Source organism: Arvicanthis niloticus, chromosome 2, assembly GCF_011762505.2.
Source record: "Arvicanthis niloticus isolate mArvNil1 chromosome 2, mArvNil1.pat.X, whole genome shotgun sequence".
In the NCBI taxonomy this organism is placed as follows: Eukaryota; Metazoa; Chordata; class Mammalia; order Rodentia; family Muridae; genus Arvicanthis; species Arvicanthis niloticus.
This window is the reverse complement of record NC_047659.1, coordinates 147,789,356-148,077,713: the sequence shown is the minus strand read 5'-3', so window position 1 is coordinate 148,077,713 and position 288,358 is coordinate 147,789,356. Positions and strand designations below refer to the sequence as shown.

The 288,358-nt window shown below is 44.1% G+C and overlaps 10 protein-coding genes, 1 long non-coding RNA gene, 1 other non-coding gene and 1 pseudogene across 30 annotated transcripts; 7 read left to right on the top strand and 6 right to left on the bottom strand.

Annotated features, from left to right (window-relative positions):
- Positions 1-42,706: 42,706 nt before the first annotated feature.
- On the top strand, positions 42,707-44,854 carry LOC117703280 (pre-mRNA-splicing factor CWC22 homolog). Its single transcript, XM_034494733.2, is given in 2 exon segments — positions 42,707-44,582; positions 44,584-44,854. Coding segments are annotated over 2 exon segments (1,911 nt in total). The 5' UTR covers positions 42,707-42,732; the 3' UTR covers positions 44,645-44,854.
- Positions 44,855-61,455: 16,601 nt separating this feature from the next.
- On the bottom strand, positions 61,456-61,526 carry LOC117704826 (small nucleolar RNA SNORD93). The gene has a single exon (XR_004606344.1). It is a non-coding gene; the product is annotated as a small nucleolar RNA SNORD93 (small nucleolar RNA).
- Positions 61,527-97,477: 35,951 nt separating this feature from the next.
- Polr3k (RNA polymerase III subunit K) lies at positions 97,478-101,782 on the bottom strand. Its single transcript, XM_034494559.2, has 3 exons — positions 101,597-101,782; positions 100,061-100,148; positions 97,478-98,416 (listed from the first exon to the last, which is right to left on the bottom strand). The coding sequence occupies exons 1-3, from the start codon at positions 101,705-101,707 to the stop codon at positions 98,289-98,291; spliced, it is 327 nt and encodes a 108-aa protein (XP_034350450.1). The 5' UTR covers positions 101,708-101,782; the 3' UTR covers positions 97,478-98,288.
- Positions 101,783-101,891: 109 nt separating this feature from the next.
- Positions 101,892-107,094, top strand: LOC143441550 (uncharacterized). Its single transcript, XR_013109106.1, has 2 exons — positions 101,892-102,167; positions 105,117-107,094. It is a non-coding gene; the product is annotated as an uncharacterized LOC143441550 (long non-coding RNA).
- On the bottom strand, positions 107,082-127,588 carry Pcmtd2 (protein-L-isoaspartate (D-aspartate) O-methyltransferase domain containing 2). Of its 2 annotated transcripts, none has more exons than XM_034494558.2 (7): positions 127,442-127,588; positions 123,989-124,172; positions 122,680-123,010; positions 120,676-120,778; positions 118,555-118,726; positions 113,406-113,529; positions 107,082-109,704 (listed from the first exon to the last, which is right to left on the bottom strand). In XM_034494558.2, the coding sequence occupies exons 3-7, from the start codon at positions 122,984-122,986 to the stop codon at positions 109,331-109,333; spliced, it is 1,080 nt and encodes a 359-aa protein (XP_034350449.1). In that variant the 5' UTR covers positions 122,987-123,010; positions 123,989-124,172; positions 127,442-127,588; the 3' UTR covers positions 107,082-109,330. The 2 variants fall into 2 exon arrangements, with proteins under 2 accessions (XP_034350449.1, XP_034350448.1); XM_034494557.2 differs by having other exon boundaries at positions 122,680-122,994.
- Positions 127,589-128,774: 1,186 nt separating this feature from the next.
- Positions 128,775-199,801, bottom strand: Myt1 (myelin transcription factor 1). Of its 4 annotated transcripts, none has more exons than XM_034494555.2 (23): positions 199,480-199,800; positions 184,140-184,240; positions 176,929-176,983; positions 175,864-175,894; positions 172,119-172,181; positions 171,108-171,355; positions 169,032-169,928; positions 166,641-166,775; positions 166,086-166,176; positions 164,933-165,046; positions 162,832-163,046; positions 161,319-161,443; positions 160,296-160,565; positions 156,966-157,120; positions 156,114-156,176; positions 155,910-155,978; positions 152,260-152,322; positions 151,770-151,853; positions 145,195-145,416; positions 143,411-143,502; positions 142,607-142,710; positions 139,967-140,110; positions 128,775-139,596 (listed from the first exon to the last, which is right to left on the bottom strand). In XM_034494555.2, exons 3-23 carry the CDS (start codon positions 176,981-176,983, stop codon positions 139,456-139,458), a joined length of 3,381 nt encoding a protein of 1,126 aa, XP_034350446.1. In that variant the 5' UTR covers positions 184,140-184,240; positions 199,480-199,800; the 3' UTR covers positions 128,775-139,455. The 4 variants fall into 4 exon arrangements, with proteins under 4 accessions (XP_034350446.1, XP_076786584.1, XP_034350447.1 ...); XM_076930469.1 differs by lacking the exon at positions 199,480-199,800 and adding an exon at positions 199,354-199,372; XM_034494556.2 differs by lacking the exon at positions 199,480-199,800 and adding an exon at positions 199,022-199,326.
- On the top strand, positions 149,061-150,959 carry LOC117702763 (dnaJ homolog subfamily A member 1 pseudogene; annotated as a pseudogene).
- Positions 199,802-230,059: 30,258 nt separating the features above from the next.
- On the top strand, positions 230,060-232,474 carry Npbwr2 (neuropeptides B and W receptor 2). The gene is given in 6 exon segments (XM_076928320.1): positions 230,060-230,118; positions 231,517-231,563; positions 231,566-231,832; positions 231,835-231,943; positions 231,945-232,221; positions 232,223-232,474. Coding segments are annotated over 6 exon segments (1,011 nt in total).
- Positions 232,475-235,275: 2,801 nt separating this feature from the next.
- On the bottom strand, positions 235,276-241,193 carry Oprl1 (opioid related nociceptin receptor 1). 4 transcript variants are annotated; one of them, XM_034496768.2, is made up of 5 exons: positions 240,994-241,193; positions 240,265-240,509; positions 239,701-239,734; positions 237,539-237,894; positions 235,276-237,457 (listed from the first exon to the last, which is right to left on the bottom strand). In XM_034496768.2, exons 2-5 carry the CDS (start codon positions 240,275-240,277, stop codon positions 236,934-236,936), a joined length of 927 nt encoding a protein of 308 aa, XP_034352659.1. In that variant the 5' UTR covers positions 240,278-240,509; positions 240,994-241,193; the 3' UTR covers positions 235,276-236,933. The 4 variants fall into 4 exon arrangements, with proteins under 4 accessions (XP_034352659.1, XP_034352658.1, XP_076786582.1 ...); XM_034496767.2 differs by lacking the exon at positions 239,701-239,734 and having other exon boundaries at positions 240,994-241,167; XM_076930467.1 differs by lacking the exons at positions 240,265-240,509; positions 240,994-241,193 and having other exon boundaries at positions 236,791-237,457; positions 239,701-239,897.
- A 3,266-nt stretch (positions 241,194-244,459) lies between these two features.
- On the top strand, positions 244,460-263,195 carry Lkaaear1 (LKAAEAR motif containing 1). 3 transcript variants are annotated; one of them, XM_076930464.1, is made up of 4 exons: positions 244,460-244,646; positions 259,720-260,135; positions 260,216-260,338; positions 260,414-263,195. In XM_076930464.1, the coding sequence occupies exons 1-4, from the start codon at positions 244,640-244,642 to the stop codon at positions 260,471-260,473; spliced, it is 606 nt and encodes a 201-aa protein (XP_076786579.1). In that variant the 5' UTR covers positions 244,460-244,639; the 3' UTR covers positions 260,474-263,195. The 3 variants fall into 3 exon arrangements, with proteins under 3 accessions (XP_076786579.1, XP_034352632.1, XP_076786580.1); XM_034496741.2 differs by lacking the exon at positions 244,460-244,646 and adding an exon at positions 258,928-259,013; XM_076930465.1 differs by lacking the exon at positions 244,460-244,646 and adding an exon at positions 258,953-258,973.
- A 195-nt stretch (positions 263,196-263,390) lies between these two features.
- Positions 263,391-268,686, top strand: Rgs19 (regulator of G protein signaling 19). Of its 7 annotated transcripts, none has more exons than XM_034495766.2 (6): positions 263,397-263,505; positions 265,842-265,947; positions 266,076-266,197; positions 267,652-267,726; positions 267,817-268,051; positions 268,133-268,686. In XM_034495766.2, the coding sequence occupies exons 2-6, from the start codon at positions 265,918-265,920 to the stop codon at positions 268,319-268,321; spliced, it is 651 nt and encodes a 216-aa protein (XP_034351657.1). In that variant the 5' UTR covers positions 263,397-263,505; positions 265,842-265,917; the 3' UTR covers positions 268,322-268,686. The 7 variants fall into 7 exon arrangements, with proteins under 7 accessions (XP_034351655.1, XP_034351657.1, XP_076786577.1 ...); XM_076930462.1 differs by lacking the exon at positions 263,397-263,505 and adding an exon at positions 263,523-263,701; XM_034495763.2 differs by lacking the exon at positions 263,397-263,505 and adding an exon at positions 263,722-264,024.
- Positions 268,687-268,714: 28 nt separating this feature from the next.
- Positions 268,715-276,847, bottom strand: Tcea2 (transcription elongation factor A2). Of its 4 annotated transcripts, none has more exons than XM_076930460.1 (10): positions 275,925-276,378; positions 274,163-274,225; positions 273,768-273,873; positions 272,912-273,002; positions 271,674-271,804; positions 271,365-271,421; positions 270,856-271,010; positions 270,634-270,780; positions 269,859-269,930; positions 268,715-269,459 (listed from the first exon to the last, which is right to left on the bottom strand). In XM_076930460.1, exons 2-10 carry the CDS (start codon positions 274,214-274,216, stop codon positions 269,394-269,396), a joined length of 879 nt encoding a protein of 292 aa, XP_076786575.1. In that variant the 5' UTR covers positions 274,217-274,225; positions 275,925-276,378; the 3' UTR covers positions 268,715-269,393. The 4 variants fall into 4 exon arrangements, with proteins under 4 accessions (XP_076786575.1, XP_034351648.1, XP_076786573.1 ...); XM_034495757.2 differs by lacking the exon at positions 275,925-276,378 and adding an exon at positions 276,411-276,814 and having other exon boundaries at positions 268,717-269,459; XM_076930458.1 differs by lacking the exon at positions 275,925-276,378 and adding an exon at positions 276,670-276,847 and having other exon boundaries at positions 268,820-269,459.
- Positions 276,848-285,254: 8,407 nt separating this feature from the next.
- Sox18 (SRY-box transcription factor 18) lies at positions 285,255-287,187 on the top strand. The gene is made up of 2 exons (XM_034493795.3): positions 285,255-285,838; positions 286,027-287,187. Exons 1-2 carry the CDS (start codon positions 285,499-285,501, stop codon positions 286,818-286,820), a joined length of 1,134 nt encoding a protein of 377 aa, XP_034349686.1. The 5' UTR covers positions 285,255-285,498; the 3' UTR covers positions 286,821-287,187.
- The last annotated feature ends 1,171 nt before the right edge of the window (positions 287,188-288,358 follow it).

Below are 288,358 nucleotides of genomic sequence, written 5' to 3'. Positions count from 1 at the left end.
ATTCCCTAGTGTTGGGGAATTTGAGAGCAGAGAGGTGGGAATGGGAGGATGGTGGGAGCACACCCTCATAGAAACTCTCAGAATTATATGGATTAGACATGACAGAGGCAGGTCGCCAAAAGACTAGATTCCAGAATTCAAACAAAAAATTATCTTGATACTAAAATTTGTTGTGAGAATTGTATATTGCAGAATACACGGCCTTGGTGTATCTACTCATCGAGTAAGCTGAGCAGAGCTGCTCAAACTTCTGATGTCCTGGAAATCCAGCTGGATGCAGTGAAGACACCGCATCAGAGGCTTATCCATTTACTCTCCCTCCCCCCCCCCCCACTTCTTCTAATATCTCAATGTCCATTATCAGCTTGAAGAAGTTAATGAAGATTCGGCACCCCTATTCCCTGGGCTTGGGGACTGAGGTGGTTAATATTGGGCTGTCTTTCTAGGGAAAAGTAGTGGTTTTGGTGGAACAGGGAGGATTAGCTAGGATTTATTGCATAGCCATAACCTACTGGTAGAAATATGTGTAATTGTTAAGATGAAGTTATAATTTCTTAAATGGTACAAAATTTACTTTGATTTCAAACTTAAGGTTTTCATTGGTACGAGCTTCTTATTGATATAAAAGTGTGATGAATATTGTTACTCTCATAGGCATTGTGCCTGTACAACACATTTAGGAATACAAGGCTTAGACCCAGTCCTTCTTTAATTTTCTTAACTGATTTGAGATAGTTAGCCTGTGAGTTAAGGGCCTATAGCAAATTCATGTCTTTGAGTTTATTGTTAGGGTGTCTTTTATATTTTATTTAGAAATAGCTGAGAGGAGTTAACAGACAACAGTCCAGATTACCTTACATGGATAGTTGGTTTTCAAAAACATCAGAAGTCCACAAAATTGACGTCACAAACATTTCTGTATTAATGTTCACTTTGATTAGAGACCTGACTGCTCCTGACAGCTTCATGTCTTGGATTCTAAGAAGAAACTGAACGTCTTTGGAGTCATTCCAATTGTGGTGAGACAGCCACTAGGCAAGAATTGCCTCTTTTCACCTACAGACAAATTACTGTCCAGAAAAGGACACACTTGTGGAATAGTCAACTAATTATATCTGCCAATGCAGAGTAATCAGCCCTTATTAATTCTGCATCTCTATGTCTGTCAGATGATCCTGGGCCAGAAGACTGAAGATCCGATGCTCCAACGTTTTGTAGTATACGGACTGTCCAGGTGTTCGGCGGTCTCTATAAATTGGCTAAGTTTTAGAAGCTATGCTTTGTGCTTCACATAATTTCAGTTAACTCAGTCATTCTGCATTTCTGATGGGGTTGAAAACTTATACTCTCATAGCCAATTCTGGCTATTTACTTTGAGAGAAAAGATTTGAGAGGATGGTTTTCAGCTGACATTTATTCTAAAGCCAAGAAAAAAGTCAGGTTCAGAACTAAGTCTTTTAGTTAGGAGAGATGACAGAGGTTCTGGTTAGTCAACAAAATGATGGACTGGGTATTAGGTCTATCTTGTACCTTACTGACACAAATTGGTATAGTTATGCTCTAGTTGTATTTTGAGAGAAAAGTTTTAACAAGAAGGGTGATATGTAGGAGGAGCTAAGGTGGGAGGAGTATGGAGAGGATGAGGAGTAAGGGGAGGAGGAGGAGAAGGAGAGGAAGAGCTAGGTGATGAAAAAGAGAAAGGGGGGGAACATGGAGGCGGATGTTCGTGTGTCTCCACCAGTCAAAGATAGTTGATATATCTAGGTTGGGTATTGAGTTACACTTTTGATTGATATTGAGCATTACCAAACTTATGAAGCCTTTGATTAACATTAAAAATGTATAAAAGCAAAAAGGAGAAAGGGGCATGGGATAGGGGTTTTCTAGAGAGGGGAAATGGGGAAAGGGTTTGGAATCTGAAATGTAAATAAAATATTCAATAAAATAAATTTAAAAAACAAAAGCAAAAAAAACAAACAAAAAATAAAATAAAACAAGTGGTAATCTCATAGGTGATGAATAATTCTCTGACAATATTTAATCTCACCTTATGATAAAGTTCTTGGAGTTATTAAGGATACAAGGGACATACCTATACATAATAATGTCACTTTACAGCAAACCTATACCCAACATTAAATTAAAGGGAGGGACATTCATATTAATTCCACTAATTCACAAACAAGGCGATCCATTCTCTCCATATCTATTCACTATACTATCTAAAAGTTTAGCAAGAGCAATAAGACTGAAGAAGATGAAGGTAATATAGATTAGAAAGGAGGAAGTAAAATTATCTTTCTTTGCAGATTATATGATAGTATGCATAAATGAACCAAAACTTCCCAAATGCAATTCCTAGAGCTGATAAACATTTTCAGCAAAGTTGTTAGATACATGATTAACTAAAAAATACAAAAAATATTGCAGTGACTTTCATATGTACAAATGAGTTTGCAAGTGCAAAAAAATAGAGACATCATAAAGTTCGAATTGATTGTTGATGCTTGTCACATTTTTTCCCTCATAATAACCTGGGGTAACTCAATGTAAGTGTGTTGGGTAAGAGCTTACCAAATTATTTGTCATCACAGATTACTTTTGATATTATTGAAGGTGCTCAAAGACTACTGTAATATGCAAAGTCTTTAATATGTGATTACTTACTAAAGAGTTTAGTCTTCTATAAAGATACCAGACAGTACAAGACTTTAACACATTGACTACATTTATGGGGTTTCTTGCATTATGACTTTTTCTCATGATTTCTAGGATGACTGCCACATGCAAAGGCTTTACCACATTACTTATTCATAGAGTTTCTCTCCAGAATGTGTTCTTTTTTGTTCATAAATACATGTGTTGTGAATAGGTTTTATTACATTGATTTCAGTTATAGGATTTCTCTCCAATATGTGTTCTGCTATGTATTCAAAGATGACTGTGATATCTAAATGTTGGGAAGAAGGAAAAGAAACTTGTTCTAAGGACTGCCTTTTGTTACCAACCTGCATTTAATCATAAATTGAAACTAAGTTCAAATCCCAGGTTATAAGATACCAGAGTACTTCACAATATCTGATCAGCTTTCATTATTCATGTTTTGCTCCCTAAAACATAACAGCTGTTTCTAACCATAATTTCTGTTATTCATGTTTTATTCCTCAAAATATAATGCATGTTCCTAACCACAAAAGAACAAATGGCTGTGATAGTGTAGACCATACAACCTACATTCTGTATCATTTGACATAGAGTAACAACAGAAAAAAATGTGATTGGGAGAAAAATGTAACTGTAACTTGGCACAGGACTTTGTGGTTTTGACTTTTGGAAGCTATATAACTTTCTGGCTTGGGGTGGGGGTGCAGCTGGGGGTATTGCAGCTAAGCTTCTGAGTATAATTTTGTGGCCTTAATTTATCAGCAGTGACTTGATTACAATAAATTTTTACCATTTGCCTTGTCCCATGTTTGAGTTGTGTTGGATCTCAGTGGACCCCATAACATAAAAGGCTTTAGCACAGTATGTAACCACTGTCCAGTATGAATAGTTTCATAATGATGAAGACTTTAGAGGTGTGCAAATGCTTCATTATAATCATATTCATAAGGTTTTCCTCTAGCACATATTCTTTCATGATAATGAAGGCTAGAGAATTGTGCAAAGGCTTCACCATATTAAATACACTCACAGGGTTTCTTGTGGGGAGTGGAACTCAGGGTGGCACCTGGCTGGGTGCCAGATGCCCCTGGCGTGTTGGCTCACCATTTCAAGAAGCCTGGGTGGCACATAGGCTAGGCTTTACTGCACATGCATTCTGCTTGTTCATCGTTAAGTAAGATCGGGCCATGTGACGTATGTGCTCAGCACTAATCAAGAATGACTTCATGGCAGGATCTGATTGGAGAGGACACAGATTTAAGGGCTGGGAGCTAGAGCTCGGGGGCTTTTGTGGTAATTCAAGGTTCCTGAATAAACCGTGTTGGGAAGGAGATCCCGTGTCTGTTGTCTTCTGTCTGCTGGTCGGTTCAGGAGGCGACAAGTGGTGGCCCATATGAGGAACTTCAGAACCCATCACGGTCAGGGCAGCTAGCTGGTAAAGTTCCCAGGTAAATGGGACAAGGATAAGTTCTCAGTTCAGAAACTATAAAGTTCCCGGTTTTGGGACAAGTTAAGCAGAAAAAGCGAAAGGAGTAGAGCTTAAGAAGGCTACTTTGGAAAAGTTCTTACAGGCCGTGGATGAGGTTTCAGTTTCAGGGAAGGATCTTAAGACGGCCAAGGAACGAAGGGTCCAAGAATGATAATGTTAATTGATTTAACTTTTAAAATGGGTGTGATTCTGAGTTGTGTACTTATATTTTTCCTCTGGATAAAAGGTCAATGTAAAGGTTTTTCTGGTTACTGGCTTAAGGAAAGGCTGATTTGGGAAAAAAGGTTTTTCTATGAGTCTTTTGATGAGGTCATTAAGGTAGTAGTTATATCTTCCAGAATTATATGGATCAGATATGACAAAGGTAGACCTCCAGAACACTAGATTCCAGAGAATCAAAATAATTATCTTGATACTAAAATTTGTTTTGAGATTTGTATATTACAGAATACACAGCCTTGGTGAATGAATCTAATCACCTGCATGTTCACTGATGCCCTGGACTTCCAGCTGGATGCAGTTAACACAGGCATCAGAGGCTTATCAATTTACCCTTCCCCTCATCCCTCTTCTAATATCTCAGTGCCCATATTCAGCTTGAAGAAGTTAACGAAGAGTCGGCACCCCAATTCCCTGGACTTGGGGACTGAGGTGGTTAATATTAGGCTGTCTTTCTAGGGAAAAGTAATGGTTTTATTGGAACAAGAAGAGCTAAAATTGATTACACAGCCATAACCTATTGGTAGAAATCTGTATAATTGTTACTAAGCTGATACAAATTCAAGGCTGTGCAGCTGCATGGTGCATGTGGTAAAATGTCTTCACCCGTGTTCTCCTGCTTGTGCTTATAAATACCCAGGATTTCCTTGTAATAGAGTCAATAGGAGAAGTACTCTGGGTTGTGTCAGAAAAAAAGAATGAAAAGGTTGTTTCAGAGCTCTCCTAGGAACAAGAGAAAATTCAGGAGACGTCTTGAGTTTCTCTCTGACTTCCACAGGAGAAATCCTTAGTTCTGCTTTCTTTGTTTATTGTCTTGTCCTTGGTGCACCAATGTTCACGTGTGTCAGTTGTCTGTCTTTGTTTCATTGTTTGAATGATTGGTGGTCTATGTTTTATGGTGTTCTATGTTTCATGTTCAAAAGAAAAGATCATTAAAACTGCTTGATCCAGCCTTTGATCTAGTTTACCTTGGGTTGAAAGGCAGTCTTAAGATGCACAGCAGAGGTTGATAAGTTACCCTACACCTGTAGCTAAGAGTCGAGCTGAGCTGGAAAAACCTTTCCAGGAACTGATTGTCAGCATAAGCTGCTTTTAAAAGGCCCAGCAGCTTTTTGGCTTCTATGATAAAGAAGAGTTGTCTTTCTTAGAAAAAAAATCTCAGTGACAAGGTGCTTTTCTCTTGAAATTACAGCTAGACAAGAAAATTTTGTTTGGTCTAAATATGAAAATTTGTAGGGAAATAGGAGGACCTCTATCTAATGCAGGGCTAGCTGCTGCAGTGATACAAATGACTCATGGTACAGGTGCGGCAAATAATTATAATAATGTGTGCTTTAAGTGCGGGCAACCAGGACACCTGAAGTGTCAATGCCTGCTGCTGCAGGGTAATCAGGATCAAAGAAGCCGAACTCCAGGTTTATGCCCGAAGTGCAAAAAGGGAAATTATTGGGAGGCACCATCAGCTATGACCCTTTTGAGAACTAAAAGAGATTTTGGTATTACAGCTGCTATCATTACAGCCATTACAGTATCTGCCGTGGCGGCTACAACGGCTGCCATTTCATTGACTACCACTGTTCAGACTGCGGCAGCGGTCAATAATATTTCTGCTTCTGTGGCGCAAGCCTTAGATACTCAAAGCAATATCAACAACCAGCTTAAAGCTGGAATTTTGTTACTGAACCAGAGAGTTGATCTGGTGCAAGAACAGGTGGATGTCTTAATGGAATTGGCTCAGCTAAGGTGTCAATGGAAGTACTCTGGGTTGTGTGTGACCATGGTCAAATTTGAGAACGCTAGTTATGCAGCACAATTATCAAGAAATATTTCTCAGTATCTTACAGGAAATTGGTTTGGGGCGATGGATGATCTTCTTTGAAAACTACGGCAGTCTATTGTTACCATCAATGCTACTCACGTGGATGTGTCCTTCACATCGGGCATGGCTGATTGGATTCTACAGACAGTTTTTCATCTGAGGGAATGGGCAGGCTTGGGAGCCTTGGCTCTGTGTCTTTTACTTATCAGTTGCCTAGCATTCTGGTGTCTGTGTCACATGAGAGTTAGACATGCCCGTGATCAAGCCCTGATGGTACAGGCATTTGCAGCAGTGGAGCTGGGACAGTCGCCACAAGTATGGCTAAATATGATTGGAAAAGATTGATATGGATATATGGTTTGATGAGAAGGATGCTTGCCCAGCAGTTTTGAGGAGGGCTCTGTGTACCAGTAATCACAGGGTGTCAGGTGACACTGCAAGGGATGTCCTTGAATTATATCAAGGTAGATTCCCTGAGGGATATGCCTGATTGCATGGAGGTTGACTCTGAAATCCTTCCCCCATGAAAAGGCATCAGGACGGGTATGATTAGTGGACCTACTGCACAATGACAGAGGTCTGAAAATCATTACAATGTCCCATATTTGTCATCCTGATGGGGATCAGGCCTCTACCCCCCCCCCCGTTAGAAAATGGTAATGAGTACCCTATCCTCTTTTTGTCTGAGGTCGGTGAGACTTCTCATCAAATCAATAAAAAAGAGGGAGATGTGGGGAGTGGAACTCAAGATGGTGCCTGGCTGGCTGCCAGTCGCCCCTGGCGTGTTAGCTCACCATTTCAGGAAGCCTGGGTGGCACGTAGGCTAGGCTTTACTGCACATGCATTCTGCTTGTTCATCGTTACGTAAGATCGGGCCATGTGACATATGTGCTCAGCACCAATCGAGAATGACTTCATGGCAGGTTCTGATTGGAGAGGACACAGAGATTTAAGGGCTGGGAGCTAGAGCTCGGGGGCTTTTGTGGTAATTCAAGGTTCCTGAATAAACCGTGTTGGGAAGGAGATCCCGTGTCCTTTGTCTTCTGTCTGCTGGTCAGTTCAGGAGGTGACAGTTTCTGTCTTAGTGTTTACATTGCTATGAAGAGAAATCATGAACAAGGCAACTCCTATAAAAGCAACAATTTAATTGGGACTGGCTTATGGTTTCAGAGATTTAGTCCTTTTTCATCATAGCAGGAAGTATGGCAGGGATACAAGAAAACATGATGCTGGTGAAGAAGCTGATAGTTCTGCATCTTGATCCAAAGGCAGCCAGGAAGAGACTGTCTTCCAGGGAGCTAGTAGGAGGGTCCATTCAGCACTGGGTGGAACTTCAAAGCCCACCCCCACAGTGATGCACTTCCTCCAACAAGGCCACATCTCATAACTTCCTCCCACTCCCTGAGCCAAGCATATTTATACTACCACATTTCACTGCCTGGCCCCATTATGCTTGTTCAAACACATGAATGTATGGGGACCATATTTACAAATAGCATAATTCAGAATACATGAGGCTCAAATTAAAAACTTCCCAATCATCTATAGCATTCTCAAAATGCACAACTCTTTCTCTTTGGCTGGTTTTATTCCCTGAAACTGTTTTCCTGAGCAGATATCCCACAGCTCTGGAATGTCAAAATATTAGGGTTTCAAAGTTAACTTCAATATTACAGCTTCTTGTTGCAGTATCTGGGATCCATACATGATCATCTGTCCTCCTCAAAAGAAATCTGGTCACTTCATCAGCTCTTCCCTCTGTAGCACTACTCTAGGTTCTGGTTGACTCCACTGTACTGCTGTTACTGTTCTTTCTGTTCATCTCATGGGACTGACATCTTCAATATGCTGGGTTCTTCTGCTGTAACTAGGATTCACTGCATTGCTCTCATGCACTCCCTTCATGGTGCCAAGCCTTAGCTGCTCTGCATGACAGGTTCATTTATGCCTTCAAAACCAATACCACCTGGGTGATTCTCACACATGATCAACTCCAGGTGCACAACAAGGGTCAACCTTGGCTATCTCTGCAACACAGCTTCTTTGTCCTCTCAGAAAACACTTCCGAGAAGATTTCGCCTCAGTGACGCTGGATTCTTCTTCATCACCACCAATTTTTTTAACTACAGCCAACCAGCATCAATTGTCTCAGTCGTCCCTTCTATTCTTGCCTCTAAAAGCAGAGCCACATGGACAAAGCTGCTGAGTTCTTCTGCTTGTTGGGACTGGAACACAGCCCCCTCTATTACATTATTACCAACTTTCTATTTTTCAACAACTTCACTGCTTAAGCTTGGCTGCCCTGGATCTTACTCAGTAGATTAACCTTGAACTCAGAGATCTGCATATTTCTGTCTCCTGAATGCTGGGATAAAAGGTGTGTGACACTTTGCCTGTACCTAAGCTTTTCATTAGCTAAAACTTGTTTGTACCAGGATGACTTTAACCAGAGTTCTGCTTGACTGCCATCTTCTGGGATTTAAGGCACGTACCACCATGCCTGGACCTAAGTATATCCTTTTAGATTTTAAATTGAAAACCCAGTATAGTAATCACAATCTGTCCATTGTCAATTTGACACATACTTGTATCTCCTTATGTCCACATAAAAACAATAACCAGTTAATAATAATGCCTAACACTATACAGTTTTCATTCATACAACTTCACATTCATATGTTTAGGTGGATGGAATCTTGCCATAATATCACCATTTCTTTAATACCATTGTGTACCTTTGATCACAGGATTTAGCTTCATTCAACTTCCTAGTGAGATTTTCTCTTTGAAGCTAACATTTCATATTTTTCCTTTCTAAGATTACTAAGCATGATCAAAACAGTCACTATGAAAGTATACACAGGCCAAAGGCTATGCTTGGCTTCCCTGAGACTTTGTCAATGCAATTAACAAAATAAACCTCTTTACCTTCAGACGAGAGCAAAAGACAGCAGCATTCTTCAGCAAAACATTATAAAAATTATATACAAAATTCAAACCACCCTTAGTACATATGTGTTCTACTAGCATGGCCCATTAAGTTCCACTTAATTCATGTACAACTCCAAAGTCTAAAAATCCACATTGCTTCAAACAAAAACATGGTCAGGCCTACCAATAAGATTACTTAAGTCTCGGGTACCAACTTCTGTCTTAGATAGAATTTCCATTGCTAAGAAGAGACACTGTGACCAAGGCAACTGTTTTAAAGGCAAATAGTTAATTGGGTCTGTCTTACACCTTCAAATGTTTAGTTCATTACCAACATAGCAGGAAGAATGGGAGCATGCAGGCAGCCATGATGCTGGAGATGGAGCTGAGAGTTCTGCATTTTCATGAGAAGGCATCCAGGAGTAGACTGTCCAGCAAAATAGTGGGAGGGTCTGTTTTGTACTGGCTGGAGTTCCAAAGACCACCACCCTAGGAATTTACTTCCTTCAAAACAGTAACATCTACTCCAACAAGGCCAAACATTCTAATATTGCCAATTCTTAGGGCCAAGCATATTTAAATCACCACAGTTTATTTCTACTATAAATTCTTTCATGCATTTAAATACAACATGCAGATGCTTTATCACATTGATTACTTTCAGAAGGTTTCTCTCTAGTATGTGTTGATTTTTGTATTCAGAGAATACATGTAAAGGATTTTACAACTTGAGTACATTCATAGATTTCTGTCTAATTTGTGGACTTTTATGTCTTTGGAGACTATGGTGATATGGACAGGCTTTTCCACGTTTGTTACATTTGTAAGGTTTCTCTAAAGGGCATGTTCCTTTAAGTATTTAGAGAGTATATTGTCATGCAAAGACTTCACCTCATTCATGATATTCATGCAGTTTCTCTACAGTATGTGTTCTTTTATGTATCAGGCAATGACTGCAACATGCAAGGCCTTAATACATTGATTACATTGAATTACTCTCTTGAATGTGTTCTATTATGTAGCCACAGATAAAAGTGAATTGCCAAGGTTTTACCACAATGATTACATTAATAAGGGTTCTCTCCAGTGTAATTTGTGTATGTGTAAAGAATTATGACATGCAAAGGCTTTACCACATTGTTAATATTCAAGCAGGTTTCTCTCTTGTATGTGATCTTTTATGTCACTGCAGATGACTGTGACTTGCAAATGCTTTATAACACTGATTACATTCATAAGGTTTCACTCCTGTATTTATTCTTTTATAATAATGGAGACTATAAAGTTGTGAAGAGTCTTTACCACGTTGATTACATTCATGAGGTTTCTTCCAATATGGGATCTTTTATGTTTTCAAGACTCATGGGCCATGCAAAGGCTTTAGCACATTGATTACATTCATAGTTCTGTCCAATAAGTGTTATGTTTTTAGAAAAAAATCTTTATGGAAAGACTTTTACCAAAATGATTACATTTATAGGTTTCTTTCCAATATGAGTTCTTTTATGGTTTGGAGACAAAAGCTTTGTGAAAAGGCTTTTACCATATTAATTACATTCATACAGTTTCTCTCCAGTATGTGATCATTTATGTCTTTGGAGACTTTTCAATTATAAATATTTTTCCCACATTGATTAGATAACTAAGGTTTCTCTCTGGTATGGGTTCTTTTATGATATTGGAGATAACTGAATCTTGAAAAGGCTTTACCACATTGATTACATTCCTAGGGTTTCTCTCCAGTATGTGTTCTTTTATGTCTTTGGAGATGACTGGATCTTGCAAAGGCTTTTCCACATTGATTACATTCATAGGGTTTCTCTCCAGTATGTATTCTTTTATGAGAGTGGAGACTACTGTGATATGAAAAGACTTTACCACATTGATTGCATTCGTAGGGTTTCTCTCCAGTATGTGTTCTTTTATGTCTTTGGAGATGACTGGATCTTGCAAAGGCTTTACCACATTGATTACATTCATAGAGTTTCTCTCCAGTATGACTTCTTTCATGCCTGCAACAATAATGGGCACATGTGAAAGCTTTTCCATATTCATTAGCCTGATCAATCATTTTACCAAGATGAGTAAATTTTATAGTTGGTCTATTAATAAAGAACACTCAAATCTTAAGGTTTTATCACTTTGATGTTCATGGTTGTACTTACTCACTGTGGATTGCCTTACCTCTTTGAAAATACCTGTGATGGTAAGGGCATTTATTACATGGCTCACATTTATAGCATCCTTTTTTATATGAGATCTCTATATAATGTATTTCACATGTCAGAAGAAAAGGGAACAACTCAGAGCATTAAAATTCTGATTGCATTCTTAGTTTTCACTGTAGTGTGCATCACACCACAACAGCACCATGAAACAGGATGAACAAAAGAATTTACAAACTTCTAGTACCCATAGAGATTTTCTGCAGTGTGAATTTGGGGATGTTCCCAGGAAAGTCAGAAAACCAATTAATTGCAAACACCTATCATATTCAGAAAGTCTACCAAAGGCAGAATACTACATATCTTCTCATTGTTCTGAAATAGATAGAGGTTGTTCCTTTTAACATCCCTAGATTCACATGGTTTCATCCATTTTGACACTTGATACACCCATTTAAAAAGAACAAATGAAAGGTTTCCACATTGAATTCACACAAATTGACTTTTTGTTGATTGTAGACATGATTAATATTTCTCCAGGACAACATTCTTGACTCTCATAAACTGACCTCACAATAAACTTAAAAATTTCACTATAAGAATATGGGTATCACCAACTTTATCATGGAGTATTTGCTTATTAGAAGGTTATGGATACATGTTTATCAGTATTCAATGAGCAACATCTAAATATTACGAGACTATACAAATTGGTAGTTCAACAACATAGTTCTAATGGAGATACAAATCAAATAAAAGAATCTCTTAAGGCATTGTTTCCTTCTCTTCTTTCTTACAGAAATGCCTTGCAAACACAAATAAGATAACTGACATTGAGGTATATAGTTTTGGGAGAATATTATAATCATAGCTACAATAAAATGACTGATATTTTATACACTTGCTTTCCTTTAGAGCTTCCAGATCATAGTAAAATTTCCTCACAGGCATATTTGTATTAGCTTAAACATTAAAATTACCTTTCATAACTTCTAGAAGTTTGACATTGCTCTTCAATATGATGATTTTCCAAATTATAGCCTAAAACAAGGTACCAGAAAATAAATGATATGGTATTGGAATTAGGCAAAATTCAAGTTACTCTGAATTTTCACAGCAATGAACCTAATTTATTCAACTCAGTATTACTTGTTCTCTATTGAAATAAGAGACGATCATCAGTAACCAAGAAACATTTTTCCCTTATATTGAGAAGCAAAAGAAAATTCACAGTCTTACCTGTAGCAGTGACGTTCCAGTAGGTCTCCAGCACCACATCTTTGTAGAGATTATTCTGGGAAGGATCCAGCAAATTTCACTCTTCCACAGGGAAGTTCACATGCACATCATCATAAGTCACTAAGATATCACTTATATGTGTACAACACAAAGCCTGATACTGACATCACTACAAAGTAAATGCATGCTTCCTAGACAATATAATTATTTAATTCAGGTGACTCCTCCACTTATTTGCTGACACATGAATTATAATATAGTCACCATGTCAGTTTAGAAGGAACTTGAAATTAAGGTTCACCTGTGTCACTTCTGAACCCTTAGAATAGGATATAGCCTTGCAACACAAATGGCAACTGAGAGAGATATGCAGGGGGAAACAGATTAACTGTACTGAGCACACATCTGAAAAGCTGTATGAACAATTACTAACTACAAAGGTGATGGGCAAGCTGTGTATATTTGCTCATGCCTTTAACCACAGAGGTACAGGCAGGTGTATGTCATTGAGCTGGATCCCAGCACAGTCTGTGAAATGAGTTTCAGGACAGCAAAAGTTACATGTTAAGAACCTCACACTGCTACAAAAATAAACCAAGAAACAAAAATGATAGACTGGACTCACAGTTCTTTACTGAAGTTCCTGCAAAGAATTATACGTTCACTGCAGTTCTGTATTCATTTTGGATAAACATAAAGTGAACCAGTTTAAACAGCAACATTAATTAAATTTTACTAAAACAGAATGCATATTGAAACAGTTTAAAATGGAGAGATGAGGTTCCTTCCGGTCTGGGCCAGAGCACTGAGCAGATCTTGGGTGGCAGCTCTGCCCCCAACATCCAAGAACCCAGAGGAAGCAGGGATCCCAGGCGCTCTCACTTGGACAGTGTCTTAGAAACTAGTTCTCAGATCTGAGGCCTGGATCAGACCTCTGCCAAGTCTGCTGTTGTGTGGACACTGGATTCCACCTCAGACATACTGGAAGGTCCACTCAATCCAGAGCCACAGAGGAACAAATGAACTCAGAGCGTCAGACAACATATCCTAAGATATTCTAGAGGAGACACTGCACCCAGAACAGCAGGCACCTAGCTGGACTACTACCTTGGAGGCACCATATCCTGAGGCATCCTAGAGGTACCACTGTAATCAGTGCAGCTGGAAAAAATTACAGAGACATCTGGACCCCTAGGAGATCAGACAAAAGCTAGATAACTAGAAAGACAGGCTTCAGTCAGAGACAGCAAGTACAGGCAGCACTAGAGTTAACCAGATGGCAAAAGGCAAGAGCAAGAACGTAAGCAACAGAAACCAAAGTTACATGGCATCATCAGAACCCAGCTCCCCCATCAGAGCAAGCCCTGAACACCCCATCACACCAGAAAAGCAGGAATCAGAATTAAAATCACTTCTCATGATGATGATAGAGGGCTTTAAGAAAGACATAAATAACACTCTCAAAGAACTTAAGGAGAGCACTGGTAGACAGATAGAAACCCTTAAAGAGGAAACACAAAAATCCCTTAAGGAATTGCAAGAAAATGCAACCAAACGGGAAAAGAAATTAAACAGAACCATGCAGGATCTAAAAATGGAAGTAGAAACAATAAAGAAATCACAAAGGGACAATACCCTGGAGATAGAAAACCTAAAAAAAAGATCAGGAGTCATAGACACAAGTATCACCAACAGAATACAAGAGATGGAAGAGAGAATCTCATGTGCAGAAGATACCATGGAAAACATTGACACAACTGTCAAAGAAAATGCAAAATACAAAAAGCTACTAACCCAGAATATACAAGAAATCCAAGACACAATGAGAAGGCCAAACCTAAGGATAATAGGTATAGATGAGGGGGAAGACTCCCAACTAAAAGGACCAGTAAATATCCTCAACAAAATTATAGAGGAAAACTTCCCTAACCTAAATAAAGAGATGTCCATAAATATACAAGAAGCTTACAGAACCCCAAATAGTTTAGACCAGAAAAGAAATACTTCCCGCCATATAATAGTCAAAACATCAAATGTACAAAACAAAGAAAAAATACTAAAAGCAGTAAGGGAAAAAGGCAAAGTAACATACAAAGGCAGACCTATAAGAATTACACCAGACTTCTCACCAGAGACCATAAAAGCCAGAAGATCCTGGACGGATATGTTAGGAACACAGACCCTAAGAGAACACAAATGCCAGCCCAGACTACTATACCCAGCAAAACTCTCAATCATTATTGATGGAGAAACCAAAATATTCCATGACAAATCCAAATTTACACAGTATCTCAACACAAATCCAGCACTTCAAAGAATAATTGGTGGAAAACTCCAACACAAGGAGGGAAACTACAACCTAGAAAAAGCAAGAAAGTAATCTTCCAAAAACCCCAAAAGAAGATAGTTACACAAACATATCTCCACGGATGTTAGCCCAAAAGCTTGGATTAGCGAAGACTCAACCCGCAGACCACATGAAGCTCATGAAGAAGGAAGACCAAGAGGGGATGCCTCAGTTCTACTTAGAACGAGAAACAAAAATGCTCAAGGGAGCAAATAGGGAAACAAAACATGGAACAGAAACCGAAGGAGGGGCCATCAGGAGACCACTCCACCTGGGTATTCACCCCATGTACAGCCACCTAATCTAAACACTGTTGTGGATGGCTGGAAGTGCATAATGTGAGGAACAGGATATAGCTGTCTCCTTAGAGGGCAGCCAAAGACTAACACACTCAGAGGACAATGTTCACAATTAACCACTGATATGATCAGGGGTTTCCCAATGGAGAACTTAGTGAGAGGACTGAAGGAGCAGAAAGGGTTATTGACCCCAGGAGTAAAGCAACAATACCAAACAACCAGAGCCCCCCAAGGTCTAAACCACCAGCCTGCGAACACATAGGGAGGGACCCAAGACTCCAAAGGTATATGTAGGGGAGGATGGCCTTATTGGACATAGGTGGGAGAGGAGTTTCTTGGTCCCATAAAAAAACATGAACACACAGTGGGGGGGGGGGAATGTGAGGGCGGGGTGGGGATAGTGAGGGGGTAGGTGTGGTCACTGCCTCATAGAAGCATGAGGAGGGGGATGGGATAGGTTTCTGGGTAGTGGGAGGAAGTAGGCTAAGTGGATAAAATCTGAAACGTAAATACTACAACCAATTTTAAGAAGTGGAAAAAAAAGTCTTCAGAACCAACATCTTTAAAAAAAAATGTCAGCCCCCTGGGGGTGGGAAATTTTTTTTCTTCATACTAAAACTTGTTCTGAGAATTATATATTGCAAAATACACAGCCTTGGTGTATCTACTCATCAAGCATACTGAGCAGACCTGCCCAAACCTCTGATGTCCTGGAATTCCATCTGGATTCAGTGAAGACACAGCACCAGAGGCTTATCAACTTACTCTTACCCCCACCCCTCTTCTAAAATCTCAATGCCCTTAATCAGCTTGAAGAAGTTAAAGAAGAGTCAGCGCCCCTATTCCCTGAGCTTGGGGACTAATGTGGTTAATAATGGTCTGTCTTTCTAGGGACAAGTAGTGGTTTTGTTGGAACAGGGGGGATTAGCTAGGACTTATTGCATAGCTATAACCTATTGGTAGAAATCTGTATAATTATTATCAAGATGAAGTTATAATTTCTTAAATGGTACAAAATTTACTTTGATCTCAAATTTAAGGTTTTCATTGGTACGAGACTCTTATTAATATAAAAATGAGATGAATATTGATACTTTCATGGGCATTGTGCCTGTATAACACATTTAGGAATACAATGCCTAGACCCAGCCCTTTTTTAACTTTTTTAACTGATTTGGGACGGTTAACCTATGAGTTAAGGGACTATAGCAAATTCATGGTTTTGAGTTTATTGTTAGGGTGTTTTCCATATTTTATTTAGAAATAGCTGAGAGGAGTAAACAGACAACAGTCCAGGTTACCTTACATGGACAGTTGGTTTTCAAAACATCAGAAGTCCATAGAACTGACGCTACAAATATTTATATATTAATGTTCATATTAATTAGAGACCTGTCTGCTCCTGACAGCTTCCTGTCATGGATTCTAAGAAGAAATTGAGCATCCTTGGAGTTACTCCAGTTGTGTGGTAACAGCCACTAGGCAAGAATTGCCTCTCTCCATCTACAGACAAATTACTGTCCAGAAAAGGACACACATGCAGAATAGTCGACTGATTATATCTGCCTAGACAGAGTAATCAGTCCTTAATAATCCTGCATCACCAAGGTCTGTCAGATGATTCTGGGCCAGAAGGCTGAAGATTTGATGCTCCAACATTCGGTAGTATAGGGGCTTTTCAGGTGTTCAGAGGGCTCTATAAATTGGCTAAGTTTTAGAAGCTATGCTTTGTGCTTCCCACAATTATAGTTAACTCAGTCATTCTGGATTTCTGATGGGGTTGAAAACTTATAGCTATTGATCTTAAGAGAAAAGATTTGAGTGAATGGTCGTCAGCTGACATTTATCCTAAAGCCAGGTTCAGAACTAAATGTTTTAGTTAGGATAGATGACAGAGGTGCTGGTTAGTCAACAAAAGGATGAACGGGGTATTAGGACTATCTTGTACCTCACTGGTACAAATTGGCATAATTATATTATTATAATTATAATATAATAATCTCTAATTGTATTTTGAGAGAAAAGTTTCATTTTAACAGGAAGGGTGATGTGTAGGAGGAGCTAAGGTAGGAGGAGTACTGAGAGGAAGAAAAGGAGTAAGAAGAGGAGAAGAAGAAGGAGAGGAGAAGCTAGGTGATGAAAGAGAGAAAGAGGGGGGAGACAGGGAGGCAGATATTCATGTATCTCCACCAGTCAAAGATAGTTGTTATATCTAGGTTGGTCAGTGGGTTACACCTCTGATTGAACAATTCCAAACTTATAACGCTTATGATTAACATTATTTTTTTAAAAATGTATAAATGCAAAAAGGAAAAGGGGACATGGGATAGGGGTTTTCTAAGGGAGGGAATGGGGAAAGGGGATGGCATCTGAAGTGTAAATAAAATATCTAATAAAAAATTTAAAAAATGGAGAGATGAAAATATTAGTAATGTAGATGTTGATCAGAAATAAAGAATGTACTTCAGGAGATATAGCTCAGGAGTTGAAAGCTCTTGCTGGTCTTCCACATAATGGTGGTCAATTTCTAGTATACACATATGGACCAATACTTGTCCATTTCTTCAAGATCAGGAGTTCTGAGGCCATCTTCTGACAACAGTAAAGATGAGCCACACATGATATTCATATTCATGCACACAGGCATAATACTCTTATTTATTCAATAATTTCAGAACAAACACAAGAGTTAGGCAGAACATCATACACCTGCAATTCAATGAATCTGAAGCATCAGATAATATTGATGACATGAGCATAAGCCATCTGGAGAAATAGAATATAATCTATGTATTTGGCTGAATTTCAGATTTAAAGATGTGGATGAAGAGCAGCACAAAAGCATGTGCTTAGTGAACAAAAACATGTCAGGGGGCTTATGTAATTTTTATATCTACAATCAGGACAGGAAATGCTTCACAGAGAAATTTGGTCTAGAAAAACAAAAACAGAATGAATAAAGTTAAAAATATAAAACTACCAGGTTTGCAAAATAACATAGCATTGAATAGCAAATGTGTGCATAGTATCTTATGTGATTTAGGGACAAGTCCATATGGTGAATGTATGGAAGCATGAGAAGAAAGCTGAAGTATCAGATTCAACACAACACTGGAGACACTCAGAACAAAATTTGTCCTGTCTAAAAGAAACGCAGAGGTAAAGCTGGAGCAGAGACTGAGAGAATATCCAATGAAAACACATTCAATTGGAGACACACATGGACAAGCTTGAATCCGTGACATTATTAAGGATACTCTGTGATGCCCCCACACAGGAGCCGTGCATAATTATCCATTGAGAGGCTCCACCCAGCAGCTGACTGAAGCAGAAGCGGAGAGCCACAGTCAAAAATTGCATGGATTGCAATTGGTAACTCTGATGGAAGAGTTGGGGACAGGATTGAAGGCCCTGAAGAGGATAGGAACTCCACAGGAAGGCCAACAGACTCAACTAACCTTGATCCTTGGGGACATTCAGAGACTGAGCCACAAACAATAACACACACAGGCTGGACAAAGGACCATGGTCCATAAGTAGCAGATGTGCAGCTCAGTCTTCATGATGGTCCTCTAACAACTGTATCAGGAGCTATCCCTAAAGCTGCTACCTATCTTTGGAATCTGTTCCCTTAACTGGGCTGCCACGTCTGGCCTCAGTGAAGAGGATGCACCTAACCCAATAGAGACTTGATACACCATCATGGATACCCAGGGGCCCACACCCTCTCAAAGGACAAACAGAACACATAGGAGGGACTCTGTGAAGGCAGGTGACCTAGAGTAGGGACTCCACTAAGTTCATAGCCATTTTAATTATAACAATTTGAAACTGGAAAGAATCCAGATGCCCCTCAACCAAAATATGGATATAGAAAATGTGGTTCATTTACAAAATAAAACATTATTCAGCTATTAAATACAAGGACATCATGAATTTTGCAGGCAAATGGATACAGCTAGTGTAAGGCCCGCCAGGAAGGGAGGAACTCCTTCCCTGCTCTCGGGAATTCACGGCCACCCCAATAACTGCAAAGGCACCGAACTTGATGTAACAGCAAGAGGTATATTTCAACTCAACGTGTTGAGGTCGCACTTCTAGCCTGTCCTACACAGAGGCAAGCAATGAAGTACGACCCCCACTTAGGGAAGAGATAGAGCTTTTATAGTAAGAACCACAACCCAGGGAGATGAGGGGGGAAATCATGATTAAGTATCTATAAAAAGCACCTATCCAGTGTTCAGCTTCCGTGACAGGTTCAAGGAACAGTTATGGGGAAATCAAACCCTGTCCAATTTGTCTTTTGTTCAGTTCTGTTCCTGGTATCCAGGGTGCATGGGCACAAAATCCTGTCTTGTGGTCAGTTCTGTTTCTGGTATCCAGGGTGCATGGGCAAGCTGACCTGAACTCCCAGCTCAAACCCTATTCAATCTATCTCGTCTTGTAGATCGTTTCCTAGAACCCAGAGCGCAGAACAAGCTGATCTGCACTCTTGACTCCATCTGTGGAAGGTTTAAAATTTTTTTAACTCTTTCACTAGAAACTATCATCCCAAGTGAGGTAACCCAGACCTAAAAGCACATGCATGTGTGTACACACACGTGAATACTAATCATAAAATACAGGAAACCCACACTATACTCCATAGACAGAAAGAAACTAAACAAGAAGGAAGGCCAAAATGAGCACGGTTGAATCTCACTCAGAAGGGGGAGTAAAGCAATCATAGGAGGCAGATGGAAGACAGAGAACTGGATGGGAGAGCAGATAAGAAGAGGAATTGAGGAGAACCAGCAACAGGTGTGGTGAGAGACAAGAGAGGGCCAGAGGGGAAAATGAACCAAAATCTGCAGCTGCCTGGGGGGAGGGGTTACATTTAGGATGTGCCAGAGACCACGAATTGGAGGGGAACCAAGGAGTCTATGGGGTTGATCTTAGCTGAGACACACAGCAGTGAGATATGGATGCTGAAAAGGCCACATCTGCAGTCAGGCAGGACCCCCAGTGGAGAGTTAGAGACACCAACCAATCCAAAAACCTTTTTACCCAAAATTTGTTCTTGTCCACAGAATGCAATCTACAACACAGATTCTGTCCAGCAGCAAAATAACCCTTTGATACCATGTTGTTGTTTTAACTGCTGCTCTGCTGCTGTGATTGACTCCTCTAAGCAAAAGCATCTAAGGTAATAAGTGGTTGTTGTACATGGCTCTGACAGATCAGTCTATCATTTTGGAGCTTAGATTAGAAACTGAAGGCAAAAAGCATGAACAAACACTGTCTCCTGGCTTGTTCTCTTGCTTGGTCACTGTCTCCTGCTCAGCCTGCTCTCTCATCCAGCCCAGGACCACTTGCTTAGGGATATTGCCACCCTAAGCAGAAGAGCCTTCCTAATCAATCATCAACATATCTCTCACAGACATAGCAACCAGCCATTCTGATGAGGGCAGGCCCTCGATTGAGGATCCTTCAGATGACTGTAGCTCTGAAATGCTGAGAACTTAAGACCATTATGACACAGACACAAGAATAAATGAGGAAGTTGTTACAGCACAAAACCAATGATTTAACCATATCAATTACAGGAGCTTCTCCCACCACAAGAAGGAGTAGGAGTTGTGGCTGAGCAAGGACAAAATAAGGAGGGCGCCTGGCTCAGAGCAGGGAAGGATACACTGGAATGTGAAGTTCAGAGGCTGTGCTGCCCTGGGGTGAGGCGTCTTTAACCCTGGGTTCCCAAGGGAGTGCTACCAAAAATGCGGCTAAAACAGCTGGAAGGTGGACAGAGAAGCAGATTGCCCCACAGACCTAGAAATGGCCTCCCCAAAGGACAGCACCTCTGGTCCAAGGAAGATATGCTAACTCTGTTGGAATGGATGAAGAACAACCTCCCATCTAATGACAACTCCAAAACTACAGAGTCACATATGGACTGAGCAAAGGGTAGAACGGGGGCAGGGAAGGGAAATGAGGTCTTTGTCCTTTCCACCCTATAAAACAGGGTAGGAAGAATGTGATTTTGCCCTGGATGCTGTCTCAAAGAGATTTCTGTCATGGACTAGTCAATGGGTCTAGGTCCTGTTGTTAAGAAGGATTTAACCCAAGGTGTGGGGCTAGTAACTAAATCGATTGGGGTGGAGTCTGTCTCATTTCCTCAGTCAGTGAATAACAAAGCGCCACACACAAAATAGACAGCCACAAGGGGGCGGTAAAGGCTACCCAGCATATGCCAACACTTGTACAGAAAAGAAAATGAAGAAAGGATGGCAGCTGTGAGCCCTGTAGCAGGGTTCCAAGTCCACTCTAACCTTCCCAGAAATTAAAACCAGAGGCACACCGTCAACTATACCAGGCTCTGGAACATCTTTGAAGCACTTTGGGACTACGACTCTCCAGCATACCCACTGTAGCAGGGTTCCACATTCAATTTAGTCATCTCCCTCTACATATACTCAAAAAAAAAAAAAAAAAAAACAATCTGAAAACCCAGGAACACAGACACAAATCTGACAGACAAGCCACTGACACAAAATCAATGGTGAATCTTAACAACAGGCCTTTCAATCCTATAGTTTGGAGTCCTGAGGGTCTTAGGTCAATGTACTAAAACATTATGTAAAAGTCACAGAGACCCTAAAGACCAACATGGAGCCTATTGCAATGCAAACACATGGAGGTCTTTATTATAAGCTCTGTAATAAGGATTCAACCTCACATGAGACCGAAACTGAGAGACCAAGTCTAGGGGTGCTGTGTATTTATTGCAGTTACAGCAAGATTGGGGCATTACCATGCAGGTCAGCAACTTAATATTTTAAAAACTGCATGTCTGGCATAATCTGCAGAAACCAATCAAGGGGGCAAAATCATCTGACAACCATGATGGGTAGACTAACTTTTTTTTCTGTAAGGTTTATTAGTTATCTATATGTAGCTTAACCCTGCAGTTGTACCTTGACTGGATGTTGACAAGGGGGGCTTGTCAGAGGATGTTTGCTCAAGTGGACTTTGTGCACTCTCAAAAACAGAACTAATTGGGCTTTACAAATTCAGCTTTGTGCCTGAGGTCCTTATTATTGAAAGATGCTCCTGTTCAAGCACAAGCCATGCATGGCAGATGAAAAGGTACTTTGTCCAAAGACTTACCTCACTATCTGAAGATCCTAATATCAGTTGCACTTACTTTGAGACAGAATACCAGTGGAAGTTGCCTCTCCCTGTGTGCATGCCTCTTATAGGTAAGATAGACAATCCCCACCTGCCCTTCCTTTCCTACCTCATCCCTGTGTCTTAGCCCCACTTGGGCAGACAATCCCTGTTCAACTACATGCTTTACCTGCCAGGACACAAGATAAACTTTCTATAGATCTACTACACTGTCTGTTATCCCAGATGCAATGATCACAATTCCCCCTAACACTGTACTAAACACCAGAGGCAGCTTTACCTCTGTCCTGACTATGTCTCCTTGTGGATTGCTAAGATTATCTCTTCCTGCCCACCTCTTCTCCTAGCTTTCAACATTAGCAAGCATTTCCTCTTGAACATAACAAACAGGTCAGTAAAAGAGGCAACATTCAGCCAAGGGTCTCTGCAAATCCATAAATTAAACAGTAACTCAGGAACAAAACTCCCACCCAAATACGACAAACCCAGAAACGGGTACCTAGATCATTAATCACCTCAAACCCAGATGCCAACCCAACAGCATAGGAATATAATAAATAACAGCCAGAAAAAATAAGTCACCAAAAGAGCCAACCTATCTTATCACAGCAGGTCCTGAGAAACTAAAACATGCAACAGGCATACCGCAAAAGAGGCTGTTTGGGGGCATGGAGATGAGTGAGAACTTGGGGAAGGGATAGAGGCACAGAAGAGGACCTGTAGACAGGCAGACAGACAGGGAGCAGAGAGAGAGCCATGAGGGTAGAGAAAGAGAATTCGGGGGGGGGGGGGCATGTGCAGAGAATAGAGACAGGGAACAAACATAGATAGCGGCTGTAGCTGGTGGTCCATGTATATAAAGCACAACTGAGAACAGTGGCAGGTGATGGAGGCAGGGAATGACTTAAGCAGTTACTCAGTCCCTGAGAGCAGGCCATTGAAATTGCCTGTGCACTGAGAACTACAGAGGTAAGGTTCACCCAGGGAACAGGAAAGGAAGAGAGAGACTTAGACATTAAAGATGAATAGGACAAAATGGATACGTTGGTCAAAAAAAAAAAATGTGGATTCTAAAAGTTTCCTGGCACTAAACAACCAGGAATTCTGCAACATATGAGAAGGGAAAAAATACAGATGATTGGAATAGAAGAACATCAGCCCAAAGGTCTAGAAAATATTTTCAATGAAATCGTAAAGGAAATTTTTCCTAAACCAAAGAAGATGCTTGCTAATGTACAAGAAACATCCAAAACACCGAATATACTGAAGGAGAAAAAAAAAGTTCCTTTACCACATAATAATCCAATACTAAACGTAAAAAGTAAAGCAATATAAAAAACTGCAACAGAAAAAAAATTAACAAAAACTAAACAAAACAAAAAATGTATGAAAGCAGATCTTTTAGGTTTATACCTGTCTTTTTAATGTATACTATAAACGACAAAAGGGTTTGGACACATGTGCTGCAGAGTCAAAGAAACCACCTGTGTTTGTACAAGAAAGCAACTGGTCCAAATGTTTTGGGCAGATTCAGAATCAGCCATCTTAGTGAAGTTACTCAGAGGTCACTGCCTGATCTAGCACGTGAGTAGCATCACCAGGGACCTCACAGGTGGTCATGTCTGGCTGATGCTTCCCATCCAGCTCCAGATTGGACCCAGCACCCCAGTTCCCACTGCTCACCCGCCTGCCCCTACCCATTGTGGGCAGTGACCCTGTGCTCACCATGACTTGAATTCAGAGCTTCCCTGAGGTCTCCACACCGAATTCAACAGCAGAGCTCAGAGCAGGGCACAGATGACTATTCAAGCCAGCACAGGCACAGCAAACTTGCAGAATGGCACCTGGAAGAACCCGCCTCCTTGTCTGATTGGCAGGTCTGCCTGGAAGCCTCAATTGACCAATTACTCTTACCACTTCTCAAGGTTAAAGTGTGCTTCTGGACCAGGGTCAGACCTTTTCCAGATCTCAGGAGTGGTTTGTACCCCATTAGCATTTGTTTCTGTCTTCAAAGAAGAATCTCACCCAACCAGCCCTGGGCTCAGGGAAACTGCAGCTCCCTTTCAACAGATGATAGGTATCAATCAACCCTGGAGAAAAGCCAGAATCATAAGGGAAACACAGTTGAGCACTACTGTTAGCCAGCACATCTTCATTAGTGGCAAAGTGAAGAAAAACCACAGTTGGATTAGTACAGGTTCTGTAGATAAACATATCTCAAATCATAGAGAGAATGAATCTTTGTATATAGAAAGGTTATTTAATAGAATCTCCCAATAAAGGCTGTTGGACAAGGGAAATTAGAAAAACAGGGGCCGGTTGATTTTATGTTGCAGGATATTACAGCTGATCTTCAGTGTATACCAGAATTCTGAAGAAATAAGTACTTACTAACGCCAGTTTTAAAACACAAATAAATAAACAAATCACCTTTGTTTTGATAAAAAAAAAAAAAAAAAAAAAAAAAAAAAAAAAAAAGTCCGGCAAGTACAAAAAACAAAAACACTACCCTGTTCAATGTCCTTTATATATGTAGGTTGTCAAAAAGAATCTATAGCCCAGATTAAAGGTAGATCTGAACATCTCAAAAGATCAAGATTAATAAAGGGTTTCTCACTTCAACAGTTGTAATTAAGAAATATGCCCCACAGCCAGCAGGGTTTGAGTTAGGGTTAGGGGATTAGACAGTCATGGTTAGGATTAAGATAAGGGTTCTTAGAATTAGGTTTAGGAGGTTAGGAAATTAAGAGATGAGAGTTAGGATAGGGTTAGGCTCAGGGTTAAGGTTAAGGTGGCCACCATTATTCTTGATGGTCCCACTGTGTCAATATTATCTCTATTACACAAAGAAGAAATATCAGGCCTACAAGGTATTCATTTTATATCTTAATGGTTTGTTTTATTCTTATTCTGCTAGTTTCTCTCTTACTTATATAAAGGCTTCTCAAAAGAACCTAAAAGTCTTTCCAGCCATTTGCCTCCAAAACTAGCATACTAACAAAGGAAGCAAAGACTTTGATATTCACAGAACCCCACAGATAATCAAAGGATAAATTACCAAGAGCCACACAGACTGCTGCCAGCAAAGAACATTTAGGCTACCCTATGCTGGGTCTCACTGTCAGCTATTGCTGCAGTTAATTTTCCTCTGAGATAAAATGCCCTCAGTACTCTCCTGATCTAGACATGTCTGGTTTACTTTCTGCCCAACCTAAAAATATGCTTGCTAAAGATTTCTATGTGAAGTTTTCACTTGACAATGAAATTCTATAACAGAAATCCCAGACAAGCAAAAGACACAAATTCTTGGCTTATTAAAATTTGACTTTTTATTAATTACGTGTAGAATTACACATGAGACATGGTTTGTTATTCACATCATGTACTTAATAGCAAATGAATTACAAGTAAATTAAACTTGTTAACTTGACCCTAGTTCATTTTGTTCTTAATGAAAATAAACTTAAAATTTGATATGAAAAGACAAAAATATATTTAATTAATATATCCACACAGGTAAAATAAATATAAAATGATAATATGGGTCTGAATCTTTCCTTGGAAAAGGTAACATGAGGATTTATAATTAAATTTTAATGTCTACTTTTAAAAATATGATACATGTAAACATACAATATGGGTCTGAATCTTTCCTTGGAAAAGGTAACATGAGGATTTATAATTAAATTTTAATGTCTACTTTTAAAAATATGATACATGTAAACATACAGTTCTGGGTACAGTGATATCTCTTTGAACCCTATCCTATTTCTAGTACACAATGTGGTCTCTATCCCTTAAGATTCTAAGTTACTAATCAAAATGAACATTAATACAGAAATGTTTGTCACGTCAATTCTATGGACTTCTGATGTTTTGAAAACCAACTATCCATGTAAGGTAATCTGGACTGTTGTCTGTTATCTCCACTCAGCTATTTCTCAATAAAACATAGAAAACACCCTAACAATAAACTCCAAGCCATGAATTTGCTATAGTCCTTTAACTCACAGGCTAACCATCTCAAATCAGTTAAAAAAGTTAAAGAAGGACTGGGTCTAAGCCTTCTATTCCTAAATGTGTTATACTGGTACAATGCCTAAGAGAGTAACAATATTCATGTCACTTTTTTATCAATAAGAAGCTCATACCAATGAAAACCTTAAAATTTGTAATCAGAGTAAATTGGTGCCATTTAAGAATTTATATCTTCATCTTGATAATAATTGTACAGATTTCTACTAATAGGTTATGGCTATGCAATAAATCCTAGCTAATCCTCTCTAGTCCCACAAAACCACTACTTTTCCCTACAAAGACAGACCTGTCAGCTCCTGACAGCTTCCTATATTGAATTCTAAGAAGAAATTGAGCATCTTTGGAGTTACTCCAGTTGTGGTGAGACAGCCACTAGACAAGAATTGCCTCCTTCCTTCTACAGACAAATTACTGTCCAGAAAAGGACACACTTGCAGAATAGTCGACTGATTATATCTGCCTAGACAGAGTAATCAGCCCTTAATAATTCTGCATCACTAAGGTCTGTCAGATGATCCTGGGCCAGAAGGCAGAAGAACAGATGCTCTACCGTTTCGTAGTAGAGGGAGTGTCCAGGTGTTCAGAGGTCTCTATAAATTGGCTAAGATTTAGAAGCTATGCTTTGTGCTTCCCACAATTATAGTTAACTCAGTCATTCTGGATTTCTGATGGGGTTGAAAACTTATAGCCTCATAGCCAATCCTGGCTATTTACCTTGAGAGAAAAGCTTTGAGTGGATGGTCATCAGCTGACATTCATCCTAAAGCCAAGGAAAAATCCAGGTTCAGAACTAAGTGTTTTAGTTAGGATAGATGACAGAGGTTCTGGTTAGTCAACAAAATGATGAACTGGGTATTAGGACTATCTTGTACCTCACTGGTACAAATTGGCATAATTATGCTCTAAACGTATTTTGAGAGAAAAGTTTCATATTAACAGGAAGGGTGATATGTAGGAGGAACTAAGGTGGGAGGAGTACTGAGAGGAAGAGAAGGAGTAAGAAGAGGAGAAGAAGGAGAGGAGAAGCTAGGTGATGAGAGAGAGAAAGAGGGGGGAGACAAGGAGGCAGATGTTCACATATCTCCACCAGTCAAAGATAGTTGATATATCTAGGTTGGGTAGTGGGTTACACCTCTGATTGAGCATTACCAAACTTATAAAGCCTTTGATTAACATTTTTTAAAAAATGTATAAGTGGAAAAAGGAAAAGGGGCCATGGGATAGGGGCTTCCTAAGGGGGGGGGGTGTATGGGGAAAGGGGATGGCATCTGAGGTGTAAATAAAATATCCAATAAAAAATGAAAAAAAAAAAAGATTCTAAGTTACTTTTAAAGAGTTTATTATTCCTAGACCAGAAGATGTTATTAATATTGGACATTGTCCTCACTCATATAAAAATAACATATCAATGTTTTAAATTATGATATATACATATTTTAAATTTTATGCAGGGATAAGCATGTTAATAATTTAAAACATATTTATATCCAGTAAAACCTCTTTAAGAACAAATAAATATACAAAGATAGAAAGATCCATCACAGGGCTTATCTTATCTTCTAAATTAAACCACAGCCATTTTCATACCTTCAACTTTGTTGAATTAAAATAATCACAGCTGGGCTTTTTTTTTTTTTTTTTTTTTGTTTTTCAAGACAGGGTTTACAGCAGGGCTTTTAAAATGTTACTAAACCTCTATCCAAAAAAAAAAACAAAAAACAAAAAACAAAAACAAAACAAAACAAAAACCCATGACATGGGTAGCCAGTATTTGTACAACTTGGAAGGGGAATAACTATTTAGGTAATGTAAATTTGTCTTCAGATATACTGAGTAAAGTATTTTTAATGTGACTGATTGCAGGATGTCTACAGTCTCATAAGAAACACTTTGTCAATTTTCTATATGTAAAACAAATAATTTCACTGTTATTCTAGGGTGAACTATGATGATTTTGAAATGCAGTGCCACTGAGAACTTAGTAAAAGGGGATATAAATTGCTTATTTCCCACCCCTGGTTAAATATTCTCACAATAGATTGTGAATTTTTTGTTAAGCCTATTGTATGTTATGATATTAACATTTATAAGATATTAGAATCGTATAAAGATGTAACTGGTTTCAACAAAGGAGGAGTTATATATCAATTATGATGGAAATTTTCCAAATGAGAAGAAAAGAAAACCTACAAAACCGTTGGAAATTCTGAAGGAATAAATGAGGTATTTAAGGCACTTAGATCATAAAAGTTTTAGTAAATACCTATGGGATTAAAGTATCTGTCTTCAGATCAATATTTATGACAAACTGGCTGTAATCTAAGTTTTATTCTATCCTGTGTCTAGTCTACATTGAGGACAGTCAAAATACAGGGATGATTCCCTCAGAGCTTCCATGGGAAGTCACACTCAGTCCAAGCAAGGATATTGAGTAATGTTCACTCGAGAGAGAAAATAGTACAAAGAAAAGCTTGAAGATACAGAGATTCTCCAGAAGATCAAGTGAAATCCTAGACATGAAATTTAGGTAGACCTTAACAGAAGGTAAACAGAAGTTGATTTTGCTAAATATGTAATCTTAAGCAGGCATATGTAAAGTATGATCACTTTCAAAATGCAATGTGTCTCTTTAGCAATTGATGAGACAAGAGCCCTCAAAAATTATGTTTGATCTTATAAAATGTTATTTAGAAAATAAATTCTCACTCTTGATTCTCTTTGTCATATATAAATGTATCTCAATATCCCAGATGAAAGAAAAGACCATGGAACACTTCAGCATGGCAGGGTCTATATACAGCTGAGGAAAACTGAACAACCTTATTAAATACTGAGGTCAAATCTAAAACCTATATTTACCCAATATAAAACACCATCTCACTATCAAAGAGAACTTCTCACTAATAGACTGTGTCCTTCCTTACACTGACCATGCCTGCTCCCTGATTTAAACATGTTGCAGGAGCTTCTGCCATCAAATTCACAGACTTATAGAATTATTCAGGTATCCTATCTCACGCCCTGGAACTTCAACTGTCTTTTCTTATAGTGCAGCAGATACATGTGCTTCCTGTGTGCAGGGAATCCAGAATATGACTGTGTGCTGAGTTTAAGCAGCTCTGCAGAAGGACATTCGTTAGATAAGGACAGCCACCTGTGTTCAGGATCACCTGATCCAGACAAAGCCAGGCAGAGAAATGGAATCCCTCCTGATAAAGGGAGCCCTGCATTTTGAGCTGAGTTCCACTGAGACTTGTGGACTGCCATCTTCACACAGGTTTTCCAAAACCTTGATTCCTGAAAGTATGGATCTTGGCTGTGAGAGAAACTATATCCAATACTGGATGCTGATTCAAAATACATACAGCCTAGGACCCTGCTCAGTTCTCCAGGTGGCTGTCCCATAACTGGCTGTGTAAAAGTGTCTTCTAAAGGTCATTCTGTTTTGCTATCAGTTCAGCACCTTCAGGGTAACAAGGGACATGGTAATTAATACCATTAGGATCCATGATCATCCGCCCAGTCTCACTTCTCTGATGTAAAATGAGTTCCTTGGTCAGAGGCATTACTGTGTGAAATGCCATTGTGGTGAATGGGGCACTCAGCATGTCCAAGGGTAGTGGTCTTGGGAGAAGCAATATGTGCATGAAAGTCAAGATCATAAGTAGAACACATTATCTACTCCAGGTAAAACAAAGCTTTGTCCTTTGCTCAAAAGAAATGATGCAATGTAGTCAACCTGCCACCAAGTCACTGGCTGGTCAACCCAGGACATAGTTCCACATCAGTGTTGTTCTCTGCTGTTGGTAGATCTGGCACTCACCACCAGATGCGGCCATGTCAGCTTGGTGAGTGGAAGACTCTGCTCTTGTTCCCATGTGTAAACCCTACTACTGGCACCATGGCCACTATTACTTTATTGGATTATCATAGATTGGATCAATCTTGCATCCCTGGATGAAGCCTATTTGATCTTGGTGAATGGTGGTTCTGATGTGTTCTTGGACTTGGTTTCCTAGAATTTTATTGAGTGTTTTTGCATTGATATTCATAAGCAAGATTGGTCTGAAATTCTCTTTCTTTCTTGGGTCTTTGTGTGGCTTATGTGTCAGAGTAATTGTGTAATTATAGAATGAATTAGGTAGTCTTTATTTTGTTTCTATTTTATGGAATAGATTGAGGAGTGATGGTAACTTTTCTTTGAAGGTCTGGTAGACTGGTAGAATTTCACACTAAAGCCATTTGATCCTGGGCTTTTTTTTTTTTTTTTTTTTTTTTTTTTGGTTGGGATGTTTTTAGTGACTTCCTCTATCTTTAGGGGATACAGTCCTACTTAGATAGTTTACCTGCTCTTGATTTAACTTTGGCATGTGGAATCTGTCTAGAAAGTCATCCATTTCATCTAGATTTTCCAGTTTTGTCAAGAATAGGCTTTTTTGGTAGGATCTGATTATTTTTTTTAATTTCCTTGGTTCCTGTTATGTTTCTCCTTTCATTTCTGATTTTGTTAGTTTGGATACTATTTCTGTGCCTTTCTGTTAGATTGGATAAGCATTTATCTGTCATGATAATTTTCTCAAAGAACCATCTTTTGGTTTTGAAGACCCCCAAACTCGGGAGACCGTTACTCAAGTCTCAGGAAATCACGGCCACCCAAAAATCATAAGACACTGTACCTGGATGCAATCAGCAGAGGTTTACTGGGGAGAGTTGGCTAGCCAAGGTCAAAACTGCTCGTCCACGCAGGAACAGAATTTTGACAAAAGACCAGCAAGCTGAGGTACTTTTTATAGCACAGGATGGGGGAAAGGGAGGAATTTTCACGTGGTTACACATGATTGGTTGCTTTACAAATTTAACACTAGGAAGTCCAAGGGTGGGGGGGGGGAGGGGTAACCAAGAACAGTGGAACATTTCAGAGGAACCCACCCTAAATGATTTAGAATCATGTGAAAATCACTCTGCACACTCATTCTTCTCAAAAATGTAGTTTTACCATGTCACTGTGTCCTACCCTGTCATTTACCAACTATTTCTCAGTTGTTATCCTGTCACTTGTCCTGCCATCGTGGCTACTAGCTTCCCAGCCCCACCTAGATGACTTGCATCTTTCTTCATGGCCAGGAATGTGTCCTCCTGCCTTGGGCCTTCCCTACCCACAGGTGGGCTCCCCTCCCCGAGGCTTGAGGAATGCCAATACTCCTCCTGGAATGTGTTCAATTCCACTTTTTGGAACCTGCATTCTCTTGCTCAGGTCTAGGAGTAAAGAAAAAGCCTGTATATATTTCATAAAATGGTCTTTATACTTTTTCACTCTACAGTTTTGTTGATTCTTTGTATCATTCTCTTTGTTTCTATTTGGTTGATTTTAGCCTTGAGTTTGACTATGTCCTACCACCTATGCCTCTTGGATGTATTTGCTTCTTTGCCTTCTAGAGCTTTCAGGTGTGCTGTTAAGTTGATAGTATAGAATCTCTCCGATTTCTTTACAAGGCCACTTAATACTATGAATTTTCCTCTTAGCACTGCTTTTATTGTGCCCCATAAGTTTGGGTATTATATGTGTGGATTTATGAACAGGAAAACAAAACAGCAAACAAAAAGAAAAACAGAAACAAACAAAACAGAACAGAACAAAATCCAATGAGACCACAGAGTTCCTTATGCAGAATGGTAGAGAATGCTCATTGTTTTTGTTTAGGCTACTATTTGTTGGGGGGGGGGGTTGTCCTTCTTACACCCCTCTTACATGAACTAGAGTTTACTTAAGCTTACCTCCAATGTAAATGTTTTCTGTATATATAAGGAATCATAATTTGTTACAGTGTCCCCTTTGTTTAGTTTGGATTTGACTTTTGTTTATTAAGGAAATTTTACACAGTACTATCTCTAAAGAGGAGCCAACAGCCTCTTTGTGTGCAGTCAGTTGTTGCATGCTTTAAATGTTTTGTTGGTTTGTTTCATAACTCATGGAGAGCCTGCAACAGATCTAAACACAGCTCTCATAGGGGGAAATGGAGACAAGTTTGAAGTCACTAGCACTGAAATTATCTCCAATTGGCAACCACAAACCTAAGGGTCAGGTCCAGGGTAGAGTTGTGTGGATGAGGAGAAAGGATCTAGGAGGAGTTTTAGGATGGGAAACTATGATCAGAATATAGTGTAGAAAATACAATTTCTACCATAAAAAGACCCCCCCCAAAGAACCTAATAGCAAAACTTTACTAACTGCAAGTGTTTCTTCTCTGCATATCCAACCACTCCCAGCCTGCTTGGTATTCAATTCTGTCCCACTTGTGCTATTGAGGTTAAGAAAAAGGTGGGGGGGGGCACCTATACAGTTATGTGACACCATCATCTATCAAAACTAGGTAGACTTTTCAACATATCTATCATCTATCTATCTATCTATCTATCTATCTATCTATCTATCTATCTACCTACCTATCTATCTGCTTTCAGGGCAGTCCCAGACACTCAGTCCTTAAGCCTCAAGTAAACTCTGTAGGGTGAGCCTTACAGATTCATTCATCCTGCAGGATGTGCTTGCTTACTTTGTTAAAACCCAAACTTTGGTTGGTGTCAAAATACATACATACATACATACATACATACATACATACATAAAATAGAGGGGGATACACATGCCTATGGTTTTAAGATGCTCAGTTTCTTCCCACCGTTTATTTACCTATACGTTAAACATTAATTAGAAACACCAGGCTGCAGAGATGGCTCAGCTGTTAAGGGCACTGACTGCTCTGCCAGAGGTCCTGAGTTCAATTTCCAACAACCACATGGTGGCTCACAACCATCTGTAATGGGATCTGACACACTCTTCTGGTATGTGTTTGAAGACAGTGTGCTCCTTTAAATAACAACAAATAAATAATATTTTTTTAAAAATCAGAAATACCAAGTCATGATGTAAATATGGTCCAGATTCGGCCTGAGCTGGCAGGGCAAGACTATGTGAGAGTGGAGTCTTTCTCTTTCTGTTAGGGTGGGTTATCAACTCCACTACCATTTACAAAGAGCTAGGTTATCCCAGAGCAATGTGGTGGCAGTGGTGGCAGCAGTGGCAGCAGTGGTGGTGGTGGTGGTGGTGTGTGTGTGAGTTGGAGGTGTTGAGGGAGAATTTAGACAGCTTAAACAAACAAATAACTGGAAAATTAATTCATTTATTTATCTTGTACATTGGAAAGAGTGTACATTGGAAGAGGAAAAATGGGTCAAAGGGAGGGATGGAGGGCCATCTTTTCATGTTGGGATGATCTGTGCCTTGGGAAGGAAGTCTGTCCAGATGGGCTGGTATGTAGTCTTGGTCCTTTATTGAAAAGATTTTGGTTCTGGCTTCCATTTGATTCCCAAAGGACAGACAGTCTGGGCACCCTGCAAGGATAGAAAGGGAAAATATGTCAAGTCAAGCAAAACCAAAAATATGTCTGCTAAGTTGTTTGCCCTGTTAAATTGAGCAGAGCAGAGCAAAGCAGAGCAGAGCAGAGCAAAGCAGAGCAGAGCAAAGCAGAGCAGAGCAAAGCAGAGCAGATATTCCACAAAGGCTGAGAGCCTGCCAGCTTGGTCTACAGAGTGAAAACAAGTAGAAATAAATAGATAGATAGATAGATAGATAGATAGATAGATAGATAGATAGATAGATAGAATGCTTTGTTAGAACATTTCCAAGTTTTAAGGAACAAGGCTTGACATTCAAACCCTCTGGTTCACTAGCATCTTTCTTGCATCCCTCAGACTTCCCTCCTCCTCCTCCTTCTACTCCATGATTGCCCCCCACTCTTCACTGTGTGTGTTTCACAGCACAACCATCCATACAGGATTAGAGACAAACAAGACAGCTAGGGCTACAGAATAAAGATACCAAAACAGATAGATAAACAGACAGATGGGGGCCCAAAGTGGAACCCCCCCAAAATGGAAGGCTGGATCTGAAAGGAAGGAAGGAAAAAAACAAAGAAAAATAGAAATGAAGCAATATAAACCTAGCCAAATATTTTATTTCTTTTCTTCATTTATCGAGAGAAGAAGATATATTTACTGATTAATCTTTTATTAGAATAAGAAAGGCAATAATTACAAATAATCTCTCCATCTCACTGTAATGTCCATCAAGTCTGTTGAGGGGAAGGGAGACAGACATGTGATCAAGAGCAGCCCCGAAAACGTCAAAATCAGAAACCTCCCAAACCACCAGCCAGCTAATCGGTCTTATTTAAAATGAAAAAGAGAAGGGCCCAACTGGTAGATCTCATTACATCATTTGATTAAAACAAAACAAAACAAAAAAAACTCCAAAAAGTCTGCTGGTGGAATTCCTTCATTCTACAGTTGTTGACAATGGGCCACCATTTAGCAGTTACTGTGTTTTAATAAACAGGACAGAAAAGTAGGAGAGCCTGGGCTACGCAGATGCAGATTTGGTACAGCCTGTACTATGCAGAGAGAAAGGTGGGCCAGTCTGGACTATGTAGAAGAAACAGGACAGCCTGGGGTATAGGGGGTAGGGAGGAAAAGGATAACCCAGGCTATGTGGGGAAGAAAAATGACTGCCTATGCTACAAGTGCAATGACCTGGGATAGCTTGGAATAAGAGGTGTGAGAATTAGGAGCACCTGGGCTATGTAGAGAGAAAGCCTGGGCTAACTGGAAGGGGGGACAGCCTGAGCTATACAGAATGAGAAGTGGGACAGCCTGGGATATGTGGAGGGACATAGGCGACAGCCTGAGCTACAAGCACAAAGACTCAGTACAGCCTAGATTATGGGGAGAAAAAAGTGAAATGGAACAGCCTGAGCTATATGGAGAGAGCTGCAGGACAGCCTAGGCTACGTGGGAGTGATGTGGGATAGATTGTTCTACATGGAGGAAAAAGAAGTGAGACAGCATGGGCTACAGAGAGGAAAATGTGGAACTGCCTGGACTACGTTAAGAAAAAGCAGGATAGTATGGGCAAAGTGGAGATGTGGGATAGCCCAGGGTACTCAAGGGAAAATATGGCACAGCCTGAACTATGTGGAGAGAAACTCAAGATAGCCTGTGCTAAGAGGAGGGAGAAGTTGAACAGCCTTGCCTCATGGTGGAAGAAGTGGTCAAGCCTGCGCTACAAGGAAGGATACCTGGGATAGCCTGTGCTAAGTGGAGAGAAATGTAGGACAGCCTGTGATATGTGGAGTGAGACTGAGACAACCTGGACTACCTGAGGGAGAAGAGGGACAGTGTGGGATAAGAAGAGAAAGACATGGGTCAGCCTGAGCTTCCAGTTCTTCTCCATGTAGCCCAGGCTGCTTGACTTTTCTCTTCTGATAGCCCAGGCTGGACCCCCTCTGCAACCACTTTTTAGACCAGGATATTCCGGGTAGCCCTCCATGTAGCCCAGGTTCTCCCATGTCTCCCATTGCTTAGCCCAGTCTTTCCCAAGGCGTTTCTCTCAGTGGAACCCATGCTGTACCACCACTCCCTCCCTCCACGTAGTCCAGGCTAGACCACAAAGAGCCTCCATGTAGCCCTGGGATAGCTTTGGCAATGTGGAATATTATTCGGAATAGCTTAGGCTATGTGGAGCATGATGTGGGACAGCCTGAACTACATGGAGAGAGACACAGGATAGCCTGGGATACTCAAAGAGAAAGAGATGTGGGTCATCCTGGTCTACTTGGAGGGAGAGTTGGGATAGCCTTGGCTTCACAATCTGTGAATGTGGTACAGCCTGAGCTATGTGGAGGAAGAAGTGAGACAGCCAGGGCTATACAGAGAAAACATTGTGGTGGTTTTGGCAATGTTGAGATGAAACCCTGTATGAATAAAATGAAAAATAAATAAAATTAAGTAAAGAAAAGAAAGAAAGAAAATAGAAAAAAGAAAACAATAGAAAAGAGAAAAGAAAGAAAAACAGGCTGACTTAGGAGGTAGTGTTGGTTGAATTGAGATGTCGTTTCTCTGTACAGGCAGGCAGGCAGGCAAACTTGTTTGATTGGTTGGTTTGTTAGTCAATTTTGTTTTGTTTTGTTTTTCAGGAAGTGTGGCCTACCTAGTGTCTACACAAGCCTAGGTACAAGAAATAAATAAGTAAGGATCTCTGAAACACAAATCTGGAGTGGTCCCTAGTTTGACCATGGAGACACACACACACACACACACACACACACACACACACACGCGTGCGTGCGCGTGTGGTGTGGTTGTGGGGGTCAGCACCGGTGTTGGGGGAAATTATTCTTTCTTCTTGAGGCAACAGAAGGGGAAGAGGGGGAGGAGGCAGGGGGAAGACTTGTCTTACGAGATTATTTAGGGTTGCTGTATAATAAAAGTTTACTTATCTAAGTTACTGTGTTACTGTAGCTGACCTGCCTTCTGTAGTTCTCTGAGGCCAGAAACCAGTTTCTGGCACTTAGCACCTCTTCCTAAAAACAGCAAAGGACTAAGTAAATAGACTTTGTTCTATTTCAGCAGGAACTGCTGGGCTCTAACTTACGCCTGCTAGTCTGAGGTCGCAGGAAGAAAAGACACTTAGAGAAGTTATTATAGAGTTTATTACTGGGTGTAAAAAGTTTCCTATGAAAGCTATCTAAGGGGAAAGCAGAAAGGTCCTAAGTGGGGAAAGGAAAAAATTCTAATAGTGGAAAAATTCTTCTAAGGGAAAAAAATTCTCCTAGGTGGGTAGGTGGGGGGGGAGGAGGAGTGACGAGTTTTTCTTTGTCTTTGTTTCAGTACTTATACATGATCACATGTTACAAAGTTCATCACAAGTTCACACCAAAAACCAAATCAGAAATTGAAGTAGAAGTTTACAACAGAGAATGTTTACATGCATATCCATTAGGAGTAATTATCTGTCCAAACATCCATCACCTGTCTAGCTCCACAGGTTCACTGAAGGTTTAAAACTATAACTACGAAATTAGTGAAGTTTTGTATAGATAAACCCAGGCAATATTTTATCTTCTGTCCCAGCACCTATAATAAATTGTTAGTTCCCTTATTTTGAACTTTAATTAACTGTTTTACAGCCTCTTGGAATGTGCTCTGTGTAGGAGAAAGTCTGGTTACTATCTGAGAACACTTGGGACACTTAGGAGACTGGCAGAGATTCTCATTGCAGTTTTGACTATCAGAAAGGGACCTAGTAGCAGTCCCACTATAAAAGAGCTTAATAATCACTGATAAGTTTTAGGAATTCTTATAGGATAATCATTGAGACTAAAGAAGTCATCTATTTGTCTATATAGCATCACTATATAGCATCAAGACAGTACATCTTCGTGGATCTGCAGAGATCTGCTCCAAAGGGGTGTGCTATTGCTTAGTGATTGTTACATATGTTTAATAATAATAATAATAATAATAATAATAATAATAGGAAAAACATATTAGTAGCAGGAATCTTTCCTAAAATGAATCCCTTACAGTCTTGATGAATAAGGGCACACCTGTCACAGATTATATATTAATCCAAGGCAGGCCATTTCAGGATGATCACCTGCTAGTTATTAGCTTGTCCCATTATGACTCCTGACAGTGTGGGGAATGGGGACATCAAACAATTTCCACAGAAGCTTGGAGAGTCTTGGACCAGAATAATAGAAGTGGCTGTTAAATCGACAATCCTAACATACTTTGTTGCTGTTGGTGGTGGTGGTTGATTGTTTACTTATAAGTATATCCCGGAAATATGCTTTTTTTTATCTGCATACCTTAGAGATGATCAAGTATCTTTAAGTAAGATGGAAAAACTAGCTCACACAGGTATTGTTTTCCACATTGTTGTTTTTGTTCCATGTAAACTAGGAGGTTCCTCAGACACAACTCTGTAACAGGAAAATGGACAACAGAAGCTTAATGAACACCCTAGTTCTGTTCCTGCCGGTCCTGTTTCTCTCTTACATAGGTTCAAGTCCCACTACCCACAGGGCAAGCCTGACAGTCATCCATAACTCTAATGTCAACAGATCTGACCCCTTCATCTGGCTTTTGAATGCATCAGACATGCACAGGGTTCACAGACAGAAAGGCAGATAGGCAGGCAGGCAGGCAGGCAACAATCCCACCCTCACCCCACCCCCTACCTCCTTCCCAACACACATACAGAGAGAGAGAGAGAGAGAATGAGAGAGAGAGAGAGAGAGAATAATAAAATCAGGTCAATCAGGTCATTTTATTATCCATTTTTTAATTAAAATGCATAATAAAAGATAAATATAATCGGTCATCCTGGAACTCTGTATGCCAGGCAGACTTACTTAGTTAGACAGTGAAAATACATTAAAAAGGATATCAACATAAATATCATTCATTGTCCTGGAACTCCATTAATCTTTCTAGGTAGACCTGGTTTCAGATATCTGTGGTTCCAGACTAAGCCAGTTTATGCAGTGACTTCCCAGACAACCAGAAATACATGGAGAGAAATTTCACCACCATCTCAGTCTATGTAACCGACCTTTGACAACAGTCCACAAACACGTGATAGTAAAATAATTTCCTAGAGCACATTTATGGTTCTACTTTGCTGTCCTAAGGAAGACACACAATCAGAGATGAAATTCAATCAGTCAAAAAGTCGTTAATAAAACCAAACTGGCCTTCCTTATCCAAGTTCTACAGACAACAGGACTAAACAAATCAGTCTCTCTATATTAAAAACCAAAATATTTTGTTGTTGTTTCATTTCTGGAAAGAGCTCCTCTTTGTTTAGCCTCGGTTTATCTGTAACTTGGTCTGTAGACTAGGCTAGCCTCAAATGAACAGTGATCCACCTCTCTCTGCCACCACCACTGCCTAGCAAAAGATAGAATCATTAATTTAAAAAAGAAGATGTGAATCTTAGCCAGTCATAGTGGTGTACAGCTTTAATCCCAGCATTTGAAAAGCAGAGGCAGGCTCTTACAGGTTCGAGGCCAAGCTAGTTTACAAACTGTGTCCAAGACAGCCAGGAAGTCTGCCCTGCCTGCCTCTGCCGCCCCCACAGCTGGAGACAGACAAAGACAGACAGAGAGTCTTACAGCCAATATTTTCTTAAATTGAGAAAAACTTGGAGCAATTCATCAGGAGATAAAAGGATTGGTGTCCACTGAACTTTTGCTTTTTTCCAAGCATCATTTAAGGGTAAAATTGTTAATTATTTTTTAAAACACTGGATTCTAATAAGGGGACACATGGACATTGGAAACAATTTCTCCCCTCAGAGGACCAAAGGAAGTTCAAAACAATTTCAACAGCCTTCTATGCAGGTCTCAGTAGTCTGACTATGGAAAGATTGGAGAAAACTATAGCAGTGGATCCTACAGAAACAAGGTGAGTCAGGGACCAGGATTGTTTACTACACTGTTGGTATTTTACTGAAGACATAAACACAGATATTAGGGAGTCTGACCTTGTACTTGCTTGCTAAATGTAATGAAGTGGCCACGGATCAAGAGCACAAGAAACTCACAATCCTAATCCATACCAAATCAATTTCCTTTGGTGAGAATAACCAAAACAGAAACCAAAACAAAACTCTAGAACTTGTTAATCAGAGACAATCTCTTAGTTTTAGTCCAACAAGCAGCTGAATACCATGTATAGCTCTAATTTTTGCAGATGTGCTACCTTTCTCTGATTTCTGAATGTACCATGCACAGGCGGGGTTTGATATAGGTAGGTATGCCAACAACAACAACAACACAACCCCCCCCCCCCGAAAGCCTGTCTTACCTTATACATTGTCCCGGAATATATCGTTGGTGAAAGTATTCCATGGCCACTATGTGCTCCCTGCCTGGCATAGGCACAGATAGAACCAGATGCTACTGAACACCTTCCAAATGAGTAACTCCCGACATGCTTGAAGTATCCGTTGATAGCATTGAACAAAAAAGGAGAGCAGCTCTCACTGTGATTGTTTATTCCCTCCCAAGACCAGAGTTTTGCAGCCAGCACTCAGAAGGCAGAGGCAGGCTTGTGTCTGAATTCAAGGTCAGCCTGGTCTACAATGTCAGCTCAAGGGCAACTACTTAAAAATCAACAAAGCAAACAAACAAGGGAAAAGAAATAAAAGGTCCCAACTCAAGGAATGAAATCTAAAGCAGGTGTTTGGCCACCACTTCTGCAATTTCGCCTTTATGCATTTTTAATGAGTAAATGTGGTTCTGAGCAGGATGCGTGTTTGTCAAATATCAGTAAAAATTAAAAAAAAAAAGAAACAGAATGAATCCCAGCTGTGTGCTTACCAGTGACACAGCTCCACTTCGTCCACTTGCCTCCCTCTGGTCTTTTAGAGAAATCTACAGAAATGGTTTGGATGTACAGCCATAGTTATTTCTGGAGTCAGACAGGGTTACAGGGATGTTCCCTGGGGTAGTTAGTTTGCTTGGTTGGTTGGTTGGTTTCATTCCTTAGAAATAGATGTTTGTTGTGGCCGAGCTGCCCCACACTTCGGGGCCAGAAATGTTGAGAACTGCACTACCCCACGTTTGGGGGCCAAAATGTCTCCAACTGTTCTGTTAGTGTTGGAACCCACACTGCCAAAAAGCCTTGGGGGCTAAATTGTTAGAGCCTGCACTGCCCCAAGCTGCTCCAGTCCACAGGTTGGGGTTCAGCAAGAGTGAGAGTGAGGATGGACTTGAGGAATGGAGACCAGACAGAGTGTGATTCAATCCCATTTATTCTTCAGTCTCTCTTCTTCTCTCCAAGTCCCAAGTCTTGAGTTCCTAGTCCCTAGTTCCTAGTGCCTCCAAGTTCCAAGTTCTTTCTCCAAGTGCCTAACACCCAATAATGATCTTTTCTTCTGAGTTCCCTAGTCCAAGTGTCTTCTTCCTCAATGCCTAATTCCTACTCCAAGTTGTACTCTCTAACCTAATTCCTAGTTCCTGAAGAATGAAAAATTATAAAAATCATTTTTATAGGATATATACATATATAGACGCCTTTTAAGTTCTTTTAGGGACATGGAAAATTTTCTCTGAAACAAGCCAGGCCAGTCAAGCCAGGCCAGTTCCAGGAACTGGCTGTAAGGAGTGAAAGTCATTCAGGTGGTAAAAACACAATGACAGAGCTGTGGCTTTACAGCTGGAGCTAGTGAGAATAAATAATTGATAAATGACAAGGTAGGGCAGTGACTTGGTGAAACCACATTTTTGAGAAAATGATTGTACTGGGTAATTTCCATGGCCATTAACCTTTTAGGGTGGGTTTCTTTGGAATGTATCACTATTCTCATGTTATGTATCCTTAGCAACCTCTCACCCCCTCCCCACTCCCCTGGCTTGTGGTTTTGCTCTTTAAAAGACCCCGTACCCATCACTCAGGGCCAAACCTTGCTTGCTCTTGCGAGAGAGCTTGTGGTTTGACCGCCGGCTTATTTCCCTAATAAACCTCTGCTGTTTGCATCCAGGTACGGTGTCTTGGGAGAGTTCTTGGGTGGCCGCGATTTCCCGAGGCTTGAGTAAGGGTCTCCCTAATTTGGGGGGTCTTCATTCCAACTTGTACTTCCGAGTGCCTAATAATCTGCCTTTTATATGTCTCACTTCTAAGCCACGCCTCTAAGTCACGCCTTTAAGTCATGCCCTTAGGCCTTGTCTCTAAATCTGATCTCTAAGTCACACCCTTAAGTCACACACCTTTAATCTCACACACCCAAAGAAAGATCCTGGGTATCTAAAGCAAGATGTTATCAGAGTGTGCTCAGCTGTTGTAGGCTGATGTAATCAAATCTCTTTTCAGGGTATAGGGCTCAAGATGGCTGCAAGGATGATAGCTGGCTTCTGTCGGCTCCCCACAGATGTTGTAACCATGGAAGAATTTTTGTAATGGCAGGCGAAGTCAGAGAGACTACAGAAAGATCAAAGTATAGAGGAAGAGGCTGGAGAGATATCAAAGCAGTTCAAATCACTTGATGCTCTTCCAGAGGATCTGGATTTGACTCCCAGTACACCCACCAGAATAGACAAAGCTGTCTTCTGGACTCTGTCCACACCGGACAATCTCGAGACACACCCACCCAAACAACAGGCAAAACACTCAGAGACCTAGAAAACTGGAGCAACAAAAAACGTCAGAATCACACAGCCAATCCAAATTACCTGTAACCAGATACTACAGATAGGTCCTCATTTACATAGAAAGAATTGACTCATGGGAAGTGATAAGCAAAGTTGCTCACCACAACTATAAAATGACTCTTCACAGCTGGGCATACTGACGGGAACCTGCCTCCCATGCTTAAGGTAGAAAGCCCAGGTATTTTTCTGTAGTCTTGCGATCAGCTTTCTCCACACAGCAAGTCCATGACATAACTGTCTGGCAGATTATACTAAGATCTGTTCTTGCTTTTTCTTTTTAAAAGATTTTTAAGGAGGAACATGGCACACATGAGACGTTCCTACAGTCATGACAGAGACCACTCTGATCTTGAGCATTCTAGAAAACAAAACTCTTATGGTGACACCTTGGAATCACAAAATGGGGACCAAGAGAAACACAGAGAAAGAGACCGAGACAGAGACGCAGATCATCGGAAACGGTCCCGGAAATCCCTGTCTCCTGAAAGAAGGAGCCCAGACCGAGGAGTAACCCCGAGTTCTACTCAGGAAGAACCTGCCTCGAAGAAGAAGAAGAGAGATGAGCTGGATCTGCTCCTCACCCGCACTGGGGGAGCATATATTCCTCCCACAAAGCTCAGGAGGATGCAGGAGCAGATTACAGATAAAAACAGCTTAGCGTACCAGAGGATGAGCTGGGAGGCTCTGAAGAAGTCAATCAATGGTCTCATCAACAAGGTTAACATCTCCAACATCAGTATTGTTATCCAAGAGCTCCTTCAAGAGAACATCGTCAGAGGGAGAGGACTGCTGTCCAGATCTGTTCTGCAAGCACAGAGTGCTTCTCCAATCTTCACTCAGGTTTATGCGGCTTTGGTGGCAATCATCAACTCAAAATTCCCACAGATTGGCGAGTTAGTCCTCAAGAGACTAATTCTGAATTTTCGGAAAGGATATCGAAGGAACGATAAGCAACTTTGCCTGACTGCTTCCAAACTTGTGGCCCATCTTATAAACCAAAATGTGGCACATGAGGTTCTGTGCCTGGAGATACTCACTTTGCTCCTAGAGAGACCAACGGATGACAGTGTTGAAGTAGCTATCAGCTTCCTCAAGGAGTGTGGTCTCAAATTAACCCAAGTGTCTCCAAGGGGAATCAATGCCGTCTTTGACCGCCTGAGAAACATTCTACACGAGTCTGAGATTGACAAAAGAGTCCAGTACATGATTGAAGTGATGTTTGCTGTGCGGAAGGATGGATTCAAGGACCACCCCGTCATTCTGGAAGGACTTGATTTAGTGGAAGAGGACGATCAGTTTACACATATGCTCCCCCTGGAGGATGACTACAATCCAGAAGATGTCCTTAACATTTTCAAGATGGATCCTCACTTTATGGAGAATGAAGAGAAATACAAGGCTATTAAGAAAGAAATCCTGGATGAAGGAGACAGTGATTCAAGCACAGACCAAGAAACTGGAAGTAGTGAGGAGGAGGAAGGAGAAGAAGAAGGAGAAGAAGGAGGACAAAAAGTAACTGTTCATGACCAAACAGAAATCAACCTAGTCTCATTCCGCCGCACAATCTATCTTGCCATTCAGTCAAGTTTAGACTTTGAAGAATGTGCACACAAGTTGCTGAAGATGGAGTCTGCTGAGAGCCAAAGGAAGGAACTCTGCAACATGATACTTGACTGCTGTGCCCAACAAAGGACCTATGCAAAATTCTTTGGCTTGTTAGCTGGGCGGTTTTGTATGCTGAAAAAAGAATACATGGAATCATTTGAAAGTATATTCAAGGAACAGTACGACACCATCCATCGCTTAGAGACAAACAAATTGAGAAATGTTGCTAAGATGCTTGCTCACCTTTTGTACACAGATTCGCTTCCATGGAGTGTTCTCGGATGTATAAAGCTGAGTGAAGAGACCACGACATCGTCTAGTAGGATCTTTGTCAAGATCTTCTTCCAGGAACTGTGTGACTACATGGGTCTTCCTAAACTGAATGCAAGGTTAAAGGATGAAACTCTTCAGCCATTCTTTGAAGGACTGTTACCCCGAGATAACCCACGAAACACCCGGTTCGCCATTAACTTCTTCACATCCATAGGCCTCGGGGGTTTGACGCATGAACTTCGAGAACATCTGAAAAATACTCCCAAGGCCATTCAGTTGTAGGCCGGAAACCAGAGCTGAGAAAAAGAAGCCAGGCCTGACATTCCTGTCTTAGCCTGTTGGTTTAAGGGCATTAGGAGCACAACATGAGCAGGGGGAAGTCTGAGCCTCCAGTTCAGTGGAATGTTTGTTGTGGCTCCTGGTAGGAGCATTCCCTGCTCTGGAATCAAAACTTGCAGGCCAGCAGAACCTAAGGTTGTGTGTGGGCACAGGAAGCAAAACTTTCCCTAGAGGGTCATCAGGAGTTAGAGTGAGTGGAACTATTTTCAGGTATGAAAATGTCACTGATAAGTTGGGCATAGTGGCTCCAAGACTGTATCTCAACAGAGACAGAAGGACTGATGCAAGTTAGAGGCCAGAATGGAGGACAAAGTAAGACTGTCTGAATGAACACACCTACCCCACCAAATAAGCAAATAAAAAAAAATAACCATTACTAAACTTTCCTGTGTGGAAATCATTTCTCTAATTATATTTTATTCTTGTGTACATGGGCACTCCTGTGCCATACATGCATGTATTTGAGTGTGTGTGTGTGTGTGTGTGTGCTGGGTGCACTTGTTTGGGGACATGCATGGGATTGAACCACTGTGGGTTCATCAGTACTGAGGGCAACCCTCAGGAGCATCTAAAGTGAGACAAACCAAGTGGGAAGGGGGGAGCACAGTTCTACTGATTCCTTTAAAATGCATTATCTAGCTTCTAGCTTCTAGGTGACTAACTCAAGTCTTAAAATTCCTGCCCTGGTAGTATCTGTTAATAGGTACCGAAATGAGCATGGCGCAGTGCATAACACACCCATGTTTTGTTAGGCCCAGCAAGCTGGCCCTTGGACAGAGTCAGAACTTCTGAAGCTTTCTTTAGAGGCCTGAGTTCCCACATCCTCTGGGCTGTTCAGTAGTCTTGGGAGGACCTGCTGAGCTTGTGTAGGGAACATCACCCATGCCTATGGGCAGGTGCCTTTGCCTCCCTCCCAAGCACAGCACACCTCCTCCCAGTCTTCCAGCCCACAACATGCGCTCCCTGCAAACCACCCTGCTCCCACCCCAACCTTCCCCCTCAGCTCCCAGCTAGGGAACTTCCATTGACTTGCTGCCACCACAGGGGATTCAGACACCCCACAGGTAACCTGGCAGCATCCACCACATTGGCTATGCAGAAAGCAGGGAGGGTGTGGTTTTGCCTACTCATGGCAGGTCCTCCACTGAATGCAATTCCTGTGTGTCCAGGCCAGCTGGACAATCAAGTGGGGTCCCTAGACCCTGTGGAGAGGACTGAGATGCATGAGAAGATAAGGAGGCACAGCAAGTCAAGAAGTCTGATCAAGCAGGCAAAATTTTTATTGTTCACATGGGTTATATACTCTGAAAATAGGATATGGGGAGGGACAGGAAAGGAAAGAAGGCTTTGCAGGTAGAGGAAGCTGCACCTGTGGGGTCTAAGTTATTCTCACAAAGCCTTTCTGTTACCAGGGGTTCTACAAACATCTATCTAGCAGGATGTTGTCTAAATCTAGCGATCAGGAGGAAGGGTTACTAAGGTGGGTTGCTATGAGGCCTTGTTTGAAGTTCTGAGAACTGACAAGTGAATCATGGAAGGTAAACAGAAAGAAGAATAGTAGATAGGAGAGCCAAGGGTGAGTGTTTGCCAAGAGTAAGGCCTTGCCATGGCTTCCCACACCTGTGGATGCCAGAAGAGGGAATAAAATTCTCTGATATAGGTGTTTGATAGGTGCCATGTTGTTCCTCTGAGAGATCAGCAAATGTTCTTAACTTACGAGCCATCACTTGAGCTGCTGGACTCGGCTGTTGTCTTTCCAGCACACGTGCTGTATTAATTGGATTGGGTAATCTCCACCTGAGTCATGAAGTCTATGGAGATGTATAGAGACATGTGAACGAGATGGCCATGCTAAGCAGCTGAATGTCTGCGCAGGGATCTGGTGTCCCCATTGCTCTCTATGGGTTCAGGATGATGACCCAGCATCACTTATTTTCAGTGTTGGAACAGACCTTTCTGAACTCTCATCTAGGATGACAATGTAGATTAGGCACATCTGATCAAGTACCGAACTGACATTATCTTCCTGGAGCACGTGGTGTGGTAATGAGTTCTTTCTGATAACAAGAGAAGTATCTTAATCTAAGCTGTGCTGGGAGAAAAATCCAGAGTAGTCCCAGGGCATGGAAAGCAGCACCAGCAAAATGTTTCTCCAAGTATGGAACATATGAGGGACACTTGGAGCTGCCCCTTATGCTGGCAACCCAGGACTTTTAAAAGGCCAACATCCAGTAAAGTATGGTAGAGTCTTTGGTTACACTCTGTCATAGGCACCCTGGTCATTATGAACTGACCCTGACACAGAAAGAACCATCTATGTACACACTGGCATTTTCTATCTGAATCACAGTAAGTAGCCTGATCCTAGCTATGCTTTACTCACCTGGGGCTGGAGGTGGGAAGATTGGGGAGGGTGGTCCTCAGAGTCCTGTGTAGTTGCTTTGGTAAATGCTACCAGATGGACAGACAAACCTGGCTACTTCTACTAGCACATTTTCAGGTAGACAACAGTTTAATATCAGCATTTCCAAGACTAAACTGCCTGTCCTTAGTGCCTAGTGTTGTCTGATTTGTATATTTTCTCTGTCAGACAGCTAAACATTCCCAGGCTTGAAAACATTCTTTCAGCCATGCTCAAGAACCAGTTTTGGAATGGCCAAGTCCACAACTGAGAATCTTCATGAAGCCTGCCCTGTAATTGTTTTAGTTGAATGGGGATATAGGCATGAAATATAACTCAGAGGTAGAGTACTTCTCTAACATGCACAATGCCCTAGATACAATCTTAACCCTAGGGGATTTCAGGGGAGAAAAATTAAGAACTCAGTTACATCTGAATTGTAGCCTACAACCAAAGAAGTGTCTCTATAGAGGCATTTATGTCCCTCTAACCTCCAGCCTCCCCACAGCTCCCTCCTTGAATTCCGTTATTTTCTTGTTTATTTTTTATTAAGGCAAATCTTCATCCTTGGATGGAAAAAATATGTTCGATATTAGAAAACCACAGTAGAAATGTGTATATTGAGAGAGAGAGAGAGAGAGAGAGAGAGAGAGAGAGAGAGAGAGAGAGAGATTGATTGATTTAGGTATGGATATGTTTTCCAAAGGTCATAAATACAGACAATGAACTTAAAAATTTATGGAATACCTTGGTTGAAATATTCAGAGAACAGGATGTGTCAGCAGGAAATGATTCTTTCAGCCAAGTCTAGAAACCTGAGTTACTTCTTTGGAGCCCACAAGGTAGAGAGAACCAAACTCCCACAAATGCCCACTAGGCTTCAGTGTGTGTGTGTGTGTGTGTGTGTGTGTGTGTGTGTGTGTGTGTGTGTGCAGACTCCCATGTGCATCCATGAACCCACCATAAATTTTAGAAGAATGACCCAAATGATCATGGTGAAAACAACTGTTAAGGAATCCTGCAGATATGTTTTCCAATGTCTCATGACCCCTGGATGGTAACACTGTAATGGTTGGAATGTAGAGATACTGTTTTCTGCTTACTGTGAGTTAGACCAAGACATCTCAGTAAGTAGGGGCAAGGTGTCAAGACAGACCCATGGGTGAGAGGATGGGGTTATTAACTGCTCCTACCAGCGTCCTGAGGGCATGATTAATAATCAGAGAAGTCTAGCACAGGCCAGACCACCAGGTCATCAAGTGATGGTCTGGGGGATAAGCTCTGGGCCAGTGTCCTTGAGCTACACCCAGCAAGTTTACCCTGACCCAATCTGGAATTCTCAGCAGTGAGAAAGAAACTGTCTCAAAAGGAGAGAGGAAAATCTCAGCCAAGGGAAAATGTCCTAAAATGAGGGTAAGTGGAAAGGCTGAATGTCTCCATCCTCAAGGGCAGCTCAGGGATAGCTCCAAGCTCAAGAATGCTTCCTTGGGACCATGAAGATATTTACTCTGACCAATGAAGGGAGGGGGCTTACCAGTTCTCTGAAGTTTGGACTAGTGAAGGTTGGATCTCCATGTGATATGTGTGTGTGGGGGGGGGGGTGCAAACCTGCAGAGCTTCTAAATTTGAGTCTCAACATCATATGATGTGTTTATAAGAAGATAAAGAGAGGGGGGATGTGTTCTATGTAGGTGTAGTCAGGTATGAGGGAAGGGGGTGCCTTGGCAGCCCGTGCTGAGTCATCCCTTCCACCTGAGGGACCAGCCATATGACAGTATAGTATAGAATATAGTTTATTCAGGGCATGGAGAAGGGACTTAAGAGGGTTAGAAAGGCAGGAGAGAGAGAGAGAGAGAGACAGAGAGAGACAGAGAGAGACAGAGACAGAGACAGAGAGACAGAGAGACAGAGAGAGAGATTGGTATGAGCAGGTGGAGAGAGAGTGGGCAGGGACATGGGGAGAGAGCAGCAACAGAAAAGCAAGAGCAAGAGAGGAGCAACAGAGAGGAGGGGCAAGCAGCCCCTTTATAGTGAGTCAGGCATAGCTGGCTGTTGCCAGGTTACTGTGGGGCAGAGCTTAGACAAAACGCTAACAGTGTGTGTGTGTGTGTGTGTGTGTGTGTGTGTGTGTGTGTGTGTGTGTGTGTGTCTGTGTGTTCAGACAAGCTCATGCTGCAGTGTACATATGTGGATCAGAGGAAAACTTGAGGTATTGTTCTTCTCCTTCCACCCTTCCATGGCTTCTGGGATTGAACTCAGCAAGTACTGACCCACTGAGCCACCTCACTGTGCACTTCTCTTCACTCCTTTTGTCTCTGTTCCCAGGCCTGTTGCTTCCTGGTTATTCTCAGGAGTCAGTAAGTTGATTGTTGCAACAATACATCTTCAGGTTGAAGCAGTGACAAGTGTGATTCTGTTCTCCAGCCCACCTCTCCATCTTCTAGGTACAAGTAGAAGTAGGAAAAGATACCTTGTGACAAAGTCAGTCTCCACTGAAGGAGTGTCAAGAAAGCTGCCTCTTCATGTTGTTTTTTTTTTTTTTATTTAAAAATAAAATGAGGGGCTTCAGTGTTGGTTTAATCAGTAAAGCATTTGCCATGAGTTGGAGAAGAATCCAGAAGGTAGTTGTCTGGGAAACCAATGAGGCTAGAAGAGGCTGGAGTGTTGGTCTCCAAAGAGGAATGAACCTGAGCACCCAGAGAAGGTGAGGCCATTGAGGGACAGCATCATCTTCAGCACAGACGGTGGCTCTGACCCTGTTGGAGGATAGAGCATCAGGTTCCCAGGCTGCTTCTGAATCATATTAGAATGTAATCTCCTTATGGAGTTGAAAGGAGGACGTGAGGCCTGACCCTCCTTTCATCTCAAGGGTGAGCAGAAAACACTGGTCAATACAGTCCTTGCAATGAACCAGGGGATATCTAGTGATTAACTAGTTTCTAAGTGAGTGTTGGGCTAAAAAGGTCATCTGTAAGTGAAAGCAGTCCACCTAGCCGTAGGGCCCCCTTAGGGCTCATACTTCACAGGGAACCTGTCTGCATGCCAGGAATAGCCTGTAAGATTTGAACCTAGGCAGGTAGGTGGGTACCAGATGCCAGCCTGGGCTCCTTGACTGGGTTCTGTTCCTCAAGAGGAGATAAAGAGCCAGGGAGGGAGAGTGAGTCAGGCCAGGTGGTCAGGGGAATCTTGCAGCTTTGAATGACCAGCAATCAGCTTGCTTCAGGTTTCACAAACAGACAGACTAATCCAAGAAGTACAGACTATATCATTTTATTTCTGGATGTGTTTTTGATTTTTTCATTTCTTGTCTGAGGTCACAAGTTCAGTCACAATTGGAACAAATTTATTTTTATTATCAGCCCTGTAACTCTAATTCAGAATCTAAAGAAGGTCTCTGTCAAAGCAAACACATTTATTATATGGCAGCCTGCTAAACGCAGGCAGTATTTGCAGTTTTAAAACACTCCAGACAGAGAATGTCTGACCCAGTCTTTTTATGAATGGCAAATACCAATCTGTAGCTTCTTTTATTTTATCATCATCTATACTATAAACTAGGAAAAGGCTATTTTAATCAATCTATCTTTCATCAATTCACTGAGTTCTCTTCCTCCAGGTATGGCCTGTATGACTCTCTATCTTTAAACTACATTTCCAGAGAGCTCTGAGTGTATTGTAAAATAGACTTAGAATCTGTTACTAACTATTCTGGCCTGTCAGAGTTTGTTAATTGTGTCTGTTTACTCTGCAGCAAGGATACTGTTTGAGATTGCTTAGGGGCAGGTACCCCAAGAATATTCCTGGAGTCTTGCCCTCATTTAGAAATTGCTAGCTTTTGCTTATCTGAGCTTATCACTGTCTCCAGGGCATAAGAAAGACTTCCAATGTCCAGATGAGGTCATTTCTCTAAAAGCAGAAATAAGTTTAGGACTTTCCTAAAAAGACTCAGACATAATCTTCTTGGGAAGGTGAAGTTTAAAATGAGTCATAACACAGAAAGTCCACAAGCATGCAACATAGAGAGCAAACCCCAAAAGTTAGACAGAATGACAGGGACCCCAGTGTTTGGCTCAGCTGTGCTGGCTTCATGGCTTTCGCCATTGCAGTGGCTATAGCTGTGCCTGGTGGTATGCCATTTCCTAAGACTATAAGTTCCAACTTCTGCACTAATGACACTTAGGATCAGCCATCCTTTGTGGCAGGGATCCTGTGGGAAACCTTGTAAGACCTGTCACTACTCACTAGATGCTGCTAGCCACACCCTACACCCACTTGTGATAATCAAGTGTCTCTAGATGTTACCAAGTAGTCCCCCAGTTGAGAACCCCAGTTTAGAGGGCCAGGTATAGTTCACACCTTTAATTCCAGCACTCAGAAGGTAGAGGCAGGCAGATCTCTATGAATTCAAAACTAGTCTGGTTTACAAACCGAGTCCAGGATACCTAGGACTCTGTTACACATTGAAACCCTGCCTTGAAAAATAAAATAAACAAACCCCAAAATACCACTAAGTGGGTAGAGAGATGGCTCAGCAGCTAAGAGCACTGACTGGTCTTCTGGAGGACCCAGGTTCAAATACCAGCATCCACTTGGCAGCTCACAACTGTCAATAACTCCAAGATCTGACAGACCCATGCAGGCAAAACACCAATGCACATACAATAAAAATAATATTTTTAAAATAGTACTAGGTATGGAAAAAATGAAAGAAAAAAACCCTGTTCAATAAGAGAAATGTGAAAACCAAGGTGGAATCCCGCACTGTTAAGAAAATGACAGAGGCTGGGGATTTAACTCAAGGGAAATCACCTCTGTAGCATACCTGAGGCCCTGGGGTTTAATCCCGCACTGTTAAGAAAACGACAGAGGCTGGGGATTTAACTCAGGGAATCACCTCTGTAGCACACCTGAGGCCCTGGGGTTTAATCCTCACTATGTTGCTGAACAAAATCTCATTAGTAGCAAGAACACAATAGAAGGGAATCTTCACAGAACTGCTTTTTGGAGTGGTTACATAAGAATGAGGGTTACAGAATTTTGTAAAACATTTTGCTTAACATCAGCTCCTCCCCCCCCCCTTTAAAATATTTCCTACAAGTCCTGGCGAATTTATGTGCCACCTCTCCCAATTTCTCTCCTTTCATAAAATGCAGGAAAGACTACAGAGCACATTACTACACACACACACACACACACACACTGAAGAGTAAATGGAGAAATGAGAACAAATCTTCACCTGGACTTTACAGGGAAGCCTGTGCTTTCATGTGATGTCATGCATTAAATCTGTTGGTTTCCCTACTGAGCACAGACATGTTTATGCAGAGTGTGGGTGCAGAACACAAGGATGTTGAACAAATACATATGAAAGCCTTTTATTTAACATCTGAACTACAGGCTGCGTGAGATATTTTGTGCCGAGTAGCACTGGCTCCTTTGCCTCTCAGAGTCTTCCCTTGGAAAAGACGGCTGCTTCCCTGCTAGTCCCTCATCTTCTGTGCTGATTTACTCTTCCTTGAGGGTCTTCACGGTAGAACAGCAACATGGTTTTATTGCACTGTGGGCCACTAGTTCTTTATTTCCATGGCGATTTATTTTGCTTTATATCTCACACCAGTGCTGTCTAACAGAAATAGGATGCGAGTCATACTTGCCTAATTTCAAACTGTATTTCTTTCAACCCAAGGACAATCACTGTAACATTAAAATCTTTAATTCTATTTCTGATTCTAAAAAAAGCAGCACAAATCGAACTTGTGCCAGCGACATTTCAACTATTGAATAGCCACAGGTGCGTGGTAGCTGCCGTGCCAAAACAGTTTCAAACTCTGGTGTTTTCCCAAATGCCACCATGGGAGGTCAAAAAGCCAAATGGTTGGTGCTACTGTGCTGTAGATACAGGCCAGGGAACCTGCTCAACGTTAATGGTGTCATGTGTCATTCTGTCAACTACAACATCCTGCTATTCCCAGAAACAAATCAAGATGACTGACACACACCAAATGTTTTTGATTGAGTTTGATCTTAGTCTCAGTCTGACTGGAGGCCTTCTGGGGATGCAGATGACAATGGCTTACTTCGGGTTCCTTGCAGTTACAGATGGCTCCATCAAGGGAGGGTTTCATTGTATGAGCTTTGATAAACCACAGCTGTATCACAGAACATCAGGATCAGGACTCTGCCTAGTATAGATACAAATTCTGCAAAGGCAATCTTTCTGATAAGTTTGGAAGGCCCTGGCCCCGATGCAGCACCTCCTGCCTTGTCCTTTTCCCTCCCCACCACAATGACTCAAGATATATAATCCAGCCCATCTATTTCAATAAGTGAGCTGTCCTCCGACACAGTCTCCTGTGGGGTTCATGCCTGCTGTACTCACTGTAGCTCGAGGTCCTGCTCCCCAGCTCCTCCAAAGGTGCAATGGCTGATGGGCACAAGGAACCCACAGCCCTGCAGTTTGCTTCCAATAAACTTTTTCTGTGTGTTGGATGGTCTTGTTCGATGATTTTATTATACCAACTTACAAGTTCGAGGGGATTGGATGCCTTTTTCTGATCCCCGCTGGCACCAGGCATACTCAAGGTGCACATATGTGAAAGCAAAATGCTGGCTTTATCTTCATGGCATTTGTCTCTATGGAGTTGAGTAGACCCAAGCCTGATTTAGGCAGGAGGCGGTCCCCCTCTTGCCTTGCTCTCAGAGTGTTGCCCCGGGTATGACCAATGCTCTGCCATCCCTTATCTGGCTTGGGAACCCACATCTTCCCTTTTGTTTTTTATAATGTGGCCTTATCATCATGTGTCAGCACAGTCTATGGGAATAGTTTGATATTGTACCAGGACTTGGATGGCAGTGACTTTGGCTAGTATTAGTAATGTGGGTTTTTTGTTTATTTGTTTGTTGTTTTGAAAGAAACTGAATAAGGAATGGGGCTAGAAGGAGGAGGGCTCCGATGGCTGTGCTCAGGCCCATTAAGGGCAAGAACCAGGCAATGAAGGGGTTGGAGTACCAGGGAGCCAGATCAGTGAAGGCACATCGAGACCTCCAATCAGTGGTCGCAAAGGGTCTAATATTTTGTTCAACCCATACTGATTCATTTACATAGAAACAACATTCTTCCCCCAGGATGACAGAAGTCCTCCTACCAACCCCATCTTATGGTCAGGAGGTCCAGAACCTTTCTATTATGTTGTAATTCCAGCAAGGGTGGTCATTTGTACCTGGGGAATAATTATAACAGGAACTCAGAGGTAGGGGGCCTTCCAAGAGTGGGACCCCTGTAAGGGTTGATTAAAGGAGAGACCCAGGGCTGAGGAAGAACCATGCAAGGTTGCATTAGCAGGTACCTCAGCTAAGAGGGGACTCAAAAAGGAAGCGCAGAAGAAACATCAAGAGGCACTGTGGTGGGATGTGAGGGCAGCAGGTGAGCACGATGTAGCCAGGATGGGGTGGATCAAGCATTTCCACCCCATCCTGTATTTCCTGCTCAAGAATATTTTTATGGGTTAAGTGTGAACTGGGAGGCCAGCACCACCTGTGGAGAGATGTGAACATCAGCTCAGGGATGTGTGCAGCTTAACTGGTGGGGCACAGTTTCCCACGATGCCTGGTCTCCATCTACAGAATCATCTACAACAATAGTAAGATGGGTACTTAGGTTTTGAAATTGGCTGTTTCTGTGAGAGCCGATCCTCCAGGCAGGCCACTTCTCCTTTTTGATGCTTTTATCAATAGGAGAAGCAGAGAGGGGTTGATGCTCACAGGTGAAGTTAAGATAGACAGGAATAGAAACAGAGATTTGACATCCTTGGTCAGGGTGGTCTGCAGACCCAATCTCCTATTTCTTGCCATCACACGTTTCCTTAGCAGAAAAATGCCAGTGCTGGTTGTTAGGGAGAGAATTAGAGGGTTGAGCGATGGTGAGATGAAGCCACAAAATAACAAAGATTGCCATTAAAATAGCAGAGAGAGCAGCTTGAGGACACATGCATTGTGCAGTTGCTACGAGGTCATGAATGTCCTGCCAAGTGATCTCGTTCCCTGTCACAAGTGTCTCCTGGGTCTCCTCCTTCCCTTTCCCACCAACAATAGATGGACCACCTTCTAGGTGGGTGGGGAGGTGTCATACGTTTTGCCTGTATCCAGACATCCAGAGGCTGATCCTGTGGGAATACACAAAACCCTTGCCCACCGTGAGGAGGTCAGATACTTTCCATATCCCAGGTGTGGAGCTCAGAGACACACCTGAACAGAATACTCCGCTGGCTCTGCTGCTTGGTGGGCTCCCATGGAAAGGACTCCCTGGCCAAAAAGCTCATCAAGGCCCCATATGATTTCATCTCAGCCTTGAGTCCACCCGAATCATTAGAGGCATTCATCCTGGAAGAGGGCCTCCCGCTGTAAAACAAATCAGGCTGGACAGGGAAAAGTGACAGATGTCCCGCCTATCCTGGGGTGTGTTTAGAGCAGCAACTTGACTTTGGAGGAGGGATTTACTCAAAGAGACATGGCTGCTGTCCTCCTTGACTGCCTGTCTGAGCTCTCTTTTAAATTTGTAGCTTGATAGTGGTACCAACTAAGTGACTTAGCCCGGGTGAGGTGAACATTGACTGGCGAATACCTGAAATAACAGACTCATGGCTTGTGGTTTGCTCTTCTCCCCAGGGTTATTGGCCACCAGCCCCTGAGGATCAAAGGGTCAGAGTCAACAAACGGGGTTTTCCACAGCCCGTGAGTACTATGGAGATGACAGACTTATCTCTGGGATCAGTTTCAGAGGCAGCCCAACTTTATTCAGGGTGAATCAAGGGCTATATAGTTTTGGGGACAGCAGCAGGTATTTCTAGGGTGTCATTGGTTACAGCTTAGGGTACCAATGCCTGTTTGCATGGAGAGGCAGCTCAAGAATCCCAGGTGCTTGCTGGATGGGTTCTTATTGGGAGGAAGCTGACTCTGTAATCTCACCCAAACCACGTGACATTACACAGATAGAGGTTTGTGTGGACAAATACCACTGGCCAGGCCAGGGGTGCTGGAAAATACTTCATCCACATACTCGGAAGTTGTAGGGCCCGGAGGTGGGTCTTACAAGTGTGGGTCTCCCTTTCCTCGCGGGTCATCGGTCACCAGTCCATGAGGGTGAGGAGAGCAGAAACAGGGGACAGGGTTCTGATGGCCATGAGTACGATGGAATGACTACCAGGATCAGAAAGAGGCTGTAGAAGTTCTGTAGGGATAGGCAGCCATGGCCGGAGCCATCAGCATCTGGAGGATTACTAGAACTGGCTATGAGGGTGGACTGAGGTTAAGAAGATGGCTGTTCTCAGGGTGATGGAGGCATGAGTCCGCATTCTGCCTCACCGCTGGGGTGTGTGAACGCTGTTTGAGCAGACAAAATGGAAAGGCGCTAGGCTACATTCCATCCTCTCTGCCACTGGGGTGCCAGGCTTGCCTATTCCCAACACTAATTCAGGGACTTTGTGTTCCGCCTCCCATAGAGTGTGGTAACGCTCCTGGGCACGCACAATGTGGAGTGCTAGACTGCATTTACCCTGTGCCACCCTGGTACTGTCTAGCGAAGCGCTGATACACTGCTCAGGGGATGAGAAACACAGCCTAAGATGTGGGAGGCTGAAGTTGGGGTCCCGACTTCCAGGTGTCCAGTTGCCGCTGGAAAGCAGAAGAGCTGAGAACAAAGAAGCCCTGTGGGCTCAGGATGTACCCGGGGCTGGAGCTCACAAACTCTTGGACATGCTGACTTTGCTGGGTCACAAGGAGTTGGGAACGGATTCGGGTCAGTGAACAGAGGAACCTGGGGCCCGGGGTAGGGGAACTCTGGCTTGACTCAGTGGTGGTGAGTCCGGGAACATAGAGGGGTCTTCTGCCAGGAGGATTAGATGGTGCAGCTCTGTAAACAAAGCCCTCCTCCATGTTCCCATGTGGTTCTTGATGAAAGAGACAAGGCCTTGGTTCTAAACTGTTTATTGATTGTTTGTCATGGAAAATGGGTGCATGCCATATGCTCAGAGTGGACCAAAGATTAAGTACATTTTGCAGGAAGAAATGTCAGGGAAGGGATGCTTATTGGCTAAACCCTCAGGGCCTATAGATGCCTCATTAGGGTGGAGAACTCTGACCTGGGATACCTTAGGTAGGGAGTGTGGTCCCGTGACAGGGGCCTGGTGGGGGCAGGTGAAGCTCCTACCGCCCTCAGAGGTTCTGGGGCTTCCAACGTACTCAACCCTACCCCACCAAGTTTCCTGGCACTGTCCACTGCTCCACAACACCTTTTCTCTTCTATAAAGGAGAGGCATCATTGGGGCGACTGTCTCTTATGTTACCTGTAGTGAAAATTTTGGGTCAGGTGTGGTAAGCATCAAAATAAAACAGGTAAGCTACAGGGGTAACGAGGGGTGGGAGCTGGGAAGACAAGGGGTTACTGAATCAAATATTCAGTGGATTAAAACTGAGAGTGAATTTGTATAGAGTTTGTGAAGGTATTAACATTGGTTTTAAACTACATCTATACAGATAGACATCATGAAAGTTTCCCCAGGTTCGGTAGCCATTAGGCTCTGGCAAGAGAGTTTATCTGTCACTGGAAGGTCCCAAGACTGTCAGCTTCTGCTTGTCTCAGAAGTCTTCAGTTAGATGATATGTCTGGACAAAGGCAGCATTGCCCCAAGCAGGTCCAAGTAGATGTCAGGTAGGTCTCTGTCTGGGTCTCCTGGCCTGTGGTGGCAGCACTGTCTTTTTCCCTTTTGCAGAGATAAACCTGTAGAATGATCACAACAGAAAGCAGAAACCCAGCCGGGGGCTGTCTGCATAGGGTGGGTAGTATATGTTAAGCCTGTAACAATTTCCTCAGGAGCACATCATGGTCTGTTGTAATATCCTAGAAAAAAGGCAAGGGTGTTTGAGGAATTTAGTCCTGGGGGGAATCCTTTACGTGGGGGAATTAACTGTGTTGAATTAAGGAAAGCAGAGGGAAAAGCTGAGGATTTATCTGCTTTGGATGACTGAAGAAGAAAATATGTTAATTATGAATCTGGGATTTGCAGTAACAGCTTGTCCATAAAAGGGGACTGGTTAAGGATGAAATAACGGTTATTAACGTAGTTGGTTTGACCTGTGAGAATAAATTAAATATGATTTTGGAAGTTTAAAAGAAATTTTAAGACAATTTTAGGTGTTCCTGTTAGGGAGAAGCATAAAAACTTTGAGTTAAAAGGCATGAACATTGTTTCAGGTGTTCCTGTTAGGGAGAAGAACAAGCATTTAAACGAAAAAATCTGAAAATTTTTGGGTTAACGGTTTAAGGTGTGTGTGTGTGTGTGTTTTCCTTTTAATTCTCAGCAGTAAGATTTCATCTATTGCCTTTGCTTGGCAGGCTCCTTTCACAGCAGGGCACCTCCTGCTGTGGTGTGGTTATGCTGCTGGGCAGGTGAAACTTGCCTGCTGGACTCCATTCACCCTGTGCTGCCATCGCATGAGGGTCTCAAGTGAAGTAGGAAAACAGTCTGAGATGTAGGAGGCCGAAGCTGGAGTCCAGACTCTCAGGTGTCCAGTCAAACTGTGGAGGAGCAAAGAACGGAGGAGGCCCCCAGGCTGAGGACATGCTCAGGGCCAGGAGGCTCCCAGACTACTGGACATGCTGCTAGGTCACAGGAAGGTGGGAACAGAGTTGAGCTCTCAGGCTGAGGAGCAAGAGGAGAGTGGGGGTGGAGACTCCAGCTTAGCTGAGAGGTGGAGAATCTGGTGCAGAGTCCTGGAGTGCAGCGGGGCCTTCTGTGGCTCCATATGACAAAGCCTTCTCCCACAGCAGTTCTTGATAAGAGACAGTCCTTCCTTGTTCAAACTGTTTATTGGCAGTGGAAAATGGATGCATACCACTTACTCAGGGAGGGACCAGAGAATAAATACCTTTTGCAGGAAGGAATGTCCTGGGAAGGGAAGCTTATTGGCTAAACCCTAAGGGCCTCTAGATACCTCAGTAGCATAGAGAACCCTGTGCTCAGTGACTAGTCACAGTCCTCATGTGGGGTGCCGTGGTCACATGCTCCAGGACAGAAACAGGGTCAGGAGTAGAAGAAATGGCTGCCGTTCTCAGTTATGAGTTACCAGGGTTTCTGAATCCATTCAACCTTCTGACAATTCCACTTGTCCTACAGAGGTGATGAGTTATATCTTATTCAGGGCTACTCTGAATCCTATTTTGCTAGAGAGGAGATCAGTAAATCTTTGAGATCATGGTGAAGTTTTTTGATCTCCCCAGGCCAAGATATCATCCATATAATAATGTGTATTTTCTTTTCTAAATAGTTTCATGGTGGTAGCGACCGATTCCTGGTATATAATGGGGATGTTGGCACCCCTGTGGGAGGACTCTCCATTCAAATCGGGAGGCTCGCCTAGAGTTGTTAATTTGGGGGACTGTTGAAAAGGCAAAACATTGACAGTCTTTGGGGTATAGGGGACTAGAGAAAAAACAGTCCTTCATATCTATGGCCAATAGTTATTGGCAAGGATTGCAAAGACAAAGGAAGGCCCCACCGAGGGGATCCTTGCAGCTAGTCCTTGTGCTACCGGGTTCTTTCAGAGAGATTTAGAGAGGTGATTTTTGCAAATGCCCAAAGGACTGTTGGGGTCAGATGATCAGGGAGACAGCGCAGATGGAAGGTAAAGGAGAAAGAACCAGACAATCCTCAGGTCAGGGTGAGTTACGATGCTGATGTGTCTTGGGGAGGGGAGTACTCACCCTCTTTCAATTGTCAGAGAGTTCCTGTTTCACCGGCAGATGTGACTCACTGGATCCCAATCAGTTGTTACACACTGGTGGTATCAGGATACAGAGGAAATGAGGAGCAAGGTCTTGGACGGGGGGTTCAGCAGGTATGGATGCCTGAGGAGGCTGTTTCGGAGAACAGCTCAATTGTTGAACCAGCAGGACTAGCTTACATAGCTCAAGTCAGGGGAGAGGGGAGGAACAAGGACAAGAGAGAAGATGCTGCGGGGGCAGGGCCCTTCTAACTTATCAGCTGGACTAGCAGACTGCCGATCGCATGATTCTGACAGCCAAACTGACATTATTACGACATAACCTTTTTGTCTATGGAGCTGAGTAGGCCCAAGCCTGAGCCTTCAGGAGAGGTCTGTGCCTCACGGGATCAGGCTGGAGTATTTTGGTGTCTTTGAGTAGCCTTAGCTCTTCTGGAATTTGCTCTGTAGGCCAGGCTGGCCTCAAACTCAGAAATCCACCTGCCTCTGCCAGGATTAAAACTGTGCACCACCACTGCATAGCTCAGGCTGGACTGATGACTGGAAACATTAACTTCAACCTGCTTCATTTCTCTATGGGGCATTTGAACATAATGAGGTATCTACCTGGTAGTTTAAATCACAAAGGTTGTCTGGTCATTCCAGCTACATCTATTAAGAGTACACATAGCAAGTACTGAGTCAGAACACCAAGTGGATCCTGCCATGCACCTCACTCTCCTGGGGACACTAGATCTCTCAACCGCGTGGTGGACAATTCTAAGTTGCCAAAGTTTAGAACTTAGCAATTAAGAGCCCTGGCTGGTTGCTCTTCTTGGAGTTAGGTTCAATTTCTAGCACCCACATGGCAGTTCACAACTCTAACTCCAATCCCAGGGGGATTTGATGCCCTCTTCTGGCCTCCATGGGCACTGCATGCACATGGTACAGACATGCAGGCAAAACATAGAAAAGTTTTATAGATAAAACTAAAATTTTCAAAAAGATTTCTTGTATTAATATGGCGGCAAATTTCAGGCTAGAGCGGACACATAGAAAACTAAGTGGAACTTAGTTCTATGGGCGCACAATTCTCACAGTCTCATATGTAATGGGACCGCCTCAAATTCATCTGTTCCTGCTATAAAGAAGACAAAGAAACCTGAAACCTTGATTCTATGCACAGCTGCACACATTCTCTTCCAGAAGTCAGACCAACTCACCTCAAAGTCCAGAGCTGCAGAAGAAACAGCACAGGTGATCAGACCCATAACCACTAGATAATAAATAAAACAGCACACTGATGTTGACATTAACTGGTCTTTTGCAGAATCTTTAATGTACTAACCAGTACACTGGGTACATCTACTCAGAAATGTTTTAAGAAAATTTTAAATGCAATGCCATATCTTTCTCTAAGTAGTAATTCATTTACCAACGCTCCCATTTATTATTTTGTGTGTGCACACAGGTGTGCTAGCACACACATGAAGGTCTAAGAATAACTCTAGAGAGTTGGTTGTTCCCACCAGGCCCCAGAATCAAAGGTCCAGGCTTGACACTGCTAGGTCCTCTCACTATGTTCCCCACACCCTTCATCTAATTTAAAAAGATGTGAGGTGATTGCACTGAATTCCTGCCTGTTCTGTTGGCCTCAGGTAAGTCCTTTAACCCATTATGGCAATGTATCCAGTCAGGTTAGAGTTCTCATCCTTCACCAAGAATTGTTCCTGGAATCATGCCTAACAAGTCAAATTTTCCATCAAACACACCTTAACTTCATCAGCATCCTGGACACAGCACCGCATCTGCTCAAAAGAAAAAACAAAAAGTCAGCCATGTTACAAGTACCCGGCCAGAGCTCTTTACACAAAGGACCTTTCTGGTGGTTACTAACTGAATCTGATGAAATCCTGCCTCTGACTAGCATTCATCCCTGCAGAGCTCCGACCCTCACACTTCTGACAGCTGGGTGTCCATTTCATTCCCCCTGGGCCATCCTTCTGACTAAATCCACCCCAGAAGCATAGACTCTTACTGTTTAGAAACAAAATTACTAACCACAGTTTTTCTTTGAAAGATTTCATTATGTATCCAGTATTCTGTCTGCAGGCCAGAAGGGGGCACCAGATCTCACTATAGATCCTTATAGGAGCCACCATGTGGCTGCTTGTTGAACGCAGCACCATGTGGCTGCTTGTTGAACGCAGCATGAGCAGCCAGTACTCGTAACCTGAGCCATCTCTCCAGCCCTCTACACTATTTCTTTAGGGCAAGTTAAACCATTTTCATTGATTTCAAAGCCAGAAGCAGCACTAAACTTGTTTGCTGAGACTGAAAAAGGAAGTCCTAACCCTAAAACTTGCTGCATCCACAGTCCTCAGTTAGACAGTGGTTCATGCTCTCAGACTTCCCTCAAAACAAATGTCTCAATAGAAACATAACCCCCAACAGAAACAAAACGTATCACCCACTTGCATGTTCCCTTCTTGCAGTACTAGGCAGAGCACATGAGGTGGTGGTTTTACTAGAGGCCACAACACTAAGGTCCCTCTAAAATGGCCGTTATCTGGCATACATGCCCATAGAGCCCAACACTTGGGTACTAGGGCAGAAAGATTTCCTTGGCCAGCATGAAAACCTGCCTCAATAATTTAATAAATGCTTTTTAAATTGATGTCTCATTCAGCCTATACACCGCAATTTCAGAGCTTGCAAATCAATAGAAAACTACAAAGTGGCACTTTCCTTAGCTTTCTCACATCTAATTTCAGATCTTCACAATGTTAACGCAGTAGTGAACAGGCAGGACTCCTGGGTGCTCATTAGAAACCTAAGCCTGATGCTTTGTGCTTCCCATAATTTCAGTTAACTCAGTCATTCTGGATTTCTGACGGGGTTGAAGACCTATGGTCTCAAAGCCAATCCTGGCTATTTACTTTGAGAGAAAAGATCTGAGTGGATGCTTTTCAGCTGACATTCATTCTAAAGCCAAGAGAAAAAAAAGCCAGGTTCAAAACTAAGTGTTTTAGTTAGGAGAGATGACAGGGGTTCTGGTTAGTCAACAAAATGATGGACTGGGTATTAGGACTATCATGTACCTGCCTGGTACAAATAGGCATAATTATGCTCTAATTGTATTTTGAGAGAAAAGTTTTATTTTAACAGGAAGGGTGATGTGTAGGAGAACCTAAGGGGGAAGGAGTACCGAGAGGAAGAGATGTAGTAAGGAGAGAAGATGAAGGAGAGGAGAAGCTAGGTGGAGAGAGAGAGAGAGAGAGAGAGAGAGAGAGGGGCAGATGTTCAGGTGTCTCCACCAGTCAAAGATAGTTGATATATCTAGGTTGGGTATTGGGTTACACTTCTGATTGAGCATTACCAAACTTATAAAGCCTTTGATAAACATTTTTTTTAAATGTATAAAAGCAAGAAGGAAAATGGGGCATGGGATAAGGGTTTTCTAGGGAGGGGAAATGGGGAAAGGGGATGAGAACTGAAATGTAAATAAAATATCCAATAAAAAAAAGGAAAACAAAACAAAACAAACTTAAGCGCGGTTTTAGGAACTCTCAAGAGAGAGAAATGTCTCAACAATATGGAGCACAGAGGTTAGGCATTTAATGCCTTGCACAAGTGCCCAGATGCTCAGATTTTCTACCAGGGCAAAAATCCAGACAGGCCGGGTTTGTGTCAGAGGAAGGATAACGCAGCCCCTGTGGGCAGAGCTCCCTGCTCTCGGACGACGCCCTCAAAGCATTTAAAAAAGCACAAAACAAAGAGCATAGCCTCTGTGCCTAGCGGCACTTGAAGGACATGTGCGGTGAGGACAGGGCTGCGTGGGCGAAATCCTTGCTAACACTGAAATTATCCGGTTTCCTGCTACTTTCCGATCTCTGATCTCATTCGCTTCCTAAATAGGCAATGTCCCTGTCACCGGACTACTGGGCGGGCGGGATCCCCCAGCGAGCCCAGGACCCGGGGCCGTCGAACGCCGCGCCTCCACCCGAGAGAACAGATCTGCGCTGCGCGAGGCCGATCGCCTGTCCCACACCGAAGGGACGCGCACCGGGCAGGGACCCGCGCACGGCGAGCGTCGTGGGAACCTCAGAGGCCACGTGGTGGGATCTTGCGACCGGCAAGGCGGACAGCGCTTAGCAGGAGCGCGTCGCGGCGGTAAAGCAGGGCGCCAGGGCGGGACGGACTTTAAAACGGACCGGACGTTGAGCACCCGGGCTCAGCCAACCAGAGAGGCCCCGCGCTCCTTTTGCCCTTCCCCGGTTCCCGCCTGACTCCAGCACCGGCCCTCGCGCGCCCCCTGGCGGCACCAAAGCCCCCCAGCCTGCCCCTACCCCAGGGCAGCAGTCCCACTCACTGCCCTGACTGCAGATTATGTCACCTCCCTGAAGGTTAGAGGAGCATCTGGTACCACCGCAGGGTGGGCATTTCTATTTCTTCTCCCCGTGCTTCTTAGTCATATATTGAATTTGGTACTATTCCACATCCTTTTGTGCTTATTTTCATTTGAAGACCCATATGTAAAGGAATTTGATCCTCTTAGGGAAACTGTAACATCATGGAGATGTGAGCACTCTTAAGAGGGGCTGGTGCAAGGAGAAGACCCCATGCCTAGAAATCGCACGACTGGCTATGAACTTCCAGTGCTGGCCAAGATCTGTAAACATCTTGTCCTGGAAGCCCTTCTGTGACCCAGGAGGCATCTGTGCCTGACACAATCAGGATTGGATATTTGGGGGTGGGGGTGGGGTTCCTTGGGTTTTGTTGTTGTTGTTGTTGTTGTTATGTTATGTTTGTTTGATTTTGTTTCGTTTTATTTTTGTTTGTTTCCCCCTACCTCAACTCAGTCCCCAGTCGGTGTCTCTCCATGTAGTCCTGGCTGTCCTGGCGCTTCATCTTAGACCAGGCTGGGCTTGAACTCATGGATCCAATTGCCTCTGCCTCCCCAGTACCGGATTAAAAGCACAAGCCACCGCCCTGTGGGGTGGGTGCTCTTTGCTAAAAGGGACTGTCCTTCTAACACGGGAAGACAGAAACCAAAAACGAGTCACAAAGGAGTGGGGAAAGATGCGACTACATGCCCAGGAATGCCCAGGACTGTGACCACTGTATTGGAAGACACAGGAAGGATTCCTGTCAGTGAGTTTCAGAGGTGGTCCAACTGATACCTTGATTTTGGACTTCTGACTGCCAGCGCTGAGCTGGTGTTTTTGTGGAAGCCACTAAGGACTTTGATAAGGCAGCCCAGGAAACTAACATAATGACTGACAGGAAGGCGTTGAGTCCTCCCAAGGACCTTCCTCTCCCTGCCCTCTGCTGTTCATGCTATGTGCACTTGCAGCTACCTCAGTAGATGACTGTTGAATTACTCAGGTGGTGAGAACACCATGGTGAACATCTTAGTCATGAATGCCCGAGTTTAGGGACTTTTTTGCTAGACATTTATAAACTCATAAGGTAAACCAATGTTCCCATCACCCGAAGAGCTTACATTCTGTTCTAAAGCAGGAATTCTCCAGAGGGAAGCCAAGGGGAGGAGTTAGAGTAGGAGGCAGGAACCCACGTGATTCCATGCTTCCTCTAGGGTGATCTACAAGCCAAAGAAACACTGCAATGCCACACTGGGGCCCTCTGCTCTACTTTTATAAATATTTTCTTTTACCCAAAATTTCTCCCAGAAATTTTGAAACTTGAGGTGTTCTAAATGGAGTTGAGACCATTTGAGTTAGAAGGATGGAATTCATTTTTTGTGTCAAATACTATGACTGGTGGTTGGAGTTGTGTATGGGTTATTTTCCCATTGTGTGAAAATCACCGTGGCCAAGATTACTTATAGACGAGCTTTGTGGGCTTACAGTTCCTGAGTCCATGGTGGAGGAGTGAAGGCAGGGCAGGAGGGACAGGAAGCTGAGAGCTCACACCTTGAACTGGAAGCACAAAGCAGAGAGATAGATTTAGGAACCACACAAGTCCATCTCTAGAGCCAACTTCCTCCAAGATCATTCCTCCTAGGCCTCCCCCAAATAGTGCCACTGAGTGGGCACCAAGCAGTCCAATGCCCGAGACTATGAGAGACATTCCTCATTCAAACCAAGATCTTACTTTTGGAAGCAGAACTGAACCTGAGGGCATATCAGAAGCAGAATTGTCCTGAGGGGACAGTGAGCATTGGAAAAGAACTTTCTTCTTTAGGGAGAGCCAAGAATTCTGCCCAGAGCCTGGAGTAGATCTGGATAAAGGAAGATGACACTGTGTTTGGGGGCCTACAACCCAGCACTCAGGAAGAGGCTGGGCAGTCTGAGGATCAAGGCCAACCTAGTTGTGTAGCAAGATTTTGCTCACCTGACAAAAGAAGAAATGTCACCAAGGAATACTCTGTCATTTATATGCTAAGGCAGTGGTTCTCAACCTTCCTAAGGCTGCAACCCTCTAATACAGTTCCTCATGTGTGGTGACCCTCAACCATAGAATTATTTTCTTGCTACTTCATAACTGTATTTTGCTGGTATTATGATTCGTAGTATAAATGTCTGACAAGCAGGATGTCTCCTATCCCTCAAAGGGATTGAGACCCCAGATTGACAACCACTGTGCTACAGTAACTGACTACTCATATCCTAGGACCCAGCAATGTTTTATTTTTCAGGGCCTTGATCTGGCAAGGTATGCTTTCTACCACAGAGGTAACACCCTCACCCCTCAAATATCCTCTCTTGGTGGGGCTTGACCTTCACTTACTCAGTGTACTATGTTTCCTTGGGGTTCCCATTGCAATGAAGAGACGCCATGACCAAGGCAACTTTTATTAGGACAACATTTATTTGGGGCTGGCTTACAGGTTCAGAGGTTCAGTCCATTATCATCAAGGCAGGAACATAGCAGCTTCCAGGCAGGAATGTGCAGGAGGAGCTGAGAGTTCTACATCTTCATCCAAAGGAAGCCAGGAGCAGACTGTTTTCTAGGCAGCTAGGAGGAGGGACTCAAAGCCCACCCCCAAGGTAATACACACTTCCTCCAACAAGGCCACACCTCCTAATAGTGTCACTCCCTGGCCAAGCATATTCAAACTACTACATATGTGTACAGCAGGAATCTCAGGGCATTGGCAGTGTTTGGCACTGTGTTAGGGTCAGGGTCGGTCTGTCCCTGTGGGGAGCCAACAGAAGGCGGCTATCGTCCTTGCAGCCATCTTGAGCCATATACCCTGACCAGAGACTTGATTGCATTACCCTCAACAGCTGAACACACTCTGATAACATCTTGCTTTAGATATCCAGGATTTTCCCTTGGGTGTGAGAGACTTAAAGGTGTGTGACTTAAGCCTGTGACCTAGAGATCAGATTTAGAGACAAGACCTAAGGGCATGATTAAAAGCGTGACTTAGAGGCGAGGCTTAGAAGTGAGACATATAAAAGGCGAGAGGCAGACAGAACAATTTGGAGTATCAGAGATTCAGACACTTCAGAGAGACACTAGGAACAGAGAATCAGACACTTCAGAGAGACACTAGGATCAGAGAATCAGACACTTCAGAGAGACACTAGGAACAGAGAATCAGACACTTCAGAGAGACACTAGGAACAGAGAATCAGACACTTCAGAGAGACACTAGGAACAGAGAATCAGACACTTCAGAGAGACACTAGGAACAGAGATTCAGACACTTCAGAGAGACACTAGGAACAGAGATTCAGACACTTCAGAGAGTACAACTTAGAGCTAGGAATTAGGTCAGAGAGCACAACTTAGAGTACAACTTGGAAAGGGCACTTGGAAGAGAGCTTGGAAAGAAGCTTGGCACTTGGAAGAAGAACTTAGAATTAGACATTAGCCACTTAGCACTTGGAAGAAGAAACTTGGAACTTGGCGGCATTAGGGACTAGGAACTAGGGACTAGGAACTCAAGACTTGGGACTTGGAAAAGAGAGACTGAGGAATAAACAGGATTGAATCACACTCTGTCTGGTCTCCATTCCTCACACTCTCTCTGTCTTCACTCTCTCTCTCTCTCTTGCTGAACCCTGACCCGCAGACCTGAGCAGCTTGGGGCAGTGTGGGCTCTAACAGTTTAGCCCCCAAGGCTTTTGGCAGTGCAGGTCCCAACATTGACAGAACGGTTCAAAGCATTTTGGCCCCCAAACGTGGGGTAGAGCAATTCTCAACATTTTTGACGCCCAAGTGTGGGGCAGCTCGGGCCGCAACATGCCCCTACCCATTGTGGGCAGTGATCCTGTGCTCACCATGACTTGATTTCAGAGCTTCCCTGAGGTATCCACACAACACCCAACAGCAGAGCAGAGAGCAGGACACAGAGAGTCACTTAAGACTGCACAGACACAGTGAACTTGCAGACTGGCACCCGGAAGAACCCGCCTCCTTGTCTGATTGGCAGGTCTGCCTGGAAGCCTTGATAGGCCAGTGAGTCTTACCATGCCTCAAGGTTAAAGTGTGCTTCCGGACCAGGGTCAGATCTTTTCCACATCTCAGGAGTGGTTTGTACCCCATTAGCATTTGTTTCTGTCTTCAAAGAAGAATCTCACCCAACCAGCCCTGGGCTCAGGGAAACTGCAGCTCCCTTTCAACAGATGATAGGTATCAATCAACCCTGGAGAAAAGCCAGAATCATAAGGGAAACACAGTTGAGCACTACTGTTAGCCAGCACATCTTCATTAGTGGCAAAGTGAAGAAAAGCCACAGTTGGATTAGTACAGGTTCTGTAGATAAACATATCTCAAATCATAGAGAGAATGAATCTTTGTATATAGAAAGGTTATTTAATAGAATCTCCCAATAAAGGCTGTTGGACAAGGTAAATTAGAAAAACAAGGACTGGTTGATTTCATGATGCAGGATATTACAGCTGATCTTCAGTGTATACTAGAATTCTGAAGAAATAAGTACTTACTAATGCCAGTTTTAAAACACAAGTAAACAAACAAATCACCTTTGTTTTGTAAAAACATAGGTCAAGTACAAAAAAAACAAAAACACCGCCCTGTCCAATGTCCTTTATATATGTAGGTTGTCAAAAGAATCTATAGCCCAGTGTCGAGAGCCCAGTCTGTTATCTGTCATGAGCAGGTTGTGATAAGGTTTTAGGGTCCCCGTGGGAAGAGGAGTGACAGGCCCTCTCCACTCAGGAATCATACAGGATTGACTGTGAGATGGTCAGTTCCCGAGAGGGGAGAGAGTATGCCAGAGACAGAGGTTTGATATTTAATTGCTCTTTAATAATGCACAGCAAACAATATATTATCACCAATGCTAAAGCTATTGTAACAAGGAGGTATTGCCGCATTTCCTATGCATTGACTCTATCAATGTCAGTACAGTTAACAAATAATAAATTGCTAATTGCCAAAGAAATAAGCATAGCAATAAGTACATCATTATTCATGAGTTATACAACCTGAGTCCTTGTGACTAGTTTCCAGCAGCTTAGGTCCAGAGAGTGTTTGACCACGAAGTTGGAGGCTTCGGTCCCTCGGCTGTCTCCTTGATGATCTCTCCCTGATGATTGGGTGCAGAGTGCTCAGTCTCTCGGCTGCTGCTTTGATGATCCATGCTGCAGAGTGCTTGGACGGAGAATCATGCTAGGTAACCATAGCTACCAGTGTGATGAAGTGCTCTGGCCAAGGGCTCCTCTTTTATGTTTGAATTGGGGTTGCTTCTGACGTACATGGCAGATAACCAGATGTGTCTGGTTATCTGTGGGCTATGACTTCATTGCAGGTGGACTTTTAGTTGTCATGATACTTTAAAACATGTCCAAACTTGTTTTCTGGACTTGTCCAGACTTGTTCTCTTTCCTATTACAATATGGAGTCAGCTCTGTTAAGGGCCTGCTCCTTACATTCCATCCCCTGATACCTGAAATGATGTCAACATGAAAGGTATCACTCAGCAATCAGAGTTGGGGGATTTACATGATTTCGGCACAAGGCTCTTTGATAATTTCCGTCCATCATATCCATCACTGCATAGTCTCCCTTAATACAACATATGGGGTGTTCTGGTATATTATTAGCTTTTTTGGCTATTTTGTATGTTCTCCAAGCTGAGTACTAATCTAAATATGCTGCAAATTCAAACAATAAATTGTAAATAAATGGTCTAACCAGTGCTCTACTAGCAAATGATTCTAAGCTTTTGGGTGAGTGTATTCTGTCTAAGTAATTCATAGCACAGTGCCAATCTCCACCTAGGAGATGCAGTGCTTCCCAAGTGCTGTGTCTTATCATAGTTCTGCATACCTCATAATGGGGGTAGTTGCCCTTAGTTAAGTAGCAACTAATCTTGCTACTGAGCAAGTGACATAAGTGGTCAAATGGGTGTTTATGTATCCTAGCACTTCTGTTGTGATTTTCATGGTGTAGTACGTGGTTTATGAGCTCTGCCAATGGGTCAGATTATTGGGGTGAGAGATAAAAGGTGGCGTACCTGTGTTTGCAGAAATGGCAAGTTCCTCCTAAAGCAGAGGGGATTATGCCCATTCTTGCAACAATATCTTCTAAGGGTCTCCAATGTTTGGTCCATCGTGATCTTAAGTGCCTTTTTAATTCCTCCGCTCTGCAGGAAATCGAGTTTTCTGCCAGAGAGGTTGTCATAGTGTTTTGGTGTTCTCCTTCCTGGCATTCTGGAAGAAAGGTTTAATGTACATGATGACTTTAAAGGTAACATAGCCTATCAATATATAGATTATTAGCCATATTGTTTGTTTTACCCATTGTCACCAATTGTATATCAGGGTGTATGTTAAGTCAAATTGGCTCAATCTTGCTAACTAATGACAGAAAGAACATTCTCCAAGTTTTTTGTCCTAGTCTTTATAGATGTAGTTATTTGTTCTTAAGATACCTACTAGGTTATGTAGATCTTTTGTGAATGTGATAGGTCAGCTTCTGCTTTGGTAATTGTGTTGTGAATGGCTTTAAATTGTTTTTCGTTATGTTCTATAATGCTGTCTACTTTGTTCATGTCTTCCTTGAATCTATTGTAAGCATCCATGTCCACTGTGTCGTCCCAATTACTGTCTCCAGCCATCATATGATGATGTTCAATAGATAGGCTGGTGACTAGAGTTTGGTTTAGTATTTGAAGCATGCTGCAAGTGTGTGTTATCCAACATCCTTCTGCTACTGGTATTATGATGTTTTCCCAAGTTCTGGATGTGGTATTAAAGTTTGTGTATGTTCCATTCTGGGGGCAGTTTGAGCATATTAGAGATGTGACTGTGCCATAAATCATGGTAGTAGTCATCTGGTCTGTTCTATTTTAGTTGTTGCTTTGTGTGGGTATATATATGTGTGTTTGCTCCCATTTCCATGCAATCAGACATTGGTATAAATGCTGGTATATCGTCTACTGATGTCCATAGAAATTGATCAATGGGTGTTATCCATTTGTGCTCCCATTCCTGGAAGGGAGTCTTTTTATTGGACCATTTTTGTGGTATGGGCCTAGTGTGGTATGCCTGTAATGCATTATCTGTGTATATTTGTAAAAATGGAAATGGCAGAGGCCTGACTCACAACCTCAGTCCTTTTGTGGATTCAGGAGTGTTTGAAATTCTGGTTCTCTGCGTCCTATGCCTGTGGACAATAAGTGAGTGATTTCTGATTGTACCTGTGACAGATGTACTCTATATTGATTGCATAGGAAGTTGTTATGGGATTCAAATTGTATGTGTTGCATCACATTTGTAGCATGTTTGAAAAAGTCTTTTAGAGTGTTACGTTCTAATTGCATCTGGGAAGTTAGTTTGTATAAGGCGTCAATGGCTTGGCTTGTTGCTGTCATTGCTTGGGCTGATTTGTGATTAACCTGTTGTATATGGTTAATTTCCGCCTTAATTGGTTCTAACATTGTGGCTGAGACACCTCCTCCCATAATTCCTCCTAGGATGGTGCCTGCCATTATTCCTCCAAGTAACATTCCTATTTGTAGGGGTCTCCTGTCAATTCTAACAGGAGAAGAGTATGCTAGCTCTATTTGTCCTGTTACTGTCATTTTGTTGGGAGCCGACTTTTAGCAGAAAGCGACTATCAGCTTTGCAGCCATCTTGAGCCATATACCCTGACATGAGACTTGGATTACAATAGCCTACAACAGCTGAGCACACTCTGATAACATCTTGCTTTAGATACCCAGGACTTTCCTTGGGTGTGTGACTTAGAGATCAGATTTAGAGACAAGACCTAAGGGCATGATTAAAGGCACGACTTACAGGCATGGCTTAGAAGTGACACATATAAAAGGAGAGAACAATTTGGAGTACAAGATTCAGTACAACTAGGAACTAGGAGGAGTACAACTAGGAACTAGGAATTACGAACTTAGGACTTGGCACTTGGACTAGGAAGAGAGACTGAAGAATAAACGGGATTGAAACACACTCTGTCTGGTCTCCATTCTTCGTGTCTGTCCTCACTCTCTCTCTTGCTGAACCCCGACCCGCGGACTGGAGCAACAGCTTGGGCCGGGATATAGTGGCCGCCAAGTGTGGAGTGGAGAGGGCCTCAACATTTTAGGCCGTCCCAAAGTGGGCCAGCTTAGGCCCCAACATTTTTGGCACCCGAATGTAGGCTAGTGCGGTTCTCAACATTTTTTGGTGCCCAACGTGGGGCAGCTTAGGCCCCAACATCATTTTACATCCATATTTTTTGGGTGGAATAAGGCTGTTAAGATCTATTTCTAAATCTATTAGCCTGAGACTGGGCGTTAGGATTACCTTAGCTGGGGTTGTTAAATCTGAAACTATCATGGGTGCATGGACTGATCCTGGTGTACCTTTTGATGGGATTGTAAGTCCTTGCTTGTAGTGAATGCTATACAAGGGGTATTCTGTGTGGTACCTGGTTATTGTTCCTCTATATAACAGTCTGGGTTGTGTGTCTGTGGTATTAGGCCATATGTCCCATGAGAGGGGCATATATAGTATGTAATCCCAATTGTCTTGGTCATAGACCTGCATTCCTTTGGGTCTATGGATCATGATGTCTGTTTGGACCCATTCATGAGTCTGTGGGTGGGTGGTTAGTAAATAGCTATAGTAGGGCAGGCCTTTGTGAATTAGTTTTTTAGTTTTCCATGATATAATATTCATGGTTTTAAACCACTCTAAATTCATAGTAAAGTTGTTACTGTATGTGATCCATGCTTTGGCCTCTCTAAGCTCATCATCATTATGTGGGTTAGTTACTGTCCAAAAATCTGAGTAGGAGCCAGTTTTTGTTATGTCCTGTCTGACTACAGTTGGGACGTAATAGTCTATCATTGGTGTTGAGGCAAAAGTGTTGAGGCAGAATGTGGGACTCAACATTAGTGGTGCCCGAACAGGGACTCCAGTAAGCAGGATACAGTGGAAGACACTCTGCGCTGGAGAACCAGTCCAACTGACAGTCTCAACATTAGAGCTCCAGTAAGCGGGATACAGTGGAAGACACCCTGCGCTGGAGAACCAGTCGACTGACGGAGCTGGCTGAATTCAGAAGTGAAACAAAGGTGATTGCATAGTAACAAAAGTGGGGCAAGAAATAAGTAAGCAGAAACAGATGAAAAAGGTTTTAAAGATGCAAGGAGTAAATTGCAGGCTGCTTTGAGTCAAGAGAGCCAAACAGATAGATAAAGGTTATAGTAACAAAAACGGGGCAAGAAAAAAATAAGCAGAAACAGATGAAAAAAGTTTTAAAGATGCAAGGAGTAAATTGCAGGCTGCTCTGAGTCAAGAGAGCCAAACAGATAAATAGATAAAGGTTATAGTAACGAAAATGGGGCAAGAAATAAGTGAGTAAAAACAGATGAAAAGGGCTTTAAAGACGCAAGAAATAAATAGAAGGCTGCTCTAGACAGAGAGCTAAGCAGAATGATAATGTTAATTGATTTAACTTTCAAAATGGGTGTGATTCTGAGTTGTATAATATTTTTCTGGATAAAAACTCAATGTAAAGGTTTTTCTGGTTACTGGCTTAAGGAAAGGCTAATTTGGAAAAAAAGGTTTTTCTATGAGTTTTCTAATGAGGTCATTAAGGTAGTAGTTATGTCTTCCAGAATTATATGGATCAGACATGACAGAAGTAGGCCTCCAGAACACTAGATTTCAGAGAATCAAAATAATTATCTTGATACTAAACCTTGTTTTGAGATTTGTATATTGCAGAACACAGCTTTGGAGAATGAATCTTATCACCTGCATGTTCACTGATGCCCTGGACTTCCAGCTGGATGCAGTTAAGACAGACTTCAGATGTTTATCAATTTACCCTTCCCCTCATTCCTCTTCTAAAAGTCAACGCCCATGTTCAGCTTGAAGAAGTTAATGAGGAGTCGGCGCCCCAATTCCCTGGACTTGGGGACTGAGGTGGTTAATATTAGGCTGTCTTTATCTGTATAATTGTTACTAAGCTGATGCAAAATTCAAGGATTTCATTGGTATAAATTTGTGGATACAAGGCTTAGACCTTTCACTTCTCCAACAGGGGAAGTTGTGTGTTGCCTTAAAGAGTGTTGCTTTTATATCAACGGTTTAGATATTAAGTCTCTTGTCTCTCAGGTTCATGCTGTTCAAACTGATGGCTTTGGTACGGCAACAGATAACAAATGAAACCCATACAGGTCCGCTATTACAGGCTGGAAGTAGGGGACTCTGAAACCTCTGTCATCAAGACTGATGAGGATTAACCCCTAACTTGCGTGCTAAGCCGGTTAGCCAATGACGGGTAAGAGAGCATATCAAGACCCTTGCCCCTAAAATAAGGGAGGCCTCACCATCTTAAGTGAGGCTGGGGTCCTTTGTTCCAACCTAGGACAGGCACGGTTTCCGTAAGTTTTCCCAGCCTCCCCTTTTGAAAAAAATTTAAAAAGGGGGACCTGTTGGGAGCCGACTTTAGTAGAAAGCGGCTAGATCAACTTTGCAGCCATCTGGAACCATATACCCTGATGAAAGACTTAGTTGTCAAAAGCCTATAACAGCTGAAGCACACTCTGATAAATATATTGTTTATCCCACATAGCTTGTTTTGCTGTTTAGTGACCTCAGCTGTATGGTGCACGTGGTAAAATGTTTTCACCTGTGTTCTCCTGCTTGTGTATATAAATACCTCAGAATTCCCTTCAATAAGAGAGACTTGAGAGAGACATGAGAAAATAGAAGAGACTGAATCACACCCTGTCTTGTCTCCATTCTTTGCGTCTCTTGCCCCAAGAGCCCCACTCTCTCTCTTTACCAGAACACTTAGCACCAAAGTGTTGAGGCAGAATGTGGGCCTCAACACATTGGGTTGGTTAAGTTTACTTGTCTCCATCCGTTCCACCATACATTTTTATTCTGGTATCCACTGTAAATAAGATTCGGATTAAGATACCCTTTGTCCCTTTCTGATGGTTTAATCCAAGGTTCTACAAACACGGTCTGGTTTGTAAATGTTCCTTCTAAATTTAGAGGTATAGGGGCTATGTTGTCCTGACTGTGTATATGGCATATAGTTACATTAGGACCATATTTGGTGTAGTTCATGACTTATCCTTGTTTAGGATGGGGTATGTTGGTAGAATTTACAAAGAAAAGGGATTTAATTTTGTCATTACGTCATCTAGTGCCTTGCTTTGCTTGGGTGTTATACCAGTTAGTAGGGACTGTTCTTAGTGTGGAATTCCAGATGTGGTAGATATATTCTCTTTTAGGTATTACTACATGAGGAATATGTAGTGCCCAGGATTGATTGACATACTGGGTCCATTCCATCTGATCCCAAAATCTTTGTTCCTTCTTATAGGTATTTGTCAGATTAGCTCCTCCTAGGCTAAAGATGGTGTTGTTGTATATGATAGGGACGTGATTATCTGTGGTGTTAACTATGATCCATGGTTCTGTGTGTATGTATACTGGTTTTTCTGTTTTATGCATAGTGGGGTTATCATTGTCTGGGTACCCAATAGTGATGGTATAGCTAGGGTTGTACCAGCCTGAGGTTGTATTCTTAAATTGGTCCTCAGTACCACATAAGTATGTGGGTTGCTTTCATAAGATTCTATTATACAAATGTGTGTTGGTATGTAACACCATCTTTTGATATATATATATATATATATATATATTTGTGGTCCATGGCTGTATAAGTATGTCTGTTAGGACTAATGGATATTTCCAATGTTCATTAAAGGTGTGTAGTAATGGGCTAAATAATTTACCCCAGTCAAACACTGTGTTTGTTCTGACTCTAGGTGTTCCTGCTATATATTCACCTTGCCAATTCCTGACTGATAAATTCCCATACCATGGTAGGTTTGGGAAGTCTGCTACACAGAGGAAGTTTGCTGTTTTATTATTTAATATAGTGGCATTTTGTTGGGAGCCGACTTTTAGCAGAAAGCGGCTATCAGCTTTGCAGCCATCTTGAGCCATATGAGCCAGACATGATACTTGGATTACATTAGCCTACAACAGCTGAGCACACTCTGATAACATCTTGCTTTAGATACCCAGGACTTTCCTTGGGTGTGTGAGATTAAAGGTGTGTGACTTAAAGGTATGACTTAGAGATCAGATTTAGAGACAAGACCTAAGGGCATGACTTAAAGGTTTGACCAAAAGGCATGGCTTAGAAGTGAGACATATAAAAGGCAAGAGGCAGACAGGAGAGTAGAGAACAATTTGGAGTAACAGAGATTCAGACACTAGGAGTAGGAGTAGACATTAGACACTCAGAAGAGAACAACGAGGAGAACAACTAGGAACTAGGAACTCAAGACTTGGGACTTGGACTAGGAAGAGAGACTGAAGAATAAACGGGATTGAATCACACTCTGTCTGATCTCCATTCTTCAAGTCCCTCCTCTCTCTCTTGCTGAACCCTGACCCACAGACTGGAGAGGCAGCTTGGGCCGGGAAACAGTGGCCCCCAAGCGTGGAGTGGAGAGGGCTGCAACATTTTTGGCCGCCCAAAGTGGGGCAGCTCAGGCCTCAACATTTTGGCTCGGGCCTCAACATTTTTGGCGCCCGAACGTGGGGCTAGTGAGGTTCTCAACAGCATTTAGCATTGTCCAGACATCCTCTAGACATTCCATCCCATATGTGTGTGGAATGGTTGTGATACCATATTTGATTATTTGATTACCATATTTGATTTGATTATTAGTTCCCAATAATCTGCATCATTCCATAATTGGTTTTGTTTGCCATCGCCTGCATAGTCTAAATTGTCTGACTAGTAGGTGTTGTTTTATTATAAATGAGGTTATAGTTTTTATTCATTTGTGCTATCATGGCTGTTAGTATGAGTTGTAAGTATGTGGTGTTCATTGCTTCACCACATGTGAATACTGGATAGTCATCTATTTCTAATTCTTCTACATAATATCCTGCTGTAGTTCTGTTTATAAAGATTTTAAAATTATTATAAGTGTCTCCAATGGGCTATTACATGTGCTTGGTAGTCTGTTCTATTTGTGTATATTTCTGGTTTATTGCATTTATATGGGTTTTCTTCTACATCTAATGGCTGCAGGGGCTTCTTGGAGTCTATTTGTATGACATGGTCTGCATATGTCCACATATATGCTAATTTGTATTGCTCACATTCGTCATCCCAGTATTGTGCTCTACAATATCCGTATTTTTGCCAAAAGCTTTAATTGGAGTAAGCGAAGCTGGTGCTTCGTCTGTGAATATTTATTACTGAGTCTTGTGTTAGATATAGAGCTGTTATTAGGATGACCGTTGCAGCAAATGTTGCACATAATGTACCCAGCAAAAGGTTACATTTGCCACCATTCCCATGGGGTGTTTTCCTGTTAGGTTCACATGTCACATGTGTGCGTGTAAATGTAGGATTTCATCCTTAGTAGGGGGGTTTTCCTTAACTGGTTGTTCAATTTTCCAACCCCTTGATATTTTTAATTTGGTGGGTCCCAATGGGGTTGTCTTATACTGGGCTTTTAATTTTATTGCCAAAGATGCCAGTTTGTCTGCCTTATTATTGTATTCTGCCTCTTTGGTGTTGTTTGGTTTATGGGAATCCATATCTTTAACTTGGATTTTAATTTTCTGTCCTAATTCCCATATTTCTTGCCAAGCTTCTTTGGACCATAAGGGTTTTCCACCGATTTGCCAATTTCTGTGTTTCCATTTACCTGACCAAATAGCTATGCCATTGCAAACACACCATGAATCTGAGAAAAGTACTATGGAGTGTGCCTGTTCCTCGTGACACTGACTAATTGCTAGCAGTGCTGCTATGACTTCTGCATGTTGAGCTGATTTGGATGTTTCTTCTTTGTTGGGGGCCGACTTTTAGCAGAAAGCGGCTATCAGCTTTGCAGCCATCTTGAGCCATATACCCTGACATGAGACTTGGATTACAATAGCCTACAACAGCTGAGCACACTCCGATAATCTTGGTTTAGATACCTTGGGTGTGTGAGATTAAAGGTGTGTGAGATTAAAGGTGTGTAACTTAAGAGTATGACTTAGAAGTGTAGAGATCAGATTTAGAGACAAGACCTAAGGGCATGATTAAAGGTGTGACCAAAAGGCATGGCTTAGAAGTGAGACATATAAAGGCGAGAGGCAGACAGAAGATGGAGAGAGAATCAGACTCTTTAGATATACTCTTTAGGAAGACACTTCAGAGAGTAAAACTTGGAGTACAACTTGGAGTAGGAATTAGGCATTAGGTAGCAGGCACTTGAAAGAGAACTTGGATGAAGTAACTTGGAACTTGGAGGCACTAGGGACTAGGAACTTAGGACTTGGGACTTAGAGAGAAGAGAGACTGAAGAATAAACGGGATTGAATTACACTCTGGTCTCCCTCCATTCTTCGAGTCCATCCTCACTCTCTCTCTTCCTGAACCCCGACCCGCGGACCGAAGTGGCAGCTTGGACCGGGATACAGTGGCTGCCAAACTCGGGGCAGCCCGGGCCTCAACATTTTGCTCGGGCCGTGACATTTTTCGGCCACCCGAACGTGGGGCTAGTGCGGTTCTCAACACTTCTTGAGTTATGACCTTATTGTCCCTGGGTCTGTAAGCTGCAGCTTTCCACTTGGTTATATTATTTTGAGTAGTGGATGAACCATCATTAAACCATGCATTCTTCAAGGAGGGTTCGTAGTTCCCTGTGTACCATGTGCCTATTGGTCATGGAATCTGCTCTATTTCTGGTTTGGATATGATGTCCGGAACCTGTACTTGTGTCCTAAGAGCATTCATAGAGGTTTCTGTCATTTTAGTGGTATAAGTTGTCTGTAATTGTTCTGTCTACTGTGCCAGATACCACTTCCATTGGAGCACTTTGGGCTCCATGGGGAGTCCTGCCCAGGATTCCCCAGGTGCTGTAATCCAATCCTTTATTGGCAATTCTGTTCTGATAATTAATTTGTTTTGTTTTATGGGGCTGTGAATGGTTCTTAACGCCTCATAAGTAGTCCAAATCATTCTTTTGAACAATGAGTATCTGTTTTCACTCCATGGAAAGCGCTTACAGTAGAATCCAATGGGGTTATAGATTACATTATGCTCTGAGAACACGTTCCAGTTACCATAGCCTTTTAGGTATAATATTTCTAGGTATATTACATCATGTTGTTTAATATAAGTGAGTTGTTGGTATTCCTGAATATACTGTATTGCTATTTTGAATGCTTCTTCCTGCTCCTTGCCCCATTCAAATGTTTCTGATTTCTTAATGACCTTATACATTGGCTGTAAAATTAATTGCAGGTATGGGATGTGCTGGTGCCAATAGCCAAACATCCCTATTACATGTTGTGCCTGAGTTTTGGTTTGGGGGTTTCTAGTGCCTGTATCTTATCTATAACCGACGGTGGTATAGTGGGGCCTGTGACTGACCATTCTACTCCAAGGAATCTAACTTTAGTACCTACTGGCTGTACCTTATCAGGGTTAATAGTCCAGCCATGTGATCTTAGGTGAGTTATGAGGTTGGGAAGAGTCTGTTCAACCTCTGTTTTATTGTCACCATATATTATGATATCGTCTATATATGAGTCATATTTGGTGTTTCCTATAGGTTGGAAGTCCTTCGGGGTGGTCACTAGGGTAGAGTGGGCTATGATGGGGCTATTTAAGTATCCTTGTGGTAGTCTAAGAAATTTATATTGCTTTCCTTGCCAAGTAAAGGTTGTATATTCCTGAGAATTGGCGTGTAGTGGTATGCCAAAGAACATATCTGATAAGTCCAATGATGCCAGCCATTGTGGGGATGTTTGTCTAATTTTTAGATGATATCCTCCACATCTGGTAACTGTCCAGGCATTTTCAGTGTTAATTTACTAATTTTTCTATACTCCACAGTGAATCTCCATATATTGAGCAGTAAATGAAGGAGGGATGGGGATAATTCGACAGGTTCTACCTTAACTTCAGCAAGATTAGATATATATGTTTTAATTCTTTTAAGTTGTAAAAATTCAGGGAAAATCTTCCTAATTTCTAGAATTCCTATAATATTAGAGGGTGCGGGGGTATAAACTACATTAATTGGAATCTTCCTATCATATACTAGTAAGATAAAAGACCCTGTATTGGCTAGTATTTCTACTCCAATTCCTTGTGTTTGTATTTTTTGTTTCTTTGTTGGGGGGTGTGAGGGTCTGTTGCGGTAAATCTTTTGCCCATAGGGAGTCCAGAGAATAACGACACAAGTCAATAAGTATCAAATGAATGCTGCATGCCTAGATTGGGCAGATTTACCATTAAACTACACTATTCCCCGGCTATGAGAGCTCTTAACAACTTGCGGTTTCCTAGGTCAAGGCCTTCTTCGTCTTCTCTCTCTCTACCAACTGCCCTCTAGCTTCGACCAACTGCCAACTCCGCGCCACCCTCCTTCTTCTCCTCTTTTTCTCTCCTTGTCTTCTCCTTTTCCTGCCTCTGGCTCCCTCGTCTTCCTCTTTTACTGCCCAATCACTGGCTGTAGCCTTTATTTTACAAATTTGATTGGACAGAAGGTTTACAAGATTCACTCCTCCTTCGCAGCCCCTCCCAGGAGTGGAGTTACCATGACAACAAGAGGCTAGGGCTATCCACCACATTTCCCCCTTTTTGTCCAATAATAAAAAAATTTTTTTTCTTTTCACATATTAATTGAACACTAGCTATTTTACCATGTTGTGTTTGTTAAAGTACAAGATAAACCTAACACCCAGTCCATCATTTTTGTTAACTAAATAGAACCTTTGCCATCTCTCTCAATTAAAAAACTTAGTTCTGAACCTGGCTTATGTCCTGTCTTCAAAATGAATAGCATCTGAAAATCATCTTCTCAAAGTAAATAGCCTGGGTTGGCTGTGAGATTATAAATCTTCAACCCCATCAGAAATCCAGGATGACTAGTTAATTAAAGATATGGGAAGCACAAAGCGTGGCTTCTAAAACTCAGCCAATTTAAATAGACCACTGAACATCTAGACAGTTCCTTATTTCAAAATGTTGGAGCATCTGGTCTTCAGCCTTCTGGCCCAGGAATCATCTGACAGACCTAGTAATGCAGAATTACTAAGGGCTGATTACTCTGTCTTGGCAGATATAATCAGTCGACTATTCTGCAAGTGTGTTTCTTTTTTGCACACTATTTTGTCTGTAGATTAAAAGAGGCAATTCTTGCCTAGTGGCTGTCATACCACAACTGGTGTAACTCCAAAGATGCTCAATTTCTTCTTAGAATCCAAGACTGGGAAGCTGTCAGGATCAGATAGGTCTCCAATAAAATAAATGTTTATATCAGAATGTTTGTAATGTCAATTCTATGGATTTCTGACGTTTTTGAAAATCAACTATGTAAGGCAATCTGAACAGTTGTCTGTTAATTCCTTTCCACTATTTTTTTTTTTTTAAAAAGGACTGGGTCTAAGCCTTGTATTTCTAAATAAGATATATAGGTACAATGCCTACATGAGAGTAATATATTAATATAAATTCCATATCAATGTAAGAGATTATAATTTCAACCTTGTAATTATTATAAAGATTTCTTACCAATGTAAGATATACCTATTTTTTTTTAACTGGGTCTAAGCCTTGTATTTCTGTATGAGTTATACAGGCACAATGCCTATATAAGAGTAAGATATTAATCCCACTTAATTTCTGAGATTTAGCTCTCTAATTCCCTTCCTGTCTGAAGCTACATTTGTAAAGTATTCCTTAAATTACAACACATGTATAATTTACAAAGTAACCAGAACCATCCACCCCAACCTAAGGAACTGGGGCGATGATCTCCTTTTGTCTGCTTCCAGCTGAATTGGGGCGAAGAATTCCCATCTGGGGGCCCAAAGGGAAACAGGAAAATTGGCTTAGTCAAAGGAGAGCTAGCTGGCATCATTTGCCTTGAAGTCACTGTGTACTGAGAAAGTTCATAGCAAAGCTGACACCATAACTGTTACAGTCAGAAAGGTTGGACAGGCAAGCTAGATGTTCTGGAAAAGTTCTGGAAGCAAGTCCTTAAAAGAAGCGGCTTCGATGCAGTTGCAGTAGAATCAAGCACGAAGCTGGAATAGGAGGTCCTAGAGACTCAGAATCCTCGAGTATAAATCATGCTAGGGCTGAGTTTCTCTTCTTTCATCCTGTAACATATAAAACTTAAAAGCAACAGGTAGTTTTCTAAAAACATTCACGTGGAACATGTAGGGCACACAGCTTTGTCAATGAAGATCAATAAAGAAAGGCCACTGCCCTCTTCAGGTTAGTTTGATTACTTAATCAAACTATATATAACTTAAATACATGCCCTCATAAAGGATGGCATGTATTAAGTCATGAGAAATTATTACCCAATTAAATGTTCTTGGCTTTGTATTGACATTTTAGTCCCAGCCAGTTAAGTTTATGTAAGAGACATAACACCATATATACATCACCCATTTGGTTGGTTGAGTTAGTCTCCCTTTTCTTCTTTGTTGACTAGTGCTTCAGGGGGTCTCCCTTTGTCATTTCTGATCTTTATCATTTTGGAAGGAACCCACAGCTTTTCTTTTCCTGTGGAAACATAAACATAACCTCTCCCCCAGCGTAATACATTTCCCACTTTCCATTCTGACGTCATAATATCCTTAATATAAACAGGTTGATTTAGTTCAGAAGTTTTTTCCACAGTCCAATGTCTCTCAGCAGCTGTGGAGTTTTGTTCATTAGCATTTAAAAAATTTAGAGTTAATAAAGCACTATGTAATCTATCTTTGTGGGTTCTTATTGATCCCTTTTGCCTATTAAGCATCTCCTTTAGAGTTCGATTAGATCTCTCCACAACTGCTTGTCCCGTAGGATTATGTGATATGCCTGTAACATGTTTTATATTATAATATGTAAAAAACTTCTCCATTTTATTAGAGGTATATGCTGGACCATTGTCTGTTTTAATTTGTATGGGTATTCCCATAATGGCCATGACTTCTAACAAATGTGTAATTACAGAATCAGCCTTTTCTGATGCTAATGCAGTTGCCCATTGAAATCCTGAATATGTGTCTATAGTATGGTGCACATATTTCAGTTTGCCAAACTCTGTAAAATGAAAGACATCCATTTGCCAAATGTCATTTCTTTGAGTACCCTTAGGGTTAGTTCCTGTAGGCAAAGGAGTTTGGTTATATAATGAGCAAGTAGGGCACTGCCTCACAATTTCCTTGGCTTGTTGCCAAGTAATAGAGAACCCTTTCTTTAAACCTTTGCTATTAACATGATGTTTTTTATGAAATTCTGAAGCCTCTAGCACGCTTCCTATCAATAGCTGGTCGATATCATTATTACCTTGTGCTAGAGGGCCTGGCAGACCTGTATGGGATCTTATGTGTGTTATATATATGGGGTTACTTCTATTTCTAATAATTTGTTGTAGTTGAAAAAATAATGAGGTCAATTCAGAATTATCTTGAATAAGTTCAGCAGTCTCTATGTGTAAAACAACCCTTTCGGCATATTGAGAGTCAGTTACTATATTAAGGGATTCTTGAAAATCTGACAATACCATGATTATTGCGTATAATTCAGATTTTTGAACTGACTTATAGGGACTCTCAGCCGCCTTACTTATGTCTTCTGATTTATATCCTGCCTTTCCTGATTTACTAGCATCAGTGTAAAATGTAGGGGCTCCAGATATCGGAGTTCCTTTTAAAATACGAGGGATAATCCAATTAGTTCTTTTTATGAACTGAAGCCGCTTGCTTTTAGGATATTTGTTGGTAATCTCTCCCAAAAAGTTACTACATGCTCTTTGCCAATGTTCATCTTGTGCCCATAACGAGGTAATTTCTGCATTAGTAAAAGGTACTACAATTTCAGCCGGGTCCATTCCAACTAATTGTCTAAGTCTCATTTTTCCTTTCAGTATTAATTCAGAAACCTTCTCAACGTAGGTTTTTAATTTTTTATTCTGTTTATGGGCTAAAAATATCCACTCTAGAATATAATCTTCTCTCTGCATAAGAATTCCAGTAGGAGAGTGAGTAGAAGGTAAAATAACTAAGATGCAGGCCATTTTTGGATCAATACGATCTAGATGAGTATCCTGCAGTTTTCTTTCTACCAAGGCTAACTCCTTCTCAGCATCAGGAGTCAATTTCCTAGGACTATTTAAATCTTTATCACCTTGTAAGGTTTGAAATAAATTACTTAGTTCTTGAGTGGTCAAGCCAATTGCTGGTCGCAGCCAGTTTATATCTCCAAGTAGCTTCTGAAAATCATTTAGGGTTCTTAATTGGTTTCTTCTAATTTGTACCTTTTGTGGCTTAACCGTTTGTAGACTTATCTTATACCCTAGATAATTAATAGAATCTCCTCTTTGTATTTTTTCGGGGGCTATTTGCAATCCCCAGCAAGGCAAAATTTTCTTTACTTCATCAAACATTTTTTCCAAGATATTAATATCTGAATCAGCCAACAAAATATCATCCATATAATGATAAATAATTGATTTGGGAAACCTTTTGCGAATTATCTCCAATGGCTGTTGTACAAAGTATTGACACAAGGTAGGACTATTTACCATTCCTTGTGGTAAGACTTTCCAATGATATCTCTTTACTGGGCAACCTTTATTAAAGGTAGGTACTGAGAAAGCAAACCTTTCCCTATCACATTCATGTAGAGGAATTGTGAAGAAACAATCTTTCAGATCAATCACTATAATGGGCCAATCCTTAGGCAACAAGGAAGGCAATGGGATACCAGGCTGCAAAGAACCCATAGGCTGAATAATCTTATTAATTGCTCTGAGATCTGTCAACATCCTCCATTTGCCAGATTTCTTTTTAATGACAAATACTGGAGAATTCCAAGGACTGGTAGACTCTTCAATATGCTGAGCCTCCAGTTGTTCCTGGACCAGCTGTTCTAATACCTGTAATTTTTCTTTTGTCATAGACCACTGCTCAATCCAAATGGGTTGATTAGACAACCACTTTAGTGATAATGTTGTTGGTGTCTTGGTAGCAATGGCTCTTTGGGGTAGAACTAAATTGTCGGCCTCTACCATATGTTGTTTATGAACAGCTTGGACAGTGTGAGACTGCCTTAAATAACGTTTCTTAACAAATTTTAAATTTTTATTAGGAGCCTGATGAATTTCATGATTAAACATTGACACTGAGGGGATATTAATCTGGGTTTTCCACTGTTGTAATAGATCTCTTCCCCATAAGTTAATGGCTATATCAGCCACGTATGGCCTCAATTTTCCTAGCTGACCTTCTGGTCCTATACATTTAAGCCATCTGGTGCTTTGTTTTATTTTGGATAAAGTTCCAAGTCCTTGAAACTGGATGTCTACTTCATGAAGTGGCCAACTTTCAGGCCAAGAATTTGGAGAAATAACAGTGACATCTGCTCCAGTGTCAACCATCCCCTCAATCTCAATATTATTCACTAGTATTCTTAGTTTTGGTCTTTGATCTTCTATAGAAGTTTGCCAAAATATTTGCTTTTGACTCCCTGTGAGGCCTTCTGAATTATCTATAAAACCTTCCTCAGCCTTATCTGGTCTTACAAAATTTGTTTTTGAAGCAGTGACATTTAATTTTCCTGGGAAAGAGAACTCTTTTTGTCTGGCATTGGGGCCTGCAAGAGGCCCCCCTGGAAGTTTTTTGGCAGGGTATTGCCCCATTTGTCTGTTGTTGCTCTACATTCCCTGGTCAGATGTCGGCCTTTGCCACATCTTTGACATATTCCAGAAGGCCTAGGCCCCCATTTCCTATTATTTTGATTTGTTCTGTAGTCATTTCTGAGATGACCCCATTTACCACAATTAAAACATTTGAAATCTTGGGTCATCTCTAGGTTTCTAGTTGCAGTTTTTCCTATTACTGACATATCAGCTGAGTGAGATCCAACATCAGCTGTGTATCTAATCCATTCATCTATTGATGCTGACCTTGCCCTCAGTGGTCTGATTACTTCCTTGCACTCAGCAGTTGCATTTTCAAAGGCTAAAGACTCAATTATTGCCTTTCTTGCTACTGAATCTGATATACTCCTTTCGACAGCTGAGGTTAGCCTTTGTAAAAAGTCAGGGAAGGTTTCTTTTGGCCTTTGTATGACTTGAGTAAATGGTTCAAGTCTCTTCCCGGATTCTGCAACTTTGTCCCAGGCATTTAAGGCTGACAATCTACACAATGCCAGAGTTTCTTCATCATATACAGCCTGCACCTCTATTTCAGCAAAACGACCTTCACCAAGCAGTTGGTCTATGGAAATCTCTCTTCCTTTGGCTCTATTTTGTCGTGCTATCTCCCTCGCCTCATCTCTCCACCATGCAACCCATTGTAAATTTGCGGCAGGTTCTAATATAGCTCTTGCCATATCTTTCCAGTCTTGGGGGATTATTTTATTTTTAATAGCCCAAGAAGTCAGAATTTGTTTAACAAATGGTGAGTGCATACCAAAATTATTGACACTCTCCTTAAATTTTCTCAGATCTAACACATCCACAGGTTGCCATTCAAATTCCTCATAACCCTGTGGGTAAACAACATTTGGAGGTCTTTGTTGTACCATAACCGGATAGACCAAGGTGTGTTTTCTAATAACTCTTGGTTGACTTTCTCTATTTACTTCTGTCTTAACCTCAATATTTTCCTCAGCTGAAAATTTAAATTCCTCCCTTAAGGTTTGTATACATGCTTCATATGTTTTTTTATATTGTAATTGTTTCCATTCCTCATTATTTTCTATCTGTTTTTCCATCTGATCTGTGAGCTGTTGCATGCTCTGTTTGATCATCTTTTCTAGCTCCTGTCTCCCAGTTTCATTTTCATCTTTCTGTCTCTTATTCTGATCTATAATTTCTTGTGTCTTCAATTCATTATTTTTTATCTGTTTCTCCATCTGATCTATTAACTGCTCTATCTTCTGTTCAATTATCCTTTTAATCTCCTGTCTCCCACTTTCATTTTCATCTTTTTGTTCCTGTAACTTCTGTTCTAAGCCCTGCTTCCATTCCTCAATATTTTCTATCTGTTTCTCCATCTGATCTGTGAGCTGTTGCATGCTCTGTTCGATCATCTTTTCTAGCTCCTGTCTCCCAGTTTCATTTTCATCTTTCTGTCTCTTATTCTGATCTATAATTTCTTGTGTCTTCAATTCATTATTTTTTATCTGTTTCTCCATCTGATCTATTAACTGCTCTATCTTCTGTTCAATTATCCTTTTAATCTCCTGTCTCCCACTTTCATTTTCATCTTTTTGTTCCTGTAACTTCTGTTCTAAGCCTTGCTTCCATTCCTTATTATTTTCTATTTGTTTCCAAATTTCATCTCTATCCTGTACCAAAAGTTCTATTGTTTCTTGTAATCTCTTTTCCAAGGCAAAGAATTTTTTATCTAGAGCTTTGTCTTTTGAGAAGACATAGTATATCAAAAAAATAAATATAGCAATACTGATAAATAATAAAGTGTTCCCTAAGTTGATTTCTGTCAAACCATTTGAAATATCATCATATAAAGCCCAAAAGATATCCATTGTTTTTGTCATCTTTATCAAAATATGTTTTTTTATATATATATTAAAAAATTATCTGGTTTGGAGCCCTCAATTCACTGTTTCTACCTGAAAACTACTTCGCAGGCAGCTGTTTTCTAGGATCAGCAGTCCCTCGTTACAATTCGTTACTCTAACCTTTCTATTTATCTGTTTGGCTCTCTTGACTCAGAGTAGCCTGCAATTTACTCCTCGCAACCTTAAAACCTTTTACATCTACTTATCTGTGTCTATTCACCTTTTTTTAATTTAATTTTTTAATTTAAATGACCTACTGGTCTGGCTACAATAACTTTTGTTTCACTGTTGAATTTTCAGAAGACCCTTCTTTCAGTTTTCACAGGGCAGTGAGCAAGCCCAGCTGTAAGCTGAGTGCTGCTCCTGACCATGGCCGTTGGGGAAGTTTTGGTACTTTGTAACTTTTCTTTTGTTCTTTCGTCTCAAGTTAGTTGAGTTCTAAATAATACGTTGGGCGCCAATTTGTTGCGGTAAATCTTTTGCCCATAGGGAGTCCAGAGAATAACGACACAAGTCAATAAGTATCAAATGAATGCTGCATGCCTAGATTGGGCAGATTTACCATTAAACTACACTATTCCCCGGCTATGAGAGCTCTTAACAACTTGCGGTTTCCTAGGTCAAGGCCTTCTTCGATGCCTAGATTGGGCAGATTTACCATTAAACTACACTATTCCCCGGCTAGGAAAAGAAAGGAAGAAGACGGCGTGGCGCGGAGTTGGCAGTTGGTCGAAGCTAGAGGGCAGTTGGTGGAGAGAGAGAAGACGAAGAAGGCCTTGACCTAGGAAACCGCAAGTTGTTAAGAGCTCTCATAGCCGGGAAATAGTGTAGTTTAATGGTAAATCTGCCCAATCTAGGCATGCAGCATTCATTTGATACTTATTGACTTGTGTCGTTATTCTCTGGACTCCCTATGGGCAAAAGATTTACCGCAACAAGGGTCCATATGGATACTTTGCTGCCTGTATCTAATAGCCATCTGGCTGACCCTCTATTGAGAGATTGATAAAAAGTCTTATTGTCTCCATCTGTTTCTCCATCCTTGGATGGGTCAAGGTTTGGAGGCAATAGGTCTTAGTCCTATTGAGGGAAAGTTGGGGCCAGGGAGGTTTTGTAATGACCTCAGCCTGCCTAGGACTAAAAAAGGCTTCCTAGGTCCCATATTTGGTTTTGGGGGTAATTCAGGTTTTCCAATTATTCTGTTCCAGGGTGTTCTTTGTATTGGTCTGTGTATTGAGAGTTGGAGGCTTAGGTTCACAAATAGGCGTATGGCTCGTCTGATATTTTAGAAGCGATAACTTATGGGTCCTTGTTTTCTCTGGACAGGTAGGCTTATTGCCTTGTCTGATTCCATTTCTCGGAATCCCTTAAATACCGCTATGGGTTTTACTGAATGTTCTGGTCCTGCTAGGCTTATTCTGAGGTGCGGTGGTGCTCCTTTCAGTATTATTTTGGCAAATCCAGGTAGCATGGGTGCTGCTTGTGGGGTGTCTACCTCATTATAGATGAAATATAGGATGCCTAATTTCCTGGCCAGGGAAATTGCATCTTGGTAGGTTGCCCATTTGCCTGCTGCTTCAAACTGTGCTAGGTCTAGGGTAGGGAAGGCATATCTCCATGCTGATGCAATCCAGTCTAGGAGAGGTTTTGTTTCTCCTCTATTTTCAGTACTTGTTCTGGTGCTTCAAATATGGCAGGGTTCTCAATAATATTCCTAATTCATCTCATTTCTCTTTCATGTAACAAGACTGTATCGGCTCCTTGTTCCCATAATCTGACTATATATGTGGTGTCCTTTGTGCCATTTTGGGCATATTGTTTTCTTAAATCTGAAAGTTCAGACTGTGTAAAGGGTCTTGACTCCTCTATTTCCATCCCGTCTAAATTTGGGGGTGGTGGGAACTGACCACTTCCTCCTCCTTTCTGAGGGGTTTTAAGATCCAATTTAGAAGTCTTTTTATGTATGGTTGTTATTGGGAGGGAAACTGCCTGTCCTTGGAGGGTGATCAGGCCTCCTCTGGATTTGGCAACACTCATGGCTAGCCTTTTGCCCATCAGTCTGTCTTCATCTATGTCTTGTATAGTTTTTATAATGACTGCTGGTACCTGGCCCTTTTTGGCTTGTTCTGCTGCTATGTGAATGGTATCAGAATCAGTCAGAGGATGCTTTATATCAACAGGTTTCATGCCAATTTTGCCCTTTACTGCCTGTGCTACATCCTTCCACTTCAATTTTTCTTCCGTTTGTGGCTCTCTGCCAGTAACGGGGTGTATTTTGAGCCTTTTAAATTTTTTTAGCAAGCACTTGCATGTTTAATATAGGAGATCGGCCAGCCAATACAGAAGCTTAATTTCCTTTTTTCTAATATACCACTGGAGATTACTGAGTCCCTTACTTTTCATTAATTCCTCAAATCTCTTGTCAGCCTGTCTCTCCACTCTTTTGCTGAGGAACTGTCTCATCAATCTGCCACTCGACTACGCTAGCTGTCGTGAGCCCAGTCTGTTATCTGTCGTGAGCAGGTTGTGATAATGTTTTAGGGTCCCTGTGGGTAGAGGAACAACAGGTCCTCTCCACTCAGGAATCATATACAGGATTGACTGTGAGATGGTTGGTTCCCCGAGAGGGGAGAGAGTATGCCAGAGACAGAGGTTTGATATTTAATTGCTCTTTAATAATGCACAGCAAATAATATATTATCACCAATGCTAAAGCTATTGTAACAACGAGGTATTGCCACATTTCCTATGCATTGACTCTATCAATGTCAGTACAGTTAACAAATAATAAATTGCTAATTACCAAAGAAATAAGCATAGCAATAAGTACATCATTATTCATGAGTTGTAAGACCTGAGTCCTTATGACTGTAGTTTCCAGCAGCTTAGGTCCAGAGAGTGTTTGACCACGAAGTTGGAGGCTTCGGTCCCTCGGCTGTCTCCTTGATGATCTCTCCCTGATGATTGGGTGCAGAGTGCTCAGTCTCTCGGCTGCTGCTTTGATGATCCATGCTGCAGAGTGCTTGGACGGAGAATCATGCTAGGTAACCATAGCTACCAGTGTGATGAAGTGCTCTGGCCAAGGGCTCCTCTTTTATGTTTGAATTGGGGTTGCTTCTGACGTACATGGCAGATAACCAGATGTGTCTGGTTATCTGTGGGCTATGACTTCATTGCAGGTGGACTTTTAGTTATCATCATACTTTGAAACATGTCCAAACTTGTTTTCTGGACTTGTCCAGACTTGTTCTCTTTCCTATTACAATATGGAGTCAGCTCTGTTAAGGACCTGCTCCTTACACCCAGATTAAAGGTGGATCTGAACATCTCAAAAGATCAAGATTAATAAAGGGTTTCTCACTTCAACAGTTATAATTAAGATATATGCCCCACAGCCAGCAGGGTTTGAGTTAGGGTTAGGGGATTAGACAGTCATGGTTAGGATTAGAATAAGGCTCTTCCCTTCCCCCCTCTCTCCACATGCTCATGGCCAGCCTCTACTTCTCTCTCTGCCTCTACTACCCTCTTAACTCCCCTCCCCATGCCCTGAATAAACTATATTCTATACTATAATGTCTTGTGCTGGGTTCCTCATGGGGAAGAGCTCATTTTAGAATTAGGTTTAGGAGGTTAGGAAATTAAGAGATGAGAGTTAGGATAGGGTTAGGTTCAGGGTTAAGGTTAAGGTGGCCACCATTATTCTTGATGGTCCCACTGTGTCAATATTATCCCTATTGCACAAAGAAGAAATATCAGGCCTACAAGGTATTCATTTTATATCTTAATGGTTTGTTTTATTCTTATTCTGATAGCCTCTCTCTTACTTATATAAAGGCTTCTCAGAAGAACCTAAAAGTCTTTCCAGCCATTTGCCTCCAAAGCTAGCATACTAACAAAGGAAGCAAAGACTTTGATATTCACAGAACCCCACAGATAATCAAAGGATAAGTTACCAAGAGCCACACAGCCTGCTGCCAGCAAAGAACATTTATGCTACCCTATGCTGGGTCTCACTGTCAGCTATGGCTGCAGTTAATTTTCCTCTGAGATAAAATGTCCTCAGTACTCTCCTGATCTAGACATGTCTGGTTTACTTTATGCCCAACCTAAAAATATGCTTATTAAAGATTTCTATGTGAAGTTTTCACTTGACAATGAAAATTCTGAAACAGGAATCCCAGACAAGCATTAGACACAAATTTTTGGTTTATTAAAATTTGACTTTTTATTAATTACATGTAGAATATACACATGAGACATGGTTTGTTATTCACATCATGTACTTAAAAGCAAATGAATTACAAGTAAATTAAACTTGTTAACTTAACCCTACTTCATTTTGTTCCTAATGAAAATAAACTTAAGGGGGCTGGAGAGATGGCTCAGTAGTTAAGAGAACTGACTGCTCTTCCTGATACCCTGAGTTCAAATCCCAGCAACCACATGGTGGCTCACATCCATCTGTAATGGGATCCGATGCCTTCTTCTGCTGTGTCTGAAGACAGCTACAGTGTTCTCATATACATAAAATAAACAAATAATTGTTTTAAAAAAAGAAAATAAACTTAAAAATTGATATGAAAGGACAAAAATATATTTAATTAATATATCCATACAGCTAAAATAAATATAAAATGATAATATGGGTCTGAATCTTTCCTTGGAAAAGGTAACATGAGGAAAACTGAACAACCTTATTAAATACTGAGATCAAATCTAAAACCTATATTTACCAAATATAAAACACCATCTCACTATCAAAGAGAACTTCTCACTAATAGACTATGTCCTTCGTTACACTAGTCATGCATGCTCCCTGATTTAAACGTGTTGCAGGAGCTTCTGCCATCAAATTCACAGACTTATAGAATGATTCAGGTATCCTATCTCATGCCCTGGAACTTCAACTGTCTTTTCTTATAGTGTAGCAGATACATGTGCTTCCTGTGTGCAGGGAATCCAGAATATGACTTGTGTGCTGAGTTTAAGCAGTTCTGCAGAAGGACATTCGTTAGATAAGGACAGCCACCTGTGTTCAGGATCACCTGATCTAGACAAAGCCAGGCAGAGAAATGGAATCCCTGCTGATAAAGGGAGCCCTGCATTTTGAGCTGAGTTCCACTGAGACTTGTGGACTGCCACCTTCACACAGGTTTTCCAAAACCTTGATTCCTGAAAGTATGGATCTTGGCTGTGAGAGAAACTATATCAAATACTGGATGCTGATTCAAAATACATACAGCCTAGGACCCTGCTCAGCTCTCCAGGTGGCTGTCCCATAACTGGCTGTGTAAAAGTGTCTTCTAAGGTCATTCTATTTTGCTATCGGTTCAGCACCTTCAGGGCAACAAGGGACATGGTAATTAATACCATTAGAATACAATGATTTCCTTGGTCAGAGGCATTACTGTGTGAAATGCCATTGTGGTGAATGGGGCACTCAGCATGTCCATGGATAGTGGTCTTGGGAGAAGCAATATGTGCATGAAAGTCAAAATCATAAGTAGGACACATTATCTACTCCAGGTAAAATAAAATTTTGTCCTTTGCTCAAAAGAAATGATGCAATGTAGTCAACCTGCCACCAAGTCACTGGCTGGTCAACCCAGGACATAGTTCCACATCAGTGTTGTTCTCTGCTGTTGGTAGATCTGGCACTCACCAGCAGATGCAGCCATGTCAGACTTGATGAGTGGAACTCTACTCTTGTTCCCATGTGTAAACCCTACTACTGGCACCATGGCCACTATTACTTTATTGGATTATCACAGATTGAACCAATCTTGCATCCCTGGATGAAGCCTATTTGATCTTGGTTGTGCCTTTACCCCAGCCTTGAGCAGGCCCAAAAGACCTTGTTTACAACAAACCAAGTGATATGATCCAGGTGGAGTTACCCATCTTGGCTGCATGGAACTTAAAAGAACTGCCCCTGGGCTTGCCTTGAGATATCTCCAGCGGTGACCAAGAACGGATTATCGGGTTACCCCACCCATCTCCAGCTGAAACAAGAAAGGGTTTCGGTTGGGCCTTTCTCTTTAAATTGAGAGTTGAACATTAAAGCATTGAGACTTGATCAGATATCTTTGTCTTGGCTTCATCTCTTCTCGACCTCCATCTCCCTTTCATTCCCAGCCCCCCTTTCAGGTGAGCCCAGTTGTCCCATGGCTGCAGGCGGCTACAGGTGGCGCCGAAAGTAGGGCCTGAAAATGGGGGACCACCTGAGGAACGCCGTCTTACGTGGCGCTCCATGGAAAACTGAACAGGAGAGTACCCCGTGCACTTGGTAAGCAACAGAACAGCATTGACACTAGCGCTAGCTATTGGAGGCTGTGTTTGCAGGAAGTGTGTTTAAGGGGATATGGTCTAGGTTGAGTAAGTGTTGACCCGACGCAGACCTCACCTAGGGGGTGACAGCTAATTATGGGACAGGAGAATTCCAAATAGGCATTTGCCCCCAGCGAGAGGAGCAGGGTTAGAAGGAATTGGAAAACTAAGAAAGCAGGGCACTGAGGAGTAAATATCAATAGCCACCACTACACCTCCTAAAGAAAGAGATGATAGATATTGAATATGAGAAAGGGTTTTAGAAAAGCAGTTGTCCTCTCTCTGGGCTGTGTCAGCAAAAAAGAACGAAAAGGCTGTTTCAGAACTCTCCTAGGAACAGGAGAAAATTCAGGAGACATCCCGAGTTTCTCTCTGGCTTCCACAGGAGAAATCCTTAGTTCTGCTTTGTTTATTGTCTGTCCTTGGTGTGCCAATGTCCACGTGTGTCAATTGTTTTTGTTTTGTTGTCTGAATGATGGTTGTTCTATGTTTCATGTTCAACAGAAAAGATTGTTAAAACTGCTTGATCCAACCCTTGATCTAGTCTAACTTGGTTTTAAAGGCAGTCTTAATATACACAGCAGAGGCTGATAAGTTACCCTACACCTGTAGCTAGAAGTTGAGCTAAGCTGGAAAAGCCTTTCCAGGAATTGATTGTCGGCATAAGCTGCTTTTAAAAAGACCTGCAGCTTTTTAAGATTCTATAAGGAAGCTAAGAGTTGTTTTTCCTAGAAAAATCTCTGTGACAAGGTGCTTTTCTCTTGAAATTACAGCTAGAAAAAGCAAGAAAAATTGTTTAGTCTAAACATATAAGATGTATAGCCACTTCATTTTTGTTTCTGACTGGTTTAAAAAGTATAAATATGTTCTACATGTCTTGGTTATAGATTATTGGCCTATAAGATTGGGTATGATTAAAAATTTGTAACCTTGGCAACAGAAAGTTGGTTTAAAACTGGTAACTTATGGTTGGAGTCATTCAGAAACCAGATGTATAAAATATTTAAAAACAATGTCTCTTTAGTGAGGTATTAAAAGCTGCACTATCATGCACTCATATATAACATAAAAGTATTGTGCTTGATACTGATTTTAGAGAAAATTGTTTACATTGTTAAAAATTGGTTGTTTCCCAAAATTATGGTTATACTCTAATATTGCAAAAGAAACTTAAGAATATAGTTAAACTGCCACTATTCCATTGGCTAACCCTAACCATCCTAACCACCCCATCAACCCTAACCCCCTAACCCTGAACCTTAACCCCCTTAACCCTGTCCATAACCCTAACACAACCCTAACCCAATCCAACCTTAAAAAAACGCTACCCCTTAACCCTAATCCTGAACCCTAACCCTAACAAACCCGAACCCTGAACCCTAACTAATCCTAACCCTACTAAACCCTAACCCTGTAACCCTAACCACCTATCCCTGATAACTTTAACCCTAACCCCTAACACCTAACCCTAACTCTAAGCCTAAATCTAACCCAACTGTGTTTTTTCTAACCCTAATCCTGAACCCTCACCCCAGCCCACACCCTGACCTAACCATAATCCCTAAGCACCATAACACTAACCCTGAATTCTGAACCCTGTCCCTAACCCCCTAACTCTAACCCCCTCACATAACCCTTAACCCTAACTGAAATCCTAGACAGAATACCTAACCCTAACAACCCTAACCCCTAACCTCTAAGCCTACCCTAGCTCCCTAATCCTAACCTAACCTTGTAGGTAAAAAAATCCGCTGGGGAACCGCAGGGTTCCTCAGGCCACGCTGTGTGTAGTCAGCTGGGAATGCCCTGGGTTACTCCAGCTGGAAGTTAGGCCAGGCTGCTCACTAACTAAAGGCCTCTCCACGGTTCCTCACAGTGCGGCCCCAAGAAGTCCTTGGGTTCCTGAAACCAGTTTATTGACATGGCAGATGGTGGATGGATCTGGATGTACTCCCTGCTAAAACCCAGGGTGGACCTGAGTTAACTAGGGAGGGGTAGGGGGGAGGGGCTGGGGAGGAATGCTTATTTGGCTCCACCCTCTAGCCTTCAGGTACCTCAATATGTAAATCTCTCTAGGGCCTGGGGTCTGTTCATCACGCCCTCCACCTGTGTATGTGACTGAAGGGTGCAGGTTGAATGGAGATTAGACCTCGTGACAGGAGCCTGGGTTCTGGGGGCATGGCTGAACCCACAACCCAAGAACCAGGATACCCTTCCATGGCCCGACATAACCCTAACCCCCTAACCCTAAATCCTAATCCCTTAACCCCTAACCCTAACCTTGCCACTGGCAGGCTGAGCTGGATCTCCACATACTCCTGCTTCTGCCTCTCTGTAGAGAGAATCTCTTGTGTACAGTGGCAAAGCATTCACCTGTCAATAAAAATGCCTATGGCCAATGAGTGAGGCAGGAAATAGAAGGTGGGACATCTGGCAGACAGGAATCCCTGGAAAAATAGTCAGACATGAGAAATTCACCTGGACACAGAAGACAGTTGCATTAAACTGAGGATCAGGTAACCAGCCATGTGGTGGGACTTAGATTAAAATAAACAGGTCAATTAAGTTATGAGCTGGTCAGGGAACAGGTCCAAGCCTATGGCCTCAACATTTATAAATATACTTAAGTCTCAGAGTTGTTATTTTGGGGAACAAAGAGGCCGAGTGGAAAACTTCTCAATGATAACACTGTACAACTGTGCCAACCTTGGGTAGTAGATTACAATTTCTCAGGGCCTGTTTGCCTGAGAAACTATTGCACCAACTTCTACTCCAACCAGCAATGTGAGAATGTCCTAACCCTTACCAAGAGTAAACATCCTTTTTCCCACACACCTCTGCTATCCCGTACCAAGGACTGAGCCCAGAGCTTGTCGTATGCATGTTGTCTGATACTCAACACACCCTCATTCAAAGGAGACGGTGTGGCTCTACTTTGTAACAGAGCTATTTAAAGGAGATAACCAACAAGGTTCCAAAGGCTTGGAAGCAACCAAAGATCAAAGATTTCAAAGTCAGCTTTGGTTTACGAATTATTCATCTATACCATTATTTAAGGACTTTGAAAACATCAGATATTCATGGGAGTAATCTGTTATTTTAGACCTCCTTACTATCTACATTTCTTATCATGTGTATGACTGTCAAGTTGCACAGAAGGGACCAGGACTTCCCACATATAAATATGTCCACCTTACAGAGCAATAACATTAGTGGTTTCAACAAATATGTAACTTTTCTGTTACTCTTGTATGGTAGAGGAGTGCATGCTTGTGAGTTTTCTGAGATAATCTCATCAGAAGTCAGTCCACATACAAGTTCGTTCTTCACATAGCCTTACTATGTAAGTTTTCTAAATTTATTGAGGTTGAAATAGATTTTTGGATGGTGTTCAAATGCTAGGCACAAGCTCTACTGTAGAACTTTCTCCAAAGCTGGTAATAGAAAATGTTTTGGTTACTTTTAAATTCCTATCAAAATCATCCAGAAAGTCCAGTTCACAGAATAGTTCTGTTTAGTTACTAATCATACAAGATGACTCATATAATTCCAGAATTTTAAAGTGATTTTGTAAGTATTTTCATAATTTCTCTAGAAAGAAAAAAAGGGTTAGGGATACAGTTCAGTTGGTAGAATACTTATCTAGCCTGTATAAGGCTTAGAGTTTAACCCCCAGCACTGCATAAAATGAAAATAGTTCACATGCTTATAATCCTAACACTTTTGAGATGGAGGCAAAAAGATTAGAAGGTTCAAGATGATCATTGGCGGTGCTGGCATATACCTTTAACCCCAGTACTTGGGAGGCAGGGGAAGGCGGATCCCTGAGTTCAAGGTCAACTTAGTCTACACAGCAGGGACAGCAAGGACTACACAAAGAAAACCTGTATTGAAAATATATATATATATTGGCTTTAAACCAAGTTCCTAGTTTGCCCTGAATCCAAGTGAGCATCCTCCTGTGTGTCTCCCGAGGACCTGCGTGAGGGCCTGTACATTAAGGCCTTTATCTGACTTGCAGATGAGCTGTTTCACCCTGGCCCTTCACCACAGAAGAGTCAGCTTCCTATCATATAGCAAAGACCTTCAGCACACAAAATTCATGCTTTCAGCGAGGCAAGTCCTGCCCTCAATCCCTCCAGCGGTGTCCGCACTGAGCATTGCAGCACTTATAGAAGGTAGTCATTGGCTCGTCTGCAGAACGGGTCTGAAGCTGCATGAAGTAGGCACGGGGATGTTCACATTTTGGACAGGGCTCTGACAAACAGAAAAAAAAAAAAAAAAAACAAATTATCCACATTACAAAAACATTGTTAAGTGTGGGTAAACATCTCATCCCCGGGCTCATCTAGACTCCCTTGCCAACAGTGAGCTTGCCAATAGCAACATCCTTCCCACAGCAAATCAATAATAAGGGGACTAGAGAGACCTTGTTTTATAAAAGCAGCAAAAGCAACGAAATTTGAAAATTAATAGAGGCTTAAAGTTTTTTTGAACCCCCTTCCCCTTCTATCCCTGGGTTTTACTTCCCTTCTCAAATCTGGTTGAAGAATGGCTGGAAAAGCATGGGGAGGGTCTATTATAGTCTGTTTTGTGGGAATGTAACAAAAATACATGCCCACTGAGATGGCAAACAGCTATAATCTAGCCCATGGGAAACTGAAGTCAGAGGCTTGCTATAAAGCCATCCTGGAATACATAGCAGGATTCTATCTTGAAGATAAACAAATAGATTAAAAACAAACACACAAACAAAAACTTTAAGCCTCTACTCATTCTCAACTTTCAGGGCTTTTGTTGCTTTTATAAAACAAGTTCTTGAGGAAGGCCTCAAAGTCACTATGTAGCTAAGATAAAATTGAACTTCTGATTTTCCTGCCTCCATCTCTCAGTTGTACTACCACACCTAGCTAATGATAACTGCCAACATAGAAGAGCTGTATATTCCTCCATAGAGGAAAAGACTGCTAATCAAACATGTGATCTTCCTTTTAAAACACGTACTATTTAGTATTTAGGGTCATCTTCTTTCATTCCATTATCACATTTAGTCTATCAAACATTAACCAAGATGTAAACATTACTTTTTAATATCCAAAGTTGCAAATACACCCCACCCCCCTTTTTAATTTTTGAAAATTATTTTATGTGCACGTTTTGCCTTCAGGTATTCTGTACCATGTTCATGCAGTACCCTTGGATGCCAGTAGAGGGCATTAGATCACCTGAAACTACAAGTACAGAAGGTCTGAGCAGCCATGGAAGTTGGAAAGGAAACCCAGTCCTTATGCTCTTAACCACTGAAATCCTGCCCCACAACTATTTACTGGCTGACAGACTGACTGAGATAGGGTCTCATGAAGCCCAGATAAGCAACGAGCATTCTGCCTCCACCCAGAGAGCACCAGAAGTATAAGCTTGAGCAACCATGCTTTGCCCCCAGTAAAGTTTTTTTTTTTTTAATCCATAAAATAAAATGAAAATGAAAATAAAAAGGCTACAGCTGATCATTTTTTCAGTGCTGGTTTTGAAAATACATACAATATAACTCTCTTGAAAAGCCCACAGCCACTACGGCACGGATCTCTCTCCCCCTCTCAACAACTATGTTTAAATCAATGTTGAGACTTTTTTGTAATGAACTCCAAATTTGCTTCAAAAAGAGAATGTGTACCAGATTTATTTTTAATTATTCTTGTGCATATCTGACTTGAGAATCTAAATCAAACAGCAGTTCAGGTATCAGTATGGTAACTTTCCTTTAAAGAATCCTTGAAAGAACCTACTTTAAATTCTTTTAATACATCCACATATATAATACATTATCATATGTGATAATAAATAGAGTAATGAGTAATAATAAACAGGGTGAGTCACTGGCTGCCATGGAAAAATCCTCACCCGCAGTTGAGTCCACATTCTCCCAGGCAGCGGCTCCACCAAGCACATCATCCACTTCCTTTAGCTTTGGATACTTCCTGTTTGTCACCTAACAGAAACAAGCCATCGGGTTTGAAGTAATTGTACAGTTTTACAAGTGGGTCACCAAACCACAGCCTCCCTCCAGCATTCCCTCTACAAAATTTAACTTCAAAGAGCAGTGCGGGCCACCAAAATGAGGGGTTTTGTGACTGGGATGTCCCCCAAACAGCACAGAGGTTCAATGTCAAAGGTCTCTAGAAACTGAAGCAAACACCAGACAGAGGAGAAAGAAAAAACAGCCTAGTAAAACCTTGCTCTTCTCTCATACCCCTGAGACACCTAATAATCCAATAGGAAAGACAGATAAATGAAGAGATTCAGCTGGGTATACCAGCACTCCCCAGGTCACATTTGGCTGCTCTCCTAAGCTTCAGGCATCCCTCTAATGTCAAAATAGTGTCACAATTCATCTTGCCACAAATCCAGACTCTAAACTCCTACCATACAGCTCTAATGTGCAAACACTAAGAATGACCTGTCACCAAGGCCCAGATATGCACATTTGCAATCACTGAACTAAGGACAGTGAGGTAAGGAGGAACAAGAGTTGAGGGACAAAACACCACGGGCTGGAAATAGAGCTTTCTGGGTTCTAACACAAGTAGCAACAATGATATAAAATATTAGAAGGCAATGTATTCTGTGAAAAATAGAAAAGGAATGAGAATAAAGTGAAAGCTGGGGTTTGGTTTGTTTCTGTGCTTGTGGAGTGTGAGTGTGTGTGTGTGTGTGTGTGTGTGTGTGTGTGTGTGTGCTATGCAGCCCAGGTGAGCCTTGAACGTATTCTCCTGCAGCAACCTCTCCAAGTGCTAGAATTACAGGCAGGCCCCAATAGCCACAAGGGCTGGAATTTAAAAAAGGTAACCATTATTTTAAAAGAGGAGAGGGAGAGAGATAAATAGGAAGAGGGAAACAGAGAGGCATACAAGCACGCATAAACGAGAGGGGCGGGGGAGAATGGATAAGTGTGAAGTGTGTCTGTGTAAGAATGACTCGGGCAAAAGGAAGGACCTAACAGTACTGCGTACATGGTGAAGATTCTCGAGAATAACGACAGGGGCTGGGAGCAAAAGAGTGACGAAAAGAAACCGAAGAGTTGAAATCAGAGATGAAGAGCGGGCTGGAGTCTGGCAGGCCAGGGACAGTACGAGAGGACTGTAGGTTTAAGAGCAGGGTCCAGCGTAGAGGTATGAACTAAAATTCTCACAATTTTTTGAGTATCACAGAGTGGGCAAAGGAGAACTAGCGGCGGAAGTCCCTGTAGTGACTTTAAAATAAAAAAATAAAAAATAAAAAGGCTTCGATGTGGCCGGAGCGACGCCACTGGAGCAGCTACTGCTGGACTTGGGGTACCACTGCAGACAGAGCACAAAAGCCTACGCATGTAGGAAGGTCTGAGGGCGCCTTCGCTCGCTCTGTGCCTCCCGGATAGCAGAGAAGGCCTGTGGAACTCACCTTGCGGGTGATATTATGGACGTAGGGACAAGTGTTGCAGGCGAAGCGATGGCAACGTTGCCCCTCCTCCACAATTAACCCGTTCCCGCAGCCCGGGCAGAACAGCAGCATAGCTCCAGCTTCCACACGTCGGTTCTGCCAAGCGCTTCCGCGCTGCAGGCGCCCAATCAAAAGCCGTCTCGCTTTCTCCGTTACGGCCAACTGGCGATCGGCAAGACGTTCCCAGTAGGCACTGCGGTGGGCAGCCTCGCACACGCCATTGGTCACCGCGGGTAATGCTTCCCCATCCAGCCAATAGCATGCTGTCTGCACGCCCAGCGGTCTGTGTCGTCTCTGCGCGTGCGCACATATCTCCCTACTGAAATGCCCACAAAGAGGACTGGGCTAATAATGCCTGCAGCTGGCAGCACCGTAGTACCCAGGGACTGATGGTCGGTGAGAGGTACTGGGCGACGAGGCGATACTGCCGCACTCCGAGCCGCGGACGTGTTCCAGGAGGGTCTTGCTGCTCTGCAATGTTCTCATCCGGGTCAGGCAGACAGAGAATAAGCGAATGTCCCAGGAACTTTAGGTTTGTCCAGTCCCCAGTGTTAATACTAGGTCTCAACTGCTGTCTGACTGACGTACGAATCTCCTATCTGGACCTGCCATCCCTCCATCTGGCCATTTCTTTACCTGGTTTCAGTTCTGCCCTTCCACTTACACAGCTAGACTCAACTCTGCAGATAACAATACCAGCAGCTCCTTTCCACAGACGTCCAGCTGGTTCTTTTATCTCATTGCAATAGACGTTTCTATTTCCCAGCTCTGGCTTCTCAGACCTCTTTGAAACTTCTTGCCTCTTTAATCCTCTGCAGCCATTCTCAACATGCACAGGTGTGTGTTTTGTTAACTATACACAAACTAGGTATCTAGGGAGAGGAACTCCAATTGGGAAAATGTCATCATAAATTGACCAATAAATAAGTCTATGGGGGCATTTTCTTGGGTTAAAATTGGTAGGAGAGGGTCCAGCCCATTGGGGGCGGTGTAACCACCAAGTCAGTGGTTCTGGGCGATATAAGAAAGCAGATGATGGGTCTGAACAGATTACTCAGCTGTTAAGAGCACTTGTTCTTGCAGTGAAAACACGTTTGATTCCCAGCATACATATAGTGGCTCACATTCAAGAAAAACTCATACACGTAAGTAAGTCTAAGAATAAAATGGAAGACAAAAAAAAAAAAAAAAAAAAAAAAAAAAAGCAGCAATCTGAGCAAGTCGTGAGGAGGGAGCCGGTAAGCATTATCCCACCATGGTAATGGCTTCTGTTTCTGCTGCAAGTTCCTGCATTGGCTTCCCTAAACAATGGACTCTGACCTGTAAGCCAATTAAATCCTTTCCTTCCCAAGTTGCTTTTATTTATGGTGTTTTATCATAGCAATAGAAACCTAACTAAGACAGATATATTTACTGTGTGGTATGTAGTGTGAGATTTGAGAGTTGATAATAAGTTCATAAAATAAAAAGAAAAAAACTTCATCGCAGCCAAGATTACAAAGGAAAGCAGCAATACTTCATAGCTGCTTTCATTGAAACTGCTATATCTTGTGACTTTCATGTTATTAATTAAATTCTGACATTGTAAAGACACAAATATATTTGTCTATATTTCTGACATAGCACACTCAAGGCAATATATAAAGCATTTTATTAGGTGTGTATGAAATATATTGTCAGTCTTAAATATATACAATAAAAAGGTTAAATTTTACAACTAATTTATTAATTTTTTGAGGTTTTATTTTGCCTGCATGTATGTCTGTACCACATGCATGTAGTGCTAGCAGTGGTTAGACAAGGGCACCAGATACCCTGGGACTGGTGTTATGGACAGTGATGAACTACCCTGCAATTGCTGGAAAGAGAACCTAGGTCCTCTGGAAAAGCAGACAGTATTTTTAATCACTGAGCCATCCCTCCAGTTTCTTAACTTATTTTTATAAAGATAAATATGAATGCAAAAAGAATTGGATAGTTAAGTGTCTCTGTGTCTAATCCTAGCTATCTGGATTGCATAATACTGGCGTGTATGTTGGAGCTGGGAAACAGAATCACTAGACATGGCTGCATATGTTCTCTCATTAGCCCAAGGGTAAGCTCCAAGTCACACTCTCTAGGAAACACAAAAGTGTCCCTCGGATTCTTTGACAGGTTGGAAACTGATGTGGGCATGATGGCTTTTCATGAAGATGGAGTGGGAGCAATAACCTGTGAATGTAACTTTTATTCTCCTGTATTTTCATCTCAGAGGCTTAGTGCCTGTCTGCTAATCTAGGTCTAGTCCTGGAAGCTTCTACCCTCTGTACAATCTAATTTAGGCCTAGAAGGTTTTCAGCTTCTGAGACTTACTGCTGAATAAGCTCACCCTTTCTAGCTCTTTCTGAGCTCTGGTTGGCTGGTTCATCTCAGCTGTTCTGGCTCAAACGGCTCTCCAAGCTGACTGGTTCAATTTGTCTTCTCTCTCTCTCTCAGCCTCTCCTCAATTGTACTGCTTGGCTTCATACTAACTTTGACAATATGTTCTAATCTTCTGGCACATTATGTCTTCACCTGTCTCTAGCTTGTTTTCTCTTCACAACCTGTCTCTGTAAAAAAAAAAAAAACTGCCCCAGGAAAACTGCTTCCTTTCTTCTCTCTCTTCTCCTGAGTCAGGCATATCCTATTCTGTAAAAATCTTTCTCTGATTCATCACTTTGTCTGCCACTCAATTAGACATCACTTTCAAACATGGGTGCTACCTTCTACAAACTTTACCTTCACTGTTTGGCATTAGAGGTGTGTACTAAGGATTAAAGATTAAATCTTTAATTAAATCTTTAATCCAGCAGGATTAAAGATTGTGTGCTAAAGGCTGAGCCACACCACAGCTAAAAACAGGTTTTTCCAGTAAACAACACAATCCCAGAGTTCACACTGTGATAAAAAAAAAAAAAAAAAAAAAAAAAGCCTGCAACAATGAGCCTGAAGTCCCACCATCCAGCTTCCAACCTTAGTCCTGTAGAGCTGACCTAAAATACAGCTGGATGGTGGCAATTCCAACACAGCAACAACCTGAGCAATATCAGGGAAAGTCTACCATGTAGGTATTGGAGGCCAGTGCTCAGCACATGCTCAATTTTCCTGGTCACTGGTGTGTCTCTTTGTTCCCAAATAGTTGCAGGTGAGGAGGTTAAAGCATGGAACTCCCAGCTCATGTCTCTGCTGCTCAACTCTAGAGAGACTGTGCCTGTTTCTTTGAGGGATTCTTAGAGAGATGATAATTTAGGGGCTCTGATCAAGTCTACACCTGGAAAACTATAGGCTATGCTTTGAGTTCATAATGGGATACCTGGCCTGTGCCTGGTAACAGCTTGGAAGTCAAATACTATGTCTGTTGTTGATCAACTTGACAGTGAGGTCAGGGTCCAGAACAAAGCTCTAGTACCAGCTGGACCTCTCTCCCTCTAGTGACATCACTTCCTGTTCTTTATTTTACTAGGAACTGAGCCCCAGCTCCGTTCAGGTGGGAGACCCATCATTATCTTGTGCAAGGAGTCTTGACAGAGTGTGAAAAGCATGCAAACGACAATCCCACGGGCCAGAATGAGATTATAACATCCCCCACAGAATGATCCAGAAAATATAGTTGAAAGTCAGAGGTGATGTGCCCTCAGGCAGCTATAGAGACTGTTAATACCTTCTCATCACATTGTTGCCTCCGTAGAGTATCAAAGGGAACTGCTTTTTGTAAAACCTTGAATTTTCTTTTTGTCTGCAAAACCAGCTATGGTAAATGGATATACCTCAACCCACCACTGAAATCACCAAGCCTTGTTGATGGGTATTCCTGATTGTCAACTTGACTACATTTGGAATGAAATACAATCCAGAAATGTGAGGGCATACCTGTGATCCAGATCCCTTCCACAGGGAGGAAGACAGGTTTCTGACCTGGACCTTGACATGGAGATCTTGAGGCATAGTGGCCATAAAAGCTTAGGCCCAGGCAAGGTATCACACACCTTTAATCCCAGGAGATAGAGGCAAACAGATGTGAGTTCAAGGTCAGCCTGGGACAAAACAAGTTCCAGATCCAGATGTGGTGGTACGCAACTTTAATTTGGGCCACACCTTCTGCTGGAGGCCACATATAAGGACACTGAGAGAAGGAAGAGTCACTCTGTCTGCTTGCACTTACTTGCCAGCACATCTGTTGGAACCCACGTCTACAGAAGAGCAGCTGAAACAACTAGCCTTGTGGGCCTGAGCAACTACTAGATTCCTGGACTTCCCATTGTTGGGTCAGTTGGACTACAGACTGTAAGTCATTACAATAAATTCCCTTAACATACAGAGACAGTCCATAAATTGAGTGACTCTAGAGAACTCTGACCAATACACCTTGTGTATTTATTATTATTCAGTAAACCTTAACATTGTTGAAACACAAATGTATTCATCTATGTTTCTAACATGGGGCAATTAGAACACCCAGGAATGGATAAACAACATCATTCACCACTTCCAGGCTCAGCCCTAACTTGACCCTCACCTTTACCACAGACCTTTGACCTATCCTATCCTAGGTGAGAAAAAAAAAAAAATGTTGTCTTCCTGTAATTGCTTTTCTTGTTTTTTGAAACATAATCCTACTATGTAGCCCAGGCTAGCCAGGAGCTCACAATCCTTTACCACCAAAGTGCTGGGGCTATAGATGTGTGCCATCTACCTAGACGGTCTAATGATTCTTGCTGCTCCATATCTGTTCTGTCTCCATGACATCATTACCTTCCTGTTTCTATCACTAGTTCAGACCCTTCAATCCATTTGGTTCACTGACTCCTTATGTTCAGTTTTCAGTTAAGTCTCAAAACTCAGAATTCAAATTGTCACTGGCATACAGGTTCTATATATAAGCATTTATACATGAGTATGAATCTACATAAGAACCATACTAATTAAAGCAAATACTGAATGTATTGTTTTCCCTTTAACATTCTCAAAATAGGAGCAAATGATTTAAATAGCAAATAAAGATGTTCTTCAAGGTTCTTTTCAATCTGTCCATTCCAATTTACAGCTTTAATTATGAACAGTGGGTAATGTTCCTTCTATCTTATACAAGTATTATAAATTAAACAATACAAGTATCTGGTAAAGAAAAATTTAATAAGGAAAAGAGGTATTAGTAAAAATGTTTTTAAAGATTTATTTGATATGCATGTGTGTTTTGCCTGCATGTACCTAAGTCACCACATGTGTGCCTGGTGCTCATAGGAATTCAGAAGAGGGAGTCAGATCCCATGGTATTAAGAGTTTCAGTTGGCTGTGAACCACCACGTGGGTGCTAAGAACTGAAGCTGGATCTTCTGCATGAGCCATGTCTCCAACCCCATTATGAAGTCTTAAAAAGAATGTAATCAAGAATCCCATACTCAACACAGAAGCAATACTGAGAATAAAATGTCTTAACACTTTTTAATTTTTTTTTATTGATTGTGTTTACCCATATGTTTCACCTCATTAAAAAAAAAAAATCAGTATTTCTAATTTCTTGGATTTTCAACTTTAAGTTCCATGTTGACAAATCTATTTTTATGTATACCTTTGATTCTTACAACAGAAGTCACATGTTTAAAAATACCCAGTCCTTAAAACACAGCCATTGTCAATATTTTGTTTACAATACAAATCCTGAAGACAAACATTTGACTATATTAATTTATTAGTCTGAAAACAAAGTGTGGGATATTATTGTATATACCACTGGTATATACTGAATTCCGGCAGCAAAGTGTTAATGAGAAAATTTCAATTTTCCCTGGTAGTATGATATAAAGGCCAATCTATTTCTCACTTGTTACAACTATATTTCACTGAATTGTGGTTTAAAATCACAAAGTGATAAAATATAAATACAAAATGCTAAGAAAAGTTTAACATATCAAGGGAAAATGTCTTACGCATTGTAATTTTTTTTTTTAAATCCAGCATAAAGGCAAATGTGGCTTTTCAAAATGTAGCCCATATTCAATCACAGGAAAATTCAATTAATCCACCTAATATACAAACTTCACAGATATCATTTATTTAAGTTTATGTCCAAAATTTTCCAGGTAACATAAAAGTCTAGCTAACAATTAGAGTTAACATCAAGAAAGATCTGCAAACTACAAACATTTGCAAGTCAAGTTAAAGCATGCATTTATCTCTGAAAGAAAAGAAGCCCAAATTGGAGTTAAAAGGCAAGTAAAAACAACTATAAACTTTCTTTAAGTAGCTTATATTTAAAGTAATGCAAGTGTACATCATATTTATAATGTAGGGCGTTATATGTTTTCCCAGCTATACATGCAGACTATACTGTGTAGTAAAAATGAATCAACTAACTTGACAAAAAAAGAAAGAGAGAAAGAAAGAAAGAACAAAAGAAAGAAAGAGAGAGAAAAGAACCAAAACACCCATTTAAGCTGCAGAAATCACAGAACTATCCAATTTCTCCCTGCAAGTCACATGAGGCTAAGCTAAAAGTAAATCATAAAATCTCAGTACTTAATTCTAAATTAATAGTCTAATTTTGGCTTACTACTAATAATTTATACTATTCTTTTCTTTGGGCTAGAAAATTTTTTTTAGGAGCCAGCTTTTGGAATCAGCAATGTAATTTCCAGTCCTGCCCTCTAACAGCCAAAAAGGTTGCTTTTTTTTTTTTTTTTTTTTTTTTTTTTTTTTTTTTTTTTTTAACTTAATAGTTCTCAATACCCATGGCCTGGAGAGAATAGACTTCACAAGTCACAAGTTAAACTGCTCTAATGCAATGGAACTAGTAAAATACAGTATCTGTTCTTAAGAAAATTTACAAAACTAACAATTTTTTTTCTCCAGAATTATAAAAGATAAAAATCTATGACCTGGTACTCTAATATAATCAAAGAAAGACTGCAAACTGAAGTCAAGAAGCATGGGCTTACTGGAACACGGCAGTCTCTCCACCTGCACTGAAAATTCTCATGGAAATACCTTAGAACTGCTCTGGTCTTTGCAGTTCGTGACTCATGAATCACTGCTATGGTTCAGGAAAAACTTTTCCTGTCAGAAAAAGAGATTACTTGATGGTGATTCCTATAACGTATCAGAAGGAATGGGGGACGATCAGCTGCTTGGAAATCTTTGGAAATTCCAGAAAGACATCTGGCAGTTCTATACGTTATCCCTCCTTCTGCGTTTCTTTTTCTTTAAAAAATTATGTTTGATATTTCACATAATATTTAATTATTTTGACTTAAATAAGGGAGGATTTTCAACATTTCCCAACTTAGAAAAAGGCAAAAGTCAGAAGAACTCTATGCCGGCAACAAAACCATCACATAAAATTCAAGCTGAGTGGTGGTATGTTACCCCTTTACAGACTTGCCCCTTGCTTCACACAGGATCCAATCCAACTTAATTCAAGTCTAAATGTGAAAGTTTGCTTGCATAAGGAGCAGACAACATGCAGTTCTCAATGAGCTCAAGTTACAGTAGAGCCAACAAGATGCACACCCTACCCCACCCCCAAGGAAAATAATCCTATGCAGTTTATTGTTAGACTGTGCTTAAATAAATCACACCATTAAATGAAAAGTTTGAGGATAGACAGGAACCAAGAAAGGGAAGACATGTGTACCTGGCCAGCAGTTTTCTCTGGATATCCTGGTCCCACTCTCTCACAGCTCACTTTTCCCTGTAATACAGCAGGTAGTACTTCAGGGGGTCAGGCAACGGGAGGCGCAATACCCTCTGACGAAGGAAGTTCACGGGTGGCTCAGGCTTGGCCTCCCGTAAGGTCCTCTCTGCCACTTCCCGCCGATCCTCCTCTGCGTCCTCACAGCTGGTGTCATCAGAGGGGTTGGAAATGCGACTGGCAAACACCTCTTTATCCAAAAAGACAATGGTCTCCATTCTGCGGCGACGAACTCGCCTTCTTTTAAACATAGGTGTGCTCTTCAGGCCACCTCCTCTGGTGGCTTCCTGGCGCATAGCCCTCTTGATGCTACCACGGATTGCAAGCCGGGCCAGGTCCTGCAGGCTGCGCACGGCTGGTGGTGCTGTGGACAGGGGCAGAGCCTGTGGGCATGAGTGGGGCCAACCCACACCTAACTTGCTGAAAGGACTTAAAAAAAGGGGGGCATTCTAACCAAATAGGAACCAGTGATCTACTTTGCACCATATGTGTTTCACAAAAGCTTTGCAAATACACTAGCTCTTAACTTTGAAAAGGAAAGAAATACTGTCTAGATTAGTGGTAAAATTTGAAACCTTAGGGTTTGTTCTTGCAGCCTAGTTTATAACTCTATTCTGCTCAGTGACATCATAACATCCACTCAATGACACAGCAATCCACATTTCTAACATCCTTTTATACACTTTAATGGTTTTACTTGAGTTTAAATACACATTAAACAGAAAACCTAAATCACTTTTTTTCCCCTCCAGGACACATAACCTTCTTCTAGGAAGAGGCTACTCTATAGAGGGGACTCTCATGTTATCTGCAACATTTGTAACCGAAATCATAACTCCTGCCTAGAACCCACCAATATCTTCTGCCCTGCAGAAGATGCAAAAAATATTGTTAGACAAGGTTCTAACAACAAACAGTGCGTCCCCCTCTTTTTGAGGCACCAACCCTTCTCTCTTGTCTTTTGTTCCTGAGAACATGAGCAAGTGCTCTCTCTGTAAGATGGAGCTATGGTACCCTGTCTGCATCCTGTCATTCTACTGAGTAGTTAAGGCCTTGTATCTCAACAACAAATGCCCTGTAGTATATCCTGCTCTCATCAACTCAATTAAGAGAAGATTAGTTCCTGAACATCTGCAATCCAGCTGTTTCCCCAAGACGCTAAAACAGTCTCATCACTGGCCAGTGGGCTCCCAAGTATCAGCTCTGACCTGTCCAGCTTTCTCTGAGGACCACCAGGAAAACTGATGCAGTTAGCTATGGCCAGGTTCACAGTCCTTCTCTGACGTGACTTCTCTTAGGCCTTGTGACACTCCCACGGGCTCAGTGTCCACTCCCACGGGCTCAGTGTCCACTCTACTCCTCTCTCAGTGTGACTTCTCTTAGGCCCTGTGACACTCCCATGGGCTCAGTGTCCACTTACTCCTCTCTCAGTGTGACTTCTCTTAGGCCCTGTGACACTCCCACGGGCTCAGTGTCCACTCCCACGGGCTCAGTGCCCACTCTACTCCTCTCTCAGTATGACTTCTCTTAGGCCTTGTGACACTCCCACGGGCTCAGTGTCCACTCCCACGGGCTCAGTACCCACTCCCACTGGCTCAGTACCCACTCTATTCCTCTCTCAGTATGACTGCTGATGCTTGATTTAACCTCTATTCTGTAAACTTAAATAATATAGACCAGTTCCCCAAGTTGAAACTCAGTCCCAATCAAGTCAAACCTACCCCAGACTCAGCACGATACCTTAGGCTCTCCTGTTCTTCCTCAGAAAGGGCATGTGTCCTGGAACCCTTCCTGTTGAGAGGTTGGTGATGTCTCAATCTTTTTCTCTTGCATGATAGGGAAAACCCCATCAACTTCCTGCCTGACTTCTGCCTCCAACCTGCATGCATGCCACTTAGGAGGATGCTCCAGGCAGTGCATGTCCAAGCTGCGTAGCCTCTTTGTATGCTGGCTTTGCTACATGGTTTCTCTTATTCCCTTGGTCTCATCAACTTCAGAGATCTAGAAAAGACAGAAACTGCAAACACCCTACCCAACTGAGCACTTTAGTAATTCTAACCAAACACACACATGTTTATTACTCAACATTCACAGTGAGCATTTCAGGAGGCAACACGCGCCTAAGGTTCCTAGCCAAGCTTGACAAGTCCGCATACAGAGACGCTCATTTTTTAAACTAGATTTTCAAAGTCTTCCAAATGTTTTCATGAATTCTTGACTTTCAAACTGAGCCGCTGTGCCAGAGGATGCTGCATTTCCTTAGTGCGGGCCACATTTGTTTCAATAACAAAACTTCAGAGCACCAGTCTGACAAGTTCACCCAACTAATGATTGACAGGATTATACCTATGTAAGTATGCAGCGTCTTCAATATCTGAAGCTCTCCACAGCCACAAAGTGAATTAAAACCCTACTACACTCCAGTCGGTGACTACACCATGAAGTGTGTGTCCCAAAGTTTGTCCCGGTTTTACCTTTTGCCCCTCTCTGTAACTTTGGGTTTTTTTCCACCATTTTTACAAGCTCCCCATAATAATAACTGAATATAAAATGTAAAGGGTTGGGTTACATGCTGCTGAGAAACATCTATAAAAATTAATCAAGGTTTTCCTCTCAGCCTCTGCTCCCAGAATGAATAATTATTCTCTAAGACTAATTATTTGATAGATGACTAGGCTGTAAGTTTTGGCTTGTTCTCTGACCAGTTCTTAATTCATTGTTCTTTTTATTCTAACTTGGGTTCAGCTTCATGGCTGGTTTCTTCTCCTTGTCTTTGTACATCTGTCTCAGGAGCTCCTGGGGCAGATTTTCCCTTTATTCTATCCTGGATTCAGCTACCTGCTAGTTTACGTCCAACTCCTCAGCATCTCAGCTCAATCTTCCATGTCTCTCATTATTTCCCAGAATCCTCTCTTTTCCTGCCGGATGTCTGACCTGTTTCCTGCCTCAGCTCATTGGCCATAAGCTTTTTTATTGACAGGTGACTGGTAGTAAGAGATTCTCTCTATACCTTCTTAAGAAAATTTCCTTTTACCCTGAACATAACCAAGCACAACATAGCAACACCCTCTACATAACTTCCCTCATCATCCCAAGCTCTTTGTATATCTCACTGTTGCTGGTTACGAAATGTCAAGGCTTTGTCTGTTACCTGACACACAAAGAGGACAATTTAGAAAATGATTCTCCACTAACTTAAGTGTTTTTGGAAAAAATTAACCAAAATGTATGTGTTAGAATTATGTATAATAATTCATATCCCTCTCTCTCTCTCTCTCTCTCTCTCTCTCTCTCTCTCTCTCTCTCTCTCTCTCTCTCTCTCACACACACACACACACACATTTTCCAAATGCTTTAAGTGATAAGAAAGTATAATGAATAGTTTTCATTTGAAAATCCTAAATCATCATCATTTTAAAATCTTATTTATAATCTTCATTTGGAAATCCTAAATCTTCAGCCCTTTGAAATCTATTTTTGTGAAAGCTGTTTTAAATATGAAACAACACATCAGGAAGAAGGTCAGCCTACATTAGCTCATGTACAGCCTGCATATTAGAGAAGTAAATACCAAGGTTCAAAGCCTGTGAGCCTACACAAGCTCCTCAGTCACACAGCAGAGCAGGCTCCTCACTCACTCAGTCACTCAGTCACTCAGTCACTCAGTCACACAGCAGAGCAGGCTCCTCACTCACATTTGCTTAAAGCAGCAGGAGACAGGTACTGTGAGGAAGAGGACTATATTTGGGTAACAATTCCCAGCAAGCAAAGCAAACTGCCTAAGATTCCCAAAATAAGCTCCTTTTTTTTTTTTTTTTTTGTATGTGAATCATCTCTTCTATTCCTCAAAGCATGACCAGCAGCAACATGTTATAGATTTAAGAGATTAAAATCATCTAAGATGAGCTAAAAATCAATACTTTAAAAATACCTAAAACATCTTGTATAATTTGAGGATGCAACAGGGGAGGTTAACACTCTTTAATATCAAAAGGTTTATTGTAAATTTTGTTTCTATTTTAACTTTAATCAAAGATAAAAGATAGGTAGGAGGTTCATACTCACGTAGTTGGACAAGTCTGGACTGTCCTGACTCTGAACGGCAAGGCTGGACCAAAGGTGCAAAGGAAACAGCCAGAATCTTTTTTGTTTCCCAAGCAGAAGGGCCTGTGCGTGTTATCTTGGTCAACTACTCAAAGACAAAACAAAAATATCCAAAGGATTTGGTCACTAGATAATTTATTTTTAAGCGTGATCATTTCTATATAGCAAATCTAAATATGAAACCGCCTGTCTATATATTCCTAATGTGACGTAACTAACAACTAACATGAACATTCTCATGCAGTGCTTAGCATGAACACACTCAAGCTCCGTGACCTAACTTCTGTTTATAAAAAACACAAATGATAAGTCAGTTAAAGGACTATAAGAAAAAAAAATAAAAAGATAATGAAAATAAGATTCATGCAAGTAACTTTTTAAGAGTTCTTCAAAACAGTGGCTGAAGGTAAGTTGGGGAGGACGTGTCCTCAGTACAGCCAACCAAAGATGAACAAGGTAAGCCGGGGAGGGCGTGTCCTCAGCACAGCCAACCAAAGATGAACAAGGTAAGCCGGGGAAGGCGTGTCCTCAGCACAGCCAACCAAAGATGAACAAGGTAAGCTGGGGAAGGCGTGTCCTCAGCACAGCCAACCAAAGATGAACAAGGTAAGCTGGGGAGGGCGTGTCCTCAGCACAGCCAACCAAAGATGAACAAGGTAAGCTGGGGAAGGCGTGTCCTCAGCACAGCCAACCAAAGATGAACAAGGTAAGCCGGGGAGGGCGTGTCCTCAGCACAGCCAACCAAAGATGAACAAGGTAAGCTGGGGAGGGCGTGTCCTCAGCACAGCCAACCAAAGATGAACAAGGTAAGCCGGGGAGGGCGTGTCCTCAGCACAGCCAACCAAAGATGAACAAGGTAAGCTGGGGAAGGCGTGTCCTCAGCACAGCCAACCAAAGATGAACAAGGTAAGCTGGGGAAGGCGTGTCCTCAGCACAGCCAACCAAAGATGAACAACAAGCTACAGTACTTCAGCCATTTCCCCTGATTCCTATGTGCTGACATCAGGAGTTACAGCTGCACTGGCATCTAAGGCACAAAAACATCTGAGCTTTAAGCCATCTGTACCTGTAATAGCTAGGGAGCAGGAGAGGCCCAAATGCCAGATGCTAAAACCTGGTTGCTGTGATTTTCGTCAACATCAATGTGTCACACTAGATACCTAAGGCAACTGTCCTTACTGTCACTGACAGCACTTCAGGGATGTAGTGGGAGGGATCCGCTACCTGAATCACAGCAGTGTGGGTCATGAAACCACTTTGTATAATAGGATTAGTACCAAAGAATCCAATTAAACTACACAGCCTCTGTGTGCTCCATGTGACTAGGACAGTCTACAAATGCCTTAATAGGTCATAAAACTGAGAAGATTATATGATTATCTTTTCTAAAAACATCTAACCCAGAAACCCATCTAAAACTAAGATTCTCTAAAAGGATTAAGCAGTACAATTACTAAAGATTAATTATATTTAGAGATAATAGCAAAAACATTTTTCAGAAAATTTTGCAGATTTAGTTTTTAACTTATGTGCATACGTGAGTGCCAGTACTCTTACGAGTCCAGTAGAGACCATCAGATCCCCTAAATCTGTAGTTTACAGACCTTTATGAGTTTTCTGAACTCAGGTCCTCTGTAACAACAGTATGCACTTAAGTCCTGAGCCATCTCTTTATCACCCAGAAACTTAAAAAAAAAAAAAAAAAAAAAAAAAAAAAAAACCTATTTTATTATGTTTTGCATTGTAGGTGTTTTGTTTATGTGTTAGCCTGTGTACCTGGTGTGTACCTAGTACTTTCCAAGGCCAGAAGAGGGTTACAGATCCCAAAGAGCTGGGGTTACAGATGGCTACCGTGTCGTGTCAGTGCTGGGAATTGAACCCAGGTCCTTTGAAAGATCTGAACCATTGAATCATTTCTCCAGCCCCTTCAGAAACTTTTTTTTTTTAAAGAAGAGTTTCTAGCTATAATGACCACCAAATATTTAACTATAATACACAAATTATGTGAGACCTTTAAACTATGAACCTGTATTTCATAATCTAGATGAACAAATAGAAAAAATATGAGGATGCCTACCCTCTTCGGGTTATTCTACGGTAAAATGATCTCAAACAAAATTTTGTAGTGATAATAAAAAAATTAACAAAGCCTTATTAGTTACCTCCCTTTGTTAAAAGTCATTATTCAGGAAATTAATAAGCAAACAATAACCAAAATTTATCCCTGAAGTATAGGGGGACCAAATCACTAATAGTAGTTTTCTCTTTATCAAAGTTAAGCAGCACCTAAATACAGAGGGGAAAAAAAAAAGAATTTAAAAGTATTACTCTACAGTTCTTAATAAGACAATGAATCAGGCTGAGTCATCCAATCATTCTACAGGGTAAAAAGAAATGCTGCTTGTGCCATAAACTTAAGTGGAGCTTGTCTTCTAGACCTAAGGACTTTACATCCAAACAACTGTATATCAAAAATATTCAGAAAGTAATTCATGTATCACTGAACATGTACAAATTTTGTTTGTCATTCCCTAAGCAACATAGTCAACAACTATTTATATAGCAATGATACTCTATCAGGTATTACAAGTGACTTAGAGGCATTATAAAGTACAAAGGAAGACATGTATATGTCATACGCCACTAACATTTTTTGTAACTTTATAAAAGGATCTGAGGCATCTGCACATTCTGTCATGAGCGGAAGCAAGTGGTCTGGTAATCAATCCTTTGTACGCTGAAGGCAAATGTCTATTTTAATACATCACTTATCTTCCTGTGTTCTTCTCCATCAGAATATGTCAACAGTAAACACTATCAAGCCTCTAGATCCAACTGCCAACAGGGAGAAAACACAAAGGACAGAAGAACATGCAGTCCACCACCGCAGAGATCTACGGGCTGACTAAAACATAGTCCCCTGAACAAATCAGTTACAAAGAAAATATGAGAAAAAAATAAACCAAGAGATTAAAAAATAAGAAGGACTAGGATGATGGCCCAGTTGGTGAAATGCTTGCCGTACAAACATGAGAACCAGAGTTCCAATCCCCAGCACTCAAACACTAGGCAGGTGGTGCAGTCCATCTGTAACCCCAACACGCAGAAGACGGAGATGGGCTCCCCATAGCAAGATGACTAGCGACACTAGCTGAATTGGTGAGCTCTGGGTTCAAGTGAGAGATCCTGACTCAATACATAAGGTGGAAAACAACCAAAGAAGACACCGTTTGTCAATTCTCTGGCCTCCATATGCATGTGCACATGCATACATACAAACTGGCATCCACCCACATGTGGTGGCATATTGTATACATACATACATACATATATACATACATACATACACACACACATGCACAGCTAAAACATTTATCAACTAAATGCAACTTGTAAACATCAAAAAGATATAGATTCAAAGTTAAATGACTTAAAATTACACTCATGAACTCTCTTAAGTAAAGCACTGTAAGTTACAAGTTACTCTATACAAGACAATTTTTGAGAAGGGAGGAATGTGTAAAATACTTTCTATCAAAGTATTAAGCAAGTACATGAACAAGATCAAAACTGACAGAAGCCATCTAGGAAAGGGAAGGCCAGCAAAGGAGTTTTCTGACAATGGCCCACCACGTTGTGAGACTGTGATGGATGAGTTCTGAGAATGCAGGGTTGTTAGAGACTTCATCCCAGGATTGCTTCTTGCTGTTGATAAACCTTTCACTATTACACAGCCTAATGATTCCTGGGCATCAGCCCACCCTATTGGGCAGATTTTCTGCAGATCAACATGAAGATGTAATCTCATATAGTACTTCTGTGTAGACAAATTGATGATTTCATAATTCCTGATAATGATTTTATAGGATTCCTAAATTTATACAAGTAATTTCAAGCCCTCTATACAACAAAAGCAGCAAACAGAGCTCTGTAAACCTTCATGCGTCATGGGCTAATTGAACTAGAAAAAGAAAGCAGGCTTGAAACAAATGTACAATCAAGGAAAACATTCCTTCTAGGTTAAGGAGGAAGTCACTATCCGGTAACTAAAGGTCTTAAACTGTGAATGGACAATTTATTGTAGATACAAGGATAAGAAATAAAATATTGACTAGTTTATCTATACAAAACTTCAAAATAATATGACACAAAACAGATGATTTGCCTCTTGACAAACCCATGCTAACTTGTGACATAAAAACTATTGCTTTAAACTTATAATGAACTTATGGGGGTGGAGGGGGGGGCGCCTTGTTACAGATAATGGATGGTTAGTCAGATACTAGTCTTAATGGAAGGACATGTAAATAATTCTGTTCTAACTCCTTAAACCATATCAATCTATGTCATGAATTATTGCCTTAAGCTTAATATCAACTTATTGGCATATAAAAGTATTTAGAAAAACATGTAATTAACCTGTGGTAATAGTTCTACCTGATAGTTGTATGAGGCAAATTTTTAGAGAAAATATAAATGCTAAGAACAGAAATAAAGGTTGTTGGAGCTTCTTTTCACTGCTTCATTCAGAGTGGGTGTTTTTCTTTTCCTTTCTCTCTGGCTCACAAAGAGTGAATGAACTCTGAGCCTCTCACCTGATCAGCAAGGGGCCTCTAGTCGGAGAACCTGACTAACTAACTACTTTTACTAATCCTCTGCTGCTATCTGCAGGAGTTTACTGCCAGAAGCCAGTAAGTAGCTTTTGGCCACAGAACAACAAAGAGTTAAAGAAAGAGAAAACTTAGCAAAAGTAAGCTACTCTTGCCCCAGTAATTGTCTATGCCACCCATCAATGCCTGCCTCAGTCTATCTTGGATGCCAGGCTGGTCAATGGCCTAAAATAAAAAGGAGCTGAGGTGAAGGGAAGAAAGAAGAAAAAGAAGGGAAGGAAGAAAAAGTAGGGAGGAGGAAAGAAGAAAACAGCAAGAAAAAGAAGTGTAAGAGAGACAGACAGGAGGTAGGAGAAGGTTCACACATAGCACACAGGGTATGCAAGACCTATATAACTTTGTGTTCCTGTTAATAAACTGGCAGAAGCTACTGTAGGAGTAGTGTACATAAACTGACTCTGAAAGAGAGTGCACAGTGTCAGCTGTGTAGAGAACCTGACCTTCTCTTCCAAGGGCATGACAAGGATCCCTCCAACTTTGAGAAGATTTTTCATGTACTCTTCATGTTCTTTCTGCACACCAGCCCCACAATATACACGATCATACTGACAACAATCTGGAGCGATCTCCAGGCAATTGCCAGTTACAAAGGAAGGTTCACAGAAGTCAAATCTGCAAGAAAAAAAGTTTTCTGTAACTACATGTACTGTTGTAACAAGAACATAAAAACAAAGTTATGCCTGCCATATTGGGAACAAGCAAAAGAAACTTGCTCTCAGACTCCACTTAACCATCTGGGAGAAACTAAATTCAAGGTCCCAGGCCCTAGGGGATCTGAAGACTTCCCTATAGCTGAACAGCTTCTGTGGTACACAGCTGTCTGAGTCCAGACATCTCAGGGACAGTTGTATGAGTCCAGCCATCTCAAGGACACTTCATCTTGCTGGCAGGTTCAAACACAAGTTCATGTTCCCAGGCCTAGGAACAAACACCTATCTCACTTCTCCAAAAGCTTTCTTAATTATCTGTTAACAGGCAAAGAATATAGAAATTGCTGTTATCTAAACCAAGGTGCATAAGTTGTAAAATTATATAATCAATTGCCTGTTATGCACTAATTAACTACATGGAGCTGACCCGCTCCTTTGTTCCCTTATCTTTCTGAGCTCCGGACCTAAAGTCTTAGCAGGACCAATTAAAGACCTTGAAGCCAACTGCCCTGGATAAGGCCTAGTTTCCAACGAGTACTCCCTGTTTAACCCATAATGTCAACATTCAACTGGATAACACTGCAGCTTCCCTCAGGTTCCCCCTCACTTTGTGTTCCCATCCTTTAAAAATGCTGTACAATCTCCCTTCCAGGACATGGTTCAGATCCTGAACGAGCCACTTGCCTGGGTGCTCAAAAAACAAAGCTTTCATTAATGCTTCTGTATCTGAAGTGAGTTTTCTTGGTTCCCACCCCAAACACAACAACTACATATTATGTTTTAATTACAAAATCACAGAACAATGTAACACTTTGCAGATCCTGGAGTTAGAAGCTACATTTCCAAACAGAATCATACTCTATAAATAGAACCTTATATGTTACAAACAAAACAGAATGAAAGTGAATGTTCCAACATGATCCAAATACAAAGCAGCACCAGCTACCATCTTTCACTGTTTTTGCAATGCTCAGCCCGCGCTCAGCTGCCTGACAAGCAACTGGAGATCTTATTAGATTTTGATTTATGTATTCATTGTGTGAATTCACCTGTGTATACTTATGGGTGTGCCACAGTATGTATGAAGACTTCAGAGGACAACTTGTGGGGGTCAGCTCTCCTTTCACTAGGTGGGGCCCAAGGATCAAACTCAGGTCATCACTCTGGGCAACAAGTGCCTTTACTTCCTGCACCGTCTCACCAGCCCCAACAGGAGGTTTTTTGTTTGTTTGTTTAAAAAAACAAAACAACAACAACAAAAAACCTTTTTTTTTTTTAAACAGGCTTTCCTCATTGGTTGGCCTGGAACTTGGTACATACAGACCAAGCTGCTCAAACTCACAAAGATCTGCCCGCCTTTGCCCACCACTACTGGCAAAAAATATTTTTTTATTCTCTGAAATTTCCATTATTTCAGAAAACAATTAGGTGATATAAATTTTCTATACTAGAACATGAAAACTGAGCAAAATAAATTATTTGGTTTTTTTCTCTTACTATAGTAATGAAAAATTGATGTTTAGTATCATAAATTATAAAACACAAAGCTGGCAAGGTGTGGTGACACATGCCTTTAATCCCAGCACTCAGAAGTCAGAGACAGGTGGATTTCTATAAATTTGAGGCCAACCAGGTCTCCATAGTGAGTTCTAGGAGACCCAGGGCTATTCAGAGATCTTGTGTCAAAAAAAAAAAAAAAGGAAGGAAAGAAAGAAAGAAAGAAAAAATAAAATCCATAAAGCAATTAATGACAGAGAATATTAAAACAGTAGCAAGGATAGGCACACATATAACCTAGGATCATCCAACCATACTTTAACTGTTTTCTGGTATATGCATACTAACAAACTGGCTTCTCCTATCTATAATTAACGCCCTTTGTTTGAACCAATGAGTCGCATCTGCTCGTACTTGTCGAAGCTGTCACTTGTTCTGATGAAGACATCTAGTTTCTGCTTCGCATACTCAGTCACATCTGAATGAAGCTCCACGCCATGGTTAACACCAAAAGGACCTGAAAGGTTTGAGAAAACAAAGCTCTTACAATGAGGGAAAGAACTCCTTGATTATTTGTTTTCTATACTTTCTTAATTACAACACAGATAATTCTGTAGTGCATAATTACAGAAACTCACAAGGGTTTGAGGTCTCGGCATATTCATGGCTCTAAACCACCCAAGGGAGTCTTTCAATGTTTAGTATAGGTTCCATTCACTAAGATAGTATTTGTTTTGATGCCTTGGCTCCTCGAAAAGCTCTCAAACATTAAAAGACTCATTTGCAAATTGAGAAAGAAAAGCAAGAGTAGTAGCTTTTACCAACAAGTTTTAAAAACCTGTATTTACAAATGAAATCTGTGTTAGGATTTATCTGTATCTCACAGCACTTTCTTTATTACTGCTGGCAGTATCAAGTGCCACGGTGTCTCCAGGCTTACTCTTTTACTAGGTATTAAGGTAGGTGTGTATGTGTGTGACACACACACATGTGCATAGATGCACACATCCATGAATGTTCATGGCAGAAGTCAACATCAGGTTATTCTGTTACTTTTTGAAACAGGGTCACACTAAATAAACCCAGGGATCCACGCATCAGTTAAAATGGCTAGTCATGCAAGCCCCTAGAATCCTATCTGTTTTCCAGCTCTGGGAAGACAGACACACCCTGCTACACCTGGCTTTTTTTTTTTTTACACGTGTTCACCTTTACATGATTTGAACTCAGGTCTTCATGCACAAACAGTATTTACAGTGAGCCATCTCCTCAACAACTTAGGTTCTTCTTCTTTTTCTTCTTTTTTTTTTTTTTTTTGCGTTTTGGTTTTTCAAGACAGTGTTTTTCTGTGTAGCCCTGGCTGTCCTGGAACTTGCTCTGTAGAACAGGCTGGCCTCAAACTCACAGAGTTCCACCTGCCTCTGCCTCCAGAGTGCTGGGATTACAGGCGTGCGCCACCACCACCACAAGGCTGCACCTTTGCACCTTGAGGCTCTTTTCAATAGCATTTCTTTTTCTTTTTTCTTTCTTTTTTTCTTTTTTCTTTTTTTTTCTTTCTTTTTTTTTTTTTTTTTTGTTTTTCGAGACAGGGTTTCTCTGTGTAGTCCTGGCTGTCCTGGAACTCACTCTGTAGACCAGGCTGGCCTCGAACTCAGAAATCCGCCTGCCTCTGCCTCCCAAGTGCTGGGATTAAAGGCGTGTGCCACCACTGCCTGGCATCAATAGCATTTCTAATATAGGCAGATTTATTACCTATTTCTCCCAGTCAAAACCACTGCCTTAGCCAATCAAAAACAAAGATTAAAAATCGTATCAATTAAGAAATGCAAGCAACATCTGAAGTCTTTGCCCCACTGTGTTTTACACAAAGCAGCAATTCAATAGCTCTTCAGCTGATAACCCTGATAACCAGAACCGGCCACATTCATACGTCCATTCTCACAGCTTGTAAAAAAAAATAGCCTAGATAGCCCCAGGTAACCTAATAAACCCCTTTCATCTCTGAAAACTCCTTAAAAATACATAAACTTACTACTCTTCTACTAGCAAACAACAAACGAGAAACTGTTACAAAGAATTTCAACTACCAAAGAATTGTAACAACACCCAGTGGAGAAGAGCAAAAAGGTGATTAGAAGTCAAGAAATCATATAAGGTCCGGATTTATAGAGCTTTGCTGTTTTCCATCATTCACATCAGAATGCAGCAGTATAGGTAGGAGGCACAGAAAAGGTACCCCGGCCTCCCAACCCAGAGCCCACAAGTGGATATCATCAGTCATCTACCACCTACTTTCAGCCAACTAATAGGAGGCCCATGGTCTCCACCAGGCTACGCAGCCAGCCTACAAAATCTTCTATTTAAAGTGATACCAAATTGTACTAAGGCAGAGGGGACTAAAGCTCTGTGTCCACTCACCTAGAATGAGCCCCACCATGGAGCTGAGGTAGCCAGTACCACTGCCCAGATTCAGGAAAGAGAGCCCAGGCTGCAGATCCAGAGCCTCCATCACCTCCGAGTAGATGCACGGGGCTGAGAGGTGAATGTTTCCATGTTTCCACGCCAAGTCTTTGTATGCATTTTCTTTAAATTCTTCAAGATAATAATCTGCTCGATCAATAGCTCGGAAAGCCTGCTCTACTACGTCCGTCCGGATGTACTGGGCTTCCTTCAGATTGTCGATGAGCTCGTCGTTGTCCTCACCAGCGCTCACGGCACCGCCCATGTTCAAGACTACAGCCAAGCAAGGCTACAGTTAAAGTTTAGTAATGATTTACATTAAGGGGAAGGGCAAAACAAATTCTCAGTTCTGAATATAGTAAAGACAGAAGTATGTTTTGCCAATAACTACTTCACCCTTCGAAGATGCCAGTATTGGGAGTGGAAATTACAGGGTCAGAGGGATAGTTCAAAGGGTAAAGCACTTGGCATACAAAGCCCATGACCTAAGTTCACTCCCCAGAACCTACATAATGCTGAGGAGAGAAACTAGTGCCACAGGGTCATTCTCTGATCTCCTCACGTACACAATGGCATGTGTGAGCCCACATACCATAATTTAATTAGGAAAAACAAAAAAACACTAGATCCCCTAGAAATTTAAGCTAACAACAAATAATAAACCATTTGATGTTTCACTGAAACTCAATTTTAAAAAAAAACTTTACATTTATTATTTTATTTGGAAAGTATATTTGCTAGCCTATGGGTGACACAATTTGCAGAAGTGGTCCCTAGGGATCAAACTAAGATTTTTATACTGGGTGGCACATACCTTTACCTGCTGAGACATACAGAAATCCAAATTTAAATGGTACCCCCATGTTAACTGGAGCACTATATCTCAACATGCACATAAAGTCAGAGCAAGTAATCCACAACCTGCTGATTAGGTTACTCTAATGTTTACATTTTAGGTAAAAATATTCACAAAACTTTCTTCCCAAATAGAAAACACTGCGACACCTTATTGTAACAAACATAAAATCCATTTCAAGGCTAAAGCTTAGCAGTAGAAAGGGTCACTGGCGGCAGTCTGTGGCCTACTTCCTAGACCGCTTCCCTCCCCTTGCTGTCTAAGAAGTATACTCCTTGTCTTCTCCTGTCCCCTTTAGGTCCAACTACTAAAAAATAGTCCCTGATCCAGTGAACAGGAAATATTGTTTACCCTAGAGAGGTCTTTTTCTTTCTAGAAAATGAAAAATATACTTCGCAGTTATATACTGACCTCAGGTGACTTTTCCAAACTAATGGCTTTATTTCTTAAAAGTTCGTGATGCTGATATAAACTGCTGAAGAAAAGACTACCAAACCACAGAAGATCAGGAGACTTTCTGAACCAAAACACCTCCTGTTCAGGAGTTCAAGGTCATCTTCAGTGAGTTCCAGGCCAGCACGGATTATGTAAGAACCTGTCTCAAACAATAATAGCAATTATGTTATGGTCCCTGTTCCCTCAGCCTTCTCTCTAGAATACTGGAGACAGGCCCTATACATACCCATCCCTAGACACACCCATGTGCACAACTGCTAACAGCAGTGCTAGAGAATTAAGCTAGAAATGAAAATCGACCACCACTCCAGCATCTTACAACAGGAAGAAAACTTTCTTGATACAAATTCTTTCTCATTTTATGATGAAATAATCCATCTTCATAATCAAGAAAACTATTAGATTTTCAAATCACAATTCGGTTATTAAAATTTAATCCACTTTTCAAGTGAATTCAGAGTTCTTGCCCCAAGTTGTAACTAGTCCCTAGCGCTAATAAGCTTGGGCTTAGTCTTAAATACGCCACTTAATGCTATTGCTGCACTACTGACCTAACATCGTCATATGAAATTTAGGACTCCAGTTGAAAATAGAGAAATGTATTTATATGCTTACAGGCCAATTTAGGAAAGGACTTTAAAAAAACACACGTCCTACTGAATCAAGAAAGCCACCCTTTCCACCCTATCTCAGTTCTACAAATGAACAATCTTCAGCAGGTATCACATTAGATAGATTTCATTTGCACTAGATATTTGTCACTGAATTTTTTTCTCATGTGAAAGCTAATTCCATGTTAAAGGAACAGAATATCAGAAAAAAAAAAAAAAAAAGAACAGCAACTAGTTTTCAGCAACTAGTTTTTACATTCAACATCAGAAGGCAAGGCAAGCTGGTCTTAAGTTACTACACTGCTCACAGTCACAGACAGCGAGAGGAACTGCAGTGAAACCAGCACTGTTTTAGCCAAAGGCTTTTGTTTTGTACACAGCATGAATACGGGTGTTAAAGACTTACAAAAGAACAACATTCTTTGTTAATTTCCGTTAATACTTTGTTAATCAAATATAATGTGCATTATATTGGTGAGCTGTCATGTGCTGTTTAAGTTGGTTGCACGTGGAGGATGAGAACGAGGACTCTCTTGTACCAACTCCAGGATGTTCGTTCTAGTGGTCTCCAAAGTACCTTTTCCTGGAGCCTGGTGGGAGCCTAATTCTATGACAGGGGGAAAGGAAGAGCAAAGCAGCCCAGGGGTAAAACATTTTGTCCTTGAGAATAGCTAAAAGATTAGCCATTTACAAGACTACTGTTTTTTGCATGGTATAAAAATGCCTTGGTAGAAACAAGAAGCCAGATGTTCAGCCATGGAAATCTCGAACATGGAGAGACGAGAGAGTTCAACTGGTAACTGCAGCTGACCGCCTCTAGGTGATCTCTACTACATGACTGTAAGTGCCCAACTTGACAATGTCGTCTGCTTCTTGATTGTATGTATGTATGTATGTATGTATGTATATATGTACGTACATATAAACATAAAATTTAACTTGGAAGCTTCACTTGGGTTCTCTATCAGAATTCCAAATGGCTGCTTAAACGGCATTTTCCCAGATGATTTCTGCTGTTACCTTTTGTTTGGTCTCTCGATTGGGCTATCCCAGTCACCCCCACTAGAGTGAGTACTCGATATTTTCTATCTACTACTTCGTTACTACTCACTAGTTCTTTTACTTTTGCTTGCTATATATACTTAATAAATTCACTCATTTAAAACAGAAAGTGTGACTATTGTAGATCATTCTCTAGACTACACAGAACACCAGGGCAGGTCTATCAATTGCTTTTGCTGGAGAGTAGGTAAACAATGATGGAATGTGATACTTAATATCAGCTTTGCCTGACACTCTAAAGTCACCTTGCATAGAAGCCTCACTACTTGCTGCTGAGACAGATGTGATCAGTCACCATGTCAAAAAAAAAAAAAAAAAAAAAAAAAAGCCCTAAAATACACTTGAAAATACTCTTTCCAAACCAAATAGTACCTACCACTGCACAAGAATAAAGTGCAGCAGATTCCAATTGAAGGCAAAAAATCATTTTCAGGAGGCTGTCCTTCATTCACTACACTACACACTGTACTGGTTACTGTAATGCTTATTATGCTTATTACAGTTTCCATTCAGAACTGATTAGCACAGTCCAACAGGAGAAGGGCACGGGAAAGCATTGAGCAGTGGTAGCACAAGACTCCAAGTGGACAGCAACAACACAAGTGAAGCTGGACTAAAGGGCCCTGTTTCACATCGACGCTGTGTTTGAAAAAGACTACCCTGGCTGGCCCACAGTCAAGTGGACGTCACTTTCTTAGGGGATACCTTGCTAGGGACACGTTATCTAAACCATCATCCTGTCAGCAGAATGATGGAAATAACTAAGGCTTCTTGCCTTGAAAACCAGAACTCTTGCAGGGTATGCATTAAATGCATACCACTTGTGGTCTGCATCTGAATGAAAGCCTGACTGATAGTATACGCTGACTTGGGGCAGTTGTTCCTGTTTTATGCCTTTCCCTAAAGGGGTCTTTCTTTTCTCCTCTGTAGGATACTCTGCCTTCTTCCAAGTATCCACCGAGGTATAATTTGTTTCAAACATTGTCAATGCTTTGTCAAAGCTTTGGGACTACCAGAATTGACAAAAAGAAAAATGAGTTGCTTCTCACAAGTCTCAGAGAAGGATGGAGGAAAGCCAGGGCCAAGGGATCGACCAAATCTTCAGGAGGGCCCACTTCAATTCCCTTTATATATAGTCAGTGCTGAGCCTCTTAAATACCTCTTTGTAGAAGACAGCCTACCAGACGTAATGGAGCCCACGTTAGCCAGTGCAGGGCCCAAGAGAGCAGGGGGCAGATACTCAGATGACTGAGTTGAAGGCAGAGGTACAGGCCTAATAAAAAACAAACAAAGGGTCCAGGCCCCTGCGAGTTCTCTCCAGCTACTTTAGACCTTTCCCTAAAGGGGTCTTTCTTTTCTTTTCTCCTGTAGGATACTCTGCCTTCTTCCAAGTATCCACCCAAGGTATAATTTGTTTCAAACATTGTCAATGCCCGACTTGCCCTTGAGCTAATTGCAAACATTTCCTACTTTGTCAGAAATGGGTTGTAGATCTAGAGCAAACAGAACCCAGAATTAGCAACAGGAGGGGGTGGGGGGCGCGCTGGAGGGGAGGGAGGTGCTGGGGGAGGATGTAGCGTGGAGGGTGCTGGGCAGGGAGGTGGGGGGGCGGGGGTGGCAGGCGCTGGGGCTCGAAACTCTCGGAGACGGTAAGAGACACGGATGCTGGGGGACGGGTAACCAGAGTTGGAGAAGGGATACGGAGGGAAGGGCCGAGGGGCAGAGACGGCTCTACCTCGGCGCTCAGCAGCCCTCGGATTTAGTCTCGGATAGCAGTTCTTCGGACGCTTCTGTCGCTTCGGACCGACCTCAGCCGCTGTAAACATCCGCTACTACCTCTGCGCGTGCGCGAGCTATACCTGCACTGAGCATGTGCTGTTGGAGGGCGCTCTTAAAGGGGCAATGGCACTACCCAGGAGCCTGCCCCTTTCCACCCACTGGTTTGAATGAGTGTGTCGCTGCCTCAGTGGTCACTACGTAGTCTCCGAACATGTCTTGCTCTAATGATATGAGAGGATGCTGGTGTGTTGGCGGGAGAAAGGCGTTTTGCCTGCAGGCACATGGTTCTCAGCTTATGTCCACTCAAAGACACAGCCCTACAGAAAAGACAGTGAAGAAATAAGAGTGATAGATTGGGTCTATTTGCCTGTGGGAGTTACAACACAAATGACTGGCAGCCTTGACCCTGCCAGACCACTCGGCCCAGAGGATGGCCATCTGCACACTTGAACCTTGAACTAGCAGTTCTCCTGGCCACTTCTGAGAAATCTACAAAATAGATCAAAGGCTAAGTGGTCTTTAGGGTCTACTTGTCAAGATTGTTCTGAGTTTTAGTCTTCCAGTTTTGAATGAGAAGCAGAAACATGTTTTGTATCACTGTGATTGCACATCTCCTCTACACTGCTTGGAGGGTACATGTTGAAGGAAGTAGTGTCAAGATGGAAGGAGCCTGGATACCCGAGTCAACATCTATAAGAAAGTCACTCAGCCTGCAGTTGATTGTGGTACCAATGACAAGAAAATGATTATACTATTTTTTTAAAGTTTGTGTAGGAAGGCAAAAGACCCAAAATAGATAACACAAAAATGATGGAGAAGAACACAAGTATAGGCCTAACACCATCTGATTTCATGACTTACTATTAAAATTACAGTAATCAGGAGTCATATGGGGGAGATAAATTAACGATATCAAATACAAAGTCCAGGTTAGAGCTATACAAATATAGTAAACTCACCTTTGATAAGAGAACAAACACAATTCAATGGAGGAAAGATGGTCTTGTCAACAAAAGATGCTGGAACAGCTACACATCCACATGTAACCATAACAGAGACAGAGCTCTTCCAAGTTTGAGTTCCAGTACCCAAAACATTTGGCCTCTGCAGGCACTCAGGCATGTGCGCGCGCGCGCGCGCACACACACACACACACACACACACACACTCAGTCACTCACTTAAAGGTGAAATATATCTTTTTAGCACTGGCATCATTTCTCTGTAAAATATACTGTTAGAAGAATAAAAAGGTAAGACGCAGACTGAAAAACATTTCCAAAACACATATCTGATAACGGATTGTTTAAAATCCTTAAAACTCAACAATAAGAAAACAAACCGCACAAGTAGAAACGGGTAAACACATGACTCAGCAAAGAAAATATACAGATGGCAAATGAGCATATGAACATATTAGCATAATTTGTCATTAGGTAATTGCAGGTTTATAAAACAATGAGATACCAATACACACCTATTAGAATAGCCAAAATTTATAAAATTTATAATTCACCAAATGCTGGGGAAGATGCAGAGCAACAGCCGTCACCTTCATTGCTGGTGGTAATGAACAATAATAAAGCTACTTTGGAAAATAGTTTGTCAGTTTGTTACTGAACTAAACAAAGTCTTATAAGATGTGATGGCAAACAAGTGTAATTCCAGCACTTAGTGGGAGAGGAAGAAGGATCAGGAGTTCAAAGTCATACTTTGGCAGTGTAATGAGTTCAAGGCTAGTCAGGGCTATATAAGACTATTCAAGCATACATAAAACTGTTTTTAAAAAAATCACCATTTGAGTTCCTAGATATTTACCGCCATACACAAAATCAACACGTATAGGTAGTATAATAGCTTCATTTGTAATCATCAAACATCAGAAGCAACAAAAATATTAAATATATGGGAGATATATCTACATAACTGTTTTAATCAGGGATTTTTTGAAAAGTGAGCTACTGAGCTATGAAAAGACATGTAGCAACCTTACCCACTCAATTGCTGTTTTTAAAATTTGGTGTGTCTGTGGTGTTTGCATGCACAGGAATACACGAACATGTGTGTATGTACATGTGGAGGCCAGACATCAATGTCTAATGTCTTCCTTTATTTCTCTCTACCTTAGCTTTAGAGACAACTGTCTCTCACCAAACCTGGAGTTTAACCCAGAAAGCTTCAGGGATCCTCCTGTCTCTGCCTCCCCAGCTCTGAACCAAGCCCAACTGTGTAGCTGGGCTTAGCTGCTTTGTGGGTTCTTCTTTCCCCACCCTTTACTCCCTGCCCCTGCATCGTCTTGTATCACTACATAGGAGAGAGAGAAGGATAGAGGGGGAAGAGAGAGAGATCTATGAATCTAATTTCTTTCTTCTTGTTTCTTCTTAGAGCACGATGATTAACAAACTGCAAACAGCCCCCCAAATGACCAACAACCACCCACTTGCCTCTCAGGGCCCTAGCATTTATATACCCTCTGAAAGTTCCCAGAATTCCAAATGTCACACAATCACAGAAGCAGTCTGGGGCTGGCAAACAATGCCTCTGCTAGAGCACGAGGCAAATCACAGTCAGCTGCTGTGGTCAGTTCAAAGCAGCCCCACATCCCACACATGGGATTAAAATGAAAACATATTCTTATAATATTTCTGTGTTTCTTAAAGAAACCAAAATTTGATACTTCTCACTACACAACTTTCTCTATGAATACTAGGGAATTTAACCTGAGGTCCTCATGCTTATGTGGCAGGCACTTGACCAGCTGAGCTGTCTCTCCAGTTTCCAAATGCTTACTGGCAAATGAAAGAGACTCATATGAGAAAGCTATGACATATTGTGTGAGCCCAATGATATGAATTATGGAGAAGCAAAAAATTGTAGAAACTCTAAGAATCTCTCTAATTGCAAGAGAGGGGTAGATCATGAGAGACTATTAAGACAGTGAATGATGCTGTATGATACTGTAATAGTAGAAACATGTAATTAACATTTGCCAAAAACAGGAGGTTATGAATGTAGCTCAATGGTAGAGCAAGTGCTTACCTAACTTGAGCAAAGTCCCAGCACCACAGAAACACATGATATTCAGCCTCAAGAATGAACCTTAAGGTAAACTATAGGCTTTAGTTCATAGTAGCATATACTGATATCGGTTTTAACAATGTATATTAATGTAAACTATTAAGAACAAAAGAATCTGTGCAGAAGGGGGGAATCCATGAAACTATTTGTGGCTGAAATTATCATATATAGATATATCAATATCTATAACATAAAACTCCCCAATTTAAAATACATTGCATTTTTAATTGAAAATTTTCCAGACATCTAAAAACTGAAAAAACTCAGGAGTAGACCTATACAATGTGAAACAACAAAGTTTTGGTTTTTTGTTTTGTTTTTTTGTTTTTGTTTCCAGGCATGAAACCCAGTGATCCAGACGGAACTATAGATATACACAAAAGAATGGCAGGAACAAGAGCCTCAGGGGTAAATGTGAGAGACGGTTCTTTTCTTGATCTCATCACTAAGAATACCACGTCTTGCCTTATTTATCCTTGTTGTGGTTGTTTTTTTGTAATGGTCAAGTATTGCCTTAGCAATTACAATATTGGTTAAATAATTCAATAGGAGTTTCACAGCCAGAAACCCAGCTCTTGAGGTACCTTGTGTCTGTACACCAGACAATAGCTGTATGGGTTTTTCATGCTTGGAACTTGGTAATAGAGAAGCTGTTTCAGTGCTGACTACAGGAAACTCAATAGCTGATTGATATGCCTCATACTGTGCAAAGTTTCATCCATGTGGCAACCACCCTGTCCTCAGCCCCTTCCCTATCCCACCCTTCTAATGTGTTTTCTGAGTGCTTTTGCCTTAGGCTCAGTGTTCTGGCCTCTGGGTGCTTGCCCACATACATTCAATGCTATTTGGCTTTATCGGTGCCACCCTGGAGGTGGGTAGCAGAATCCTAAGAAGGAATCTTACTAGGAAAGGTTAATGTTGGGTAGATGGGATTGGAAAAATGACAAGATACAAAATCTGCCACAAGGCATCACCATTGTGCAGCTGAGCTGAAAGAAGCAGCCAAAATAAGTTGTCTGTCTGTCTGTCTGTCTGTTTTTTTTGAGACTAGGTTTCTCTGTGTAGCCTTGGCTGTCCTGGAACTCACTCTGTAGACCAGGCTGGCCTTAAACTCAGAGAACCACCTGCCTTTGCCTCCCAAGTGCTGGGATTAAAGGCATGTGCCGCCGCCACCACCTGACTAGAATAGGTCATCTTGAAGGGAAAAAGGAAGAGATTTTCTTCCTCATTTTAGACACTTTAGAATAGAATTAGCAGTCTTCAGACAGGTACCAAAATATCTCTCCTGTTTACTACACAGCTACCACAAGAATATGAAGATATAGAAATACATGTGTGGAATAGTCAGGACGGGAGCCGTAACACTATTTAAAAAAAAAAAAGAATTAGTTTTACATGGGCCTTGGGAAATGTTTGCAAGTATCAATTTTGTGTCACCTTGGCTGGGCCTATGTAAGGACCATATATGTTCATATCTGAAATGCTGCTAACATTGGGCCTTACGAAGGCCATATACAAAGACTCCTGGGTTGGGACACTTTTAGGAGGTGGGACCCAAGCTCTCACTGTCAGAAGCTCAGGATCGTCTGAACCAGTTCCTGTCAGTACTTCTCCTTGTCTCTTATGAACTATTAGAGGGAAACTCAAGGGGAAGTACCTTGTAAGTAAAAGCTGTTTGGAAAACTGCAGTAGATGTTAGTCCCAGTCTAGTTAAGAGGAGATGGCAGCAATAGATGACTCCGCACAGTGGACTATGGGTATCAACCAGGTCTTTATGTATAAATAGGAAAGTCTTGTGTGGTGGTTTTAAGCCCATACATATGAGCCTGTGACTGCTGTGGTCACATATATCTGGTGGCCACAAACAACAGGGTAGACTCCAATTGTTCATGGTAGCTAGCATAGATGGGAAGTGATGAGAAAGTAAAACAAATCTGGGACTGTTCTTTCAATGTCAGATGTGGTGAGTGACCTGAGGCCACTGACTGTGAAAGGCAGGGATGTCAGGCATAGGGAGAGATGCCCAGCTACAAGTTGGCTCCCTACAGGCAGCCTAGGGCTAGCATTTGTGTGATGAGTCACCATGTATATATTCCCTAAACTGTTCCAGTACCCACCTAGTTCTCTCCAATGACTCAAGGCTGGTACTAATGCTCCCTAAGCTCTGTCTTCCTCCACTCACTCAACACTGTGTGCTATTTGCCTACATTGGTAATCTGGACCCAGGAAACAATGGCATCAGCCTGTCCACTTCTTTAGCACCAGAAGGGTATCTAGATGGTGCACAGCTTTCCTGAAGCTGGAGAAAGGCACCTGTAATCTCTATTTCTAACCCAACTAACATGGGAACCATGGTATCCCCTTTACCTCTTGTCTCTTGGATACCTACTATGTCTGACTATTCTGTGAAGATCCAGTTGATTGGGTAGCACCCCCTCTTCTTCAAGAAATGGTCTCTAGAGTCAATTACCATGTGTCATCTAAAGCACCAAGCCTACAGTGAAAGGAGGCAATCTTGTCAACACAATCGGTCTTTATACTGCCCAGAGGAGTTTCCTGGACCTCAGTTTCCCCATCTTTAAATGGAACAACCTCACTGTCTATGTCACAAGTAGTTGAGAGGTGGCAGGAGCCTGTGCAGGTAAAAGGGCTCAGTTCAGACTGTCATTCTATATTACTGCATCCTACTCAGGACTGAAGGACTGCCTAAAGGGGATTGAGGATACCAAAGCAGTGTGGCTGAAGGCCTCACATGGAACTTTCCGGCACCTCTGCTTGGTATTTATTTCTCCTCACCATCTTTAGTTCTAAACATTATCATATTATCTTTTTCTGTTTAAACTTCTATAAAGAGCTATGGCAGAGCTAAAGATAAGAAAAAGATATTTGACAGGGTATGAAAGAAACAAGTAATAGTATGTCTGATTGGCAGAAAGTATTCCTGGAGCAGAGATGAGAGTTCAATGAGGGACAGTCACTTGCAGGTGCTGGGGATGTGGTGGCACTGTCCTGCTCAGTCTTTTTTCCTGGACTCCTGTAAGAAAGCAAAGCTACCTGTGCCCCACTCCACTGCCACCTCAAGGCCTCTCATCTTGGTGTTAATAGGTGCTCTGAAGTGACCCCATAGGGAATGAAACTACCACCTACTTCAACTTTGTGGGTTCTAGGTGTGTCCTTTGAGACCAGCACTGGCTTGTGAGGCTACAAGGTATAGCCAGCCTTTAGAATCTCAAACTAGCACAAATGAACACCTTGACTGACTGTCGAATCTGTTATAGGGATGGGTTATCTCGGAGTTCAGGAAACTGTTCATGTGTGGGGAGGGACAGCACATTCCCCAGTACTCACACTCAAATAACCATCCATTCTTCCTCCCCTCAGTACACTTGCTCTGTTTGGGACCATTCCATCGTTGGCAATCCAGATAGCAATATTACTAGGTAGGTGTTTCAAGGAGACACAGTGGTGATCCACTTTGGCAGCTCTGGTGTGGCCATGGGATCTTACTTGGTGTAGAAGCTGATGGAGATTGGTGACTTGTTGAGTCCAGGGAGGTCCAGACTTGGAGCAGCCAATGGGCTGCTGTAGCCACTGGGAATGTAAAATATCCAAGTGGAGCTCCAGAAGGTATCAGAGCTGAGATAAGTGCCTTGGGGAACGTGTGGAGTTCTCCATTCATTGCAGACATCACTCTCAGGGATAAGGAGAAGACCCCAAATGTAGGCTGGGAAAAGCCCCAAGGAACAGCACTAAAGGGCAACTAGGACGTGTGTGTGGAAAAAAAACAGGAAGAAAGAGTCAGGCTTCAGATAAATCAGCACTCTGGCTTGTCTGCATATTGCAGACACTGAGAGAAAAGCAACTGAAGAAGGGACTACAGAAGCATCCAGGAGGGATGGTGTGAAGCTCTGCTCTATCGAGTCAGCAGCCTAAGACTGGCCAAGACACTCACAATCGTGACTAAGGAGTCCTGTGGGTTCTACTATTTTTAACAACTTATTCTGAAGCTTATTGTTTTGATCCTATATGACATTTTGGAGTTTTCCATACCCTGCTCTTCTAACTCCAGAATACTGGGAGGAACTCGGAGCCCCCCAATCTTTAGTGCAAAGGATACAAGAACAAGGTCCACAGTCCTAGGCATAGCAAATGAAACAACATAGACATTGTAACCCCTGGGAAATACACCTCATTTTCATTATAAGGCTCACAATCAGCTAATATTTAGGAACCCCTTCATGCATCAGCTCCCAATAAGCCACTTATAACTAGTTAATGGTCAAGTCCTTCCTAAACCCGAGGCTTCATTCAGTCATGGAGGTACTGATCCCATGCTGTGAACAATCCTCTCTTTACATGGAGTGGTCTCTTGCTGGGCACAGAGTCCAGTTGAGGGGGGCTGGAAGTGTGCAGATGTTCATATATACCTGTTTTTCACTCTCAAAATTCATCTAATGACAGCTTTTAAGGTATGGGGAGGTAAAAGAGAAGACAATAATGCATTCAGAGGTCAAAAACACTTATGTTTTCTTAAGTGGGAGACAAATGGCCCAGGAAACACAAAAATGCAGAGTTCTAGTCAGAATATCGGAAGCTCAGAACCAACACAATCTAGCCTTTAAATCCTCCACCACCCCATCCCAAGAACAGGTAGCACTAGGTTCTGCTGGAGATGTTCAAGTATTTAAACTAAGATGATGTTGGCAAATGTTTTTAGAAGCTGCAGACCCCCAGGTCCCAACCATAATTGGAGAATGATCTTCCCCCATAGAGAAACTAGAACTTTATTCTCTTGAAAGAGTAAGAGAGTGTTTACAAGCTATGAGGAATGGCTTCACTATGGAAGGAAGGAATTCACCAAAATTAATTCTAGAATACATCTGCTGTGACTTCAAGGCACCTTCATTCCCAGCACCCAGCAGACTAGTGGACTGTCCAGTCCCTCAAAGCAAGAGACAGCATCTTCACAGTGTTGAGCATCTCATGCCCACTGCCAACTGTAGGACTATGCATCTTTTTAACACACCAGAAATAGCCATGGTCCCACTTTCCTAAGTCTGAAAGAACTGCTTGCTCTGTAGAGCCATGTCCAGGCCCGTTTATCCCAGTAGAATTAATACTCAGGAGCCAAGGATATTGTGGTGTCCAAAAGCTGAGCACTCTAATCTGAAAGAAACTAAGGACTGGGGGGCTCCAAGTTCCTCCCGGTATTCTGGAACTAGAAGAGCAGGTATGGAACACTCCAAAAGGTCATATATGATCAAAACAATCTCTAAACTTTTGAACCTCTTTAAAAAAAAAAAAAAAACAAGGGTTCTCTTCCCCAGGATTGCCCTTTCCAAGAACCCCCTACATGACCACCAGCTAGATCCCAAACATGGCTTCCATTAGAAGTGTTGGCAACCATCCATCTTAGGGAAGACCAAAGGAAGATTTGATCATACTGTCATGGCTGCCAACTGCTCAGTTCCTGGCCATCCTTGAGCCGAGGCCACTGCTGTAAATGTGCTTCAGACAGACCAGGACTCCATTTAGAGTCTATCTGAGACTAGGTACCGTTCTTTCCTCAGTTGCCTATAAGTTTCCTACTTCTAAAATCCTCTGTGACCCACCCCACAGACCCACTACAGCTGTAACAGTGACCTCTGGAGTCTTTCTCCTACCTACATAGTATTCTTAGTTCTGTGTACTACTTGAAAGCCATGCAAAGACCAGAAGCAGACAGATGTGTCATCAGATCTTAACAAAGCTCACTGAGGATGAGCTCCTGTCCTTCACAAACTGCTTTCACACACTTTGGTGACTTGTGGCATTGCCATCTTTTGGAATTATTTGGAAGCCCTTTAAGTAAGCCCTTTGTGTTTCCTGGGCCGTTTATTCATGCTGTGTATGATTATGAAGGGGCTCTAAGTTGGAGACTGGGATGGGCAGTTCCTCTGACATGAAATATGTCAAGGGTATATGACAGGCTAGACCCTTCAAAATCAAAAGGAAGAAGAGAGTGGGCAGTGATGAACTAGGGATAATAAAGCAAACACAATGCTGCTGCTCTCACATGAGAGCAGATTTGGGCCTTTCCACCACGGCATCTCATTCTTCCACAGTCCTAGTCTCAGTTACTTACCTCTGTAGGCAGCCATGTTGGGGCCCTGGAAACACCCTCTCCTCTTTTACTCCATCAAGGCCCATCACATGCCCAGTTCTCAGGACCTAGGATGAGCTCACTTTGCAGCAGAGACACTCTGCTTGCCCATACGCTGGCCCATCTCATAGCAACTATGCCAATGTTAAGAGTTGCAACTGTAGACCACTAACTACTATCTGTGGTGCATTGTTAAAGGAAATCTCCAGGGAAATCTTCCTCACAGTTATGCAAATTCTACATGGCTCACTCATGTATGACCCTAGCACCTATGGTTTTGCCTGAGTGGAACAGAAACTGGAAACAAAGCCCAGAATATTTTAAGAATTTCTCAGAGAACATGGCTTCTGTCTATATATAAGAACTCCATATCTGCTTCCAGGCAACATTCCTAGAGAAGTCAAGGTGAATGTGATTTGCTGTAAATGAAAATCTGAACTTGGGAAAACTAGAAAACCACCTGTCATGAAAGTGTAACAGTAGGAAGGTACCTCTGAAAGGCAAAAAAAAAAAAAAAAAAAAAAGAGTTAAAACAAATAAAAGGAATCCATTGCCTCACATATGGGAAGTCCAAGAGTAGACCACCTTTAGGCATAGCCAGATCTAATAGGTGTGAAGTCATCAGAGAGTTCTCTCTTCCTCACCCTTCTAATTCAGTTCTCAGCTCTGCCTTCTAACAGAATATCTGAGCTCTCATTCATTCATAGCTAAGATGTCATGGAAGCACAGGTATACTGCACACCTCTAATCTAGCAACCCAAGCAGGACAACTCTTTCTTCCTGACTCTGAGAGAAAACTCCAGGGGCAGGGCATGATGTAGATATGGCTGGCTCATGGGACAAGGTGGGGTGTGGTGAATTAAACTTTGAAGAACCACACTTGGGGGAAAGCAGGTCCAACAGAAGTGGTAGCTGAGCCACACTGGTACCAGAGAAAGACTTAAATAGAAGGGCCCTCTTACCATGACCACCCTCACAGCACTCCCAGAAGCATAAGGATCAGAGTAGCAGCCTCCTCACAGACCATAGCACCTATGCACAGTGAGACTTTTATTAGAAATCACCCTCCAAACACACCACGAGGTACTGTGGGTCCAACGTGTTTCCTGAGGAAAGAGGGTCACAGTATTGGGGTATCGAGATCCTGGGCAGCTTGGCCAGCAAGTCCATTGCCTAGAACTGACCATGGCCAGCACTCCCTCACAGCAACATGAATCATCCATAAGAACCTCCACAAATGCAACACAAGAAACACCAGAGCACACACATCTGCACTACACTTAAATAATAATAAATACAGAATTCCATTTGCTGTTATTGGCCTGACAAAAGGAACCCAAAGGAATAAAGAAAACCAAACACCTTTCTCTCTGGTGGACTAATGGGGAGAAAAACCCAAATTATCAAAATTCCTCAATTACAAAATACTTTTTTAAAAAATTCCATTATTAAAAGAATAAATAACAAAATATATAAAAAATAACTCGGTTGCATCAAAATTATAACTAGAAGTTATATCAAGATTCTTTGTGGCCTATCTTATAGTCAAATAAATGCTTTTGTTTCGATTTAACTTACTTAACTCTTATGGTGCCCTAGTGTGTAGTCTAGTTGAAATAGTATAAAATAAATAAATAAAAATAATAAATAGCAAACATTAACATAGGAGGGTAAGAATATAAATACTTATATCATGACAAAATTAAATAATTTACAGAATAAACTAACTACTTTCAGTGTCTTCCAGGAAGTGCAATTTCTCTACTTTTAAATACTAATTTGGAATTGCAGTCACAATTGACTTGGACTCTATTTACACAGTAAGAACGTTGTGTTTTTAACACATTAAATTAAAATTTATCCTTTTCACATCTTAAATGAACCTATAAAGAAGTGAAATCTTGGTGGTCTCCCTGTAACAATTTACCTCTGGTCTCACTGTCCCCACCGCATTCACCTTGCATACAAGGAACAAAGCTACACAGGAAAACACACAATGATGGGTCCAGCACCTGGGTGGAGGTACAGAAACCAGAGGTTTGGCCCAGTGGTTTTGGACTTAGAGCCCAGGCCAGTTAAAGACTGGAGCTAGAAGAAAGCAGGTCTGCACAGCCTAAAGGCATCCGTTGCCCAAGTAAGTGGCTGATTTTCAGGGCCTCCAACTGAAAAAAAAAAAAAAAAACAAAAAAACCTTCAGCTGACTTTCTATGATGCTCATCAGCTGTGTAGCCTGCCATCTGGGAAGCCTGTTCCTAGATTCACCTCTGAAACAGAGTATTGTGCACCTTTAAAACAAAGTTGAATTAAATGAAAACACAAAACATACTTGCCACGTGGGCTTCAGTGAGCATAGCCAGAAACCTAGGCATGCCCTCCTGCTGAGACTAACGCCCTTCAAGTTCATGGCTGCCCTCCCAACCTTGACAAACAATGGAATACTGTGGCTGCAAACTCCAAAACTTCCCTGAGAACCTTGTCCATGAGCTTCCACTGGAGACTTTGAGCTGCTCTTCAGACTTCTTTTAAAAAACAAAAACAAAAATAAATCACTTGGTAATACTTCAGTGTCCCCAGGCACTCACACAGAGAGGTCTTCATGCCTGGGCCTAATGGGGACATCATAGGAGACACTGATTTCCTGGCTCCCCTTTGGGTAAGCTGCCCAAGGTTGCACCCAGGCTTCCCATTAGAAGTGGCTATAAGTCAGGGTCCCCACTGTGAGGAGCAGAGCAGACGCCTGTGCAGTGCAGCCTAGACCTGAATGCCCCTCACAGCTTGCTTGATCGTTTCCAGAAGGCCTTTGTTCTCCGGATTCTGGTAGCAGTCCTGATTGGAGTACATGTCAGTGAGGGTGTTCACATAGGCGTCAAAATTCTGTTCACATATTGGCTCCTAGAGAATAGAACCAGGTTAGCAGGCCCTACTACAGTGGACCCCATAAAGTAGAAACTAGTGGGAAAGCCTTAACCCTGGGCCAACAGGACAGCAATGGCAGTCACCCCTGCCAAAACTAAAAGTCGTAGCAACAAGACTCACTGAAACTCTATTATACCACAGTTCATGAACTACTCAGGACTAGATCCAACAGCTACCTCCACAGACCACTGAGAACACTACCAAGGGTATAGAACCCTTCTCACAGGGTCCTTCCCTAAGGACTCATAAACAAAGCAGTGAGGTCCACCCACTGTTCCAACCCCAGAACCGTCCCTAGGGCAGCTGCTAGCTCAGCTGTAATACCCAGAGGTGATTTGCTGCCTACCATGTGTGGAAGGCGAATATTGGCAAGACTTTGGATGAGGGCCTGGCTAAGCCCAGACAATTCCAGAAACAGGGCCTCATTCTGCTCCTCAATAAGCTTGTTTTCTTCCTCGATGTTCTTCAGGTTCTTCTCCATGGAAGAGATCTGTGACAGAGACATAGAAAATGCTGCCTTCCCTTGGCCCTGGCTTGGTATGAAAGCACTGGCCATACCCCACCGTGTTCTAGGAAAAGACAAAGTTAGTGGGAAGGAGACTTGGTTCTGCTCCCCCATAGGGTACCCCATCCAGAGAAAGAGACGGTAGAGCCCTGGTCCCTGATTGGAGAGCCTCTGCACAAAGGAAGTAGGAGCTGGTGTACCAAATACTTAAGGTTACATGTGGCTGTCTCTGCCTTGTCCTTCCTAGGGGTGGAGTGAAATTACAGACTCCAAGGCACCCTGGGCTCAATCTCTGCCCACTCTAGTTGTACTCTTATTTTGTGAGGCTTCATGTTCCTTTTGTAGGATGGTGTAGAAAGAGAATAACTGCATGCAGCTTGTGGGTATTAGGTTGTCTCTTCCTGAGTCTTTCCCTCCCCACAAAAGACCAGCAAGCTGGCTGCCTAGACTCCAGACACATCTGCAGACCAAATACAGACAAATTTCTCCATCTTCTACATCCCGAAAATGAACCAACATAGGAGTATGCTGTTTCTGGGGTTTCTGGTGTTAAGGGACCATCCACAGCTTAACTGTGTATTTCCAAGACTACACTCACGGGACGACAATGTGTGACATGACACAAGGACAGTGAGCTCCTGCTGGAAGCTGCAGGTGAGGCTGAGTGCTCTGCTCTACCAGTGGTGACTAAAGGGGTTCTAGAGACCTGCATTCCTTTTCCTCCAGCCTTTCCACAGCTAGCATGGAAGGCCCCCAGAGTGATGGCTAGGACTGGTAAAGGAAAGCAATCAGTCTTTTACAGATTAGGCTTTGTTTTGTGCTTTAAAGATAGCGTCATCTCTCTGTATTGCCCAGACTACTCTCTCTTAAACCTATGAGCTCGCACACTTCTCCTGCCTCAGCCTCCTGAATACCTCAGTACCATCACACTAAGCTTTTTAAAAATTGCATTTTGAGGTGAGAGGGACAGCTATGTAGTTAATACTATTAATCCTTCAGGAGACCCAAGTCTGAATCCCAGCACCTATATCAGGTGACTCACTAATGCCTGTAACTGGCTCCAGCGGTATCTGACATCTCTGGCCTCCATAGGCGCAAATGCGTGTGTGTGTGTGTGTGTGTGTGTGTGTGTGTGTGTGTGTGTGTGTGTGAGAGAGAGAGAGAGAGAGAGAGAGAGAGAGAGAGAGAGAGAGAGAGAAAGAGAAGAAATAAGTAAGTAAATAAATAAGTCCAAAGAGCCAGAGAGATGACTCAGATGACTCAGAAGTTAAAAGCGTGTACTGTTCTTAGAATCCAGATTCAGTTCCCAGCACCCACATCAGGCAGTTTACAATCTCTTGTAATGTCAGCTCCAGGGGATTCAAAGCTCTCCTCTAGATTTCATGAGCAATGCAAAAATGCACACACACATACTCACACTCACATACACACACACACACATGTATGTAATTTTAAAACAAAAATGGAATCTTTAACAAAAATAAATGTCTTAAAAATATGATATTTGACAAACAGAGAAATAAGAGGTGCTACCACAAGGATGAAGGCTCTGGGAACTCTGAGAGATGACCTATACTATACAATGTCTCATTCAGAGACATATATAGAGAACAGTGATGGTTCCAGCTAAAAAAAAACTCTATTCCTTCTGTTGTCATTTCCAGTGGTCCTGGAAGACAACACATCAACATGTATAGGACTCATGTTACAAGCTCTTTCTGACTCCAAGACTGGTGCTACATGTACACGGGCTCTTGAAATGCATTATCCCACAAAGAAACTAGATTACAAGACATGTGGAACGAATCTTGTTATGACTGCTGCCTCCAGGAAGGGGCTGTTTTCCTATTTGACTTCTTTACCCTTGATTGATTCTGTGAACATTTCCTATCCTTTTTGTCTCTCCAACCATTAGAGGACACTCACATAACACCAGCTCTTCTCTAGACACACTGAGCAGTTAGAAGGTAGAGCAGTAGCCCTGTTGCCAAGCAACAGCCCTGCTTACCAGCACTCAACACTGAAGGCTTTCCTCCAAGAGCAAGTCTTGAACAAGGTAGTGGAAAGGCTCTGATCTAACCCACATTCTATTGAGAAAAGCAAAATCTTTAGGAGGGGATGGGCAAGCCCTGCTACTGGTGTGTAGCTGTGCTAGTCCAGGTAGGAATAGAGCAGATGAGCTTCCAGTGCTAATGAGACTGGAAACATGAAGTAAACAACCAGTACTAGCAGAACCAGGACACCAGCAGACAGACTGGTCTTGCCAATGGAGCAATCTGAGAGGATGATTAACACTAGCCAGACCAGGGACAGAGAAGACTCCCAGGCAATGCAGTGAGTGGGCAGCTAACCAGAGCACTGGGTGCTATGTGATGGGTGCTTTGCTTCCATTAGTTCAGTATCAGTGATATTGATGGAAGCAACAATCTACAGGCTGGCTCTGGGTGGCAGGAAAGAGCCAAGTAGAGTGGTGGCACCCACCTGAGACTGCAGCTGCACCATGGCAGCCTCCATTTCCGAATTTGACTCATTCAAGTCTCGTATCTCCTGATTTAGCTGCTTGATCTCCTCATCATTCTCCAGTACTGCCAGGAAATAAAAAAGGAAGAAGGTAAGAAAGGAAGGAAAGAAGGGTGGGAAGGAGGAAGGGAGGGAGAGGGAGAGGGAGATGGAGAGAGGGAAAGGGAGGGGGAGGGGAGGGGAGAGGGAGAGGAGGGAGAGGGGAGGGGAGGGAGAGGGGAGGGGAGGGGGAGGGAGGGAGAGGGAGGAGAGAGGAGGGAGAGGGAGGAGGGAGAGGGAGAAACCAACTGTGGTTCTGTCCAACTGCTTTGAAGACAGAAAGGGAGACCTTCATTTAGATGTGAGCATCTTGTCAAGCCCTGAGCTACTCTCTTGGGGATGGATATTGGGAAATCTTGGAAACTGAAAACAGTATTATTTTCCTTCTGCCTTAACCTTGGCAGGAAGTACAGGTCTCTTCCGAGATATTAAGTGTTACAACCAAAGGGAGATGTGATCCAAGAGAATCTCCCTTCCTGGATACAAGTGGTCACACTGTCCACAAACCCATGGGCATAGCTTTTGGTGCTCTCACATCAGGCGCAGATCCACATAGTCATCAAACTCGGTCAGAACCAGGGGTCTCATTGAGAACTTCAGGGCTAATGTTAGTAGGACAGTAGCTCAAGGCAAGAACCACCATTCTCAAGGGAGCTCAGCTTCCCCATCCCCTTCCCACAGCACAGAGAGGACAGTAAGAGGGACATCCCAGAAGGGCATCCTCACCATCGCTTGTCTTGAACTTTGGGCTGAGAATCTCATCCCCTGAGAGTTTTCCTTTCTTTCCAGCAAAGGTTGCTCTGGGACAGCCAGACAAACTAGAAGCAGAAGTTACACATCACTGACCAGTTCAGGACATAGTGCACAGGCAGGTACAGGGTCTCACATCAGGACTACACCATTCTGTTCCATCTCACCCAGATGACCCTGCATGCTTCCCTATGGTGACATTGCTTCGCCTCAGCTTCCCTGCCTGATGAGCAAGGCTACAGTCCATGAGAGGGGCCCAGGCAGGTGCCCCTCAGTGCCTTCCCTATTAGGCATAATCATGGCTGCCCACAGATCCTAAAGAACCAGAGCATTGATGCCTCCAGGTGTTATTCCTCTGGGCAGTGGTTGAGGCCTGCATGCCCCATCTGTTGGCACTCTGAAGCACTGAACTCTGAGAAGAGTCCTCAGAGGTAACCCCACCTGAGAGATCCTTCAGGATATGGATGTACCAGCATTAACAGGTGATTCCTTGAATATAGCTATTCAAGCAGAAAAACATAAAAGCATGTGGATTATCACACACTACTTCATGTTTGTGCAATTTCATCCACATCATAAATCAAGGTGGTAAGTGAAATGTACTATGAAAGCACAGAGATCAACTACCCTGCCCACTTGGCTTAGGATCCATCAGTCTCTTCTCTGGTCTTCTTGGCATTTCCTTTATGGTCTGTATTCTGTGGTGATCCCAGCTGCCCAAATGAGATCCCATTTTCCTGTGCTCCTAACTAGGCCCCTCACTCTCTAAGGCAACTGGCTAGATACAAAGTTCTGTCTTCTTTCCTTTTTCACCCCGTTTAGTAGGTATGCCAGGCCCTCCCCAGCTCCAGCTATATGAAAACTTGTCCTCCATACATCTCTGGGCAAGCTTCTGGCTTAGAGTACAGTTTGCTTATGGCTCTGCTATTTCCCCCAATCCCTGATCACTATTTACCAGATTCAGTAACTCTCACCTGTGTAAACTATATGTCCCTACCCACCCTGCCCTACACACATTCAAAATGGCAACAACAGGTTGTTCTTTTGTTCTCTGTTCTGCCTCTACTCCTTGATGCTAGGCGGACTCTCTGTAAATATTTTTGTTGAATGGATGTATTAACTCTGTAGGTAGAAGAAGAAATAAGGGCAAGAAGGAAGAAGAAAGGGAAAGGAGGAAAGAAGGGAATAGGAATTGATTTTCACTCCAAACAAAAGTTACTGGACAAGATCAATTGTTTCTTAGAACAAAATGGGAAAGGGATCTGGTGAAACAAAGCCAACTCAGCCCTGTGGCAGGTGCTGTGGGCAGGTGATGGAACAAGCACTACCTAGACGAGAAGAGGTCTAGTTACCAGGTCCCTTGCAAAGCCAGCAAGAGCCTCTGCCCACATTTCAAAACATGGGCCCAATGTAAGAGGTAGGGAACAAGGTATAGGAAACAAACTTTTCCTGAGAAGTCAAATATGAATAGAGACAGGAGTCTGTTCAAGCATGGCCTCCATACTTAACATAACACTACTCATGGGGACAATAAACACCAGGGTATGGAGGACACTTATGGAAACAAACACATGCTGAAAACAAAGCAAAAACCATCTGGTACCATCAGTTTCCATGATTTCTCTTATTTAGCTATCTACTGGGGTCTTGCTTTCCCTTGCAGAACTGCTATTCCCACTAAGTACTGGCATGCTCTCACCAACAGGAGTAATGTTCCAGACCAAAGGTCCCTGATTGTTGTTGACATGTGGGTCAGGTACCTTCGGTGGGTGAGGAAACTGCCGTTGGCATGGCCAGAGCCGTCGCAACCTGGGGTGGGGCAAGTAGGGCCCTCATTCTTCAGCGACTTCCACGAGAAAGATGAACCATTGAGAGCTCCCTCTTTCTGCCTTCGAGCAGCCAGTGGGCAGCCAGAAGCACTCCTGTGAGAGGCATATTTGCCGCTGATGTGGCCGAGCCCCACACAGCCTGGAACTGGGCACCTAGACACAGAAAGACTGAGGTGACCACAGGGGCCCTCGGTAAGAGGATCAGGGAACCCTACAAAGCCAGGCTGTAGATACCCAGCATCATGTACTTTATACTGTTGAGTGAGGCAAGAAGCCAGCCGAATCCCAGCACTGGCTTTGCAGATGGGGATGCTGTCCCTCTCCCTCTTTACCCTTGGCTCTTGCAGAGCAAGGCCTGTAAATCAGGAGAGCGATGGGGGCACCCTAAGCCAGGCAGATCAATAGGCCCATTAACCTACAGCTTCAGAGCTGGGACCTATCATGTCATGGTGCCCATGGGTATTTGGAGAACATAGTACTCAAAGGAAAGTCTTGGCTTTGACTACCCATAATCACCCTGCTGGAGGCTGGCCAGGAGCCACTCCTTTGTTCTAGGTACTTGATGACAGAGATAGAAGCATTATGGTGACAATATAGATGCAGATGACAAATGTTCTAGGCATGGTATAGGAAGGATTGGCTAGAACCAATGAGATAAGGAGAGCAGGGCCTCCAGGAACCCACCTATGCCCCAGAACAAGATCATCAATCTAAAAACTTCCAGCTCTTTCTAACAAATGCAACTCAATCATGTCATATGTTCACTATATGCTAAGAACCAGATACGTAGGATCCAGGAACACTGCTGCTATATTTTACAGCGTTCTCTGCGGATGCAGAGAAGGCAGGACAGGACATCTTCAGGAAGACAGAGGGCCAGAATCAGTCTCCTACTGCCAGGTAGTCTCTTGCTGTATCCTGCTCCTGGGTCATAGGGCATAATTCTCGGCTGCAGAGTAGCAAGGTGGCAGCAGCAAGTTAGTACCCCATCTCAACTCCAGGAAACCCTTAGAAATAGTCTCTTAGTCACCTTTGCCAAGGCCTTGTTTCTTCTTCTATCTGAAAAGCCCCCCCCCCCCACTTTCCTTCTTTCCTCCCCTTCTTGCTCCTGCAGCCTACATAGCCCTCAGACAACATAGACTGTTTGCAAGGCCAACACAAGGTGATCTCAACCTGAAGCCCATAACAAGGACACACCAAGAACACCCCACAGAGGCTTTGGATAGCTCACATTCAATGTCTAGCTCCTCAAATCTGGATGCCCACCACCGTGAGGTATGGAATACATAAGCCAAAGATAGCCAACCTGAGTGTTGAGATGATACCCCTTACTTTGTGCCCAATATCACAAACTCAAAAGACCAGCTGATATAGACTCTTTAGTCACTGAAGACAGTTGAATTCTTCTAACCACTTGAAGAGCTTCTAATCTCCTTGCCAAAAAAGAGTTTCTATTATTCACTGGAATCTCACCAAAAAAGTAGTATTCAGGAGTAATTACTTTCTCTTAACAATGGCATCAAATCTTCAAAATCATGCTTGACATTATGTTGAGATGTGAATACGGCATGAACCAACAGGCTTCCATGATCCTTGGGTGAGCTTATCTTTTCCAGAATGAACAGTGAGGCACAGAAGCCATGTGTGTAATGATATGAGACATGGGTCCAGGACCGTAGGGAACAGAGAAGTAGCTGTCAGATCCAGAATGGCTTGGACAAGATGGACCTCCAGGAGTGGTCAATAGAGCAGGGAAAGCATTAACACCTGACCTCTACACTGGAAGCTCTGTTGACTTCTATGACCTCAAAGTGTTGACATGACTTAGTTTCAAACAGTGTTTATATGAAGCATTAAGAATGAGAATTCTAGCACAACCCTTGCAAAACTACAACTTGCGCCTACTAACAAAACCCCACCCTTTCCATAGGACTTGGTATATCCATTAAAGTCTCTGCTTTGGTCTGTATTTGTTTAAAGATGGTGGTCAATGATAAATACTATATGAGCAAGGGGAAGCTCTATGAAATGGAAATACTTACAGGCACCCCATTCGTACTATAAAGACATTAGTAAATTCGTCATGCAAGTTCTGCATGACATCTAAAAATCGCAGTCTCCTCCTGGCTGCAGAAGCTTTGCTTTTTAAACAGCAAACTTGATAACGCTTTAGAAAAAGGAAAACTATTTCCCCAGCTAATTTGAAAAAATACCAATTTTGACCTTATTCACTTGAAAATGCAGCATAATTCGCCAACAATATACAGCCCACAGGGTCCTTGCTGATGTGCTTGGTAAAGACTTCGCATCTATATGACCGCAAGCAAATTTCTGGAAAATTTTTTTCTTTTTTTTTTTCACACCAAGATTTAACCAGCATATATATATATATATATATATTTGCATTACATTACAGGTTTTGTTGTAAAAATTAAATGAATTTTATTAGATTAAATAGTTGCTGGTGGCAACTCCTTCCGAATGATGTGATGCTGGTTAGGCCTTTATTCTGTGGTCAGCTCAATTCTGACTACAGCTGGAACAAGCTGGGAGAAGTGTAATCCCAGGCCAAGTTGCTTTTCTGCTAAGTGAGAGAGTGGGTGTTGTTGACCCAGTAAACAACACAGTCAGGGGAAACCTCCTTCTTTGTTTTGTTTTTTTGTTTTGTTTTTTGAAACAGGGTTTCTCTGTGTATCTCTGACTGTCCTGGAACTCACTCCGTAGACCAGGCTGCCCTGGAACTCAGAAATCCACCTGCCTCTGCCTCCCAAGTGTGGGGATTAAAGGCGTGCGCCACCACTGCCCCGCAGAAGGCCTGCTTCTTAAAAGCCCACTGGGCCCAGCCCCAACAAGCAGCCTAAATTCTGATCAATCTCCAAAACAGAGACACCTGTTCTGTTCACCTGTTGGGCAACCCTCTGTCCATTTTACTAAGGGTCAGCTCTGAGTTCCCATGTCCTGGGTAAATTGGTCAGTGGGTCGTTCCTATTTGAGCCTGTGACAGGGCATGTCCTCATCTGCAAACGAGTGAGTGCTGCAGAAAACTAGCTTTCTATGGGGAAAAATAATCTTACAATAACACAAGTACCTATTGACTTCATCACATATGGTGAAGGTTTGCCCGTAAGCCCCTAGAAGACGTATCACCCACCCTACCCCCACCTTGCCCAGGAGAATGGAAATAGTCAACTGTATTTTTTTTTTCAAGAGAAAAACCTGTTTATTTCATTCTAAGGTTATGGAATTGCTAACTTGTTATAAATATTTACACGCTTTCAACAGATTGGTTAATCTGTCTTGGGTTTACGCTGCCTTGGCAAGAGATACTTTCCTTAATTATTTCTATGGTCGCTCCTCATTTCCCACATTTTTAATAGTTATTAAGCATGTTCTCTTTTCCTCATTCTGAGATATACTTGCCCCTTTGCAGATAAATACCCCTTACTAGGCATGGCGGCACACACTTGTGACTCTAGCACTGCAGACATTGAATCAGAAGATTCATGAATTTTAGGCCAACCTGTTTATACTGCAAGTAGAAATCTGGCCAAGGCTACACAAGGATACCAGGTAATCAGTGGTCACCAAATGTTGTTTCTCCTTTGTCCTAGTCCACTCAACACAGTGTAAGACCATGTACTTAATGTAAAATGTATCTGTTACCACCAAAATTTTTACCTTCCCTGAAATCAGATCTTTACTTTTAAACACATTTTCTGTGCACAGTCTATCCTCTTGCAAGAATGCAGTTGAACCCATGAATATAGCTTTTCCCTAACCTCATCTGCCTGTCATCTCCCTCCCTCTCCTTCCCTTTCCCCCTCCCTCCCTCCCCCTCTCTCTCATCTATTAATCTATCTATATTTTATCTGCATATTCATCCATTTATCTACATCATTGCATACATTTATATTTTACCAGTATAGATTATTCTGATTGCTTTTTTCATTCCATGTGAAAGCTTCTGATGCACAGAAGCAAATCATTTAACTCATAGCTGTCAGTGACTGTCTTCATTCAGTCAAATTTTCTCCTGCCGTAGGTCAGGGATATGGTGTAAAAGACAAACTGGTACATCCTTTAAAAAGTGCAATAGGTTCACTTATCTTTCTGATTCACTGAAGTCACTTTTTTGTGATAAACACATGGTAGTCAACTGTATTTTTGCTTCAGGAACTTGGGTCACTTAAGATCCACAAAAGATTTGGGAACTTTCTAGAACTCCTGGTGAGGCAATTCGTGATGCTTTGAGCTCTTTTCTGTTCCCCACCTCCTGAAGTTCCAGCACATGCACTAGCCATAGCAAATGATGGTAAAAAGCTTCTCACTATGATATTTTGGTGGCAAAAACCAATTTCCCCAAGGAAAAAAAATGAAAAGGGATTATAAGAAACTAATCTTGAAATACCACCCTGATACATAATGGAGAAAAGTTTAAACAAAATTTCCAAGCTTAAAAAGTTGTCTCTGGTTCCTAATTAGGAGACTTACAACAACAATAATAAAATGAATAGAAGAAGTAATCAAAGATGGTAAAGCAGGTAGTAATTTTAGTTGACATAAACTGGGCCATCAACACCCAGATACTCACTTAGCAGAAAAATGGACATCTTCAATATGTTTTAAGAAAGAAGAGGAAAGGTACAGAGAGAAAGGAGAGTAACAAACGCTACTTGTCAGCTCTCAGTACCTTTATTAGATTTATAGAATGGTGATGGGAAAAAAAAGACTCTGCAAAAGGATTTGTAAAAGATATTCAGGTCAAGGTTTTAAGAAAGGAGTTTCTTAAATGCAAATTAGGACTTATCATCAGATAGCACAGGAATGGTTCCACAAACAGAATATGTTCATGGAGAGCCAGTGCCACGGAAAACAGATCAGTTCTAAGGACAGATGCAAAAGCTACAATGGGAAGAAGATGGTTTGAGAGAATATTTTAGAGATTATATTGACAAAGGCATGAAAGATGGCCAGAAAATAACATTTCATTGTGAAGGAAACTAAGAACCAAGACACAGGCAAGAGGTATTATCATCATCTTAGGTCAGAAGGCCCACATTGTTTTTACTCAATAAGATCTTCTTCATGTGTATGAACATACAGCTGCTTGAAACACTGCATCCCTTCCAAAAGCCAGTGTCTGCTCCCAACAACCAAATTACATTGATCGCCTCTCATCCTGGTCAAGTTACCAAGCATAGAGATATAAAATGTGTTCTAGATGAAGACATGGCAATTTATGGTCAACCATAGGAAAAGGGATGACTAATCTTTAAGTTCTAGAAAATATCCTTCTCTCCCTTGATAAACTCTCTTTTCAGAAAAATCCCTTCCTGAGAGGAAGGAAATGGAAGAAATTGGTGAAATGCATCAGGTAAAATTAGACTTTTATCTAAGTCAGGAAAGACGGTGTCATTATAACAGAGAAGTATCTGAGGATAAAATACTTGTTACTGTTTTTTAAAATATTAACTATATAGTGTTTTAAAAGTTAAGTGAAGAATAAAGACAAATATAAAAGCCTTGACTTTGCCCTTTGTGTATGCTGATCTCAGTGTCAAGATAAAGTTATACATCTATAAGTCTCTCCATGTAGCCCTTGCTATGCTGAAATTTACTATGGACACCAGGCCAGGCTGGCTTTGAAATCACAAAGATTTGCCTGTCTCTGCTTCCAGAGTGCTGGGATTAAAGGTGTGCCCTACTATGCCCAGTCTGTAAAAACTACTTTTTAAAAAATTACCCTAGCATCTGATAGGCCATACCTTGGAATTGATTCAGCTGTGTATATGAACAAGCTAAGACCAAAATGCTAGCTATGTGTTTTTACTTCACTGAATGACCCTTCATTGTTAAGTCAGGGAATTTATACTCTGTATCTAACTGGTAATCAGAAAAAAAAAAAAACAACTTATAAAAGAGAGAAAATAAAGAACAATGATATTCTCTTTAGTCCCCAGACTCCCCTCCTTCATTAGTTCTAGACAGATGTGCTGATGGTTAGACAGGTAACATTCAAAGATACACTATCATCCTAATGAACTGCCCTCCAAAACTTTATACCTGAACCTTCTTGTTAGACAAAACACACACTACAAGGACTGTGGGGATTCCAGAACCACTTTGGGGCAGTGGGGTACTTAGCTTCCCAAAGCACCTCTAACCTGAACCCAGAGAACACACTCTGGGATCAATATCCAGGAATCAACGTGTCAGGTTCCAGTATTTCTGTAAAGATGAAAATTGTCATCAATCAATTTAGTGGCCAGGTGTGAGGAAAAGGCTAAAGTAAGTTGTTTCATTTTGTTTTTCTTTTGAGACAGGCTCTCATTATGTAGCTCAGGCAGGCTTAAACTCAATAATCTTCCTGCTCCCAACCACTCAACTTCTGAGATTCCAGATTTGTATTCAAAAGGATTTGTTTCAGTTTTTGTTGTTTAGTTAAAACATTTTTTAAAAATCTCAAATTTTCAAAATAATGAAGGAACCATCATGACCCAACATACTTCATCAACTCGGGGTCCTCCTTGTCATCCTTGGTAGGCGCCACCTTGAGTCCACTCTTCTTGGCACGTGGGCAGCCTGACAAACTGGTTTTGAAAGAGGAAAACATGCCACCTCAGTCCCAGAACAGCAGCTCCCTCACTGTCTGCCTCATGCTACTCCCTCAAGTTCTGTGGCCCCCTGTGGGGGGGGGGGGGAAGGAGGGAAGAAAGGATCAATCAGTCAGCTGACTCATCAGGTATGCTTCCATGTGGAACAGGGTTGGCTCGTACAGAGCCTTCAACTAGAGCAACAGAACAACCAAGAGTGGGAAACATCTTCCGGAGCCTCTAATCTGACACTTTGTCTTTTCGTTTACTGCAAAGGGATAACTGAGCAATGCTGGAAGCACCAACAACTCAAAAGAGATGCAAATGGGCTCTAATATCTCATTCAGAACATTAGGACTTTGTCTAAGTCATAACTTTCACCACTACCCTTATCCCCACTCACCTCCGGTGTGAAGCATAGTTCCCTGTTATGTGGCCAGAACCATCACAGCCAGGTGTGGGGCACCTGCAGAAGAACATAGGATGAGACCACAGCCTATATCACATGCCCTTTTGGGCTCAGCTTTCAAGTAAGCATATCAAAATCTTAAGCTCTAGGTCCTTCAAACAAGCATGTCCCCTGCCCCCCTCCATTTAAGCACCTCTTTATAAAGGAGCATTACATAGCTTAGTCTGTCATTGCCAGCTAACAGGTATTCAACAGGATCATATCAGGGACTCAGTACTGACCCTCTGCTACTCCCAGGGAAACCCGGAAAGCCAAGAAAAGAGTATGTGAATGAGCCTAGCTTTACACAGGACAACAAATAGGGCACTGGATTCAGCCCGCTGTGTTCACTGCATCCAAAGGAGAGTGTGTGTTCCCAGTTTAGCCTTTCATTGAGTTGCAGTCATATATGATCATCTAGAACACATTTAAGCCTTATGTTTAACCATGAGAACTCAGAAACGTGCCTATGAGTATCTGCTACGTGGCCACTGCAGACCTGATCCCTGCTTGGTGAGTATAGAACTCAGCCAGTGGCTTTAATGGGCACATGGACCCAGCAAGGATAAAATAGGAAACACAAAATACAAAAATCAAGGTTTACTATACATCCAAAAATGTCTTGTGAATATATCTCACACAGTGGTAGAAATTATAGTATAATATTATAAACATGGACTTTTCTTGAATTATTTTCTCCCAAATGGAAAATCATGGCAGGTGTTGTTGATTGATGGGGCTGACTTGGAAGTGGACCCATCTCTTCAGATCTTTGCATCTTGCCAGTAATTACAGTACAATCCTATGGGAAGCAGTGAGCATTTGGTAATTTATCCAAAGTGCTGCTCCATGGCACCCTATCCCTGGGAAGTCTCTGACTTCCTGTATACAAGTAGCATCTGACTTTTGGTTTGTAGTACTTCTTATATGGAAGAGAGAAGCTGGGAGTCTGGGATCCCAGAGGATGGCATAGCTGGCATCGCTTCTTGTGACTTTATTTCTGCCCTCCCTGCAGAGCTTTTTGAGGGTATCTTCCCAGATTTCTCAGGTGCCTCACAGTGTAACATACTGGATACTTCTTTGACTGTCAGGCCGCTGACCCACCAAATCTTTCTCTAGTCTTCATGAGGTCATGTAGTGGGGTGTACATTGCAGTAGTAAGGCTACATTACCACCATGGTAGCCCTACTGTCCAGAAGTCCAAGTACAGGGAACTGAGAATAATTCTTCCCTGCTTTCAGTAGAAAGAGGCTCAGTTTGAGACCCAGGAATTCTGTTCCTTGTTTTCATGTCAAGAAAGCATCTAGCAGAGGTTTAGTACAGAAAGTGGTGGTCACTCAGTAGCCACACAGCAACCCAAGCCTCTGAGCTATGAGTGGCACCAGGGGTGAGGTGCAGTTACACTCAACAGCACCCAAGAGTCTTGGGAAGGTCTGTGGCTTCCTGAGAACAAGCAGGTGCCTAGATCACAGGAGAGTGCTCTGTATTCCTTATGAAGCCATTACTTGATGGCTTTCCTGCAAGTTACACTTAAAGAGGATAGTGTCCATATAGTAAGAGGACTGGGTTTCCTTGATATACTCCTTATGGAGTAGCCACAAGAATTAGAACTGCCTCTATCTTGACTACATCTGCTTCTAAGTGCCTTGCCTGAGAAGAAGGGAGAATTTATACCTAAATGATGACTCTGCCTTGGTGGTACCTCAGGTCTCCCTCTGTGTCTTATTCCTGTACTGCAGAAGAGCTGTCAACCCTCTTTATAGCCTGACATGCCTCCACCGCATGGAACAGTACATACATTTACACACCGGTGACCTGAGCAGCTCAAGGCAGCCCCTTATCACACACAGAAGGAGAGTAAACACCCCGGAAACTTGCTTAAAATCAGAGCGTGCCGGATCAGGTCTGTATTTTAGTGTTTATAGGGAGATCACAAAAAGAGCTCACTTTCACTGCTTTGGACAGTCTGGTGCCTACTCAGACAGAACAAGAATCCCAAGAGCACTGAGGTATCAGGAAATGTGGAAAAGAGATCATGGTCACCCTCCCCCAAAACCACACTGGAGTCTGGAGCAACAAGGCAATAGACCCAGAAAAAGCTCTGGGACAAGAAGTGCTCGAGGCAGTACGGACACCTGAGACCCATATAAGGAGGCTTTCCTCTGCTGTGCCCACAGAAGTTTTATGTTAAAAGGTTTTTTGGGTTTTGTTTTGGTTTGGTTTTTTGTTTGTTTGTTTGTTTGTTTACAGGCTTAGGGTGCAGCCCCTCCCAGGGTCTATTTTCTACATACAATGTATAGTTATATCCTGAAATAGAGAGTTCTCTAGGACCTGAGTTCAAAAAGGAATCAGAATTCGATATAAAGATGGGTATGAGGGTAGGAGAGAATACAAGAAAGAAAATAAGTGTTTGGAGTGGTGTCATACGTGTGAGGGAAGCAGTTCTCTGAGGCCATAGGACTGAGTTCTCCAACTTTGAGTTTCATGACTAAGCTACAGTGTTAGTGAGTGAATGAGTAATTACATGAGCCTACAGGGTATGCAACTGATATTCACCACCAGAAGGAATGGAGCTGATCAGAGAAGAACACAGAGTGGGCATGGATTTCTGTCCTGGCACAAATCAGCTCAAGTCCCCTCTGCTATTAGCATTCTAGCTCCTTGTCCAAAAGGTACTCGTATCCCAGCACCTGTCTAATTTTAAATCAGATCCAGGGAGTCTTGGCCTATATTCACAGCCCCTATCACAAAGGACTGTGAGAGGGAGGGCCCTGGCCCTGTTGTGAGGAACTGAACAACAGGATAGTATCTTCTTCTTCCAATGTCTCTACTCAGCTCTGGTCACCTGAATAAGGTAACCACAGCTCGGGGTCATGGGGGCTACAATGTCACAGATCAACAGAGAAAATGAAAGAAATAATGCAGGCACCAGCTCCAGCTCCGAGAGAACAGATGTCTGGAAACCCCTGGGTGCTTGCTCCTCTCTTCTGAGGATTGTCAAGCAAACTGACAGTTGTGGGTGCCCGCAGAGCCTGGTCTGCACATGTGTTAAGGCAGAGAGGCACAGAAGCAGGGAGAGATCCAGCAGAGAGAAGGCAAAAGCACTGCATAGGACTGGGAGGGCACCAGGGAGAAATAGAACAGCCAAGGCAGGGTTGGGGTGGGAAGCAAGGGACATTCTCTGGTATTGTTAGTGACAGTTCATTTGACAAGAGCCCCGTAGCCTATAGCTACCAAGCCACAGCCGAGTTCCAGCTTTTTTCAGTATCTAGAGTGGTAATAGGAAAAGCAGGCCCGGCAGCCCTGTCAGAGTCCTTGGGAGTAGCTGGGGAAAGAGCTGGAGCAGTACAGGAGCTCTGCTCCAACAAGGGAGATAGACAGTGCTCAGAGGTTCAGACTGTTCAAAGCTGGAGTCATAGGTGCAAGGACAGCCCAGCCAAGCAGAATCGGCCCTTTCAAGCCCTGCTCCTCTTCCCCATCCCAGGAAAGCAGAGCCAGCCTGAGATGGTATCTTAGAGAAGACTGACTTGATAGGAGCCTCATAAAGAAAAAAGCAAAGCCAGGGAGCTGCCCAAGAGATGGGCAGTCAGTGAGCGCAAACATACTTGAGGTCAGCAGAGTGGGCAGCCATGAGGTTTCTGAGGCTCTTGTCAGCAAGAGGGCAACCAGAGAGGCTGAAAGAGAAGAGATGGGATATGGGGTGAGCCATAGAGGGGAGCAGAAGAGATGAGGAGGAACCCTTCCCCCCTACAAACACACACACACATACACAAAGCACTGGAGCCAGACCAGAGGAGCAGGGCACAAACCTTCGATGGGAGGCATAGTTCCCGGTGATATGGCCACTGCCGTCACAGCCGGGGGTGGGACAGCTGGACAAAGGAAAAAGAGTGTCAGAACAGAGAACCATGTACACCTGCAGGCCTTCCCCGAGAACAAGTTATTCAAGGGCAGGTGGCCGTCCTCAGATCACACCTCTCGCCTTTGGGACTGGAAATTTTTCCTATACAACTGAACTCAAGAAGGAGAAAGAAGTTGAAGTTAGAATGCCTCCGAAGCATGAGTGTTGTGTGTGCATATACGTGCTAACTGTAGACTCACGAACATGTAGATGGGGTACTCCTCTCTTCTCCAGTTCCTAAAACAACACAGTTTTCTCTGAGAACACAGACCCAGCCAACCTGGGAAGGCCTGGTGCCAAGGTAGAAAGAAAATAGTGGGGTGTAGTATAAGGAAAGGAGGGTCCCTATATCCTCCATGAAATCAGCTCTGAGTACTGGTGAGTTTAGATCAGCAATGGAAAGGGTGCTATGCACAGCCCTTTTTAGATTTTTACTGGACATGTGGCAGTAGAGGTTAATGAAAGACTTTGGTTGTTCCACCCCGAGGTTCAGCAGCTCCCAGAGCTGAGAGCCAGCGTCTGAACCTCTCTGCCCATGACGACAACACTCATCTTGCCCTGTTCTGTTCTGGATTGTGGGCTGGACCAGAGGAGCTTCCTGGCTCTTAATTGCCTTCAGAGGGGATCATGTTCATGCCCAGCTCAGTGCAAAGCTAAAAGAAAACTCATCACTGTGAACTACCTGAATCTAGGTAGTGACTGAGTTCTGGGTCCAGGGGCTGCCTTCCCTGAGAAGCCAGTCTGCTGAGGTATCACTTACGTGAGAAGTTCCTTCTTAATGTCCTTGGAAAGAAACTTCAGTTTAAAGTTGGTTAGGGTGACTTCCCCTGGGTACTTCCGCTCCTCGGAGTTCTCTTCTGACACTTCCTGATCGTCTGCTTCAGAAGAAGCAAAAGAGTGTGCTGCTGGCTCTGACTGAAGAAGAAGAAGAAAAAAAGCAGGGAATGTTGTGTTTTTTTTTAATTTTATATTTTATTTACATTTCAGATGCCATCCCTTTTCCCCATTTCCCCTCCCTAGAAAACCCCTATCCCATGCCCCCTTTTCCTTTTTGCTTTTATACAATTTTTTTAAATGTTAATAAAAGGCTTTATAAGTTTGGTAATGCTCAATCAGAAGTGTAACCCAATACCCAACCTAGATATATCAACTATCTTTGACTGGTGGAGACACGTGAACATCTGCCTCCATGCCTCCCTCTCTTTCTTTCTCTTTCTCTCTCTCTCATCACCTAGCTTCTCCTCTCCTTCATCTTCTCCTCTCCTTACTCCATCTTTTCCTCTCGGTACTCCTTCCCCCTTATCTCCTCCTACATATCACCCTTCCTGTTAACATAAAACTTTTCTCTCAAAATACAATTAGAGCATAATTATTCTTAATTGTACCAGTGAGGTACAAGATAGTCCTAATACCCAGTCCATCATTTTGTTGACTAACCAGAACCTCTGTCATCTCTCCTAACTAAAACACTTAGTTTTGAACCTGGCTTTTTTTCTTGGCTTTAGAATGAATGTCAGCTGAAAACTATCCACTCAGATCTTTTCTCTCAAAGTAAATAGCCAGAATTGGCTATGAGACTATAGATCTTCAACGCCATCAGAAATCCAGAATGACTGAGTTAACTAAAATTATGGGAAGCACTAAGCATAGCTTCTAAAACTTAACCAATTTATAGAGACCGCTGAACACCTGGAAAGCCAGCAGGGAATGTTTTAACAACTGACAAAGAAGTCAGATGTCCAACCTAGTAGGAAACAAAGAGGGGCTGTCAGTAACTAACACGATATTTTACCTTATGAAAGAGGGAGAAAGACCTAGCAACCCCAAGACAGAAGACCACACTGTGAAAGCCAGGACACTCAGTCTTGGCTCACGTCCTCCAAATTAGATGTAGATGGAGTTCACAGAATGGACACCCAGGTGTGGTACTCTTTAGGACTCAACTATTAGGAAGCACTAAATAAGGTTGCTGAGGTATTTCGGAGCCGAGTTGGATAACATACTAGTAGCCTAATGATAATCATAGTAAGCCTGAGACCCCTGGTGCACAACAGGATGCCTTGATCGGATCAGACGTTTAACAAACACCACTAACTGATCTCTAGGCCTGAGAGTATTTTTTTTACTACCCATAGCCTCAAGGATGTGGCACCCGGAGTAAGGAACAACAGCTCTTCCATTGAAGGCCAGGGGTCCTACAGCCTTAGAATAACAGCTTCTAGCCAAACAGGTACACAAGATTTTAGGTTCCAGAAATGTACCAACTTGCTATGTGGGTTTCAACAAGCTAGTCAGGCACTGCATCTGAAAAGTTGCAACCCTTAAATAAGAGAAACCCATGAAGCTGCAGCACACAGAGCAGCTCTGGGGAGCCAGACTGTAGTCTCTATTATGATTTTTATCACTAAACAAAGCTCTGTTTGTTTAAGCATTTGAACAAAGGTCCTCGGAAAGACACACTTAAGAGCAGTCTTTAGGGTCAGTGAAGTCAGGAAGTACAGGCCCCATAATAGGAGCTGAGAGTACCCATAGTATCAGGACAATTGCTGTCAAAATTGATGAGCCATTGGGAATGACTGATAGGAGGAGGGTCTGAGTAAGAAATACAGAGCTGAGGGAAAGGGATGGAAAAGGCCTGATTGAAGAGCTTTTGGGGGTGAAATATGACTAGGAAGGGTGAGGAGAAGAAAGGTTTGGGAAAACTTGGCAAAGTCTGCAGGTAGAGCATGGGGCAGACCTTAGCAGGAGGACCTCAGGACCTCTAAGAGAGCCCCCACTGCAAATGGTAGATCATTTCTGGGGAGACAATGATGTTGCAAGAGGATATGCTGAGGTAACAAAATAAAAAGACCAGAGTGAACTAGGACTAATGAAGAGGCAAGGCAGGGTCCCAAGACATCCACTAACCCAAGTCCAAAAAATAAGTTGAGAAGTCACAGTTAGGAGACCACTGAACAACTTGCCCCTGGGATTAAAGCATGAATCAGGTAAGTTTCTAGGCCCAAGCATGAGAGAAAACAGTGAAGATACTACACAGAGGGCACCCAAACCTCTACTAGGGCTCCTGCCTAGTGCAAGGAGGAATCAGCTTCTACAGACTCAGATAGATATGGCTCTATTTTCCCTTCCCTTCTGTGAGGGCTTATCCTAGGACTTCTCTAACCCAAGTTAACCTAAGGGGACTGTTAACTGTGCTGTATTACCTAAACCAGGAGCCCAGTCTATTCCTCTAAAAATTGGGTAATCCTGGGTCTTACCCAAGGATGGAATAAAGATTTGAAAGAGGGACTAACTTACAGACAAGTAGATTTGGGTGGGGCTGGCCTACCTCACCCACCTCCTAGAGGTATATGGTCCAGCTCCCTCCAGATATTCCCTCCAGAAGGTGGATACTGCTAGTCTCACACTGGCTGTCTGTCCAGACTGTTTCTTAGGAAGCACCTTAGTAAATAGGGTGGAGAAACTCGCACATTTGATACTCAGGTGTGTAGAACAACAGGAAAGGCAATGTTCTAGCTCAGACTCTGATCTCAAGTTATTGCCTCTCTCCCCATTTGGTAGTAGTCTCGGGGACTCAGGTCTTTGACCACCACAAAGATCCCATGCCCAGGCCCCTGTGCCAGCAGTTCCTCACTGCTCTGGGTCAAGGAGCCGGGCATCAAACCATTGTCTGGACAGCAAGTGTGTCTGATGGAATATGTTGGTCGAAGGTGAGCAAAGCAGCCTGGGGAGCTATTGATGAAATCCTCAAGAAAACAATCTTTTCCCAAATCGTCCCCAGGAGATATAAAGCATCCCTCTCCTCTGGAAAATCTACATTGTTGCTAGCCACTAAATTCTGTTGAGTCGGGAAGACCCACTCTCTTTATGGAACAAGACTGAGCGTAACAATGCAGGAGAAACCTTTGCTGCAGGCTTCGACCTGAGTTTTTGGATGCCCTGAAGATGAAGAATCCTGTGTGAAAAGAGACAGACCTTGAAGGTTCTACATAAATCTCTTAAGGAAAGGATATCTAAGAAGCAAGCAGTGTTCACGGCAGCCCTGAAAGCAGCCGAGAGCCTATACTCTCAGGCTACATCGAGAACCCACCTCCTCAGGCTCTTCCTCTCGAAGTCGGCTAGGTTTGGTGTAGTCTAGAGGGCGGTCCCACTCATCCTGGCGAGAGGCCTGGCTGGACTGGGGCGAGGTCATAGAGCTGCTGGGGGCGCTCGCACTGCTCTGACGCTGAGAGACATCAGGAGACTTGACACCAGGGCTGCTACTGCAACTGCTACTGCTGGGAAAGGTGTTCTCCCGCTTGCGATGTTTGTGCATGCTCAAGTCCAGAGTTCCGTTTTCATCTACCTCAATGTCCACAGCCTGCAAATATGAAGGTAAGAACAGGATCAGCAAACTGAACCACTTCCTGAGAGTCTCTTCTGGCCACAACACCGACTCTTGTAGAAACAATGGCCTCCTGAGAGGAAAGAATCAGCACAACATCCTAACCTCATGTGAAGAAGCCCTGCAGCCCCTTTTTCCTACAGATTAGGAAGCCAGCCCCTTGAGACCACTGCAAGCTTTAGTGAAAACAGGTCCTTGACCCTAAGACATGTCAGTCACTACTAACTTCCAGAAAAGCATATGAAAACACGGTATAAGCCTGACCTTGAGTTTCACAGCACAACTCTTTTCATGACTACTCACCTTCCCTTTTCGGTTATCTGAGCCTTACCAGATAGCCAAATGTAAATATATATAATAAATATATATATATATATATATATATATAATTAGTTAAGGGCTAGAGAGATGTCTCAGCTGTTAAAAGCATGTGTTAGTCTTTCAGAGAACCATGATCAGCTCAGTTTCCAGCACCTACACCAAGCATCTCACTACAGCCTATAACTCCAGTTCCAGGGTATCTGATGCTCTCTGGCTCTGAGCACCTGCACACACACGATGCACATAGACTCAATGCAGGCACACTCATGTGCACATAAATAAAACATAAAATAAACATCAACTAATTTCCAGTTGCTCTTGACACTAGCCATAGCTTTCCTGTAATTTTCTCCGCATAAACTCTACCCATTCTTCTCTCCCCAAAGGGTTTCAGGATGGTATGCTTACCTTGCTGGGGAGGTCCTGTGGCTTTGTGCTGAGGTTCTCTGGCATCTCCCAACACCGAGTGGAGAGGTTCAGAATGGCTGTGGCAGCCATGTGTGCAGCCTCAGCGTCATGAGAGTAATCGAAGCCTACAGAAGAAGACAAAGTACTCTTATGAAACCACTGGAAGATGAGGCGGCACCTGGAGGAGGTGACTTTGGGAAATGTTGGATGCTAAGATGGGACAGCCTAGACTAACATAGACTTTGACAGAAGCAGCAGACAAATGGGGAGGGAGCTAGGGGTCAAGGTATAGCACTCCCGCATGATCACACACTCCTTCTACTGCTCTGGTCTCCAGTACTGAAAAGGCATCTCATTTCTGACCTTTTGTGCAGAAATCTGGGCAGAAATAAGAAAACTCTAGAAATATACTCTAACAGACTTGATAACTTCAAACAACAGGAAAAAAGAACGTGTTCATCAACAAATACTTTAATTCTGTGATTCTGTAAATAGGATACGTGTTTGGGATAAACACATCTGGAAAATTTTGCCCTACCAAAAGATGTTACTATGCTTTCACTGACTTTATGTCCCCAATAATTATTGCTTCCTAATAAAGCAACACTACCAGAAATAGAGTATCATAAATAAAGGTATAATGTTATTTTTTTCTAGTAACTATGCTGCAGCTTTAAAATTATTCTCAGAAGTGATACTAGGAATAGGAAACCTCTGTTATTTCCAGAAAGATTTAGACAAGTTGAAAATGCATTTTGAGCCCTTTCCCAGCAATGTCGGCACAGCGTCTAAGCAGTGCATGTGCTTGGAGACGCTTGAGAGTGACCCGCAGAGTCTGCTGCTGTTCAGAAAAACTCAACCCAGAGGCTACTGACCCTTAGAACTGTAATCCTAACAAGTTGTCCTAACTTGTCCTTGCCATCTGTGTTACTGACAAGATCAGTTGGGGGATCTCTGGATCTCCTGGTGTACTGGGCACATTTCCATCTTGCATGCATTCCAAGGCTAACCACAAAGAAATGCAGTAAATGGCAAGAAAAGGCATTCTTGAACATTTCCAGGAATTACTTTTGTCAGTAAAATTGCCCTTAAAATGTGCTGCTAATGTCACAGAAAATACCATTTCCAGTAAGATGGTCCCCAGGAAACTAAGCAGCTTCCTGCCATGGTACCATCCTGTCCTGTCGGACTCTCCTTAAAGATAATTCTAGAAGTGGACACCCTAGGGCAGACCATATCAGTGAAGTGATTCTTAAGTCTCTGGACACATACACCCATAACAGACACATGATTTTCTTCACAAATAATTAGAAAACACATAAAGACTTAAAGTGAACATGGGTAAGATGCAGGCCCTAAGGATGCCACAAGTGGTCCATTGGAGCAGCTAGAGAGAGAGAGAGAACTCAGGCTGACCCCCTGTCCCTCCTTGCTCCCAAGAGAATCCCTCCCACACTGTCTCTCTCAGGAGCAATGTGAGAGGAGAGACATTAAACAATTCTCCCCAACTTACATTGGAAGGCTTTGGGTGAGGTTTCGCTGGTCTGAATCTTTGGGGCAAGCATACGTTTGCCAAAAACCTGAGCATCAAAACTTGCGTAGTCAAAGGTGACTTTGGAGAACTTCTCCAGCTCCTTGGCCAAGTTGGCCCTGGGTGTAGTGGGAGCCACATTGGGTCGGTAGCTCCCATAAGGAGGAACCTCAAGCTGCTTCACAAAACACATAGGCCTGGGGTATGAAACAGAGATGCAGAGTCTGTGAGGTTGGGACTCAGAGACCCCATGCTACCTCTCCCCCCTTCAGACTTCATGCATCCAGGTGATAAGGAAAACCCAGGGAGATACACACACACACACACACACACACACACACACACAGAACCCTGCCCCTAATGTTTGGTCAGAATTCTGCCTCCCAGAATTAAGGGACCCTGGGATAGGCCCATAATCAGTATAAATAAAATTGCCTATAAGGAGGAAAAGATAGAATCTGAATGAAATAATGTGTTTTTATGCTAGTAGTAATACCAAAGTAGAAAGCCTGAACTTCCTCCTAAATGTAAGAGAGCAAGCTCGAGAGCTCAGCTACACAGTGAGCTTCTGAACAGGAAGCTCGGAGGTGGAGGGAACATGGAAGAAAGAAGAGGGCTCCAGCAAATGTCCCGGCTCTCCTTGTTCTGTTCTGTAATAAGCAATGACTTTGGTGATCAGTGGCTCTTGGAAACGATGGTGAGGACACCCGAGAAACTTGAATGTGGCTGAGGAGAGAACCAGAAGGCTGGTACTGTAAGACCACTCTCAAGGTCCTGTGAAGATCACATAACAGCAGTGGTAAGATGGGCCCTATGGCGGAATGAAGTCCTAGGCTGGACTAGCTAGCAACTCCTGGTGAAGCTGCAAGACCATCTGATAGCAGCAAGGAGACATTTAATTTGACCTCTATATTGGTGTCATTCAGAGGTGAAAGGATCAACAAGCAACTGACAAGAAGCTGGAAAGAACAAATAAGACGGGCAACTATGCTACCTGGGACCCAGAGAGTCAAAGGTGTCCACAAATGGAACATAAGCGCTTTACAGAATAGGAAAATAAGCCCTATACCCCTAAGCTGTGCTTTGTGGTAACACACCTACTGAGAGTCCCTTTGGAGTTGGCCAGGAAATGACCAGGGTATGGCACTTCCAAGGAAAGTAGCCAAGAAGGAAGGTGATGATCAGGAGTCCTACAAGGAGGCAATCGTGCCATGTCAGCCAGTGATTGGCTTTGCTGAGTACATGGTCCTGTCTCCCACACTGCATGTGAGAAGAGAAATATGGAACAGGAGTCTAAGAACCATGGAGAAGGAGTTGTGAGTTCTATACCCTCTGGGAAATGAAGAGCTGTGTATACTCTGAGTGACGATCAAAAGTGACATTACACTCCCAGTCAGTGACTTGAGTGAACCTTCAGCCCCAGAAGGGGACTATAGTTGACCTCAAATAAGTCTTTTAAGACAAGCCATCCAGGAAGGGTGTCTTGGACATGTGCCTAAGCCTCTGGCCTTATTTATAACACTCACTTTCCAAGGTTACCTATATAGAGAGGTAGTGGGCAAATCTGTACTGGTTGTTCTGTCAGAAGGCTCCTCAATGATAGCATGCACACACATGCATTAGAACACATTTGTAAACTTATCCATATGGTTGTACATATATAAAGAGCATGCAGACATGCCTACCCCTACAGGTACCTAGGCCTGCTGCTGTCTCAGATGCTTAGTACCCACAGGAGGCAGCACTGAGAGGAATAAGCCCTCCTTTCCTCTGCCCCAGGATAGGATCCATCCTGATGTGTGAGACAAGGACAACTAGGTGCTCCCTGTATAGTGCAGACCTCAACTGGTGCAGTCTGCTATCTCCACACGCTAAGTCTGAATAATTTTCCTGACTGTATCAGGTGACTTAGGAGAAAGAGGGGCAGAACACACTGTAGCTAAGGATAGGCAGCTGTTTGCACCTTGGATGAAGCGCTTTGAGTGTAAGAGATGTGTCTGTGTGCCAAAAGCATATACATATCACATAGCCAGAACATTGAAGTCCCTGCAGACATTTAGAAAGTATTTCTCATCTCACCCACCTGAGGATCCGATCTGAATTGGAGTTATTTTTGGGAGGATCTCCTGTCTGCAATTGCTGCTTCTCGTGAGATTTGGCTAATTTTTCAGCAGCAGCAATGGGGCATCCGGATAAACTAGAGGAAAGAAAAGGAGAGACATCTGGGCCTTTTCTCCAAGGTATGTATGTCCCAGGTTGCCAAATATGTGGTCCTGGGAGTAACACCATTCTGACACAAGAGATCTAGGTGTATAAAGCCCAGGGTCAGTAACACACCTGTCGTTCCCACAGGACAGATTGTTCCTCCAGCTCTGTCCTCAACCACAGAGAACAAACTTCTCAGGCCATTTCTATTTGCGATAATTTACAGGAAATGAAATATACTCTAAAGCTCTGCAAGCTGTGGACACAGGATTCTTCTACACGGATAGCTGTCACACTCAGCCTTCTTCTCCCTCCTCTCCCTCTGTCTCTCCCCTATCAAATGCCTGGGCTGGATTCTATCATGTCTAGGTCATGTTCTATTGCAAAACTCAGGAAAACCAAAGGCTACATTCAGACCACAACTTGGGTACTGCCTCTGGAGTACACTGGCCCTCCTCAGGAACTACTGTGAGCTCAGCTACCAGCTCCTGGGCCAGCACATCGATCGGGAATCCAGTCTCTTTTCCAACTCTAAACCTCTAAAGCTTAGGTATTCTTTCCAAAGCATATAACTACTAGGGCCCAGACAGACCCTGTCAAGCTTGTAACACTCTTGGTGGGGTATGGTCCCTTCTTGGATAAGATGAGCCAACAAATAAATCTGTACAGTAGCCTGGAATCCGCATGTCCATCTGATCTCATCACCCACTCAAAGTAACTCTAGGAATTCCTGTTCACATCCAGGTTTTTCCTTCTACCCATGAGCAAGAGCTACTATACAGAGGGTTTCTGAAAACACAGTCTCTACTTTATCTCATCACAGCAGCATCAGGTTTCTCATGTGATCACGTCAGTTCACAGGGTACCTGCAGCAACAGCAGAGAACGGCCAGCCCTCAGTTGCCACCTGCCAAAGCAGGGAGCTATGTATCTGTCCAGACCCTGACTGAGATAAAGGCTTGAGGTCCAGGCAGGGACATATACTTCAGGCCCAGCCCTAATTTCCCACCATGTCCCAGCTCAGTTCACTACCTTCTGTGAGTATTGCGGTTGCTGTTCACATGGCCTTGGCCTGTGCAGCCAGGAGTGGGGCACTTCAGTACATTTTCATGCATAGCCAAGACTGTAAGAGAACCAGAGAGAACAAATAATGAGAGCAGGTATTGCTATGATGGAGAACAGCCCAAGGAAGGTGCAGGAGTCCTGTATAAAGGCTGCAGCTGTGTCAGCAGAGTGCCATGGTGCTCTGAGCCTAATGACTCAGTCAAGCATGTCCTTCCCACTTGGACCCTGCCTCCCAGAGAAGAAACTAGGCTGCTTCTTTTTGAGTCACAGCTCTGAACTTAATTTTCATAATTTCTGCTTCTAGCCTAAGAATAATAACAGACATCCAATCTTAAGCTTTTCAAACAAAGGGGCAACTGTGTCAAGGCCTCCACCTGCCTAGCTCAGTGAATACAGACATCCCCTCCCACAGTTTGTATTTGACTTAGGCTGGCATCTATAGGTGGACACTTTAGAAGACTGTCCCCTGCCTTATACCACAAAACTCTAAACTTTGGGATAACCCTACATGAAGCTACTCACTCTCTGGAGGGATTCTATCCTTGTGGGGACAGCCAGACAGGCTGCGGTGATGAGGGTACAACCCAGTAACATGGCCAGTGCCATCACAGCCAGGTGTCGGACACTTGATTTCACGCTTCTCCACCCTGGAAGGATCTAAAACACATAGGACATATTATGCAAAGCCAGGAGACTGGGAAGGGAGAGGTAGGGACAGCTCCTGTCTCCACTTTTACTGAGCCAAGAAAGAAGCTGACAGTGAGGCAACTCCAGAAAAGCTGCTCCAAAGCCCAAGGAATGTCCCTTCCACCCCATATAGCAGGGTGGGCAGTAGCTAGAGTGTAGGCACTGGGGAAGCCTTTCAGGTAAAGTATCAACACCCCTGAGAAAAGGTATCCTTGAGACTTGATAAAATGAGTAAGACACAGATTATATGACTTAAATCTATATCCTTAATAAATACCTAAGCAGAAAACTAAACTCCAAATTTCAGTTGCCAACTTCACCTTTATAGGCATGTGTTGACTACTAAGTGTGGAGATCAGAAGAAAATGGGGGTCCTTATGATCTCTCAGAGAAACTTCATTTTGATAGGCCATGCCAGAGCCAAGCTCAGAAGTCCAGCAGACGGGAGTAGGCCTGCTCAGTCCCTCCAAGTTCAAATGTGTAGGGAGTCAGATTTCTACCAATCCAGGCAAATAGTGATATGCTCAAATCTGTGCCAAATACCTGCCTGAGCCCCAAAAGTCTTGCTGTCTGTCCCTCCACATGTCAATATGTGTATGTTCCCATAGTCTAAAGGTACTATCTAGTATCCTGTACTTCTAACCCTGAATTGCACCTGGTCCCTGACATTTATCCAAAGGTGAAAGTTCTTCAAATACCTAGACTTGGTGATATCAGGCATTCAGTGTCCCATCAAAACCTTATCTCTTCTAAGGACCCAAAGTCTGACAAACTCAAGCTCTTATACCTATTGTAAATCTGTCTCACCTTCAACCTACACACCTTCAAATGGTTACTTTAGTCTGACTTATCCTTAAGGGTATCACCTCAAGAGCCACCCTCCATGTCTACTTCACTGAGAAAATATGTTCCCAATCAATCTGTCCTCTGATCTTACTTCACAGTCATGAGTAGTCTGAAAAAGTGTGTCCTCATGTCTCACCAAACTCCTGCTGAATTCTTACTCCTATAATTTTCTTTATGTCTTCCCATGACCCAAATGTACCTCCCAGGGCTCTCCCCACATACATATTCCCTACCTCCTCAGTTCCTGACACCAGTTCTCTCTCTTTGTCTCTCTCTCTCTCTCTCTCTCTCTCTCTCTCTCTCTCTCTCTCTCTTTCTCACTCTCTCCTTTACTTCTTTCTCCCTAGCTTAATCTATCCCTTCAAGGAACCAAGATGAAGAAGGGCCTAGAGTTTGATCCAGAGAACAAAGTTTTCCTGGGACAGAGAAAGAGGAAACTGAAGTCAGGACAGCTCCTCGATCTTAGGGTAGAGGTATCAAGCCTAGGGAAACCCAGGGTAACTCAAAGGCGGCCTATCTAAGGCCTGGTCTTCTTTCACTGTGGGGATGACTCTCATGGGAAGAAGTTCCATGCACCTGCTCTGAGGCAAGAAGACACTTGAGAAGAGCAAATTGCAAGCAGCACATGGCCAGCCTGCCATACAAATTTGGTGTCCATGTTATAACTATGGCCATAACATTTGCTCAAAGTTCACCCTTAGATCTGACTTCAGTTTCCAGCCTCTTTCCTTTATCAATCCTTACACTAGCTCAGCCTGCCCACCCTCTTCTAGACATCAGCTACTCAGTGAAGCTGGGTGATTCTGCCCATAAATCCAGACTTTAGTGACAAATCCAAGGATAATGCAGAGCTAGCAACAGGTTGTGACCTCCAAAGGAGCAAGGGAGAGATGACTCAAGTCAGCTTAGAGGTCACCACTCCATGGAGAAAGTGCTGAGGATGATCAAATATGGCCTTAAAAAACAGTTTTCAAGGGTTGAAGTCATCAAATGTCAAGCTCAGTCACTGGACAATCACTGCTACAGATTTAGGTCAGAGTGACAAGATTATGACTAAATGGCATAGTAACTGGGTTATCGACCCCCCATCTTCCTTACTCTCCCCTTCTTAGATCCTTCTCACATATCTCAGCTCCATGTGTCTCTACAGATCACCATACATGAAACAGTATGAGTCCATGTCCTCAATTTTTTGACCCAAATTCTGAGGTTATTTGTCCTCAAATGCTTTTCAATTTTCCTCCCAATCCAGTCTATATGGGGTTATAAGCTATAAAGTATGTTTCTTCCCAGTCTCCATCTGTACTCCCAGTAGAGGTGATGTCCTGCTAATGGGATAACGGGTGGGTGAGGTGATCAGAGCAGGCCACTTTAGCCTACCTTTGCTGTAGCAGCTCTTCCTCACTACATCCAGGGGCTTTGCCATTTTTCCTGGCTCTCCTGGGCCCAGGTGGCCCTGCTCAGCAGGTGGGCAGCCAGACTCACAGACCGCTCGCACCTGCTCAGCCTTCAGGGCAATGGCCTGCTCCAGAAGGCCCAGATTCCCACGGGTCATCATGTCATACATTTCTGATTCATCTGTGACTGCTGACTTCTGGGAGTGTGAATCCTCATCCTTGTCATCATCAGAACGAACCTCCACGATGACTGAGTACTCAGGTTTAGGACTGGATAGCTTTGGGCCTCGGAACTCAGCAGAAGCCTTCTGGACAGAGGTATGGGAGGTGTCTTCCCCAAAGATGGTATTTGGAACTGCTTCGTCCTCCTCCTCCTCCTCCTCTTCCTCTTCATCTTCCTCCTCTTCCTCCTCCTCCTCTTCCTCCTCTTCCTCTCCTTCCTCTCCCTCCTCTTCTTCTTCCTCCTCTTCTTCCTCCTCATCCTCCTCCTCTCCCTCTTCTTCATGATCTAGGACCCCTTTCTGTTTGCTTGAGTCTTCACTAACCGTATCCTTCAGAGACTGGGGGCATGGCTCCTGGGAACGCTCGCTGGTGACTTCGATGACCTCCTCCACATCTTCTGGCTGTATAAATAGGTCCTTTTCACCCTCGTCACTGTTGGCCCCCATTGCAGCCTCATCCTGGAGCTGATGAACAACAGTGGGGCCCAACTTAGCTACTGAGACTGAATCCTCCTTCACAAGGGTCTCTTCAGCAATTTGGCCCAGATTTAGGAGGGAAGTTGCAATGATCCCCTGGTAGCTACTGTAGCTGCTCTTGGAGAAGCCAGACGGGCTGCTTGTGGGGTTGGAGCCAAAATGGGGCTTGATGAGTCTTTTTCCTGCACGAAACAAGAAACACCATGGGGCCTTGAAGAGTGTGTGGGGGGGATGTTTGCAGGTCTCTGCTGCCAACAGTAGCCAACCCTTCACCTAGCCCCACTTGCCCACCCTCAATCCTGTAGCCAGGAAAACATAGAAATGAAGTATAAGCCATCCTGTCAGCCTTCTGCCTGGATTTAAAAACCATGGGGGAATCAATTTTAGCTAGATTACGTTGATATTTTTCAGTTCATTCCTATTCCATCATTTATTTTCTCAAATCGGATAGACCTGCATTTTATATAATGGAATTTAAAGAAAAAAAATCAGATGAAAAGTCATTTTATAATTAAAAATCACTTATATTTTGAAAGGACATAAATTTAAAGCTTTTAAACATAGTAACAGATCTTTACTACATGCTGGTCCTGTGGAACTCATGAACCAGTGTTCTTAGCAACAGTAAGAGCCAGCCCTACCATATAATATGGCAAGATGCAGGTGAGTTGTGGGTCTTTTCTACATGGAGCACAAACTTGCTTTATCCCATGGGCCATGCATTCACTTGAGTCCCAAGAAGGAAATCAGTGAGGGCTCAACATAGATTGCTTCAAAAATATGGTAAAACTCTATCTCAACCATTTAAAGTCAGCTGATCCCAGAAAGTTGGGAAGTCAGCGGACTCTCAGATGCCTTCTTTCTTCTCTTGGCTTCTATGAGCAGCCCACCTTCAGAATCCTGATTCATCCTTAAGTGAGGTATTTATCAGTACCTGCCCTTGGTGTCTGAGAACAAAATAGACCCAGCCTGGTCAACTCTCATGGGCCAGGAAGGATGGGCTCTGTCTAAGAGCCTCCCACAGACAGAGGTAAACATGCATCATCTGTCTATTTCTCACACACATGGGGCCTTGCCTCAGAATCAAACTTTTGAGAATGCATGGGAGTGCAAGATGCATGTCCAGATCCACTTTCCCATCTCTACCCTGCACAGAGTGTTCACACACACACTATAGTACCCCCCCTCCACCTCCGGCAGACCCCTTTTCCTGGAAGCTGCACATGTCAGGACAAGACATTCCTTGTTCTCAAGACAGCTTTCTGCACTGAACTGAGTTTCCCCCATCCCCCTCACAGGCTGCAATTCTCCAGGGCTACACTAAGCAGCCTTTATTCAAAGGAGAAAGAGCAATGTAGTACCTTCAGCTGTCTGTGGGTGATGAATCTCCTCCTGTCCTGACATCTCAGCCTCAGCCTCCTCCAGGGGTCCTTCTGATTCATCTGAAACAGAGGCGTCCTTCACTTCGGCATCCTCACTGCCATCACTGTCCATGCGGTAGCCCTCATCCAGAGCCAGCCTCAGAGGGTGTGACTTCCTCTTGGATACCAGGTGCTCAGTCTCAGCATCCTCCAGTTTTCTCTTCTTGGCCAGAGGGCAACTCTGTAAGCTGAAAGGGAAGATGGATGGTGCCAAAAGCCAGGCTAGCTCCCTGAAACACCCAGGAAGGAGGTCATTCTCAGAGTCTCTCCTTCTATAGCCATTCTCAGATGGAAGCTTCAAATGCTGATGTATTTAAATTTTACATCTGATTACATACATCTAAAAGTTTCTGATTGTGTTTTAAATTGCATTACAATGAGCCAAGTCCAATATATGGAATGAGGATTCAGGCCCCACTGGCTTAGATTGTTACTCTCTAAGCCATTTCTCAGACCAAACCACCATCCCACATGTACCCCAAGGTTATCTCAGCCTACTTTGTCCCTTACTGGCACTTTTCTTCTCCTCCCTCAAACCTCTACACCTATACCCACCCAAGAATGTAACACTACAGTCCCCTGGAAAACCTAACTGACCATGGGAAATGACTACGCTGACAGTTGTAGCTTGCATATAGCTCTCATGTGCATGAGGTTTAAGCTCTGCCATACAAATGTACCTAAGACCCAAAATAGTCCTTCTGGAAAAGCAAAGGCGCCAATAATCTACCACCCCTCGTCTCACACTCATGGCCAGGCTCACCTTGGTAAAGGTACCACAGGAACACAGACCAGTGGGAAGACACTAGGACTTAGAAGGGTTAGGTCAGCTTGGCCTCAGCAGTCACAGTCAGAACAGAAAGGTTTTAATCCACAAAAGAAAACATATCTGAGAAGAGAATCCCAAACCTCCTTCCTGGGAGTCTTTGGGAGTATTGGCAGGCCTCTTACCTTCGATGTCTGGAGTACTTGCCCCGCACATGTCCTGAACCAGTACATCCTGGGGTAGGACAACTGGAGGAAAAAGCAGGAGAAAGCACCTTAAGTATCAGAACCTGGATCTCACCCTGAAGAGCAAAAGAGGGTCTCTAAATGGCTCATCTTAAGATGGACTCTGGCAGTTTGCTAAAAAGTAGTGAAATAATTCAGCCCATTTAAGCAAGTGAATAGCTAGTTACAACTTTATGAGTGTGCGTAATTAAAGATCTGTACAAGCTTAAGGTATCTACTGGATGGGTTCATTTTTCCACAGCAGACACTCCATCAGCTTTCAGGGGGCTTAGGATGCAAGCACCTTCTCTAAAGGGGTCTCATCGCTTGTCTGACCCAAGTCCAGAGAACAGAGATTGAATTTCTTCATGTTCATCACTGGTACTGTGATGCTCCAGCCTCCTGTCCTCCCTTTCTACCAAGTAGGACTTGGGCTGCAATCAGGAAGGAGTCTGTGTAGATCAAGCCAAACTACAGCTCTTAGGAGAGACCCTGTTCTAGTACCCACAGCCTGGTATTGGTCTCTGCTTCCACATAGGAAAGAAAGCCAGTGGAGACAATGCACTAAGAGATTCCAATCCTGCCTGATATAAACTGGTTGGATGTACTGAGAAGGTCAACTCCTGGCCCGTTCCAAGATGGTAAGTACAAGAGGATGGAAGTGAGACCCTCAGAAGTTCCTCACCTTCAGCCATCAACACCACCAAACCAGTGAAAACTTCCAAACACAAGCACTAACACTGACCACATGGCCCAGCCGAGAGGCTCACAGGAACACTCAGGTTAGAACAGCTATAGGGGCAGCTATGTGGTATGAGAAGCAAGAGTCCATCACAGTTCAGAGTTCTGTGGGTACAAGAAACTGCCACTAATTTATGGTACTGTAGACAAACAAGACGATCTGTGAGGCCATGTGAGAGAGCATATTAGATTTTAGCCCTTGTAGAGGAACCAAACCTGTCTGAAAGTAGAGACAAAGACCCCATTTCTAACAGAGTTGCCAGTGTGGACCAGAGTTCTTATCTAGGATTAGTATTAGTTCTCCTAAAATTTGGCACATCTTCTCAAAGTCTGTAAAGGGAGTCAGGTAGGGAATGGCTCTTTGGGACCTAAGAAAGGGCCACACCACCTTTGCTCAGATACCCCTAATAGTTTCCAGAAGTCAAAAGCAGAATTGTATCAGATTTCTTTTTCAGACGGAAAATTATTCCTAACCCTGGCCAGCCTATCGCAAAGTCTGGGCTCACGTTTGCTTTCACTCCCTCAAGAACCAGCTTTGAGACTTTTCACAAATAGTTCCTTGTTACTGGGATTTGAAGCTGAGGTCCCAGTTAGTCAACTAATCACTTAATCAGGCAATTAGGCAACAGCTGCTGTGGAGGCCTGTGGGGCACTGGCACTGTCCCCATGTCATTTGTTCCAAGTAAGTTTGATACCCAACTCTGAAAATTACAGAAAAGGTCCCCAGTCAGGTGGGCCTGTACCTTCCCACCCAGCTCTGGGCCCGAGTACATAAAGCTGCCAAGGCCATCTGAACAGAAACTGGAAACTCCTTAGACATAGAAACAGGAAACATCAAGCAGAGTGACATGAGATCCAGCCAGAGCTTCAGATACTGTAATGAGATCAGACATCAGTCTTGAGCCTCCCAGGGTAATCTGTGAGCACACAAAGCACCTAGTATAACTAGCATCAATGTCCACTTATAAGAACACATGAGAAGCTGAGTATGGTGCATCCTTGTAGTCCCAGCACTTGGGAGGCAGAGGCAGGTGGATCTCTACAAGTTCAAGGTCAGCCTGGTCTACAGAGTGAGTTCCAGGACAGCAAGAGCTACAAAGAGAAACCCTGTCTCAAAAAACAAAAAGAACACGTGAGACTCTCATGAGCATATATGAGTACTTAGAGCACAGTGAAGACTCATGTGCAGTCTCATCTATTAATGTTAAAGTTGGGCATAAGTGAGTGATTGACAAGGCCTCCGGGCCTCTGTGTCTCCTATAAAAATAGGAGAAAAGCCAAAGCCCAAAGTGACCCTTCCTCTAACACTTGGTGCCATGTGTGCTCATACAGTCATAGGTGTTCACGCATGCTCTTGGGCGGTTATAGGGGTTCATAGGCAGACACGGATGTTTGGGTGCTTATCAGCACTCAAAAGCAAAGTCTTTGAGTCCCTTGGTCTTGGATGTCATGTAGCTGAAGCCAGGATCAGAGACACAAGCAGATGGAACAGGTAAAGAGCTGATGGATGGCTGATGAGCACCTCTCAATAGGCATTTTGGAGGCTCTGAGGGTCAAAAGACAAGCTGCAGGCATCTAAGAACCCACTTTGGGGAAGAGTCCAAATCCCAGATTAAAGCACCAAGATCTAACTACTCCTCCTTTAAAGGGACCGACTCCCTTCCCCAACGAGGGTGATAGGAATCGTGACTCACCTGTCCTCTGGGAAGGGAGCTGGCTATCGATCAAAGAGGAAGGACCCCAGATGAAGAAAGGTGTACATTTAAGAAAAGGGTACATTTAGGGCAACCCTAGCCAGCTCACTGATATGTCTCTAAGATATTGATCCTGGCCCTCCCCAACTTCTGCTTCAGCAAAACTTCTCTGGGGGCCTGTAATGGATGTTGAATTCCACCAAAATACAAACTGGAATGTGTATCAGTTCCTTCAAGGAACTAGGAGTTAAATTAAGAGCTAGGGTTAAATTCAGGGCATGGGAAATTTTATAGACGTCCAAGAGGCCTCACTGAATCTTGCTTATTCCAATCCAATCTCCTCAGATAATTTTGTAGCAACCATTCTTCAGCCTCCCAGATAACAAATGTCATTTTAAGAGCTCTGTCTAAGCTATGGGGGAGCCCAGGGCCAAGGGCACTGCAAGCTGAGGAATTTTGAGGCAAATGGGCATAAACCCATCATCTATGAAGAGTCTCACAAACAGGGCCACATTCAAATGAGTTTATCTAATATCAAGATTTACACATACATAATATTCTTCTCCCAAACCATAACAACAAGCCCTTTGTGAGTCACAGTCTCTATTCTGGCACCCCACAGTGTGAGCCCCATCCAAATAGAGTTCTTGCCTGCTTCTCAAATTAGAGCTATACTGTCCTGATAAACAGAACCTTGGAGAGGTAAAGAACATGTGCTAGTGACACATAAATGATCCCATGTCAATAGATGGTGTCACACACATTTAATCACAGCACTTGAGAAGCAGAGATAGGAAGATTTCTGGGAGTTTGGAGCCATCATGGTCTATTATAACAAGCTCTAGGCCATCCAGGAAAACACAGTGAAACTCTGTCTCAAGAAATAAAAATGCTCCCACCATAGCCTGTGTGTTCTCAGCCAGTGAGTGAGAGCCATGCATACTATAGATCATCCCCACGTGGCATGGTGGAAAGCAAACATGTAGACACATAAGTGAATATCATTATATGCAAAAATAACCAAAAGCAACCTGTTGTGGTTTTGAGGGCCATGGTGACAGTCCAGATGCTAGAGAAGAATAGTGCGAGGGTGACCTATGGTAGGGCCAACTGGGAGCTAAGAAAGAGCACAGTTGGATAGAGACAGCAAGATATGTCACAAAGAAAAACTGCTACCTCAGAGAAAACAAGGGTTATGGAACTTTTATAAAAATTACATTATGGGCAAAAAGATGGTGAACAATGCTGATGCAATAGGAATACGTTCTTACCTGAGGTCTGCACCTGTGGTCTCTGGGGGTCCTGGGTAAGATAAAGAGAAAAACAGAAATATACATACATAGGACATAGGCTTTCAGATGAATGTTTCCCTAAAAGTATAAACCTAATAAAACAACTGACACCTTCACAAGGACAAGATGCCCACCCTTTGCTGACCTATAAGAACTTCCCCTGAGGTTAATAGAGAAAGCTGCCCCCTTAACAAAGTGCTTGGTCTGGGATCCCTACACCAAGTGTGCATGCACACACACACACACACACACACACACACACACACACACACACCAGATTTTCAGAGAAGACCTGATAGTGTCTCTACCCTCAAGCTCAGGGTATTATCTCTCTGTAATTGCAGACTGATGTCAGCTTTTGGCAGGATATATTACCTACCAGATTAAGTTGCACAAAGATTAGGCCCAACAAAGACAGGGCTGGTCACAATGATGAGAACTAGCTACAGGATATACAGGAATCCAACCAGAATAGGCAGCGCTTACACATTCAAAACTTTTGGATACCCTGTGAAGCCCAACTGAAAGCTCCAAGTAAGAGAGTTGGGTGGGGTAGGGGGATGGCCAAGCAGGGAAGGCTTGGTGTTGATAAAGTGAAAAGGGCCTATCTTCCCCAGCATTGGGAAGGGTGTATCTTTATCCACCCATTGTCAAGCCCACCCAACAGCCTTCAAATCCTCAACAGCACCAACAGTGATCTCTGGAAAAAAAAAAAATGGCCCACTGGTCAAAGGCCAATGGTGGCTGAAAGCCAGGGACCCTTCCTTTCCAGATGAAGCAGTTTTCTGACTAAACTCTACTATCCCTACTCTCTGGAACTGTACTTGTCTCCACACATCTGCCTGAGACAAGTCTGTATGAGCTGAAAAGGGCTTCAGGAAACCCTTAAATACTGCATCAAGGAACAGATGAAGAACCCCTAAAGTCCCAGGTGCCCAGCGTAGGCCAAAGGCTACCAGGAAGCTGAGCATCTAATTACATCAGCAGTTTCAGAGAGGGCAGCTGCCGAAGATGGGGACCAGGCCAGACTGAGTTGGCACTCACCTCGGAGGGTCTTAGACCGTGTGCGGGCTCGCTTGTCATCACTTTCTGAGCTCATCTGCAAAGTAAAACAACCACATTGTTAAGAACCACCCAGGACAAGCATCTGCCCTGTCTTAAACCATCAGGAACATCTGGTCATTTTCTGACTTAAGTCTTGTTGTTGGCAGGAAGATTATCTGTGAATGACAAGAATGAGACCAAAAGAAGCAAGTTGGGAGAATGTTGGGAGTTCTGCTGGGGAGAGACCACGGGGCTTAATGGTATTTCATCCACACCTCCTAGTGCCTCACAGTGCTCCACCCACACGGCTCTAGGTTCCTATCTACCCACAAAAGCCTCATGTACATGGCTATTCCATAATAAAAGGGGCTCCTGGCACACCCACTGCTTACCTTACCAGGCAGGTACTGAGGTACAGGGCATGTTGCTGACCATAGATTCAACTACTGGAGATGGGACTGGGTCAGCGTAACATAGTCCAGGGCCTGGCTTCCATGGACATTTTCTTCCTACTTGACACATGTTTTAATGTTCCTAACATACTAGTGTCATATGGGTAGAAACTGGTTGCCTGAGCAACACTGAGGTGTCCTCTGGCCTCTGGACTGCCAAGTCCAGTAGAGTCTTCACTAATGTCACCTAGAGCAGCCTCCACAGGGCTGCTGCCCACAACATGATCCGTTTAGAAAACCAGGGAAGAGCTACTATGAAGGTGACAACTATAGACAGGGCACATCTGAGGATGAGGGTCCCCAGGTGAATCCTTATCTTGTGTCACCATGGCAAATCTGAAGGAACAGATAAAAATGCTGGCAAACTCTGTGATGTAGGAAACAGTCTTCTGTTATCTGTTACAGATAACAGGACTAGGAGGGGCAGGTGTACACCCAAGCAGAAGACTGGCCAGTCAAGACTTACTACCTGTCTCCACAGTCAGAAGAGATAGGAGGCAAATCAGCACCTGCCCAGACCATAGATTCCATCAGGACAACAAAGCTCTGTGCGAGTGGTTTGGCAAAGAGGGAAGTAAGAGAATGGGATATGTTGTAGAAGGAAGAGAATGGCAAGAGTCAAACCTCTACCTCACCAACCAGGAAAAAAGAAAACAGAATTAATTCCTCAATCGGCAGATGAAATTCACAAGTGAACTTTTCTATGAAGCAGTATAGCATACAGTGATCTATATAATTTGTTAAAGAAGAAAAATAAAAAGCAGGGTAATTTATGCAACCTGTCAACTCCAGGGTATGGAGCATAATGCCATAAGCCATGTGTTTATTATAGCCTTCCCATAGAACAGAGACAATTACTATAATTTCTATTTTTAAAGCAGAGGCTCCCCATGGACCAATGGCTCACATTTAAAGTAAAGAGAGGAGCAGGTGTCAAAGGGACGTCATTACATCTATGGGCCTTCAAACGTCGATTACACTGAGCCAGTGCACAACGCTTTCTGAGGCAGGGCGCACAATACATCTGATTGCCCCATGCCTGTGTTCAGCTGAAATGTAATCTATAGCTTTTTGTGTCACTTTTCCCAAGGAAATTGGCAGGCATTCTGCTAGATTAAAGTATGCCTTGGCAATTTGGATTTCCTGTGGATAAATTATTCAAAGGGCAGAGAATAGAGAGGGTCACAGGGATGTGTAATGGGCATTGCTTGCAAACTGTGAGCTCCCATTGATGACGCTAACAGCTGTGGCATTCACTGTCCTGAGCACCTTCTGCACCTCCTCTTTGCGATTTACTTGCACCAAGTATTCAATGTACAAGAAGTTCTCTTCAGTTTGCATAGCTTTGATTTAAGAAGGAAACTCCTTAACTTGTGGGAGAGAAGCCAGGCTCTTTAACATGATGAGAATGTGTTCATAGGATCTGGATGACTTGTGAAGTCAATGCCAAGGGGTGATTCTCCTCTCACTTTTGAAATTGACAGTGCTGTAGAGGCATCTGGCACAGTGTGTGAGAAATTCACATGCTTTCTTTTGCAAAATACTGCAGAAGGTGTCTACAGACATCTCACCTGTAAGTAGTATACCCATCAGGCTATCATGCTCAGGGAAGCGCTGTGCCTAGCACTGCCCAGACGCACTGACTAATTGGCCTGGCATCAGATCCTAAGACTTCCTGCCTGCTCCATACAGGAATGGTCCCTGCCTATGGCACAACTCACTGATGCAAAGGCAATGAGGTGCTTCTCAGTTTTCCCTTAATTTGTTTTTTTTTTTTTTTTTTTTAACTAAAACAAAAACAAAATAACCCTTTTATTTCTTCCAGGCACAGACAGGAACTGTTTTTGCACAACTCATACATAACTCAATGGCCTCTTGCCTTGAGGGTGAAAGGGTCCCTTTGTTCAGACAGATAATCTTGCTCTACTGTGAGATCAGAGATCTTTCCCAAGAATATCTGCTCTGTTTCTCTAACATCAATGTCATACTGCTGACAAAGCACATTTTTAGTTCTGACATTTTATCAGTTTTACCTTGTATAGGAAACTTAGAGAAAATAATTTCCAAATACAAGTTGTATTCAGCCATAGCTATTGCATTAGCCTGAGAGAACTGTTTCTGCATCCAGACACTAAACTTGATCCCTGGTACTATCTTAAAAGCAGTCTCACTGGAGGGTGTTTGGTTGGTTGGTTGGTTGGTTTGGTTTGGTTTGGTTTTGCCTCAAACTGCTCTGTATTACTTTAGTAAAAGCAAGACTAGTCATTCAGGCTTTTTAAACACAATTGCTAGCCCCTTTTCATACTCACTTGCCAAACTGAGCTCCCTGTGTTGAACCTTTACAAAGTCAAGTATCCAAATATCAAACACAGCAAGCAGCTTCCAAACCTGCAGATTACTTTTGGCTCTATGTTGGTTGTCTGAGGAATAAACTCAGAACTCAACACAGACAAAACAACAAATAGCTGGGCTTTAAGAAGAAACAATGGGGCCAGGCATGGCGGAATACATCTTTAATCCCAGCACTGGGAAGACAGAGGCAAGCAGAGCTCTGTGAGTTCAAGGCCAGCCTGGTCTATATAGCAATTTCTAGGCCACCCAAGGCTATATAGTGAGTCTTTATCTGAAAAAAAGAAGACAGGGCAGGGAGAGGAAATAATAATCATGAGTTTAGTTTAGTTTAGTTTAGTTTAGTTTAGTTTAGTTTAGTTTAGTTTAGTTTAGTTTTCTAGAGCCCACAACCTCCAGGATGGAAGGGTTGCCTACCCACCTCTTGCCTGATAGTCAAGGACTATCCAAGGACAGAATCTGCTGAAACTTGACCCCAAATGGAAGTGAGTTGGCCTTAGGAGTTTTGCACATCATTCTAAAAAGGCAATGGGCTATTCAGTAGTGAACTCAAAGATAAAGTGACTGTTCCTACCCCTAGTCAGGTTCTTAGGCTCTCTGATCCTGACTAGGGATAGGAACAGTGATCTGACAAGTGACTACCTAAGATTATCCATGAGAGACACCTCAGGATTGAGGCCGGTTATCCTTAGAAGCCAAGAGCACCTTTGGATAGACAAATCAAACTCAATGGTCAGACCCTTGCCATCCTTCTGCCACATCTCTATTCCTAACCAGCCCATTTCCTGAAAGGTCCCCATCTTGTGCTGAGGAGCGCTCCCACCTTCACAAATGTGAGATCATTCACTGCCTCTTGAAGATAGCTATTCAGGACACATCAAGCACAAACAGCAGATGGAGAAAAGAGTGAATATGTGGGGCAGTCAAAACTATCTTAGAAGCTGGTGCTGGTGGAGGAGGGATATATCAGAGGGAGAGGAGCAGATAGCTGCAGAGTCTTGGCTAGAAATTCTGGGTCTCTTGATACCATGGGCCATTCATTCTAGCCCTAGACTGGAAGAAAATACTTTGGTGTTTTGTTTTACTTAAAATTTACTCTAGCTAGGAGCGATGGCACACACCTTTAATCTCAGCAGGATTAAAAACTGGCAGAAGCAAACTGATCTCTGTGAGTTCAAAGCTAGTCTGGTCTACATAGCAAGTTTCAGGACAGCCAAGGCTACCTAGTGAGACAGTATCTCATGGGGGGGGGGAGAGAATGTGTTCTAATAACCAGAAAAGCTGAATATTAGAATAGACTTAGGACAGTTTTTAAAGTCATAGGATCATGTAGATTACAGGGTTCTAACAGAAGATTAAGGTTTTTGTACATACTTTCTCTAGACACCTGGGGGAGGATGTCTGCTTCATCCCTGCCCAGAGGAAGGAGCTGAAGTAGCTATGGGGTAAAAAGGTAGCAAAAACTGGCCATCCCTTGCCCTGCTTCACTTGGCAGTATCTTATTCACTCCATTGAGAGTAAAAAGAAATACACTGGTTTGTCTTGTGTTCGGTTCTCCCTGTGGGAGCCAAAAGAGTCTTGTGTCCTGACAGTAGTGTTAACCTGTGCAGACCCAAATCCAAATCCAAATCCACCACTGGGTTGGGGAAAGGGGCACCCCACTTAGGATTCATATGCAACCTTCAAGCACCAGACTTACTTTCTCCTCCATGAAAACTGCAATAGGGACCCTCAGAGTTTCTATCCCATTTTCTTCTCACCATTAGTGGTTGCCCTTCCTTCTGTATATAAGCTCTAAGCCTCTAGGTCAGCTCATAGCCACAGAAGGGTGCAAAAGTTCCCCTAGAAGCCCAATATACACTCTACTTCTTATTAGCGGGATGTCTGTGACTAAATCATATGCCAATGCCCATGTATCCCACTAAAAGTCATCATAGTACTTCCTAGTTCTGCTCACCTTTGGGGATTATCCCACTATGTGTCTGACATGACCTTCACAGGTCTTCCACCAATTATGCAATCTACTTACAAGTAAGTAGACCTGCCACTTACTGTAATATAGAAATGTCACTACCCATGGAACATTATTCAGAAAATGCCTCAGGAGGGGGTGGATATCTTCTGACAGTCCTAAACATGAGATCTTGGCTCACTCCAACCCTAAATAAAAAATTATAACCAATTAGGCTACCTGGTAAAGCAGCCATATCTGTTTCAAACTTCATAAAAGGGATTTCTTTCTTTGTTTCTTCTTTGAGACATGGTCTTGCTGTGCAGCCCACGCTGGACTTGTATTGACCCTCCGACTTCATCTTTCCAGGTGCTGGGATTACAAGTGTACCTAGTTATAAATGGAATTTGTATCTCTCCAGGTTGTTGACCCAACAACATCAAGTCAGACAGCTCAAAAGGAGAGTCACCTCCCTCCCAGAAGGTAATTCTGTAATTGTCCTTACCAGAGATCCTTGTACCATAACTAATTGTCCACTAAGTAGTGTATGCCTTGGGACCAAAGGTTTTGTTCTTTCAGGTTCAGAAGGGGTTCAAGGTTCACCATCTGTGCCTAACATACTAACATATGGTATTCCCTAACATAGCAACACAGGCCTTCTCTGACAGCCCTACATGGTCCTAAGCTATCCAACTACCTTCAGAGGGTGAGCACCTCACTGATCTTATTATATGGGCCACTTTCATTGTCCTGCCTCTTGGCTCCTCATCTTACTCATGTGACATCTTAGGTCATTAACCCATGCTATTTCTCTTAGTCTCTGTCAAAAAAGATCACCTGTGCTACCCTTCAGTTCTAGCCCACCAGCCCATTCACATCTTCCCTCCTCTACTGGCCTATTGTTCATCTTAATCTTTTGTTTCTTTCTTTGTTTTTAAGTGTCACCATGTAATAGCTATCTTGGAACTCACTATGTAGTTCTACTTGTCTGGGCTTGAGCTCACAGAGATCTGTCCAAAGTAAAGGAAATTGGCTTACAGATGCTACAGTTATAAAGCCTTGGTGCTGCTAACAGGGCCCAAGTGTCAGCCCCAGGCTCATTACCAGAACCTGCATTCTGAACAGTCACATATAGCTCACAGCAAGCTCAAATCCTGTGAGCCTGTTGTGCCTGGGCTGTGGAGAAATCAGAGTCTTCCTACTTCACTTTGACAGGGTATCAAGCAACTACAGAAACTACTTTGCTCAGAGCCTAGCTCAAGTCACTTTCATGGTCATATGATCTGACACCCATGTCTCTTGGGGAATCCTGAGAACTTGTGTACAGTGAAGTGAGAGAGGTCAAAAATTCAGTAATAGAAATAATGTTTTACCATAATATTTAGTACACTGTGTTGATAATCTTCAGCACACTGATAAGAGAATCAAATGAGTCTGAGTGCTTAGCAAAGTGACCATAATAGACCTGCTAAATGTACATTTCTATCACCAGACATAAAGGAAAAATAGTATATTCTAATAGTAAAATGCAAGTAGTCTGAGATGTCATTCTGCCTTAAACTCATGGTCTTTTGTATCTGTACCTGGGCTGTCCCTTACCCTGGATGCCATGCCTAGGTGTTGGCTGAGACACTCAATGCAAAGCTTCAACATGGCAGATAATAAGTTGACATCTGGACACCAGACAGATGGCTCAGTAGTTAACAGAACTTAATGCTCTTTCGGAGAACCCAGGTTCAGTTTCCAGCATTCAGTGGCTTACAATCCTCAGTAACTCAGTTCCAGGGAATCCAATGCCCTCTTCTGACCTCTGCAAGTACCAGGTATTATGCATGTCATGGACAAGCATGCATGCAGGCAAAATATTCATAGACATAAAATAAGTGAATCTGAAATATTTTAAAAGAGGTTAGCATCTGACCTCCAGGTATGGATATGCCACATGCTTCTCTCTATCTCAGCTCTGATGTCATCTGCTCTGGAGAGTGGATATCAGACAGAGCAAGTCAGTAGGAAGTTGTAGAATTAGAAGGTTAGTGGCCAAAACCATGGGCATAGACACAGACACTATCCCTAAGATCAGGAGTATCCTTGGGAAGCAAGGGCCTGTGTCACCTCTATCATGCTTTCTGGGCAGGCATGAGTAGGGTGCATCATCTTCCACACTTAGAAAGATTAAAAATAAAAGATCAGCAGACTTCACAGATTCCTGCATCACAATTAACTATCAAAACCTGGGGACTCTGAGCCCACCCAGGCCCAGACAAGGTATGAAGAACAGGTGACAACATACACAACTTATTCCAAGTATGAATACACAAGGTGGAGAGCTGGTTGAAAGGTAGGGCTCTACTATCACATTGAGTTTTATCTATTCATCCTTCTTCCTATAACTAAAAAATGACTCGGTGATCTTGGTCCCCATCTCGACTCTGAAGGACCCATGGCCAAGCCCTTACCTTGCTGAACCTACACAGGAAATGCCTCTCAGTTCTGCAGCCACTGGTCTTGTCTTCCTGTGTCCACCTCTGAGTCAGAAGTTTGCCCCGGAACTCATTTTCTGAGGGTTTAAAAGAATAGAAGTTCAGAAAAGGGAACTCTGACAAATATCAGCCAGGCAGACCCACGAAGAGAAAGAAAAAAAATGCAGGTCACTTTTAAATGTAGCATGATACAATCTCTGGAATCTATCAGAAAGACAAAAATTCACTGCTCATGGTTGTTCCCAGATAGGAGGAAAGAAAGAAAGAAAGAAAGAAAGAAAGAAAGAAAGAAAGAAAGAAAGAAAGAAAGAACTCTTACTCTTTAGAAGCAGAGGGTCTACACCATGGCCTCACCTCTGATGGCTATTTTGCACATGTCAAAGGGTGTAGACACCCAAAATGGCTGTCCAAACTCAGGGCTCTAGTGTGGACCATATGAGACCCACCTTGAAAACAAAGATGGCATTGAGACATTTTGAAAACTAAATGACCAATGAGTGAGTAACTCAATCATAACTACATTTTTTATTTTCCCAAAAGAATATGCAGCTCAGATCCATTTGCTTTTTTTAAATGTATATTATGCCATTCACCTTCTCAAGAGCCCACTGAGGAAAGTGAAGTCCATCCAGTGGGCCTGATCAGCTCTGATAACACAGCCTCTCACAGGAGCCCTGCCCCCAACAAGCACTCATTACTTGTTTTCAGTGTATTTTCTCCTCCTGGTTTTTACTTCTCTCCAGGGCAATGCCTACAGTTAATATTTAATTCTCATAATTCACATAAATTCACACATCTAAGCAGAGGCTGAATCTATCAGCTGGACACGACAAAGAAATTCATTGTGTACCTATTCCCTGAACGTCATTCCCTGTCTCCATGACAACCTGCTTTGTATGCTGCAGAGTTTCAAAGGAAGGTCATTAGTTACCAACAATAAAAACAGGAAATGAATATTTCTGCATTCTGCTTTCTTCTCCTAGGAAATGTGTTTAGATTTTGCTAAAGGCAGATTGAGTGTATGTTATCATAAATATTATCTTCCCCGCCATTACCCCATTTTTTTTTTTAGTGGAATATATCCCCAAAGCTGTTTTTATCCAGAATTCTACCACTCCTGGCCCCAGTAAGCCTATATTGTGACCATCCTCTTGTTCCTTCAAAATATCTCCATCCCCTTAAAGGGCTCAGAGTCCCTTCATGAGCCAAGACAAAGAATAAATTAGGTGTAGCTGCCAAATATACAGTCTTCAAAGGAACAGTGATCCTATATATAAGACTTGGCACATCCTAAATCATAGATTCCTAGAAGAGGAAGCCTTCTTCTCTTTGAACTGTGAGTTGCCTATTTGGAAATGCTGAGGACCAGTTTCATTTGACCATAAAGGGGTGAGTTGTAGGACTTTTCTGACAATTTCTCACAATCTCCAGGTCTCTGGGTCCCATCTATAGAGGGAAATTAATAGTCATCATTGAACAGATATCAGGACTACCTTCCCACAGATATATCTATACAATCTCTATATATATCTATACATCTACATATCTAATCTATATCTCTCATCTGTATATCTATATATCTCTCATCTCTATGTCTCTGTCTGTCTGTCTCTCTGTTTCTCTCTGTCTGTCTCTAGGCAACTGTCACCAACAACGTAAAGTGTCTAAGAATGGGACCCATGCAGAAGAAGAGGCTAGGCAGCTTTGCACATTGGGAAGATTACATAATTGGAAGGCTTCATCCTTCCAACAGAATTCAAGAATTGTGCCAGCCATTAGGTACTCTTTATGGGAACTGATGTATAAGGGTTATCATGTGTCTCCACTGTATCATTAAGGGACTGGGAGGCAACTGGACCCTGAAAGGCTCAGGGTTCTGATTTCAAATATCTGTCCCAGAGAAGATGCTATAGAAGCCTGTGCACTTACTGGTTCATGAGGCTCAATCAGAATTATTTGTGAGGTAACTGGAACATGGCTCAATGACACCTGGAGGGAAATACTTAGTCTAAATTATGAAAGGTGTCCCAGAAGCTACCTGCCCTAAGGTGTCTCCTATAGGTCTCTTCTGCTTCTTATCTTGACCTGCATATGTATCTGAAAAGGAACTTCTAGTGTTTTGTGTGATGAGAGATAAGCAGTATACAGCACTTCTATGGCCTCACCATTTCTAAGAATTTGGAAATCAGCCCTTTGGGATTTTCTACCACCTTTAACCCAAGAACCACTGTTTTAAGTCAGCCTGCGACACCACATCTGCACAGCAGAGCACCAAGACCTTAAAATCATCTACTTCTTAAACTGTGGCTCTTACCTACCAGCAGTGACAATGCCAATGAAGCATTTCAGAACAAGAGCAAAGCACAGGCTTTCCCTCACACCCCCTAGAAACAGAGCACACAGTTCAGCAAAGTGCTGACACCCATGTTAGAGCTTTGTACAAAAGGTCCTGAAAGCAGCAGGACACAATTTTACTTCCTTTGTCTGGAAAGTTTCTTGCAACAATAAGAATCACTACAGGGAGTCAGCAGTGTGGGGTTCTAGACTCTATAAAATCCATAGCTCTGTTCACATACTAAGTCCAACAGCATGCAGGACCAACCAATCTGAGGAGAGCCCTACCAGGAGTGTGGAGACCAGCAGCTATGCTTTCCGCAGATTCACGGTTATCACCAAGTTCATGCTAACCTGACTCTAGGATCACATTTCCCTTTAATTCTTAACATGTTTGTACACAAAGTGAGAATAACTACTTGGAGAATAAGAAACATTTGGAAGATCCCTTAGTGATACTTAAAACCAGTGTTGGTGTCACTGTCACCACCTTTACCATCAGAAGTAGACTAAGGAAGAGGTTTTGGTCAAACAAGACTATTTGGGGATTCTCAGGTTTCTGATGAGTTCATCTAAAAGCTATTCCTGTGTGTAAACAGCCCTCAAACTGGAGAATATACTGCTCAGAACCATCACCCTGTGGCTAGGACAGGGTGTTCACTGTAATCTCTGTTGGAGACCTAGAGCCCTCCTCTATGTTTGTTCCACAGGGATCCCAGATCCACAGTTGCAAGATTCTGTGAAACAAAAAAATCTCAGCAAAGCAACCAGGGACTGCCACAGGGAAGGCACTCGTCCTTTATAAGACCAAGGCCTCCAATATAAGCTGGGAAGTCAGAACATAAACACAGCTCAGTTGTTCTCCAGATTATGGTACCCACATCCTTCTGCTCGGCTGTCTCGTAGATCCAGGTCTACGAGACCTGGGAGCAGCATTCCCAGGAAGAGCACAAAAGCTGACCCGCTGGTCCCTGTTTCAAGTCTAGTACTCTGATATCCCACTGTATATCATGAAGGACAAGACTGCTATGATTTTTCCCCAAGACTTCTGATTTAATTTTTCCTGGATCACCTTGACTCAAGCCAAGCTACCTGGGAAGCTTGTACCTCTGGGGCCCACAACAGATACACTGGGAGAATCTACTAAGGGAACATTCTCTTTAAAGAAGTCCCTTTCACCCTTTATCCCCTATTGGAGGGCTTGACTCCCAGCTGAATACATCAGTCCCACCTGGCTGTTGGCTGAGGGATTCCAGGAGTATCCGTGCCATCCATTCTTCTAAAGCATTGAACCTGTTTTCCCAAGCAGAGGCAGAAGAATCTATAAAGCACAGTTGTTCTGGACCTTGCTCTTCTCCCTGTCACACCGTTTCCGAACACAGACCATGTGCTCCCAGGGACAGGTGATGTTCCTAAGGGCAGGTGTTGCTTCTGCCTAGCCACCCTCCCCTGGTCTCCCAGGCAAACTTCTGAAGCCCTATTCTGTCTTCCTCTCTCTCTGAATCTACTGCTGCTCATGTGACCAAAGCTTTCTGAATGTCACTGGAACTGTTCCTGATCTCTCCAAATGTATTTTATGTATGATTGGTTTTTTTTTTTTTAGTTTGTTTGCAAAAACTGACAAAATAAATATAAAATTTACATGGCAATTCAGGAAATATAGACTAGCCAAAACAATTTTCTTTATTTAAAACAAAAATTTTAAAGACAAAGTTGAAGAACTCATATTTCCCTGCTTCAAAATTTACCATAGAACTAGAGTTACCAAGATAATACAGTATCCTCACAGGAGAACATGTAGATAAGTGAGATAGACTCAAAACTATAAAAGTAAACTATATTTTATCAGTAGACATTCAACAATGGTGCTTGAATGATTTAGTGGGAAGAAATAATCATTTTAATAAATGTACTGAAACAACTGGCATCCAAAAGAAAGAAGAAAAACCTCATACAGATCAAAAAAAAAAAAAAATGGAGCTCATAATATATCACAGACCTATCTATAAAACTAAAACTTTTAGAAACTCTAAAAGAAAACCCTCTTGACTTTGGATCAGGCAATGGTTTATTTCTTGTATATAACACCAAAAGTACTAGCCATAAACCACAAGTATGCATGGTGGCACGTGCTTATATCCCAACACTATGAAGGCCGAGGCAAGAGGATTACAAGTTCAAGGCCATCCTGGGTTATGAAAAACTGAGTCTCAAAACAACAACAATAACAAAAACAATTTAGATCTGGAGAGATGACTCATTGGTTAGGGTCACTTGCTGCCCTTGCAAAGCATCTGGCTTCCGCTCCCAGCATCCACATGGCAGTTAACAATCATCTGTAACTTCAGTTCCAGAGAATCCAATGTCTTCTTCTGGCTTCTGCAAGCACTACATGCATCAGCTGGACAAACACATGCAGACAAAACATCCATACAAATAAAATAAAAATAAATAAATGTTTTTAAATTGATATATATATATCAAATATTGATATATATATAGATAGATAGATAGATAGATTAAAATATTGAGATAGATAGATATATATTGGACTTTGTCCTGATTAGTTTTTTGTCAACTTGATACAGCTAGAGTTATCTGAGAGGAAGGAACCACAATTGGAAAGACACCTCTGTAAGATTTGCCTGTAGGTGCTCGGCAGTGCTGGTGCACAGCTTTGATCCCAGCACCCAGGAGGCACAGGCAGACGGATCTCTAAGTTTAAGGCCAGCCTGGTCTACATCAAGGTGTTCTAGGACAGCCAGAGCTACCCAGAGAAGCTCTGTCTCAAAAAACAAAAACCAAGGAAAAGAAAGCTTATGGCAAGTTTATAGAGCATTCTCTTAATTAGGCATTGATATGAGGGCCAAATCCATTGTGGATGGTGCCATCCCTGGCATATGGTCCTGCAGGATATAAGAAAACAGAGGAAGCAAGCCATGGGGAACAAGCCAGAAAGCAGCAGTCTTTTACGACCTCTGTTTCAATTCTTGCCTCCAGGTTCCTGCTCTAGGTTTCTGCCCTGACTTCTCTCAGTGGTGGTATGAACCTGAGAGTTGAAAGACAAAACAAACCCTTTCCTTCCCGAGCTGCTTTTTGGTCATGGTGTTTTATCACAATAAAAACCCTAAGATAGCTTTCATCAAAGTTGGAAACATCTGTCTTCAAATAATAACATCAATAAAATTCTCCTACATGCTTGCAAATCATATATTTGATAAAGGATTTGTGCTGAAAATAAAGAACTCTGATAACTCTTTAATAAGACAATGAACTACTTAAAAAAAAAAAAACCTTGAAAAGACATTTCTCTAAAGACAATACATAAATGGATAATATACATACGAAAAGAGCTCAACATCCAGTCATGAGTTAACTACAAATCAACTGTAAGGATATCACTTAACTCTCACTAAGATGGCTATAACAAATTCAAAACCAGACAAGTATAAGTTCCAATCTGTAGAAACTGGAATCTTCTTCATTACTGTTGATGGAAATGTAAAAAAGCAGTCATTTTGAAAATTATTCTTGGAATTCTTGAGGTTTGGGGGGTGTTTTATTTTTTTTGGTTTTTTAGATTTAGTTTTTATTTTATGTGTGTGATTGCTTTGCCTGCTTGTGTATCTGTGCACTATGTGTATTCCTGGTACCCACAGATTTCAGAAGAGAGCATCAGATCCCATAGGACTTGAGTTAGGGATGGTTGTAAGGTACAATGTGAGTTCTGGAGACCTAATCCAAGTCCTTTGCGAAAGTAACAGCGCTATAAATCACAATCTCGCCAACTCCAACTCTCAAGACGAAAAATATAGCCACCATCTAACATAACAATTCTATTCCTAGATATCTATAATTGTTTTAATAAGAATAGCTACTATAGGCTCATACTTGAATGCTTAGTCACAAGAGAGTGGCACTATCTGAAAGGACTAGATTAAGAGCTATAGCCTTGTTGAAGGAGACAATATATCTCCTATACCAACAGGAAACAGGCAGATAAACACTGGCTTTCTACCTGGTTAGAGAGGAAGACACACTTTACAGGTGCTCCAGACCCTTGAAAATAAAAGATTTAAAAGAAACCCATGCTAGCATCTCACACAGTGAGTTGAAAGATAAGGTGAGGATTCAAATTTTAGTATGAGACTGCTTAGGGAGAAGATTCTAGATTTGCCTCAAGAGAGCTATCAAGTGGATATTTATATAAAAAAAATAATATTCTGGGTGCTGGAGAGATAGTTCAATGGTTAAGGTCACTTGCTGCTCTTGCAAAGGACCTAGGTTTACTTCCCAGTGTCCACATGGCAGCTCATGTCATCCCTAACTCTTGTTCCAGGTGGATCCAAAATCCTCCTCTGGCCTCTGCAGGCACCAGGCATATACATGGGACACATACACACAAGTATACACATAAAGTAAAAATATAAATATTTTTTAAAATAACATTGTGACAATAGGGACTTCCCAGAAGAGATAAACTTCCTCCCATAGGTGTTTGAGTCCCAGGTCTTGAAGGCATGCCAACAATTTGTGGGCTACCTCTAGGGATTGCTGTGCAGTGCAAAATTCTTAACATACCACCTTTGGATTTTTTTATCCAAGGTTGGGAACTTATGTCCAGATTCAGCTTAGACCATAATGACCCAGGGAATGCTGGACTAGGGTTAAAAGGAAAAGATGGTTCCATACAAGTGCTGTGGGATGGGCCACAGAGAGCAGGTGAAGCCTGTCTATTCTGTTCCTTGCCCAGGGACCCTTGTAACTCCATGCAGTCAACATGAGCCAAGGGAGACAGCTGCTTCTGCGAGCCAGGAAGTCCCATGACCCAGATAGTTACAGATGCTCTTCTGCTTCTGCCAGAGCAGTGTCAGGGTACATCAGTAGTTAATCTGCATCTGAGCAGAAGGTTGGACAATCACACTTGATGATCAACCAGCCATACAGCAGCATCCCTGCACCAGCTTATGCAGCCCCCTGCCTGGAGAGTTAGCCTTCCAAGCCATTCTTAAATTGTTCTGCAGAACAAGGGTGTGCAGCCGAACCCTAGAGTTAGGTATAAGGATATATACCTATTCTATGCTAAAGATAGCCTAAGCCCGTTGAAAGGCTAAACACTTCCTACGTTTTATCTCAATCCTTCATCTTCTTTCCTTGTTACTCTTCAGGTTTAAGACAAAGCTAAGTAAGACAAGAAGGAAAAAAAAATCAAGTAAAATAATATTGTAAAGGCCACAAAGCTAGCCACAGCTCACTTTAGATTTTGGGGAACCACTACTGAGGGTCCTAGGAGAACAAGACCTTAAGGACAATGACCTTACTCTAACATGTTACCATGGGTAAGGAGAATGCACTGCCCATCAGGAATGATCTGTACATCAAAGAAAGGCTAATCACTCATTGGTCAAAATACTAGATCATGAGACTTTACAGATACCCTTTAAAATGAACAAACTATGGGATCTGGAGAGGGGTTGCAGAGGTGGGCTAGTGAGTGCTTAAGAGCACTGGCTGCTCTTCCAGAGGTTCTGAGTTCAATTCCCAGCAACCACATTGTGGTTCACAACTGTCTATAACTGTAGTCCCAGAGGATCTGACGCAGATATACATGCAGATAAAACATACATATGCATAAAATACAAAAAATAAAAAATCTTTAAAAACAACAACAAAAATTAACAGACTGAGAATCTAAGGGGGAAAGGATGCCTCCACAGTGTCTAAATACTAGTTAATTGCAGAAGGAAAATAGTAACATTGTGACATGCTGAGATAGCCCATCTGAATGAGTATAAAGTTGGCTTATCAGACAAAGAACCCTGGAATCAAGCAAAGAGAGAAACGTTCCTATGCAACTCAAGTTTAATCACAGGCAATGTCAAACAACCCCAAATTGAAGGGCATTCTTCCAGTGCCATCATGAAAAACATATCATGGAAATCATTCCTATTTCAAACTGACCAATGTAAGACACCAGGATCCAGCACACTCCTCAAAGTTCTGAAAATTAAGCTAGCAGAAGAAGGAAGGGTCTTGCCTGCAAGATATGCCTGCCAGGATCACTAGCAGCTTGCTCTCCAGAGGTTCAGAAGAAACGGTTTTGTTTTATACTTGAAAGATTTCTGTGGGTTTAAAATTGTTTCAAAAACAAACAAAACTTTAGTTTACATGGATAAGAAAAATAATTTAAGTTATCAGTAATCAGTAGAGTTTTCTGAGAAGCAAGACTAAAGCAGGACAAGAAGGGAGTCTCAGGCACAACCTCTTAAGGCCTCTCTTTGCCCCCAATACATCGGCCTCCAAATCACAAACCTTCGGCACAGGCCCTACTCCTCTGGGTTGTTTTTGTTTTTGTTTTTGTTTTTGTTTTTGTTTTTGTTTCCCCCCCCCACAACTCTGCTTCTGGCCTATTAAAAGCCAGAAATCACTCCCAGACCAGAAAGCCTGGTAGCCTGAAAGTATAAGAGGAAGACAGAAACTAAGGATTTCATGTAAGCTGCATGGCTGCCTCCACCTACACAGAACTCTTTGAACCCTTGCCTTTTTGCTACCCCTGCTTGGAGTCCTTGAAGCTCTAAAACTGCACTGCCTTCCTCCCCAACCCTTCCAACCCTGGAAGAGTACAGTTGCAGTAGACATTTTTGACCGTACCCTTGGTGGATACGAGTGGACAGGTCCAGGGACAAAATAGCTTTTAGCAGGAAACAAACAGGACTATGAGGGAGACCAGGGGCAAAATTTGTTCTTTTTATTTTCTGGTTTAATAAAGCTGAAATCCAAAGAGTCGAATACTTGCTGAGTGGAGCAGACAGACCTGCTTTTGCTGAGTTTAGGTGAAAATGAGAGAAGAGAAGAGAAGAGAGGTGGGGGTAGGGGAGTCGGGAATTCTATAGCTTTGCACATTTCTCATTATTTTGCTTCTAAATCAGCCTCCGCTAGTACTTTCTCTATTCAATAAAAGCCAAATGCAAGCCATGTCCCCTAATCTCTCCAACAGCAGCTCACTGCTGAGAAAATAATACAGATGTAACTTCCAACATCACACACTTTCTTTTTCATTTATATGCAAATAGTGACCTTTCACCCAGGCTGTCTCAAAGAAATGTTTCCTTAAAAATGCAAATAGCATGTTGCAGGCAGTTACTATGACTGAGTCTTTCTTATATTATTATCATTATTTCTTTTAACCTTACCAATGCTGCAAAAACAACAGCTAAACTGCTCTGCAGTAATAATGACTTTTCAAACCAAATCACAGGACTGACTCTTCAGGCTGCCTGTCACTGGAGGCTGCCAACAGAGAAGGATGTCCAACCCAGGCAGCGGTGTCCCCAGTAGTCAGTGTCACACTGCTTTTACCCAGCAGTGGTTGTGATAGTGACACTGCCACATGACCGGGTCTGAGCCCCAACAAAGTGCCTAGACGAGTAGGACCACTCTGACCTACTTAGTCCCAAGTAGAGCTTTATACTCATCCCTGACCTACGCTGAGCTTGGAGAGAACTCAAGGTGCTCTTGGAGCCTCAACAGTCACCATGCAAAACCCACTCAGAACAGTAAAGGTGGAGATTCTAGAAAGAAGTGGCTACCAACAGCTGCTTAGGGCCAAAGAAGCTAGGAGGGAGAAACAAGCAGAATCAATCTGTTCAGAGGCACTGTAAAACTCATTCCTGATTGACTCCTTGATCAGGCCAGGCCACAGGCTATGGACAGGGGAAATAAATGCCTGTCATCCCCTTGCAGCTTCCCCTGAAGAATTGCTTAGGTTAGGAAAGCAGGTGGCAGATAACAAGGCTAATATCTGACTTCACTGAGTCATGACCAAACACCTTTTGAGACCAAGCACAAAATGACTTTGCTATGCGAATCCTGAGGCCAAGCATAGGCCCTGCTCTTCTCTTCAGGGCAGAAGAGGCAGATTGAGTTCAGAACCACACATGGCCGTCTGGGAATTACTCAGACAGCTTAGCACTAAGACTAAATAGGCAGCTGTATCGAGACTGGTATTCTTATCCACCAATACCAGAAACTCTCCTGGTCAAGCAATCTAACTCAGAAAAGAGCAGGCTCTACCTCTTCTCTCTCTTGCCTTGAAGAACCAAGAGGGAATAGTTTTTAAAATAGCTCAATCTTCCTCCTTCCATCCCAGTTCCTATAATTCTAAGACCCCTGGTCAAATTTATATTTGGCTAAGGAAGCACAAGCCCAGGCAGCTGCATCCTGCCTATAAACTTACGACCATGCTCTAAAGTGACATTTCTATTCAGAAACAGCTCAGCGCAGACTTTCAGACTTAGCACTATGGAAAAGTGGGCATTAATTTTCCATATTTGATACACAGTACTCATTACAAAAGTGAACAGAAAGTTTTGGAGAAAATACAAATATGTCATAATGTCCAGAAGCCTTGTTTCTTGAGTGACTGACTGGCAAAGAGAGGGATATCCAGTTTAGGGGTTAGCAATGTGTCTACAGTTCCCAAAATCATAGTCCCTGTACTAAGTCACAACTCTCAAAACCTTCAGGGGTTCTATGCCAATCAGGGTTCATACCCATTCTATATAGTACTAAATACCACCAGGCTGGGGCCAGGTACAGCAACCTGCCAACAACTCAGACCACATAGTATCCCTGTTCCTTTTCCTCACACTTGGATCATATGACACAATTCCCACCCTGCCCAGCCATCTTGCTCAATGTGACCCTAGGTGGCCTCTGCATATTCACACTGGCCCTTCAAAACCCTGTCTACCTGCACACTCCCAGCATACACAATGTTTTCAGGCCACAGTCCCACATGGACCCAATTCTCCCCAAACACATCTATACAAACTGAAACCCAGCTCATCATTGTCTGTACACAAAACCATACTCCTGAAGGTGAGGCAAGCTACTGGGCAGAGACTCTCAGAAGATCAGGGATGCCATAAGAGCCCAACACTGTATCTGACAAACCCTTCTCTTTCTAAAAGTGGGACTAATCCAGAGCCAAGCAGATGTTCTCATTGAGCAGACTGAAATGTCTTCAGAGCAGGCATGGTGGTGCTTGCCTTTAATCCCCACACACAGGAGGCAGAGGTAGGCAGATCTCTGTGAGTTCAAGACTAGCTTGGTCTACATAGCAATTCCCAGGACAGCTAGGGCCACACAGAGAGACCATGTCCCAAGATGGCCCAAGCAGTTAAGAGTACTTGCTGCTCTTCCAGAGGACCAGAGTTTGATTCTCAGGATCCATATGCAGCTTACAACTGTCTGTATCTCCAGAACTAAAGGACCTGATGCCTCTTCTGGCCTCTACAGGCCAGACATGCATGTGGTACAAAGACATACAAGAAGGCAAACATCCGTGTACATAAAACAGCGTTTAAAAAATAAAACGTTTTCTGAGTTATGGTCATTACTTTTTAAAATAGCACTGAATTTTTAAAAATGAAAAAAGGATGACAGAATAAATGAAGTTGGTCTTACAAGAAAAGCACACTCACTCCTAAAGGCATTTGCCAAGAGGAGAGGTAAGTTAAAACATTGGGTGGCTTCTAAGAACACTAGCTTGGCAGAAGCCTAAGATCAGACATTTTAATCCAAATGAAAACGCCTCTCGCATGGTTTTATTTTTGTTTTTAAGTGGCATTTTGGAAAATTTAACATATATAGAGAACACAAAATATGCAAGAACCTGAAGATACAGCACCTTCTACTTAGAACCCTAGAACCTGCAGTGGTCAGTCTGTAGAGTTTCCAAAAAGCAGAGAGTCAATGGGGCACAACAATAGCAGTGACTCTATTCCTTTCAAATAAAGTCATTATTTTTCTTTTTTTTTTTTTTTTCTTTTCTGGAACAGTGTTTCATATATCCTATACTCAAATTTACTATACAGTCAAGGATGATCATGAACTTCTGAGCTTCCTATCTCTAGTTCCCAACTACTGGGATGACAGACGTATGCCATCATACCCAGTTTATGCAGCACTGAGGATGAAACCCAGACCTCATACATGCTACATGCTAGGCAAGCATTCTGACAACTGAGCCACACCCCTACCCCTTCAATCTCCTAGCCAGGCACCAAACCCAGGACATTGTGTTTGCTAGGCACTTGCTCTTCCACTGAGCTCAGTCTTCCCCTCAAAACCTTTTTAATGCTGCCCCTCTCAAACTTTCCTATAAACTAAGACCACAAAATTTCAGTTAAAATTACATCTGTAACCAATGAACTTTTGATTACTCAATTGTTAAGTGAACAGGAAAAGCAGAAAGGCAGTCCTAAGACAAGAAAGGAAGAAAAAGGGATTCCCTCAGGGATCCACAGAGAAAAGGCAACAGTGGCTCTGCCCTGGTTTTCTACGGTTAGGATAGTGAAGCACAAAATGCTCAAGTCATTACCAGTGCTCAGAGTACCTGTGAGCCAGGACCACGAGAAGCAGCCACCTCTGCTACCTCTCAACTCCTTGTCTCATGCCACTTTGGTCCAGTGCTGACCAAGGTGTTCTGACTGCTCCTGAATCCACCTATACCTCCAGCCCAGGTAGTAGGATTGCTCTATCCTAAAGAACCTGCTTTTCCAGAGCAGAGGTGCCTTTCACAGTAGTTTATCTAGGAAGGGTTCAAATCCCTAACAATCTGCTTGTTTACAGTAAGCAGCTATTGGAAGCCTAATAGGGTCCTGGCACCTTGTCAGTCTGTAGGCTTGTGTCGATTATGTTCACCCGGGGCTGGGTCATGCAAACCAGCATTCCAAATAGTACAGCTACTGCTAGGCCTAGCCATGCCAGAAGGTGGCCTGCTGGGTTCTGAGCCAGTCTTTCTATGTGCCTGGCTTTGGCCTTTATTCCAGGTCACATGCTCATGTACAATATCGCCCATATTATCATCTGCACATCTGATAACCAGGACCAAATGAGGACTAATTAAAGGAAGTGAGAAGTCCAGGCAGCACCTTGTCAGCCCTGTGACAAACATGGTGTAAGTCAGTGGCCCACAGCAGTCAAGCCTGCACCTTAATACCAGCACATTCTGCCAGCCCTTCCGGATATCTCTGACCACTCACGGTATTCAAGCAGAAACTGACACCATACTATCACAGAACAACTTTGCAGTTCCAAAAGTGAGGAAGGTCTTCTCAGAGTGGGCTTTCATCATACAACCTGGAAGTTTAAGATAAGAACACAGATCTACCCATCTAAGGGTTACCCAGAGGCCTCCAGGCAATACCCTCAGTCGCTCTTCAGACAGAAGCTGAAGGAGTTCTCAGGACTACATCAGGGCTGTATACACTAAAGAGCATAGAAAGCAGACTGATTCAGGGTGAAAAAGCCTGCAGATCCTTGAACTCTTGAACACTGTTATTGCTCAGCCCTCTGGATCAACAAACTCTTTGAAGTCTAGCACCACCAAAGTACCTGGGAATCAGATAGCCTGTCTACGAAGGATTCCATGAAGCTGCTTCTCTCTTTATTAAACTGACTCATCTGTCCTCTTCTGCACAGGGAACACACCAGGGAGGGTATGGCCATGCCTTAGTTGGCAACAGCATCCCACTGGGTGCATTAGACTGTAATCTTTGTTTTCTAGTCTTTTATTTATTGTTAGTTAACACAGCCATATGGACTGAGTTAAAAATTACAGCCAAGGGCCAATGGGAAGAGGCCATAGTGGCAAAGAACCTGGGGCTGAAGGAAGCCCCCACAGCTTGTCAGGTAAGGGCCCAACACCCCACAATGTTGCCACCTCAGAGAAACTAGCACAGCCCATTAGTGCCAATTACATGTTCCCTCCTAAGTGCCCGTAACACATTCCTGTTTTTGTTGGCCACTAGCCTCAGAGACACCCTCAGGACTAAGATTCTTTTTTAAGTGAGTGAGACAAAATTCATCCTCTTCCTCTCCCAAAAGAACAATTTAAATAGTCACAGTCATTGTTTATTATTATTATTATTATTATTATTATTATTATTATTATTTTACTATTACTATTATTAGTAGTATTTTACAGCTACACAGTCTGGCAAAACTCCTGTAATGCCTCAACACCAAACACATGTAATCTTCAAGTCACTTCTCAGAAGCTTTACTTCAGAAATTAAACAACCAACTTTATCTGCCAATGATGTCCGTTGATTCAAAGGTGATATTGAAACAAGAAAACATCCACATCTGAAAGGAGCAGGCACTGAGTAGCTACGGCACTGACAGACAAACTTCCCTATTCTTGTTTATTGTCCTGATTCATAAAGAATATAAGTCTCATGAGCAGAGCCAAGTCCTCCAGGGCACACTTGTGTGCAACGGCATCACTGTGTTCAAAGCTCAAACTGACTTCTTGGTTTTAAATATGAAAATCCGGTTAAACTGGCACTACAAACAACCACACACCCCAAACACACAGACACAGGAGGAACTGAGAACAGTAACACCAAATGCTACCCATGGATCCCACAGACACATGCTCCCTTGGTGTTGCTTCTGAAGTTTGGAAGTATGTGACAAGAAGACAAAATGCTCCCAGGATCATCTCTTCTGGGTACCTGGAGTGTGTGTCCCACAAGAAACAGCCAAGCTCCAAAGTCTCTGCTTCAGATAGACCTGCGTATGGGGTCAGCATCCTTCCTGGACACAGAGCTTCTGTGTTCCATGGCCCAGGCACATCTGTGCTCCTTTTCCAGAAATACAGATAAAGTTTCTTGTCTTGATCCACAGTGCCCTCCTCCCCTAATGCCTTTTCTATTAGACACATAGCAAGCCCATGAGAATCTCAGAAATGCAGGAAGGACAGAGAAAGAGGATGAACACACAGCCCAGGCAGACAGGGAGAAGAAAGCCTTGTCCTTCAGAACAATTTAAAAAGACATCCCCCAACCTGCTTTTTCTGCAAAGAGAGCCTTCTTAGAAATCCTCTTTGCTCTAGCCCTCCCCTCTGTCCAAGGGGAAAAGCTAAGCCCTGGGTATCTGCCTTTGTCAGCAAAAGAACATAACATTGACTTACCTTTCCCCACAGCTATTGTCTGTCCTCTTTCAAAATGACATCACGGAAAGCAATCATGAAATTTACATGGGGGGGGGTGTGGGGGGGAGGACGGGGGAAGGGAAGGCAGCTGCCTCCCTCACCGCAGTCACGTGTGGGGAAGCCTGTGTGTGGGTTTCAATTAAATATCTTCTCCCCTCAGTGTGCGAACTCCTAAGCCAGCTAAAGGCGATGTCTCATTTACTTAATGACCGCTCTCATTAGCAGCGGTGGCACGGGCTGGCGGAGGAGGCTCCTTTGTAAATACGCTACCCATGAACCCTTGGGGCTCCAATATATCTGTTTACTCTCTGAGGTGAAATAAATTTACAGTATAACATCAGAAAGATGGATCTGCCAAACTGAGGGTGAGAGGTGCTCCAGACCAACAGATTTCCTGTTTACTGTTCTGAGCCTCACCAAAGAATGTGCCCATGTCTGCCTAAATATATCTATAATCAATATACAGCATGATAGAGTTTTATCAAATGCAAAACACACAAAAGAGCAAGAAACATTATGCCAACCATGCTCACTCCCCTCTCCTTTTTCTGCCAGTGGTTCAGTCCAATAATTCCTAATAGCAGCGACCGGAATGACAGATGCCCTGGGTTAGCATGGCTCTGGCGAAAGTGCTTTACAATATTTATTGGTGGTTAGGAACACAACCTCCCATCGTAAAAAATGGATTACAGAATTTATTTCTCAAATGAACTAAAAGTGTTATATGGGTTCATCTTCATATGGAAGTACCAGGAATTAGGATGGAATTTTTTTTTTTTCAGGAATGATACCCAAGGCCAGAGATTGAAACGGCAAAGTATACTCACAAGGAGCAGAGCAGAAAAGACTTTTTAATGTTATACTTTCCCTTTCTGTTGTAATGTTTTAATACTCCAAAAGAGCACTAAGAAATCTCTGAGCTCTGCTATCCTAACCCTAGAAACATAAATTCACTGTCTGCAAGGAGCGATCCCAAAAACACCAAGAAGAAAAGTCTCTGGGATACACAACCTAGAAATACAACCTGCCTGTCAACTTCCTAATCTGCCAATTCTCAAGTTTTTCTCTAATTTACAGAGCTGAACACAGAAACAACCTCAAGAGAAACCCAAAGCACTCTTGTTTGTTCCCCCAAAACTCATCCTCACACTGGCAAATCAGAATTGGAAATTGCACTGGAAAACACGAAAACGAAAACCAAATTAAGATACTGAGAAGACACTAATGCCACATCTAGAAAACAGAGCATGCACAGCACAAAGGTTATTTCAGGTTTTAACAGAGAACAAATATTGTTTCCTGGCAAGTTGTGCAGAAATACAATGTCCTGCTTGATTATCATAGATAGGCTTGGGCCCCCAGAAGTCTGAATAAGAGAGAGCAAGTATGCTAGCTTTTGCAAGGAGAACAGGTTGTAAGGACCTTGTGGAATGTAAGCAGAAGCCTCTTCTTCATGAACAATTATTTCTAACATGTAGTTCATTCTCTATATATTATGCATAAAACAAGGAGCTTTGTTCTGAAATGCAAGTTAAGTATGTTATTTCTTACACATACAAGAAAAATACAAAATTTATATGGGGCATTTATTTAGATCAAGCAAAAATGAAACAAATGCAAGCCTGCAGTGGTCAAATAAGATGAAATATTAATTAGCCCAGGGAGAACATTTGAGAGTCCTACAATGATTGCCCACCATTTTCCTATTCTTTCGTGAACTCCGATCCATTAGCATAAAAGGACACATTCGGCTGAGAGCACTCCTGAAAATCCACCTCTATCTCCTCTGAACAAGCTGTCAGAGCTGGATATTTTACATCCCAAACCTTTAGCATTCAGAAATTCTATTAAAGCCTTATCAGCAGAATGCAGGCTCAGGGTGGCACTGTGTGCCATTGTTATAAGGAGAAGGTGGAATAGAAGAGAGAGCCTGTGTTGAATTAACCTTACTACCCAGCAGTATTGAAGACTCCAGGAAAGCCATTTAATTCAGATTCATGATAATAAACTTAAGAAATAACACAAAACAGAGAAGACAAAAAGGAGAAGCCAATATGTGCAACAAAAAGTCCTTGTGGGGCATCATTATTTTCTGAGGGAATGGAAAGTGTTTTTGCACAAACCTCAGTCTGTCAGAATCTCCTATCCCTTCGAGCAGCCACAGGCTTCGAGAGTTGTAGCTCAGTGGACTAGAATGTGTTCCAAATCCTGCCTGGGGCTGCACTTTGATTATGTAAGGAAATCAGTAGCTAGGGAGAGCTCAGGACTGGCAACCTATCTGGTAAGTTAGAGACGTAGAAGGTTTTCAAGCTGGTTTGAGGAGTAAAGATTCAAGATCTTTGTCTGACAGTGTTGGAGAACAAAGAGGGGTGCTAGAAAAGAAGCAGAGTGAAGAAATTCTCCAGCCAACTCCGGGGTTTGATCAACTCCCTTCGACCCTGAAAGGAGCTGAGCGAGAGTGGAGGCGTGCCTGATCAGCACTCTGGACAGCGCTCCCTTCACTCCACACCCGCACCCCCCACCCCCACGGAGCTGGCCTTTGTTCTCTACTCGCCAAAGCCTGCAGTATGCACTAGGTCCCCAGTTGCCAGTTCGCCTAGCAAGGCAAAGCAATTCCAAAAGTGTATTACCAACTCAAACAGCTCCTGCGTGTGACAACAGCAAGGTATAATCTAAAAACTTTTTTTCTTATATAAGATAAAATTTTGTCAGAAATTTTAAGACTCATAAAGCATTTTTTTTAAATAGCGCGCTGTTTCTTTAAGCTTTATTTCATAAAAATTTGAAAGCAGGTTGCATGTGCCTTTTTAAGTTTGGGAAGATCTACAGGTAAACAATTTCTGTTGGGTTGATGGTTCCACAGACTTTTCAGGGGAGGAAATGGAGAGATTTGAAAAGCTAAACTATGACTGCTGCCGGCTCACTCGGAAAGTGCTTTGTGTGCACTGGGAGAGCAGACTTAATTGTTGCTTAACTGGTAGGATCATTTCAAATAAGGTGTAATTACTTGTGCAAATCCGCACACAGACATTCCAAGTGTCAGTTCATTTGCTTCATAAAAACTCTTTCAAGTAATTTTGTTCTAAACTTTCTGCATCTGTAATTGGCACCACCTTCTCCAGTGACCAGCTGGGGGTGAGGTTTTCTTGTTTCCCTCTGAAAGCTTCCCGCAGATGGGCGCCTGCCTTAATGCTGCCGGCGACAATTAGGGCGTTGTGTGCGCAGCCGAGATGGTCAGCATTAATATTGTATAGAACAGCTGAGGGCTGGGGGGCGCTGCCCCAGGCAGGCCCTGGCAGATGGAGCAAACAAAACCAGGAGCCACTTTACCCACACTCCAGGCTGACTTTGTGTGCTTGTCTCACACTCGCAAACATTTGGCAACGAGTTTATGAGACTCTCGCACACACATGCACACCCATGCCCTGCAACTGTGAGTGTGATTAGGATGTACCTAGCAGAAGACAACACAAGAAGACCAGTATAGATGTTCCCATTCACACAAAGACATGAGAAGTCACAGTCCATCTCCACTTTCCCAGCCTCCTGGGTCCAAGGGCTGCTAATATCACTCCCTCAGTTGGCCAGCCAGCAGTCCTAAAGAGAAACAAAGATACTAACAGGCCCACTACCCACCATCCACCCGACTTCCAACCATGGGTAAGCTGTGAGGCTTTCACAGGGTTCTGTGCTGTCAGCACTTCTGCCGAAAGGGACCCAAGATATCCCCAGGGTCTCTGGCTGGCATTCAAGAGGAGTACATGTCTATCACTTTCTCAGCCCAGAAAAGAACACTGAGCACTGGCAGGGCATCCTGGCAGAACTAGGAACAGCCTGGGGAGGGGTGCAAGGGTCTGGGGATGGTACGCACCCAGGAAGCTCCCGCAGAGCGTCATCCTGGCCAGATGGATGAACCTCTTCTCTGGAGCCTGGATACAAGTCACTTCATGCTGGAAAAAGTTGCTGCACAAACTTCTGTGTCCCAGGACCCTGGGAGCACAGACCACAACCAGCCAATCAAGACAGAGAGCACATAATCACAAATTGATGCCGGCTGCCTGCCAATGAGGCTCCCTTCCACACACAATGGGCCTCAAGCCCAAACAATGGACCCCGCCTGCAGGGCCGGAGCAGGGAAGTAGGAGAGGCAGAGGTAGCCCCTCCCTATGCTACAGATGAACACTGAAGGACGAGATGTGGCTAGAATTGGGCTGTCACACTACATCAAGACTGCAGCCTGGTGGGAACAAGTCAGCAAGTGGGAGGGAGAACAGGCTTTTCAGGGATGAGTCCTCTACACTACCCTCTGTACAGGATAGCCCACTGAGGGCCCTTTTGAATAATCAATTTGGACACGACAGGTCCTCTCTGAGTTCCCCAATACTGAGGAAGCAACTATCCAGGTGGACATCAAGGTAATAGCCCTAAGCTCTCCTCTCCCAACTTATGACTAAGCCCAAATCCAGTCACTTCCATTCAGGAGCAGTGTCTATAATAGGGGTGAGGCAAGAGGTTCTGTTCAGAGCTCGGTAGGAGGCGTATGCAGAGTGAGCCTCTCCTGGGATCAGAAAACCTAATGCCTACATCCAAAATGAAGAAAAAATGAGCAGGCAGTGGACAATCAGGAGTGGTTTTGGGAGGCAGGAGGTAATGATCTCACTCAAGTTGGCAGATGTTCTAGGGGATGGGCCAAGCTATCGGGGGATCTACAGCACTAAGGTTGAGAGGACCACATGGGAGCATAGGGTTTCTGAGTGGCACCGTGAGTTGAACAGAGCAGAAATCTACAGCTTTTTATGAGTGTCTGGATGCCTATTAGTCACAGAGAGATGATGGCGACCGAGGCCAAGGCCACACATACGAGTCTGGAGTAGACGTATGACTGGAACAAAGGTGAGCTGTGTCACTCAGAGAGCAGGGTGAATAAGGGGCGCTGAAACCAGTTGAAGTGCCAGGAAGGAGAAGAGAAGAGGTAGGATCAGCGAGAGACTAGAAGGCATGTAGAAAGAGGGGCAGGGAGGAAATTAGAACCAGGGAAGAAATGGCAGACATGGTGAGTAGAGGGAGAAGGAAGGAAACTGAGGTAGGCAAGAGGAGACACACGGGTTGGGCACAGCGGGAGCAGATGAGAAATTGGGACACAGGGGGATAGGGCAAGGGAGAAGAGAGAAATTGAAAGCTGGGATAAAATGGGGGGGCAATAAGAAGTGAAAAAAGGAGGGGAAGTGGAGTTAGGGGTGTGGGGAACAGGGAGGGAGTGGGGAGCAAAGGTGAAATGGGGGACGGTGGGGAACAGGAGCAGCTGATAGAGAAAACTGGAACAGAAGTGAGAGTAGGAGAAAGCGGGGAAAGGTAGCTGCAGGTGCTGTGGTGGGCAGTCAGGTCTCCACTTTCTGTCTGTCCCTATCCATGGTGTATATCTCCTTAGATGAAGTGATCTTGAACAGGTTATCAATGTCTGTGTGACTCAGTTTCCTTATGAGTCAAAGGAAGATCCAGGAACACTACACAGGGCCAGAACATGTTGGCACTGCTTCATTGAAAATGGAAACGTTCCTTCCTCCCTTCCCACTTCAAAATTCCATAACCTAGCAGCCCCTTCTGCATCATGACCTCCCCATGCCTGAATCATAAAGTCCCATTGTTCCATCTGACTGGAACACCCAACCCGAAGGGCATCAGTAGAAAGTGAGGAAACACTTCTGGAGTGCTGCTTCCTTTTAATCGACCCTAGCCTGAAAACTTGGGCATGTTTTAAATTAGCAAGACAGATCAACCCTAACTCTGAAAGTTGGCTGACTTAGAAGGCCAGCAGCTAGGTTCTGAAGGCAAGCAGTACTTGCCAATACCATGTCAGAGCTCACTAGACAGTGTGTGTGCCCAAGAGAGTTTAGAAGTGTTTATTTGCCCAGGTCACAGCCCTGTGTTTAGAGCACAGATCTGGCTGTTGACAGCAGCTGTTAAGCCAGCTTTACTCTGGGCTCTGGCTAGCTACAACATCTGCCTTCCCTGGACTCTCAACCATAAGTAAGAATTGCAACTGACCAAAAGGGAGGTCTCTGACATTACCTGTAATGACATTTCCAGCATGCAGCACCACACAATGTCTCTGCTAACGTATCCTAAGTTCTAATGTGTTCTAAGGCACCCAAGTGAATGAGTGGCCTGCTGGCCTAGGATATTGTGCTTATCCAAATTCTCCTAGGGGAAGGAAGGGGTATTAACTAAACCCACAGAGAAGAGGGGGGGGGCTGTGTGGCTAGAAGGGAAAACACAGTCTCTTAAAAAGTACCCCTAGCACACATTTCAAAATCTCTCTGCTATGACCCCTGAGCTCAACATCATGATCCAAACTTTAGAGCTCCCAGATCTCTACACAACCAGAGCGTAAGAGCCAAAATATCTGCCATGCCTAAGTCTCAGCTTGATCTGCCTAAGATCTCAGGATTCCAGAGTCAGGACTCCATCCACAAGTCAGCCAGCCTGCTGTTCTGACACGGGCAGAATAGAGCCTGGGGAAAACTATTCTGCAGGATTGGCAGAGGCAAGGAAGGTCAACTGAGTGGCTGCCAGCCAGGGCTCTAAGCAAATTGGTCTGCAGTGCAGAAGTCAGTAGAGACTCCAGTCAGAAGCCCTCAAGCGCCCAAGAAACCAGAATTTAGGATCCTAACAGCAGACTTTATAGAAGCCCAGGCCTAAGGAAGCACTGCTAGAAGGGAGAGTAAGAGCGCTACCCTTGATGCCACAGCAGGGAGGAAGCATTTCCTTGTAGCACGAACTATCTAAATCAGACCTCTGGTAGGACTGCAATCAATTCCAGAGAGAGAGAGAGACTTTCTTTCTGTCTATCTCCTATATGACAAGCTAGAATACGGTATAATGGAACTCAGAGTGACGTGCAGGGAAAAGCAGTTCAACAAGATGCCCAGTTCAGCTCACTTCAGGCAACCAAGTGAATGAGAAGAAGCCCGCTGGTCTAGAATTTGGTGCTTATCCAAATTCTCCTAGGGGAAGGGAGGGTATTAACTAAACCCACAGAGAGGAGGGGGGTGTGACTAGAAGGGAAAACACATTCAGTGGACAGTTCACTTGGGCTCAGAGCAAAGAGCGTAGGCATGAGCTAAGGAGACTCCACCCAGGGTATGAGCAGACCCAAGGAAGCCAGACACCGTGCCCTTAAGTCCCCATGACTACCCATACTGGGGCTGGGGAAGAAGAGACAGATGTGCTCAAAATCAAACTATGGAACATAAGGGACAGCCCCACGACTCCTTGTTCCAAAAGCAGCCCCTTAAGGCCTTCCTTACCAGGACATTAAGAGAATAAAAAGCTAAGAGCAACTGACAACACTGGAGATGGGAGGTGAACAGAGACAAGGACCAGATTCATAGCCACGGCTGTAAGGGTGATGGATAAGCAGATGGCATGGGCTAAGGGAGGAAGGAAGGGCAGAAAAAGGCCTGGGACACAGGTCAAAACTCGGTAGAATCATGGACAGACAAAAGTGGGGTGAAACTTTGAAGCAGACAGATATGTAGACTCACACACATTCATAAGGACTTGTCAGCAACCTATTCAAGAACAGCAAGAAAAGTGAGCAGCTGCTGGGATCCCCACTGACATTACCTTCCACTCTGCAGGGGTCACACTGCTTCTATGTGCTTGTGCTTGTGCTTGTGCTTGTGCTTGTGCTTGTGCTTGTGCTTGTGCATGCACACTCATGTGAGCTTAAGGATGCCCTGCTCCAGGCTCTGTTTAAGTGGCTTTGGAATTGTGTTGCCAGAACAGATGGCCTCAGAGATAAAGCAGCCAGGCAGCCGGACAGAGAGCAAGCTGTGGGCGGTTGCCATGGCAAGCTGGGCTGGCTAAGTCTGCTTGTTAGCAAAGAGCGAATCCAATAGAAGTCAAGACAAATGAATGTATGGCGCAGGGAAGTACCTGAATAACCCCTGAAGGCTGGTACCTCAGCAGGGGAAGGGACAAGGGAAACAGCAGTCAACTCCGTGTCAGGAGGTAGGCTGGAATGTAGCTCAGTTAGTAAAGCGCTGGCCTGACAACCACAAACTCTTGGATTTTATTCTCAATATCTCATAAAACTGAGTGTGGTGGCACACACTTGTAATCAAAGAACTAGGGATGTAGAAGCCAAAGAATCAGACGTTCGAGCTCATACTCAACTACACAGTGCATCTGAGGCCACTCCTGGTGACTACGCATTCAAATGTATGAGCCTAGGGGGAGATTCTTTTGCCCCTAACTTTTTATTGATTCATTGTGAATTTCACATCATGCACCCCAGTCCCACCATCTCTCCACCCCTTCATTTCCACCCTCTACCCTTACAACTTTCCCTTCCCCACAAAATAAAAAACACACAAACAAGCAAAAGATATACAAAACAAGCATAGAAAGCATCTTATCGAGGAGGCTATCATGTGTCACTGAGTATCCCATAGTATACCTCTCTGTCCACACATCTTCACTTGTGAATGTTCATCACAATGAGTCACTAGCCTGGTTTTCAGTCTCTGGCTTCTGTGACACCATCAATATTGGATCCTCACCGGTTCCCTCCCTGTTATCTTGTTGTTGCCCTGTGTCATGGAGATCCTGCAGCTCTGGATCAGCCGGAGCAGCCCTTTCACAGGCCCCACAGCTCACAGATAATGTAGATTTGGGGGTGGACCAACTCAAAGCCCTGAGCTATCCTGCTTTCATGACCCTGGGCTGGCTCACCCTTACCTCCTCCAGCAGGGCCAGCTCTACTGTGCTGCCCAGGCAAGGTACAAAGCCTGCTGTCCCGAGTGCTTCAGATAATGAGGAACAGGGTCAACTCATCTGCTCTCATGACACAGGACTGAGGCGGGGAGCAGCTCTCCTGACTGCAATCAGTGGTAAGAAGCAGGGGGGCAAAGTGCATCACCCCTGTGCATGGGGGCATTCTTATTCAAACCACTACACATACATACTACATATTCATACATAGAAATATATACACTTACATACATATAAACTGCCACATAAATATATGCAAGTGTATATACATCATATATACACATATGTGGTATAAATATACATGGGGAACATTATGTATGTATGTATGTATGTATGTATGTATCACATATACATATCATTAGTTTTCTTGGGGAAGCCAAGAAACATCTATTCACCCCAAACAGAGAGATCACTAACAAAGAAATGAATTCATACAAGTTCATCTTGGTAAACCAATAAATGTATGGAGTTTACTTATAGTAACTCAAAAGAGTTACATCACCAGGAAGCCCCCAGGCACCTTATAGACAGCTACAGTTTTGAAGATTCTTGTGAGAGTCTCATGTAGGTGATCAAAACTGCTCTGGTTCAAGATGGTAATAGTCACATTCAACCCAGAGGAAACAGATACACACACACACACACACACACACACACACACACACACACACACACTCTGGGCTTTCTGCAGGAAGCTGGGCCTGATGACTGCATACAGTAATAGAGCAGTACATTAGATATGCTAGAAGCTAACTGAAGGAGCCATGCTGGAATGTGGTTCATTAGGAGCCTCAAGCCAAGAATTCTGCATGACCCTCACTACCTGTCCTTACCACTCATACACCTAGAGCCCTGAAGATGTCTACTCCCAACCTCCACCACTCCCCAACACAGACACATGGTGTGTTGATGAATATTAGTATAATCAGGTGGTATCCTCCTGAACTTCACATGCTGCCTGGCTCTGCACACTCCACTCAGAAATATCCCACTCTGGACCTAGGAGCTCTCCATTAACTGCAGCAACCTCCCCTGAAGTGAAGACGTACTGGGTGGCCCCCACCAACAGACTCCTGTAAGCTTCCTACCCTGTCCATCTATTGGTCTATTGGGGGTCTTGGTTCCTCTTCCAGGGCCCAAGTTATAAGAAGGAAGGCTCAGACAGTGACTAAACTGAGGATTAAGGTAATAGCACAGCAAAAGAGAGGCGCCAACATTACCGCCCACCTTTTGTCACTGGTACAGAAGTAAAGCAAAAGCCTCAAGGAAGCAGTATGTAATGAAGTCCACATTTGGAGTATCCACTGTTTCACCACCTGTGACTCCTGAACTAACTGCTGGTCATCACAGGAATGAGTTGGCAGCTGGTCCCATCAGCACCTATATGCAAGCCCCACTAGTGCAGAGCTAAGCAGAGCAGGCTGCTAAAGAAAAGGAGCAAGAATAACTTCAGGAATACAGCAGAGGGAATGAAGAGTAGGCAAACCTCCACTCTTGCCTTTCTGGTAGTGACTCAGTCATATCACCAGAGGTCTCAAAATCCCTTGCTATAAAAAACAAACTTTTGCTTTCAGAAACAGAATGCCTTGAATGTGGGCCTGAAGCGGGCTCACGGGCACCACCATGGAGTTCTTGATCAACTCTGCATCTACACAGATGCAATGTCTACTCAGAAATAGGGCATTACGTGCCGGTTTGCAGGAAGTAGTATAATGTATAGTAGCATAGTGGTAAGAAGTGCTTTGGCTATTAGCCCCTGGAAGGCAGCAATCAGGCAATATCCCAACAAATCATGAGTATGTTTCAGTGTAGTGACTTGATCTATTGTATGTGGTCAGGTTAGTGGGCTTTTTGACACCTCTGGCAATATGACTGAGTCATCACTGAATCAGGCCCCAATAGAGACCTGTCACTGGCACATAAAATCCCAGGCTCTGATCCACATCAGCCAAAGCACACTTGCAGAATCAAACACGCTGGAAGCTTCACACCAATAACATAATGGTCCAAGCCTCTAGTAGAACCCATCCACAGATTTTGTGTGGCACACCAGTTCCACATACAGGCCTGAAGCCATACAGCATCCAGGTCTAGCAGCAGTAGCTGAGATCTGTACTCTCCTATGGCCATGCTCTTTCTTTGAGCTTCCTCCAGCCTACATAACCCAGAAATTCAAGGAATAGCCTGTCTTATTTCTAAATCACAAGCCATACCAGAAACTGCACCAGGCCCCAAATTAAGAAAATAGTGTACAAACTTCCATACTCTGCTACCTGTGATCTGAGAGTTCAGATTGAAATTTCGTGCCTCGGGCTGGAGTTGAGAAGATGAAGAGCAGGACAGGACTCCTTTCTCCACCCACAACCCTCACACCTCATTCAGGTAGGGGAGAGACCTCTACCTTTCTGAGTAGAACTCAATGACCTCCTCAACAACCATCCAGGACTTCAAGGGGCTCGTTGTGATTAGTGCCACCCCTGAACTGGTGGAACTGGGATGTGTAAGAAAGCGGACCGAAATCACCATCAGAGGCTTCCTCTGGCAGCTGATGGGAGCATACGCAGAGAGACTCACAGCCAAACATTAGGAGATAGTCCAGATTGGAGATCTCCACCAGTTCCCTCCACTCAGAGCTCAGGGAGCCCCTCAGAAAGGGTGGGGGAAGAACTGTAGGAGCCAGCGGGGTTGATCCCACAGAATCAACTAGGCAGGGCTCATAGGGGCTCATGAAGCTTACACAAGCCTGTGCTAGGTCCTCTGCATATGTTATGCTTGTCAGCTTGGTGATTTCGGACTCCTAACAGTGGAAGTGTAGAAGCCTCTGCCTCTTTCACCTGCTCTTGGGACCCTTTTCCTCCTATTGGGTTGCCTCCCCAAGCCATGATATGAGGCTTTGTACTTAGTCTTGTAGGAACTTGCTGTGCTGTGTTCAGTTGATGTCCCTGAGATGCCTGATCTTTTCTCAAGGGGAATGGAGGAGTGGATCTGGTGAAGAGAAGAAGTTGAGGAGGAACTGGAAGGAGTGGAGAGAGGGGAAACTGCATTCAGGATGTATTGTATAAGAGAAATTTTTTTGAAAAACGGAAAAAGAGAAAAAGAAAACAGGTTGATGAAGAGCAAGCCAGTAAGCAGTAATATTCCACGGACGCTGCAGCAGCTGCATCCTCCAGGTTCCTGATCAGTTGTAGCTCCTGCCTGGGCTTCCCTCAGTGGACTGTGACTCTGGATATGAAGGCCAAATAAACGCTTTCATTTCCAAGTTGCTTTGGTCATGGTGTTTCATCACTGCAAAAGAAAACCCTGCAGAGAAACCATCTGTCCATCACTGGAACAAATGAGTGGCTGAATCGAGACTGTACTAGTGCTTCTCAGCCTCACGCAATTTCAGACAAGATCAGAGGAAGGATGTTTTTAAAAAGCACTGATCTCTTCATAAATGAAGGAGATGTCATGTGGTAGGAGTGTCTCCAAAGAGACTCAGGAAACAGATCTTTGAAAGTCTAGGGAAGTAAAGAGAGGCCATCCTGAAGACAAAGTCCCTCACAAAGAGCTGCTTGCTCTAGCACCTATGTAAGAAACTACCAGAAACCTTCCCTACAGAACCTCCTAAAGGGCACCTGTGGAGGGACCCGTGGGAGGGGGCAGGGCGGGAGAATCTCTAGCCCTCAGGCTGGAAATGATACAGTGCAAAAGCTTGGCTCAGAGGCCTGAGAGTGGACAGCAGAGGCTGGGTCGCATCATGCTTTCTCAGGCATCTTCAAAAAGAACATATCCTCACAATACTATGTGTGCTGGGGTTAATGAGGGTGCCTGGAGGCCACAGAACCAAGGGTTAGGCTGTGCTCTATTCAGTACTCCAAACTTGTACCTGGCATTCTCACTAGGACTTACTACCAACATCTACCCCTTACTTCCTCCTCTGAGCTGGCCTAATTCCAAGTCTCGAATGGAAGCTGGTATATATCCCTGGTCCCTCTCAACTCTTCTAGTCCTAGGACCCTGACTTTGGACATCTTTCCTCAACTGCCTTATAGAACCCTGTGATAGTTTGAATAGATTTATGTGTTTGATTGGTTGACCATAGGAAGCGGCACTATTAGGAGGTGTGGCCTTATTGGAGGAAGTATGGCCTTGTTAGAGGAAGTGTGTCATTGCGGAGGTGGGGCTTTGAGATCTTAAATGCTCAAGATGAAACACAGTCTCCTTCTGCTCCCTGTAGATCAAAAGGTAGAACTCTCAGCTCCTTCTCCAGCACCATGTCTGCCTGGATGCTGCCATGCTTCTTACCATGATGATAATGAACTGAACCTCTGAAACTGTGAGCCAGCCCCAGTTAAATGTTGTCCTTATAAGAGTTGCTTTGGTCACAGTGTCTGTTCACAGCAGCACATACTTACACATGCACTGCCTGCTCATGTCTTTGTGTACTGTTAATACACATGCATGTGCATGTGCATCAGGCTAAACACACGCGTGCACACAAATGTGGTCGTTCACACACTGCCTAACAAACTAAAGAGTGCTGTTCCACAAGAGCAGACATAAGGTCAAATGAAAGGCTAAGACAAAAGAACAAGTGACTCAGTGAAAACACGGGCTTGACTGGGGAAAAGACCCATGGAAGGAGAGGTCTCTAGTGCAAGAACCAGAAAACCTGATGTCTGCTTACAGGCTAGGTAGTTAGATTCCAAAAGGCAGAATTGGTAAGGGATCTGATTTTTTTTTTTCCTTTTTGGTCATGTTAGGGGTAGTTAGGGAAATAAGATGAATAGTGGATAAAAGAATGTCAGGTGATAATAAACATCTTTCATGGTCAACTGTCACTGGGAATCAGTCAGGCAAAAAGACAAGAACATTAAAAAAAAATTTTATTTCTGAAAACCAAATTACTTTAGTTTGGGAATGGGGATAGTTCAGGTAGTACAGGAAAGGTGGGTCAGGAGAGCCCAGCAGGGACATCCTGGGCTAAGCCTGGAGGACACCTGCAGGGGAAACATCCTGGGCTAAGCCTGGAGGACACCAGCAGGAAAGCAGAAGTAGGAGAGGTGAATGGATAATGAGCTGACTGGCAAACTAGCAAACAGCAATTGCTTGATGAGAAATGTTTGCAGTGCAATTAGCAGCTGTTCCATAAATAAGAGTTTAACTGTGTTTACTGTGAACTGGTTGAGTCACAGGAAATGGTTCTCTGTAACTGATCAGCTTCTAATGTTGCTTACTTAAGAAATGTCTCTGATTCAATATCTTCTCTGTGTCCACTGTCTTAAGATCACTGACACTGTTCTGACTCAGTAACAAAGCCTTGAAGCCTGGACTGAGGCTCTGAACGCTCTTGGATCACATACGACCTCTGATGACTTACCCGAATACAGGTGCTTATATGGTGTTTGTTGCTCAGGTGCCTGTTCCCTTGTGGGCTGAGCATTCACAGGTCACCTTTGACTCATTTGGACCCAACTGGACCCAAGTCAGACTACAGTGTTTCACTCAGGAGCCAGGAGCCATAATCCCACTCCGACAAAAACCTGCTAGAGCTCTAGTATGTCATGATTAAATCACACTTCTGATTTCCTGATGAACATAAATATATGCATATGCCCATTCATTTGGGGTTTTTTAAGATTTAAAAAAATTATTTTTGTGAGTTCACATGCACCATGGCAAGCAGCAGCCCTTGGAGGCATCAGATTCTCTGAAATTGTTGTTATAGGCAGTAATTAGCCACCATGTGGGGGCTAGGAATCAAATCTGGGTCCCCTGCAAAAGCAGCAAGTGCTCTTAACTGATGAGCCATCTCTCCAGCCCTTCATTATTTTTTTTTAATCACTGTCCTTCCAAACAATGGTTCATTCTTCCCAGATGAGGTGGTTTGAAAGAAAATGGCCCCATAGGCTCATAAGGAGTGGCACTGTTAGGAGGTGTGGCCTTGTTGGAGTAAGTGTGTCCCTGGTGATGGACTTTGAGGTCCAAAATGCTCACGCCAGCCCTAGTGTGACTTTCTCTTCCTGCTGCCTGCTGATCCAGATATAGAACTCTCAGCTCCTTCTCCAGCATCATGTCTGCCTGTGTGCCACCATGCTTCCTGCCAAGATGATAATGAACTAAGCCTCTGAAACTGTAAGCCAGCCCCCACTAAATGTTTTCTTTTATAAGAGTTGCCATGGTCATGGTGTCTCTTCACAGCAATAAAACCCCTAAACCAAGACACTGGCCACCTGTATAAAACCACATGTGATGGTATGGTCACTCTAGAAGACGCATCCAAACTTTTGCATTGCAATACAGTGTTGTCACCTACACAATTCCCCCTTAAAAACACACAAGTTATAAAAGAAAATGACCAAAAAATTACAAAATGTTTTAAGTAAGTTTAAAGTTCTATGTTGGGCCACATTACTATCTATCCTCAATTGCATATAGCCTGTGGGATTTAAGCTGGACATACCCACAAATCTAAAGTGATCCTACAGTCTCACTGTCATGGGTTTAATTTTGTAATTAGTAATTCAACTGCTCAAACCTAAAGAGTACTGTAGTGACAGTTTTTGAATTTTATTTTCTTTAAAAAAAAAAAAAACAGAAATATTATAAGAATATATTTTCCCAGGTGTGGGATATGGGGCTGCCTCAGATTGTTTGCCACAGGTGACTATGCTTTGCCTCATGCTCTGGTGGGGGTGTGATTTTTCAGTTTCTGCAATTGTGTGATGTTTGGAATTCTGGGGAGTTTTCAGAGGGTACATAAATAGTTGTGTGCAAAGAAAAAACAGGAAGAAATTAGATATCCTGATGGTGAAAATCAAAATTACCTGAAGGAACTTGATGCTCCTAATCACCAAAAAGTTGTCTAACAATAACATTGCCCCCTTTCCAAACCCTGACTTTATTCAGGGATCTCTTTTCTTTCCTCTCTATCCTTTTTTTCTCTCCTATCTAGTGTTAGGGGCTTGAAAGGGTGGAAGAAAAGGGGTGGAGAAGGGTGGAAGAAAGAACCCACAAAGTAGCAAAAGACCAACTATACAGAGGCCCCCATTTTTTGTCATCCTAAGTATATTCTGTATCCTAATACTGAATATTCAAACCAAATCTTCCAGAACTTGATATGGTCACCACATTGCCATAGCCTGTGTTTATTTTTACTTTTTAACTGGTGTGATAAAACACCATGACCAAGCCAACTTATAGAAACTTATAGTTTATTTGGGGCTTATGGTTCCAAAGAGATAAAAGTCTGTCACCATTAAGGAAGGGAAGGATGGTAGCAGACAGGTGTGGCAACTGAAGCTAAAGGCTGAGGGCTGAGGGCTGAGGGCTGAGGGCTGAGGGCTGAGGGCTGAGGGCTGAGGGCTGAGAGCTGAGAGCTGAGGGCTGAGGAGGGCTGAGGGCTGAGGGCTGAGAGCTGAGGGCTGAGGAGGGCTGAGGGCTGAGGGCTGAAGGCTGAGGGCTGAGGGCTGAGGGCTGAGAGCTGAGGGCTGAGGAGGGCTGAGGGCTGAGGGCTGAAGGCTGAGGGCTGAGGGCTGAGAGCTGAGGGCTGAGGGCTGAGGAGGGCTGAGGGCTGAAGGCTGAGGGCTGAGGGCTGAGAGCTGAGGGCTGAGGAGGGCTGAGGGCTGAGGGCTGAGGGCTGAGGGCTGAGGGTGCACATCTCAAATCACAAACAGGAAGCAGAGGAGAGCACAAACTCAAAATGGCACAGTCTTTATGCTCTCAGGTTCCACCCTCAATGACACACTTCCCCCAGCAAGGCCACACCTCCTAAGCCTGTTCAAACAATGCCACCAAGAACTTCCAAGGAGAGTGGACAAAGAGGGTGGAAGATGCTCATTCTGGGTTCTTACTCCCTAGTGGCTCTAGGCCTGAAATATTCTTCACACCAAACAGTGGGGCCTTGCAGTCTTAGACATTCAGAGGAAACTCCCTGAACAATCACAAATACTGGAATTGTCTGCTTTTACATGTAACCTGGCTCCAGAAGGGTCATCTCTTTGAGTAGAGAGGCACACAGCACATAGGACTCCCCAGATCTTCACTCTATGGGAAATTTGTCTCAACCTTGCTGCTCATCTCTGTCTATTTGTTTGGGGTTTTCTCATTTATTTGTCAACATTTTCGCCATTATTCAGAAACTAGTTTTCATGTTAACACATTCAGCTGTGACTTCTCTTTCCTTCTATTACAACCTTTTGCTACTTAATCTCTGAGCCCTGCCCCTGACTTGCCTTCCTCATGGCTCCTGAGTCTTCCTGGGAAACCACCCCTTCTTTCGACAGCCCCGGAAGCACTGTTACTTCAAATTTTAAGTGTTTTAAATATTATCAGAATTTGTTTATATCATCAAAGATACAAGACAGTGTTGCAAACTTAAAAAAAACAGAAGGATTGCCAGAACTGGCATTTCACAAATCTGTCCACATCTCTCTCTGGAAGCTGAGGCACCTACCATATATGTTTTCTCTCCCACCAAGCAGAAGTATTCAGGACACAGAGAATGGAAAGGAAAGAGAACACAGGACTCTCTGATCACATCTCAGTTATGGCAAAGTGAAAAGGGCCTTTTATATTTTTTGTTTTGTTTTGTTTTGTTTTGTTTTTTGGAATTGGGGGTTATAAGGAAATGTATCAGCTCAGGACCCCCAAGACAAAGTTCTTAGCACAAAGGAGATTTATTTTCCTCAGAGACACAGAGAGCAAGGAATAAACAAAGACAGGAGATAGAGGATTAAGGAAAAGGGGAAGGGAACAAGGGAGATGGAGGAGGGGTATTTATCCCCTAGGGACAAAGGACTGCCTCTAGATAGAGAGGAAACAGGCACATGGGAAAAGTTTATAAAGGGATAAGGGGAAACCCCATTGTGGTGACTTGAATATGTTTGGCCCAAGGAGTGTCACTATTAGGAGGTGTGGCTTTGTTGGAGTGTGGTCTTGTTGGAAGAAATGTGTCACTGTGAGAGTGGGCAAAGAGTTTCCTCCTAGCTGCCTGGGAGACAGTTCCCCCACCACCCCCACCCCCCTGACTGCCTTTGGATTAAAGTGTAGAACTCTTGATTCCTTCTCCAAGCACTGTGCCTGGATGCTGCCATGCTTCCTACCAGGATGATAATGGACTGAACTTCTGAAACTGTGAGCCAGCCCCAATTAGATGTTGCTCTTTATAAGAGTTGCTGTGGTCATGGTGTCTCTTCTCCACAATGGAAACCTTAAGACACCCATGTTAGGATGTGTTGCTTTACTTTAATTGGAGATATTAAGTAGGTGAGCCAAAGGAGGCTTTTATACTTTGATGGCTGGACCCTTGTCCTTAGCCTCAGGAGGAGGAAGTGGCCAAATAAGAAAATATACCTTGGTAGCTAGCTTTACAAATGTAATCTTATGATTTTTAGCAAGGTAGCAGGAATCACGGAAAAGGGCAAGGCCTGCCAGAGCCATGCTCACCATGCTGGAGTCTAGCCAACATCCCTTCAGCTGTTTTTTTGTTTTGTTTTGTTTTGTTTTTTGTTTGTTCATGTGTTTGTTTTTGAACTTAGGGTCTTATTGATGCCTCCACTTTTCTACCTGCCACTTTTCTACCTGTTCTCAATCCATGACCAGCTGGTAGACTTCCTCCCCCCACCGCCACCCCCACTTATCTTGTCTTCATCTTTCCTCTTACAGTATTTTCTGACTCCCATAAAACTACACTTTCTAAGCACAGGGCCATCTTTCTCCCCTCTACCTAAGCATCCTTTGTACTGCCTTGGGTAGGGACAGTAGTTTTAGGAGTCAGGAATCTCCTCATTGTAGCCACAATCTCCTCATCTGGCCAGTTCCGAAGCCCAGCCATGGATTTGAATCCATGCGGGCACCACACCATGTCAGAGGGTCTCCAGGCACAGTGCCTGTAGAACCCAACAATGGTAGTAATGAGAAGCAAACTACCCTTTAATTTCTTACTAGGCAAAGTTTCTAGCCTGCAAAACAACATTTTAATTTAAATTCTGATTCTAGGTTCATTCAGGAGCTGCTCCAAGCAGAGATTTCATTGAGGCTTTAATACATTTCACTGGATGTACCCCATCAAGAAAAGTAATGGAACAACTGCACTTCTCTATTTCCAAGATTTCAATTAAGACTGAGAAAACCAACCATAAAAATGTAATGCTGTTGTGTTGCAGACAGAGCAAAATGGCTTTACTTGAAGAAATTTGGGACCAAGCTAGAAAGGGGAACCAGAGCTTCTGTATGTAGTTCTGGCCTCACTCAGCTTCCTAAGTTTGGGTCTTGGAAGATAGTTTGCACTTTGACCTAGACACAGAGGTCAGCTGCTGGCTTTTTAGGCCCCATTGGGAACAGAAACACAAAGCACAGGCACCCAGCATGTTGCCAGAATAAGAACCTAAAAAAAAGTTTGTCATCCAGATAAACCAGATGGTAACTGCAAGCATTAAGATAAATATCAGGTCATTTTACCCCACACAAGGGCTATCTAGCCCTGTACATAATATTGCTACGTTCCACTGGGACACTGCACATCCTGCAGGCTGTTCAACATGTTGGAGGGTGTCCTTTCCAGGTGCCTCAGTTGATCTGAGTCTATTCCAGGTATCTGGGCTGGTATTTGCTTCTTCTGGGCAGCTGGTCTAGAAGTCTCAGTCTTTGCAGCTCAGTTTTGTTAGTGTTCTTTGCAGCTTGACTGTTCTTCCTCTAAGGTCTCAGCTTTTATTGCTTACTCTGGCAGGGAGAAGCCTAAGGACTCTTAAGTTTCAGGGACTTCCTGAAGCTGTTTTGAGTTGTTTACCTTCCTTTTTAAGGAGCTTCTGGGAGGATGGAATGTTTCAGTCTTAGAGGAAGCTGTTACACAACACAAGGACAACTCGCAAATTTACAATATGTTCAATATTTGCAAAGCCTTATTGTTATACAAATAATTAGTGCATCTCTTGAAACCTCATCAGAGAAGCTACTTTTCGTCACAGATGGCAATTAACACAGAGACCACAACTCATCCAATGAAGAGAATAACACGGAATGTTCAACCCTAAATGGGCTATATTGCACTCCTTTCCTCCAAAGACTTAGGAATCATTTAGAAGAGGGGGCAGAAAGACTGTAAGACCCAGAGATGGTAGATGGCTATAACATCACAGTGCCTTCTGAACACAACAGGGTAGTTGTATACATGAACCCACAGCAGTTGCGACAGCATGCACAAGACCTGCACAAACTCAAGCCAGATAAAATCCCAGTCCATAGAACCGGAGGTGAGATTACCTTCTATGTAACAAATTTCTACCTCTACCTGAGGAGCTATTAGCAAATGATAGAAGAGGTGGGGTGTATTTTCTTTAAGGGTGCAGCTCCTGTTAGGTAGACCATTCTCCAGTAGACAGCCACACACCCAAAAGTATATAATTAGAACAAATTAGGCTCAATGGGTTTAAAAGAAAAAAAGATGAGGACATGACGGTGGGCGGAAGGGGAAGTGGATCTGGAAGGAGCTGGAAGAGGGGGAGTGATCAAAATACATAGTATAAACTCTCAAAGAATTAATTTTTTAAATTAAAAAAAAAAGATCAAGGCTGGAGAGGTGGCTCAGCCCTTAAGGGCTAGAACATTAGAACTGGTTTTGAAGACAACCAGTGTTCAATTCCCAGCATCTATGTTAAATGGCTCAAAACTGCCTGTAACTCCAATCCCAGCAGATCCAATGTCTTCTTTTGTCCTTGGTGGGCATTGCACACATGAGCATAAGCACACATGAGCAGAAATCTATACACAGATACACACACACACACACACACATATATATATATATACAGATACACACACACAGAGATACACACACACACACACATTCACACACACACACACACAGATACACACACACACACACACAGATACACACACACACACACACACAGATACACACACACACACAGATACACACACAAACACACACACAGATACACACACACACACACATATATATATGTACACACACACACACACACATATATATGTACACACATGAGCATAAATCTATACACAGATACACACACACACACAGAGATACACACACACACACACACAGAGATACACACACACACACATATATATATGTACACACATGAGCATAAATCTATACACAGATACACACACATACACACACACACACAGATACACACACACACACAGATACACACACACACACACAGATACACACACACACACACAGATACACACACACACACACACAGATACACACACACACACACACAGATACACACACACACACACACACAGATACACACACACACACACACAGATACACACACACACACACAGATACACACACACACACACAGATACACACACACACACACACACACACAGATACACACACACACACACATACAGATACACACACACACACATACAGATACACACACACACACACATATATATGTACACACACACACATATATATGTACACACACACACATGTATATGTATGTATATATGTATATATGTGTATATATATATACATACATAATCAAAACATTAAAATTAATATTAACTGCTGGATGAGTGGCTCAGTAGTTAAGAACACTTGCCTCTTGCAAAAGAGCAAGATTCAGTTCCCAGCAGCCAAATGGTTGTTTATAACAGGCCATTAACTCCAATTCCAATTGTCTGGCACTCTCTTCTGGCCTCTACAGGCACCAGTCATGTTTGCAACACACACACACATTCATATACATGTGTCATGGCAAAACACTCTAACACATAAAAATTTAATTTTAACAATTAATTTTGAAGCTTATGTTTTGGTGTGGTTTCATATTGAATTTTATCTAAAGGTTTGACATAAATAGCAATGGACAGATGAATAGTTAGTAAAAGGTGGATACATGGTAGGTGTGGTGGGTGGTTAGTGGATATAATAGATGATAGATAGATAGATAGATAGATAGATAGATAGATAGATAGAAGATCGATAAATATTTGGCTGGGTGATAGATGCATGGTTGCATGGATACATGGTTGCATGGATACATGGATGGATGCATGGATAGATATGTGAATGGATAGATGCTTGGGATGATGGGTATTCTTGTTTATCAACTTGATTACATCTAGAATTAACTAAAATACAAATGGCATTTTTTTCCTTTTATTTTTTGAAACAGAATTTTTCTGTGTAGCCCTGACTGTTCTGGAACTCACTCTGTAGTAGACTGGTCTGGCCTCAAATTCAGAGATCCTGTCTCTGCCTTCGGAGTGATAGGATTAAAAGCATGAGCCATCATTGCCCCATAATCCAGATCTTTTGAGATAAGAAGATACAGCTTTAATCTGGGCCACGTTGTCTGATGGCAGCCTATATAAAAGACATGGAAGAAAAAAGCTTGCTCTCTCTTTGCCTGCTTGCTTTTGCTCTCACTAGCAAGTCCATTCCTTTACTGGCTTTAGAGTCTACTTTGGGATTTCAGCGTCTACTGAACACCAGCTGAGACAAGAGCTTTGTAGACTGAATGCTTACTGCATTCTTGGACCTTCCATTGGTATACAACCATAGTTAAACTAGCTGGACCACAGCCTGTAAAACATTTTAGTAAATCATATTTTTATCATTTATGCTTTAAGTTTGTTCCTTTAGAAAACTCTAATACAGATTTTGGTACCAGAAGTGGTTTCTAGAGCAACAGAAATAGAAAGGTGAATTTTTTAAAAATATCTGAAATAGGCATTCCAACTTACCAACACCTCCAGTTACTGAAGCTTCTTTTGTAACCTCAGAGAGTACTGAAAGTCCGTAGTGTCAACTATTTTATAAAGTTAGGGAGGCAAAGGCATTGGATTATCCTGATGCGCCAATTGTGAGAGGCAATAGATTTAATGATTCTGTATATAAAACTTTCGACAATTTGTGGAAAAATTAGGGAAATGAAGATGCTGGTTGCTTGCTCCTAACATCTCTGGATAAATTGACAAAGGAAAAGAATGAGCTCTGTGAGAAATTAACCAACTTCTAACCTCTCAGAATACAGTGGAGGAGAACAATGAACTTAGTGATAAAATTGACTGGCTTCATGTGCACATAAACAATCTAAAGGTTTCTATGTGTGCCCTGGAAGAGAATTTTCTCTCCAGCAGCCACAGAGCTCAAGTTGCAGGAAATCAAATCGAAGTCCTCATTATAAGGTTGGCTGAATCATGGCAAAAAAAAAAAAAAAAATCAAGCCCCAGCCTCAGAGGGTGTCACCGATTAAAGTAAGGGCATTAATTGGAAAAGAATGGGACCCTGTAACCTGGGATAGGGATGTGTGGGAAGAACCTACTGAAGCTGAGAATGTTGAACCCTCAGACTCTCAAGGGTTTGGCTCATCCAAAGAAGCAGTCTCTGCCCTCCGAAGAAGATAAACTCACACCTCAACTCCTGAAAAGATTGTCTTTTCCATGTTTGACTGAGGAAATTAATTGTTCATTGTATGCTAAACCAGCAGTGACTATGTCTCAAGGAAATGCCAGGCAAGACAATACTGATGTCCCTCAGGGCCACCAGCAGCTGCCTCTATACCTATGACAGAGTGTAGTCCATGGGGAGGGGTGCAATTCTAAAGAGCTTAATGAGTTTGCTAATTCATTCAGTCAGAAGTCTGGAAAATATGTGTGGGAATGGATTTTAAGGATGTGGGGTAATGATGGAAGAAACATGAACCTGAATTTGGCTGAGTCTGTTGATATGGGCTCTTTGAATGAAGATCCTAGGTTTAATATGAGAGGTAACACAGTTGTTTGTTTTTAAGATGTCAAAAGTTTGGTTGAATGATTAGCTGAAACATTTGTCAAAAGATGGCCTACTGACAAGGAGTTGGTGATGCCTGGTACACCTGGTACAAAAGGCTTCTAAGGCTCAGAGAAATTGCAATGCTAGAGGGGATATGCTATGTAAAACCTAATTCTCCACAAAGAGAAGGCCCAGGAGATACGCCCTTCATTGATCCTGTAAGATGCAAAATGGTGAGGAGGGCACCAGCACATTTGAAGAGTTTTGTTGTTGCTCTTTTCCTTGTGCCAGACCTTAAGGGTTGGAGCTACTGCTGCTAAATGCAGTGGGTTTAATTGGACCCCGAGGTAGCAGGGGCCAGGTGGCAGCACTAAATTGCCAAAGGCAAGATAATCATAGTTATCATAATGGGTGCCATATACAAAGCCATGTTCACAGTGGTCTGACCCACATCGGTCAGCACAGGCAACGTGAATGCTATACTGGTCGGACATGTATGGACCTTTGGTACCAGACAATTCAATCATGGGGTTTCCAGGCATGAAATAGATAAGAAGCCTACTACATTTTTGTTTGATATGTATAAGCAGGAAAAAAATCTCAAACAAATGAAAGAAAGAGACGCTTCACTGGATTGTGGCAGAACAGAATCTCAGCCCATGAACCAATTCCAGTCTTGAGCCAGTTTGCAGACCCAGAAACCTTTGAATGAAGGGACAGCCAGGTTCCCCTGAGAAAAGACCTTAATAAAATACCTAAAAGTTTTACTGTTAGCCTTTCTCCAGTCTTTCCTTAGAGGGACTTACAGGTTAACTGTACTCTGAAGAAAAAGAAACAATCAGACTCTCCAGGGTCTATTGGATACTGGTTCTGAATTGACACTGATTCCAGAAGATCCCAAGAAACACTGGACCTCCAGTTAAAGGAAGATTTATGTCAGGTGATTAATGGAGTTTTGGCTGAAATCTGACTCACAGTAGGTTTTCTGGGTCCCAAACTCATCCAGTGGTATTTCCTCAGTCCCAGAATGTATAACTGCGATAGATAGACTTAGAAATTGGCAGAATTCTTTTTTCTTTTCTATTGTTTTGAGACAGAGTTTCTCTGTATAGCTCTGGCTGTCCTGGAACTCACTCTGTAGACCAGGCTGGCCTCAAACTCATAGATATCTGCCTTCTTTTACCTCCTAAGTGCTAGGATTAAGGATATGTGCCACCCCAGCCCAGTTGGCAGAATTCTCACATTGGTTCCCAGTCCTGTGGAGTAGGAGGTATTGTGTTTGGAAACACTAAATGGATGCCTTTAGAGTTGTCTCTGCCAAGAAAAACAGTGAATCAAAAACAGTATCACATCCCTGGAGGAAATGCAGAAATTAGTGTCACCATCAAGGATTTAAAAGGTGTAAGGATGGTGTTCCCACCACCTCACCCTTTAACTCTCCTGTCTGGCCAGTGCAGAAGTCAGATGGCCCATGGAGAATAACAGTTGACTTTCAAAAATTCAGTCAGGTAGTGACTCCAATCACGGCTGCTGTAATAGCTGTGGTGTTCTTACTTTGGCAGATAAACGCACCTCCTGATACATGGCTTTCAGCTATTGATCTAGCAAATGCCTTTATCTTAGTACCTGTCCATAAGGACCCCTAGAAGCAATTTGCTTTCAGTTGGCAAGCCCAGCAGTATACCTTTAAAGTTTTACTTCAAGAATATATCAACTCCTCAGCCCTGTATCATAATTTAAAAGAGATCTTGATCATCTGTTTATTCCACAAAATATCACACTGGTGTAGTAAATTGATTGCATTATACTGGATGGTCCAAGTAAGCAGAAGGTAGCAACCACTTTGGATTCACTGATGACGCATATGTGCATCAGAGTGTAGGAAATAAATCCAACTCAAGGGTCTTCTACCTCAGTGAAATTCTTACACCTGAGTCCAGTGGTGTGGGGCACACAGAGATATTCCTTAACCGGTAAAGGGTAAATGATTGCACCTGGACCCTTCCATCACCAAGAAAGAAGCACAACATTTAGTGGGCTTGTTTGGATTCTGGAGACAGCACATTGCTCACTTGGGGGTATTACTCTGACTCACGTACCAAGTGACTGGGAAAGCTGCTAGCTTTGTGTAGCACACTCGGAACAGAAGGCTCTTCGACAGGTACAGACTGCTATGCAGGCCGCTCGACCACTTGGACCAAGTGATCCAGCAGACTCATGGTACCTGAGGAGTCAGTGGCAGATGGGGATGCTGTTTGGAGCCTTTGGTAGGCTCCTACAGGTGAATCACAGAAAAGACATTTGGGGTTTTGGAGCAAGGCTCAACCATCATCTGCAAACAACTGTTTTTCCACTGAAGGGCAACTCTTGGCCTGTTGTTGGGCCTTAGTGGAAACTGAATGTTTGACAATGGGTCACCAAGTTACCATGCCACCTGAGCTGTCCGTCATGAGTTGGATGTTATCTGACCCACCAAGTTATAAAGTAGGATGTGCACAGCAGCAGCCTATTATCAAACGGAAACGGCATGTGATTGCGATCAAGCAGGCTAAAGGTACAAGTAAGTTGCATGAAGAAGTTATGCAAGTGCCTATGGTTTCTACTCCCGTTGCTATGCCAACTGCTGCCAAGTACACACAGATGGGAGTATTCCCTATGGTGAGTTGACTGAGGAAGAGGAGATTAGGGCCTTGTTTACTGGTTCTGCATGTTTCTCTGGTTACCTCTTTGGGGAGAGTGTTAAAGTCGCAATGAAGGCCTGTTAAGACAAACTCTGGGGCTGGAGAGATAACTCAGAAGTGAAGATAACTCTGCTCTTCCAGAGGTCCTGAATTCAATTCACAGCAACCAAATGGTGGCTCACAACCATCTGTAATGAGATCTGATGCCCTCTTCTGGCACATAGGAGTACAAGCAGATAGAGCACTCATATGTTAAATAAATAAATAAATAAATAAATAAATAAATAAATACTTTTTTAGAAAAACTCTTGGTCAAGAGAATAGAATTTCTGGTCTAAGTACAGACCTAACATTCCAGTGCAGCCAGGCCAGTCTCCTGGCCAAGAGACCACCACTAGAAAGGTGAGCTCACCTTAAACCATGCTAATGAGTTAGGTAGAATAATTAATTATTTGTACTTGGGCTTAACCCTGGCTAACTGTATCAACTATTTACTTGACAGGTTTTCCCTCACTATTGCAGTCTCTTACTCTGGATAAGACAGAAAAAGAGAGCCGACATCTTAATGATTTTGAAGAAAAAAAAATGTTTAAAAATAAAAGGAGAGATTTGTAAGAAATAGTAAACATGAGGTTTTTCTATCAAATACTATAAACTTGTGTTTAGGACAAATCAAATCTTTTTGTATTCTCCACCTTGTAAGACTATTTTTACGAAAATGTTTTAACATACACACACACAGTGTAAACCTTTGTTTACACAAAAGCCCCCTGCTGTATTCCAGGAATTAGATGGCCTGGAACAACGACTCTCCTGCCTCCAGCAACCCCTTTTCCCTTCCTTGGCTTCCTGTGTGCTAATTCTTAAAGGCTAGCCAATCAATTAAGACTGTGTGGTCAGACACCAGCCAATGGGGGTAAATAAAACACAGTCACCACCTGAGTTAGAATAGAAACCTGGGTGCACTTCCTGTCTTGGTGTGTTCAGTCTCCCAAGCACACCGTTTTGATCAAGAATGAAGTGTTTCTTTGTCCAGAGACTTTGAAGTAATGATTTTTCTTTGTAGCTCTGAACTTATTTTTAACAGTACCCACCAGCATGTCCACATGCACACTGAGTGAAGCCAGAGACTTGATACCTAGCCATTCCCTGACCACCTTGCCGGTACTGTCCACAGCTAATGGTCACAACTGCCCCCAGATGGAAATAGAATACAACCCTCCAACTCTACACCTGACTCTACACAGCTATGCTGACTAGCCTTTACTGTGCCCAAAGATCCCCAGGGACACTCCCTAGGGCTGAGTGCAGTGACCAGTCTTCCCTGAAACCATCCTCAGTAAAAAGATGAAGCCCCGGGAAATAGGCACTAGGCAAAAGTGAGGGCAGCCACCAGCTTCTGACCCAAGGTGGGGACCATTTCCTGGCATCTGTCTTGGCTCTGGGCCAGGGTGGGGAGGAAATACCACGGTTGGAAGATTGTCCCTGACTTGCTGGACTCATTCCCTCCCACTTTTTCTCTCTGATGAAGGTCTTTAGGCGGGGGAGGGTGGAAGACTGTAAGCACTTAAGTTAATTGCATTAAACAATCCTAGCACTGAGTATAAGTGCTGAGGCCCAGGGGGAGTAATACGCTCCTTCCAGTTAGCACTAAGTCACACTGGAAACTTAACAGGCAGGTTCCCAGAGCGGACTGGCCACCTACACAAGCACACTTGGGGGTGGGGAGCAGACAACCAGCAGCTTTAATCTCCAGCTTTGACAGAGGAAACCTGAAAAGCGTCCACCAAACCAGGTGGCCTTGCCTCCTGCTTGTTAAACTTGCAGCTGCCCACAGCCTCGTGACTCCAGACTAACATCACCCCAACCTCTGGTCTCTCTGTCCCATTCACTCCCTAAGAAAGGATCCCGCAAAGACTCCTGCTCCTCACTCTTGCCCCAAAGAATTTCTGGCCTGAAGCCCTGACAGGAAGCCTCTCCACCTGCAGTTCTCTAAAAAGCTCTTAATCTGTATATACATAGGAAATTCCTTCTCAACAGACAGTGCCACATAATTCTGTTCCTGTCTCCATACTCAGAGGTGTCCAGCTGTCAACTCTATTTACAGCGTTATTCCTATGAATTGATGAACGGCTTAGGACCCAAGGACCAGCAGAAGTCCCTACTCAAATAGCCAAGCTCCCCTAGCCCTGAGCTCACAAGACTTAGACCACTGGCATATAGTGTCAAACACCAAGGGGACCCACCCCTTCCTTAGCAGCTGAGTTCTGGCAGAGTGAAAACTGTGGACAACCCAGAACCTGTGCACAAAAAGGGCCACCCTGCTCCACTGCTTTACAAATAGTCTTTCTCAGCTTCCTTAAGAAAATGGCAGCAGGCAGTGGTAGCGGCTCACACTTTAATCCCAGCACTCAGGAGGCAGAGGCAGGCAGATCTCTAGTTCCAAGCCAGCCTGGTCTACAGAGTGAGTTCCAGTACAGACAGGGCAACACAGAGAAATCCTGTCTTGAAAAAACAAAATAACAAATGAGAGAGAGAGAGAGAGAGAGAGAGAGAGAGAGAGAGAGAGAGAGAGAGAGAGAGAGAATGAGAATGGTGGCTCTATTTTTGTCATGAAGCTGACTCTGAGTTGCTTGTGTCTGTCTAGGATAAAGCCTTGATTTACTGAGAGAAACAGGCACATATATGCATGTGCTCAAGCATATCTGTACTTGTTAACTTTCACACCTGAGAAAAACAACTGAGGTGCCTATTTAACATATAAAAGCAGACCTGACAGGTTCTCCCAGCATCCCTCAGTCCCTATCTGTTACAGGGTATGGTTGGCATATGCTGCCCTCTACCCTGAACTCTCCAGCCCAGGGGCTGAGCTGCCTGTCCCCTAGAGGTCCTTCTCTATGTAATCAAGACATTTTGGTCACCCATCCCTTTTTCTGCCTTTGCTCTCTTGGCTGTTGCTCCTGGTTCCCTCTCTCTCCTCTCCTTCCTCTTCTCTCTCTCCGCAGGGTCATGGTCATGACCTCAGGGTCATGACCACTCTGGACTCTCCCAAATGTGTCTGGGACACATGCTCTCCTACCTACCTATAATAAACCTTCTCCTCCACCACACCCCATAGCAGTCATATCCTTTCTATCCTTTTATGTTTCACTACTATAACAGAGCAGATTAAAAACTATAGAGAAAATAAAAATAAATTTATAAAGGAGAGATGCATTATCTCTATTCCATTTTCCCAAGCCCAAAAAATAAAATCATCTCCTCCACCAATATCTGTCTTGGTTTGCTTCTGTAGGCACCTCCAGGTGCCTAGGTACGGTAGATGGAGGTTGACTGCCATATCTACATGAAATGACGATAAGGATAAAGCCCTACAATTGGGCTTTCCTGTTGATGACTGCTATCTCTGTTCCTAGCTCACATAAACAGCCAGGTGCCACACCCTCTTCTTCCTTCTATCCTGGGAAGATCACTTCTCTGGAGCCCAGAGACAAACACATACACGCACGAAACCCAGATGCAAGCCTACAGTATCCAGACCCCTAACCCACCACATACTCAACCACCCCATCCTCCCAACCCTGCCCCAGCACTTCCAGCAAGTCTGGTTGTCACTGCAGGGCATTTCCCCACCCCCACCCTGTACAGCTGACACCTGGCTCCCTCCACAGCCTCTCCCCTCACACCCAACAGGCTGCAAAGACCAATTCATTTCTGAAAGTGAAAATCCTTTCATGAAGCAAAGCTTTCCTCTGGGACAATGCCCTGCCAAGCGGAACAAAGCAGCTGTCTTAGCCCAAGTGTAAGAGCTATACGGACAGCTGCCAAGCTGCAGAGGCCACAGGTGAGGTGTGAGTAGAGGGGAAAGGGGGCATCTGGGGTCTCCACACATGTGGACCTGTGCCAGGATGACTGGCACCCACAACAGCCTGGGCCTAAGGGCTGTGACAGCTTAGATCCTACATTTGATAACCCTCAGTGGCCCAAACCACATCATTCCCAGCCTCATCCCTTTTTCTCCTACCACAGGGTCCCCATTACCATGTTTGTTTCTCCTTTTTTACCCAGGGCACTCCCCAAGCCATGCTCAGGAAGAAAGAAGTCTTGGAGGGACTTTTAACTGGGCTGATGACTACTGAGGTGAAAGAGTTGGCTAAAGGGGTCAGGAGTCTGGCGGGAAGACAAGAGCGGGCTCTATACTCTCAAGGATGCGTTGTAACACCAGTCCACTCCCCTCCTGGACTACAGGGAAGATTTGCCTAGAACAAGCTCTGGGAAAAGGTGGGGAGTGATGAATTTAGTGTGTGTAAGGTGAAGCAAGAGGAGATGTATGGTAATGATGACAACAGAGAGCACGGGCCAGCTCTATGCTGACAAGATTCGCGGGAGGAAGACTCGGTACACAAACTAGATGACAGAAGACCTAACCACCCCCTTTTGCCAGGGGAAGAATCTGAGATCAGTCAAGCCTGACACAGACCTGAACCTGTCACATCTCTGGTTTCCCAGAGCTCTGAACAGACCCAGTACCTCTGTTTTATCCCACAAGCACCCCCCCCAACTCATTAAATTCAGCTTAATAAAGACTTTCCTCATAGTTGCTGACCATGTCTGCTGGTTGACCTCAGGGGCCTCAGTCTCTCTCAATGAAGTGCTCCTCCAGAAATACCAACAGACCTACTAGGCAGTGCTGACCCACCTTTGAGTGCAGTATCCACAAGGAAGCATCCATGACTGCTCCCACCTGGTATTCCTTAACATAGCTCAGGCCCAGTAACCTTGAGGCACTCAGGGTCACTGTCCATACTCCTATCCGGATCCAGCTCAGAAAAAAACATGGAACAAAAAGACTTGGGAGATTAACTCACAGAAGAAGCTGACCTGTGGATGTGGGGTGATGGCTTTGTACCCCAGAAGGCACTGGGCAAAGCTTCAATGGACAGTCACATCCCCCCAGGCTAAAACCAAACTACTCCATCTTCCCCCTCCCACCACCATGTGTATGTAGACGAAGAAAAAGTATCCAAATTAAACTGGCAGCTCATCTTCAACACAATACTGCCACAAAAGCACAGCCAGAGAGGCAGCCCAGCTATTCATGACTAGGACTGACTGAGCAGTTCCCATTTAGGGAAAAGTATGCAAGGAGTATAGAGAAGGTCTTGGCTTCCAGTAGTTTCCCCGAGTGCCACAGGGAAGGGGCCAGGAGCCAGTGTAGGAACAAGCACCTTTCTCCATGGCCTCTCATGGCTGATAAAAGACAGAAACAGAAATAGGTTGTCTATGGTCAACATTTGACTTCATATGAAGACAAGCAGTCCTCCAGCCCAATATTTATACAAGGATACATACAGACTCCTTTGAATATAGTGCAGAGCTACCCTCAGAAACCCATGCAAGCAAACACGGGCCCACACATACATGCAATGTACACACTGTGTGCATGCTTAGAAGTAGGCAGTGGTAGTTTATGTCTAATCCCAGCACTCAGGAGGTATATCTCTGTGAGTACAAAACCACCATGGTCAAGAAGTTCTAGAATAGTCAAGGTTACACACAGAGAAACTCTGCCCCCACCCCACCCCCCAAAAAAAAGGAAAGAAGAAGAGGAGGAGGAGGAGGCATGAGATCTACCAAGATGCATGACAAAAATACACAGCTCCCCTAGTGCCTACAGACAGAATCAGAAATACCCTTAGAGCCCAGAAGCCCAATACCACCTTCTCTGAGCCACTGTGCAGAGCTACTGTGTGCCACATGCTCCTGCCAGCTCCTGCCAACATAACCTGTCAACAGCTACTCCGTGATCTGTGCTGTGGGTCTAACTGGTAACTTGGCTATCATTATGTGATCCTGAGGGCACCAAAGATGAAAACAGTAACTAATGTGTTTGCCCTGAACCTCGCTATTGCTGATGGGCTCTTTGTGCTGGTGTTCCCAGCCAACATCACTGAGTACCGGCTACAGCACTGGCCCTTTGGGGAGCCATTCTGCAAACTGGTGCTGACCACTGACTATTACATCTACGCCTCGGTTGTGATGAGTGTGGGGTGCTACTTAGTGGTGCTGGCCACTGTGCAATGGTGCCAATTGCCTAGGCACACCCAGAGGGGACAAAAGTTGCCAGCCTTTGTATCTGGCTAGCTGTCACCATCATGGTTCCGCTCTTCTGTTCCTTTGCCCATGTTTGCAGCAATGAGTTACAGGCACCCAGCTGTGGGCTGTTTCCCGAGGCCAGAGTGGGCTTGGTTTCAGGCCAGCCACATATATCTGTTGGCTCGCAGCTTTGCAGTGCCATTGAGCGTCACCTGCAGGTCATAAGTGGACCTGCTGCACAGACCTCGGACCATGACGCTCCTCTGGCACCAAGGTTCCGGGCAAGGCCAGAGGAAGATAACTGTCCTGGTCCTCACTGTGTTGGCGGTGTGCTTCCTCTGCTGGATGCCCTTCCACCTGGCCTCTGTGGCGGCCCTCCATATTCCTACACTATATGTGTATATACACTACAGGCATGCCCCACATATTCCTGGTTATTAGTATCTCCTATGCCGTCACCAGCCTCAGCTATGTCAACTTATGCCTCCATCCGTTCTTGAACTCATTCCTAAATGGCAACTTCTGCAAGAATTTCTGTACCATAAGTTTCGGGAGGACTGGGCATCCTTGCTTTTTGCCATCTCCAAGAGCAGTGGTTGACCAAGCCAGGGGATATTCTGTCTTTTCATATTTATACCTGTGTTCTCTATACAGATAAATACAAACAACCATGACATTCCCTTTCTGTACCTCTGCTTCCTACACATCCCTAAGGAGACAATAGCAGGAAATTTGGTCCTGGTAGCAAGCACCCTAAGTATGATCACCCACAGAAGATGGACACAGAGATAGCCCCCTGGCTATTACTCTATGTGTCCTAGAACAGGAACCTTTGTAAAACTGACAGGTTATCAAAGGACAGGCACTTCAGCAGTAAAGCCAAATACTGTCATGACCCAGGACTCTGACACCTCATGACACCTGCAAGAATCTCCATACCATAGTACTCAAGCTTGCCAGAGAACTCAGACCTTCATCTAAGCCAGACAGTATTGGACAACTTTGCTGTTCATACCTCTAGTCCGCCCTTAAATGTCATTCTCCTGATATCTCCCCGGAGCTATTGCCTATTGTGCAACAAAAATTTAGATGCTGAGAGACAAGAAGTGTTTAGCTTCTGAGGATCCAAAACCGGGGAGTGGCTTATTCAAATGCTCTGGCTCAACTTCCCATGAGACTTCAGGCAGAACACTGGTGAGGTCTAGATCCTTTAGAGACTAGACAATGGGTGGAATCTCTTTCAAGAAGTCCTGCTCCCACAGCTGCTGGCAAGGCATGAATGTTCTACAAGCTTCTGGAGCACTCTCACAGGAACCAGGGGATCAGAAAGTCAAGAGGAAAACTGGGCAAACAGCCCTGTGATCTAGTCTCCGAATCCACTCTCAGCCCTGACACAGGCTGAATATTAGAGAGGAATGGTTGAAGACAGCCATTCCATGGGCACTTTTTAAACCACCACCCACACCACAGCTCTGCTGAGATCAAGCTGTGCCTGCTTCACTATACAGTTATACTTCAGCAAAGCCTAATTAGTACACACTGCTCCCGAGTAAGAGAACCCCTTCAGGACAAGAGCCCCTTATAAACAGATGCAGCAAAACATCTTGCTTTCCAGAACTGTGTTCAGGGCACAGACAGTGGTAAAAGCAGGTGCACTGGGTGAAGAATGTGTGAAGAAAGAACAGAGTGAGTGGAAGATGAGTGGGTATGAAGACCAGGAGGGGAACACATTGGTGAATGGACCAGGTTGTGAAAGAGTCAGGCACCCTTGGGGATAGCCTCTCAGCTGGCTCTAGTTTGTCAGAGCTGACCACAACAGAGGAGGTATCAGCCAAATTTCCTCTGAAGATTCCAAACCCTTGTTCCCTTTGATGCTCTAGTGGCAAAATCATTTAGTAAGTGGTACTTATACAGACCTTTATTCTCACCCACAGCCCAGCAAAGGGAATGGCCTGCCTCTCTTGTCACTCCCCAAGGCTAGCCAGCTAGACCAAGGGTGCTTCTCACCAGGATCGTGTTAGAACTAGCTTTGTTTTCCATGAACTCAGGAGTCTGACTTACTCCACAAAACCCCTATACTCTGGCTCCTGCTGCCAAGGATATCCTAACCCTACTTAAGTACCTGAATCTCACTTAGGTACCTTGGCTGGGCCTACATTGGGGCTACAGTGCCCTCTGGTGGAAAGCGTCCAAAGCAGCTGATGAAGCCTGGCTTTTCTGAGGTAAAAAGCCTTTTCTGAGGCTTTTCTGGGCCCTACCTGATCACATACATCCTACCCTTCACATAACCCCAAGAGGAAGCCTACACGATTCCCTTTGCACAGAGAAGGAGACTCAGATTCAGAAAAACTAGACTTGATCAAGCCTGACAGTGAACAAAAACAGCTAGGGGTGAGGCTGTGTTAGACAGAAGGGGAGAGAATGGGGAAGGGACATAGCCCTGGAGAGCCAGGGAGGTATATTCATCTCTCAGGCTCCTCCCCTGATGGCTAACCTCCTTGAAGACACTGTCCAGGGTCAGCAGCCCAGAACTCCACCACCTGTCAGGAGCATACAATCTCCTAGGGACTATAATTTCATCAGGGAGGGAAATTTTCCCTTGATGCTGAATTTCTATTAGAAACCAATGTGTTTGTTAAGAACTACTAGTGTGTTTGTGTACACACACACACACACACACACACTTTGAAATCCTATCCCCCAATGTGATGGTGTTAGGAGGTGACTTTGCTATGGGAATAAGTCATGAGGTTGAAACCCTACCACCTCACTATTACTATTAATGTGACATATACAACTCTGAAGTCATCTTTCTATAAAGGCAACAAAAACATAATCTCATAGAATCCACTCCACCACACCTGCATGAACTGCATTTTTTAATCCTGTGAGACATTCATATCTATTGCTTATAAACTGCTAGACAAAAAAAAAAAAAAAAAAAAAAAGGCCAGTGGCATTAAAACTTGTATAAAACCAAGCATTGGCTCACCCGCCCTGTAGTGGAAGCAAGGCCTTTGTTTGGCACATAAGACCCTCTTCAAAGCCCACCTGACAAGGACCATCTGCCTGAGGGTCAACTGGAGCCAGATTGGGCCTACACAGACAAGAGCCAGCAGGTAGATCTCAATAGCATAGGGTTCTCTGCTCTGTTATCACCATAACTCCATTAGATTTGCTCAAATGGTGAGAGTCTACAAAGAAAAGCTGTGAAGAAAGGTGTCTACCCACTGTCCCTGAGGGTGGGGAGAGAAGATAGTCACTGTCTTGTGAGAAGGAAAGGCAGCAGCCTGTGCAACCCAGAAACTAGTTTCCCTCCCATAAATCAAGAGGCTCCCTAAGGGCGGAACTAAAAGCCCATCGCCCTGGTCCTATGCCTCATTCCAGTGCATATTAATACCCAGGAAGTTACTCTTATGTAGCTGGAGTCAAAAACACTTATTTTGTGGACAGTACTGGTCACTGGGTAAGTATTTATTATGAACACGCCTTCATTACCACAGAGGCAGGTTCAGGGCTAGCTGCATGCACAGAAATGACACTTGTTGCTTAAATACATTGAGATATACAAATTCACAACGTTTCTAGCATTACCAGGAAAGCACTAGAGCTGATGGCTCCTGCACAAGTGTCATAGGAAGAACCCTGGTCTCCTCAGAAAGATGGTTAAGGCCAGGTCTCTCTGAGACAGAAACCAGCCTAGGTTCTGCAAGGCATAAAACGCCTGATCAAGGTCTCAGTGTAAGATCAGATTCTATCCAAAGTTGCTGGTGTTTTGATATCTGACCCATAGAAAGGGCATTTACAAAGACTCTTCTTCAGTAAACCCTCAAATAGATCTCCAAGGTACAGACTCTTCTTCCAATGTTCCCCAAACCACAACAGTCCTTGCAGATTGTCTCAAATGAACCACTTTAGGCTTCAGCTCTCATACCAGCTCTTCATTTGGTGCCAACTTCCAATTTGGCAGCAAGCTCAGGCCTTACTCAGATATGTCCTAACCCTGTAAACGAAGCAGGTGGTCACTGTGGGTATAGAATAGAACACATCCTGACTGACACTCCTCCTTCCCAGGCTTCTAGCAGTACAACTGCTGACCTCTGATGTCAAGTAAAAGAGACTGCTGGGCAGCGGGGGAGGCTGTGGAGACAGTATTTTCTCCTGCTCTGACCTGCCTGTGCCAAGCAGCCAAGAGCAGCACATGGTACCTCCATGTTGTGAGCAGCCTACAGATGCCACGAAGCTTTCTCTTGATTACCTCACACACACCTAGAAGCAGGGCTTGCCAAGCAGTCTGCAGAATAAGAGTTCACAGTGGTTTTGGAGGGAAAGAGCCTTAGGGAAGCTCTGTGTCTTGTCCCCCTGCTGGCCTCCTGCTGAGAAGATGGCCCAGGTCGATACAGCAGGCAGTGGCAGTACCAGATGAAATGTGAAGTTCCCTTCATAGACTCCATAGTACAGTATGAACAGAATCTTCAGAAAACAGCCATCCAAGAACCCACTGATGCTCACTCACCTCAGGTAATCTGACTGTATCAGTGGAGTCAGAATTAGATGCTCCAAGGCAACTCCAAGCTTAAGGGCCAGTCTCACTTAAAAAAAAAAAAAAAATGCTGCCCACTGCAATATGAGGCAACACCAGGCATGATCAGCAGTTCTGTGGAAATACTGAAAGGCTGAGAGCAAAAACACACAACAGGTAGTCACAATAGTGACTACATGATTACTACAATACCTCAAGTTGAGCCCACATAGAGCCAGGGCAGCAGGGAGAAGCCAGAGAAGAGTCAAGTGAACCATGAATACCTACATGGGCTCACCAGGCATGTCCACTGTGTTGTGGATGTTTCTATGCAGCTCCTTTGGTCCTCTCTGGTCCTATACCAGGGAGGAAACTTAATCTGACAGAGGCCATGGAGGCCACCTTGATGCTTTGACCTGTCCCATGGTGCTAAAGGTCTTCCTCTAGAACTGAGCATTCTAAACCAAAAGCCATCCGAGGCCCCAGACGCTCAACGTTCAGGGTCAACCTAGAGAGCAGTGACCTGTGTGAGCTCCGTGTTGGGCGTAGATGGGCTCTGTGGGCTGACAGGCACCATGGGCAGGTCCACGCCTAGTCATGCCGGCCGTGGTACTGTCTCAGAAGTCTTGCAACCAAGGCCTACATCCTTGGCAATGCTGCGTACACGATCAGAAACCTGCATCTCCCGGTGCAGGGCTGAAGCACAGCAGAACTTTCTAAAGCAGGCCTTAAAGTTCTCATCCAGGAAAGCATAGAGAATGGGATTGAGACAACTATTGACATAGCCCAGGGCTGTGCAGAAGCGCAGGATGGCTACTGCAGCCTCACTACCCGGCTGGACACCCAGTCCTTGAACCAGGACAAAGACCTGCACAGGTGTCCAGCAGCCCACAAACACAGCCACCACTACCAGCACCAGTCGTGTGATACGCCGCAGGTTCCGGTCCTTCTCTCGGGAGCCTGAAAGCAGACGGACGCCACGAAGTCGTCGAATCATGAGGCTGTAGCAGACAGAGATGATCAGCACAGGGATGATGAAGGAAAAAAGGAAGATGCAGATGGCAAATACAGGGCCCCAGTAGTCCTGAGGGGCAGGGATCTCCACCAGGCATTCGATCTCTGTAGGAGAGAAATGGGGTCAGAGGGGCCAGCAAGAACCATGGGGAAGTAACTGGTCAGGGAAGAGGACCACACACTGACCTTCATCCTCCACTTGTGCTGAGCCCATGATGGCCACAGGAACACCAACCACTGAAGCCAGGGCCCATATGGCCACATTAACAGCCTGGGCTTTGGTGGATGTCCGAACGTCGAGGGCACGGATGGGGTGGCAGATAGCCACGTATCGGTCTACACTCATGGCGGTCAGAGTGAAAGTGCTGGTGAACATGTTGTAGTAGTCGATGGCAATGACAGTCTTGCATAGTGCGTTCCCAAATGGCCAGAAGCCCAGTAGGATGTCTGTGCCCTGGAAGGGCAGTGTCAGCAAGACCAGGGTATCAGCCAGTGCCAGATTAAATATGTAAATGTTGGTAGCTGTCTTCATCTTGGTGTGCCTGTAGAGGACAAGGAGAAGAAATGCTCCATTTGGACATTTTGGCTAGACTTGGCAGCAAAGGGACCACCAAGAGGGTCACCATCTTTGAATCTCTCAACCCTAGAGTCCAAAGAAGCTTATGAAATGGCTGATCCTGTACTACACCCAAGGTCCACTGAGCCTGGGTCTTTAACAAGTTCTCCCATGTGATTATGACATCTATAAAAAAAATTTCAAATCTATGACAGGACTACCCTGGAAAAGTTGGAGCATGGAGGAGTGCCTGAGTGCATAGCTGACCTGAATGTGAGTTTGTGGTAGGAATTAAGAGAGAGAGAGATGCTCTCTTCTCTTCTCGGTCTCTCTTAAGACTCCTCTCAGAGGTTTTTCAGGGCACTGCCTGTAAAGTTCATCAAAGATCTTCCAAGTGCACAATGTTGTCTACCAATAAAAACAGGAAATGGTGGGCCAGCCAAATGGCTCAGCCAGTAAGGGCACTTATTACCAATTCTGATGATCTGAGTTCTATCTCCAGGACACATATGGTAAAAGGAGAAAACCAACTTTCTCATTTGACCTACACATTCAGACAGACACACACACATAAATAAACACAATATATTTTTAATTCTAGTAAAGAAAACAGATGTACTAGTTAGGTTTGATTGTATCCAAGTACTGGGAACCATGCTAGGAACACTATAAATAATTAATATTAATGGAATGAATTAATGTTTATGAAAGTGGTAGGTGACTATAGTGATGGTGGTGATGAAAACAATAGAGGTGGTAATGGTGGTGGTTATAGTGGTTATGGTGGTACGGTAGTGGTAGCACTAGAGATAACAGTAGTCCATGATGTTTAGTTGCTATCAGGGAATCTGGGATTAAGTTCTGTTTCTTAGACATTAATCCCAGAGACCTTAACTACAATAAATAAAATGTCAATGATAATGGTAGATATCTGAGCCAAGCTCTTCACATAGATTTTATTTCATTTGAGGCCCCCCCCCCAAAAAAATGTTATTTAATCCCTATTCTGTGGAGAAGAAAGCTGAGGCTCAGAGGAGCTAAGTAGCTTTCATAAGGCTTAGAACTGCTAAGGTGCAAATGGGTCTCAGAGCAGGTTTTTCTGACTCCTGGCAGACACCCAACTCAAACATGCTATGTGTTGCCTCCTGAGCCAGTGTGGCTACAGCAGTTCCTGAGACTAGTTCTCTGGGGATGCTGGTGGAAAAGATGGCATTCCTTGTCTGCTCTAATGCAGTAAATGGCTCGAGAGTTTTAATATGCAGAGGACAATGTAGGAGAGAAATGCTGATGATAAGAAGGGAATGCAAGGTTCATAAACTGCCCCAGGTTGCTGCACCTCTTGCCAAAGACATATTCTCTAACCATGAGGCACACGGGTCATAGAATAGTTTCCCACAAGGGTCCTCTGCTGACAATCAGTACTTGGAAGGCCTTTCCTACTGCACTGTCCAGTCACATAGCATATACACACATGTGCACAGATGCACCTGTATATGTTATATAATCCACATTTCCCATTAACAAATGGAGAAAACAGTTGCTCAGAAACACTAAGAGAATTGTGATGAGGCAGGGTATGGACGCTGCACTGCCCTTCCTCCACTGCCAATACCACACCTACCATAATACCAGCAAGGGGGACCATGACAGCTTTCTTCAGAGTCATCCTTTTAAAAGAGGGAGTATCTACCCGTGAAGAACCTTGCTCAAGCTATTCACCATTCAAGGATCTCCCATGTCTTCCCAATGTCCAAAGAATTTGGTGTCCCCATTCTGGCATTCAAGTCCTCACCTGCTGTCTCCAGTCCCCCTCAATGCCCTCCCAGCTGGAAAAAAACAGAGACCATCATTGCCACGACACATTTACCGATTGCATTCTCCTTGCCCAGCTTTCTTATCTGCAGAACTGCACCTTGCACTGCCCCCATCAGTGTCCCCTGCCGACTCTGCTGCTGCCTTTCTTTTTAGTCCTCCAAATGTTCCCACTTCGAGCACCAGTAGAGTGCGGGCTCAGCTAAAGTCATTCACCATGAGCAGGGATCCCAAAAGCCAATACACAAGGGCTGCAGCCCAGCCCCAGCCCCTCTTCCTCTCTTTGAGAATCCCAGGATCCTGCGTTATTCACACAGACATCATGGCATGGATTTATCTGTGGCACCAAGCCTCCAGGTGGTGACACCTAGTCTGAGACAGATGGGGGCAGAACAGGAGTTGAACTTCAAGGGTAATCATGCCCCTTGAACAGAGAGGAAAGAAATTTTATGGAGCAAGCAGAAAACCCATACTTGTTCGGATTCATCCAGAACAGCTTCCTGCCTCAGGTTCCCCCTTCGCAGATTGATGGGGCCCAGCCTACCTGAGGATGACATACATGACGAGGCAGTTCCCCAGGAGACCCCCGATGCACACAGCTAAGTAGAGCCCCACGATGGTGACCTTGAGTCCAAGGGGCAGGAAGGCGCTGTGGCTAGCATTGAGGAGTACGGTCTCATTTAGGAGGGACAGGTTCCCTTGAAAGTGGCTGGCATACAAGTCCTCCCAGAATGGGGCAGGAAAGAGGGACTCCATGCTGTCACCCTGCAAAGCCACTCAGAACAATTCCTGGAACAGGGCACAGAAACAAGTGACCACAGTGCTAGACACAGTCCACTTGAGGCCTTGGAACACAGCACAACTACACTAACAGGCACATGAACACCTTCATGAGAATCCGCAAACACTAGGCACTCAGACATAGACACTCAGACACAAACAAAGGCATACGCATGGGCACATGATGGCACACACAAAGGCATGGGAGCACATTCACCCACAGGGTTACCTCACATTAGGGTTTTAAACTCACACAGAAGCAACATGGAGGTAGCTACATAGGCACACATGGCCACCCACCGAGACGCAGGGGCTCCAGCCAAATACAAATACAAAAAACGCCCAAACCGTCCTAAGGCACAGTGGAGCACAAAAGGCATGGAATTTACCCAGAAATGCCCAAGGCTCAGGCACTTCACATAGCTACCCCCAGTGCTCCCCCACCCCCAGCTCTGTCAGCAGCTACAGGAACCCTCACTAGAGCCCCTCTTACCTCCAACAGCACACACAGCCTCTTCAGAAGCTGGGCCAAAATAGACCCTAATGCTTAGCAGAAAGGCCGGCAGGAGCACAGTGAACTGAGCAATGCTTCTCACTCTAGCTTGGGGTCTGCTCCGGCTGGGAACGGTTTCTAGCTCCTGCTCCGAAGATAAGATATTGACTAGACGCAGCAGCCAGTGCGGCAGCCAGAAGGGGGAGGGGCAGAAGGCTGCGGCTGAGAGAAGGAGGGGCTGTGCAGGTTGGAGAAGGAAACCAAAAATAAAAGGAAGATCACCACCCCAGAACCCCTGGGCTCCACACCAAGTGGGGACAGACAGAAGATTAGAGAACATATAATTTGATGGGCTCACCCAAGACTGACACACTCAGGAGCTGGGACACACAATGGGGACATCCACAAATACGAAAATGGAGACATAAACAGAAATTCAGACACGTATACATGCACAGTGTTAGACACAAGAACACACTCAAGATGTGCACAGAGAAATGCTCACCTAGAGGCAGATGTGAGGCAAATGTTGTGTTGTGTTGTGTTGTGTTGTGTTGTTTTGCTCTGTTCTGTTGGAGGGGTGACAGGTTAGAGACAGAGTTTCCCTGTGTAGCCTTGCTGTCCTGGAACTCAGAGATACATCTGTCTCTGCTTCCCAAGTGCTGGGATTAAAGGCATGCATCACCACCACTGGTAAATGTTGTTTTGTACAGCTTAGCCCAGACCAGATTTTGCTAGCTTTCCTGCCCAGAACTGTCCTCAGCCAGGTGTCCAGTAAGGCAGGATACCACAGTAGTCGACAGTAATATCCTGACCCAACTAATTCTCCAAGTAAAGGCCTTCTCACAAATAAGCAAGAGATTGTCTGGACTCAGGACCCAGTACTGCCCTCAGTCTACTATGTGCTGCTTATACCCAATGTACACTAAGCTCAAGACAAAACTGAACCCAGGAACCCCCACTACACATGGCCATTGCCAGCCATATTATCCTCACACAAATGAAAGCAGCCTCTGAAGTCTGAAGCTGCCTGTCAATATGGCAGGGGTAAGGGGAAGCCAGGTCTGCCGGTCGCTTGGAGCTATACCACATCTAAGTCCCAGAATTAGATCTTAGAAAACACAGAGACACTAAGCTCCCAGGAACCTCTTTCTTTGCCAGCACAGGGGTCACAGTCCACTGAGAAAAAGCTATAAGTTAAGGTCATGCAGGCTAGGGATCCTATGCTGAGTCTCTAGCCATCATCAGATCATAGGCTTGTTATTCCTGTCTGGACTAAATGAGAGCCAGATCTCCCACATACAGCCAGACCCTGCTCTTTCTCTAAGGATGGGGACCTGGTTGCTAGGCAACTCACAGAAGTGTTGCTAGGATACCTGTCCAACCAGAAAAGGCCAGAGCAGACAGACACCCCAGGACTCAGCATCCCAAGCTGTCTCCAAGGACTTCTCAGAGACACATGGACACTCGAGGAGATACATGAGGACACAAATAAACAGAACATACATAGAGATACCCAGACAGGCGCAGTATAGAGACACAGAGACACAAGGCATATGTGCTCAGAGGTGCACACAAGGATCACATATACAAACCCACAAAGTGTGTGTAGGCACAAAGAGAAAAATACAAACAGGATGTGAACTAGTATGGGAACAGTCGGGCACAGAGCAAGGCCCCTGGAGATATAGCACATAACTTTGCACTCTCTTGTCACTGCCTCTGTCTCTCTCCACCCCCCCTTCCCTCCCACCCCAGGCAAAGCTGGCCCACAACCTCAGAGTTACCAACCAAGCAGTCTCTGCACCTCTTCAGAGCCTCTTTCCCTAATAGTCTACCTGCTTTCCAGTCCAGACTCCAGATTTGCAAAGAGGATGCTGTAAGCATTGTTCAGTGTAGGCGGAACAGAGCCACAGAATGTCCCTTCTTCTCATGACCTTGGGGTGGCTCCTGTGTGCTTCACCTCACTCCACACCCAATGGATCCCACACCCAATCCAGCTCTACTCTGGCCTATTCTAAGATGCCGTCCCTGTTACTGCCCTCAGTTGCAGGAACTTAGTAATTTAGCATTAGTAATTGTTTAGTGCTATGGGGAAAAATAATCAAATTGGCATATAAGTTCAAACTGATGAATAATAAATAAATTATTTATTTATTTAGGTTGTTTGCGGCAGGGCTTCTTTGTGTAGTCCTGGCTGTCCTGAAACTTATTCTGTAGACCAGGCTGTCCTGTCCTCAGACATAGAGATCTGCCTACCTCTCTGCCTCTGCTTCCTGCGTGCTGGTCAGGGTACAGCCTCAGTCACAGTGAAAGGGTCATGGAGAAAGGCTGAGACTCGGTACCATATGGCAAGGTTAAGTCTCTGAAAAGAACTCAAGAGGGGCTGCTTGTAAGCTTACAACCTAGTAGAGACCCCTGCAATTTGGAGATGCTAGTACTATGGGACAACCACCAAGGACAGCAGCAGGTCTGGACTGGAGCTGGCCTGAGTCCGTGAGACAAGCTATGTGTATTGTGGATGGCAGAGTCAGAGGAGTACCACTATCCTCTGGAACCCTGAGGATCATGAGTGGGTTCTAGACATCAAGTATTAAATTCATTATACCGTTGGACTTCGGTCTAGCTCTGATTTTTGTTGGAAACATGAAGATCCTTTCATCTACAGGCCAGTAATGTTAAACACATAGAATTGTCCTTTCCTTTGAAAGGACATAATGTTGGGCCCCTCGTCTCTCTTCCCCATCCATGCCAGTGTACATGGAAGACAGGGGCACAGCCGTCGGGCCGAACGCTGACCCACACGCACTTTGCCCACCTGGGATCCTTGCCTTCCACCACTATGATGCCAAAGTGCCACTGCTGGGGGACAGGTAGGAGACGCGGGACTGGGTTCCAAGGATGGGAAGCAAAGGGGCCGGCGGAGGACAAGTGGCCCAGAGCCCTGGACAGTCACTAGGTGCCTTGGCCTGCGTGGAGCGGATGGCAAGGGACAACAGTGAGATGGGCTGGGTGCACAACTGCCCTCCTGTTGCTCAGGCGCGGTTGCTAGGCCAGGGTAGCAACTTGAGTGCTGGGCACCAATCCTGGCGCCCGGTGTAGGAGGATTGTCATCTGAGGCTTCTGCTTTTGTGATCAGTCTCTCCTTGTCCCATGAGGCTCCTTGTTGGGCCCCATTTTGGCCCTGGTTTGGGCCTTGAGGACAAACCCGAGCCTGGTTGATTTTTGAGACCTGTCTTAGTCACTTCTGTCCCGTAGTGACTCAACAGGACCTGTTAGGCCCCGCCTCTGCTCAGCTGTAGCTGATGTAGAGCTTTGCCATCGGCCCTGTCAGTCACCCCATACCCTCCGTCTCCCTTCCCCGCCCCCTGTCACCTCACCCCACCAAAACCCCTCCTCCCAATGTTCCAAGTTTATATAAACGAGAGGTTGTTACATTAAAGTTGAGTTCCTGCCTTGACAAGACTCCCCGCCAGGTGTGTTTCTTTGGGCCACCGGCACTCACCATCCTGCTCAGCTCCAGAGAGACCCGGCCAGACTGGGACTTCTCTCTTCTCTCTCCAGGACCTGCCTGCTTTAAGGAGCCGACAACATAATACCTGTTTTTCCACCCAGAAAGCTGGGAACTGGAGATCATCCACATTATATGTTAGGTAAGCTCATATCAAGCTCCCACAACCAGTACAGTAGGTGGCTAGTAGTCTGAATGACCCTTACATTTTCTGTACAGCCCGGGCTGCTTCCAAGCTTCCATACCCAGGACTGGAGGAGGCTGATAAGCCAAATGGTCTCTACACCATTTGTATGATGAAGACGATAAATGGTGTCTCACTCGGGAATCTAGTTTTTTATTTCCAAATCCTTCCCTAGGCCCTTAAGCTGAGACATGTAGTTTAGCTCTACAACTCATCTTCCTGGGAGAAATCACATGTACTTTGACTTGAGTTTCAGTGTAATTATGCCTCCTTGTGCAGCAGGGATTGTATTACACCAGGGAACTTTTCCCAAAATTGTACTGTATTCAAATATGCTGGCAATAAGCCACCCAGGGTCAGACTCCCAAAGTGTGATCCAGTTTGTCTAAGCCAGGATGAACTGCCAGTGGCCTGCTAGGCCTTAGGGGAACAATGTTTAAATGGGACCCAACATTGTTGGAAGACCAAAAGACTGATGGTCTCCAACCTTGTAGGAAACTTAACTTTAAACTTCTTTGTGCTTGAATAAGTGCTGATCTCTTAACTCTTTCTTACTGTTCTGTGTTTAAATAAGTGTGAAAGTCTGGCAAATTAAAATATACTGTCTAGCAGCCGGTAATTAAGTAAAGGATTGGTTGTTAGAGTTCCTTTCTCTGTCAAGTTAGCCAGGAGCCCCTGATTGGCAGAGGCTTGGAGTTTTTGTTAACTCTTAGTGAGCCAGGAAGAAAAGTCACACTCGCAGAAAGAAAAACTCTTACATAGGCAATATACATAGACATACACACATCCGTACACACACATTCATGTTGGGCCCAAGCACCTACCTTATCAACTCCACAAGTATTCATGCATACCTGCACACACACACCTATACTTACATATGCATATATTTATATATTTGGTGGATGGAGCAGAAGCCCCCATGGGCAAGATCCATAGAGCAAATGCCAGTGCAGAAGTTAGTCACTCACTCTGGATGAAAAAGGAGCTTCAACCTTTATTGCTCAGAGAAAGAAAAGGCAGCTACCTTTTTGTTGCTGCAAGTAAGAAAAAAAAAAAAAAAAAAACCCTCATCCTCTTTATTGCTGAATGAAAGAAGCCCTGTCCTTGTCAGAAAGAAAAAAACACTTGCTTATTGTTGTTCTTAGTGCTTATACTTTCTAAGGGGAATAGATCACATGGCATCCCAAGCATCTTTTTCCAAAAGTTCACAGCAAGTCCAAAACATAAATTCAAATCATAAACCGAGTAAGAAGCTTCAGCAGGAATGTTTACATGAGTTTCCATTAAGACTAGTTATCTAATTAAACATTTATTATTTGTCAGTAGCTCCACAGGTTCATTAAAAGTTTAAAACAATAATTCTTATGTCATAAGTTAGCATGGTTTTGTCAAGAGGCAAATCATCATCTGCCTTGTGTCTCACTAGTATTGAAATTTTGTATAGATAAATCCAGTCATCATTTCATCTTTTGTACTTGCACCCACAATAAATTGTCCACTCCTAGTGATCAGTCAATGGTTTCACAGCCATCCCAGAAGGAATGGCTTCTGTTCCAAGCCTGCTTTCTATCCCAGTGCAATTAGCCTGTATCACATGAAGGTCACAGAGCCCTAACTGCAGCCTTCATCCATAGAGGGCTCAAAATTACCTCAAAATTTAGGAATTCTGTAGAACCATTATTAGGGATTATGAATCCATTAATTTGTCTACATAGCTTTGCTACAAAAGAGTACATTTTTGTTGATCCGCAGAAAATCTGTCCAATAAGTGGGCTAATGCCTAGAAATGATTATACTATTAATAACGGCAGGAAAGGCATATCAGCTGCAAGAAACAGTCTTGAGATGAACAGACCATGCAATATGATGGGCCATCCCCAGAAAGGTCACTTGCGTGCCTTTAGTCTGTCCCAGATGGCTCCTGATAATGAACCAATTTTTTATTTTCACCTATTTGTAGATTGTAGACTCACTCCCACCCCCCACAGATTTCATTGTGACTCTGCACTGTTGGGAACCGCACTAGCCCACGTTCGGGTGCCAAAAATGTTGCGGCCCGAGCAAAATGTTGAGGCCCCGGCTGCCCAGCGTTTGGGCGGCCACTGTATCCCAGCCCAAGCTGCCGCTCCGGTCCGAGGGTCGGGGTTCAGCAAGAGAGAGAGTGAGGACAGATTCGAAGAATGAAGACCAGACAGAGTGTGATTCAATCCCGTTTATTCTTCAGTCTCTCTTCCTAGTCCAAGTCCCAAGTCTAGCTGTACCCTCTAAAGTGTCTGATTCTCTGCCCTCTATCTTCTGCCTGCCTCTCGCCTTTATATGTCTCACTTCTAAGCCATGCCTTTTGGTCACACCTTTAATCATGCCCTTGGGTCTTGTCTCTAAATCTGATCTCTACACTTCTAAGTCACACTCTTAAATTACACACCTTTAATCTCACACACCTTTAATCTCACACACCTTTAATCTCAAGGTATCTAAAACAAGATGTTATCAGAGTGTGCTCAGCTGTTGTAGGCTATTGTAATCCAAATCTCATGTCAGAGTATATGGCTCAAGATGGCTGCAAAGCTGATAGCCACTTCCTGCTAAAAGTCGGCCCCCAACAGTGCACCGAATTCTTTCCTCTTGTAAGAAAGTATGTAACTGAACTCGGTTTGGTAGCACATGCCTTTAATCCCAGCACTTGAGAGGCAGAAGCAAGTGGATTTCTGTGAATTTGAGGCCAGGCAGCCTACACTACATAGCAAGTTTCAGGACAGCCATAGCTACACAGTCTTGTTTTGGACCTTGCTTAGGTGCTTCTGATAGCCATATGCAACCGTTGGTGGCTTTAACAGTGAACTGTGTACGTAAGTCGTGTTGTTTGTGTTGCCTGAATCTTCAGTATTACTCTCATGTAGCATGTCTCTTGCTGACCCTTCTGTGTCACTTATGCATTGTCCTGTTTCTTCCCCTCTGGAAAGTCAACTTGTCCTCGATGCGTTTCTGTTTGGGATCAAGATGCCTGAGCTATTTCTACTACCCGTTGTGGCCATTTCACCTGTGAGATAACCAAGTTATTCTTCCACCAGAGACAGCATGTAAGCATGTGGACTCTGAGCTACATTCTGTTGGTATACACTTCCAGATATATGTTGAGAGCAGAGCTCAGTCTTACTTAGCAGCCTAGTAGGTAGTTGGTTCAGAGTTGAAGCCATAATGCTGAGCCAAGGACTTGTGCCACTAAGCAACAGGGATGGCGTCTTAGAATAGACCAGAGTAGAGCTGGATTGGGTGTGGGATCCATTGGGTGTAGGGTGAGGTGAAGCACACAGGAGCCACCCCAAGGTCATGAGAAGAAGGGACATTCTGTGGCTCTGTTCTGCCTGCACTGAACAATGCTTACAGCATCCTCTTTCCAAATCTGTAGTCTGGACTGGAAAGCAGGTAGACTATTAGGAAAAGAGGCTCTGAAGAGGTGCAGAGACTGCTTGGTTGGTAACTCTGCGGTTGTGGGCCAGCTTTGCCTGGGGTGGGAGGGAGGGGGGGAGGGAGAAGGGGGGAGGGAGAGAGAAAGAGAGGGAGGGAGAAGGGGGGGAGGGAGAGAGAGACTAATCCTAAATGGCTCTTCTTAAAACAAGGCAGAAAATTAACATCTTAAAGACAACATTACTTAATTTTTAGATGTTAAAGACAGAGAATCTAACACAATTTTTGATAAGGTGTAAGGCTCAAATAGGCACCCAGTAAAAGCAGGAAGTCAGAATGTGAAGCTAGCCATGTACGCTTAGGTAATATCTAATTCCCGTATTGGAGCTAGACAGCAGAGTGGGAAGTTACTTTTACTGATGATAAGATGGAAATGTCTTCTTCAGTGTGACTTTAGACCAAAGCTTTTTACTCTTTTAGTTTATAGTGAAGCTAAATTATATTTTCCATGCTTGTATATCTAAAAGAAAGCAGGGGAGGAAATAAAAGACTATAGATTCCTGAGTGAGACACCATTTATCTGCCCATGTCAATCCTATCCAGTGTAAAGTTTAAAGACACAGACACATACAGCAGCTGGGGGGTTTTTTTGTTTGTTTGTTTGTTTGTTTAGTGTTTGTTTGTTTGTGTTTGGTTTTGTTTTTTATGTTTTTGAGACAAGGTTTCTGTGTAGCCCTGGCTGTCCTGGAACTCACTTTGCAGACCAGGCTGGCCTCGAACTCAGAGATCCACCTGCCTCTGCCTCCTGAGTGCTGGAATTAAAGGTGTACATTCCCAGCAGCAGCTGGGTTTTTAACCTCTCATGAAATGAAAATGCATTAAGTCTAAATTCACCTATTTTGACCTTTAAAATTACAGAAGTTAGCTGAGTGGCAATACCACATGCCTTTAGTCCCAGCACTGGGGAGACAGAAGCAGGTGGATCTCTGAACTTGAGGCAAGACTGGTTTACATATCCTGTTCTGTTCCAGGATACCCAGAGCTACGTAATAGGACAGCGAGAAGAAAAGGAGCAAAAACCATTTTCAATATTTCAGGGTTCTTTCTGTTCCCAGTGCAGCATGGTTCATGATCCCAAGAGACACAGCTCCAAAACAAATGCTGCTGAATAAATAAACTGGCGTGTTTCTCCTTATCTGTCCACTGGTTCCCACAAGCTAAGAGAATGTCTACCTCTGATCACTTTTGTGAGAAATAGATGTAAGTGTGCCTTGATAGGAGAGGACATCTTGCAGATAACACTTCATTAAGACTGATGGCAAAGTGGGGTCTGATATAACCTATCCTGCTGAAGAAGCATTTGTACTCTTGCTACAGGCCTTCCTAGGGTTAAGATTCAGGTTTGGGATGTGCTAGGGGGTGATTAAACAGCATAGTGAATGTGATGGTTTGGGTGAGAATAGCCCCCATGAGCTTAGATATTTAAAAGTCTGGTTCCCAGTTGATGGTCTGTTTAGGATCAGAAAGTGTAGTCTAGTTGAAGGAGAAATGTCACTGGGGGCGGAAGTTTCAAAAGTCCATGCCACACCCAGTCTTACTCTCTTTGCCTGCAATGTGCAGACTACATGTGTGCTCTTAGCTACGATCCCGGCACCATTCCTGCCGGCCACCACGCCCTCTGGGAAATCCATGGATTGTTCCACCTGAACCAAGAATGAGTTATAGACAAATCTAGCAAATGTCTATCAGTGATACTTATCAAACATTAAGCGTATCTCTTGCCATAAAAAAACAGAAACTAAGACACCCAAAGTAACATCCAAACCATACGGGATGGATCAGTTATTGATTCTAGCACACTCACCAACAATACTCTAAGATGAATGAACTCCTAACATGATTGAGGAGGAGGAGACAGAGACTTAGCTCCAGTCAGCGTTAGCAGCCTGAGGAGTTGCCCGAGACTTTTAGGGATCTCAACTAAGACCAAACCAGCAGCATTGACTTTGATACTGAAAAGGGACACCCAGTATAATAAAGATATTTTAACATAAGCATAAACAGGATTGTTAGGGGGAAAAAAGAGCTGCCCAAACTGAAAATAAGGAGGCAGAGGAGATGATTCAGGGCTTAGGAGCATTTGCAACTTTTGCAGGACCGAGTTTGGTTCCTCACACCCACGGCAAGCTCTTACATCTAACTGTACTTCCAGCTCCAGGGTTTCCAGCACCCTCTTCTGTCCTCCAGGGGCACACAAATACATGTGGCATATGAGGTTGGGGGATACAGACAGACAGACAGACAGAGGCAGAGAGTCACAGACACAGAAACACAGAGAGACAGAGAGGGGAAAGAAAAAGGAAAGCATATTTTTTTTAAAAATTAAATAGAATAGATGTCAAAATTTAAGAAGAGGGGCAGAGAAAAAAACATTCCTAAGTGTAGGTATGGGTTTCCAGAACAAAAATAGCTTTATAAAATGTGACGTTTTTATATTTGGGTATTTGTCTGTGTGCCCTGTATGCCTGGTGTCTATGGAGACCAGAAGAGGGCATTGGATTCCCTAAAACTGAAGTTACAGATACTTGTGAGCTGCCATATAGAGACCAGGAGCCAAACCTGAGTGTTCTGGAAGAGCGGCCAGTGCTCTTAACCACTAAGCCATCTCTCCAACTCCACAAAGGGGATATTTTTAAAGGTTTAAGTTTAATTATAGTATGTTTGTGTCTGTGTATAGGTATGTGTACATGAGTACAGGTGCTTTCAGAATCAGAAGCATCAGATCTCCCTAAAATTGGAGTTACAGATAGCTGTAAACCACTCAACCTGGGTGCTGGGGACCAAACTCAGTTCCTCACATAAAGAGAAGTTTACGTTCTTAAACTCTCAGTCATCTCCCTAGTCCCCAGGATTTTTTTTTTTAAGACAAGGTCTTATTTTGTAGCCCCGGGTGGCCTATCAGAGATACACCTGCCTCTCCCTCCTAAGTGCCGGAGTTAAAGGTATGTGTCACCACATCTAGCACAAATGGAAATTTTAATATAACATGGGAGCTCTTTTCTCTCTACACATAATAATATTTTTCTTAACAGACAAGGTCAAAAAAGTCAGATAAGAGAAAGGAGTTGTTCTAGGAATTTATCTTTAGTTTTGACAAAATTATTTAAAATTAATTTCTATTTATTTATTTTGGGGCTTCTTGGTGGTAGTGGTGGTAATGTGTTTGTTTGGGGTTTTTTTGTATGTATGTTTGTTTGTTTTGTTTGTTTGAGACAATCTCACTATATAGCCTTGGATGGCCTAGAACTTCTATGAAGCCCAGGCTGGCTTCAAACTCATAGAGATCAGACTGCCTCTGCCTCCTGAGTGCTGGGGTTAAAGTGCCAGCACTGTCCTGCTTTTTTCTCCTACACCCTTTTATTTTTTTATTAACTCTTGCAAGTTCAATTAACAAACTTACGAAACATAAGACCAGTTGGAGTACCAAATCTGGTTTTCTTCAACACTTCCTCCCTTCATTAAGTTGATATGGAAGGAGTGCCCAGGGGAAAACAGACTGAATGCTAGCAAATTACCAGAGGTCTGAAAGCAAACAAAAAAGTGGTTGGAAACCAAAATGTTTTTAAAGCAAGCAAACAAAATGGGCAACCTGGAGCAACGGTTCTCAGCCGTCCTAATGCTGAGACAATACAGTTCCTCATGATGTGGTGACCCCAACTATAAGATTCTTTCATTGCTATTTCATATCTGTCATTTTGATACTGTTATGAATTGTAATATAACTATCTGATATAGTGGCTATCTGATAGGTGACCTCTGCAAAAAGGGTCATTGGAGGGTCACAACCCACAGGTTGAGAACAAGTCTGAGTTAACTAGTTATCACTAAGGAAGAGTTTTCTTTGGGGTGTACCAGCTGATGATAGCCAGTAGATGGCAGTACATCTACACGAACATACTGGCAACACTGAGTGGACTTAGTTTTTTTGTTTGTTTGTTTGGTTTTTGGTTTTTTGGTTTTTCGAGACAGGGTTTCTCTGTGTAGCCCTGGCTGTCCTGGAACTCACTCTGTAGACCAGGCTGGCCTCGAACTCAGAAATCCGCCTGCCTCTGCCTCCCAAGTGCTGGGATTAAAGGCGTACGCCACCACTGCCAGGCGTGGACTTAGTTTTAAAAGGAATTTGTGAAGTTGGGACTGGAGAGTGAAGGTAGGCTGAGGAAGGAGTTAGAGAAGAGGAAATAGGAAGTAGATTTATAAAAACTCACTATATATATTATTAAATTGTCAAACAGTAAAAATACAGAAATCTTAAACCAAATGCTTTGAAAAATTCCAACAAGTAAGATCCAAAACAGCCAATTCAGAATAAACAATAAATAAATTGTTGGCTAAACCAAGGTAGCTCTGAGCCTCAGCAAGGATTCACCAAAATCTGCCTGAAGAAATCATGTCAGTGGTTTGGACACAAAGGTCTCCATATTGGTACCTAGCTCTAAGGCAGATGACCCTTCCCATGAAAAGTGATTCTCTCTTGGGGTCCCACATTTGGGTATTATAACTGTCCATGCAAAAGCATAGCTCTAACCTCAAAAGGAATTAAATCTAACTTATATTATATGCGTGACCATAGCTCAGGAATACAGATTTGTGTTACCCAAAATTCCATGCCCCAACCAAAAGTTTCATGAAATTTTTATAGTAACGGGACAAAAAAAATCATAAATCAGAGACTTTTCAAATAGTAGGAATATCATGTAGACCGTTACAGCAAAGTAGGGAAACCTCAAGCTACAGACCTCAGATGCTATCTTAATGGAGTCTTAGCCTTTGGGTGTCTGGAAGCTAGTTTTTGTTTTTTGGTTTTTGGTTTTTCGAGACAGGGTTTCTCTGTGTAGCCCTGGCTGTCCTGGAACTCACTCTGTAGACCAGGCTAGCCTCGAACTCAGAAATCTACCTGTCTCTGCCTCCCAAGTGCTGGGATTAAAGGCGTGCGCCACCACCGCCCGGCTTGTCTGGAAGCTAGTTGTCTGTTAATATTTTCCAAACGGTTTCACCTGTTAGCCACAAAGATGTTCAGTCAGATACAGAGGTGACAAGAAATGACTATTAAGATAACCCAAGAGAACTTGTAATTACGTTCTGTACCTCCAACTTCCAACCTCTCCACAATTGTTGGCATTCTCATCAATTAACCAGCCTAGCAGAAGGAACACTGGAAGGTGCCGTTCTTTTCAAGAGCATTGGTTCAGAGTTTTCCAACCCCACAAAGGCAGAGAAAACGTTATAGTCATTCCCAATTGAGTATTATGTAACCAGGAAGTCTGCTCAGAGGAGATGGCCTGCTGGTGAGTCTTCCCAATTCTGTTTTTTCCTGAGACCAGGACCTTCCTCCTAAACAGCCCTGGGGTCCAGCCCTCACCCCAAAGACCTACACAGGAGAGAAGGAACCAGAAAAAAGCTTCCAGGGGAGGGGGGCTTTGAAATTCGAAAGCTTGGGGACTGGAAGAGAGAATCTTCATCCCATTCACTTGTGAGGTTGAGAAGGCAAGCTTGGGGACTGGGTGTTATGGACCTTTAACCAAGAGGCCAGAGCAGGCTTCCAAAAAGAGTGGGAATGGTTGATAGCTTCTTGAAGAAAGTCCAGAAGCTTAGCTGAGGGCCAAATTTCAGCCATAATAGGCCCACCTGAAAGTAACAGAGACCCACCTGTCAGCCAGGATGTGCTACCTACAAGTGAAAAAAGATGGTCCACCTACAAGTGTTCAGGTTCCAAACTCCAGAAGCCATCACCATCCACGCAGGAATGAAGGGGATGATGCTTACACACAGGCGCTGAAATTATCACACTCATTAACAGATTATGGACTTAATATATTAACTTTATTTAGCCTAATTTATGTGAGATAATCATATGAAAAGTGATTAATGGTTAATGATTAATAGAAGTAAATTATAGAATTAAAAATTGAATCACAAGAGAATTTTTCTTTCTGAGACTGGATGACCTCACTTTAATTTACTTACACATTACATATAATTATAAGCACCACCTGTCAATAAAAAAAATCTTATGGCCAATGAGCTGTGGCAGGAAATAGAAGGTGAAACATCCAGCAAAGACAGAGAGAATTGTGGGAAATAGTGAAAGGCACAAGAGATTTGAGCTGGAATGCTGAGGAGACGGATGTAAGACACCTGTTAGCTGCACTCAGAATAGAATAAAGGGGAGACTCACCCCAGGAACAAGGAGAGGAAACCAGCCACATAGCTGAACCCAGGTTAGAATAAAGGGGATAATAAGTGAAGAACAAGTCAGAGAGCAAGCCAAAGCTCATGACCTCAGCGTGAGAAGAAAAAACTTGGATTTATTTTTACATCCAAGAATATCAACTTTCCCACAAATTTTGTGGGACTATTTTGTGTGTGGGTGCTTTGCCTACATATGTGGAGATTATATTTCTTAAAGGTGGAACATTTTATATGTGTATACCAATTTTTCATTATCTGTTCATCTGTTGATAGACAACTCGTTTGATTCCAATTCTTTAATATAGCAAGTAAAGCAAAAACAAACAAGAACATGCAAATATGTCTACGGTAGAGTATGGAGTTCTCTGCCAGGGGTGAAATAGCTAAGTCATACAGTAGTTCTAATCTTAATTTTTTGAGAAATCTCCAAACTGATTTCCACAACGGCTATATCAATTTGCCTGCACCCATAGTGAAGAAGGGTTCCTTTCTCTTCACACATCCCCAACCTCTGTTGTTATGTTGAAGATATAACCGTTCTGACTGCTGTGAAGAAGTATACCCGAGGTATACCCGAGTAGCTTTAATTCTCATTTCAGTGATGATTAAGATTATTAAATACTTTCTAAAATAGTTATTAAACATTTGCATTTTTAAACTGTCTATTCAAATCATTTGTCCATTTTTTGATAGTTTTTTTTTTTGTTTGTTTTTAGTTTTTTTCAAGACAGGGTTTCACTGTCCTGAAACTCACTCTGTAGACCAGTTGCCTTGAACTCATGTGGTCTGCTTGCCTCTGCTGGGATTAAAGGTGTGTCCAGCCACTGCCTAATTGTTCTTTATAAATTCTGGGTATCAGCCACTTGATTTTCTTCCATTCTGTGAACTGTTTGCTCTGCTGATTGTTTTTCCTTTTCTGTACAGAAACTTTTTATTTTCATGGGAGTCTCATCTGTTGATACTTAAGGTTAGTTCTCATGCTGTTATTCCATTTAAAAAGTTCTTGCCTACCCCAATATTTCAAGTTTTAGATTAAGATCTTTTGTACACGGTGAAGAATCTTTTTATTCTTCTGCAGGTAGAAATCTAGTTTTGCCAGCACCATTTGTTAAATAGTCTTTCTCCCCAGTGTATGTTTTTGCCTCCTTTGTCAAAAATTAAGTGGGTACACATCTATCTCATTTTATTTCAGGTCCCCTATTCTATTCAATTGATTTGCCTGCCTAGTTTTCATGCCAGGACCAGTCTACTCTTATCACTATAATTTGAAGTTAACTGCCTACAGTGTTCTTATGCCTTAGGATTGCTTTGTCTATTCGTGGTCTTTGTGGTTCCACATGAGTTCTTGTATTGCTTTTTTCTAAACCTGTGAAATATATTAGAATTTTAATAGGTATCACATTAAATCTGTAAATTAATTTGGGTACTATAGTTATTAATATTAATTCTATCAATCCAGAAGTGTGGAATGTCTTTCTGTAATCTAGTACCTTTTGTGATTTCCCTTTTTTGCTACCATTTTTTAATATTTATTTTTTGTGTATGGTTGTTTTGCTTGCATATATGTCTTTACACCACATGCATGTATTGCATGCTGAGGCCAGAAGAGGTTGTCAGATACCTTGGAACTGAGTTCCATGTGGTTGCTAGGAATTGAACCAAGGTCTGGAAGAGCAGTCCATGTCTATCTTAGGGTTTTACTGCTGTAAACAGACACCATGACCAAGGCAACTCTTTTTTTTTTTGGGGGGGGGGGGGGTTCGAGACAGGGTTTCTCTGTATAGCCCGGGCTGTCCTGGAACTCAGAAATCCGCCTGCCTCTGCCTCCCAAGTGCTGGGATTAATTAAAGGCGTGCGCCACCACCGCCCAGCTCAAGGCAACTCTTATAAGGACAACATTTAATTGGAGCTGGCTTACAGGTTCAGAGGTTTAGTCCATTATCATCAAGGCGGGAACATGGCAGCATCCAGACAGGCATGGTGCTGGAGGAGCTGAGAGTTTTACATCTCCATCTGAAAGCCACTAAGAGAAGACTGGCTTCCATGCAGACAGGACAAGGGTCTTAAAGCCCACACCTACAGTGACACACCTACTGCAATAAGGCCACACCTCCTAATAGTGCCACTCCCTAAGCCAAGCATGTCAAAACCACTACAGTGTCCTTAATCACTGAGTAATTTCTCCAGCTCACTTTTTCAATATCTGGACGTTTTTTGCTGTAGAGGTCTTTAACTGTTTTGACTAGATATATTCCTAAATACTTAACTTTTAGAGTTATTTTGAATGAACTTTTTCTCCTGATTTCTTTCTCTGAGAATACACTGGTGATATGAATGTTTTGTTTTGTTTTTAATTATTTTGTTATATATATGGGTGTTTTGCCTACATGTAACCCTGTGCACCATGTGCGTGCCTGGCGCCCATGGAAGCCTAAAAGAGGGTGTCAGATCCCCTGGAACTGGACTTATATAAATGGTTATAAATTGCCATGTGGGTGCTGGGAATTGAACCCAGGTCCCAGGGTTTTTTGGGGGGGCGGGGGGAGAGCAGCCAGTGCTTTTAACTACTGAGCCATTTCTGTAGCCCCCACTACTTTTTGTTTTTATGGATTTTGTATCCTGCAACTTTATTGTAAGTGCCCATTACGTCCAGGAGTTTTCCAGTAGACTAGGTAGGGTCTTTTAAGTGAAGAACTGTGCCATCTGGATGAACCTAGGCATTCCCACACATATGTAGCAGATGTGCAGCTTGGTCTTCATCTGAGTTCCAAACAAGTGGAGTGGGGCTATCCCAAAAGCTGTTGCCTGTATGTGGGATATGTTCTTCTAGCTGGGCTGCCCTGTCTGACCTTAGTGGAAGAGGAAGCACCCAGCCCCGATGAGACTTTAAATGCCAGGGTGGGGTAAAACCCAAGGTGTCCCCACTAGCTCAGAGGAGGAGAGGGGAATGGGGGAAGGACTGTGGGAGAAGATGACCAGAAAGGGGGCTGTGAGTGGGATGTAAAGTGAATAAGCAAAACATAAACAAATTAATTTTTTAAGTATTTCCTAGGGCTGGAGAGATGGCTCAGTGGTTAAGAGCACTGGCACTTCCAGAGGTCCTGAGTTCAGTTCCCAGCAACCACATGGTGGCTCACAGCCATCTGTAGAAATCTAGTGCCATCTTTTGGTCTGCAGATGTACATGCAGGCAGGATGTTGTATTCATAATAAATAAATAAATCTTTAAAAAAAAAAGTATTTTCTAAAAAAAAAAAATTGTGCCATCTTCAAAAAAGAATAGTTTGATTTCTTACTTTCCTATTTATATCCCCTTTATCCCATTCTCTTGTATAATTACTTTAGCTAAAACGTTGAGCGCTGTATCAAATAAGAAAAGGGGAGTGGCTGGGTAACAGTGGCTCACACCTTTAGCACTCAGGAGGGAGAGGCAGGAAGATTTCTGTGAGTTCCCGGCCAGCCCAGAGCTACACAGAGAAACCCTATCTCAAAGAAAGAAAAAGAAAAGAAAGAAAAGAAAGAGGGAATGGATAGCCATGTGTCTTTCCTAGTTTTTTAAGGAAATGCTTCTTCATCTGTAGAATCTGGCCAATATTTGCATAGATGCAAAGAGATGAACTTTTGGCTATAGTACAATATGTAAAAAAGACAGGCTAAATATTAGCGGATGAAGAACTGAATACAAGTAGTGGGCACAGTTATAAAAGGATATAAAGCTAATTGTTTTGGGGTTTGGTGGTGGGTACATGCATAAAAACATACTCTATATTGAAGGAGTAAAACCCAGTGTGAAGCTACAGTTTCTATTTCAAATGGCTATTCTAACTGTACACACGTTCACTGAGGTGTATAGGTTGGGGGTCTTGTTAATTTTGGCATGTGATTTTTTTATTTGTAAGGGTTTTTTTTATAATAAAAGTTGATTTAAAAAATAAGTTAGCTGGGCAGTGGTGGTGCACACCTTTAATCCCAGTACTGGGGAAGCAGAGGCACATGGATCACTGAGTTCAAGGCCAGCTTGGTCTACAGATTTCCATGAAGTCAAAGCTACACAGAGAAACCCTATGTCAAAATAAATAAATCAGGGTTAGGGTTAGGGTTACGGTTAAACTACAGTAGTTATTTTTTAAATCACTAAATTGAATGCACCGTGGATTCTAGAACACTAAGGCCTGCCATCCAAGTTTAGAGGCAGTTAGGGTTTAGCAAAATTTAAGTAGCCAAACTTAAGTCTCACCTTGGTAAACCTCTAGACCCCTGAGCTTCCAAACTTGATCCAGAGCTGGTGAAAGGAGGTCCTGAGTTCCTACAAGGGCTTGAGTCACAAAGGTATTTTGTAGGAGTTATGCCCAGAAAGCTAGCTCCGAAGAGCCTCTACAGCCAGAACCCAACCCCCAAGACTAGAACAGTGAATCTGAGACTCAGGGTCACTTCGAAGGAAACATGGGAGAGGACCTGAGGCAGGATACAACACACACATGACCCTAATCCCTGTACCTTGGTGCTAGCATAGGGGCGTACTGCACTGTGTTGGGGAGAGGGTGGGGCTCCAGGTTGCTAGGCAACATAGTCAACAAGCCCAAAGATTCAAAACAGAGGCGAGTCTTCCTACTGAAAGGGCAGAAAGTATGAGGACCTGGGATGGGGAGGCCTAGATGTTGAGCTGGTAGGTGGGCAAGGGGTTAGACAAACTTAGGGAAGAGCACTCAACCATGTCTCTTCTCACTCACAGGAAGTCAGGAGCTTTAGCTAGATTGAGAATGGTTGCTAGGGTTGGTTTCCTTTCTCTCTCTGAGCCATTCCTCTTTTGTCTCTTCTTCCCCGGGTTCTGCTCCCCATATCTTTGCCCATGAGGAGATAGGGCAGGAGAACAGAGGCTCAGCTTCCCTGTGTACATATGTACACACAGATCCAAACACACATATACCTACAACACCATTCACCTACACATTCAAGCACATACATGTAGACACAAACACAAGTCAGGGTCCTCTGCCCAAGGTATCATGAAGGGTCATGCCCTTAACCCTACCCCAATCAAAGACTAGGGATCAGGGAATAGGATCAGACCAGTCTCTGACGCTCCGGAGTTAGGGGACGCTGAATGACCCATGACCATAGTGACATGGGGTGTGGAGCAACAATGACACACATGTAGGACAGCCCATCAAGTTTTATACACCTAAACTGGGTATACGCCTAAAACTGGAGAGGATCAGAAAGTCATGGCCTACTGCAGATATACACAGGGTCAGCTACCAGTTTAGGGACACGAGTTAGGTGGCTATAGGAAGCCCCCTAAATACAGAGCTGGAGCCATAGTGACTCCATAGTCACCCCTAAGTGACTGGACGTCCCCTTTTCTTCCACAGACCGGAGCATGCCGCCCCCAGGAGTAAAGGGTGCACGGGAGCGGGAGCGGGCCAAAAAGAGTGCACCTGGAGCAGGAGCTGAAGCTGGAGCTGGTGAGAAGTGCAGGAAGGGCCGGTGGACTACAGAGCCTCCGAAGCCAGGCTGGCCATTGACTCAGGAGAAGCTGGCAGCTATGTCCCCCACACTACGCCGACGCCACCTGCTCTTTGGCGACGTACTTGACGACATAGGAGAGGTAGCTTCCATGTTTCCACGTGAATCGGTGGAGTTACCCTATGGCATGCCCGACCCGCGCACCTGGACGCAGGCATTAGAGCTACCATCTGAGCGTCAAAATCGGCTTCTGGGCATCCTGAAGGCCGCAGAAGCTCGGAGCCGAGTCCGCGCCCTACGGTTGCGCTACACCCGAATGCGGGTAGGCAGAAGGGAGAGGACACAGAGCGAGGGTACTCCTCTAGCGCTCTCAGAGAGTTGCTCAGTAAACTTGATTCCCAGGCAGAGGAAATCACTCTCCTGATCCAGAAGCAGAGCTCTGCGCGCGCCGCCATCCGACTGGAACTGTTCCTACCACCCCAACTGAAACCCACGAAGATCCCTGATCCTCTGGATCGACAAGAGGTGCGGGGAAGCCCCGAGACGGGTGGGAGGGTCCCGTGCCTCGCCACACACTAGCCCCAGCCCCTCTCTCTGCAGCGGAGGCGTGTTGAGACAATCCTGGAAGAGGAGGTAGATGGCAACATCTTCCCGCGATGACAGTGACCTTGTCGTTCAGAGACCCCAAGTTACAGCGGCTCCCCACCCTCTCATATAAAGTTCTCTTTTGAGGGTTCTCAGGTCTTTCCCTTCTTTTTCTCCTGAGCCCCCAAGGGAAGGGCAAACATGGATGCTGCCTCTCCTACAGCCACAGTCGCAGAAGTAAGGACACTTCTTACTTGGTGTTGGTGGGCGGACACTCCTATCTCCCAACAGCCTGTAACTGGTGCCCTTCAGGGCCATGGATGTGGAAGGCTACTAGTGTGGAGGAGGACAGGAATGAACCTGCCTAGGCACCAGCACCCCTGGCAGTCAGAGCTGTCTCCAAAGTTAGGGTCATTCTATCTGAAGACTGGGGTGGCATTATGGGAGGGGAAAATGACTGCAAAGCCAAAACTGGCCTTTGGAGAGTCCAGCTGTGCCCAGATGACCAGATGTAAATGGGGTGATCTCTCCAAGGTCCCTGGATGGGGGGACAGAAAACTCACAGCCTCCCTCTCATCAGAAACAGTCTCCTGTGCCCACTCGTCCACCAGACACAGAGCACAGGAAGGAAGCTGCCCATCCCGTTCTGACCACTGGGCTCTGAAAAGCCCCTGGTTTCTGGGCAGCTCATCTTCCTCTTCTCCATAGCACTGGCTCTCTGCAGGACCTGTGGCTTCATGGCCTCTTGGCTCCCTGTCCTTATCCTCCTTTCCAGCCCCTTCCCCTCAGGCTGCAGAGAGGTGGAAGTTCCAGAGAGACAGACAGTTCCCTGCTCCTGCATGGAGATGGAGAACAGAAGGGAGGAAGAAGAGTTCAAAACTGTGGTCCAGGAGGACCTTACTCACTCGTGGCCACTTCCCAGGGCTCTGTTTCCTCAGCTGGTCTTCTCCCCCTGCGCATGACCCTTCTCACTCTCTGGCCTGTTGCTGCCCTAGGCCTTGATCCAAGCCCAGACTGAAGCATTCACAAACCAGCAGCAGCTCTCAGGAGGAGGGTAGGAGATTTCTTGACAACGGGAAAGATGACAGAGACAGGAAAATGGTAGGTTTGGACATGGATATGGACAGGGAGAAGGAGTCTCTTCATCCAGGAATGATGGTCTCTCTTACACACAGATGTAGATCTCCAATGACAGTCAATTATACTACATGACAGCCAATACTGGGCTCCTCTGGCCAAGCTCTAGACCCCAGAATTTTGTCTTAGAGATTTGCTAAGTGAAAATTTTTATCTACTTTGTAAAGTCATACCATTGTTTCATCCCCATTCTAACCCTGCACTTCTTCCTGAGGCTACAGGAATACCTAAAGTCAGTGCAGTCAGTGTTCTACACAGTGAGTAATCCACGTAAGTACTTTAGAACAGAGGGCTGAGAACAAAGACAACCATCAGACGGCCAGTGGCACAAGAGCTCCACACCAAATGTCAGACCAACTTAAGAATGCCACTTGATCTGCACATCAGTGAGGGACTGACTGGTTTTACGAGGCAGTTAGGGAAGTCTGCATAGCATCCCTGTCTGAAGAAAATCCTACAGGGATACAAAGCCTGTGACTCATGCACCCTCAGGTGGGGCTTGTAAGGAGCTGGGGTCCCTGCTCCCCAGCAGAGTATACTGGGCTCCAGTTCCATCCCCACTGGCATCACTTACTTAGTGCTGCTGGTCTCCTTCCTGGATTTAGAGGCATTTTCTGTGCTTAGGGAATGGTGCTAACTGTGTGGAGAGCAGATGTAAGGTGGCAGAGGAGCAGTAGCTAGGCATGTAAGAGGAATTAAGAGGAAAGCAGACTGATTTCTACCCACAGTCATGCCCACACCAAACACTGCAGAATCCGGTTTTGTGGCCTCCATCAGGTACTCATCCACTTCTACTGGGCCTCCATGTTCTGACCTGTGTCCACCTCTCAGGAATATTACCGAAACTACAGTCACTGTTCCTGTTCAGATGGGCTTCTTAGCCTTTACCTTACTTTGGAAGCCATCAGCTTGGCAGCCAAAGGATTCTGTGGTCAACTCATAAAGCCCACTACTGTTCTCTTCATTCTGGACCCCTAAGCGGCAACATCCTGCCTCCCTCCCTGTCTCCTATTCCAGTCCACTGCAGTCAGCTCCTCTACCCCTGCCCCACTGCTCATGTGACGCGTCTCCTTTGCATCTCTGACTTAGTATGTATGATATGGTATGTGAGCATAAACAACGTGTGTGACTGAAAGGCATTTCGTTTGCAAGAACTGGTCAGGTTGTGTGTCCAGTGCTAAGAAGAACAGGAACCATATGGCCCAATGAGCCACACTCTACCGACCAAGTCTAAAGCAGAGTTAGGGCCTCTGGACACTGGCCCAAAGCATGCAGGGATAATGAACTAATTCAATTTTATACCCAGTGACAAAGGATATGAAGAGTTGACCAAAGAGCAAGGCCATTTGTGGTAAAGGCTATCTTGGAGCAGTTTGAGAGTTCAGAAGGGACTCAACCAGGACCCGAAAACATTCGGAGTAATTCGATGTAAGAACCTGCTTTCGCGGTGCCCACACGCTGCAGCTACTGAACCTCCCTTTTGGGAAAAGTTCGAATGCAGAGTGACAGACTCTGAATGCTTTGTTACAGACCAGACTCAGAAAGGCTGAGAGTCGGCCGGACTGGGTAGTAACACAGGCCAGTCCTTTCCATAGGCCTCTTCTAAATCCAGGCGAGCCAAGTAGCACACAGGGCTCAGCTCCGGTGCCCAACATTGCACTACCACATAAACGCTGGGAAAACCCAGCTAACAAGAACTGAGCGCCGGCTCAGTCCACTGTCTCTGTAGGACTCACCCCTCAGGGTCACCATGCCACGCTACCGCGGGACAACACGCCAGCCGCGGGTGGGGCACGGGAGCGGGCGCGGGGCGGGGCACTGCGGGCGAGCAGGCGCTGGGGCTCGAGGAAGTCCCGGCCCCTCTCTTTGGGGAAGTACCGCAGAGGCGCCTGCGCACTGCGCCTGCGCCCCCTCCCCGGCGACCAGCGGGACTTCGGAGCGCGCGGGCGGCGTGACTCGGGGACGCGGCGGTGAGTGCAGCGCTGGACCGTGGATGGGCCCCAGCGATAATAGATGCCGGCTCTGTTCCCGGACTAAAGTGACCGGTCCACGTGGACCTGGGTCGCAGCAGGACCGGAGCCCACCCCTTGCGCGTGGGGGAGGGAGAGCCGCAGCAAGGTTCCCCTTTTTCTTCAGCTCAGAGCATTGAGAAGTGATTGCTCAAAGGTGGGGGCCGGAAGAACCCAGGTTTCCGTGTCTCCTGCTCGCTAGCCTGGTGGGGAGGGGCCAGACGAGACTCCCGATCTGCCACCTTACCCACCCTTCGAGTTGCATCCGCTAGACAGTTGGCTCGGCGAGCCATAGGGGTGAATGCTGTATCCCCCGGCCCCATCTGAGCGGAACTCCGTGAGCCTTTCTACCTCGAGAGTGCCTGGGAGTCTTGCTGTCTGACTTAAATCCTTGCTGCTTTAGAGCACGCCCCTTCGGCAGCCAGGGTGGGGCCCAGACCGAACCTGACCCTCCTGCCCCCATCTGCCTTTAGGTCGCTGGTGAGTTGGGCGCCATGGGGAGGGAATTCCTTAAGAAAGGAGTGGGGGCGTCAGAGACTGAAGAGGGACTGAAAAAGAGACCAGCCCTCTAGACGACCCCACCGGCAGAAAAGCAGGAACTGGGTGGGGGCCTACCATTCCACAGGTGGGCTTGGGCAGCTGGGCTCACCATGGTGAGAGGCCTGGCCGGCCATGGAGGTATTAGGTAGGACAATAACAGTGTTGGATGGAAGTGAGGATGGATCCCCTGTCAGCCCCACTTCCAAAGGTTATGACTTTTTTTTTCTGGAATTTATTTTTTGTTCCGGGTAGGCTTGGGCATTCTTTTTGCTTCTGTGGAGCAACACTGACAGCCATTCACCAGGGAGCTTCTGTTCCCAGAGACCAGATTTGCTGAATCTGGCCTCTTAGTGTAGACTTGGGAGGCCAATGCCTGGGAGGCTTGGGGAGGAAAGGAGCCCTCCAATAGCTGGATGTGGGGCAGGACAGCCCTGATTCAGACTCTAGGCTCTCCTTGCCCAGAAAGGAGATCGTATTGAAGAGCACCCTGGACAACACGGGTGGTCCCAGCTGACCTTTGATGGGTGCAAGGAGCTAGGACCAGAGCCTGCAGCTAGAAAAAGGGCAGGGCACCCACTGGACTCCAGCATCCAGGCTCCATGTCCAGTCAGCTGATTGGAGATGGACCATAGTGAGGGATGGTCTGCAGGGTGATGGAATGAGGAATGACGATTTTGGAGAGCATGAAGACCTCAGGCTATTCACCCTTTCCCTAGAAACTCAACCCCAGGAAAGTTCAGCCCAAGCTACTTGTGTGTCCTGATCTGCTTGCTTGGAGACTTGGGAACCCACCATCTCAGAAAGCCTCAGGTGGTGAAGCTGCCCAGTATACAGAGATCAGACAGAAACAGGATTAAAAGGCCTCTGCTGGATGAAGGGCTACAGGAGGGTGAATTTCATTGAAAAAATGTGAGCCCCAGACTTATGAGAGGATGGTGGATAAAGCAGAAGGCTTAAAGCCTGGATGGCCTCCACCTGGACAGAAGTGGGCACAGGCTGGGAAGAAAGGGGGCATCCAAAACTGCCACCAAGGTGCTGATTGGATGCTTTGCTTCTGTTTGTCTGGGGGACGCTGGAATTTGAAGTCAGCTTTCAGTGGCCTAAGAGATTCCTGGAACCCCCTATGAAGATATGGGCTCACATCAAGAATGATAAACCATATGAAACTCCACTGAGGGCCCAAGGTTCCAGCTAAGCAGTTTATCCTCCTAGCCAGCTTCTGTATCTAGGGAGACGGATGGAATCCAGGGTGAGAGTGGGATTGTCTGAGGCAGCTGAGGACCAGAGAACCTTGTTCCTTGAGTACACACCTCTCATCAGTGCATACCTCATTCCGCACACTTCCAGGCGTCTTGTTCTGAGTCCCAGTCAGGTACTCAATGCTTCAGGCCTAGCACCCTGCACTCATCTGGGTAGCAATTCTACCCATCTCCCTAGAGGAAGGGAGGAGTCAGAATATCTGGCACCCTCCATACCAACTTGTAGCTCCAGTCCCTTTGGGAGGGGCCAGGAGCCGGAAATCAAGAAAGAGGAACCCAAGTTTCCGGCTTCTCGGGGACTGAACAGATAGGGGTGTCTCAGAACCTTCGGTGGAAGGCCGCCCAGCTGCAGTAGCCCTGCACTGACTCAGGGATCTCCACATGGTGTAAGTAGGTAGAAGGCTGGGGCAGAGCTCTGACCAAGCCCTGAGGTGGATGCAGAGGTGACAAGGTGGGCCAGCATCACAGGCCCAGTCAGAATTCCAACCTTCTTCTTAGATCTGCCAGGATCTTATGCTGCAGTGAGGGTCCAGAGCTGGCACCACAGAATCTGGGCAACCCCTTCCACTCACCCATGCCCACTCCACATGAGGCTGAGAAACAGGTAGGCACTCACCACCTCTAATTGGGTTCCTGGACACCTGGGGTTCAAGATATACCCTTAGGGACATAGGCAGATGGGCAGAGACAGGAATTCTAGAGTGGAGGTTGAGACAGCCCCCTCTTCCTCAGCACACAGGGCCAGAGGAGGCAGACAGGCCTCCCTCGATGTCCAGCCATGATGCAGCCCCCTCAGGACCTTCCAGTCGAAATCCCTGCTGCTTATGCTGGTGCTGCTGCTGTAGCTGTTCCTGGTATGTGGACCTTGGGGGTACAGCTTGCCCTGGGAAGACCTCAGGGTATTTGGGAAGGGGTACATGGCTCATGGGGAGCAAAACCAGAGTATGTAGGCCTGGGGGTACATGGTTTATGAAGCACAGAACAGGGGTATATAGTCCTGGGAGCAGCTCATGTAGAAGAACAGAAGCACTGAAGCATGTGGGGCTGGGATGGGGTGGCATTTAGGGCTCATTCCTGGTCCTGTGCCCTAGACCCTCCAGAGGCTTCCAAGAAACTTGAGCCCCTGCCACAATACCACCCTGCTCAGAGATTGCTGGGCCTTGTTGGCTAGTGGTAGTACCCAGATCCTCTAGGGGACTTTGTATGGCTCTTCAGTGTTATGAGTATTTACCTGAATATATCTGTGTGCTGAAAATATACCTGGTGCCTGAAGAGCCAGAAGGTGTTGGAACTGAAATTACAAATAGTTGAGAGCCAAGATGTGAGTCCTGAGACTCAAACCCAGGGCCTATGGAAGATCAGCAAAGGCTTTCTTAAACGCTGAGCAATCTCCCCAGCCCTTCTTACACCTGGTGTACCGGGGAGTGTATTATATTGCAAGAGCAAGCAAGTATCGATCATATGGTGTCCATGCACTCACTATATACCTGTTTAGTCCACTGAGAGCTGTCCAGATCCCAGATCAAATGGGTACAGTAGGGACACATTTGAGAAGAGACCAGCTGGCCCTCGGCAGAAAGGCATTTGAGATCGGGGGATTTTAATGGCAGGAATACAGAAGATGGTAGAAGTTTCCTACCTTACAGCAATCTGGCCCTACACAGACTGAGGGACCCAAATTGGGAACTGTTAAACAGTAAGCCACCAGGACTGTGTACGGGCAAGATACAAGGGGTGGAATGTGACTGAATAGAGCTGGTTGGAAGCTTGAGCTGTGTTGTTGCTGAGAAGTCAAGCCTACTGGGAACTCAATTCTCCCCGTAACGTTGGGTATGAGATGTACATTGTGCCTGCTGAGGATAGACTGACAGGGAGAAACTTCCTTTGGAAGCAGGGTTCAGGATCCAGGACCAGACAGTTACAGACACACTAGAGAGTCTCTTACCCTACATCAGCCAGTGAGTCATGTTGTTGATACTAGGTCTGCAGTGTGGATTTTTCAGTAGCCTAGGGAATAAGCTGGAACTAGGTTGAGGAGTATGGTTCTACCTGCCCAAAGAGAGGGAGGGATACCAGGAACCTGCAGAGTCCAACTGCTGACCAGGAAAGAGAGCAGCAATCTGCATCAGCCACTTCGGTGGGGGTGGGGGTGGGGCAAGAGGCTGTGAAGAAGGCTCACTCTATAGGAGCTTCCTTCCTTGTGACAGACACTGGAGCTGGGCATCCACATAGCAAAGCATGCACATAGCCACAGTGGTGTGTACAGAACCCAACTGCAAAAGGTAGTGCCACTTTACTTTGCCACTAGGAACCAAGAACGACAACGAGCTTGGCAGGTTTCTCGGGAAAGCAAGCTGCAACCCCTCCCCAGCTGTGAAGTCTGGTGAGTATGGCCACCATTGTGTAGGCATGCATGTATGTGTTCTTGTGTGCATGTCTCGGGCCTGACATAGTCCGGCCCTAATGCCTGCAGCACTCCACCAAGCCCTGAGGAAGTACAGAGCTGGGCACAGTCTTTTGACAAGCTGATGCATAGCCCCACGGGCCGCAGTGTGTTCCGGGCGTTCCTGCGCACAGAGTACAGTGAGGAGAACATGCTCTTCTGGCTGGCTTGTGAGGAGCTGAAGGCAGAGGCCAACCAACACGTGGTGGATGAGAAGGCGCGACTTATCTATGAGGACTACGTGTCCATCCTGTCCCCCAAGGAGGTGGGCCAGATGCAGGGATGAGTGGGGGTGACCTGGGACGGGCACCGCCCCTCCCCCCTGACATTGGTGCCTGCCACACAGGTAAGCCTGGACTCCCGTGTGCGAGAAGGCATCAATAGGAAGATGCAGGAGCCGTCGCCACACACGTTCGATGACGCACAGCTGCAGATCTACACCCTCATGCACCGGGACTCCTACCCTCGCTTCCTCACCTCCCCCACCTACCGCTCTCTACTACTCCAGGGGGCCCCACAGTCCTCTGAGGCCTAGGTCACTTGTCACACAGATGTTCTACTCCCATGGGCAGCCTAGAGGCTAGCCCTGTCCCACTTGGCTGGAAATAGACTCAGTCCCAGTGGCAACTGCAATGTTCTGCTCTGTCCTAGCCTGCTCCTACTGGGGGTTCTCATAGACGGTGCCTCAGACCACAGTCATGTGCCCAGGAGATGTTCTCATGGAGAACACCCTTTGTGCCAACAGGTTTGTAGCAGGAGAACTGTTTATTCCTCTGAACCAGATGTAGGACCTCAGAGTCAGACTCAAATGAAGAGCCCATTTATATTTTATATATTAACTTTAAAGTTGGAAATATGTCCTTACTGTATGTTTTATCAAAAGAAAAAAGAGACCTTTCACATTTGTGTGTATTCCTCTACACGTCAAACACATGATAGAGTATTCTGTATTTTTTAAAAACAGAAGCCTCTGTTTATCCCACAATTGGAGTAGGAGGTTGGAGAAAAGGATTATCTATCAGACTCTATCTACCTTGTGCGCTGACCCATAGCAGTCGCCTTAGTAAGTGACCAGTGTGGGCCCTGCCCAAGGCATGGCTCTAGGAACTGGCCTCGACTCTACAGTGGGTCAGCACCGACAAAGGCTTCAGATGCAACCAAAGACTATCCAAAGCCCAGCACTTGATGAAATGTCTTCCCAGAGGCTGATGGGAACAAAGCGGATGGTATGGTCTTTCTAAAGAAGCTAGACCCAACACCATCTTAATCTTACAGGTCCAATAAAGCAAAGCACCCACTACTTTGTTCCTCCAAGTTGCTGGAAGCTTCAGCAATTTGAAGCGAGAACTGACGTCAGCTCAGTGACCATCCTCCCCCATGGGCAAGCAGAGTGAAGGACAAAGCAAAACATCCTGAAAGGACACCAGGTCCTGAGGCTGCCATGTCTGGTGAGAATGGGTGAACACTGGGCAAGCTCCTGCACCAGCCCACACAGCCAGCATGGTGGTACATACACAAGCATTAGCAATAGCCTAGAATCATACATGAACGAGTAATCTCTCCAAACACTAGACAAGCTCTTGTCTATAATACTGCCTCACCACAGCTTAGCTTAAGTGTTGTCTGAGCCCAGGGAGCAGATCTGCAGCGGTAGAACAGGACCCAGCTGAAGCCTGTGGTTAGCCCATTAGGAGCAAGGCCAGAGGAAGGCAAAAAAAAAAAATATTTAATAATGAGAGACAAAGGCAGAAAGGTGCACACCAGGCAGACTGGAACTGGGCATGCCACCTTCAGGGAATCTCCACAGAAGCTGTGTCCACCAAGAACATTGCAGGAGGGACAGTGTTAGCCATGGCCAGGACTATGTCAGTACAAGGGCTCAGCAGAACTGCAGGAAGGCAGGGAAATGTCTGGCCAAGGCCCCACACAACCCCCTAGGGCAGAAACAGGATAGGCTCCATCCCAGACTCCCAGGCAGCTAGCTGGATATAATGGGCCCCCCAGTTCCTACTTCAGGCCCAATATGCATCGAGACTGGACTGGAGGCAAGCATTCTGGGCCCACCCACCTACCTTCCATCGGTTCCCACACTCGTTGCAGACAACATAGGTGGTCATGGGCTCGTCGGAGCTGCGGGTCTGCACCTGTAGGGTAGGGGGCTGAATCCCGGGTTTTGCTGCCCTGATCTGGGCACTACGTTCTTATACCCCCCCTGATCGCTACTGATGATTTGAAACTGCCCAGTGACCTAGCTCAACCTTCTAGAACTAGACCTATAGAGGAAGTAGGTTATCCTGATAAACAGAGGCCTTTGTGGCCCTCAACAACTGTGCTCAGTAGAGTCTAGAATGTTGGATAAGTACAGGATTCCCAACAGGAGGGTCTATAAAGTAAAAGCATCCGCAGAGATGCCAGTGGCCTCGGCCATATTGGAAACTCCACAGCAAACGTGACCCCACAGGGCCTGAGCCGTGGGGACTGAGCTGCTCTGCCGCTCGGGTCCAGCCCTCTGCAGCGTATCGCAGATGATGGCAGTTTCCACAAGCCCTAGAGCTGCCTACCAGAGACCATCTTAATTTAGTACCCTCTTCCTAAGCCCCCAATGTCCCTTGGAGTCCACATAGTCTTCCCTGAGTCCCCCAGCTTCCACTTCCATAGCAGCATCCGAAGATCCCATAGCTACTGACAAACAGCATATTATACTCCTCTCTGTCCATGCTGGGCATGGCCAAGCCACTTAGCCTTGGCACAGAGCCGTAGACCAAAAGTAGGGACATAGGTGGTACTCAAAGAGAGGATGAGTGTACCCTGAGGTTCCTAGACAAGGAAGATAGAGTGGACCCCAACCTGTGTGTAGGTGCAGTTCTTCTTCCTGCACTTGTTGCAGGTAAATAGGTCAGTCTGTGTGCCACCTGTACGGGCCATCTGGTGCTCACGGATGGCCTCCTTGGTCATGGCCTTGCGGATCTCCTTCAGCTCGTCACTGGCCATCTCCTGACAAAAAGGGTGAAGTGTTCAACCTATAGCTCTGCAGAAACAGCCTGCCCCAGCCTCTCCAGGGGAACTCACCTCTGATGTCATCACAGCTATCTGCTGGGGTGTGATGGCACCACACAGGACATTCCTCCGTAGGCCAGGGTTCTTGGCATCTTTCAGGTTAGAGATTCTGCTCCGAATACGGTTCTTGTACTTCATGTCAGTGTTTCCCACATCCAGGAAGATGCGTGCAAGTATTTAAGGACCCATCTGAGGTTTCTGATCTCCCCCTCCTGGGAGTCATATGGGGAATGTTCTTCCAGGTTTATGGAGATGAGTCTACCCACTCAAGACCTGTGGTGGACCCGAGGGCCTATAGTGTTGTGCCTTCTCTAGGCCTATTCCTGTTTGAGACCTAGATCTATCTAGTAGGTAGTCACAGCCCCTTACCCATTAATGGCCCAGGAAAGGTCAAGGGACCACCCAGAAGGGGAACTGTGTAGCCTACAGTTATATCCAATAGCTACAGGAGAAGCACAACTCAGTGGACTACAGACTCTTATCAGAAGCCCTTGACCCTATATACCCTGTACAAAGGATATACTCCTCGATCTGAGATGACAGATGCTCACAGTTCACACCAACAGTCACGTGGTCATCTGTAAGAGGGAACCCTCACTTGTATTTGCCACCCCTCGGCTTGCACAGAACCCTAGAAGCTAAATAGAACACTTGTATTCCTGGGAGACAGTTTCCAAGATACAGATGTTGAAGTGACCCCCCAAAACCTTAGCCTCTTTGCTAGGTCACAGTGAGCTAAAGAGAAGAGTTGTCTCTCCAACAGCAAGCTCTGAAGCAGGCAGAGGCCCAGGCCACTTAGTGGGTCAAAATCCAGACCTTGTAACACTCACGGTCAGTTTGCAGAGCCAAAGTCAGCATCTCTCGGCATTTGTTTCGTACAGCGTCACAGGTGACGGGCACTTGGGGAAATGTGGTGATCCTTGGAGTGGATGAGGTCTTAGGTGGGTCTGGCTTCTTGCAGCTGGAGAGACAAAGCCTGCTGGGCTCAGACTGAACCTGCTGAGCTCAGTTGCACATCTCCAGTAGCTGGTGATACCTCTGGGTGGTTCCCTGACCTTTCCTGGGCCACAGGAATCCCCAGAAAAGCAAATGTGGACAGCATGCTGACCTCCAAGGCCTGTCTGCTCTATAACTAGGACCAATGATCTCATCTATCCTTAGTTCAGCCTAGTGCCATGTGTTATGTCTTCATCAGGTCAGAGCATTGTCTAGAAGGCCCACAGAGACACAGATCACCTAAGTGGACGTCAGCTCCTCCACAGTCAGTGTCTGAGCAACACTCCATGGTCAAAATAGGATGAGATATTCTCGCTACCTCCAGAGTGTTTCTCGAGAGACCTAAGACATGGGCCATGCTGTGGCAGATAATGGCAGAACCAGGCAAATAATTCTAGTTGCCTGGAGTAAAAATGAGGTGGGAGGTCGCCCAAAGTCAAGGCTTAATGTCACAGGTGACCCCACTCAACACAAATGAAATTGGGCAAGGATTTCCTCAAGTCTGGGCCCAACACAAGACTTGCCCAAAATTCATGCTGTGCCCACCAGGCCCTTTCCTCACACCACTTCTGGAAATCAGCAGCATCAGGTGGCTTTCTGAAGCAAAATCAACTGTACTATTGAGCTCAGGATGTAACATGATATCAGGAATGCTACACTGGGGTCCAGAGCTTAGCCTGTCATGGCCTCGGACCAGCCTCTGGTCAAAGTAGTTTCTCATCTATAGGCTGTTTCTACTAGTGCTCCTAGTGTCCATGGTAACAGGGCTGCTCTGACCACCTTTAAAGCAATGGTGTTGCCACACAAATGTGGAGATAAGAGCTGGGCTCCCTCTGGCTCTGGATAGCGTTTGCATTAAAGGACCCATTCACCAGTCCTGATGAATAGCAAAAAGGTAGGGTTTGAGGAAGTAGGCAAGGGGGCCTGGGGCTGGGCCAGCTCTGTTGGATAGGAGCTCCTTAATGAAGGTCTCAGTGAAGCCAGTGACAGGCAGACACAGACATCTCAGATGGGCAAGAGGTAAACTGAGTCAAGAGACATAAATGTATGTACCTGCCTTCAGGTACGGTACCTGAGATCCGTAGTCCCTGAGGCATCCTTTGAGGATGATGTAGGCAAAGGTGTGCCCCTCCCTTGATCCCTGGATTTGCCATCAGAAACATCTGCCATTATCAGAAAACAGATGGTGTAGACTGATCAGGAGTAGGTAGCCAGGTGGGAGCCCAGCCTCAGCCTGGCCATTATCCTTTCTGCTTAAAGCTATTTGACAGGCAAGGTGCCAGACTACCAGACCTTACTGCTGATCCCAGCAAGTCCACCAGCCTCTTTAGGACCCACCCTCCCCAAGCAGGCTGCTGTGGGACTCATCAAGGCCCAACCCAGCCAAAAGCCAAACATGCCTCACACAAGGCTCCTTCTGAAAACATGGGCAGGACCTTGCCCAAAGCCTGAACTAGGGACCAGGGCATGTGACTATAAAGAGGGACAGGCCCTGTGTTGTCTCACAGAAGTAGACAGAACCCTAATCAATAGGACCCTTCCTAATCAATGGGACCACCTCTACAGCCTGGCTGTCCACTGTCTCCAGAAACAGTTGCTGTCTGCCTAGTTCACCTCTTGGATGGGTAGCAGTCCCACCTCCTCCCCCTTCAGCTGGAGCATCCTGACCTGGACCTCCTTTCCTGTTGGCCTCCTGCAGCTTGAGAACCTCCTCAGCAGCAGATACCTTGTCTCAATGGTCCTGCCTCCCAGGCCATCACCTCCCCATCACAACATCTCCCATCATCCTCATCCTACCACCCAGGGATGGGTGCTTTCTGATCTATGGCTGTCACATCCCACTATGTATAGATGCAATCAGGAGAGCAGAGCCAGCACTCTATGCTATGCTGACCAGCAAGAGCTGCCCTTTACATTCTGAGACTCACCCAAGAGCTTCTTCCAGGACTTGATGAGGGACTTGGCAAGTGCAATGAGCTCCTCGTCTGAACTCTGCTTCCGCAGAGCATTGACAGACATCCCAACTCGGGTGGACTGCAAGGCAAGTGGTCAGAGTCAGAGGTGGCAGGGGTCTGTTCCAGAGGCAGATCCTCACCAAGGACTCTTGGCTCCCACAGTGAACAGCTGGGGAATGGGCAGGGACAGAAAACCCAGGGCACCTAACTACCACCTCCCTGATCACCAGAGAGAATCAGAAATCCTCTCCTTAGAACAGTTGTTTGTGCCAATTAAGCCACATGGGAGTTTATATTGGGAGCCCTGCTAGATGCACTTGGAATTGCTGTCTCTGGAACCATCCTAGGGCAGGGCAGGAAGAGCTTACCTGGAGCAAGTGCAATGTAATAGGCATATTTTTCAGCTCCCGCAGCAAATCCATGGCTCCCTCCTAGAAGGAAAATGGACATTCATAAGGGACTTTAAACCTTAGTGGATATTGGGTATTGGTGGTACATGTCTTTAATCCTAGCATTCAGGACGCAGAGGCTGGTGAATATCTGAGTTCAAGGCCAGCCTGGCCTACAGAGTGAGCTCCAGGATGGCAAGGACTACACAGAGAACACTAGTCAGGGGGGCTCAGTGGACAATCCCACCTCTTCGTGATCACATGGGGGACAACTTACATGTCAGAAAGAAACCACTCCTCTACCTGAGATCCCCAGAGCACTGCATACCTGTTCCTACATCACAACAGGGGCTCTTTACTGCCATAGGGCAGAATAGAGGCAAATAGCTCAACAGCACTGAAATCAAAGATCAGGTGGTTTCTCACCCAGCACCTATGGTGATCTCCAGACATCTTGGTAACCACAGGAGGAAACTGAACAAACTACTACTACTAATAATAATAAAAAAAAAAAAAAAAAAAAAAAAGCCCCAGTTTCTGCTCAACATGGAAAGGCACTCAGAAGTGTAACTCGGGTTCTTTAACCTTAGTCCATCTATGCCGTGGTGGTAGAGCAGCCTACCATCAGTGCAGCACTACTAACGGTATTGTAACAGACAACCCTGGTTTCCTTCAGCATCTACAGACAGGCTGCCTCCAGAGTAGGCAGGCTCTTCCCGTTCCCACCTTAAGACCCTCTACCCAAACTCTCAGGAATCTCTACTCCAGGCACAGATTTGCAAAGTAACAGTACCATAGTCAATGAAGTTTATCAGAGGCACAATTACTGCTAATTGAAGACTACCAACCCTGGTGACGCAGCCCTTATCAGGAGGCTCGGACAGGAAGATCAAAAGTTCAAAGCTTACCTGAGCTTCAGAGTGAATTCAAGATTAGCATAGGCATCCTAATGAGATGTCTTACACAGAGGGCCATGTAGCCGCAGCTGTGGTAAATAAAGCACTTGCTTGGCAAGTTAAGGCCCTGGGTTCAATACCCAGTATCAAAGGGGAGGTAGGTGACTCAGCAGATCAAAGCACTTGTCGACAAGCCATACAACCTAAGATCAATCTCCAGGTCCCAACCGGTAGGAGGAGATAACCAATTTCCAGGAGTTATCCTCATACTTATACTTACTTACACACACACACACACACACACACCACAATAACAAATGTAAAATAAATTTAAATATGCAAAGGGAAGGATGCTAGTTTTTCTTAAAGCCAGCACCTACAAGTCCCATAGTCCCACTTTTTATCTCTTTTCCACACTGGCCACCACCGTCCTCTGCCCTGTACTGTAACAGACAACCCTGATTTTCTTCCTCTGCTCAAACCTTCCTTACTAGTTAGTGGTAGCGGCTGGGGCTGACCCTTCAATTTGTGTGAACTGTCTGCTCAGGCTGCAGCCTTGGTCCATGGCCCTAAAGCAGGCTGTATACCAATCAGCCCTGAGGTGGCCGACTTTCCTAAGACCTGATCCTTGGAGCCGGGTGCACTCATCCACCAGGGCCCTGCACTCCCACAAGGAAAGCCCAAACAAACCACCAGCTGTTCCAAGGAGCCTCTCAGGATGCTGGAACCTCTACAGGTTCCCTTCTCAACTGTACAATCCTATCTGTGGTCTTCCATCCTTACTGTCTGCCTATGGATTCCCACCCTATCTCTGCCACCCTCAGTTCCAAGTTTAACACCCTTACCAGAAAAGGCCTCTGCAGCCCAGGTGTTCGCAAAGTGGGTTCTGTTTCCAGTGTAAAGGCATATATGGGAACTTAACCTGCTTCCTACTTTAGAGGGTCCTAACCCTCCACCCCCAGAGCAATCCTGCTCACCCCCAAAAGCCGTCCTGCAGCCCTCTACTTCAAGCACAGTCCTGGGGAGGCTGTACAGACTCATGACTCAGCCACCATCCGGGCTGCCCTAGGAGAGGTGCCACGGATGCTCTAGTCTTAAGGCCACCTCCTAGTCCCTTCCCACCCACGAAAGGCAAGATGCAGGTGCCATCACCCCCTAAGGATGCTCCCCAAAGGCTACGCAGGTGACCACGGTGGTCGGAAGGCAGGCTGGACTGCCAAGCCCACACTGGCCAGGGGCCAGGCATGGGGCAGTTATCTCTACTGTCTGCCCAAACCGACTTGCTGTTGCCTGAGGCCTGACTAAGCAGGGGAAAAATTTATTAGAGAAACCTGGTTCTGAAGGGTGGGGGCAGACAGGGGAGACAACGGCTGGGCCAAGAACGCCCGTGGCCACCGCCGGGCGACGAACAGAGGACGGGTCTCGGTCAGCGTGGCGTCCATTGCGAAGCGGCAGTCCCAGGGCAGGGTGGAGGGCGGGCATGGGCAAGGGGTCTCGACTGAATGGGCTAGGTGTCATCCTGCCCGAGGGTAGGTTCAGACGGTCTCCACGGAGCGGGGCCCCAGGGTCCTGGCGGCCCGCGCCCCTCACCGCGTTCTTCCTGGTCACCATTTTGTCCAGCCTCCGGGCGATACGAGCAATCTCCTCCTCCTTGCCCATCACTACCTCGGTGGCGGCGGGTTGCGCCGGTTGCGCCGCCCGGCCCGACCTCGGCCGCCGCCGCCTCGATCCGCGGTCCAAACCTCCGCCTGGCGGCCGCGTGCAACACTATTAAAAAAAAAAAAAGAGTCTCCGCCCCCGGGACCACAACTCCCAGACGACTGCGCGGCCTGCGGCCTGCGCCCGCTGGAAAAGGTAGTTCCGTAGGTACCTCCGCGGGACCACGGTCCCACGTGCCCCAGGAATGCCAGAGAGAGGGTGGAACTGGAGGAGGGAGGAGAACAACCCTACCGCGCTCGGGTCTTGCACTCAACCCATCTGAGCCGCTTGCCCTGGCGGCCCATCGCGCCTTCACTGGTCCACTCCGGTCGCCCCTACTTCTCACCTCACGCACTTCACTTGGTGCCAAGCCGAGTTTGGCGCTTTCTTGCCTCTGCACAGATGGCCTGGGACTCTGAAACGATTTCTCGGCAAGAATTCAGGCTTTAGCCAGGAAATTGAAGCTCATGCCTTTTTAATTCCAGCTCTGGAGAGTCAGAGAGTCCGGCGGATCCCCGTGAATTCAAGGCCAGCCTGGTCTACAGAGCTAGTTCCAAGACAGCCAGGGCCACACAGAGAAACTCTGTCTCGGGGAAAAAAAAAAATCAAACAAACAAACAACAACAAAAACCTATTCAGGTTCTGAAGTTAACCAAACAGGGCATAAATCCCAAGTTCTGCACGTTGCTATATGTCTTAGTCTCCCAACCTGTGAAGTGACAATGAAGGGCTGCGATCAGGATCATCTGATTCACATTACACACTGAGAACAGGGCAGGGTACTGAGGCAACCAGGTACTGAAGCAGTACCTCACGACTGTAACCTTGCCCAGGAAAGGGAGAACGGTACTCTGCTCCTCTTCTGTGCTATACCAAAAGTCAGTGTGCTGGTACCAAAAGTCAAAAAAAAGCTGAATTTTTTTTGTACCCAGGAGGACAGAGTGCAAATAACATATACAAATGGCCTGGACTGAACATTTTAATCAGTTATGACATCTTTACCATAAGGAAAAGGCATGGAATTTCTTGTAGGTAACAAAGCTTTTCCAGAGGTGGAGTGACAATTAAACACAGCTCTCTAGTTTCATACCAACTCTGATTCTGCCCTTTACTGGGAGCTGGGCCCTTGCTCTAACCTAAACTCATCCAAACAAATTCTGGGAGAGGGAAGCCTGTGTTTGAGTACTGAGTTAATGCTTGCAGGACGCTACCACAGCACAAGCAGTAAGAGACCCACGGGGCCTTCAGCGGGGCCTTCAGCCTTGCTGTGTTCGGCTGATGACTGGCCCCATCAAGGGACTGCTTACTGAGTAGTCCCAGCTCTGAGTGGTCCCAGTGATGAGCAGCAGCAGCCTGTAGGTGGCAGGAGCCACCCACAGACCTGCTCAACATGGGATCTTTCCTGAGGAAAATCCAGAAGATCACCAGCAGGGGAGCTATGGTCACAAAGAAGCCAGATCAAAGATGTGTTCAATCCTGAGGAGTCCTCATTTGTGGGGTTGGTGCTCACCAGCCAAATATTTCCACATTCAAACTTTAGAAAACTTCACTCCTTGAGGTGGGGATTGGCTCAGTTGGTAGTGTTTGTTTAGCATGTAGGAAGCCCTGATTTCAATCCACCATACTGCATACAAAGCAGGTATCACAGGTACCTGCCTGTACTCCCGGCACTCAGGGGGGTGGGGATGGGGGTGTGTAGAGACAGGAAGATCACAAGTTCAAGGTTATCCTCAGATATGTATGTGAGAGCCTTGTTTGAGAAACAAACAAGAAGTCCTGATCCCAGACCCTACAGGAGCTCCAAATCCAACCTTCTGGCCCTTGATCAGAGAAGTCAGCTCCCACTCCAGACCCGTCCCCTCCCCACCCCCCCCCCCCCCCCCACACACCTTGCCGACTTTCAGAGCTTTATCTTCAGTGGAATCTCCCCACCAAACATCTAGACCATAGATTCACCCAGGTGTTCACTCCACTGTGGTGTTCTCTACTCTAGCCCTCTGAAGGTGGTGGAGGACACGCCCGCCTGAGTTTGGTTTGGAAATAGGAAGTTTCTTGGACAATGTGATGCCAGCTGGGAAAGAAGGCTTCTGGGAGACGACAGCCTTGCCTATCTATCTTGTCCCATCTACTACTGGTGGCTTTCCCAAGTTCCCAGAATACCTAGATGAGGCATCTTAACAGCTCACCAATGGCTTTAGCACCCAACCTTCCTGGGGTACACATACACACTCCCAATATTTCTTAAGAGTCTGCCCCTGAAGTGGATCTCCAACTTCAGGAGTCCTCAATGAGAAACCCAGCCCTATCACAGGGACCCTGGGATAGAGATATCCCAGCCTGAAGATCTGAAAGGGGCAGGGAATATTCTAATGAGGTAGGGTCATGGGACATCCCCAGGGTCTGCCCCACTAGGCCAACCGCACCTTTGACCCAAAGCCTGCCCCTCCCCCTTCTTCAGTTCAGGAAACAGTTCAGGAAGCCCAAGCCATTTATTTTTCTATTTGTGATCCCTGCCCCCCAACCATGTCTGCCCAGAGCTGGCCCTGACCCCAGTGGTGGCCTGAATGCTTCCCCTCTGGCCAAGGCAGGGAGGTGGTGGGTGGGAAGACTCACACTGCCAAGCTCACACGGAGTCCCTTGTTTCTTTTCCAATCATCACAGACTAGGAGGCATCCTAAGCTCCAGGAGGTCCTAACCCTGTCACCATATGATAGTCCCGCCCCTGCATGCAGTTCTCAGGTCTTCTGCCCATTGGGGGTTGCAGGTCTCCACCACAGGGCTCTGTGAATCTACAACCAGTGCCACTTTAGCCCTCCTTGGGCACTGGCTTCTGTGGTTAGACAAAGCAGTGACCAGTGACAACGGTGATAAAAGGGTCTCATATAGTCATTTGAGGTAGAAAATGAAAGCTAGACATGTGGGTATTGGTTTTGTCTGTGTAGCTGTGAGTTCTCTGAGCCTCAGTCTCCCAGCCTACAGAATGGGAAGAGCCATAGGCTTATGGAAATGTCTGTTTGGAAAGTCCCCCACCAGCCCACAGCCTGGCCAGGACCCAGCTTCCTCCCCCAGAGGCAGTACTAGGGAGGCAGGAGGCATCCCCTAGAGGCCAGCAAGGCCTAGTGTAGGCTAGCTCTAACAATGTGCTTCCCTGACACAATTCCCAGAAACGCTGCCCCCCTCCCCTGCCAGCCCGCCAGCCTGGCGGCCACTCCACCCTCCTACCCTGAGGAGCCCCAGGCAGCTACGAGGTCAGAGGCAATGGATGAAGCATGGAGGTCTGACTCAGAGGCAGCAAACCTGTGGAATTGTCCTGCCATCCTGCAGAGACCAGCCTGGGCAAAGTCAGTCACAGCTAAGCACTGCAGGAGCAAAGCTCTGCCGAGAGGATGCTAAGTCACTGAAAAGCCTTCCCAGCTCTCATTCGGAGGGAAGCAAGATCCTTCCAGGCTCCGCTGGGCCTCTTGACCCTCATGTTTCACCCCTGCCCTTCCATACACCTGCTCCCTTTTTTTTCTTCAGTGGCTTTAAACAGCTCCCCATCTGTGCAGGTAGCATGCCGATTGTATGGTTTCTTCACGTTTCTTTCAGGTTTGGGCCAAAAACAACAAAACAAAACAAAAAAACACTCATGAAAAAAATAGGCTGTAAATACTGATATAGCCCTTTTCATACCCAGTACTCCTGATACTGGATTGATTTGTGGATTTATTGATCTTTAGCCTCTCTACTCCAGAATAGAAACATCTTACAGCAAGAACAGGGGCTGTTCTTTTCCAATTTCCTATCTCAGAAGACAGTCTGGTGCCAGCAGGGGGCTCAGTACTAAAAGAATGAATTCTGATTCTGTCTCTGAGCAAAGGAGAGTGGAAATCCCTAAACATAGCCAGCTGGTTCCCCACCAAAGCTACTTATCAATAATCAGGAAAAGAAAAAGGAGAAAACAAAAACAAAGCATACAAAGCTGGGTGTGATACTGCACCTACAATCCCTAAACCTACAACCATGCCTAATCCAGTTAGCAACATTTAAAAAGGGGGGGCGGGGGGAAATACCCGGGCAATGGTGGTGTATGCCTTTAATACCAGCACTTGAGTGATAGAGGCAGGTGGATCTCCATGAGTTTCAGGCCAGCCTGGTCTACAGAGCTACTTCCAGGACAGCCAAGGGTATGCAGAGAAACCCTGTTTCGAAAAACCAAAGAGGAGGAGGAGGAGGAGGAAAAGAAAAAGAAAAAGAAAGACAAGGAAAAATGGGGAGGGAGGAAGAGGAGAGAGATGTTTTCTCTGCCTTAGTCTCTCTTTATCTTCATCTCCCGATCTGTCAAAGCAGGGAGGAGCCAGACCAACAAGGCAGAGCGTTCGGGATGGGTCCTACACTCCAGCAGCCTAAGAAACCCGCGATTGCCTGCAGTTAGCCCACCTTATAGACAAAGGACCACCAAGGGAACCGATGCACTTATGAGAACAAAGACAGCAACATCCACAGCCCCAAGCCAGGCACCGAGGGGAGAATTAAAGTAGCTATTTATGTACAGACTCGCAGTCCTGAGGTGTGGGGGCGGGGCCGTGGGTGAGGCCAACGGAATGGGCGAGAGTACCGGCCAGCAGGGGTTGGGGAAGCTGGACAGAATGTCTGGCGCCTCCTCCGCCCAGTAGGTTCTCTCTGGCCCGAAGGCCAGCCTTCCTTCCTGAGCGGCTGTTTCCTGGCTCCGCCCTGTTGTCGCCACGGAAACCCATGAGTCCCCAGCAGTCCAGCCAGGTTCCCATGGAGTCCCTGCAGAGCAGGAGCGCCGTGTTGCTGCAGAGACCCATACACAGTAGGTGACTACTTTGAAGGACACAAGTTGACCGTGCAGCCATCCTGGACCAGAACACTTCAAAATGTTGAACAACAGCCCACCTGACAGCCCACCCAGGTCTCATCCAGTGACCCTAAAAGTGGACATTGCCTGTGATAACACCCTGAGAACCCACATGCTCACCGCAGTATAATAACTCTGAAATTCTGAAACATCCTTCAAAATATATCTGACTTCTGGCCCACCCACAGAAGCCCCTCTGTTGCATATTGGTTGCTCCCAAATCTCCACAGCACTCTGGCCTGCTATTATCCTGCAGTAATAGGTTGCACTTGCTTCTCTCATTCCTAGTCTTCCCACCCAGTCCTTCTGGCCAAAGGGCACAGAACAAATGAGAGCCAAGCCATCTCTACACAACCACATGAGTGAGCATCATTCTTTAACCTACAACAGCTACCACTTGCGCTGTACATGCCACCCCTCCACCAGCCTAACACCCGTTCATCCCAACAGTCCCACTCCCACCATGCTCTGAGTGGGACTCTGGCTCCATGACTGAGAACTGGACCTGTGAACTTTACTGAGAACCCAACATTTGAAGCTATTTCTATACATTTATACACCTATTCACATTGCTTGCTGCATGTACTCATAAAACCAAGGCAGTCCCTGTCTCCTAAATGTGCCCTTTCCCGAAAGAAAGGTTTCAGAAACCTACCACAATCCCAGGACTGAGGGAAAAAAGAGCTGAAGGATTTGTTAGGTTAGGGTCTAGCTCATCTAAACCAGACCTGTTCATGCCTGAGAGTCGCACATGCCTGATATTCTAAGGCATCAGATTTTGCCAAAGGCTGTGACCCCAGGAAAGAATATGACCCTAGCTTCATATTTCCCCCAAATCCAGCCACTGGGAGGCCAGCAAGATTTAGAGCCAAGAATGGTGTGCTGAAAGGAGGGACTGAACCAGAAGACAGCTAGCAAAGAAGAGTCATCCACCTGGAGCTCCATTGTCCTCAGACGGGGACCCCACCCCACCCTTTGGGAGTGGGAGGGTCCAAGCCCTGCAGGACTATGTAATTGGTCCCAGCCTCACTGCTGTACAGCAGCCAGAGCTGTCTGGTGGGAGCCTGGGAGGTCTGTGCCCAGGCAGTGCTTGGGAGGTCTCACCACCCCCAGGCAGAGCAGAGCCAAGCCAATCCCCCACCATAGCCACCAAGGGGAACTACCCAGAATCCTTTGCAGGTCTCACAGAGGCCTGGGGTCCAGGAAGGCTGAGGAAGGTGTAGGCAGGAAGGTAGCTAGCCCCATACTGGTAGAAAAGATGTGTCCTACCATTCTAAGTTTCTAGAAGCTGGGGCTACAGACAAGCTCCTGTCATGAGTAAGTGTCTATCTGAGCCAAGTAGAACCAAGCAGACTGAAGTGGAGTTCCAGCGGCAGAATTTCCTGTCTCCCTTTGGCCAAAGCTGGGGCTGCACATCTAACAAAGAAGCCTTAGGGATTCCAGAACTCAATCCCTGAGTTCCTATGCCCTTATAGGAGAGTCCATCGTTTCTGACTCCCAAGGACTTGGCCATTCTTCAGCACTAGGGAATACCTCACCCCACACCCTGGGAACCTGACAGACACAGACACACATGTAGACCACACACAGACTCAGACATTCACATGGAATGTCACTCTCTTAACATAGCTGGTCACACCCACAACAGCCCTGCACAGCCTTGGGGAGTCTCTCCAGCCCTGGGGCTCCAGGGTCAGGGCCACCCTGCTGGCAGACTGAAGTCACCTCCCCCACTGTTGTCCCATCTGGAAGGAGGGTGGGAGCTGCCAGCATCACTGTTGCCAAGCAGTGGGCAGTGAGGGTTAGCCTGACCCTACATAGAAAAGGGAGCACCCAGCAGGCTTCTGCCCAGCTCACGGGATGTAACAGCCAGACATCTGAGCCACGTCTTGAATAAGAGGGTCACTGGCTGGTGCTAGGAGGGGTGGCTGCAGGAAGGTCTTCGAAGGGAACATTGAGGTAATATTGGACACTGTTCAGAGCAAGAGGCTGATTCTGAACTATCACAGAACTCCAAGCCCACCCCAATATACAAGGCGGTGGCAAAAGATTCTGAAGATCCTTTCTTAGAGCCCCAGTGAACATCATATCAAAATAGCTACGTCCCTGGCTAAGCCAGGCTCTGGAGACTCTAGCCTGTAGCCATAACTATAGAGTAAAGGTAGTTTTGACAAAAAGTGGTGGGAGTGAGGCTGTATCAGGGGAGATCTGGTCCTTTGCTTTGTTTGTTTGTGGTCCTGAAGATGGAAAGTAGGTCATTTTGCATGCCAGACAAGCACTCTACCACTGACTACTCCAGCCATTATCTCTAGTTCTTTGTGCCCATTCTCAAAATGAAAATCTTCACGTAGCTCTTCATGCCCTCACTTGCCATCCTCCTGTACCAGTTGTTCAGACTACCCACCTACCTAGACCTGGCAAAAGGGAGCTGACCACTGGCAAGGTCCTGAAAGTATTTTCACCTTGGTGTCCACGCCACTGCATGTCATCTGAGAAATTATTGAGTTGCCCCAGTGCTTCCACACTACTCAGAATCCATGCCACTGCCGCAGGTGCGGGGCCTCTAATGTGCACTTTATTACCATATCCACACGACAAAATATCAGGTAGTGATGCTCATCATCCTTTAGTCTGAGGGACTCTGGGGAACTCTGGGATTTCTCCATGGCAAGAGTGTTTAGAAAGAAAGAGACTATTCAGAAACAGCACAGGGTTCTGTAAGACTCATATGAGCAGCCCCAGAAGACACACAGGCTCTCTCTCTCAGTGCTCAAGGTGGGATATCTTGACATGATAGGGAAGATTGCAGAGTGTCCAGGGTACATGTAGATGGAGTTTCTGACTTGTCACAGACAGCTGTCAAGGGCGTTGGATTTTCCCCTATGAGGTTACACTTGGCACTGGAAAGGGGGCAGCTCTCAGAAGAAAGCCATCAGTTTCTAGGGCCCAGACCCTTTCCTAGTGGAGAGGCTGGACAGATAAAAAGAGTAAATGAATGAGGGCAACTTTCCTCTCCCTCACCTGCTCAGGCCCTTGTCTTTTCCTGGGACAGCTAAGTCTAGCCCGGGGAAGGGAAACCAGCTACAGCAGCCCAAACATAGATTCTGAGAATCAGGGACTGGCTATGCCCTGTGCCCACAAGTTTACCTTTTCCTTGTGGGCCAAGGCCAGGTTCTTCTGCCTTGTTCCAGAGTTTGGGTATGGGAGAGAGAAAAAAGTCGCACCGTTTCTTCAGCCTCAAGGGCAGAACTAGGGAGAGGCATTGGAACTACTTAGCTGAGCTCAGCATCTGGGAGGGTCAACCCAAAGGAAGAGGTAAGAACATCTCCAAATCCCATTCCTTTTCCCGAGGCGCACGATGAAAGTAACCTCCCTAGAATTTGGTGTTAAAATAAGTCTTCCTTCATTCAATTTAAAGCCGCTGCCCCCTCCCATCATTCCTGCCCACGGGTCTGTTTCCGTGGGTGGGGTGCCAACTCGGCTCTGAAACCTGAAAGCCCTCGAGGACCCCCTCCTTCTGAGCCCTAACCCACACCAGCAGTCCTCCCCCACACGGGGGTCTCTTCTTTTGAGACAGTGGTCGGGGGGGGGGCGTTCTGCGCTGGGGAGGCCTCAGCTGGATCCGGCCCGGGAAGAAGAAAGGGAGCCACCACGGAGAGGGGCAGCCCCGCCCCGGTCCGCCAGCTCTGCTGCGGATTGGCCCGGTGTCTCTATATCTGGGATGCCTTCCTGGCAGGAATCTACCACGTCCCCACAGTCTCCACCCGACGTCCGTCAGACCTCCGTACTTGGCTTCGCAGTGCCTGCCACTGTCTTCTGCGCTCCCGCGCCGCGTTCCGCCCAGGCCGTGCCCAGCTGGAATGCAGAGATCGCCGCCCGGCTACGGCGCACAGGACGACCCGCCCTCCCGCCGCGACTGTGCATGGGCCCCCGGACTCGGGGCCGCTGCTGAACCGCGCGGCCTCCCCGTCACCAACGTCTCGCCCACCTCGCCCGCTTCGCCGTCCAGCCTTCCGCGGAGCCCACCGCGCAGCCCCGAGTCAGTGCGCTATGGCTTCGGCCGCGGAGAGCGACAAACGGCCGACGAGTTGCGAATCCGGCGGCCCATGAACGCCTTCATGGTGTGGGCGAAGGACGAGCGCAAGCGACTAGCGCAACAAAATCCGGATCTGCACAACGCAGTGCTGAGCAAGATGCTGGGTGAGAGCCTCGAATCCATGGAGGGAGGGGCGGCGAGGGATGGGAACTTGGGAGGGGGTGGGGATTCGATGTTTCAGGGCCGGTCGCAGGGGTCTATGTCATGTTCATGCCGTGCGCCCGAGGCGCACGCAGGGTTAGCTAGTCGTGCGCCCGACGGTGGTTCACTAACAGGCTCCCTTCGCCTACAGGCAAAGCGTGGAAGGAGCTGAACACGGCGGAGAAGCGGCCCTTCGTGGAAGAGGCCGAACGGCTGCGTGTGCAGCACTTGCGCGACCATCCCAACTACAAGTACCGGCCTCGCCGCAAAAAACAGGCGCGCAAGGTCCGGAGGCTGGAGCCCGGCCTCTTGCTCCCGGGCCTCGTGCAGCCGTCGGCGCCGCCCGAGCCCTTCGCTGCAGCATCAGGCTCAGCTCGCTCCTTCCGCGAGCTACCCACTCTGGGTGCGGAGTTCGATGGCTTGGGGCTACCCACGCCCGAGCGCTCGCCTCTGGACGGCCTGGAGCCTGGCGAGGCCTCCTTCTTCCCACCGCCGTTAGCGCCCGAGGACTGCGCTCTGCGGGCTTTCCGGGCGCCCTATGCCCCCGAGCTGGCACGGGACCCGAGCTTCTGCTACGGGGCGCCCCTGGCTGAGGCGCTTAGGACAGCGCCGCCTGCCGCGCCACTCGCGGGCCTCTACTATGGCACCCTGGGCACTCCGGGCCCGTTTCCCAATCCTCTGTCACCACCACCTGAGGCCCCGTCTCTTGAGGGCACAGAACAACTGGAGCCTACCGCAGACCTTTGGGCCGATGTGGACCTCACCGAATTCGACCAGTATCTCAATTGCAGCCGGACTCGACCGGATGCCACTACACTCCCCTACCACGTGGCACTGGCCAAACTAGGTCCGCGCGCCATGTCCTGTCCAGAGGAGAGCAGCCTCATTTCTGCGCTGTCTGACGCCAGCAGCGCAGTCTATTACAGCGCTTGCATCTCAGGCTAGACACAGTCCTTGCCCTCCACTGCTTCTGCATGTGGCCAAGTGGCAGGGCCTTGCCTGCTCCCTTCCTTTCCCATATGTATGTTAGGGTATGCAACTGCCTTTAGAGTTGGTGGCCTAAGGATGCCCCTTCTGTCGCTCCTCATTCACACACCTCCTTCTGGGGGCTCCTGTGCGTTGGGCCTTCGCTAGGAACCTCAGGCCCTGGATGTGCTAGCTGCCTCTGCCAGGGTTGTTTTTGAACCATCTAATTTCTTTTCTGCTATGTATTTTCTAGAACGAGACTGTATTTTTTACTTTGCCTTTATATATATATACATATATAATACAATATATTTAATTTTTAATTAAACTTTTTTCTTTAAAAGGGTTTCAACGAGCACTAGCATCCATGCATAAGGAACAGCGATGTTTCCTGTAACCACAGACACAGAGACACTTGGCTTTGGCCTTAGCCACACCACTCCCTTCCACCCTTCCAGCTGGGCTCCCAGATAGCAGCCCCAAGCCTGCATTGCAGTTTTTCTTCTGCAAACCTAAACACTGCCCAGGATAGTAATGTTCACTTGGGGAGGACTGCAGGGCTGACACCTGTGTAGATACATTACCAGATCTCAGCAGACAGTTCCTAAAGAAGGGCAGCGCACCATGTCACACTTACTCTGCTCCCCCAGGGGACCTACTTGGCTAAGGCATAAGGTTAGTGACCAAGGCAGTGCTCAAACCTCATAAGAATTACATACCTCAAATAATGGTGTGAGGAGAGCTGCACCAGAGGCCGTACCCTCTGTAAGCATCACTCGATGACAGAGGACAGAGATGCATAGAGTCCCCATGTAAGTCCCCAGCTTAAGCTTTATTACAGAAGCCATGCTTGGGCTCCTTCCAGGAGGACTGGATCCCTCTTTCCAGACCATGTATTTTTCAAAGTCCCTTACTTAGACAAACATGCATCTAGAGAGAGATGGCAAAATCACCCTGGAAATGGCCCCTGCACACACAAATAAACACTTCATAATCAGGGGACTTCTGAAGGAGGAGCCTGTCCTACCCCAGATTCCCATATGCTCTTCGATGGTAGCTGATTCCAAGATCCACCCACGTGGAGTGTGAAACACCTAGCATAACTATGAAGCTGTACACATGGCTTTACATGAAGGTGGCCATGTGTGACTTACCTGCAAAAAACAAACAACCAACCTAGCGCTGGATATTCATGTGGTTCCATGCACAGGAAGCCAACTTCCCAATTTAGGGAGAAGTACAAGAAGTGGGGATTTCTTAGCAGTGTTCAGCCTCTGAAGCAAGATTATATCATCTCTACATTGACCAATATTAATTACAAACAGAGGTAGATGGGTCTGATCGGGCCTGCTACCTGAATTCATGGGAGCAGACCCCAAGTGTTTACCTATTTAAACTGGGGTATTTTTCCATCGACCTATGGACATACCAAGAAGTATAGGTCAGATAGCCCAGAGACAACTAAAGCAACATTCCGGGTCCAGAGCACTTCCTCAGTTCCAGGTTCTATACTATTC

Coding starts and splice junctions, on each gene's coding strand:
- Polr3k (XM_034494559.2), bottom strand. CDS start 101,707: ATGCTGCTGTTCTGCCCGGGCTGCGGGAACGGGTTAATTGTGGAGGAG. Junction 100,149..101,596: donor TCCATAATATCACCCGCAAG/GTGAGTTCCACA, acceptor TGTTTCTGTTAG/GTGACAAACAGGAAGTATCC. Junction 98,417..100,060: donor GAATGTGGACTCAACTGCGG/GTGAGGATTTTT, acceptor TCTGTTTGTCAG/AGCCCTGTCCAAAATGTGAA.
- Pcmtd2 (XM_034494558.2), bottom strand. CDS start 122,986: ATGGGCGGTGCCGTGAGCGCTGGTGAGGACAACGACGAGCTCATCGAC. Junction 118,727..120,675: donor ACAAGTGACAGCTTCGACAA/GTACGAGCAGAT, acceptor TTTTTCTTGCAG/ATTTGACTTCTGTGAACCTT. Junction 113,530..118,554: donor TCATGCCCTTGGAAGAGAAG/GTCAGGTTCTCT, acceptor GTCTTTGAGTAG/TTGACCAAGATAACACGCAC.
- Myt1 (XM_034494555.2), bottom strand. CDS start 176,983: ATGAGCTCAGAAAGTGATGACAAGCGAGCCCGCACACGGTCTAAGACC. Junction 175,895..176,928: donor ACGGTCTAAGACCCTCCGAG/GTGAGTGCCAAC, acceptor TATCTTACCCAG/GACCCCCAGAGACCACAGGT. Junction 169,929..171,107: donor TCACCCACAGACAGCTGAAG/GTACTACATTGC, acceptor TGTTTCGTGCAG/GAAAAAGACTCATCAAGCCC.
- Oprl1 (XM_034496767.2), bottom strand. CDS start 240,476: ATGGAGTCCCTCTTTCCTGCCCCATTCTGGGAGGACTTGTATGCCAGC. Junction 237,895..240,264: donor GTCATGTATGTCATCCTCAG/GTAGGCTGGGCC, acceptor TGTCCTCTACAG/GCACACCAAGATGAAGACAG. Junction 237,458..237,538: donor AGCACAAGTGGAGGATGAAG/GTCAGTGTGTGG, acceptor TCTCTCCTACAG/AGATCGAATGCCTGGTGGAG.
- Lkaaear1 (XM_076930464.1), top strand. Junction 260,136..260,215: donor TGCGCTACACCCGAATGCGG/GTAGGCAGAAGG, acceptor CTTGATTCCCAG/GCAGAGGAAATCACTCTCCT. Junction 260,339..260,413: donor ATCCTCTGGATCGACAAGAG/GTGCGGGGAAGC, acceptor CTCTCTCTGCAG/CGGAGGCGTGTTGAGACAAT.
- Rgs19 (XM_076930461.1), top strand. Junction 265,948..266,075: donor CACATGAGGCTGAGAAACAG/GTAGGCACTCAC, acceptor CCTCTTCCTCAG/CACACAGGGCCAGAGGAGGC. Junction 268,052..268,132: donor CCATCCTGTCCCCCAAGGAG/GTGGGCCAGATG, acceptor CCTGCCACACAG/GTAAGCCTGGACTCCCGTGT.
- Tcea2 (XM_034495757.2), bottom strand. CDS start 276,521: ATGGACGCCACGCTGACCGAGACCCGTCCTCTGTTCGTCGCCCGGCGG. Junction 271,422..271,673: donor TTTGGCTCTGCAAACTGACC/GTGAGTGTTACA, acceptor TCCCTCTTACAG/ATGACCACGTGACTGTTGGT. Junction 271,011..271,364: donor GTCATCTCAGATCGAGGAGT/ATATCCTTTGTA, acceptor AAATACTTGCAC/GCATCTTCCTGGATGTGGGA.
- Sox18 (XM_034493795.3), top strand. CDS start 285,499: ATGCAGAGATCGCCGCCCGGCTACGGCGCACAGGACGACCCGCCCTCC. Junction 285,839..286,026: donor AGTGCTGAGCAAGATGCTGG/GTGAGAGCCTCG, acceptor CTTCGCCTACAG/GCAAAGCGTGGAAGGAGCTG.